The sequence below is a fragment of the Humulus lupulus genome, chromosome 5 (genome assembly GCF_963169125.1).
Source record: "Humulus lupulus chromosome 5, drHumLupu1.1, whole genome shotgun sequence".
Taxonomy (NCBI): Eukaryota; Viridiplantae; Streptophyta; class Magnoliopsida; order Rosales; family Cannabaceae; genus Humulus; species Humulus lupulus.
Genome location: NC_084797.1, coordinates 40,333,674 through 40,622,031, shown reverse-complemented (window position 1 = coordinate 40,622,031; position 288,358 = coordinate 40,333,674). Strand labels below are relative to the sequence as shown.

General features: G+C 39.9%; 1 protein-coding gene and 1 non-coding gene across 2 annotated transcripts; one reads left to right on the top strand and one right to left on the bottom strand.

Annotated features, from left to right (window-relative positions):
- Positions 1–31,339: 31,339 nt before the first annotated feature.
- LOC133834773 (molybdopterin synthase sulfur carrier subunit) lies at positions 31,340–37,101 on the bottom strand. The gene is made up of 2 exons (XM_062264517.1): positions 36,779–37,101; positions 31,340–31,835 (listed from the first exon to the last, which is right to left on the bottom strand). Exon 2 carries the CDS (start codon positions 31,830–31,832, stop codon positions 31,524–31,526), a length of 309 nt encoding a protein of 102 aa, XP_062120501.1. The 5' UTR covers positions 31,833–31,835; positions 36,779–37,101; the 3' UTR covers positions 31,340–31,523.
- Positions 37,102–153,362: 116,261 nt separating this feature from the next.
- Positions 153,363–153,469, top strand: LOC133780769 (small nucleolar RNA R71). Its single transcript, XR_009869588.1, has one exon. It is a non-coding gene; the product is annotated as a small nucleolar RNA R71 (small nucleolar RNA).
- Positions 153,470–288,358: the final 134,889 nt, after the last annotated feature.

The window sequence follows — 288,358 nt, the reverse complement described above, 5'->3', positions numbered from 1 at the left end:
AGGGAGTACACAACTTAAGCCCCTATCTGCTGGTGGCCATGGTGCTTCCTTAAGTCACCAAGTCACCTCCCCCTAAGGAGCTTTCTAAGGAAATGAAGTCTTCCCAAGAAAATATATGATTTTTGTCTGGGAGACATATGCATAATTACAAAAGTGTCATCCCTCTACCCATGAGGTTACCTGGTGCAAGACTTGACTAATGATCAAGAACCAAGGGATGCTCATATCTACAAAATGGCCCCCTGGAGGGTGTGTCATGACGCAACACGTCACACTCTCCCCCACTTAAACCTTCAGCGTCCTCGACGAACTTGCCCCTTGCTGATCTTCAATCTTCTGTGTATGCTTGTGCAAGTCCTCCGCCCTTTCCCAGCAAATTTCTTCATCTCCGTGCCCTTTCCACTTCACCAGAAATTCTTTCTTCTTCTTTCTGTCCACGACCATGGTTCTCTCTGCTAGGATTTCTTTAGGTTGTCTGCTGTTTCATGGCTTGCCACTGACTCCTTCTCTGGTAGACTGGTTGCACGCTGGATCTTCTGGATCTTCGTGATACGGCTTGAGGTTGCTGACGTGCAAGACCGGGTGTATCTTCATCCATTCTGGTAAGCTGACTTTCTAGAAGGTTAGGCCCACTTTCGAGATGACTGGAACAGGACCCTCGTATTTACGGAAGAGTCTGATGTCCTTATTCCCTCGGAATCTCAGTTGTTCGGGCCTCAGCTTGATCATCACTAAGTCGCCTGCTTTGAATTCCAGCGGTCGCCTCTTCTGATCTGCCCACTTCTTCATTCTCTTTGATGCCTTATCCAGATAGGCTCGGGCAATCTTGGTGGTTTTCTTCCAGTCTTTCATGAAATTAAAGGCTCTCAGATTCCTTCCTCGATACTCATCCACTGTGTGGGGTAACAGCAGTTGCTGACCGTTAACAACTTCAAAAGTGCTCTTGTTTGACGAAGAACTCTTCTGAGAGTTGAAACAAAATTGAGCTATGTCTAGTAGTTGTGGCCAATTCTTTTGGTTGGCACTGACGAAATGTCGCAAGTACTCTTCCAGCATCCCACTGAATCTTTCACTCTGTCCGTTTGTCTGAGGATGGTAGCTCGAGGAAATATTTAGTTTTGACCCCAAAAGGTTATAACTCGGACCAAAAGGTCCCTGTGAATCTTCCATCACGGTTACTAACTATGTTTTGGGGTACTCCCCAATACTTAACTACATACTTGAAGAAAAGTCTCGCTGTCTCTTTTGTCGAGCAATATTTCTACACCAGTATGAAGGTTGCATACTTTGAAAATCTATCCACGATCACCAAGATCGCACTCAAGTCTCCCGTCTTCGGTAAACTAGTAATGAAGTCAAGCGACACACTCTCCCATGGTCGGCTTGGGACTAACAAAGGTTCCAACAACCCTGGTGTCTTGTGTCTCTCTACTTTGTCTTGCTGGCAGGTGAGACAGGTCTTGGTGTACTCCACAATATCGTCACGCATTTGTGGCCAGTAGTACCCCTGCTTCAATAGGGCATGAGTTCTCTGCCACCCTGGATGACCTGCCCACAAGGTGTCGTGACACTCACTCATTAGTGTCCTCTGCAAATCTCCGGTCTTTGGAACATATAATCGGCCACCCTTGGCCCACAAAAGATTGTCTTCTACCCAAAATTGGCGAGTCTTCCCCTCTTTTGCGAGATTCATGATGGTCTTCACCATCGGGTCTTTCACCAGGTTCTCCTTAATGTGCTCTCGGAGTGGAGTGGTCACCGTGTTAGCTGACATATTTTCTAGCAATTTTAGAGCCGCTAACTCAGCTTTACGACTCAGGGCATCAGCTGCCTGGTTTAGACGGCCCGCCTTGTGTTCGAAGTGAAAATTGAATTCTGCTATGAACTCCTGCCATCGTGCTTGTTTAGGGGGTCCTAATTCAACCAAACAAAAAAATTGACCTTTCAGGCCAAATCTCCTAGGCAGCTGCCTAGGTCTCCGAAGCGATCTCGTAATTCACTCATATTTCTCTCTAACAAGCTCTAATTTTTTTGGTAAGCTTTGGCTGGGTGAGGAAATGACTCACCGCGGCATTATCTATTTTCACCACAAACTTTGACCCCAACAAGTAATGCCTCCACACTCATAGACAATGAATTACTGCGATAAGCTCCTTCTCTTATGCAGTGTACCGCCTCTCTACCTCCGTGAGTTTGCGGCTTTCATAAGCTACGGGGTGGCCCTCTTGTACAAGCACCCCTCCCAAAGCATAATCAGACGCGTCTGTCTGCACTTCGAAGGGCCTACCAACATCTGGTAAGGCGAGGACAGGATCTCGCATCATGTCTTCCTTCAGACTCTTAAATGCTTTGACACACTTATCGGTCCACGTCCAAGTTACACCCTTCTTCAACAACTATGTCAAGGGTGCCGCCCTTCTTGAATAGCCCTCCACAAATCTTCGATAATATTTGGCTAAACCAAGGAAATAGCGTAATTCCTTCAAATTGGTGGGGGCCTTCCATTCTTGAATGGCTTGCACCTCTCTAGATCCATGCGGATCCGACCACGTTCTACTATGTGGCCTAGGAACTTGATTCTCTCTTGTGTGAAGGAGCACTTCTCTCGCTTCACATAGAGTTAGTTCTCTCTCAATTTCTGAAACACTTGAGATAAGTGTCATTGATGTTCTTCTATTGTGGAGCTATAGACCACAATGTCATCCAAGTAGACTACCACGAACTTGTCTAGGTATTCCTAGAAAACTTGGTTCATCAACGTACAGAATGTGGCTGGTGCATTTGTCAACCCAAACGGCATGACTCAGAACTCGTATGCTCCATATCGAGTCACACACGTTGTCTTCGGCTCATCCCCTTCTACTATCCGCACTTGATAGTAGCCTGATCTCAAGCCCAGTTTTGTAAAGAATTTTGCTCCACTCAACTAGTCGAATAAGTCGGCGATCAAGGGGATGGGGTACGTATTTCGCACTGTCACCTTATTGAGAGCCCGATAATCAATACATAGTCTCAAGCTCTCATCGTGCTTCTTCTGAAATAGCACGGGTGCACCATATGGTGCCTTCAATGGTCTGATGAAGCCTGCCTCTAGTAAATCCTTCTACTGCTTCCTCAGTTCTGCTAGTTCAGGGGGTGCCATCCTATAGGCCGCCTTTGCAGGTGGTTTGGCTCCCGGCACCAGCTCAATCTGGTGATCAATCCCTCTTCTAGGTGGTAAGGCTCTGGGGAGTTGATGCGGCATAACATCCCCATACTTCTTCAAGACCATTCGAATTTCTGATGGGATGACTTCATCCACCGTATCCTCGTATATTGTGGGTAGGATAATATACGTGTGCTCTTGTCTTCTCACGCCCTTCTTCAATTGTAAGTTTGACAGCAACTTGGTTTCTGGGGGCTGCTCTACTTTAGCAGGCACCACTGCAGGTGCTCCCCCATTATGAGTAAGCTTCTCGTAGCTGGGATGGGAATGACTCCCTTTTCCGTAAGGAAGTCCATACCCAATATCACATCAAAGTCGTCCATTCGCACGACCACCAAGTCAGTCTGCCCCTCCCACGAGCCGATCTTCATGTTCACCTTTTTAGCCATGCCGGTTGTGGCCAAGGCTTCTGAGTTAACCGCTTTCATGCAGCCATGGTCCTTCTCCCATTTCAGTCCCAGACGTTTAGCTTCGATCTCTGAAATGAAGTTGTGGGTGGCGCCTGCGTCGATCATCACACTTCCGGCCATCTTACTGTTTAGAGCGGCTTCCACATACATTAGTCCCTTTCCAGGGGTCTTCTTCACTTTCACACCGTGTTTATTGAGAGCATTCAGCATCCGGAGGGCACCCATGTGCGTATACTTCTCCTCCTCTTCGTTGGTTTGTTCTCCTTGAGCAAATGTCACCTGGAGGGCACTCATCTTGGATCTGTGAGGACACTCTGTCGACTTATGAGGTTCGGTACAGATCCAACATGTAATAGGCTTCTTGAATGGGGGTTACTACCTTTGTTAGGAGAGTTAGATTCCACGCTCCTTTTCTCTCCTCACCCACCCTTGCTCTGCCAAGACTTCCCAAACTTCTTACTCCCAACATTACTTCCACTATTCGATAGATTGGTCTTCTTGGATTGAATGTTCCCTGATGAGTAATCAGTCAGTCGTTCGACAACAGCTTGAGCAGTTGCTAGGTCAGCCACTCGTTGTCTCTCGAGCTCTTGCTTTGCCCAAGGTTTTAGACCTTCTAAAAATGCGAAGAGTTTGTCCACTTCGGACATGTCTTTGATGTCCAGCATCAACCCAGAGAATCTTTTTACGTATTGTCGGATTGTTCCCGTGTGCTTCAGCTCTCTCAACTGGCGTTGAGCTATGTAGGCAACATTTTCAGGGAGAAACTGTGTCTTCAACTCTCTCTTCAGATCTTCCCATGTTGTTATGGTGCATCTGTCGTTCTAAATATCGTCATACTGCGTCCTCCACCACACTTTGGCATTTGCAGCCAAGTACATCGTTGCCATGGCGACCTTGCCATCCTCTGATTCAGCTCTCACAGCTCTAAAGTAATGCTCCATGTCAAAGAGGAAGTTCTCTAAGTCCTTCGCGTCTCTAGCCCCACCATAGGGCCTCGGCTCGGGGACTTTTACTCTCCCATATTCCACGCCAATGGGTCCAGATGCAGGCTGATTCCTAACTACCCTCATGGTGAGGTTCAACTTGGTGTTCATCTCCAACATTTCATCCTTCATTGCCTCAACTGACCCCCTACAATTCTCTACGAGGTCATTTAATGCTTCTTGTAGGTCCTTCACCGCTCGTTCCACTGCCTCAATACGTTCCTCCATCTGAGGACTATTGGACGTGCTTAAACGGTTTTCCCTCCGCTCGATTGCCGTTATGCGGGCTAGTAGATTGGTCGTATCCCGCTCCAACACAACCATGCAGTTTAGTGCGTTAGTCATCTCCGGTTCTAGCCTGACAGAGCCAAGATCCCTGACTCTTTCGTCCAGGCCATCTAGCTCTCCAACGCTCCTCTCCATCGCTTCAATCCTTTGAGTGTTGCTCACCATCCTATAGGGTCACCAAGCTTTCTCAAACTTAGCTCTGATACCAACTGTCACGGGCCGCCAACTTCAATACTCGAATTGACGGAACGTGCGGCACTTGTTAGCGCTCTTAGCTAGCAAGTCAGCCTAGAATTCACACCTGTGGCAAGCAAACTCAATGGTTAGCCACGTTACAAGTCTCACACGAGTAAGGGCAATTATGAAGCGGGAGCAAGCACGAGGCAAGCTATCTAGAGACAACATCCCACACAACAATCAGAGCATACAACACAGTCAAGTGGCATGCAATGGCCCAACGAAGGTAACAAACAAGCAACACATAGACCGTAAAGAAAGCATACACAAAGGGACATGGCAAAGCATCGTTTTATTCATATAAGGCCTTGATAAGGCAAGGGAGTACACAGCTTAAGCCCCTATCTGCTGGTGGCCATGGTGCTTCCTTAAGTCACCAGGTTACCTCCCCCTAAGGAGCTTTCTAAGGAAATGAAGTCTTCCCAGGAACATATATGATTCTTGTCTAGGAGACATATGCATAATTACAAAAGTGCCATCCCCCTACCCATGAGGTTACTTGGTGCAAGACTTGACTAATGATCAAGCACCAAGGCATGCTCATATCTACAAAATGGCCCCCTGGAGGGTGTGTCATGATGCAGCACGTCACACGGCGCGCCTCCAATTCCTGATGCCCCAAGTTCAAAGGGGCTGCGGCTCAGCAAGAACAAAGTCGCGGCCCTACCCCTCGAACTCAGAAAAACTCATCATTTTCACCTCAAAAACCAGTCCAATTACCCTCAAAATCAACCCAACAGTCCAGAATAATTATCACAAAGGTTCTAACACAATCTCAGCATCAAAACCCAACAGAGACTAGCCCCAAAATTCAGCCAAGCAATCAAGAAAAATCTAAACTTAGCTAACATGCAAACCCTGAGAATATACCAGCAGCTAATTAGTACAAACTACTAAGATTTAAGCTCACCTTTGCTAAATTATGCCTCTGTGTTGATCCCTTAGGTTCCAAGCTTTAATTCCTCAAGACTACCAGCCCAATTTCCTTAGCTTCTAGTTAGTTTCACCAAGAGTTCCCTTGATATGCCTTAGAGAAAGATGAAGAGAGGACAGCTTCAAGAGAGGGAGAAAGAGTCGGTTTCTGAGTTTCTAAAAACTTCCTAGGCTTTGTTTTATTTAACTTAAATTTTAAGGTTACCTCAAGGCTCGGGGTACCAAAAGCGTCCCCGAGGGAAAAATGGTAAATTTCCCCAATATTCCCTCCTAGACATTCTAACCTCAAATATATCTCAAAATATTTATTTCCTTAATCCGATAACCCCTTAAGACATCTAATACCCGAAATACCCCTCGACTCACCTTGAGTCGGATATTCAACCCCGTTGTAACTTTATGGTTAACTACTCCCTAGGACTGTCTTGGATCGTGCTACATAGATATATCACAAACATATCACATTTATCTCATTTATACCCTCAACGAGCTAAAATCACAAACGTACTCCTAATAACCAAACGGGGCCCACATGCATATTTAATTCAACTAAACATGCATCTCAATCACATATTCACATAAATTCATATATTATAGTAATAATTCACTTATTGCCCTCCAAGCACACTATTCAAGGCCCCAAGCCCTATTAGCAAATTTGGGTCGTTACATTACCCTCCTCTCGAACTAACTCTGCACTCAATGCATGGTCGGTGTACGAGGTCGAAGAAGAGATCGACCCCAGGATAGATGGCGATAGGGCCGATCTCGGGCCTATTGAAGAGCTCGAAGACACTGAGCTTGATGATAAGGACACCACTAGGGTGGTAAAAATAGGGAAGAACCTTCCTAAGGATGTGAGATAGCAATTAATCTGCTTCTTGAGGGAAAACCAAGATGTGTTCGCATGGTCGCACTCGGATATGATTGGGATCAACCCAAAAATTATAAACCATGCATTGAACATAGACAAAAACTTCCCACCTAAGCGATAGAAAAAAAAGGCTCCTAGATGATGAAAGGAAAAAGGCCTTGAAAGACGATGTCAAAAGACTAAAAGCAAATCGGTTTATCTGAGATGTTTTCTATCTGGATTGGATAGCCAATCCAATGTTAGTCCCGAAGCCCAATGGCAAGTGGCAAACTTACATTGACTATTTGGCCCTCAACAAGGCGTGTTCAAAGGATTATTTTCCCCTACCTCGAATCAATCAGCTCCCGGATGCTACCTCGAGCCACGACATCATAACATTCATGGATGCATGTTCTAGATAAAACCAGATAGCCATGCATGTACTCGATCAATAGCATACAAGCTTCATGACCGATAAAGGTTTATACTATTACAATGTGATGCCCTACAGACTCAAGAACGTTGGGCTCACATATCAAAGAATGGTAAATAGAATGTTTGTCGAGTAAATAGGGAACAACATGGAAGTATATGTGGATGATATGCTAGTCAAGTCCAAGCACAATTGTAACCATGTTGACGATCTCACAGAATGCTTTTGTATACTATGAAAGTACAACATGAGACTTAACCCACAAAAGTGCTCATTTGGAGTATCTTCGGGAAAGTTTCTCGGATCCATAGTAAACGCTCAGGGCATTGAGGAAAACCTGGATAAGGTAAAGGTGTTAATTGATATGCCTTCACTTCAAAATCATAAAGACGTCCAGAGTTTAACTGGACGAATGGCAACCTTAAGTAGGTTCATATCGAAATCTACAGATTGATGCCTTCCGTTCTTTAATCTTTTGAGAGGGGGAAAGAAGTTTGAGTGGTCAGATGAGTGTGAGCTCGCTTATCAAGCCCTTAAAAAAGACCTCATTGAACCACCAATCTTATCCAAACTAGTCACATGAGAAATATTGTACTACCTCGCAAAAATCGAGCATGCAATTAGCGCAGTACTTGTTCGGGAGGATAAGGAAGTACATAAACTTGTTTATTATGTCTGCAAAAGGTTACTGGGGATAGAGTTAAGGTATCCATTAATGGAAAAGCTAGCCTTGTGCTTGATACATGCATCTCAAAAACTCTGACCTTACTTTGAGGCGCATCCTGTACACGTGTTGACTGATCAACCATTGAGACAGGTATTGTCGAAACCTGAGGCATCCGAGAGATTGTTAAAATGGGCAGTCGAACTTGGACAGTTTGTGATCACGTATCACCCAAGAACAATGATCAAAGTACATGCCTTGGCAGATTTCATAGGTTAATGTACGGGAATCACCAACGAGGAGGTCATAATTCCAGCCCGTGAGTTGTGGAGACTTTACGTTGATGGATCTTGGAACGGGAATGACTCGGGGGCAGGAATTATCTTAATTACTCCAACATGAATCATTTTCACTCAGCTTACAATTCGGCTTCGGGGCATCAAATAACGAGGTTAAATACGAAGCACTTTTAGCAGGACTTCGAAGAGCTTCCCAGCTAAAAGAAAAAGACATCCATTGCTATAGTGATTCTCAGTTGGTTGTCAACCACGTCTTAGGAGAATACCAGGCTCGTGGAATTAAAATGGCAGCTTACTTGGAGAAAGTTAAAGCAGCAGTCGGGCAATTAGAGTTTTACCCGATTAAACAAGTTCAGCAGGAATAAAATTCGAATGCAGATACTTTAGCTTGACTCGCCACAACCAAAGAAGTCGATACACTCAATGTGGTACTAGTCGAATTTTTATCGGTACTGAGCATAGCTGAGCCTGGCGAGGATGACGTTAACATGATAGACTCATAGCCTACCTGAATGACTCCCATAATAGACTACCTCAAAACTAGGAACCTCCTAGCTGACCGGAATGAGGCTAGAAAGCTACTGTATAAGATAGCAAGGTACACTATCTTAGAGGGAAGAATGTACAGAAGAGGATATTCTATGTCATTGTTAAGATGTGTAACCCTGCCCGAACTAGAAATTTTTAGAGGAAATCCATGAAGGATTTTGTGGATACCACACTGTGGCACATATTCTCTCAAAAAAGGTAATAAGGCAAGGCTACTTCTGGCCTACAATAAAAGCAGAATCATTTGAATATGTCAAACGTTGTGACAAGTGTCAGCGATTCGCTTCAATCCCGTGAGCTCCGCCAACCGAGCTCACCATGATGATCTCCCCGTGGCCATTCCCAGTATGGGGAATCGACCTCATTAGATCCCTACCAACAGGGAAAGGGGGAGTAAAATATGTCATAGTTGTTGATTACTTCACTAAGTGGACTGAGGCCGAACCTCTGGCCACAATCACCTTGAAGAAGGTCTTGGACTTCGTGGTAAAAAGCATAATCTACAGATACGAGGTACCAAGGAAAATAGTGTCAGACAACGGAACCCAGTTCGATAGCGAACTGTTTACACAGTTCTGTGAAAGGAATGGGATAATCAAGAGTTTTTCCTTAGTAGCCCATCCATAAGCAAATGGTCAGGTCGAAGATGTGAACAAGACTCTAAAGATCTCCATTAACAAAATGCTCGAAGAAGCTAAAGGAAAATGGCCAGAAGAATTACCACAACTCCTATGGGCTTACAGAACAACAACTTGAACCTCAACAAGGCACACCCCCTTTTCCCTGGCTTACGGTTATGAAGCTATGCTGCCCATTGAGGTCGAAATTCTAGCAATCAGACACGAAGCATATGACCAAACCTCAAACCAATCTCAGCTCGAAGAAACTCTAGACCTAATTGAAGAAAAACGAGACGAAGCCCAACTTAAAAATGATGCATACTAGCAAAGAGCTACGAGATATTTCAATAAGAGGGTTCGAGACAGACACTTTGGATTGGGAGATCTGGTGCTTAGGCGTTTGTTTTTGGCCACACGAGACCCCTCTACAGGCGTGCTCGGGCCTAATTGGGAGGGACCCCACCAAATTGAATCCATTATCCGACCTGGTGTCTATAAAATAGCAAGGCTAAATGGAGAATTGGTTCCATGAGCATGGAATTGTGAACATCTACGATCTTATTACCAGTAATGTAGGAATGATGTTTATTCATTTGTAACCAAACTTGTACTTAATTCTTGTTTTTCATCAATAAAGCACTTATTCTTATTCCAATTTTATATTTTTATAGTTGTATTTTTTTTCAAGCTCTCAAAATTCAACAACGTAAGATTACAATCATAGGATATTAAGGGGGCATAATTGGTGTACAATCATACCATAGGCTCGAAAATATAGCATCAATAAAAATAAAATTAATAATAGTGTATGGATTATTAACCAAACATGAATTAAACAATAATAGTGTAAGGATTATTAACCAAACATGAATTAAATAAGTCTGGAACAAACCAGCAAACTCTAATCGACATGATTAAAAGTTCGAATTCTAGATAAACCAAAGAAATTCGTGAGTCAAAACAGAGCTTGAAATTTTTGCAAATAAGTTTCGACCTTGCAACCTCGAGACCATACTTGAGGATGAGGAAAAGTTACTATAGTTAAGAAAGAAATAACTAGACTAACGTGGTTACACGCCAATAAGTATTTTTTAACAAAAATACGCAATAAAGATAATATTTGACTTTGAGGATAACGAAGTCAAAAATGTGCAATCGAATGAACTATGTATGAATGTATGGAAGCTTGAACTTAAGCACGACAATATTTGTATAGATAAAAAAATATAAAACAAGTACTTTTTAGTATGCTCAAAAAATTTTGAACTAGAAATATGACGTATGCTATTAAGGAAAAACGATAAATATAGATAATGTGCACAAAGATTTTGAGAGAAAAATTTTAGCATAAAAAACTACCATAACAAAACAAAACAAACATTCACGAAAATAACTCAAGCTCAAATTATAATTGTCTTAGCCAAGAGAAGTCATTAAAAAGTTAATTACAAAAAATAAAATAAGGGACGCAACCCTTGTAAAACATAAGTCATTTCTGGCTGGCAGGAGCAGACTCGGCCTCCTCTCCCTTCTCCTCCTCGCCAATTGCTTCCAAGGTGGTGCATGTCACCTCCTCCTCATCCAACCAAGCCCTCCATTTAGTTTGGAACTCCTCTTCCTTGTCCATTAGAAAGGATATGTCCATCTCAGGATTAAGTGACCACATCTTGTACATAGCTCGGTTAGTGGCCCACTCCTTCTTGGAAATGAACTCCTCGTGCATGTGCTTCTTCTCATCCTCGAGGATTTCATAGGCAGCATTTTGCTCCTCTTTAAGGTGGTCGATCTTTGCCTTGGAAGCATCAAACTCAGCTGTCTTGGTGTCAAGCTCCGCCTTCAGACAATTGGCATCGGCCTTGGAAGAGGCAATCTTGTCCTAGGAGGCTTTGAGGGCATCCTCGGCTTTGGGTTGGGCCTCCCCTGGCCTCTTTAAGCGAATCCTCGGAGTGAAGATTCGACCTTGGCTTGGGCCTCCCTTAGAGTGAAGATTTGGCCTTCGCTTGGGCCTCCCTGGCCTCTTTAAGTGAATCCTCGATCCTAGCCTACTGTAACGTCCCAAATTACCTAATAAGGCTTAGGGCCTTGATTAAGGGGCCAAGATGGCAAATTATGAAAATTATGTGATTTTGTGATATATATATATATATATGTATATCATTATATGATTATGTGAGTGGTATTATAATATGACTTAATATGCATGTTTAGGTGTATTAAATATGCATGTGGGCCCATTTATGATTAAAAGGACAATTTTCATAATTTGGCTTGTTATGGGTATATTTGGCATATATGTGATATATGTGTGAGACCACATCATTATGTGGATATATTTGGGTTACTCAGCACAATAAGATCATAGGGAACAAGCTAGTGGGAAAGTCACAACCAGATTAATAATTGACTCAGGGTTAGTCAAGGGGTATTATGGATATTTAGTACATTGCCGGGATATTGGGTAATGGGAATGAATATTTGAGGATATATTTGGAGTTAGTGAGATCAGGAGATAATTCTAGGGATTTTGACTATTTTCCCTCGAGGATGTTTTTGGGGTACCTTAGGGATTTATTTAAGGTTACTTACGCTTGAAGTAACCTAACAAAATTAGAAACACGTTCAAACTCTCTCTCTCTCTCTCTCTCTCTCTCTCTCTCTCTCTCTCTCTCTCTCTCTCTCTCTTTTTCTCCTTTTTTATGCTCGATAGCATTTTCAAAGGAAACTCGACTTTAAGGGCTCGGATTCAAGCAAGGTTAGAGTCATAACGATTCTAGGGAAGATTAGAAGCTTGATAGTCAGAGGATTTTGTGGAAAATGACATAATCAGAGGTAATTTAAGCTTTGAATTTCTGAGTTTCAGTTTCCTTAAGTTCTTGAGTTTTGATTTGGATTAGAGATTTGGTGAAAGTTTTGATTGAAGTTGAGCTTGGGTTTTAATGGTATTTATTTTCTGATTAAGTTTGGGAGATTTAATTCTGAGTTTGGGATTCAATTGGGTTGGATTTTGGGTGAAATTGGCTGAGGAAAAACATAGATTTCTGGGTTCGCGGGGTCGCGCAACGACCTGTGTAACGCCCTGGATAACCAAGATTATCACACTGTGTATTTTAAATAGTGCTTAACTCGCTAAATGAGTCATTAGGCCATAAACGTGCATCTAAGTGTTATTAATGGCTAGGGTTAAAATTTCAGTCAAAAGGAATAGATATTTTATTAAAAAACGTTAAGTTGTATATGGGATCCCATAAAAGTGTTTACAATCCAAAATGTTCATTACAATTCAAAAGTTACAATTCGGTGACCTAAGTGGTGAAAATAGGGTTAAACCCTAGTTTCCTCTGAAACACCTTGGTCGTGGTGGTCAAGCAGCCGCATATGTACATGTCGCCACCTAAGCTCTCCACTCAAGGTTGTGTAGCTTTTCTTTCCTTTTACCTGCACCACGTAGCTCCCGTGAGCCAAGGCTCAGGAAGAAAACTTATTATTGCATGTATACAAGTATTAATAAATGATCATGAAATCATTCTGGGGCTCGCAGCCCTAGTCAGATGACTGTGGGTCATCTTGGGGTCTTGTGCCCTGAATAGATGACTGTGAAGTCATTCTGGGGTCCTATGCCCTGAATAGATGACTGTGAAGGCATTCTGGGGTCATGCGCTCTGAATAGATGATTGTCAATTCATCCTACGGATCTGTGCCCTAAGCCATGTGACCATCAAGTCACCTAGGTCTTTTAGCCCTGGCTCTGAGTAACTAGCCAAGCACTTTAGTTTTCTTCGACCATAGGGTTGGATGAGCGTATAATGCTCTGTTGATTAGATCTAATCATATCAACCAGCGCTCGTTGCGCTATTGCCACTCTTCACTCATAAGTCAATGTCATATGACCAACACTCAGCACTATTATAGTTCTTAATTGATAAGTCAGAGCTTCACGACCAGCTCAGTACTATTGCCATTTCTGACTGATAAGTCAGTGCGTTTCTCAAGTAAACAATGCAACCAAGAATTCATGATGCAATAGATATCCATATATAGAGCACTTAACATGCTTCACCAATAATCATGTATGTCACATAATGGATGTCATTTTCTTATGTCAGGCTTGAGCGTAAAATAAGTTAAGAACGGCCTTTGAGAACGATTCTGACCTTAGGCCCTTAGTAGTAACCTAATCATAACCAAATATGAAATCCCATTAATAAAATGAATAATAAAAGATTCCCGGACCAAGTCCTAGCTCCCGCGACCTCGAACTCTACCAAAACGGGTAGTAGATTCGATCCCGAGCCTTAAGGTTTGAAACCCGCTCTAAAAACCAAACCTGGCCAAAAAGAAGTAGGCAGGCTGCGACTTGCCTTTGAGGGTTGCGGCGTGCCTAGCAGATAGAGCCCCAACAAGGCTCTGGGGTTCGCTCAGGTCGCGGTGCCCAAGAACACAGCCGCGACTTGACCCCGCGAACCCAACTCCCCTGCATTTCCTTCAATCCAAACTCAGCCAAAGACACTACCAAACAATCCCAAAATCAAAACCAAGCCCCAACACAACACAACCTCCAATCTAGCAATAAAACCCAAGTTTGGAAACCCTCAAAACACTACCAAATACTCAATTCACAATCTAAAACTCTCAAGCTTATAAATAGCATAAAAATAGAGAAAAATTACAAAGTTCAAGCTTAGAATCATTACCTCAATCCCTAAATTATCCCTAAGTTTCACCCAATCAAGAACCTAGCTCAAATTAGCTTCAAATCTCCAAAACTCCAAGCTTCAAAAATCAAACCGAGTGAGAGAGAGGAAGTGATCAAGAGAGAAGATAGAGAGAGAGAGAGAAAATGGTGCCTTGCTTCTGTTTAGTTCCTTCTACAGCTTTCCCTCAAGTCAAAACTATTTAATATAGCCTTTAATGACTAAAATAACCCTAGGGCTAATCTAATCCCTTAAAGCCACCCAAGGGAAATTCTGTCATTTCCAACTACCCCGTTAATAAAAAATAACGTCCTCCAATTCTCGCCATTCCAAATATCCTCAAATAATTATCAAATTATTTCCCATTACCCAGTCATTCTCGGTAATGTACTAAGCACCAAATTAACCCTAGGCTCACCCCGAGCCCAGTAATTGACCCTGTTATGACCAAACCGCTAATTTGCTTCCTAGGATCGTCTCATGCCGAATAGCTCAAACATAATCACATAATAATGTGGTCTCATCCATATATAACATACATGCACATAAATATACCAATACGCCCTCAACAGGCCAAAATTACAAAAATGCCCTTCTTATAAGAAACAATCCACATATATGCAAAAACATAGTCATACAATAATACAACGCACATAATCATGCATATAACCACATAATAACACATTAAATCAATTATTGCCCTCCTAGCCTCCTAATCTAGGCACTAAGCCACATTAAGGAATTTGGGACGTTACAACCGTGTGAACCTAGGGCACAGAGGCAATTTTTTCTAGGAGGCATGCCGTAGCCCGTGTCTTGAATTTTAGAAAGGGTGTTTTCTATCTAGGAGGCATGTCGTGGCCTGCTTGGGCAACTTTGACCAACTTAGTTTTTTAATTACGGGAATTCAAACCTAAGGGCTTGGGATCGATCCTACTACCCAGTTTAGTAGAGTTCAACGTCCCGAAGGCTAGGACTCTGTCCGAAAGCCTTTATTTACTCGTGTTTGACGGGATTCTATATTATGGTTGTGAATAGGATATCGCCAGGGGCTCGGAACCAGGATGGTGCTTGAGGTTCGTTCATTGGTAACCTGTGCTTGGACTAAATGTAAGAAAACTCACCCGATATGTGATACGTGTGATTATGGCATGATTATGATTATGCTTGTGATTGTTGATTAAGCATGCTAAATGCTTTATATTTGGATATTTGACATATGATATATGCCTGTTTGCATTATCTTATTGAGAAAGACTTGACTTATCAATCAAGGACGACAATAGTGTTGAGTGTTGGTCATAAAGCATTGACTTATTAGCCAATGACGGACTTAGCACGCTGATTGTTGGTCGTAAAGTATTGACTTATTAGTCAAGGACGACCTTAGCACGCTGAGTGTGGGTCATAAAGCATTGACTTATTAGTCAAGGACGGCCTTAGCACGCTGAGTGTTGGTCATAAAACATTGACTTATTAGTCAATGATAGCCTTAGCACGCTGAGTGCTGGTCGAAAAGCATTGACTTATGAGTCAAGGACGGCAATAGCGCGCTGAGCGCTATTCGTTATGGTTATGCCTAACTAAGAGTGTTTCGTACGCTTGACTGACCTATTGGTCATGAGAAAACTAGAGCGCCAAGTACGCTGGGCTAGCTCCAAGGCTTGTTATACAGAGGATAGAGCAAAGGGTCTCGGGGTGACTCATTAGTCCCATATCCTAGGGTGTTCAACCCCAATATGATTCAATAATCATGTATTTTGGGCATTGGATCCTAGTATGATTCCATAATCATGTATTTTGGGCATTGGACCCCGGTATGATTCATTGATCATTTATCGTAGGCGATTGGCCCATATGACACTATAGTCATTTATATGAATGGTATGCATGCATGAGTAGGGTTATTATTGTTAGGCATGCTTATTATTATTTGGTAATATGATGTTAATTGCTTATGAGTATGTTTAAGTTTTCTTGCTAAGCCTTGGCTCACGGGTGCTTTGTAGTGTAGGTAAAGGGAAAAGAATTTTGGACCATCCTTGAGTTGGAGAGCTTAGGTGACGATATGTACATATGCGGCTACTTGACCACCACGGCCGAGGGTTTAAAGAGGAACTAGGTTCAAACCCTATTTTTCCGCTTAGGTCGGTGAGTTGTAATTTTTTCATTGTAGTTAACCTTTTTAAATGTATTTTGGGATCCCATGTATGAAGTAAACGTTTTAATGAAATCATGGTACCCGTGACCAAAATTTTTAACCTTAAACCGTTAATCACGTTTAGTTACACGGTTATGACTAAATGACTCATTTAGCGAGTTTAGAACTATTTAAAATACACAGTGTAACGGTCCTTGAGTAGTAGGGCGGTACAACTTGGTATTAGAGCATGCCAAGGTTAAGGGTTCCTAAAGACAAGCTGGGCATGTACACTTGTCACTAAAGACAAGTTCCACTCTGGGTATGGTAACTATTTATGTGGTTATGTCTTTAACTGCTTAAATAGGATATAAATGCTTTACTTGCATGCCTTATTAGGAAGCATGACATATTCTAAAAGGGCCTGGCCCTTGACTGTTGATATGATTATGTGCTATCCTCCTCAGTTGATATATGAATGTGTTATCTGCATGCTAGAATTGAGAGCATGATATTTTGTTGGCAAAGGCAGGGTTTATTGATTGATGCATGAATGTCATGGGCATGTGAATGTGGTATTTTTTATTTGTCCCGTGGGGAAGGCTTTTGAATGTGCTCATCATGCTTAATGGGTCAAGTTATTGACTGCAGATGAATTTGGAGGTTATGTACCCAAGGCAGTTAATAGGACCCGGTGGTGTTTATGTTGAGGCTAGGAATTTTAGCCAGGGTCTGAGCCCTCTGCCTGCTCCTCAGAATTCGCAGAAGGTGTTTACAAATATGAAATTAAGATTGCAAGGGCAATCGGAAGAGATCATGTGTTTAAAACAGCAGGTTTTGTCAGGAAACACCTCTTCCTTTGTTATGCCACGAGTGGCACCAGATTTGGCTCAGCCTAGGGTTGAGAACAGGTGGGAATTTCTTTGTGATAGATTTCAGGAACACTGTCCTCCAATTTTTGAGGGAGTCCTAGATCCATTTAGAGCTGAACAATGGATTGGCATGATCAGTTTTATCCTCGATGGTATGGGGTGGTAGGTCACAATAGGGTGTTCTGTGCTACTTATGTGTTCCGGGAAGATGCCCGAACATGGTGGGAAGTGGTATCCCAAACTTGAGATACAACTGCGATGAATTGGGAGAAATTTAGGCAGTTGTTTAATGAAAGATATTATTGTGATGTAGTTAAGACTGCAAAGACAAATTAATTTCTAAACCTGGTTCAGGGAAATACGACAGTAACAGAATATGTTAACAAATTTGATGGGTTGGCCAAGTTTTCTTTTGATATGGTACCCACAAATGTGGCTCGGAATGAGCGATTTATCCAGGGATTGAATTCCAGAATAGCTCAGGGCGTTAGAATCACCCCAGTACATGATATCTCTACCTATGCTTAGGTGGTAGGGAGGGCCTTTGTTGTTGAGGGCACAAGAAATGGGAAATGGATGGAGAGTGTCAGAGAGCGTGGAGCTCAGGTAATGATACATCCGTTTATTGGATTAGCCGGGGGCGGAGGCCCCAGTGATCAAGAAAGAAAAGTTAACAATATTTTTAGCACCCATGGCCTAGAAAAAGGGGTTTCAAAATGTTCAAATAGGCCATCAGGGCAAGGATGAGTACTGGAAACTCTACTCGAAATGCGCTCGGTGTAGGATGCGCCATCCGGGAGAATGTCGAGCAAAGTCATGTTTCTTATGTGGGATGGTTGGGTTCTTCAAGAGAGATTGCTCAAGATTGAGGAAGGACAAACCAAAGGGGGTGGATAGCTCGACTTCAGTTCGAGTGTTCGCTCTAACGCAGTCAGAGGCTGAGCTAGTCCCTCAGTAGTGACAGGTCAGCTTCCTAGTTCTAATTCTAATATTGTGCTGATTAGTTTTGGTGTCATGTGGTTCTTTGTTTTGTTGTATCAAGTAGAGGTATAGACTTGGTATGCAGATTATGTGATTATGCTATGATGAGAATTTGGAATTCTATTGGTAACTTTTAAGAGATGGGTTAGATTATTGTGGGAAAGGACCCATCAGTTGATTTGATATAGTTGGTTATGACCAACTTTGATACAATCCTAGATATGGATTGGTTAGCCAAGTATGGGGAAATGATAGATTGCAAGAAAAAGATGGTAACCCTTGAGCCTGAGGGTGAGAAACCTTTTATATTTGTTGGCACTGTGCATGGACCCCGTATACCTATGATATATGTACTTAGAGCTAGAGACCTATTGTAGAAGAGATGCACAGGATTCTTAACTAGTGTGGTGGATACCACTTAGGTCGTGCCACTAGGACCAAGACACACTGGATTAGTCTAAGAAATTCTAGATGTGTTTTCAGAGGATTTTCCAGGGTTACCTCTACATAGGGGAATAGAGTTTGTTATTGAATTGGTGCCAGGGACGGAACTAGTATCTAGGGCACCGTATTGAACGACTCTAGCAGGGTTGAAGGAACTAAAGTTCAGTTACAGGGTAAAATGGTATTCTCCAAGATAGATCTTCGATCTGGTTATTACTAGTTGAGGATCAGAGAGAAGGGTTGTATAGAAGATTGCCTTTCGTATCAGATATGGGCATTAGGAGTACTTAGTCATGTCTTTTGGTTTGATTAATGCCCCAGTTATTATTGTTGATCAGATGAATCGAATGTTCAAAGAATATCTAGATTGGTTTGTGATCGTCTTTATCGACGATATTGTACTCTTAGTTGTATATTGGGCAAGGCCAAGGAACCCCTCAGAGGTCAGAAGTTTCCTTGGATTGGCAGGGAATTACATGTATTTTGTGGAAGGATTCTCAAGGATTGTTACCTCATTGATAGAATTGACATGCAAAAGCAGAAGTTTGCATGGTTAGATAAGTGTGAGAACAACTTTTAAGAACTGAGGCAATGATTGATTATAGCTCCAGGTCTGAGTCTTCCTACAGATTAGAACAAGTTTATGGTCTAAGTTGTGTCCTTATATAGACAAAATAGGTGATTGCCTACGCATCATGTTAGTTGAAGGATATGACCAGAGCTAGAGTAGAGTAACTGGTGGGCCCGTTGGCCAACATTATGCTTAAGTTTACTTGTTTTAAAGAGAATCAAGGAAAACAATTGAGTGACCCACAGAAGGGAAGGATTGGAGGATGTCTTAGCTAGAATAGCTAAGGACTATGCAGTGTCAGGCATGAGTTTATTGAGGTATAAGGATCGGACTTGGGATCCGATCAACACTGGGATTAAAAGGGAGATTCTGGATGAATCTTATACTACCCCCTTATTCTCTTCATCTAGACACCATGAATATGTACCAAGATCTAAAAGCTTTATATTGATGGCCTGGGATGGAAATGGACATAATTGAGTACGTACCAAAGTACCGACTTGTTAGCAAGTCAAGGCGGAGTATCAAAACCAATAAGGCTATTACAGCCTTTGAGTATCCCAAAGTGGAAGTGGGAGGACATCACGATGGATTTCATGGTGGGATTTCCCAGGATAGTGGGCCAGCATGATTCAATCTGGGTCAAGGCGGAGTATCAAAACCAATAAGGCTATTACAGCCTTTGAGTATCCCAAAGTGGAAGTGGGAGGACATCACGATGGATTTCATGGTGGGATTTCCCAGGATAGTGGGCCAGCATGATTCAATCTGGGTCATTATGGATCGGTATATGAAGTCAGCTCACTTTTTATCAGTGAGGATGAACAATATAGTTGACTAGAATACAGATCTTGATGTGAGAGAGATAGTGCGCCTTCTTGAGACTTTGAGGTCTATCTTGATGGATAGGGACCCTGTTTTTACTTCCAAGTTTTGGGGAAAGTTTATGGAAGGCGATGAGTATATAGTTGAAGTTCAGTACAACTTATTATCCTCAGACTGATGATCAATCAGGGAGGATTATCTAGATATTAGAGGACATTCTACAAACATGTATATTGGACTTGGAAGGGTCCTGGAATGAATATTTGCCTCTTATAGAGTCAACCTATAATGATAGCTACTAGTTGATTATTGGAGTGGCACCTTATGAGATGTTGTATGGTAGGAAGTGTAGATTTCTCATTCATTGGGATGAGATGTGTGAGAGGAAATATTTGGGTCCTGAGGTAGTTCAGAAGACCACTGAGGCTATTGAAAAGATTAGAGCTCGGATGCTCACTTCTTTGAATAGATAGAAAAGTTATGTTAATTTGAAATGCAGGAACGTGGAGTTCCAAGTGGAAGACTATGTCTTCCTTAGAGTATCACCATGGAAATGGGTGAGGAGATAAGGGCAAGTTTAGCCCTAGATTTTTAGGACCGTTTGAGATCTTAGAGAGGATCGGTCAGGTGGCCTATAGATTGGCCTTACCATCAGTGTTGTTGGTCGTACACAATGTATTTCATATTCCATGTTGAGGAAACATGTATTAGATGAGACTCATGTGTTGAGTTATGAGGATCTGGAACTGGCGGTAGAGTTATCCTATGAGGAATAGCCAGTTCATATTTTAACAGAAAGGATAAGGTTATGAAGAACAAAACTATACCTTTGGTTAAGGTATTATACAAAATTAGTAAGGTTGACAGAGCGACTTGGAAACTGGAATCAGATATGCGGGATCTACATCTCGAGTTGTTCAGGTAAAATTTCAAGGATGAAATTCCTATAAGGAGGGGATAGTTGTAACGTCCCAAATTACATAATAAGGCTTAAGGCCTTGAATAGGGGGTCAGGATGGAAAATTATAGAAATTATGTGATTATGTGATATATATGTGTATCATTATATGATTATGTGAGTTATATTATAATATGACTTGATATGCATGTTTAGGTGTATTAAATATGCATGTGGGCTCATTTCTGATTAAAAGGGCAATTTTTGTAATTTGGCCCGTTCTGTGTATATTTGGCATATATGTGATATATGTGTGAGACCACATCATTATGTGGATATATTTGGGTTACTTGGCATGAGATGATCCTAGGGATCACGCTAGTGGGAAAGTCACAACGAGATTAATATTTGACTTGGGGTGAGTCAATGGGTATTCTAGGTATTTAGTACATTACTGGGATATTGGGTAATGAGAATGAATATCTGAGGATATATTTGGAGTTAGTGAGATCAGGAGAGAATTATGGGGATTTTGACTATTTTTCCATCGGGGACGTTTTTGGGGTATCTCGAGCCTTGGGGATTTATTTAAGGTTACTTAAGCTTGAAGTAACCCGAAAAAATAAGAAACACATTCAAACACACACACTCTCTCTCTTTCTCGTTCTCCTTTTTGATGCTCGATAGCGTTTTTGAAGGAACTCGAGTTTTAGGGCTCGGATTCAATCAAGGTTAGAGTCATAATGATTCTAGGGAAGAATAAAAGCTTGATAGCCGGAGGATTTAATGGAAAACAACATAATCAGAGGTAATTTAAGCTTTGAATTTATGAGTTTTGGTTTCCTTAAGTTCTTGAGTTTTGATTTGGATTAGAGATTTAGTGAAGGTTTTGATTGAAGTTGAGCTTGGGTTTTAATGGTATTTATGTGCCGATAATGTTTGGGGGATTTAATTTTGAGTTTGGGATTCAATTGGGTTGGATTTTGGGTGAAATTGGGTGAGGAAAAACAGAGATATCTGGGTACGCGGGGACACACCGCGACCTGTGTGAATCCAGGGCACAGGAGTGGTTCTATCTAGGAGGCATCCTGCGACACTCATGGTCATGTCGCGGCCCGTGTCCTGAATTTCAAACAGGGGGTTTTCTGTCTGGGAGGCATACCACAACCCTTAGGGGCAAGTCACAGCCTGCCTGGGCAACTTTGGCCACCTTAGGATTTTAATGACGGGAATTCAAACATAAGGGCTCGGGATCGATCCTACTACCTAGTTTAGTAGAGCTCGACGTCTCGGAGACTAGGACTCAGTCTGGAAACCTTTATTTACTCATTTTTGGCGAGATTCTATATTATGGTTGTGACTAGGTTATCGCTAGGGGCTCGGAATCAGGATCGTGCTCAAGGGTTGTTCATTGGTAACCTGTGTTTGGACTAAAGGTAAGAAAAATGCACTCGATATGTGATACATGTGATTATGGCTTGGCCCGAAATGTTGAACAGGAATATGGATAGGGCAAGAACGCCTATAAATGTACATGATTATGATTATGCATGTGATTGTTGATTAAGCATGCTGAATGCTTTATATTTGGATATTTGACATATGATATATGCCTGCTTGCATTATCTTATTGAGAAAGGCTTGACTTATCAGTCAAGGACGGCAATAGTGCTGAGTGTTGGTCATAAAGTCTTGACTTATTAGTCAAGGACGACCTTAGCACGCTGAGTGCTAGTCATAAAGCATTGATTTATTAGTCAAGGATGGCCTTAGCACGCTGAGTGTTGGTCATAATGCATTGATTTATTAGTCAAGGACGGCCTTAGCACGCTGAGTGCTGGTCGTAAAACATTGACTTATTAGTTAAGAACGACCTTAGCACGCTAAGTGTTGGTCAAAAAGCATTGACTGATGTGTCAAGGATGGCAATAGCGTGCTGAGCGCTAGTTGTTATTGATAACTCTATAAAATAGAGATATTTTACCACTCTTTATGTGCTAATTGTTGCTTAATTCTTGAGTTTTTAATTGATTTTAAGTAATTTTGAATTTATTAGGTTTATTTTAATTTTATAGATTTTTGTGTATTTTTTGTTATATTATTGTAAAATGTTATGGCTTAATTAGTTAAAATTAATATTGTTAAGTTAGGAGTAAAAAGATGTAATTTTGAGCTTAAATGTTTTGTAAATTAAATTTTAATTAATATTTTCATGGAAGTTATATTGTATATTTTATTAGTGAAAATATTTAATTTTAATTTAGTTTATAATTATTTTGTAGGAAATAATGTTATTTTTAGGTGCTTGAAATGCAAGGAAAATGATGAAAAAAAAGTGGCATTTGTGAAGAGGAAATAGCAAATTTTGGCACAAGGCCATCTCATTTCAGCAACACACCAAGCCCACGCTGATGCTCCCTTTCCAGCCGAATTCTCCCACAGTCCCAACCATTTTCCATCAGCCGTACCCCAGCACTTCAGCCTCCCAGCGTGACTCCACGGAAGCTCAAGCCATGCCTCAACAAGCAGCAACCTTCCACCTGATGCACCAGCCTTCCCACCTCCTTCGGGCCCAAGCCCAGCCCGCCAACATCACCTCCCTGCCACCCTTCAGCAGCCATTCGGCCCAAGCCCAGCCCGCCAACAACCAGCCCGCCTGGCACTTCACCTGAAGCAATCAATCCCAGGCCCAATCTCCCCTGCCACAGCCACAAAAAGACCAAAACTCACATTTTTATTCCCAATATTTTTCACTCAAATATCAATTCACTCTTCCCTATTTTTTTTACCTAAATAAACATTCCTAATTCATTTTTTTACCCTAGCTTTTCACTAATATTTTACCCAACCAAACATTTCATCTTTCCAATACTCTTACACTTACTCTATTTATCCTACCACTTTCCAACACAATTAAATTAATCAATTTATTTATTTTAATTTGATTAATTTAATCTCCATATTTTGCCTATAAATAGAGTCTTGTAAGACCATTTGGGGAGCTCTTCTTCATCTTTTCAACCTCTTCTAAACTTCATATTTTTCACTATTTTCTCTCTACCATTTTCATATTTTGAAGAGCATGTCAAGTATGTTATTTTGTAATTTTTATTTCAATCTAGTTATGAGCTTCTAATCTTTTTTCAAGATTATTAAGATGATGATGAAGCAAAGTGTAACTAGATAGTATTTTTTGTTGTATGTTGATTTCTCATTTGTGCAACATTGTTTATGGATTTTTCTATCAAAGATATGCATTTTTCATCTATTATTGATTGTTAAAGCATATTACACTTAGTTCTTCATCATGCAAAAATATGATATTCTTTGATTAAATGTTTTTCATTAAATTGTTCACATCTAATTCTTAGAGCATAAGTATCATATTTTGCCTAAACATAATCTCTTTGATTTTTTGTAGTTTCATTAGGTTGTAACACAATTAATGCTTAGAAATTATATCTTATATAAGTAAAGAAAAATCATACATTTTTTAAAGTAACTTGTGCTTGAATAGAAAATGTATTTTGAAAAAAAGTATAGTGTGATTTATTTCAACTATATCTAAACTTGGGAATCAATATACTTATAAATATTATTGAACTTGCATTTTGTGGATTCTAATATCTTAATAATCTTATTTTACATATCTCATTTGAAAACTATTTTATTATTTAATCTTAAATCTTTTTATTACTTGTCTTTTATTTTTCTAAAACAAAATCTCATCAAATATTTCGAACTAGGTTAGAATATTCTTGCTTTGTTTGAAATAGTTTCTTTTGATGTTAGTCAATTCCCATGGGTTTGACCTCGTACTTACATAAACATTATATTCTGAAATGATTCATGCACTTGCGAGTTTAAATATTAAAACACCCTCTTTTGGGATCAACAGTTATGGTTATGCCTAACCAGGAGTGCATCATACACTTGACCGACCTATTGGTCATGAGAAAACTTGAGTGCCAGGTACGCTGGGCCAGTTCCAAGGCTGATTATACAGAGGACAGGGCAAAGGGCCCTGGGGTGACTCATTAGTCCCATATCCTTGCTGAACCCCAGTATGATTCCATAATCATGTATTTTGGGCATTGGATCCCAGTATGATTCCATAATCATGTATTTTGGGCATTGGAACTCGGTATGATTCTTTGATCGTTTATCTTGGGCGATTGGCCTGTATGACACTATAGTCATTTATATGCATGGTATGCATGCATGAGTAAGGTATTACTGCTAGGCATGCTTATTATGATTTGGTAATATGTTATTAACTGCTTATAAGCATGTTTAAGTTTTTTTGCTGAGCCTTGGCTCATGGGTGCTTGTGGTGCAGGTAAAGGGAAAAGAAAGTTGGATCATTCTTGAGTTGGAGATCTTAGGTGATGATGTGTACATATGTGGCTGCTCGACCACCACGACCAAGGGTTTAAAGAGGAACTAGGGTCAAACCCTATTTTGCTGCTTAGGTCGGCAGGTTGTAATTTTTTCATTGTAGTTAACCTTTTAAATGTATTTTGGGATCCCATGTATGAAGTAAACGTTTTAATGAAATCATGGTACCTGTGACCAAAATTTTTAACCCTAAACCGTTAATCACGTTTAGTTATACGGTTATGACCAAATGACTCGTTTAGCAAGTTTAGCACTATTTAAAATACACAGTGTAACGGTCCCTGTGTAGTAGGGCGTTACACCTACGCTCCCTTGGCTTTTTCCAGATTGTCCTCAATCTAGATTCGAGCCTGATGAGCATCATTGACTAGCTTTTCTTGGATCGCGATCTTCGAGGAAAAGAGGGAACACTTGCGCATGAATCCAAGGAGAGTCTGAAAGACAACATGATAACAGTTAGAGAATAAAGAAATAACCATGAAAATAAAGATCAGGTAAAGTAGAATTACAGAAATCCCATGCTCCATAGTCTGATCGAAGAGAGTCATTGCGTTATCTCCTTTCAGAAACTTCCACACATTAGCGTTAAGGTTGTTGCATGATTGGCCTGCCTGGGACAGCAAGTCCAAGCATAAGTCGGCCCCTAGGGCCCAAACTCGTTTGCCAAGGGATACTCTGGCATGTGTGGTTGGTGCAAAACCTACGGACCACGATTGGAGCTGGGGCGCCTGCTGGTTTTGAGATTGTAAGATCTATAACCTTCTTGCCTTTGTCCCCAACGGGAACTATGCTAGGAGGAGGAGGTGGAGTCTTTTGTCTTGTGGGGGGGATAGACACCTTAGTCTTTGGCTCGCTGGCGGTGGCTTTTGAGTTCGGAGGAGTCTTAGCCTTAGGCTCGCTGGAGACAGCTTTAGTAGTCACCAAGAGAGGGTCCTCAGTAACCCTTGCGACCTTGGAAGGAGGCACGCCCTTCTTTGACGACATGTGACCCCGCTTGCTGCCTCGGGCCTTGGGGGAATCTCGAGGATATTGTCGAGGTCGGAGTCCATCTCGCCTGAAAAAGAGAAAGATTGATTATGATTGGGAAAAAGAAACTATATAAGTATAACATTGAAAACTGCTTAGCAAAAGGAACCTAACTGGAGGACTCCTTTGAGCCCGAGCTCGGGGACCAAGAAATCCCACTATCATCTTACAAGGCTAAGAGGGTTCGTTCCCTAAAAGTAGGGGACATCCTGGATAGATCCATATAGTTGTTAGTCTTGTATTGGATTGATATCCCATCCCAAACCTCATTTAAGCTCTACATTGTCTGGTATTTCCCCAACCAACTATCGAACCTATGTGCCTTAAGATCTACCCCCAACTAGACCATAAAGTTGTTCTAGGGATTTTTGAACAGGTCTACAACATTGGGTTCCTGTTTAAGAAGGGTAGGAGATCATATCGATAGGTCTAGCACGACTCTACCTCCATCAGATGAACTCATCAAGGCCTCATCTTGTGCTTCATTTCCCGAGCACGAAGGTTCGATGGGATGGGGAATAGGGCCACGCAAGTGTGAGCTCTCATGCTTCCCCCTAGTGGGAAGCTTGGTCATTGGTAATGGGATGTCTTCCCACCTCAAGAATTTATGAATCCTGACATCGTTTGTAGACTCGCCCTCGCCCAAGAGACCGCACTGTCGGAGCTTGTCCTCGTGAAGGAGGTAGTTAAGGGACCGTCGGCCATACAGGAGCTTAAAAATCTCCTCTTGGTGGTCTTTCATGTCCTTGGTGAGCTGCAAACGATGATAGTTGGATGAACAAATTGAATGGAATGAGCAGTGTGAGCTTAGAGTAAAAAATAAAAAGGATATTTTATTAAAGGAGATCGAAACGAATTATGGCGAAGTACTTACGAATTCATTGGCAGGAATAAAATCTAGATGGACAGTGGCTGCTAGTCCAGAAGAAGATGGTCTTGAAGTTGGGGGGATGGTTAGGGATGTCCTCGAACATCCTTCTCTCTTTGGGGTAGCTCGAAAGGTAGTAAAAATCGTCACCATCGTGAGCACGAGAAGGGTTACTCTTCAATCATAAGAGATACATGATCTCGTGTGTTGAAGGTCCATCCCACTTCATCTCGTGGTATAGTGACCTCAGAGCGGCTAGGACTTTGTATGAATTGGACTGAAGCTGGAACAAGGCGATATTGACGTAGTCAGTATAATTCCGAAAATAGTCCTTCAAGGGCAGTAATGCCCCAGCTCGCATATGTTTGCGACTTCAGGCCGCGAGCTTGACTTTCCTCTCAGGGTCGTCTTCACCCGGAGAAAAGCAACTCCTCTCGTCGGAGCTAGCAGGTAGACACACCATTTTTCCAGATAACTATAATCCATGGCAGGCCAGCAGTTCTGAAATCTTCCTGGTGGAAGTAACAAAACCTTGATAATGTTCAGCCTCGAAGAAAGAGCTCTCCGAGACTGGGATGGAAAGAATTTTGGAGGCGGTGTGTGTGGTTGGTCGATCCAATATACTCTCATGAATTCGAAAGAGATTTAGCCTGGGGAAAAGGCTTTTGTGACCCTAGACTTGGGGTCTAGCAAAATTGGTTGGATCTCGAGGTCTGGGTCTGGATACGCAGCAAATCGTAGCCTCTTTGTTTTTCCCTCTTCGGCCTCGTCGATCTAACATCGACAGTGGGTTCGAATATCTTCCTATTCGAAACGTTCCTTGTGTTCTTGGATCAGCCGTTGGTTTCGAGTAAATGGTAACTCAGGTTGAGGAGACAGTGGGTGGTAAGGGATCGCAAGCTCAGGCCCCCATCAATTCTTTGAAAACTGCAACATCTAACAAGAAAGAAAAAAGTGAGGGCCCAATATTTAAAGAAAAAAAAGAGTGGAAAGAATTAAGGCTCGATAAGTTGAGTTTGCAAACTCGAGATAACGAGATTGCATTAATCGAGCCTGAAGGCTCGAAATAGCGAGATTGACTCAAATGCCAAAATTGAGCTATTAAAAGTTCAGGGCATTGAGAGTGGGGTGGTTACTTTCAGTTTGGGACATCCTGAATTTCTAAGAAGAAATGGGCAGTTACCCAAAAAGGAGATATTATTGGGATACGTGCGTTAAAACACTAACTCAAAACTTTTTTTCTTAAGCTACACGAAACCTATAACCTATTACCCCATAACCTAAAAAATGTGTCATTTTTATCTGTTTTCATCAAATTTTTTCCTAAACATATCGTTGTTTACTATGAATCCATACAAATCAAGAACATCATTTTACAAAGAAGGTTTCAAGAACATAGCATGAACCAGTGAAAACTATATGTAAAATACGAAGAAAAGATTTGAAAACTTACACGTTGGAAGTTGATGAGGGAATCAAAGAGTCAACTTGTAATGATGGTGTAAAGAGATCCTTTGAAAGTCGCCTTCGAAGGGGGATCGAGTGGGAAATTGAGGAATTTTTGAGATGTCTGGTTTTTTCTTCGAAAACATGCAATAGATAGGGGCTCTGGTTCATGTTTTTCTTTTCTAAAAGGTGAAAAAATGAAAGTGAAGGTGAGGAAGGTGAAAAGGGGATTTAAATAGGCAAAAATGTGGTATTCAAAGGGGAATATGAGCCCTTGATTTGGGTTAAAATGTGATCTAAGGGACCACATTCTATTTCAAAAATTGGCGGCAAAAAGGGAATAGGAAGGGACGTGCGCAGAGAAAAGAGTACTCAAGTACTGTCGGTATGCAATCCCCTAGGAACACATGTCCACACTCGAGTGTGGTAGGTGAGCACGTTTTTCGAAAGTGAAGTTCAAAAGTTTCATTCTCAGAGGATTCGAACCAACACTTTTGAGGGGGCAAAATGTTACACACAAATTTTGGGATTAAACAAATAGCCTCAAAATGTAGGCTCATAAAGGTTAAGTTCAGGATTAACAAATGTTGGCAGTACACTTGTACGAATTGTCAAATGGTTCTAGATCTACCATCAGCGCTCGACCATGAGTTTCAGCGCTAGAGCATGGGTTGCAGGCTCGAGGATACTATCCTTCTCGGCGGAACGGGCTCGATCGACTCAGTGAGAGGGTAGGAAGTAACAATTGGAATGGTGAGCTCGAAGTTTGGTTGATCTCAAAAATGTGTTAAAGCGATGATCGAGCTCGACGACGTGTTTACCACACGGAAAAGCTGTTAGGATATCCCTATTTCTTGGGGATTCGGCAAAATTATGTGTTGAATCTCTATTTTTATAGGATTGTTATGTAATTAATGCACTTTATTTGTATTATTAATTTCGATATTTTTTGAATTTAAACATTTGGCTGTAACTTCCTAGAATTGGGGGGAAGATATTCCTATAACCAGGTCTATAAATAACTTGGACTAGGTCAATTGTATTCACACACAATTTTGTACAGATAAGAGACTCTGGGAAATTGCTTTCATCTAAAGCTTCTACAAAGTGGTCATAATAATAGTGACTCATGGACGTAGGCAGATTTTAACTGCTGAAACACGTTAAAAATCTCTGATTTCTTCTACTTATTCTAAATAATTGTGTATTGCTCTATATAATTAAGTTGACGAAAAACGACGTCAACAAGTACCACAATGTTAACGCTTGATTTTGTCAACAACAATGTTCTTATAGAAGCGACAATGATTTAGTGTTTAGGATGATTGAATGGTGAAGAATATGAAGTTTACAGTGATCCAGCCCTAAAAGGTCAGCTACATTTAAGCAAGTTTTTATAGATATTCTTTGTATGGGGATTTTTTACAACGGTTCTGGCATGCAAAAAACAATTGTTTGTTACATGGTGACCCTGCTATTTATAGGATAGTCTTTACACCTTAATCTTATGACACCTTGTTACAATCATTCATTAATTTAAATTTAATTAAAAGAAAACTCAATCAAATATCTAATTTTGTTTCCCAATTTAGTGCAGTAGACTAATTAGACTTACTAACTAATTTATTGGTTGCCAAAAAAATATATTTGCATTGATTGTTAATTCTGCATCTTCACATAATCTCAACCAAATACTTGAGCATTGCTCTCTCTCGGGCATACTTTCAATGGACGTATATCAACCACTCTTTTTGTACATTTCCTAGTTGCAAGCACTTAATTAATTTATAGACAGATTCTCACGACTTTACTTGAGCAAATAGATGCGTACCCCATAATCAAGCAGTGCTCATCCTTCCTAGACTTTATTTTAAAGTTATGCTACATGTTATTTTGGGCATGCTAAAACCACGCCTAGCACTACAATTGGACCACGGCCGAAAAAAAAAATGGTACAAAAATATATACAGTAAAATAAAATATCTATAAAACTACAGTGAAAATAAGTCAATGTCATGGCTTATCTCACAATCATGTCAATACCCAAGCTCAATAGTATTACGACATTGGTCCTGATGAACAAAAGACATAGAGTTTCCATCTATTAGAGACTGATTTTGATGAAAGCGAGAAACAAAAGTTGTTCGACAAAGATTGATGAAGGATGGTGTAAAAGGCAAAGATGAAGGCAAGGGTTATCTAGGGTGAGGAATTCGGTGATTGTCGATGTTTATAGTATTATGCACGTTAAAAGGGCCATATTCCATCACTTGGCATCTATTCTAATGATGTTCCAAACATGTATCCATTTCTCAACCGTTACAGCTTTAAAGGAGCATTCGAGGAGCTTGCTGAGAAAGCAAATATCCTGCCATAGACAACCAATATCAAGCTTGGTAGGTCGTATAAACAAGCTACTGTTGGATGCAGATCTTTACTACATTGTTGTTTTATAATTGGCTCTTTTATAGATGTAGGCACACTACCATGTCGTGTTATCTATCTATTCCTCTTTCATTGTTCTTGACGATTTTAGTTTCTCAATTATGATGATAACTCCTGATAACTCAAGGCCTTTCGGATTCTACTCCTATCTTGATGGATTAGTGCCAAATAGGGGGAGAAAGTGAGCTTCTTAGTACTCCTAATAAAATAAATTACCTATCTATTGGTTTATTAAAAGTGAATCTAACTTGATCATATGTTGGAATGAAGGGCTATTGACTTAAATACTGATAACAGAAAATTATTTGGAAGGGTTTTTTACAAATACCAATGTTACCAGCCAGGGTATCTATTGCATTTTCAAGCTCTTTTTTTTACTTATTTTTTATATGGAACAATGTTGTGAATTGTTCGAACATTTATTATTAAATTTAGCTTCATTCAGCCTCCACTTATAGGAGGTATGATGGCCAACTCATCTTTGTCTTTAACAATGGCCGAGTCAGTTGTGTATTCCTCGTTCAAAGCAACAACGATGCAACTTTTAATCTCTTGTAAGCGTGGGAAACTAGTCATAATCTTGCTTAAACAGTCACGAGTTGTACTATCTGATGGAACCTCCAATGGTGTCTCAGTTAAGCCGGTAAGATCTCGAGCTCTGGCAAAGAACAACACCTTTATCTTTACACTAGGATTCTCTTTTTCCATGTCAGTACGGCTCACAATATTGCTATGCGCTTTTACCTCCATAGACTATTTCATTATCAATATACCATGATCAGTGACAGTACTATCAACGGACATAAACCAAATAACTAGAGTTATTATATCGTGAATCATTAGGTTGTATTTCACATACCAAAATCTTTTGTGTGCAAATATGAGAAAGAAATAATAAAAAAGATAGATACATGAGCTTCATATATATAATGCGTAAATTCAAATTTCGACTTATTTTAGATGGCCATAGAAGATAAAAGTCACAAGAGAAGTAAACCACAACAGAACAAACAATTAGATATGGATATGTTAATTTCGAAAATAGCCATCTTATTTTCGTAGTTCAGGCAATTAGTTGAATACTAGTTTGAATAGAACAACCATGTGGATAGGCTAAGATTCATTAGAACATTTTTACAATTAGGTGGTGGGCAATGTTAATTTTTAAAAAATATGATTTTTATACAATCAATGTGCAAAAATATAAGAATTATACTTTTTTTAATTTGTATGGAAAAATATATTAAAGAAAAAGTTAAAGTATGATAAACACAATTAGTAACTAACTAAAATATAAAAATGTCATTTTTTTTTATCATAGTTATTTTTCTTTTGATTTTGAAGGTAATTGTATTTTATTTTTTTAATTTCTAATTTTTAATTTTTTCCTTCATTTTTTATTATTTTTTCTTCCATTTTTTTCTTTTTTTTTCCTACCAATTTTTTCTTTTATTCTTTCCATTCTTCTTCTTTTTATTTTTATACATTTATTAATTTTTTTTTATTTCATTTGTATTATTTTGTTTTTTTTTCATATTTTTTCAGTTTTCGTTTTTTTTTTTTCATTCTATTTTTTTTTCATTTTTGTATTTATTATTTTCTCTTATCATTTTTTTTCTTTTTTCACAAAAATGAGTTATTTTTCTTTTTCTTTTCTTCTTCTATTTTTTTCGTTTTTTTTTCTACTAATTTTTTCATTCATATTTTTTTTCTTTTCATTTTTCTATTATTTTTCTTCTCCTTCGTTTCATTTTTATTTATTCATCTGTTTTTTTTCATTCATTATTTTACTTATTCTTTTCTCATTCCATTTTTTTTCATTTTTTTCACACATATTTTAACATTACATAATTATTTTATTATTTTTTATATATTATCTTTTATTATTGTAATTTTTTTAGTTTTTTCCAATACATGTAAATAATTCAAATCAATTTTTTCAACATATTCTTTTCACCTTAACAATTATAGGAATACCAATATTTGGAAAGAAAAATAATAAAAATATGAAAATATGAATGAGTAACTGGTTAACTTCACGTTTTTTGTGCGTCTATTTCTGAGGGTAACAGGTTACCTTCACGTTTTGGTGAGTGTATATTTATAATTTCTTTATAGTAACTGGTTATCTATGTTACTAAAATCATAGTTACTTTTTCTTCATTTTTTAATGAAGTGTTATTCCACTTTTTCCTTCCAATTTGATGCTTATTTTCATATTTAACATGAGTAACTCGTCACCCTTTTTAAGTAACTAGTTACCCCTCTTATGACAGAAAGTTACTCATCTTAGGATAACTGGTTACCCATCTGGTGCATGTTATTTAACCTAGCTCTGTGATTTTTTTTACATAACTATCAAAGATCAATCAAGTCAATAGTTACCTTATCCAGGATTTGAAAAAAGAAACGTACAATCTAAAAAAATGTTTATAATAAATAAAAAATCATTTTAAAAACAATTCATATTACAAAAAAAAAATGCAACACAACCAAAGAAAAATTTAATATAAAATTAGTAATATTAAAAATAAAAGAAAACCAAAAAAATAATAATTAAATTATAAACTAACCATTCCAAATTAATAAAACTTGATTTAAGAGTAAAACTATGATATAAATCAATTTTTATACAAAAATATAGAAAAATAAATCCAAAAAAGTGAAAATTCTTAAAAAAAAATCATATATTAACTTTTTTTTAAAAAAACATATTTTTGCACACTCTATTAAAAATCTCATATAAATTTAATTTCCTCTTCAAATTTCGACTTATTTTAGATGGCCATAGAAGATAAAAGCCACAAGAGAAGTAAACCACAACAGAACAAACAATTAGATATGGATCTGTTAATTTCGAAAATAGCCATCTTATTTTCATACTTCAGGCAATTAGTTGAATACTAGTTTGAGTAGAACAACCATGTGGATAGGCTACGATTCATGAGAACATTTTTACAAACAGGTGGTGGGCAATGTTCTATACTCATAAATTTATAGCTACAAAAGATAAGACTAGAAACCTAAACAAGTAGCTACTAATAATGGAATAGTGAACAACACCCAAGACGGAGAAGAAACTCAAGGATAAAAAAAACAGATAAGAAAATTTTTTATAACAAAAAAGAGAGGGAGATAAGAATAATAAATCTCACGTCTATGGAGAGAGGAAGAATACAATCTTCAGGGACCTCGAAGAGAATTAATCAGAGTATTTTCAGATTAATTTGTTATACAATTTTAAACAGTTGTTTTAGAAAACAAGGTCAAACAATTATTTTTTCTATACAAAAATATTAATAGAACTGTGTTCTATTTTTATTATCTACTGTACAGCTATAACGAAAAGTTCCTCTGAAGAAATAGAACAATCTAATTAAGTTTTTTATGAAGAAAAATCTTAATACAATCGATAAAAGTCGTAATAACCATTCATTCATCGACAACATTTACTGTACCAACATTTCATCATAGAAGAGAGAGATCACCTTAAATTGCAGTAGGCAAGAAAGTATGTAACTCAATATGGAATAGGTTTAGTTTGGTTTGGTTTAGACTAATCATAGGTAGTTTGATTTTGTTTAGACTAATCATAGGCTCAGAATAAGGGACGGCTGGCTCTGCTTGGATTTCATTATCGTTTTATTTATTTATTTAAATAGTGCTTAACTTTCAACATTAAAGGAGAATCATCACCTATGTTTTGTTTCTGGGTCTATTTTGATAAACCCAGAAATAGCTCCGCACAAATGGTTGTGACTCTCAAATTTAGTATCTCACGCCCCAAAACAACCTTGGGAACTTTTCCAAAAACCAAATTCTTTATCAAATCCAAATACTGATTCTTCCCCATCCTCGAGCTCTCCAAATTGAACTTCAATATGTTCTCCGATGCCTAAAAACCCACCAAGATATCGGTCTTAGGAAAATATTTGTTTTATTATTTTTGCTATATTACGATGAATGAATGATTACTATACTTGCAACACATTTAAATTTGCACCCTTTTGTTTTGTAATTTGTTATGTTCTCCTCTGCATGAAAGTTAACTGAGGTTTCTTTTAGCTACGTACTAGGGTGAAAGGAACACATTACTTTCAATGCCTTCCGCTTCAGGGTACAATGGCTAGGTAAGAGTTTGTGCACAACTTTTCTTTTTTTAATAATATTAAAACTCTCAACTGTTGACATTTCATTTCAGATATTTGAATCATTTTGTGTTTGATGTCCTCTAGTGATACAAAGGTTCTCTATTCTCTGTCAATAGTATAAGAGTCCTAAAAAATCCATCAATTACTTTAACGAGGAACCCTTTCTTTTCAGCCTAGTGGTGTCTTGAGAAAACGTGCTGTTTAAAATCTTATTGATCCATCTTTCCATTTTCTCGTTTTAACTAATATGATTAAATAATCATATGACTATCTTCATTACATTACATCAAATGAAACTTTTTCTTGTAGTTTATTTCTCTATTCAACTCGTTGATATTGCATTTGTTTATTCAAATATTCTCATTTGCATTTTAACATGTTTGTCTTTGTTATTGACATATCTTAAATAATATTTCTTCCACTTTGGTTTTAAAAGAGGGATTGGTTTTTGGTATTTGGTTTTTTTCCTGGTTTGGAGGTTTAATGATTATTAAAAAGTGTATTGATAAAGGTTAAATATTGATAAAGTGGGGTTCAGTCTACCACTGATGATGGGTTAGGATGCTTCTTCTGGACAGAAACAAGAGAATAAAAAAGCAAAGCACTGAAATGGACTTGGTGGTGACAGTTAAAAGAAATGTACTGCAGAACCAAATAGAATTTCTAACTTCCACCATACCACAATTAACACTAGTGACTTCCAAATCTCAAAATGCAAATCAAACTCGTTACTAGATAATTAATATTGCTTCATTAAAATAATGTTGGAATTGAAGTAGTATGAGTAAATAATTATTAAGACAAAGATTAAATAAATATGTAGGACTTGGTCATCAAATTCAATAATCTTCAATGATGAAGATGCCAACTTTTTGGAAGAGACCACCTGGTCATTGGATTTGAGAAGCCTCAAAGGTCGGCCAATATTAGATTAGATTCTTTACTATATTAAAATATATGTTATAATCATGTGTGTGATTTTAGTCTAAATTTGTATTTTCCTTTGCTTTTAACTTGATTAGCATGAAGAAGTAGTGTCAAATAACCTCTCCGTTACACATGGCACAAGATTATGGCTGGATATCAGTTTTATATGATATGTTTATACCCTAAATTAATTTCATCATGAAATTATACTCACTAATTAAGTAAACATATTTACACATAAACAAAATTTCAGATAAAAATCTCAGATTCAATGTCACAAATTCAGAAAACAGTACAATATGATGTATTTTCACATATTCAGCAAACAAATTAAGCGAAGTTTCAGAAGAACGTGTTATTTCTTCAGCAAACAGAGAGTTGAACACATTATTTCAAAATAGATTTTTCACTTATATATCCAAATTAATATATATATATATATATATATAAAAACTAACCAGTGACTGACATAGCAATATCACAGGTTTCACACAGTCGACAAACAACATAAGAAGATTAATAAACTTGAAAAAACATACAACATATTAAGAACAATAGCATAACGTAATTTAAAAATCAAAATTAAAATATCATTTTAAAAAAGAAAACTATATTTACCGAGAAAGAGATGCCGAGATAGTGACGGAGTGAGAGAGAAGCCGAGACTGAGAGATGGTGGATGGACGGATCAGCTGGTTGGCATCGAGTTCACCGACCGGGAGAGAGAGAGAGAGAGGGTGTCGAGACTGGAGACGTGAGGCTAGACGTCCTAAATGGTAGAATCGAGGGAGATGAGCTGTGAGTTCGTGACAGAGGGAGGCGAGGCGATGGCCGTCGAGGTGCCGCGAGTAGAGACTAAAGAGAGGAGACTGAGAAAAATGAAAAGCGAAGACGGCTGGGAACCTGTGGTGAGTTTGAGAATATAAAAGTAGGTCTAGCTTATTATAAAATCCTTCTTATTTTAAAGAAAACATGTAACTTGTTGTTTGTCCTTTTATGAAAGGAAAAGGCAACTTTTAAAATGAAATTTGAGTTTTTATGCTTCATGGGCGGTGTAATTTAAAATAATGCTAAGTATTTGTATTATTTCAAAATGATGCTAATTTTTTTAGCATATAGAAAATACCTCTGTCACAACTCTACTCTCTCCTCTCTTCCCTCTTCTCCTCCTTCTCATTTCTTCCTCACTCACTTTCACTCACCTTACCTCACACCGCCACTAAGAACACCATGGTAAAGATCCTTACACTACCAAAAGTCGAGCAACCCCCTACGAAGGAAGTTATTTGTAGAGATCAAGACCAAAGTAAGGGTTGAGGAATCTTGGAGAAAAATCTTATGGGTACGCAATTTTTTCTTAAATACTTGGATTAGTGATGTTTCATTTAAACTTTTTGGGCATTTCGAATAGATCTAAGCAATATTTGTACATATTTTTGGTTTTTTTTTTTAATTTTTTGTCGATTTGTGTTTTCTGGGAATTTTTCTGGGTTTGAGTTGTGCTCGATGGTTACTTGATGTCTGCTCGATGCAGGCTCGATGGCACGTCCTTTTTTATGGTTGCATGTTGTACTCGATACCTACTCGATGGGTGCTCGATGGTAATGTGCATTCTCACTATTTCATGCATGCTCAATGGATGCTCGATGCCTGCTCGATGCAAGCTCGATGGCACATCGTTTTTTACGGTTGCATGCTTGCTCGATTGTTACTCGATACTTGCTCGATGCAAGCTCGATGGTAATGTGCATTCTCACTATTTTGTGCATGCTTGATGGAGGCTCGATGCCTGCTCGATGTAGGCTCGATGGCCAATCATTTTTTACGGTTGCATGTTTGCTCAATGGTTACTCGATACCTGCTCGATGCAAGCTCGATGGTAATGTGCATTCTAACTATTTCATGCATGATCGATGGTTATTCGATGCCTACTCGATGCTGGCTCGATGGTCATGTGCATTCTCATGATTCATACTCGATGGCTTCCTCGACGCATGCTTGTTGATTTTTTTTTCTAGTTTTTCAGCTAATTGTATTTGTGTTTTTTTTTATTTCAGGTTCTATTGTTTACGTATTTGTTTCTTACAACAGTGTTTGGGAAACAGATGGTAGGAAATGGTATTTTAAGGATGCTGAAGATGAAGTGATACCAGTAGAGAATGTTGTCACTTACTTGCAACTACTTGACATACTGCACGAGACATTTCAGGTGGACAAAGAGGTGTATGAATTGAAACTCGAGGTGCCATACGTATGCGGCGGCCAACCATTTGCACTGGTTCAATTGAGGAATGATTGTCAAGTTTGTGTATTCTTAGGAATAAGCTTAAAAGAACGGATAGTCTTATGTGTGACTCCAGTTAAGAAGAATGTCATATCAGATCCTTCTCCTAGTGTGAACAAAAAAGACACGACCAGTGTCGATCCATCTTCTCCAAGTAGCAGTTACAAGCATCTTAGCGAGGTGGGCACTTTTGTTCCAGTTACTGATCCGACGGCTACTATTCAGCTTGATATACCACAAGGAGGTCCCACAGGTGTGATTGAGGCATATAAGTACGATCCCTATATGAATGATGATCCGGTTGGTAATTGTTTTGAAGATAATGATGATGGTTTCGAGGATGACTCATATTATAGTGCAGATGTTTCAAATGAGGAGTTAGACATTTCCCAAGCCCAACAAGTAGAAGAAGAGTCAGGATTGCCTCTTGCACAGGCACATCTCCCAACTCAAGGACGCCGAACACCTGCTAGAAGCAGTAATCAACCTACTAGGACAGAAGATAACACTAGGTGGAGGGAGACAATTGTATCAAGAGAAGATCACACCAGATAGAGTGCCCCAATGTTTACAAAAGAAGATATTGAGGCATCTACTGTAGAGTCCCAAATTTTTTACTTAGCTAGATAATAGCTAGTAGTAGTTATAGTATGTTTATTACTGTGGATTTTGGTTCAAGCCGGGACTTAGTTGAACACTCGTAGCAACACTTATAGATTTTATATGTTTAACCTATAGTTTAAGAATATTAATTATAACATAAGGTTTGATTAATATAGCTGATTATAAAGATGTCATTTATTATACTATAAGGTTTAGATAGAACCAATAAGATCATGACACTTGTCGAGTACATGTTTATTGAGAAATTAAGCATTTTTTATGAATAGTTTTATAAGAGAAATATTTAAAAACCCTAGAACCTGCCAGCAGCTTTAAAAACGTTATATGACTCAGTCAAAGTTGTTTACCCAATTCAAATTAAGCTTAAAAAGTGCAATTACGTGTATAATATTTCAGCGTATGCCGATATATCGCAGCTATAGGGGCGATTGTTGCGTAAATTTAAGCAATTAAAATGTGCAAGTATACACAGTCGGCAACGAGTAATATAGTAGTAAGTGAGTATCGTCTCCACAGGGATTTCAAATTAAGCAAATGCAAAACCAACTAAATAACAATTTAAAAGTAAAAGAAAAAGGAATTATGAGAATGAATGTAATATGGATCTGAAATTAAATGGTTGCAATTAATTCTAATTAAAATATAGCTAAGATGTTAGCAAAATTTAATTCGAGAAAAGTGTCTATGGACTAATGGATCTGAATGGCTATTTCCCCTATGTTGATCTGCCCAGTTGTTATAGCAATCGTTCAGCAATTATGCACAGAGTTAACAGATTTCTAAATAAGCCAGTGAGATTTTTCCAAAACCCACTGAGGTAACTCCACAACGTAATTCAATACATTCCTATATTAAACCAGGTTGTAAAACAAGCATTTACACACCAAATCTCAGGTTATACAAGGTAGCAAAATATTCCTATTTCACTCACTAAGAACTACCTAAACATGGTATTCCTCTTGTATCATTCAAGTTAACTCCACTAGATAGATTCTTCCCAAAATCAGATCTAGCTAATTAAATTGTTAGTCATGGCCAGTAATTAACAATCATTTAACATTCATCTCACTTGAATGAACAAAGGCAAATTACTAAACTCATGCATTTCATTAATAAGTCATAACATAGGGTTCATAGCCATCCAAATCTCAAAATGATTAGTTCATGTCTAAACTGAAAATTACAATCCCATGTAAAAATAGTTCATCCATGGTAACAACAGTTCACAGATTAATCAAAATAAGAGTATACACTACAAAAGAAGGAATGTAGAAGAAAGAGAGAGTAGTAAAGTCTTGTGCTAAAACCCTCTTCCTTCCTAGCCGTGAGCTTCTTTGATCTTTCCCTTCTGTGTATCTCTCTGTTTTTTCTCTTTTTTTCTGTACTCTTCTTGCTGAAAAATGTATATTCCTCCACGTACTGTGTCCTCCACCCTTCTATTTCGGCTGTCCTCTCTCCTTGGGGTAATTTCCTTTGCACCTTACCCTAATTAGAAAGCCCATTTCCATCTTTGGTCCATTACTCCTTGCCACCTCAACCAGCTGACTTAATTCTTTAAATGGGTGCCACATAGGCGCTGAAATCAGTAAATAACTGCAGCTGGCTTTTGTCCACGTCAGTCTTCATTTTCCAGATTTGCTAACATTTTGGCCTACAACATTCGAGCAGCAATTCCAACTTTTTATCCCCTTTTTCTTTTGATTCCCTTGGCGAGTTTAAGTTTCCTATTATCCAATAAATTAGCATTGGTGACGTGGCCAGTAATCTCTGGACACGTGGCTGACATCAGGAAGCGTCTGCTAGAGCATCGACCAGAAGACACCGTAGAAGCAGGAAAAGCCCGTCTTACCCGCGACCAGTCTGGTCGATGGTTCCGTATACAAGGCAACATTTATGGGAAGATCTTTATGAATCCCGAATTTATCTCATACAATCTTCTGGGTATCCGATTATTCAGGAAAGAATATTTGTAACAATCTTTTGTAACCCTCCTTGAGCCTATAAATAGCAAGAGATAGCTCAAAGGAAGGGACTTTTGGCTTGAGAATCATTCGTAACTATAGAGATTCTCCAAATAAACTGGGACTGTTCTTCAGAGGTTAGTGAAACTCATCGAACCCTGGTTCTTTGATCACCCTTCTGATTTTTATATCAATATCAGTCTAAGTGGACGTAGGTCATTACCAGATCCTGGGGCCGAACCACTATAAATTAATGTGCTTTCTTTACTTTTGTCATTACGTTCTTCTCTATACATTCGTTCATATCAATCACGTATCGACTCCATGTCGGTTGGCCAAATCTTGGGTCAACATTCTGGTGCTTTCATTGAGAGATTGATTTATTGCTGTTGAGAAAACCAATGGCGAAAGCAGGAAAGAAAACTTGGCAGGCGGCCGCCGCTGCACCATCTAACCCGCCACCTCCTCCTCCCCCTGCGAGCATGGCGGAGGATGAGCCTCAACTGGACTTTGAAGAGGAGGAAATGGACGATGCGACGCTGAAGAGTACTCTGGGCGCGTTGCAAGAAGAGCTGGCTAATCTAAGAGCCAGTCAGGAGACTGCCGCCGAAGTTATGGCACGGCAGTAGCAGGAGATAGAAAGGCAGCGCGCGAAATTGAGCGAAAGACAGGCGGAGGTGGATCGCCGCCAGAGCGAAGCCATGGCAGCACTGGAGGCAGCCTTGCTGTTGGCAAGAAATTAGGCTGCACCTGCCTCGCAGCCTGACCAACCGGTGAATGGGCCAACCCAGAGAGGTCCTAATCCGAGCCCACTGATTCAGCCTTCAAGTCCGCAAAGGCCCGAGCAGCCTCAAATGCCCCATGACGATGTCCCACAGGATCCTAAGGCGCAGCCACCATCCCAAGCTGCTCGGGGTAATCCCCCGTAACAGAGGCAGAATAGGGCCAAGCATCAGCCTCGCAGCCCTAGACGCCATGGGGATGATGGGCCAAACCTACCGAACAGAGGCCGGTACCCTCCTGGCAACAGAAGAGACTCAGAGTTAGGTTCTGCGGTCCGGGGCCCCCCACGGCACGATGGTGCACGGGGACACCACGACCAGCGCAGACCACCCTCTAACGTCCGGGATGGTTCAGCCAGGAACCGACATCGGGGGAATAACCGATCTCACCATAGCCAGTCAAGGTTCAGAGATGGCCATAGATACAATATGGCTGACTCAGGCAAGGGAAATGCCGGTGGGAGGAATGGAGAAAGAGGTAAAAGCAGGAGCCAAGTACCTCGAGATGACTAACCAAATGGACAGGATGCTGGGGGGCAGCCCAGACAAAACAATGTCTTCAACCGGCTCGGTGGTAGCGAGCGGCGAAGAAGAGAAGAGGACCTGAGAGATGTACTCAATGATCGTCGCGAGAGGCATGGCGAGAACATCCCCCCAGCAACAGAGGCCACCGCGATTCCTACCGCAGTGTAAGCCCAGATAGACGCACTCAACCAGGCGGTGCAACAGCTGGTCGGAGGAAGGACTTCTTACATCGACCACGATAGGAGGAAAGGCACTCCTTTCGTCCAAAGGATAGCTAATGTTGAAACTCCCAGCAAGTTCAAGATGCCAACACTCCCAAACTTTGATGGATATGGAGACCCAGTCTCGCATGTGAATAAGTTTGAAATTCAGATGGACATTCAGAAAGTGTCCGAAGATGCTCGGTGCAGGATTTTCCCTGAAACACTTTCTGAAGCAGCGTAGGAGTGGTTCTTTAAGTTCCCGCCTGCAAGCATAGTTTCCTGGGCAATCTTCGTAAGGGAGTTCTACGGACAGTTCTATGCGGGTCGTGTTCACCCAACCGAAGCAAACCAGCTGGTCGAGATTCACCAGCAGGACGGAGAGTCAGTGAAGGATTCATCTCCAAATCAATTGACAAATGTGTCCCTTTCTTCAATCTACTCAGGGGCAATAAGAAGTTTGAATGGATGGGAGACTGCGAGCAAGCATTCCAGGCTTTGAAAGCTCATATGGCGCAACCTCCCATTCTATCAAAACCTATTGAAGGAGAAACTTTGTCTATTTACCTGGCAATTACTGAAGTTGCTGCTAGTGCGGTACTAGTACGAGAGGAAGAAGGCGTACAGAAAACAGTCTATTATGTCAGCAAGAGGCTAATCGGTGCAGAATTAAGATATCCGCCAATCGAAAGGTTAGCATATTTCTTAATACTAGCCTCCAGGAAGTTGCGTCCTTACTTCCAAGCCCATCCTATCACAGTTCTAACCGACCAGCCCCTTCGGCAAGTCCTCCAAAAACCTGAGGCGGCTGGGCGATTGTTAAAATGGGCAGTCGAACTAGGGCAGTTCGATATAACTTATGCATCGCGAGCAGCAATAAAGGGACAAGTCCTGGCCGATCTTGTTGCAGAATTCATCGAACTCCCAGACAGTGAGCAGTGTGAACAGCCTGAAGCGCCCATGCCTCAAGACAAAACTCCTTCGTGGAAGCTATTCACGGATGGTTCATCCAACGAATCCCATGCAGGAGCGGGAGTGATATTGATAACGCCGGAAGGGCATCGATTTCACTGCCCAATCAGGTTCGACTTCACCGCGTCAAATAATGAAGCAGAATACGAAGCACTCCTCACTGGATTAAGAATGGCCAAAGATATGAGCATAAAGAAGCTTGATATCTATAGTGATTCACAGCTAGTCGTGAATCAAGTCCTGGGAGAATATCAAGCGCGAGGCTTAAAGATGATGGCCTACCTGAATAAAACGAAAGATTTGCTGGCCCAGTTTACAAAATACACCCTCCAGCAAATTCCGCGAGACCAAAATTCAAATGCAGACGCCGTAGCTAAACTCGCAAGCGCGAAGGATGCAGACACCTTGAACATAGTTCCAGTAGAAAGACTGAATAAGCCGAGCATAGAAACAGCCGAAGCCAATATGGAGATTCGCCTAGGAGATACATGGATGGCGCCTTACTTGGAGTATCTGACGAATGGTACACTGCCAGCAGATAGAAACAAAGCCAGAACTCTGCAGAGGCGAGCCACTAGGTACATACTGGTTGATGGTGTTATGTATCGAAGAGGATATTCGATGCCACTGCTTAGGTGCATTACACCAGAAAAAGCTAAGGAACTGATGAGGGAGGTGCACGGAGACTTCTGTGGGGATCACGCTGGGGGGCAAAGTTTGGCAAAGAAGATTCTAAGGCAAGGTTACTTCTGGCCAACAATGAACGAGGATTCGATAGAGTATGTACGAAGATGCGACAAATGTCAAAGGTTCTCCAAGATTCCACGAGAAGCTCCAAATGAACTAAAACAGATGCAGAGCCCGTGGCCTTTCGCAGTATGGGGGATAGATTTGATTGGATCCCTGCCCACAGGGAAAGGCGGAGTAAAGTACGCAGTTGTGGCAGTTGATCACTTCACCAAATGGGCTGAAGCTGAACCACTTGCAACCATCACGACCAAGAAGGTTCTTGACTTCGTCATCAAGAACATTGTATGCCGGTATGGTCTGCCCAGAAAGATAGTTTCAGACAACGGGACCCAGTTTGACAGCGACTTATTCACTGATTTCTGCGAAAGGCATGGAGTTGTTAAAAGCTTTTCTTCAGTCGCACACCCCCAAGCGAATGGGCAAGTCGAAGCTGTGAACAAAACTCTCAAAGACACCCTGAAGAAAAGACTCGAAGAAGCTAAAGGAGCGTGGCCAGAGCAGCTGCCTGAAGTCCTATGGTCGTATAAAACATCCCACCGAACAGCGACGGGCCATACCCCATTTTCCTTGGCTTATGGATATGAGGCCATGTTGCCTGTCGAGTTAGATCCCCCCTCACATCGGCGCTTAACTTACGACCAAGATCAGAACAGCCAGTTAATGATGGAATCACTAGACACAATCGACGAAATACGAGAGAAATCTCAACTCCGAGTTGCTGCTTACCAGCAAAAAGTCGCCCGGTACTTTAACTCCAAAGTTAAAGAAAGAAAATTCCACGTCGGAGACTTAGTCCTACGACGAGTTTTCTTAAATACCCGCGACCCCACTGCTGGAGTGCTCGGACCTAATTGGGAAGGACCTTACCAGATTGAAGAAGTCCTTCACCCAGGCACATATAAACTTGCACGCTTAAACGGAGATCTCGTTCCACGCTATTGGAATGGAGAACACCTGCGCAAGTATTATCAATAAACAGTCATTTTTAAAGGACTGGCTTGTGTAAAAAAATTTCAATTTTTTTTACAAGTTTTGCAAAGAGGGTTAGCCACGCTATATGGCTAACTGCTCGTATATGTAAGGTTCTATTATAGAATCACTCGTAAAGACATGTTTAGTCCATTTTTAATACGAGATTATAAGGGACTGTGCGCAGCCAGTCATTCTTGCCAACCTTTGTGAATTTACATTTGCAAGTATTTTTTCATTACGTGTGTTGTTTTGTTGTATTACAAGTATTATTTTTTAAACACGAACAGGAATGTTCGAACATGCCATGGTAAAGGCAAGTGACCAAGGACCTAAAAGCTCCTCGATCACTTGGGGGGCATATAAGGCACATCAATAGCAAAGCATACTCTCAAGGTATGCAAACACATGAAAAAAATAAGTGAAAGCATGCTACAGTACTTAGAGTATTTTCAAAATTTAGGTTTTGTTAAATCATGCCAAAGTACTATGCTAAGTTCGGTCATTCGGACAAATGTTATAATAAGTAAACATGTCATAACATCAAGATTAAAGCTTTTACACCGCAAGCATCGCTGCTTAGATGTAACTGTTCAAGTAAAAGAAAAAAAGATTTACTGCCCGTGCAGCAAAGTTTAAAACAAAAATATTGTTTTTACATAATGACCCGTGGGTCGTGTAAAGGAAAGAAAGAAAAATAAATAAGAAGAATTCAAGAGGCATTCGGGGCCGGAGGGTCCTGGGCAGGATCCTGGTTAGTCGCGTCCTCGACAACTTCTTCTTCTACACCAGCGACGCTTGGAGTGGCAGGGGTTGCAGCTCTTGCCTCCTCTTCGGCCAGTTGGGCAGCGCATCGAGCCAACTCCACAGTTCTGACTTCCTCTGAAAGGTAACTAAAGTCAGCACCCTGATTATGTTTCCAGAAATTGTAGAAACATCGGAGTGTCGTCCTTTTGTACTTTTCCAGATTCTTGGAGTTGTCAAGCTCCAACTGCTTCACCTTGCCCCCGAGGGTGACAATAGCCTCATCCTTAGACTTGAGCACCTCCCCCAGATGCTTGATTTCGCGAAGATGGGCCTTGTTGAAATCTCGGTACTCCTGCCTCAACTTGACTGCTGCGTCCTTCGCAGCTTCAGCCTCCGACAGCTTAGTCACCGCCGCATCTCTCTCTCGGACCACTGCCTCCAACTCCTTGGCATGCCTGGCCTCAGCAGCCGAAAGCTCCTCGGCCGCCTTCACCTGATACCTCTCGATGACTTTCGCCTCGACCTGCTCGAGGTAAGCCTGGGCTCGGGTACGAGCAGTAGTGGCAGACAGCAAGGCCTGTAAATAAAGAAAAAAAGGAGTTAGAACTTATCATGAGGACTAAAAACTAAAGCTTGAAAAATAAAGAAGTACTTACGCTGGAGATTTCGTTCAGAGCCCTGTTCAGGATCTGGTCGACTGGCAGCTCTTCAGCTTGAACCATTGCGGCCCTAACACGGTCGCCTTTGCCGATGCGATCGAGGCGGTCCCTGGCAGATTGAATGGCACGACTCATGAGTCTGGCCCCATGAGCTTCTTCACGAGAAAGCTGCTCTCTGGCAGGTGCGGTTGGAGGATTTGGCGGGGCAGGAGCGTTTTGCTGCTCGGAAGGAACTGGAGGAGGGGTAGAAGTTTGACCTGTTGGCGTAGGACTTTGCCCAGTTGGCACGTCCTGGGGAAGGTCTTCTGTTCGACCCTTCTCGGCTGGAGGGCCGCGGCTGGATTCACCAGTTCTCTTCTTAGGCTTCCATTGGAGTTGAGGAACCTCCTCTTCATCCTCGGCCTGGTACATGTCAAAGATGTTGGCAGTTGACATATCTGCATGCAGATAAACATAGCAAGTTAATAAAAAAGGAGGCAGGTGAAAGTATGTTAGACAACTAAAAGGAGGTAAAAAAAGTAAATACCCGGGCTACAACTACTGGTCGCTACACTATTGACTCTATTAGTCACATACTCATTATCTGGCATGAAGAAGTCTGGCCCTAGATTTGGAGCATATGTAAAGTTACCATCCTCGTCAAACAAGTGACAGGGAATTGGCAAACCTGTTGACGGTAAGAACTCGTCAACGATTGATGGTTAGAAAACTTCAATCTGAATATTACAGGAAGCTTTGAATCCGATAGAAACAATTCTAATAAACAGAAGAAAACTCAGGCAACAATGAAGACCAGAAACATATATTTCTTAAGTCTTTTTTATACACTCAGTTTTCCAACCCCTTAGCCTGAGGGGTTGGAGTCTATTTATAGGAGGGGGGGGGGGGGGGGGGGGGCTCTATTGGCCCTGGATACAAACAAGTCCCAGACCACAGGGACGTACATAGGTACTCTGATAATGTAGTGGCTCAGGGCGTAGTGGTGTCTACCCTGATGGTGTCAGAGTCGTGGCCTAGGACATAGTACTGTCGGCTCTGGCGTATGGTCGGGGGTGTCCAAGTGGTACCACTACTCTTCGTACAGGTCCGTACCGCCACTACTCCTCAGACGCAGATCATAAGGTCATGCCTCTGTTCTTTCCATAACCGTACACCCCGTGTCAGTGCACGTGTTCTGTACTCGGTTGTCCTCATCAATTCCCGTTCAATGCTCCATGTTCGTTTGGCATATCAACAAGGTTCCCCCAAGTGATCTCGTGCCTATGTCAAGGAGGCTTCAACCTATGCATGTCCTGAGAAGTCAAGGTGCCAAGGGTCAGGGCCGGCTTATGCGGATCGCATAGACACGAGGCTAGCAGCAAGAGTGCCGTGGCAAGGCCACACCCTCGCATAGCGAGCCCTTTTCCCTCAGGTATGGGCATGGCACGAGCGTTGCAACAAGGTAGCACCCTCGCATAGCGAGGCTGCCTCTCCTCCTTCCGGGTGTAGCGTCGCGAGGCTAAGAGCATGGATGCCACAACAAAGCCCCCACCCTCACATAGCGAGGCTGACATTCTTCCTCCGAGTGTAGGCGAGGCTTGATGCCTGATGGAACGGGGCGCACGCGGACGACCAGTTGGGGACCCTTGCATAGCGAGGGTGAAGTTTGGATGGGCAAGTGGCCGGGGGCCCTCGCCTAGTGAATGTGTCTCGTAGTGTAGAGCTTCACCCGTGAATAGAATTCTCAAGGAGAAATTTCCACATTTAAACTTCCCCCCGAGTCTATAAGTACACTTTTAAGTGTGTTTGTAGACTCTCTCCAGTTCTCTTGCTTGACACGCATGACCAGTCTTGAGGGACTTAGCCTTGGAAGTGTGGCTTGGAGTTGTGTTTCTTTTAAGTGTTCAAAGAAACACAATAGCCACTTAACATTTGGGGGATCCATGAAAGTTCCTAAGATTGCATAAGGACCAATCATCCTCCATCGCGGATCCCAAGATTACCCATACTCTTGATCTCCACCGTTTATAGGGAAACAGATCCAATGGTTAGGGAGCATTGACTTTCCCTATAAATACTCCAAGGTTTGAAACCACTTCTCTACACCATGACTTGCTTAGCCTAGTGGCATGCCCTCCAACTTATTTTCAAGAGTTCAAGGGTTCCATTCTCCTTCAAAGCATTTGTGAGGTACTTTTTCTTTTATTTTAGCTATTCATTTTCTTCCTTCCCTTTTTTTTTTTTTATAAATTAACTTTTTTTTTTGTTTCCTTTTCTTCTTTAGCCTTGTGGTGACGCTGAGCATTCCCTTGTTCCTACGGCCTTGCTCCTGTTCTTTCGCAAGTTTATCCGCGTGCCCTCTCTGCTTCGTGTTCCCACAGGTAGGTTTCCTTCATCTCTTCTCCCTTTTGTTTTGCATTGATTACGCGAGGGTAGAATTGTTGGGTGCACGACACTCATCTATCAGAGTTTAACATTTTCTTCGCATAGCCTCTCCGGTATCCATACACAGGCCCTTTTCTTATACCCTCACACTCGTGTTGTAGATATTGAGTCGCCCTTATGCGTACACGCCCTCGAGTCTTAGCTTGTCCATGGCGTCTAGGCGATGTCCCGAAGGTCCGTCTAATGTTGAATTTATTGAGTTGTCCTCCTCCGACTCGGGGGGCGACGCACGTAAACCCTCTAACCGCGGGGGTGTGCGGGCGCTCTACCTCAGGAGACTATCTTACCTTAGAAATAAGGTGTATTGTCTGGAGAGGGAGCTAGAATCCTATCCCAGGGATGCGGGTTCTAATCTCTTCCCCCGTCAAGCGACATACATTTCCCAACTACAATCAATCCTCCAGGATTGCCTTTCTGAAATTGCTTGCCTAGAGGAAAACTTGCACCCTAAGCCTTGTTCCTTTTGTCGTGACGAGTCTCCCGATTACGTGGATTCCTCCTTTGAAGGCGGTAGACATGAATTGGTTGAACCGGAGTTCCTTTCCATGGTGCCGCCCGTGTTCCCTCTCCCATCCCATGTCTTGCTCCCTAGGGTCAAGCAAAGAGCTGGTAGACATAGGACATGTGGGGAATCTTCTAGGACCCTGAGAAAGTCTGTTGCTCATAAACTGCCTTGCTTTGTCCAGGTACCCGAGATGCCGAAGAGAGTCTTGGACATTTCCGATGAAGCCGGAAGATCTACCGTTACCCTGAAGAAATTGGGCAACATGCTGAAAGCCCATAAGTTACCCTTGAACCTCAAGTTTGTTATACCAGAGCGCAAGGAACGCGCGTCCGCACCGCAAAAGGGGTTCGTGGCATTCAGCGATGCCATAATCCGATCTGGTGTTGCTCTGCCACTCCACTCTTTCTTCATCAAAGTGCTGGACTACTTTGAATTGGCGCCACTACAATTGTCCCCCAACTCCTGGGTGATGCTCAGCTGTTTGTACATGTTGTACCATCAGGTGTACTCTAGGGGGCCTTCGACAAGCGAGGTTCATTACTTCTTCACCCTGAGGGAGAATACATCGGCCCCCGGGTTCTACCAACTCCAGAAAGCCGCGGCCCTTAAAGGGAGTTCCCTCTTGGAGGGATCTATTTCCAATAGGGGGGCGTGGAAGTCGGACTACTTCTATACTTATAGTGGGAAGACCCGATATTCTAGCTTCAACACCCCATGTAAGGCTATCCTCACCTTGATCCCCTATACCAAAAATTTCTCTTATTATTCGACCTCCCTTTTTTATTTATAGTTCTTGTAACTGTGGTTATTTCCTTTTGTTCGATGGCAGGTCTCTTAGCGGTTGTTGGTCCCAATTTGAAGCGGTCGGCTCATGACCGGGTAATACAAATCCTGGCTATGCCGAAGGCATGCAAACAAGCCAGCGCCCTTTTCACAGAGAGCAATCTCCACTCATGCGGGCTGCTGACCGCGGACCAGAAAGTAACCTTATGCTCCATTTCTCCTGAATCTGAGGACCCACGCCCCGCGTCACCCGACTCTGTTGATTTACCCCCAGCGGCACCCGTACTTGAGAGTCCGTGGGTATATGGTCACGATGAAAGGAATTATGATGAAGCGGCCGATAGGGATTATGTCTACTCCCCGGGTGACCATATGGACGTTGAGGAGACCGTGGTGTCTGAGAACTACTCCTGCTTGTACTCTGTTGCTGGCAGGGCTAAGGGTATAGCCGATGACGGTCACATTGGCGGTGCTACCTCTCGGATGTCGCCTTTAACGCCTGGCGGCGAGTTTGCCTTCGATGCCCCTGCCCCTTGCCCCTCTGTGCCTAGAAGGAATTTTGTCATTCCTTCTTTTGATGGGGTTCCTTCACCCCTGAGGGGGCATCCTAGGTGGGCATCCACAGGCGTCTCTTTATCCCAGGAAGCGACTCCACACTCTTCTGCTCCCCGCACCACTGCAGATGGGTTGGGGCCTTCCCGGTCCCTCTCCTTGCCTAAGCGGGCCTCGACAGGTACTCACGCCTCTCCCGGCCCAGCTCATGTCTCGATTCCTAAAGATCATCCTTTAGCGAGCCAATATGGGGAAGCCATTAGCCATCACTTGGGAAACTTTCCCAAAGGCGAATGAGGGACGCTACACGATGTCCCTGAGGCTCAGCTAGAGAGCGCCTACATGCGAGCCTCCCTGCAGGTAACTGTCGCGATACTTGGTTTATTCATTTGTGCTGGCCATATATATACTTTTTATATTATTTCTGGCATATCGTCTAACCCTTGAGGCTTTGCTTTATCTTCTCACCCTCACACAGGCTTCCATTTTGAACCACCGACTGCTCGTCTCCCACTCTTCATCGACCCAACGGTTGCAACACGAGCTTGAGGAGGCACTGGGGAACCTATCGATGGCTCAGACTGCAAAGGATGCCTTGTCAAGTCAATTGGCCGAGGCGGTATGCTAGAGGGATACCGCATTAGCTCGGGCTGCATCAACCTCTCATGCCAACATTCAGCTGGAGGCTACTATCCAATCTCTGAATGGGAGGATCGCTGTGCTCGAAGCTGAGCTTATGACCGTTGAGGATCGAATAATCGAGAAAACGTTGCATGCTGTTTGGAGGACTAACCCCGCTGTTGACTTATCTTCTTTTGGGGACTGTGCCGTCGAGAGGATTTCTGAGTGGCAGGGTCGAGGTGGAGATTTGTAGGTCTCCTTGTACTCAGTCTATGTATGTTTTGGGTGTGTAACCCCTCGCACCACTTCTTTTCTTCTTTTTTTTTTTTAAACTTAAGGGGCTCTGGCAAGTCCCTCTTATTACTGTTGTTCGTGGGCTATATGTTTTTCTTTGCTTTGATGAAGATAATCTTTCTGGTGCACCTTGATTATACTTGTAAGGACACGTTAACCCGTTGGGCTGTTGGGGTCCTTTTATGTTCTTTGCGCGCGCTTATTACTTTTTGCGAGAAGCGTCCTTCTCGTCCTTATACATAGTACTATTTTTTTCCAAGGGTCCCTTGTAAGACCCTTTTTGGGCTAGCCGGCTTAATGGCCGATCTAGACTTATCGGGTGATTCCCTCCTTACAGCCTCACCTCTTGGGGTGTCGGCCTTTCGTTGGAGATTATTCTTTTTTAACTGCTCCCTTGATATTCATAAGGGTAGCTAATCCTTTTGAATATAAGAGATTTTTTTTTTTTTGTTTACTTTTGTCATCCTACCCCCCAAGTACCTGGTGAGATTTATCTTGGCAGGGACTTTAGTTGATGCTTGCACAAAGAAGTAAGTAACATACGAAGCGGAAAAAAGTTTCATTCATAGTAGTCAGATTACAACGATATATAAATAGATAAAAGGCTTACATCTACTTGGGAGGTTATCTAGGTAACCTCTTTGATTCTCGTCTACTAAAATAGCATACCCTGCAACAAACTAAACATAGCTACTACCTGCATCAGGCGTGGGAGCCTTACTGCTATCCAGTTGGGTCCTTCACGATTCTGGGATCTAGTTCCTGTGGGCCTGTGCCCCCATGCACCACCATCTTCATCGGTTCTCGCAGTTTCGCAGAAGTGTGAAGGGTGGTGTTATAACACTCTCTAGCCTCTCTTTGTTCTCCCTTCATGCCTGCTACCCCACCAGGAGTTGGGAACTTGACGGTGAGGTGATATATTGAAGTGATTGCTTTCAATTCTCTTAGGGATGGCCTCCTCAATACCGTATTGAAAGCCGAAGCACAGTCTACTACGATGAAGTTTGCCATGATCGTGGTCTGTCGGGGTTGTTCTCCCATGGTGAGTGCTAATTCGATCACCCCTAAGGGTCGCATCGAGTTCCCCGCGAACCCGTATAAGGTGGATTGACAAGGCTTCAACTGCCTGATGCCCAAGCCCATCTTCTCCAAGGCGGGGCGATATAAGATATCTACGGAACTTCCATTGTCTACGAGGACCCGATGCACCCGCAGGTTGGCCAACTGGATTGTCAACACCAGAGGATCATTATGGGGGAAGTGCACCCCTCCTGCATCCTCCTCTGTAAAAGTGATCGAGTCATTTTCTCCTTTAAAGCTTTTCGGGGGGCGCTGTTCCAGACTCATGACACAAGGTGGTGGACTTCGCCTGGCTTCTCTAGCGTACCTATCTCGTCCTTTCCGGGAGTTTCCCCCAAGCCCCGGACCTCCGAAAATAGTTCTTACTTCTCCCTGGATCTCTGGAGCTTCTCTTTGCGTCTTATATATTACTGGTTCATCCTCCGCCTTCGGCCTTTCTCTCCTGACATATCGGCCTAGGTGCCCCCTGTGGATGAGCTCCTCAATTTCTTCTTTCAAATGAATACACTCTGCTGTGGTGTGACCAATATCCTTGTGGTATTGACAGTATCTATTTGGATCCCTCTGGGAGCGATCCTTCCTCATTGGTGGGGGCTTCTTGAAGGGAACCCGCCTCTCATTGGTGAGGTAGATATGCTCCCTTGTATCCGTCAGGTCTGTATAGAAGGTATAAGCCGTTTGCCTAGGGTCTCTCCCCCGCTTGGGCTTTCTATGTTGATCATCCCTCGGCCCTTCGTATGCCCTCTTCTTCTTTGCACCATTCGACCCTTCGTTAGTCGGGGGCTTTGCAGGGGACTCACACTTTCCCGCCTTTAAGTTCGCGTGGCCATCCTCTACACGAATATACTTCTGCGCTCTCTCGTAGAAGTCATCTAGGTCTGTGACTTCCCTTTTGAGCATATTATCCCACAATTTGCTTCCCGGAAGCACCCCGGCAGTGATAGCCATTTTTAACTCTCTACGGGTCAAGCTCCCCACTTTGGCTGCTTCCATGTTGAACCTGTGAATGTAGCTTTTTAGACTCTCATTTTCACCCTGTTTTACATTGGCGAGGCTGGTGCCCGGCATAGTATAATCACGCACGGCATGATGTTGTTGGAGAAACTCATCTGAAAACTGTTGCCAAGACCTGACGGATCCTGACCGAAGTCTCTTAAACCATTTGTATGCGGGTCCTTTCAGCGTGACTGCGAAACAGTGGCATCTAGCCCCACTACTTATCCCTCTTAACTTCATCAAGTCATTGAATGCGTCTAGGTGGTACTTGGGGTCGGTGCTTCCTTCATACGGGGTCATATGAGGCTCCTTGAAGTTGGCTGGGAGTCAGATGGCTTGGATCTCTTTGGTGAAGGGTGATTCATAGTCGAACTCCTCCTCAAGGCTTTGCCCTCCAGACGCGGTAACAATCTTACTCCGCAGGCTCTTCATCTCTGTATCGAGGTCTTGCCTCTTCTTCTTCAGGGAGTCTCTCAACATGGACGGGTTGACACCTTCCTTTCCTTCGCCGTCCCGGGGGACAGTAGGAGGGGTAGTCCTCTTATCTGCCCTCTTCTTGTTGAGCTCCTCTCGTAGATCCGCGGGCGTCCTCTTTGAGGTGACCTCGATGTCATTTCGAGAGCCACCATTGTTCCCTTGCCTTGGCCCCTGGGGTGACCTCGACGGTCCGGGACGCTCCTGCGGCTTCTCCCTGGGAGTGTTGCTGGTGGAGTGTCTGGTCCTCCCGTCGTCTACTGGGAGAGTGGTTTCCCGACCCTTCTCTTTCCTCTTGGGCAGGGTCATGTTCGACTTACCTTGCAACAGGCCATTCAGCACCTCTTGCATGTTCTCCAGGGTAGTCTCTAGTCTTTGGCTTTTACGGTGCAGTTCACGAATCTCCTCTTCATAGAAATGAGATTTGGAACTCGAGCTCACGGAATGGACCCGGGGTCTTGCCGGCCGGAGTTCGGTACTTGTGGTGGTTTGGGAGGAGGGAACCCGTTGGCATTCCCGGGTGGTGCAGTAGTTGTCCTTGGAGGATTTTTACTGGGTGGGATGGCCGGTGACGAGGCCTCCTTGTCATTCTCGTGAACCTCAGGGTCCCTTGGGGGCTCTACGTCTCGGAGTGGAGGTGGATCCTTCATGGAGGCCTTCAGCTGGACTCCAGTAAGGTGGACCTCTACCTCTCGAGGCTCCCTGAGTTGCTTCGAACGTCTTGGCATTTCTCTTTGCCGGAAGTAAGGGCAGAACAGTAGCTTGGTGCTTACGTTCCCACAGACGGCCCCAAACTGTTGACGGTAAGAACTCGTCAACGATTGATGGTTAGAAAACTTCAATCTGAATATTACAGGAAGCTTTGAATCCGATAGAAACAATTCTAATCAACAGAAGAAAACTCAGGCAACAATGAAGACCAGAAACATATATTTCTTAAGTCTTTTTCATACACTCAGTTTTCCAACCCCTTAGCCTGAGGGGTTGGAGTCTATTTATAGGGGAGGGGGGGCTCTATTGGCCCTGGATACAAACAAGTCCCAGACCACAGGGACGTACATAGGTACTCTGATAATGTAGTGGCTCAGGGCGTAGTGGTGTCTACCCTGATGGTGTCAGAGTCGTGGCCTAGGACATAGTACTGTCGGCTCTGGCGTATGGTCGGGGGTGTCCAAGTGGTACCACTACTCTTCGTACAGGTCCGTACCGCCACTACTCCTCAGACACAGATCATAGGGTCGTGCCTCTGTTCTTTCCATAACCGTACACCCCGTGTCAGCGCACGTGTTCCGTACTCGGTTGTCCTCATCAATTCCCGTTCAATGCTCCATGTTCGTTTGACATATCAACAAGGTTCCCCCAAGTGATCTCGTGCCTATGTCAAGGAGGCTTCAACCTATGCATGTCCTGAGAAGTCAAGGTGCCAAGGGTCAGGGCCGGCTTATGCGGATCGCATAGACACGAGGCTAGCAGCAAGAGCGCCGTGGCAAGGCCACACCCTCGCATAGCGAGGCTAGCCCTTTTCCCTCAGGTATGGGCATGGCACGGGCGTCGCAACAAGGTAGCACCCTCGCATAGCGAGGCTGCCTCTCCTCCTTCCGGGTGCAGCGTCGTGAGGCTAGGAGCACGGATGCCACAACAAAGCCCCCACCCTCGCATAGCGAGGCTGACATTCTTCCTCCGAGTGTAGGCGAGGCTTGATGCCTGATGGAACGGGGCGCACGCGGACGACCAGTTGGGGCCCCTCGCATAGCGAGGGTGAAGTTTGGATGGGCAAGTGGCCGAGGGCCCTCGTCTAGTGAAGGTGTCTCGTAGTATAGAGCTTCACCTGTGAATAGAATTCTCAAGGAGAAATTTCCACATTTACAAAACCATTTAAAAGCGAAATAACTTTACCATTATCGTCGGAGGATTCTCCCAAGTCAACAATAGGCTCTTTGGCCTTTTGTTTCCCCTTGCCTTGGGGAGCAGAAGGCCTTTCTGCGGAAGGGCTGCCCGTGGGTTCCCTGATTGTAACCCCCGTAGGCCTCCTTTGAGGAGGAGGTACAGGAGGTTGCTGCTCGGGAACCCCCTCGGCAGTGGCTTCGTCCACCACGGACCCTCTAGTTTCATGGCGAGGAGCCAAGAGGCCAGACAACCTCAAGTTTTTCTCAGTTATCAGGGTCTTGAAACTTTTTGCTGCATCAGACATCCTGGCCAGAGTGTTGGACCTCAACACCATGTCTGGTGTTGGGGTCGGACGTAACCAAGGGCCTGAAAACAGATTAAATTTTGAGAAAAATAAAAGGAAACACTTTAGGTTAAAGTATCGACCAGTCAAGGACAAGCTCCTACCTCCTCGGGCAAAGGCCAAGTTGTTGCTGGTTATGTCTGGAGTAAGGAAATACTCCTTATTGTAGTGCCCCACGTTGGATATATGGGTAGTGCCACTCAAGAACGTCTGGCCGGTCTCCTGGTGGCAGAAGTGGAAGAAGCCCGTCCCGTTGTGCTGTGGGTTAGACTTAAGGTCGAAGAGATAGTTGACCTCGTGGGGCGAAGGTTCTGGCCATTTGTTAAGTTTATACAGAATATGAACTGCGGCCAGCATCCTATATCCGTTTGGAGTTATTTGGAAGGGGGCGACACCAAAATAGTTGGCCACCCCCACAAAAAAGGGATGAAGAGGGAGGTAAGCTCCCGCCTCAAGGTGATACCGGGACCAGGCGCTGTTTGCACCTCCTGGGAGGTTAGCCCTCTGGTCTGCAGTAGGACGTATAATGGTTACCCCCATAAGGGGGAATTTTTTGAAGCAGTTAGCGACCATTCGAGGGGTCACTGAACTGGCTGGGGAAGTATACCACACGACATCAGGCGGATTCCGATGACGAGGGCGAGCCCTAATTTGGATATTAGGGTTAGGAACGAGATTTTCTCGAAAACTGGTCGAGGGAACCCGAGCCTGCGAATCAGGCTGGACATGAGACTTTGGGTTGCTTCCGGACTCAGGTCTTTTCTTGCCAGAAGACTTGGAGTGAGCCATTGGAGAGGAAGGTTGGGGTCTAGAAGAGGATTGCGAGAAATGAATCTCGTGGACGCGGTCAGCTGGTTGTTCTTCTCCCTCAAGCAGCTGGGCGAGAAGGTCGTCGTCGATGGGTCTTTCACCTCCCCACAAATCTAGCATTAAAATCTGCAAACATAAGAATGGGGAGGTAAGGATGTGGAACTTTTAAAAGGCTTTTTAGAATAACGCTGGTCGAGTATAAAAGTTAGGCTTTTATACAACAGCATTCTAACAAGAAGCTAAATCTGTCTACACGAACAGTTTGAAAAATGGATCAAAGGGTGAAAGTAAAAAGTTTTTCTGGAAAAGCTTTTTCAACTCCCCTTAGGGCGGGAAAAATTTATTTTTCAACTAGCTTGAAAATTGAAATTTTACTTCGGTTTTACGTCCTAAAAAGCATGATCCTAGATTTTAAACTAACTCGTAACTCTACTGTGCCTACAAAACATTCTGTCTATCAGCACCTTAAACCAGAAATGGAAAAATTTAAACAGTACACCATCAGAAACATGCACCACGAGAAATTAGAAGCATGGGATTTTGAAAACTTACCGAGAAGAGTGATCGTAGAGGTGGAAGAAAGGTCTTCGGAGATTAAGGAGCCCACGGTCTGAGTCTTGGAAGCGCAAGAAAACAGTCTCTGGAGAAGTTTAAAGCTCTGGTTTTTAGGGTTTTCTGCAAAGACAACGGCGTGCGTAAAAAGAAAGAAGAGGCTTCGACAGTCTTATATAAGTTTGTTTCTGATATTAAAAAAGTGTAATCATTTGTCTTCCTTTTTTGAAGTATGGGGAAACGGGATGGCCGTCGAAATCGTTTATGGGGAACCGAAAAGACATGATTAGACAGAAGTGGGTTGCTTTTTTCAAGAACACACGAAGGATTCTGACACGTCAGGTGGGGTTACCGAAGAGTCGTTCGTCCAAAAGTTTATTTACTGTTCGTAGTAAATAAACTTTGGGGGGCAAATTTTATCCAATAAATTAGCATTGGTGACATGGCCAGTAATCTCTGGACACGTGGCTGACATCAGGAAGCGTCTGCTAGAGCATCGACCAGAAGACATCGTAGAAGCAGGAAAAGCCCGTCTTACCCGCGACCAGTCTGGTCGATGGTTCCGTATACAAGGCAACATTTATGGGAAGATCTTTATGAATCCCGAATTTATCTCATACAATCTTCTGGGTATCCGATTATTCAGGAAAGAATATCTATAACAATCTTTTGTAGCCCTCCTTGAGCCTATAAATAGCAAGAGATAGCTCAAAGGAAGGAGCTTTTGGCTTGAGAATCATTCGTAACTATAGTGATTCTTCAAATAAACTGGGACTGTTCTTCAGAGGTTAGTGAAACTCATAGAACCCTGGTTCTTTGATCACCCTTCTAATTTTTATATCAATATCAGTCTAAGTGGACGTAGGTCATTACCAGATCCTGGGGCCGAACCACTATAAATTACTGTGCTTTCTTTACTTTTGTCATTACGTTCTTCTCTATACATTCGTTCATATCAATCTCGTATCGACTCCGTGTCGGTTGGCCAAATCTTGGGTCAACAGTTCCTTTCCTAGATAACAAAACACACATATTTAAATAAATATTTACAATTACTACCAACAAATCACAAGACTCTTGAATTGACACACTAATTAGAAAATAAAGGTAAAAACTAAACAAACTTACAATTAACAACACCCTCATTACTCTTTTCACCCAAAATTTAAGTTCAAAGTTAATAAAAATAACTCTAAATCATAGAGTTATCAGCGATATATCGCCACACGGGGGATACGAAAACACGTGAACTTCGCACAAACGCATCGACGAACACTCGGGGCATAAGCCCAGGCGATATATTGCCTACAATTGGCGATATATCGGCCCTAGGGCAAGTTTTTCAAACGTTTTTGAAACCAAGCTATTTTTATTCCTTAACCTCTTAGCAAGCCTCTGAACTTTTTGACCGAGTCTTAAGCCTCTACTGAACAAATATTCAAATGTTTTTAAAGTAATATTCATTATTTTTATTCAAGCTAAAAGAAGATCTTTACACTCCTTGAATTCTATAAATAGGACCTAGTATCCAGCCATTTCTCTCATTCTTCAAGTTGTGTTTAGAGCCTTCAAGCTGCTAGGTTTACTATTGAGTGATAAACACTTGGGTTGGGTTATAAGCTTTATCAATTTAAGCTTTATAAACACTTGGGAAGTAAGATAAATAGTGTGTTTTTCTATATCGAGGTGTAGTTCGATTCTAGTACATCCAAAGGTATTCCTAATCTTATGTTCATTTCTGTATGAGTCTTTAGTTTCCATTACTTTTCTTTACTCAAATCCTAGCTCGTTGTTTTCCACTCTTGGTTAGGTATTTAAGTTCTTTGAACTTAAGGTTTCATTCGGTAAGTTTCATCTTGGTGGTTTAGTTCATTTCTTGATCATCTCTTTCATTAGAAATACTCACATTTTTATTGTTGGTTTTAGGAGTGTTCCAAATCCCGGTATTGGTAAGGAAAATAGGATAGAATTTATATGTTTATATGATATGTTATGTTATGCTATTTTATGTTATGTTATGTTACACTATGCATAGTATGTTTATAGACCTTGGGCATATGACTTGTATAGCTAACAAGCCCCAATAAATTATGGGCATATGACTTGCCTAGCTAGCAATCCCCACCAATCTATTAGGCATATGACTTGTTTAGTTTACAAGCCCCAAGTAGTATAATGGCCATTGTAGTAGTATATGACATATGTTTATAGTATATGTTTATGATATAGTTTATGTGTATGTTTTATGTTTTTAATAGATTTTCCTTGCTGGGCATTAGGCTCATTCCTTTATTTTTATGTATGCAGGAAAATAGTTATGGCAGCGGAAGGATTCTTGGCAGCTTGGGGTTGTGTATTGAGGAAGAATGGATTCGGTGGACTGCGTGAACGATTCGAGGACGAAGTTATTTTCAGTCTTTTTAATTTTCTATGTATTTTCCGCACTTGGTTTTGTAAACAATTTTAATTAAGTTAAAGTTGTGTTTTATTTTTCAAACAATGGGATCCCATACATTGAATTTATGTATTTCAACATTTACTTAGAGTTTTTAATAAAGTTTGTGAATGTTTCTTATGTACATTTTTGTGAAAGTAGTGTCTATGTATAATAGTTTTAATGGTCCAAAGTCTTAGAATTAGTTGGGTCATTACATCTACTAAAACCCATTCTTCATCATTTGGTGCACCAATGGGAGATATATATGTTGGGGAGACTTTTGAGGACAAGATTGATTTAAAAACCAAAGCTGCTCTATTTGCAATGAAGAATAACATTGAGTATATGGTGAAAAAGTCTGGCACTAACGTGTGGTATATCACATGCAAAGATCATGACTGTTGTTGGAGACTGAGAGGGAAAAAACTACCAATGTCCCCCATGTTTGAGATCACTGTATACAAGAGCATACACACATGCTCACTAGAAGTGCGACAAAAAGTTCATCGTCAAGCTGCACCGTGGGTCGTTGGACACCTCATAAAGAACAAATACGCAGTTGATGGGACCAGTTACATGGAAAACAACATAAAGGAGGATATGTAGAAAAATTTTAGTATTGATATGAGTTATGAAAAGGCATGGAGATGTAGAGAGAAGGCACTTACGAATGTTGGGGAGACATATGAAGATTCGTATTGCAAGTTTCCATCCTACTTGCACATTTTGCACCAAAAGAATCCAGGTACAATTACTGATTTTGTCACTGAAGATGGTCATTTCCTATATTGCTTCTTTTCCCTTAGAGTTTGTAGGAGGGGATTCAGATTTTGTCATCCTGTGATATGTGTGGATGGCACGTTCCTAAAGAACAAGTACGGTGGCCATATGCTATGTGTCGTTGCTTTGGATGCGAATAGTCATTTATATCCAATTGCGTTCGAGTTGGTGGATAGTGAGAACCACAACTCGTGGAAATATTTCATGACGAAGTTGAAGGAAGCCATTGGGGACGTTGATGACTTGGCTTTTGTGTCAGATAGGCATGCTAGTATTATTCATGCTCTAGAGGTTGTCTTTCCTGATGCCTACCACAGCGCATGCTACCATCACATCAGTATGAATGTGAAAGCTAAGTTCAAGATTGATCACTGTCACAGTGAGATGTGGGTAGCAACCTATGCATGGAAGAAGACTGAATTTCTAAAGCATTTTGAAAATATTAAGCGAATGGATTCTCCCATAGCTGTCTATTTGGAGGAAATTGGTTTTGATAAGTGGTCTCATCCTTTCTTTCCTGGAAAATGATACAATATAATGACAAGCAAATACGCTGAAAGCTTCAACAACAAGACCAATGATGAAAGAACCTTTCCAGTTATAATTTTTTTGGAATTCATTCGGTTCACACTATAGTCTTGGTTTTCTAAATGACGTAGTGTGACAGAGAAGACTACCACCAAATTATCCACCCTGATGGAGGCAGATGTATCGAACAATGCTGACAAAGGAAGGTTCATGAATGTCTATGCCCTTGGCCAATTCGAGTTTCATGTAACTGGTGCAGACAACGATGTTGAGGTGAATTTAATGACAAAATCATGCTCATGTGGGGTATTCCAGCTCATAGGCACACCTTGTCCCCATGCAGCTGCAGCAACTATAGAGCGTGGGGTGAACCTTTACTCTTTGTGTTCACCATTTTATACCATTGAGTCATGGAGGAATTCGTACAAAGAAACCATTTACCCAACTGCGAATGAGGATGACTGGATACTTCCAGATGGCATTAGGAATATGGTAGTTGGTGTACCCATAGAGAATGTAACGCTCTAGGTAGCCAAGACCATTACACTGTGTATTTATAAAGGTGCGGGACTTGCTAATCAAGTCGTCTAGTTGAAAACGTGTCACTAAAGCCATTGATGAACTAGGGTTAAAAAGGGTTTTGGTCATAAAAGATACATTTTACATAATAAATATAAATTTTTTTGCACAAGTAATCTCCAAAAGAAACAACGTTTGAAAGTCAGTTTACAAAATTTCAAGGTATAAATAACCACTAGCCACTCTAAAGGAAAAACAAACAATTATGGTCCTCCTGTTCCTGTCTCCTCCTTAATCGTGGCAGCCGAGCAGCTAGTCATGTACATTCTGCCTTCAGAGCTCTCCGAATCAGGGCTGATCAAGCTTACCCTTGCCTTAGCTGCACCATGTAGCACCCGTGAGCTAAGGCCCAGTAAGAAAACATAACATCATAGGTCAAACATTGATAATAATCATATAACTCTTAAAGCACACTTAAACACTTAGCAATCCATATTAGTCACATATCTCATAGACACAACCGTGAATCCACAGCTAATACTCAGCTATTTAGCACGTCATATTCAACAATTAAAGATGATAATCAGATCACACAATAATTAGGGTCAACGCCCTTAGATCACACCCTCTGTTTATCCCACTGACTCCGGTCTGCTTAAACCGAGCTCAGTGAATATTAAGCTGTCCTCAGCTACCAGTGGCTGAGCCGCGCCCTGTGCGCCAATGTAAACTTTGGCACTCTTAGGCCATTTGTTTATTATTCACATGGCATAATCCCATCCTTCATAATGCATACAAACAGGGAGCCCTTAGTCCTGTTATAAATTCACAACCGAGTGCAGCTTTCTTACCTTTAATTCCAAGTGTTTTGGTTTCGAGCGATGACCCTTGAGCACGATCCGTAATCCTGAGCCCTAGCTTACACCTAGTCACAACAAAGATAAGGTATTCTATTAATAATTGTAAAAAGGTTTCCAGATAAAGTTATAACCTCCGGGACATTGAATTCCACCAAACACGGTAGTGGGATCGATCTCGAGCACCCTAGGTTAGGTTCCCGCGCTGAAAAACTCCAAAAGGCCAAAAATGCTCTTAAGAGTTGCGACCCAAGCTTCCTATGCCGCGGTCTGCCCCTAACTAGAGGCTCAGCCTTGCCCAAAAACAAACACAGGCCGCGGCCCAGCATTCCCCATGTCGTGGCCCGCCCTCCTTCCTCAGCTCTTATCTGCTTCAAAGGGCCGCGGCACACCAAGAAATATGTCGCGGCCCGACCCCTTCGAACCCAGAAAATCCACCATTTTTAACACTCAAACCTCTCTCAAATCCATCCAAAACCATCCTAATGATACAATCCAGTTATCACAACCATTCTAACATGTTTTCAGCAACATAACCCAGCAAAAACCTAGTCTAGAAACTCATCACAACAACATTTTAATTTCTGAAACCCATAAGCTCAAGAACACCAAAACCAGCCCAAAAAACACAGAATTCAGGCACTAAACTTATCATTACAAGCTTACCTTCACTGAAGAACAAGTCCACCAAACAATTGCTGAGCTAACTCCCAAGTCTTCTGCCTTAATTCAACCTTTAAATTCAAAAACCCATAAACACTTAGAACCCAGCCACAACTACAGAATTAAATAACCAAAGATGTAACTCAGAACTTACCTCAATCCTTGATTAGATCCTTTAGCTAACCCTGAGCTAATCTCCAAAGTCCCATCTCAAATTCTTGAATCACTAGCTAAGTCCTCCTTTGGTTCACTAGCTTCCTTGGAAGAGAGTACTTGAAATGCTAGAAATGAGCTGAGAGGAAAGAAATGGTCGATTTGGGCTTTGTTCTACCGCTTTCTTAATTTTGTCTTATCCATCCCTAATTAGTTAAGTTAATCCCGAGGCTCGGGGTACCAAAAACGTCCTCGAGGGCAAGATAGTAAATTTCCCCAGTATTCCCTCCTAGGCTTCCTAACCACAAATATATCTCCAATTATTTATTTCCATAACCCGATAACCCAAATAACCATCTAATACCCAAAATACCCCTTGACTCGTTGCAAGCCAAGTATTGGGTCCCATTGTGACTTTCCCGCTAGCTGGCTCCCTAGGACCGCCTCAAGTCGCATGCTGTGGATATATCCACATAATAATGTGGTCCTCACAATTATAACATATAGTCACATTTATGCCCTCAACGGGCTAAAATTACAAATATACCCCTTTAAGCAAAACAAGGCCTACATGCATACTAATACTCATAGACATGCATTTCATGTATTCATATAATCATACAATCATGCTTATCACATAATCATGCATTAAACTACTTAATTCACACATAAACCAATTATGCCCTCCTGACATACTAATCAAGGCCCTTAAGCCTTATTAGTGATTTTCAGGTCGTTACAGAGAAACAACAAGTTGGTCGTCCAAAGAAGCCAAAGCTAGGAAGACCAAGGACAAACCGTTGGCCATCCGGCAGGGAAAAAGATGTGAAAATGTGTAAGTGCAGTAGATGTGGTGGTCGTGGCCACAACAAGTCCTCATGCAAAGCTCGACTTTGAGTATAATTTTTGTTGTATTTTATTTAAACTTGATTGGTCAGGTTTTTTTTTTGTTTTTTATTATCGTTAATGAATTTTGGTCACTTGGATTTTTACTGCTAATTTTCATTAATGATTTGCATGCTCGATACACAATTTTTTTTAATAACTTATTTTAAGCAAAGAAATATAACAAGAAGAGAATGTTCAATGTCTAACATTCTGATACCATAAGTCAACTATCCATTTGTTTCTGAACAACTCCATGTTGTCATCGCATATCGTGTGAAGTGGTAGCCTACCCAATAAGTGCTCGATGTGCTTGATGGCATACACACCACAATCTCCACTGTGAACGAAACATAAACTTCATTAGTAACAAAATCAACATAGAATTTAATTGAAAAAACTTGAATAAAAACTAGAATGTTGATTACCTGACTTTGGTTTGGGGTACTGAATCAACTGGCATGCGGTGCACGTTGAACTCTTTGCATCTTTTAGCTCCAGATGGAATCGTCAATTGAGGGTTGTCCTTGAAAAGTTGTGACTGCAATAACATCGATGGGAACAAAGTAGACCATGAATTCATAAAGGATTGCAGTTGTTTATCACTTATCACTGTCACATCTGAATCATAAACATTAAGAGTCCAAGTAGAAATGGAGGCTTCAACTGCAAACCAATGCGCTTGAAGGTAGTTCTGGCACCAATATACAGTGTCTACTCCCTTCCACGACGCCAGAAATTGATTGTCAATTCCTGTAATCATTGACATCACATCTGAATCCCACAAAAACCTTTTCTTATCCGCTTCCTTGGCATTCTGATATGCATCATAACGGGCCGGTACCACTTGTGAGAACATAATATTCATCACAACAACATCTTGCTGATACGCCTCGGGATAGAACTGTCGATGCCTACATAGCATATGCTTGGCCGCATCAATATGATGCAAAAATGATAGGAAAGCAAGTGTTAAACCATCTGCTTCTACCCCTCGAACCAACATCGAACCCCATCGACCTCAATTTAAAGCTACTAGAACCAAACAATCTGCCTTTACCCATCGAATCCACATTGAACCCCTATAGAGCCCTTATTGAATCCAATTTAATTCTACTAGAACCAAACCATTTGCCTCTACCCATCGAACCAACATCGAACCCCATCGACCTCAATTTAAAGCTACTAGAACCAAACCATCTGCCTCTACCCCATCGAAACCCCATCAAACCCCTATCGAACCCCATCAAATCCAATTTAAAGCTACTAGAACCAAACCATCTGCCTCTACCCATCGAACCCCTATCGAACCCCATCGACCTCAAATTAAAGCTACTAGAACCAAACCATCTGCCTCTACCCATCGAATCCACATCGAACCCCATCGAATCTAATTTAAAGCCACTAGAACCAAACCATTTGCCTCTACCCATCGAACCCCTATCGAACCAACATCGAACCCCATCGACCTCAATTTAAAGCTACTAGAACCAAACCATCTGCCTCTACCCATCAAATCCACATCGAACCCTTATCGAACCCCATTTAAAGGTACTAGAACCAAACACCTACCTCTCCCTATCGAACCCCATCGAACCCTATCGAACCCTATCGAACCCAATGTTTATACCAGATAAAAGATATTAATAAAATTACTTACCCCATCATCGATCCAAAAATGTGGTGTCTTTAGTGTCAGAAACCAACTCGGACCATACACACCAGTTTGGACATCCCTCTTCGTCTTGTTCAGAATATCTCTAAGTAACCACTTGCCGACCGTCCTGTACAGTGTAGCAAGTGGCTTCTTCAGAGGGTCGAGGACTAATGGCACGTCATCAATCGCATCCACACGAGCTTTCTTCCTGGTTGGGTTAGTGTAGTCTTCAAATTTCTTAGGTTTGCGTCTTTTCCACTTGGCCAATTCAAACTCTACACTAGCAACATCCACAGGTTCTATAATTGCAACACCTGGGGTCTCAGGATTTGCTGTGAGTACTATTGGGGGAGGAGTGCCTATGTCATGTATGAAAAAATCATCTGGGAGGTCAAGTGAGTCGGAATCATAATCATTCTCCGTCGTATCTTTATGAAGATCTTGTACAAATGTCAAGATCTTATTGACAACATCCATGATGACCGCTTGTGTAATGCCCCACATCACTATGGTTGCTTTCTGGAATGACGACTGGCCCTACAAACCAACACGGGTCTTTCCAGCGTGCTTTGTTCTCACTCGCACGCTTCCTGGGAAAACTTCCCATGAGGTCACCCATCTTGAGATTACTCCAGATCAAGCACGCTTAACTTTAGAGTTCTCAAGTGATGGGCTGCCAAAAAGAAGATGCATCTTGTTGATATAGGTAGTACCCATCAATCCATTTAAGCCCTCTTCAACTGTGTAGTCCCATACCTACACAGTCTTAGAATCATCACACTTGACCTTCCCCAGGCGGTGTGGGATTGCACAACTTTACCTGGTCTTTCCCCTTGCGGATCACGGGATTTTGACTATCACAATTACCCCCCCTTACGGGTCCGATGTCCCCATCGGCCACACTTCCGGCTGGGTCAAGGCTTTGATACCATTTGTAATGCCCTACTTCCTTAGACTCGTTACTAAGTGAGTTTAAAATGTGCAGTTAACTCACTAACCGAGGTTTTAGGACAAAAGTGTAGCTAAACCACAAACAAAGACACATAATATAAAAATATAACCATTCATTGAAAATTATACAGTGTTTAACATTAGGGATCCCAAAATACTGTTTAGAAATAATTACAATTCCAAAATATGATTAAAGTTGACTAAATGAGAAAATTAGGTTTAATACAAGTGTTTCCCAAAAATACCCCTGGAGGCAGGCCAGACATGTACGCGCTGCTTCACGCTCTCTGTACTCATGGCTAGTCGATCTTCCCCTTGCTCGTACTTGCACCATAGACCACCCGTTAGCCGAAGCCCAGCAAGAAAACTCATACAAGCAAATAACATATGCATATTTTTCATTCAACACATAATCAACCGCCAACAGGCTAAACACATACGACCATGCCATCCCAGGCGCATTACCAGGCCCTGGGTTCACGGTCTACATCATGAGGATATCCCAAGTATCCTTTAGGGTCTCGCCCTGGCAACTCGTACTCCTCGTGCTAAATGCTGCTCCCTGCCCCTTTGCCTTTCTCGGCCCTCGTCGTTCTCGGCCCTTGCCGCTCATTCACATATATGAACACATAGCATAATAATAAATCACTTATTGCCCTCCAGGCATGCTAATCAAGGCCCTAAGCCTTATTAACAAATTTGGGTCGCTACAACTATCCCCTCCTTACAAAAATTTCGTCCTCAAAATTACTTGAACAACTCGAGATATCGCTCCTGCATCTCTGATTCTTGTTCCCATGTCGCCTCCTCAACCTTGTTGTTCCTTCACAGCACCTTCACCAAGGCGATTGTCTTGCTCCGCAAGACTTTATCCTTCTGGTCAAGAATCTGAACCGACTTCTCCTCATATGATAAATCCTGGTCCAGCTCCAAGTTCTCATAACTCAGTACATGCATCAAATCTGATACATACTTCCGGAGCATGGACACATGAAAAACATTATGAACCCCTGATAAGGCTGCCAGTCTGTAAGCTACCTCTCCAACCCGTTCCAGAATCTCAAAGGGGCCAACAAACCTGGGGCTCAGCTTGCCTCGAACACCAAACCGTTTCACTCCCCTTAAAGGTGAAACCCTAAGAAACACATGGTCACCGACCTAAAACTCTACGCTTCTGTGTCTCAAGTCCGAGTAACTCTTCTGGCGACTCTGGGAGGCGAGTATTCGAGCTCTAATCTTCTCAATCGTCTCATTGGTCCTCTGAACCATCTCAGGACCCAAATAACTCCTTTCACCCATCTCATTCCAATGGATAGGTGATCTGCACTTCCTCCCATAAAGCATCTCATACGGATCCACTCTGATAGTCGCCTGATAACTGTTATTGTACGAGAACTTAATCAAAGGGAGATACTTGCTCCATGATCCCCCAAAATCTAGCACAAAAGCTCGTAGCATGTCTTTCAATATCTGAATCATCCTCTTAGACTGTCCATCTGTCTAAGGATGATAACCAGTACTAAACCGCAACTGCATGCCCATAGCCTTCTGCAGACTCTCTCAAAACTTGGAGGTGAAGGTGAGGTCCCTATCGGATACTACCGACCTCGTAGCCCCATGAAGTCGAATAGTTTCCTTCACATAAAATTCAGCGTACTGCTCCACAGTATAAGTCATCCTGATAGGTAAAAAGTGGGTGGACTTGGTATATCTATCCACAATCATCCACACCGAGTCATGCTGTCCCACAGTCTTCGGCAAACCAACCATGAAATCCATGGTAATATCTTCCCACTTCCACTCTGGAATCCCTAGAGGTTGCAACAACCCTGCTGGCCTTTGATGTTCAGCCTTCACTTGTGACGAGAACGACAAAGGGGTCGGGAGCAGCGTTTAGCACGTGGAGTGCAAGTTGCCAGGGTGAGACCCTAAAGGATACCTGGGATATCCTCACCGTGTAGACCGCGAACCCAGGGCCTGGTAATGCGACTGGGACGGCATGACCATATGTGTTTAGCTTGTTGGCAGTTGATTATGTGTTGAATGAAAAATATGCATATGTTATTTGCTTGTATGAGTTTGCTTGCTGAGCTTCGGCTCATGGGTGCTTTATGGTGCAAGTAAGGGCAAGGGGAATATCGACCAACCATGAGTACGGAGAGCGTGAAGCGGCGTGTACATGTTTGGCCTGCCTGGCTGCCACGACCAGTGGTATTTTTGGGAGACGCTTATATTAAACCTAATTTTGTCATTCAGTCGACTTTAATCATTTTTTGGAATTGTAATTATTTCTAAACAGTATTTTGGGATCCCGAATGCTAAACACTTTATAATTTTCAATGAATGGTTATATTTTTAAATTATGTGTCTTTGTTTGTGGTTTAGCTACACTTTTGTCCTAAAACCTCAGTTAGCGAGTTGACTACACATTTTAAACTCACTTAGTAAGGGCTCTAAGGAAGTAGGGCATTACAACTTAGACCGGGTAAAGCTGTGCAATCCCACACCGCCTGGGGAAGGTCAAGTGTGATGATTCTAAGACTGTGTAGGTATGGGACTACACAGTTGAAGAGGGCTTAAATGGATTGATGGGTACTACCTATATCAACAAGATGCATTTTCTTTTCGGTAGCCCATCACTTGAGAAATCCAAAGTTAAGCTTGCTTGACCTGGAGTAATCTCAAGATGGGTGACCTCCTGAGAAGTTTTCCCAGAAAGCGTGCGAGTGAGGACAAAGAACGCTGAAAAGACTTGTGTTGGTTTGTAGGGCCATTCGTCATTCCAGGAAGCAACCATAGTGACGTGGGGGTGTCACAGCCTAGTTCTGTAGGATGGTATCCTGACGACTCTCGACTCGCTCCAACCTCTCCAACACCTCTCGTAAATCAGGTTGATCAGGACTGGGATGTACCGATGGGGCTGGGGCCGAGGGTGTGGGGCCGATGGGGATTGGGGTAGCCTCATCATCAAGGCCATCAACAAAAATATTGGCTGCCTTCGCAACCTTAGCAACTTTCTCCACCACCTTCTCAAAATCAGTGGAAGTTTCTACCTCTTCTTCTTGGCCCAACTCAGGATACAAGGGAGCATCACCCTCAGTCAGAGCGCTATAATAATCTATCTCCAAAGGCTAGGGCTTCAACATGGATAACACACTCAACTGCATCAAATACAAAACATCAAGTTAGTTTGAAACCACCAAAGAATAATGTATTTTGACATAATATAGAAGAACTTACACTCGTCTTCATGAACATCGGTGCAAGGTCGGCCTTCGAAATAGGACGCTCGTTATTGCTCGACCAACTGAGCATCCTCGGAAATTGGTTTCCATGGTTAATACAATACTCACGTACAAACTCTGGATGGCCTCGTATGCCCAATACTACAATGCAGGGACATAACCATACAAACTGTATTTTGCTTCTTTCTGTTTCCCCTTATCTTCCTTCTTCTTCTCATAGTTCCTCTTCTGATGATGCATGTATTTTTGACATGCATCCATAAGCTTATTAAAAGACACCTTCCCCCATGGGTAAGTAAAGAAGTACTCAGTGTCCTCCACCATCTTCAACGAATCTATCCAGACATTTGACTTGCGCTCTCGTGCAAGTAAAACCTCCTCAACAAAGAAACATAGGCCCAACTTGTAGGCATCTTCAACTACAGTGCTGTTTTTTAAAGCAGCCTCCAAATGCATTATCTTCACTGTTTCTTCATCATTAAAGTACTCCTTGATTAAGCGGTCACTAGTCAAGTGTTTCTTCAAATCAGTCTCAGATGGCCAGACACTGAAGTTCAACCCCATAACTAAAGAAAACTTGCCTCTACCAAATCTATAGGGTCTAGATCCCAAATGAAAATGCAACTCATTCTTTTTGTTGCACTGGATCTTGTGCAACATTAATTGATATATGAGAGATGCAGAGAAGTCTAACTTCTCAGCCACGAAAAATTGTTTGAAAAGGGATTCCTTCACCCTTTCTATCAACCCGAACTCCTTAAACTTGTCCTTGATTGTTTTAAATTAACCATTACCCATATATGTGACTCAACTAAGAAAGTGATCTGTCAAGGGAAAAAGAAACTTTGACATCTGCAAAAAATAAAAATAAAAATAAAAATAATACAGTTAAACAAAGTCGCGTGAAAAACCCATCAATAAACATACATGAACCATAAACCCCTAAGACCCACCCTATCGAACAACCCTCGAGCATGCATCGAACCACCATCGAACCCAACATAAAACCCAATCCATCGAGCATGCATCTAATTTCTAAGTTTTAAACCTAGAACCCATAATGGGCCACCCTATCGAACCCCTAAGGCCTACCCTATAGTGTTGACCCAAACTCTTAAGTCTCCTTGTTTTGATGATTAAAAAATATTTGATTATTATTTGTTACTAATGATTTGTTGATTTTGTAGCAAAAACCAAAGTGAATTAGCACTTCAAAGTCAAACTTATGACCAAGGGCAAAATGGTCATTTTACCAAATTTTCCGGAAATGACCCGAAATGGACTTCAAGACTCAAGAAACTCAAGATGAAGGTTTAATTTCATTTCTTAGTCTTGTAAAGTGATTGCAAGTATACTTTAAGTCATAAGTATAAAATTTGGCTCACTCACGTACTAAAAAATGGTGATTTTTTAAAATGAGAAATAAATATCCTAAATTCACTTTTAAGAAAATACATTCCGATACGGTCGTAACGCAATTGGAATTTTTGAAATCGGATAAACGAGCTAAAAGTTATAAAGAATTGAAAAACGGGAAAATAGGCATAATTCAGATTTTGCTCTCTGTTTGCCATCCGGAATTCCGGTTGCTTCCAGACCGGAATTCCGGTTCCCCATTCGGACTTCCGGTTCGCGGCAGACAGCTTCGAAAATTAACCCCTAACGGCTATAAACGGCTAGTTTTTTCCTAAACTCTATATAAACTCGTTTTTCACTCAAAGTTGGAGGTTGGCTGAGCATTTATTACATATACCAAACCTAATCCATTGATTTCAAAGAGCTCTCAAAGTTTAACTCATCCAAACACATTTTCACACACTTGAGCCAAAATTTGTATTTATTTCTTCTAAGTGTGCTTGCTAATCACTCTAGGTTTCTCATTGTATTATCATACTTCTAGAGTGATTTTTGCTTGTAATATCAAACACATTCCCATATTGAGATTGAGGTGAGGTTGGCACCGGTTTTGTAAACAACCCGGTTAGAGTGAGATTGGCACTTCAACAATCCGAAAAAGAGGTTGATAGTCCTTGGTGGTGGAAAACTATTGTAAGAGGTTTGGAAATACCTTGGTGAAAAATTCCCGGCTGTAAGGGTTAGTCAAGCCCGCTAACTTGGCTCGATAGTTGAACTCAAAGCTAGGTCCATAGCTTTGAAGACCAAGGACGTAGGTGGCTTAGTTCCACCGAACCTTGTAAAATTCAAGAGTTTGCAATTTCTTAACCTTCAGCTCTTTACATTACAAGTTTGATTATTTGCTATATCTATTTGATTGCCATATTATTTGCTTTTACTTGATAAATTTGATTTATTGCATAATTTGGCATATTAAGTTTTAAATTTCTGAAATTAGTTTAAATTTCCAATTCACCCCCCCTCTTGGAAACATATCTTGGGTTAACAATTGGTATCAGAGCAAGGGCTCATTTATTTGATTAGATTTCACGATCTAGAGCATGGCGTTTCCAAGTAATTCACAAAATAACATGTTATAAGGTTTAAGCACAAATAGAGCACCATTCTTCAATGGAGTAGACTTTCCTTATTGGAAAATTAGGATGGAAACTTATCTTCAATCTATTGATTATGATTTGTGGCATATAGTGTCTAATGGTCCTTACATTCCTAAACATGTCATTAATGGTGTAGAAGTTATTAAGACGTATGAGGCATATGACGAAGAAGATAAGAAAATGCTTTCTGAGAATGCTAAAGCTAAATATGCACTTATATGTGGTTTGGATAGAGATGTATTCAAAAAAATTGAACAAGCCTCTAAATATGAGAACTTTAAGATGAAAGCGGATGAAACTATTGCTAACATGTATACTCGTTTCACTACTATCACTAATGGTTTGAACTCTCTTGGCAAGGTACTTTCACAAAAGGAGATGGTGACCAAGATTTTGAGAAGTCTCACCAAAGCCTATCAAGGCAAAGTGATTTCCATTCAAGAAGCCAAGGATCTCTCAACACTTCCCTTGGAAGAACTAATTGGTTCACTCATGAACCATGAAATTTTCATGAGTGCACAAGATGAAGAGGAAGTTGAGAAGAAAAAGAAGACTATTGCATTCAAGTCTTCCTCCTCTCGTGCCATTAGTGAAGATGATGAGGATAGCCTATGTAGTGACATGGAGGACTTGGCACTCTTCTCAAAGAAATACAAAAAGTTCATGAAATTCAAGAAGAACTTTGGGAAGAAGCCACAAAGAGGAAGTGATTCAAAAGAAAAAGAAAGAAAGAGCAAAGATGATCCACCAATTTGCTTCGAATGCAAGAAGCCCGGTCACATGAAAATGGATTGCCCAATGAGGAAGAAGAATAAATACAAAGGAAGGGCAATGTTGGCGGATTGGCTCAATAGTGATGAGGAGGACTCCGACAATGAGGAGAAGAATGAAGTAGCAAACATGTGCATGATGGCACTTGATGATGGGGTAAGCATTTCTAACCAAAGTGATTGTGATAGTGAAAATGATGATGATAACTTAGAAATGTCATATGATGAGTTGTCAAATTCATTTAAGGAACTATTTGATGATTTTGGAAAATTGCTTGCTAAAAACCAAACCCTTAGAGAAAATACCAACATGCTATTAAAGGAAATTGAGATTTTGAAATTAAATGAAAAGAAACTTTTGGCTAAATCTCAATGTGCTACTTGTTCCTCATATAAGAAAGAAATTGTTGTGTTGCATGCTAATGTAAAAAGCCTTAAGAATGACATATATACTTTTACAAAAGGTAAAGAAGGCTATGAACTTATTGTAACGACCCCAAATTCACTATTAAGGCTTAAGGGTCTGGAGTAGCGTGCCTGGAGGGCATAATGGGATTTGGTGTGTGTCTGTAATGAGTTTTATGCATGATTATGATTTAATGCACGTTATATGACTATTTGATTAATTGAGATGCATGACTATGTGAACTAGTATGCATGTAGACCTGATTGTCTTAAAAAGAGCATAATTGTAATCTGGCCATTTTAGGGCATAACTGTGATAATTGTATTATGTGATTTGTGCCATGTGAGTGTGGTGTTTTTATCAGGATGCACACATCGAGACGGTCCTAGTGAGCCAATTAGTCTAAAAGTCACAACGGGATTTTGTACCCGGCTCGGGAGGAGCCTAGGGGTACTTTGGGAATCTTATAGGGTGAGCTGTGAATGAGGGGTTATAGTTACTGGCAATTGAGTAACCTGGGTAACCATTTGTAACTGCTGTGAGTAACAAGTTTTAGATAGAAAATGGTAGAAATGAAATAGAAGTGAAAGGACTTAAGTGCCCTTGAAGGTTTAGTTAGGAAGGGTTATTAGGAAGGGGTAAATTGGTCTTTTGGCAAGGGTAATAGACAACTTTCAGCTGGGTTATAGGGGGGCACGGTTTGGGCATTGGGCATTTGGGTGTTTTGATAAAATTGGAAGAGAAGAAAAAGAAGAAGAAAGAAGGGTTAGGGCAAGAAGAAGAAGAGAAGGGGCTGAAGTGGGAGTCTAGGAGGAGATCAAGGAAGCCTTGGGTGGATTCTCCATTTGTGGTAAGGATCTTTTACACATTTAAGTTTGGTTTCTGTTTTGATTTGAGGAATTTAAAGCATAAGTAAACATTTTTAAAGTTTTGGTTTAGGTTGCTGAATTTAGAATCAAGGGGGTGGATTTTTGGGTGTGATGGTGTTTTGCTCTTGATTCTAGTATCTATAGGTTGTTAGATAGTTCATGTGAGGTTTTGATTTGATTTTGGGGTTTAGGTAATTGTTTGGGGTGATTTGGAGAGGTTGAAGCTCGGGAAAAATGCATGGGAAAACCCAGAAAATCTGGGTTCGCGATGGAGCGCCGCGGCGCGAGGATGCTTCAGGATGGGGGCCAAGCTGCTGGGCGCCGCGGCCCTTGATGGGAGTGCCGCGGCCCTAGGCCATTTTGGCAGCCCAAAAGTTGAGTTTTTAGGGCTTTTGCCCGGGGACACGAGGGATGGTTCCGATGCTTCGTTTTATGGATTAGAGGTCCCGGGAGTGCGGGATTGGTCCTGGGAAGTGGTTTTGGGCTTGGTTAGTATTAAAAGTGTTTTATGTGTGTTGTGACTAGGTTTCGAAGAGGTTCGTGCTAGTGGACCGTGCTCGTGACCGTGGTGCATCGGAAAGCTCGGGATACAGGTAAGAAAACCGGAACACCCGAGAATAGGGCATGGGCCCACTGTGTGATTGCAGGGCACGGCCCTAGATTGTATTGTGTGCAAATGTGTAAACTTAGATGAACTATTGTATGTTTCAATGGTTATTTTTGAATGCATTATATGTGTGATTATAATGGAATGAACGGCTAAGGCCGAGAACGGCGTAGGCCGGGTACGACAGTGGGGCCGGAAGTAACGTTCAGCACATGGGATGCTATAGCCAGGGTGGGACCCAAGGGATACATGAGTTATCATACGGTGAGGACCGAGACCCCAAGCTTTGGTAAGGCCTCTGGGGCGGCATGGCCGTGCTTGTTTAATCTGATGGTTTTTCTATTTATCAGTGAATTATGCCAGCTATATTATTTGCATATGTTATGTGCTATTTGGGTTTTCTTGCTGGGCTTCGGCTCACGGGTGCTCCGTGTGGCAGGTAAAAGCAAGGAGTCTGTCAACCGGCCATGAGTATGGAGAGCGTGGAGGCGCCGCGTACATGTTCGACATGCCCGACTGCTTTGGTTAGGGGCTTTTTTTGTAAATGGCCGTATTAATCCATTCTGTTGATAGTTAACCTGGTGTAAATCTATTTTTGAGTTGTAAATATTTTGTAAACCTTATTTTGAGATCCCAGATGTTTTATACTTAATGTTTTCAATGAAGTTAAACATTTTAAAAGAGTACAACCTTAAATTTTGATTTATCCACACTTTTGGTTTTAGAAACCACTTAGAGTCAGTCAAAAGCACGATTTATATTTTAAACTCACTAAGTAACGACTCTAAGGTAGTAGGGCGTTACACTTATGCTAGGAAGTCAATCTTGTGGTTTTGGAAAAAGTGGTATTGGATATGATCCTAGTAGGAAACAAATTTTTTTGAGAAACTTCTTTGTAAAACCAACTAGCCTACCACACTTTACATGCACATATTGTAACCAAGATGGTCATACTATTTCATATTGTCATGTAAAGAGATATGCATATCTAGGCAAGACCAAATGGGTACCAAAGGGTTCCAAAACTAACAAGAAAGGACCCAAAGTTATTTGGGTACCAAAGGCCAACAAATGATTTTATTTTTGTAGGAATCAACAAGGAAGAGTAAAAGCTTGTGGTTCTTGGATAGTGGTTGTTCCAAGCATATGACCGGTGACCCATCAAGATTTTCGAGTTTTAAGAGCAAGGAAAGTTGCTTTGTCACTTTTGGAGACAATTCAAAAGGAAAAATCTTGGGCATTGGTGATATCGGTAACATATATTCTCCATGTATTAAAAATGTGCTTCTTGTTGATAACCTTAAACATAATTTACTTAGTATTAGTCAACTATGTGATAAAGATTTTCGTGTTGTTTTTGAATCCTCAAAATGCTCCATTGAAAATGCTTCAACCAATGAAGTTATTTTTGTTGGAGAAAGGAAGGATAATGTTTATGTTATTGATGTTGATTCCTTTGATAGCAAAAATAAATGTTTAACCGTTATGAATGATAATTCTTGGTTGTGGCATAGAAGATTAGGACATGCTAGTATGGATTCCATTTCAAAGTTGGTTAGAAAAGATCTTGTTGTTGGTTTGTCATCTATTCCTTTTGTCAAAGATAAACTTTGTGATGCATGCCAATTTGGAAAACAAATTAAAACATCTTTTCATTCCAAGAAAGAGATTTCAACCTCTAGACCTTTGCAATTGCTTCATATTGATTTATTTGGTCCTTCAAGGATTGCTAGTCTAGGTGGTAAATACTATGCATTTGTGATTGTTGATGATTTTTCTAGATTTACATGGGTTATATTTTTGAAACTCAAAAATGATGTTTTGGAAAATCTAGTTAAATTTTGTAAGAGTGTGCAAAATGAAAAAGGGTATTCAATCACCTCCATTAGGAGTGATCATGGTGGAGAGTTTGACAATGATGCCTTAGAATTGTTTTGTGATGAACATGGTTTTAACCATAACTTTTCGGCTCCAAGAACTCCACAACAAAATGGAGTTGTTGAAAGGAAGAATAGAACAATTCAAGAAATGGCTAGGTCAATGCTCAATGAAATCTCATTACCTAAATATTTTTGGGCCGAGGCCGTTAATACTTCTTGTTATATTTTGAACCGTGTTTGCATTAGGCCTAACATGAATAAAACCCCTTATGAGCTTTGGAAAGGGAGAAAACCCAACATTGGATATTTTAGAGTTTTTGGATGTAAATGCTATATTTTGAACACCAAGGACAGCCTTGGAAAATTTGATGCAAAATCCGACGTTGGAATTTTTATAGGTTATTCAACACATAGTAAAGCTTATAGAATTTATAACAAAAGAACTAATGTTGTTGAAGAATCTATTCATGTTGCATTTGATGAGTCTAACCCTCCTACAAGCAAAAGTGTAGATGATGATGATGTAGGTTTGGGAGAAGAGGTTCAAAAGCTTGACATTGGAGAATCATCTAACGCTCCATCACAAACTCCCAAAGAGGAACCACCCGAGGAAAAGGTAAATGGAAGCAAAGGTATGGATTCTAACCTTCCTCATGAGTGGAAGTTCAAAAGTGCTCATCCTATAGACCAAATTCTAGGTGATCCTTCACAAGGAGTCACAACTAGAAGCTCCCTTAGAAACTTGTGTAATTTCATTGCTTTTATTTCTCAAATTGAACCAAAGAATTTTAAAGAGGCCGAGTTCGATGAATCCTGGCTTCTAGCTATGCAAGAAGAAATAAATCAATTTATTAGAAATGATGTTTGGGAGTTAGTTCCAAGACCGTCACACCAATCGGTGATTGGAACAAAATGGGTCTATAGAAATAAGGTAGATGAGCATGGGGTCATTGTGCGTAACAAGGCTAGATTAGTGGCCCAAGGTTACAATCAAGAAGAAGGAATTGATTATGAGGAGACCTTTGCCCCGGTAGCAAGACTTGAGTCTATAAGAATGTTATTAGCTTTTGCATGCCACAAGAATTTTGTCTTGTATCAAATAGATGTTAAAAGCGCTTTCTTAAATGGATACATTATGGAAGAGGTTTATGTCTCTCAACCCCCCGGTTTTCAAGATCACAAACACCCTAACCATGTTTATAAATTAAAGAAAGCATTATATGGTTTAAAGCAAGCTCCTAGAGCTTGGTATGATAGTTTAAGCACCTTTCTTATCTCAAATGGTTTTTCAATGGGAAAAGCGGATAATACACTTTTTATTAAAAGAAAATCAAAAGACATAATTATAGTACAAATCTATGTTGATGATATTATTTTTGGTGCTACTAATGATGCTCTTTGTGAAGAATTTTCAAAGTGTATGCATAGTGAATTCGAGATGAGCATGATGGGAGAGCTCAACTTTTTCCTTGGACTTCAAATAAAGCAACAAAAGAATGGAATATTCATAAGTCAATCCAAGTACATCAAGGATCTACTTCAAAAGTTTGACTTGGCCAATGCAAAGTCCATGAAAACTCCTATGAGCACCTCCATAAATATGGACAAGGATGAAAGTGGTAAGGATGTTGACATCACCAAGTATCGAGGTATGATTGGTTCATTATTATATTTAACCGCTAGTAGACCCGATATTTTGTTTAGTGTTGGTCTATGTGCTAGGTACCAATCATGTCCCAAGGAATCCCACTTAAGTGCCGTTAAGAGAATCTTTAGATACTTGATAGGCACAATGACTCTAGGACTTTGGTATCCCAAGAACTCAAACTTTGAAATCATTAGTTACTTGGATGCCGACTTTGCCGGTTGTAAGTCGGATAGGAAAAGTACTAGTGGAACATGTCACTTTCTAGGAAACTCTTTAGTGTCATGGTTTAGCAAGAAACAAAAATCGGTAGCCCTATCCACAACCGAAGCCGAATACATTGCCGCCGGTAGTTGTTGTGCTCAAATACTTTGGATGAAACAAACTCTTAAGGATTTTGATGTTGATTTTGAATGTACACCCATAAAGTGCGACAATACTAGTGCCATTAACCTCTCTAAGAATCCAATCTTGCATTCTAGAGCCAAGCATATTGATATAAGGCACCACTTCCTTAGAGACCATATCCAAAGAGGTGACATTATGCTAGATTTTGTGAGCACCAATTTCCAACTAGCGGATATTTTCACCAAGCCTCTTAGTGATGAGAGATTTAGTTTTATTAGAAGAGAGTTAGGAATGACCAACATAAATGAAATTTAAGGTTTACTAGCTACTTGAATATCATATCTCTCCTTACTTACTTATGCATGTATACTCTCACTATAATATGATTCTAATGCATAAATAAGCAAAGTCTTTTAATACTTGACCTATTAGATATATGTCTTTGAGAATAACAAATTATAGGTCATGATATGAATTTTTGGTGAACTTTGAACTCATTTTTGATTGATTAAATATGTGAATTTTTGCATATGTGTTTAGTATATGTGTTTATGTGTTTGAACATGTCTAAATAAGTATATCTAGTATGCCTATAGGGTTTCTATGCTTGAATTACTCTTTGAACAATTTTTAGGTATGCTAAGTATTGAAAATTTGTTAGTTTTTGCCTAAATGAGTGTTTTTCGCCAAACTTACTCAATTTTTAACATTTTTCAATTCCGTCAGTTTGAGCACCTCACATTTAACACATTTTAACTATTGCAAAAAGAATTTTTCGATTTGGTTGCATAAAACTCATTTTGGGTAGATTTCCACTTTTCAAGGCCTTTTAAGGCATTTTTCGAAAAATCTACCCTAAATTCTCAATTTTCAATATTTTTTGATTCCGTCACTTCACACACCTCATATTTAATATTCTTGAACTGCTGGAAAAAGAATTTTGCAATTTGGTTGAACAGATTTCATTTTTGGTAAGTTTTTAGCTTTCTTAAACTTTTTTGAAAAACTTACCGTAAATCGTCATTTTTCAACATTTTTCAGATTTTCTTGTTTGAGCATATTCATTTTCTCATATTTTAGGTATTAGAAAAAGTTTGGGGTCAATTGGGTTAAAAACGAAGATTTTTGGCACGTTTTTGAAAAAGGGGCTGGGCTGGTGCACCAACCGGAATTCCGGTTGGCTGTGCACAGACCAACCGGAATTCCGGTTGGTGCCTGACAGCAACCACTTAAGTTTTTTTTTTGGCCTTTTAAAATGCAATTTTTTCCCATAAAAACCCTACCCACAAGTTTCATTCCCCCATTCTAACTCTACAACCTAAAATACCAGCCACCGCTCTCTTCCCTCTCAAAAATCACTCCCTCAAACCCTCACTTCATCCTCACTTTTTCTACAAAACTCTCATTCTCTTCTTGTTTCCACTTCAATGGCTTCATCATCCAACCCAAGGAAGAGCAAGAGGGTTGCCACTGCTGAACAAATCAGGGAGAAGAGGGCTAAAGGCAGAAATGAACCTACTCTTTTCTACAACCAAGAGGACTTCAATCGTTTCCATGATGCTTTCTCCTCTAGGCCTATTATCAAAGGTAAATTTTGTGCCCTTCCAAGCCTAGCTTGTGTCAAATTCAGCTATCATTTTGAAATGTTAGGGTGGAAATCCTTTATCAATATTAAGACACCCATATACCCTAGGTTGGTTAGAGCTTTCTATGCTTGCATCAAACCTAGCCATGCACCCCTAGGAGTTAGAGGCACTCTTAGAGATGTCCCCTTTGAACTTGATGTAGAATCTCTAAATAACTTGCTAGGAGCACCAAATGAGGGACTTTTGCTAGAGCCAAAAACCACTCTTAAGAATGATGAACATTTTGCCATGAATGAGTGTTCTAGAGTCCTTTGTGGAGAAGGCCCTATTTTCATAAAACCAAAGTTTTCACAATCTTACTTTAGAAGCCAAAATTCTCCAACTATTTATCATCAATAACCTTGCTCCTAGAAGTGGTCATAAGGATGAGGTGAACAACATAGATATACTCATTTTATACCTTATCCTAACCAAAAAGGCACGAATCAACCTAGGCCATCTTATTCTTCGCTTTATCATTGATGTGTATAAACCGAACATGGTCAAGTCACTCCCTTTTGGCTTTCTCCTTAGCTACATCCTACCTCTCTTAGGAATTCCCATCTCGGATGAAAAGAAGGTTGAACCTACCGAAGGAGATAAGCTAGGTTCTAAAACTTTCACAAGCTTGGGGTATGCCCTTATCAACAATAAGTGGGTTTTCACTCCCAAAAGAGGCCAAAGAAAGCAAGAGGACCTTGAAGTAGGAGAAGAAGAAGAGGAAGAGGAGAGCTTTGGGTTACCCGCTAGTGAAAGTGAAGAAGAGGAGCAAGCAAATGAAGAAGAAGAAGCTCAACCCTCAAGCCTTCCAATGCCTCAAGCATCTCAATTCAACCTTGAGGAGGCCTTTGCTCGTCTTCACACCGACATGAACACTCAATTTACCAACTTTTGGAGTGACATGGAACAAGACTTCCAAAATGTTCGTAACGAAATGGATGAGATGAAGGCCTACATGAGGCGTTTTAGGGGGCCACCATCTTAGGCATTTGCATGTTTTTTTTTTGTTTTGCACTCTTTCATGTTTTACTTTTTCTTGTGTACTTGTGTATTTGCATAGATTTATGCTTTATGTATGAATGCTTAAAAAGTTTAATCTATGTTTGATTGTGTTTTATTTTGTGAATTCCTTTGCCACCCTTTTTGATGAATCAAAAGGGGAAGAAATTAATTGAGATTATTTTAACTTTGGCACAAACCTCAATTTTTTGGACTAACGTTTTATTTCACTATGAGCAATAAATTGAGGGGGAGTTTACAAAATCATGCAAGGTAAAAATCAAAGGTAAAGTTTCAATTAATTTAAACCCTTGCACATGTAAAGTTTCAATTAATTTAAACCCTTGCACACATTAAGGGGGAGCTAATCTAATATTCATATTTAAAAATATTTTCTTTCCCTTTTAAAATAATCAAATATTTGATATCATCAAAAAGGGGGAGATTGTTGACCCAAACTCTTAAGTCTCCTTGTTTTTATGATTAAAAAATATTTGATTATTATTTGTTACTAATGATTTGTTGATTTTGTAGCAAAAACCAAAGTGAATTAGCACTTCAAAGTCAAACTTATGACCAAGGGCAAAATGGTCATTTTACCAAATTTTCCGGAAATGACCCGAAATGGACTTCAAGACTCAAGAAACTCAAGATGAAGGTTTAATTTCATTTCTTAGTCTTGTAAAGTGATTGCAAGTATACTTTAAGTCATAAGTATAAAATTTGGCTCACTCACGTACTAAAAAATGGTGATTTTTTAAAATGAGAAATAAATATCCTAAATTCACTTTTAAGAAAATACATTCCGATACGGTCGTAACGCAATTGGAATTTTTGAAATCGGATAAACGAGCTAAAAGTTATAAAGAATTGAAAAACGGGAAAATAGGCATAATTCAAATTTTGCTCTCTGTTTGCCATCCGGAATTCCGGTTGCTTCCAAACCGGAATTCCGGTTCCCCATCCGGACTTCCGGTTCGCGGCAGACAGCTTCGAAAATTAACCCCTAACGGCTATAAACGGCTAGTTTTTTCCCAAACTCTATATAAACTCGTTTTTCACTCAAAGTTGGAGGTTGGCTGAGCATTTATTACATATACCAAACCTAATCCATTGATTTCAAAGAGCTCTCAAAGTTTAACTCATCCAAACACATTTTCACACACTTGAGCCAAAATTTGTATTTATTTCTTCTAAGTGTGCTTGCTAATCACTCTAGGTTTCTCATTGTATTATCATACTTCTAGAGTGATTTTTGCTTGTAATATCAAACACATTCCCATATTGAGATTGAGGTGAGGTTGGCACCGGTTTTGTAAACAACCCGGTTAGAGTGAGATTGGCCCTTCAACAATCCGAAAAAGAGGTTGATAGTCCTTGGTGGTGGAAAACTATTGTAAGAGGTTTGGAAATACCTTGGTGAAAAATTCCCGGCTGTAAGGGTTAGTCAAGCCCGCTAACTTGGCTCGATAGTTGAACTCAAAGCTAGGTCCATAGCTTTGAAGACCAAGGACGTAGGTGGCTTAGTTCCACCGAACCTTGTAAAATTCAAGAGTTTGCAATTTCTTAACCTTCAGCTCTTTACATTACAAGTTTGATTATTTGCTATATCTATTTGATTGCCATATTATTTGCTTTTACTTGATAAATTTGATTTATTGCATAATTTGGCATATTAAGTTTTAAATTTCCAAAATTAGTTTTAATTTCCAATTCACCCCCCCTCTTGGAAACATATCTTGGGTTAACATATAGAACCAACATTGAACACCATCGAACCCATCAAATACCCAACCCATCAAGCATGCATCGAACCCCCATTGTGCATGCATTGAATCCCTCAATCTTAAACTTGGAACCCTTAATGGGCCTACCCTATGGAACCCAATCGAGCATGCATCGAACCCACATCGAACATGCACGAAACCCACAGAAGCATAAACCTGGAACCCCAAATGACCTAACCTATCGAACCCAATCGAGCATGCATTGAACCTTATCGAGCCTAAACTTGGAAGCCTTAACGACTTAACCTATCAAACTTATCAAGCATGCATCGAACCACCATCGAAACCCCGTTGAACCACCATCAAGCAACCTTACCAGACCCACAAAAATCCTAGACATCACTCTCAACATACCCACACTAATCCATACATTAACCAACTAGATTCAAACCCAAAACCAGACACAAACACACAAACAATCCTAAAATATAACACTACAAACACAAATTTAATGTAATAAAAAAAATAAGAGGTTACCTTTGTAATGTCAGACGAAAGGGATGGGATGAGCTTGTGGAGAGGGAGAAACTCGAACCCAGAGGCCTTGGGTTTTGGTACATATTAAGAGCCGAGGGATCGCGAGCGAGAGACGTTGAGAGGGAGACAAGGGACGAGGGACGATGAGAGGCGAGAGGGAGAATCTTTGAGCGAGATTGAGAGATGAGGGACAGGGGGCTTTGACGGTGGCAACACGGTGGCTTCGACGGGGGCTTCGACAAGGTTTCAATGCTCCTTGGGTTTTGGTTAGTCGGGGGGGGGGGGGGGGCGGGGGGAGATGAACTGAGAGTGAGAGAGAGAGAGAAAGGAGAATAAAAAGGAATTGGGGGGAATTGTGGCAGGGGCATTTTGGGTACTGTCAAAACTTTTGGCATCATTTTGAAATGATAAAAATGTCTAGCATTATTTTGAATTACACCACCCCATTAAGCACAAAACTCAAATTTCCCCTTTTAAAAAATATGACTTTTATACTTCATCCATTTAAAAAAATATGACGTTTATATATCAATGTGCAAAAATATGCTAATTATACTTTTTTTTTTTAATTTGTATGGAAAAATTTATCAAAAACAAAATTAAAGTATGGCAAACACAATTAGTAGCTAACTAAAATATAAAAATACTACATTTTTTTATCTTATTTATATTTTCTTTGATTTTAAAAATGATTTTATTTTTTTCTTTCATTTTTTAATTATTTTTTCAGTTATTTTTTCTTTTTTTTTTACCAATTTTTTTCTTTATCCTTTTTTTTCTTTCCATTTTTCCATTCTTCTTCTTTTCATTTTTATTCATTTATCTATTTTTTTTTATTTCATTTGTATTGTTTTGTTTTTTTCCATATTTTTTCAGTTTTCTTTCTTTTTTTTTCTTTTCATTTTTTTCCTTCTATTTTTTCTTCATTTTTTATTTATTATTTTCTCCAACCATTTTTTTTCTTTTTTCACACATATGAGTTTTTTTTTCTTCTTCCATTTTTTTCATTTTTTTCTACCAATTTTTTCATTCATATTTTTTTTTCTTTTCATTTTTCTATTATTTTTCTTCTTCTTCTTTTCATTTTTATTCATTCATCTATTTTTTCCTTCATCATTTATTTTGTTATTTTTTCTTCATATTTTTTAGTTTTATTTCTTAAGTTTTTTTGTACTTATTCTTTTCTCATTACATTTTTTCCTTTTTTTTCACACATATTTTAACATTACTTAATTATTTTACTATTTTTTTTATTTATCATCTTTTATTATTGTGATTTTTTTATAGTTTTTCCCACTATATGTAAAAAAAATTAAAATAAATTTTTTCAGCATTTTCTTTTTACTGTAACCCTTATAGGAAGACCAAAATTTGGAAAGAAAATTAATAAAAATATGAAAACTTGAATGGGTAACCAGTTACCCTGATGGGAACATTCTAATCTAGAATATATATATATATATATATATATGAAGAAGATGGGAGAGAAGGGAAAGGGGGTGGATCTGATTTTTTTTTCTATCTTCATATTTGTGGAAACTGGTTACCTTCCCGTTCTTTGTGTGTATATTTCTGGGGGTAACTTGTTACATTCACGTTCTTTGTGTATATATTTGTGGGGTAACTGGTTACCTTCACGTTATGATGTGTGTGTATATTTCTGGGTTTTTTATGGTAACTGGTTACCTATGTTACTAAACTCTTTTTTCATTCAAATTTGATGTTTCTTTTCATATTTAATATGAGTAACCCGCCACCCCTCTTATGGTAATTGGTTACCCCTCTTATGGCAGAATGTTACTCCTCTTAGGGTAACTGATTACTCCTCCTGGTACATGTTATTTAACCTTGCTCTAGGATTTTTTTGTACATAATTGTCAAAGATTAATCAAGTAACTGATTACCTTACTCAGGATTTGAAAAAAGAAACTTACAATATAAAAATAAGGAATTTTTTTTTATAATAAATAAAAAAATAATAAACACAATTCATATCACAATTTTTTTTTTGCAAAACAACCGGTTATCCTTAAAAAATACGAGGATGATGTGGCGAATGAGAATGTGATACGTGACATCAAAAATAAAGGAAAAAGACAAAGTATTGAGAAAAGACCGACGGGCAAAAAAGATAGGTCCAGGACCTAGGGAAGTCGCCAAGCCTAAAACCCCTAGGGGTGGTCAGCCTAAGCAGGCCCAAGGGCCTAGGAGTAGTCGGCCTGACCCCTACCCCGGGGGTGGTCGGCCTCGACATGCACAAGGACCCCTAGGGGGGGTCGGCCTGATCCCAACCCCTAGGGTGGTTGGCCCCAGTATGCCTAAGGACCCCTAGGGGTGGTCGGCCTGACCTCAACGCCTAGGGTGGTCGGCTTAAGCAGGCCCACGAGCTACCTGGGTGGTCGGCTTAAGTAGGCCCACGAGCTACCTAGGTGGTCGGCCTAAACCCCCAAGTACACTTCAATGAGAAATAATCACTCTCATTCAAACTAAGATAAAAAAGCCTAGCACCTCGAAGATCAACAGGCCTAGCACCCAGACGGTCACAGGTCCAGCACCCAAGTTTTGGTTGTCGGGCCTAGCACCTAAGTCTCATATACCAACAAAGACTTAACATTTCCCCAGAAGTTTCAATCGTGCATTATCTACCACAATCTAAAGAAACAACGAGAAGACCCACGATCTCATGATCATGTGAAGGTGGACATGTCTCTCCGTTACATGATAATCGTATACCAAACTACGATCCCAGTACTACTGGTCTTGTAACAGCCCCTGAGTACTATAAATAAAGGACCCATGGCCTCATTTAAGGGGACTTGGGGACTCTGGGCTAGATCACTTCTTCTGAAATTTTGGAGACCTAAAGAATATTTGGGGAGAAATTCTGGGCAAGTGAGAACGAGTGGATATTTTGGTTCAACAATGTAATTGTCGAGTGATTCAATACTAAAAGCTAAGTGGATTAGGTTATTATTGTTCATTAGAACAGGGCTGAACCACTATAAAATTCATGTGTGTTTATTTAAGATATCGTACTCTGTCATTTATTTTATTTATTTCATTCAAAAGGTGTCGTATACTGCACATACGACTGTTGGCCAATTTCACAGGTTAACATTTTGGTGCTTTCATTGAAATTACGAAATCAAGAAACACACTTTCATCAGTTTATGATGCCTCCAAAATCTAGTCAGACAAAAAAGACTGCTCCCAGGGATTCCACCATCCAAGATCCCATAGATCCCGTTAACTTACCTTAGGTGGAGCTTGGAGATCAACCTAATGCGGAGGATCCACAAGATGCTCACTAGGAGGAGATGGCGCAATTTCTGGCGAGGTAGGAAGCCTTTGCTGCAGAAATTTCCCTTCAAAGGGCGACTATGGAATGGCAATGACAAGAGATCTATGAACAGGTCCAGAGGATGATCCCAAGGGAGCAGAAGGCTTACCGGAAGCACCAGGAGGTCGCTGTGGCCTTGGAGGCGGCTACTCAGCCCGAGCTAACGCTGAAGCTGCTACTCAGGCGGTGAGGGAGGCTCAAGTCAAAGCAGTAGGAATGTGAGACAACAGTAACAGAGAGTCCCAGGGGACGAATAGGACCCCAAGGACACTCTCAGCACCACTTTCCCAAAGACAGGATGAAGAGGCACAGTCCAAGACTACCTCCTCCATGACTAAGAAGAATAACACTTCATCTTGGAGTAGGAGTATTACCAACCCGAAGGCCCCCTCCCAAGGGACCGATGAAACAATGCAGGAGATGAGGGTCAAACATCTAAGAGGCGTGACATGAATGGAAATGGTTGCTCAAAGTCTCAAAGCCATGCAGGAGGAGGGGTTTAGGGACAGGGTCGCACCGACAGGGGTAAGGCGGACCTACCACCCCTACACCCTCAGCCTCGCAAGGGAAAAGAACCGATGAATAACACAAGTAATGTGTTCGATAGGCTGGGGAAAGATGCGCAACCTCAGGATTTGAGGGAGGTCATCAACAGGAGGACCAACGCTCAGGAAGGGGGTACCAGGGACCTCTACCCCACCTGGAACAGCGATCCCACCAGCAGTACAGGCTCAAATAGATGCACTCGTTATGGTTGTTCAGGGTCTAACAAAGAAACCTTCAGATATCAAGCTGACTCATAGAAGTGGAAGTCCTTTCAGTGCCAAGATCCAAGCTGCCCAACCACCACCGAAATACAAGACCCCGAAACTTCCTACATACACTGGGAAGGAGGACCTGGTATGACACATTGGAAAGTTCGAGGATCAAATGGAGTTACTTGGTGTGGAGCATGATTATAGGTGCAGGGTATTCCCTACCACTCTTTCTAACTCAGCTTAGGAATGGTATTGGAAATTCAAACCTGGATCCATCACTTCCTAGGAGCAGTTTAGGAAGGAATTTTGCTAGGTCTTTAGTGTCGGGCGGATTCAACTGGTTTATGCCAATCAGCTAGCTGACATCAAGTAAGGGAAAGATGAGCCCCTGAAAGAATACATTCAAAGATTCATGAGAGAGGCAAACTGAGCGGCCACGGTAGGAGATGAAGGGAAGTTTGTTGCCATCTCGGCAAGAATAACTTATCGAAGTCCCTTGTGGGATAGTGTACACAGGAACCTTATCAACACCTTGCAAGAGTTCCTAGACCGAGCTGACAAACACATGAAACTAGATGATGCTATCATGAAGGAAGAAGAAGGCATAAACCATCCGACCACTGTCAAGGCAAATAAGAATGGCGCAAACCCTTAGGGCAGCAGTGGGGGCAACGGTAAGAAGAGGAATACCTTAGGGGCCGAGTAGGGGGAGAAAAGAAAGCTAAGTCAGCACCCGCCGACAAACAAGCTAAGCATCAACCCTACCAACCCAGGTTCACCAATTATACCATCCTGACCACATCGAGGGCTGAGATTTACTTGGAAACATACCAGGAGGTACCATACCGAAAGCCACCACCCTTGCGTTCAGAAGGAAAAACGGACAAGAATAAGTTTTTTTTGTTTCCATAATGACTATGGGCACGACACAAACAAGTTCAAACAATTGAAGGATGAGATAGAGTTTCTTCTCCGATCAGGAAAACTCTCGAGGTACCAAGGCAAGACCGAGACCCCAAGCAGGAACCCAGAATTCAAAAGGCAAAGGAGTCCACCACTGGAGTCGGCGACTGTAGACTTCACATTGGATACTATATGTGGAGGGCCCCACATAGCGGGCAACAATAACAATGCTCGTGAGCGATATGCAAGGAACCTCAGTCATGACGTAGGGGAGTTTTCCCAATGTATGGAGGTCGAGGAGCGGTCTCCAAAAAATCCAAAGTATGAAAGTGAAACACTCACTTTTACAGAGGATGACGCTATACACGTGAGGTATCCCCACAATGACCCTCTAGTCCTTACCATTCAAATCACCGATGCCCGAGTGAAGAGGTGCTTGGTGGATGCGGGAAGCTCGATAGATATCATCTACAAATCATCCCTCGAGAAGATGAATCTCACGGTCAAGGACCTGATATATGGGTTCACGGGAGAATGCCTAGCACCAGCATGAACTATTAAACTATCAATCATAGTAGGGGATGCCCCCAGGCACGAGACTGTGATGACAGAGTTCCTGGTGGTAGGTTGCTCATTAGCTTACAATGTAGTACTTGGGAGACTCCTCCTGATGGCATTACACGCAACAATATCTATTCGACATCTATCTTTGAAGTTCACACCATTGCAGGGCAAGGATGCATTTAGGGTAACCAAAGGGAGCACGAGAATGCTATAATGCGTCAGTGGTCAAGGTAAAGAAATGACCATGCGTAAACAACATGATAGTAACCTGCTGTGAAGAGAGTGAAGGAACCTATGAGGTTGTCAACATGGAAGTTGACGTTGAAATAAACATTCTACTGGAGTGGAAGGCTCCTTTTAACGAAGATTTGTTATTATAGCAAGTTTCCCAAAGCGAGGGAAATGACATCGTTCCTCGCTTTGGGGATGACGTCATGGGGGTGGGACCAGTCGAAGATCTTGATGAAGTCCTAGATGAGAAAGACCCGACTAAAGTAATCAAATTCGGGAAGGAGTTATAGGTGGAAATTAAAGCACGATTGGTGGACTTTTTGAAGAAAAACCAGGACGTCTTTGCCTAGTTACATGGAATTTCTCCATCCGTAATAAGTCATGTCCTCAATGTAGACAAGAACTACCCACCAGTGCAACAAAAAAGGAGACTGCTTGACAAGGACCAATCTCAAGCCCTGAAGGAGGAGGTCGAGCGGCTCAAGGAAAAAGGTTTTATAAGGGGGGCCTACTACCCTGATTGGGTATCAAACCCTGTGTTGGTCCCAAAATCAAATGGGAAGTGGAGAACATGCGTGGACTTCACAGATCTGAACAAGGCCTGCCCCAAAGACTGCTTCCCACTACCCAGAATAGACCAACTGGTCAATGCAATGGCAGAACATGAAGTACTCTCATTCATGGATGCGTATTCTGGGTATAATCAAATAAGTATGCACCCTCTCAATGAGGAACATACCAGCTTCCAGACAGACAAGGGATTGTACTGTTATAAGGTGAAGCCATTCGGCTTGAAGAACGCAGGAGCCACCTACCAGCGTTTAGTGAATGGCATGTTCCGTGACTTGATAAAAAAAAAATAAGGAGGTATACGTCAATGACATGTTGGTCAAGTCCAAAGAAGTTGAATGTTCAAGACTTGGAGAAATTCTTTGCAATACTTAGAAAGTATAACATGAAGCTAAACCCTCTCAAGTGCTTGTTTGGAGTTGGTTCTGGTAAATTTCTCGAATACATAGTCAATTCACGTGGAATCGAGGCTAACCCCGAGAAGATCAAAGCATTGATTGATATGAAGTCACCTACCATAGTCAAAGAAGTGCAAAGCTTAACTGGGAGAGTAGCTACTCTCAGTAGGTTCATATCAAAGTCCAGGGACAAGTGTGTCCCTTTCTTTAACTTACTGAGGGGCAGCAAGAAGATCTAATGGACCGAGGAATGTGGGGAAGATTTCCAAGCCCTGAAGGAGCACCTTGCCCAACCTTCCGTCCTAGTGAAGCCAATATATGGTGAAGTACTATTCATCTATTTGGCGATCACCAAGCATGCAATCAGTGATGCTTTGGTAAAGGAAGAGAACAGGGTACAAATGCCCTGTATACTATATCAGTAAAAGGCTAGTAGGTGCGGAGTCTAGGTATCCCCCTCTTGAAAAACTACCCTACTGTTTAGTAATCGCCTCTCGAAAGCTGCGTCCATATTTCCAAGCTCACTTGATTCGAGTCTTGACCAATCAACCGCTGAGATAGGTTCTTCAGAAACCAGAGGCCTCGGGATGATTACTCAAGTGGGCAATGGAACTAGGACAGTTTGATATCACTTATCATTCGAGGACAATGATGAAATGACAAGCATTGGAAGACTTCATAGTCGAAGGCACCAACCTTGAAGACCCTTCCTACCAATCGGTGAGTGGAGATACCGAGAAGGAAGGAGATACTCCTGTATGGAAGCTATATGTTGATGGAGCATCCAATGAACACAACTCAGGCGCAAAAATCATACTGATCACTCCAGAGAATCATCAAATCCATTGTGCTCTCAGATTTGGATTCAACGCTTCAAACAATGAGGTTGAGTACGAGGCATTATTTGCTAGATTACGCTTGTCTCGAGAAGTACATGCACAGTCCCAGTTAGTGGTGTACCAGGTACTGGGGGAGTATCAAGCCAAGGGACTTAGGATGGTGGAGAACCTGAACAAGGTGAAGAACTTGTTAGCACAGTTCAAGAAATACTCAATTATACAAGTCTCAAGAGAGTAGAACACCAATGCCGATGCCTTAACCAAGCTTGCCAGTGCCAAAGACGCAGACACCTTAAATGGTGTTCCCGTTGAATACTTGGCAGAAAGAAGCATAACTGAGCAAGAGGCACTACCTGTTAAGTTAGGAGATACATGGATGACCTCTATTATTAACTATCTCAACCAAGGACTAGTGCCCAATGATAAGAACAAAGCAAGGAAGTTGGTGAGACAAGCTGTGCGATATATAATAGTCAAAGGGGTACAGAACCGACAAGGGTACTCCCTACCACTGCTAAGGTGTGTTACACTCGACCAGTCAAAGCTGTTAATGATCGAGGTACACGAGGTGTTTTGTGGAGATCACATTGGGGGGGGGGGGCAGAGCCTATTGAAGAAAATCCTAAGACAAGGATACTTTTGGCCGACGATGAATGAAGACTCGATGGAGTATGTCAAAAGATGCCACAAGTGCTAGATGTTCTCCAAGATACCCCGAGTGGTACCTAACGAATTAACACAGATGCAGAGCCCTTGGCCCTTTGCTGTATGGGGGATCGACCTAATCGGAAAGCTACCCACAGGAAAGGGGGGAGTCCAATTTGTTGTTGTAGTTGTGGACTACTTCACGAAATGGACTGAAGCAGAGCCGGTCGCCACCATAACTTCAAAGAAAGTCTTAGACCTTGTGGTGAAGAATATCATATGTTGATTTGGCCTACCAAAGAAGATAGTCTCGGACAATGGGACTCAATTCGACAGTGATATGTTCACCGACTTTTGTACGAGGCATGGAATCTCAAAGAGCTTTTCCTCAGTAGCACACCCCCAAGCTAATGGCCAAATAGAAGCAGTGAACAAGACTATCAAAGACACTCTGAAGAGATGCCTTGAACAAGCCAAAGGAGCCTGGCCAGAATTACTTCCGAAGGTCCTATGGTAACATGGAACGACGGTGCGAACGGTGACATGGCATACACCATTCTCTTTGGCGTTTGGGTATGAATCCATGTTGCCAGTTGAACTCACTCCCCCATCACATAGACGGGAGACATACGATCAGGGGAGAAACCATAAACTAATAGAAGAGTCGCTCAATTTAATCTAAGAAAGACGAGAAAAGGCAAGTCTAAGAGTAGTAGCACATAAAAAAAAAGTGGCCAGATACTTCAACTCCAGAGTGAAAGATAAAAAATTCTAGGTTTGGGACTTAGTACTCAGGAGGGTATTCCTAAACACTAAGGACACTACGGCAGGGGTACTAGGACCTAACCTAATTGGGACGGGCCATACCTTCTGGAGGAGGTGATACCACCAGGGACGTACAAAATAGCTCGACTGAATGGTGAACTAATCAGAAACTATTGGAATGGCGAACACCTCCGCCGGTACTATCAATGAAGTTTCTCAGTAGCAATACAAGTTTTAATTTGCAAATGTATTATTTATGAATTATCTATGTAACAACCATTGTGCTTTAGTGAATGAATTTAATTTCTAAAGTTTCTCTTAGTTCATTAAATTTTGTTCAACGAAGGACCTTGTTGCCAAATTTATGGATCATGTTCGATCTTGGTTCTTGAGGAGCCTATCGACCCATATGATCCAAAAAAAAGACCGGTCTGAGAACCTTGTTGCCAACTATTTGATCATGTTCGATCTTTGTTCTTGAGGAACCTATCGACCAACATGATCAACAAAAGAGACAGGTCCTAGGACCTTCTCGCCAAATTTATGGATCATGTTTGATCTTCTTGAGGAGCCTATCGACCCATACGATCCAAATAAGAGACTGGTTCGAGGACCTTGTCACCAACTATTTGATCATATTCGATCCTGGTTCTTGAGGAACCTATCAACCCACACGATCAACAAAAGAGACAGGTCCTAGGACCTTGTCACCAAATTAATGGATCATGTTCAATCTTGGTTCTTGAGGAGCCTATTGACCCATAAGATCCAAAATGAGAGACTGGTCTGAGGATCTTGTCGCCAACTTATGTGATCACGTTTGATCTCAATTCTTGAGGAACCTATTGGGCCATACAATCAAAATACAAGAGAATGGTCTGAGGACCAGTCACTATTATTGGATCATAATCGAATCTAGTCCTTGAGGGACCGATCGATAATTTGATCTAAGACTCGTTACAGGTTCGATTGGCCCATCTAGACCCGGTTGGTCCAACTTAGACAGTTCTATCTACAATCATTATAACGAGTACACAAGAGATTACGTAGATCATGATCGATACTTGCTACATAATCTGCATCTGTGTATAGGTATCATTAATACTAAGTATGAAACCATCACTCGACTACCAATGAGGGACAAGCATTTGCTGCTTGCATCATTGGGTGAAAAGGATAGAACTATGTGTCTAACGCTTGAAGCAAGGCATGGTCAAGTAGCAAGTGACCAAGGCTTTTAGACCCATGATCACTTGGGGGGCATATAGTACATACCGATCGGGGTATACATGAGCAATGATGGTGTGACCTTAAGTACTAAGCAAGCTCAAGTTTTTCTAGGACATTTGTTCAACATATGTTCCGAAAGTGCAAAAAAAGAAAAACGAAAAAGGCATTGGTAGGGAGATTCCTAACCATGTCCCTTATAGGGTGGTCAGCTAGTCCATCAACCCTATAGGGTGGTTGGCCTATCACCCATGGGGTGGTCGACCTGACTGTTTTGTTCATGGTACTTGGTATCATACTACTCACGTTACCATGGTTGTTAGCATGAAAAACGTAAAAGAGTAAGGTTAATATGGCATATAAAATACATGTGTTCAGAGTATACTGATACCTAAACCAATGAGGGTTGTGAGTTAATATACTTAGTAAGCATTGGAAATAAAAAAAATTCAGTCAATACACTGAGTACTCATAACAAAAAAGCATAAAGGCATAAAATGTCATATGTAAAAACTATCAAGTACAAGGTGCCCCACCAATGGCATGAGAGGAAAGACAGAATAAAAGGACCAATAAGACTAACTAGGGCGAGGAGTATCATCTGAAAGACTACCCTGAGCCTCGGCAGCTTCACGAGCCAGACACTTCCAAAGCTCCTTAGCTCGCATCTTCTCGGGAAGGAAATCCAAGTTAAGATTTTTGTTGGACTTCCAGATCAAGTAAAATCAAGAAAAGGCTATCTCTGAATACTCCTCTCAAGCCTTGTCTCAAGAAGCTTTGACCTCTTTCTCCTTCTCAACAAGGGAATCCTCCCGCAATTGGTCCATGTCGGCAATCAGCTTCTCTTTCTTAGCTTCAGATTGTCGGAGATGATCGACAAGTTTCCCTTCCATCTGGGTTATCCTGTGGTCAACTCGGTCACTTCCTTCTGTTTGAGCTCCATGTTACTACGGAGGGTGTTGATCTCTTCATCCTTTAAGGCAATGTCAGCATCCCTAGAGCCAAGAACGCGCCTAAGGTCCATTACCTCTTGGCGAACAGCTTCAAGCTCAGAACGAAGGTTGGAGAGCGTAGAAGTACACTCTACATACCTATCATGAACATGAGAGACTAGCATCAATGCCTACAAAAAACATACAAGTGTTAGATAAATGTCAGAACACAAGCTAAATGGATGAGAAAGGAACTGTATAGGATTCACACTCTGAATGTCTAAGAGTGACTTTCCGAGAATGGTGTTTAGGTCCTCATTCTTGATCCTATTAAAGGTTATTGTTGTTTGCTTCAGATGTGATGCTCAGTCCATGAGGGCGCTTAAGTTCCGTATAGTAGACTGATGTGGCTCAGATAAAGGAGCAGGCACAGAACAAGAAGTATCTGCATCAGTGAAAATGGAAGGAACTGGTGTAGACAAAGATGGCTCTACCTCTTCGATAGGGCTAGATGCCAAAAGAATTGGACTAAATGCCAAAGGAGTCTGAGGAGACACCTCAAGAGGAACCTCCATGACCGACTCAGCCTTAACCCTGGCCCTTTTTGCCGCTTGAATAGAAGGACTGGCCTCGGTGGGAGTCGACCTCTGCTGGGTGTGGACAAAACCAAACATGTTTGAGCCTGCAAAAGAAGATCAAATGTTAGAAGGATATTAATTACAGATGAATCATAAAATAAAGGTGATAAAGTGTCGAACCTTTTGAATGTGATTCAAGTTTGAATGTAGCCTCATCAAAGTCGTCCAAAGCAAGCGATGAGTACGCAACAGATGCACCCACCTCATCACCCTCATGTCCGGCTAGCACCAGCGAAGAGGGTACCTCATCGACATGAATGGGTCTAAGGGAGTCTATGGCTATCGCGGGCTTGGAACCATCGTCATTCAAAACATCTGATATGGTAGGAGGAAACAGCCCCACCTTCCTAAGGTTCTCTAGAGTAACGATGGTCTTGACATTCTTCTCCTCAGGGGTCATGGAAATCAGTTCCTTGACCCTAACTATCATATCTTGGGTCGGGAGTGGTCTATAAAAGGGCCCAACGACTTGGAGTAGTTGGCCTCTGCATCCTTAGTAAAGTTGTCGACATATCTAAATGCCTTGCTATTTCTAGAGATCTCTTCCAAGATGGTGTTAGTACCCTCACTCATATAATGGTGGAAGTGGAAATACCCCGAGTTGCACGGAGAAGGGTTTGTCTTCAGGTCAAATAGATAGTGGATCTCGTGAGGGACTGGAGCAGCCCATTTTCTATGGTGATAGATAATGTACAATGCAGATAAGGCCAAGATCGCATTAGGAGCCAATTGAGAAGGACTAATACCAAAAGAGTCTGCTAGACTTCAAAAGTACGGATGAAGAAGAAGTAGGGCCCCAGACCTAATGGTAGAATGTGTCCAAGCGCACATACCCAAAGGGGGTCCTCAACTCTATCATTTGGACCAGGGATAGTGATGGATACACCAGAGAGGTCAAAGGTCTTCCTCAAGTTCTTTACCTTCTCTTCAATCATGTTAAAGGCTGCCCCCTTGAACCAAACAACCTCATAATCAGCAGAGCGAGGCTTCTCAACTAGTTTCCATATGATCTCACTAGCGAAGGTGGCCCTAGAATCTGACAAAAGGAACTCCTTTTGTAGTTTCTTCTTCTGCTGCTCAACTGGTGAGACTGTCTTGCTCTTGAAAGGAGGGAGAACCACCTTAGGACGGAATATGTGAATGGGACGCTCCTGAGGATGAGTAGTATGGTGACGAGAGCCCTCGGTATAATCTTGTCGAGAAGAAGATTGATGGGGAACCCGACTAGTATCTCGGTGCGAAGGGCGTTGCAATGGTTCTCGCTGACCTGACCTATTCCGCTGAGAAGAATGACTCCACTGAGGTGTACCTTGGGTGCCTTGGGAACCGCGGGGCATACTATGCTAAGAAGTAATCAGAGAAGAGCCCAGTGAGGAGCCCTGAGTGATATGCCTGACAATCTGAGGATCATCTTCAGAAGGTTGCCGAGTTGTCTGTTTCACTCTCGCCATTGGACAATACCTCTTTAAGAAATCTTCCTCATTGAATAAGTATAAAGCGGAATGAAGGAGAATCCTTTTCAACCTTTCCAAGAACTCCTAGGGAGTATGCTCACTTACTGACTTGTCTGATGAAGAGGACCTGTACATTTGCAATAGAAGAAAAATAAAGATTAAAGTTAGTAAATGAGCATAATGATGCCAACAGCTGGGGGCATGTTCATGAACTAAATAGTAAAAATGAAGAAATCAGGAGCAAGATTCTATATAGGGAGGCGGCCCAGTGAGCCTAAGCATAGGCCGACCACCCCTAAGGAAGTAAGCTTCAGAAAAATGCCAGAGGAATGTTCAAGTCTCCATAAATTTTTTTTACAGTACAAGGAAGACCCCCAAGGAAATCAGCTGAGTTGAAAAAAAAATTATTTTTAGGATCCCAGGCGGTCGACTTATACTTGGGATGACCACCCTGAGTCCCTGAAAATTGCCTATGGCAAGAGGTACTCAGCCCATGAATCCCTAAGGTGGTCGGTCTAGCCCTAATTCTAGGTCTGGAAATCGTGTAAGGGAAGGAAAGGGAATACTCGGCCCATGAAGCTCTATGGGTGGTCGGCCTAGCCCTAATTCTAAGCTTGAGAATCGCCCAAGACAAGGATTGGAAGCCCTGGAGGTGCTTGGCCCAAACACTAATTCTAAGCCTGGAAATCGCCCAAGGAAAGGATTGGGAGTCCTGGAGGTGCTCGGCCCAAACACTATCCTGGAAATTGCCTAAGGCAAGGATTAGGAGCCCTAGAGGTGCTTGGCCCAAACCTGCTCCTAGGCCTAGAAATCGTACAAGGAAAAGCCAAGATGTACTCGACCCAAAATTGACCCTATCCCTGGAAATCGCATGCACTAGGGTTTGGAGTCCCACAAATTTCCAGGACTAGTGGGTGGTGGCCTAGGGTCCTACATCCCTGGAAATTGTCCAGTCTGGGGTTTATAACCCTGGAAATAGCCCAGGCTAAGGAATTTTACAGAGAAATCTTGATTAGAGTAAGTCAATTATTTTGGATCAAGATACAACAATATAAGAAGATTCAGACAAAAATTCCTCAAAAATGCAAAGTGTTTCTTATGAATATAAGCACATTTAAATTAAATGATGTGAAGATCACAAGAGAGTACTTACCAAAGATCTGAGTTTGATGAGGAACTGGAAAAATCAGACTTGAATCCTGTTTGAAAGTGGCGCATGGAGCAGGAATGAGGAGAGAGGATCTACTTATAACCTCTCAGGCAAACAAGATATTTTTAGGAATTCAAATTTCCTTGAAAAATATTTGATATGGTTAAAATTTAGATTCCTTGAAAAATATCTATATTTTTAGGAATTTAAAATTCCTTGAAAAATATTTATATTTTTGGAAAATCAAATTCCTTGAAAAAATATTTTATATTTTTAGGATTTAAAATTTCTTGAAAAATATTTTATATTTTTAAGATTTAAAATTTCTTGAAAAATATTTTTTATTTTTAGGAATTAATATCCTTGAAAAATATATTATATTTTTTGGACTTTAAAACTCCTTGAAAAATAAATTATATTTTTAGGACTTTAAAACTTCTTGAAAAATATGTTATAGTTTTAGGATCTCAAATTTCCTTAAAAAATATATTAGATTTTTAGGAAATTAATTTTCCTTAAAAAACCTAATTATTTTTAGGAATTACTAATTGTCCCTGAAAAATTCGTACCGAGCAAAATATCAATAGTAAAAAAAAGTACTATGTAATGTCCCGAGGGACTTGACTATCTAAGTACTGCAACGGTATGTTTCTCGAGCCTGGATCAAGTATATCGTGTTGAGTACATTACAATAAACTTTGGGGGCAAATGTTATCCCTAAAAAATACGAGGATGACGTGGCGAATGAGAATGTGACACGTGACATCAAAAATCAGGGAAAAATGACAAAGTATTGAGAAAAGATCGACGGGCAAAAAAGATAGGTCCAAGACCTAGGGAAGTCGACCAAGCCTAAAACCCCTAGGGGTGGTTGGTCTGACCCCTACCCCGGGGGTGGTCGCCCCCGGCATGCACAAGGGTCCCTAGGGGTGGTCGGCCCCAGTATGGGGTGTGTTGGGGTTTTATGCCCCAATTAAACCTCAAATTCTTTGTAATCTCATTTATTATCAATAAGAGAATAAAAATCATTTTTTGACTTGGTCAATCACTTTGCTCATATGTTTTATTTTCATGATTATTTGTTTAATATAAACTTCTATTAAATCACGAGCATATAACTAATCGTATTTATAGTGACGTAATCACAGTGGAATATAAATATGATTATATGTTCAAAATAAGTTAATCCTAAGATTAGTCTGTGCACAAGTTTACACCGACTTGTCAATCTACGATATGATCTACTTACACATTACAGTGTTATGTTCTTTCCAGAACATTAGCAAAGTAGATAAGATCAGATGTATTTGTTACATCAGACAAGACCGATATTGACAGTTGATAAGATAAGTAAACATACCATTGTTATCTATTCTAGTCATATCATATAGTTGACCATAGGTCAATTCAATCTTAATTCTGAGTGGTTAGTATTCTAACTGATTGTATTATTTAAGTTCTTTGACTTGTTCGTTACTAGCTTACCCTACGGATTAGCCCATACTTACATCTTGGGAACTCGGTAGTATAATTGAGTGGGAGTGTTAATCATAGATATGAACTTCTATAGCTTTTGATGAAGAAGTGAAACGATGGTTTCCTTTTAGTTTGGTTCAAGGTGTTAAATGATAGAGATCTCATTTTAGTAATTAAATTAGTTTACTGAAATATCATTTACAAGGAACTAAGTGTTTTAAGGATAAAATACAATGAGGAGTAAAACAGTATTTTAGTCCTATCTCATTGTAGACCGTCTATAGAGGATTGAGTGAAAATTATGGTTGTAACAATGGATAATTAATAGCGTATCTATATTTGTTATAGAGCATTCTATGAATTCAAGAGTGCAATTCCGAGACTATAGTGGAGTCACGAGGAATTAATAAGTTAGCAAATTTATTTGTTAGATTTATGATAACTTATTGGAGCTTGATTTCATAGGCCCATGGTCCCCATTGTACCTTGGATAAAATCATATAGATAGTCTCAAATAATTGATTTAATTATCGAAGTTGACCACGTCAATTTTGGATAGTTTCACAGAGTTATGTAATTTGAGAAGAAAAGATAAATTAGGGCAGATTTATTAATTAAGATAAATTGATATCTAAATTAGTAAATAAGTTTAAATCAAGGTTAAAATTATAAATAATTAATTTGATAAAAGATTTAAATAATTATTTAATTAATTAAATCAATAGAAAATAATACAGGTCTTGATTTGAAGTCCAATGGGCTTATAATCAAATGAGAAATTTCACGGGCCTAAAGCCCATGATAATTTCGACCTAGGGCTTCAAATTGACTATTATTTTATTGATTTTTTAATTAAATTAAATGGCTTAATTGAGTCTATAAAAGGAGTGCTTAGAGAGAAGTCAACATAGATGACATATAAGTTTAATCACTGGTTTTCTGATAGTTTTAAATTCTCTCTAAACACAAGTCCTTTTCTAAGCCTCTTTATCATTTTCTCTTCTTCTCTCTATATCTATCTCTTGTGTTGAGAATTGTCCACACTAGTCTAGGTGATTCTAAGGATACATTGGAAGACTGTGAAGAAATTAGAAGAACGATTCAATTTCTTGATAATACTCTGCGACAGAAAGGATACATGAGTTAGAGAAACTGAAGGAATGACTCTTTCATTCCGCTGCGTATACTGTAAGTATTCTTATCATTGTTTCTCTTTGAATTCAATTTTAGAAACATGTTCTAGGTTATCTCATATTAATTTGTTAAATATTAGATCTACATGAAAATAAATAAAGATCATGTATAAGTTTTTCCCAACAGGGTGGTTGGCCTAAGCAGGCCCACAAGCCACCTAGGTGGTCGGCCCACCCTATTTTTCATAGGGTGGTCGGCCTAAACCCCCAACTACACTTCACTGAGAAATAATCACTCTCGTTCAAACTGAGATCAACAGGCCTAGCACCCTGACGATCAATAGGCTAGCACCCAAAAGGCCACAGGTCCAGCACCCAAGCTTTGGTCGTCGGGCCTAGCACCTAAGTCTCATATACCAAAAAAGACTTAACATTTCCCCAGATGTTTCAATCGTGCATTATCTACCATGATCTAAAGAAACTACGAGAAGAACCATGATCTCATGATCATGGGAAGGTGGACACGTCTCTCCATTACACGATAGTCGTGTACCAAACCACGATCCCAATCTACTGGTCATGTAACAGCCCCTGGGTACTATAAATAAAGGACCCAGAGCTTCATTTAAGGGGACTTTGGAAATCTGGGCTAGATCACTTCTTCTAGAATTTTGGAGACCTAAATAATATTTGGGGAGAAATTTTGGGCAAGTGAGAATGAGTGGATATTTTAGTTCAATAGTGTAATTGTTGCGTGATTCAATACTAAAAGCTAAGTGGATTATGTTATTACTGTTCATCAGAACAGAGCTGAACCACTATAAAGTTCCTGTGTGTTTATTTAAGATATCGTACTCTGTCATTTATTTTATTTATTTCGTTCAAAAGGTGTCATATACTGCACATATAACCATTGGTCAATTTCACAGTTCAACACAACCAAAGAAAAATTTAATATAAAATTATTTATATAAAAATAATATAAAAAAAACAAATATGCTAAAAAAAATAATCAAATTACAAACATAACCTTCCAAATTAATAAAATTTGATTAATAATAAAATTATGGCATAAACCAACTTTCATAAAAAAAAATATGGGAAAATAAACCCATAAAAGTGAAAAATCTTAAAAAAAACCATATTTTTGCACACTCTATTAAAAATCCCATATAAAATGTAATTTCCTCGAAGGAAAACTCCAAAAACTATTACTAACTCTATACTATTATAAAACTATCAAGAATACTAAATATAAATATAAAGAATAAAAATAGACAGAGTAATAGACCAATATAAAGAGAGAGTGGAACTATTGTGTATTATTTCAATAAGGATGACCCCCTTTTTTATACATAGAGATATAATCTAGTAAAATCAAGTAACTATCATAAATATTGTAGTGGACAAAATATGTCTACATGTTAAAAAAGCTTATGAAGATATTCGGCCTAGCCAACCCGACCCAACGAGCCATCCAACCAAGCTAGTAAGGCCCAGTCCAAACATGCAAATGGACTCATACATGCCAAATGAATCATTGGATTGATCGACTAATACCTGGACTCAAATCCAAATACATTCAGTGAGCCAATATACTTTGAAATGGTAAGAGTATATGCAATCACTCCCATAAAAATCGGGAGGAACGAGTAAGAACGGGTTAGACGGACCAAGGAGGCGGAAATGGAATGATAAAGGAATCAACTATAAAGAGGACCCTGAGGGGCCATATGAGAAGCATGATAACCATTATTACTCTACTTTACTCTCTTACTGAAACGGGTACCACTCTCTCCAAGTGATCCAGTCAAGCAAGTGGAATTAGTTAGCTTGGTCTGACCTTACCGAACTTGTCTCGATCGTTGAGTTCTTCCGTCGCCTCCACCATCACTTTTACCATCCTACTACTCATCCATCCATCATTATATAATTATTTTCGTTATAGTTTTGTTACTTTCAATTAACTTTCGTTACAACCCGACTAACTTGAGCGTTGAAGTACCTTTGGCTGACATGCCACAGGTGCTCCCAATTGAACTTTTGTCTCTCTCTTTGTTCTTGATAGGTTGTTGGTGTCTGTCTAATCAATTGTAGGAAATCACAACTACGATTTGGCACCCACAATGGAGCCCTAGCAATCAGACGATTGACAAAGAATCAAGGAGTTCACTTGAGAGCCGTGTCAGACGTGACCGAGACACCTAATCTGGCTGCCCAGCTCGTTGCTCTTACTGCCCAAATGAATGAGGATCACGAGAAAATGAAGAGACTCAAAATCGAGAATGCTGACTTGCTTGTTCGAATGGAGGCCATGTTTTCTCAGGCTACCGAAATCCAGCCACCTCGATTCCAAGGACCAGTCAGCCTTATGAAACCTTTGGATGACCTTATCCCTACCTCTAACAATGGTGGACCGAGTTAGACGAGACCATCATCCTCGGTAAGGAATTACCAAACTCCACCCACTATGCCTAACATACAGAATTATGTTTTCAATGCAGGCGAATAGGTAACCATGACTGAACATGGGCATTCATTAGCACCCGAACCGCAAAAGACTCTAGGAGTCAGCCAGCCAGCCTCGATAGCCAGATAACAGCAGGTTCCAGGTGCCAGTCAGCTTGCCACTGGAGCTGTCCATATCGTCATTGGAGCTGGTCAGAATATACTTGAGTAGTAGACAATCAGATTGAATCACCCAGCCATGAGCGAGCCAGCCCGCCACACCAACATTAGCTCACTTCTGATCCAAGATCCTGAACTAGCTCGTAAATTGGCTGAGATGGAAGCATTCATCTAGCGGATTCCTAGAGCGCCAACCCTTATTAAAAAGAGTGCAGCAAGTTGCTACGCTGACTAACCTTTCGTCAATGATATAGCCATGGTCGAGATGCCAAAAAATTTCAACTTCCCTCACATGAAGATGTTTGATGGAACGTCTGATCCCGATGACCATATCGCTCAATACAGGCAGAGAATGTTCACCGTTTCCATCCCACGCAACGTGAGGGAAGCATGCATGTGTAAGGGGTTTGGTTCTAGTCTGATTGGACCAACCCTCCAGTAGTATACTAATTTACCTAATAATTCTATTTCTACTTTTGCATAATTGACTAACACTTTTGTTGAGCAGTTTGCTAGTAGTAGAAAGCTTGAAAAGTCTGCACAAGACCTCAACATCATAGTTCAACGACGATGTGAGCCCTTACGAGATTACGTAGGCCGCTTCAACAAAGACAAGGTATTTATAACCCATTGTAATCAAGACACAACCATTTTAGCCTTCCGCAAAGGACTCCGTTATGACTCAGACCTATACAAAGAACTTACCAAGTTTCCTTGCAAGACGATGGAAGACATTCTCGCCAAGGCCTGGGCACGAATCAAATGAGAGGAGGAGAAAGATAACTATTATCATTCTTCCCCAAAAAAGAAACTCGAAGTGACTCAAGGGTAGACAGATGGAAGAGTGACAGATGGTCTGAGCCATACCCGTATCCTAACAGATCAGAGAACAGAAGGAGGAAGTACAGCCGGTCGTCCGAGACACATCTCCGAGATGGACCAAAGATACCAGTATACAGCCTTTCAATCTCACCAGCCGATGTATTTGGCGTACTAAAAGGACTCAGAGACAAAGTAAAATGGCTAAAAGGATGAGGACTCCATCTGACCAGCAAGACAAAACAAAATGGTGTGAATTCCACAATGACCATGGTCACCGAATGGATGAGTGCATTGCCTTAAGAATCGAAGTATCCAACCTATTAAGACGCGGTCACATGACTGACCTACTCACAGACAAAGGCAAATGAACATTCCAGTAGGAGGCAGACAGATCAGTCGACCGAAGAGAAGTAACCCTGCCGAAACAACCTACTCATGAGTGGACAGTGAACGAAATAACTGGTGGCTCTGAGGTAATCGGAGTCACCCATTAAGCAGCCAGAAGACACACCAGTCAGACTAACTACATCAAAGGAGAGTCCAATGGGACAGGGAAGAATACCATCAACCTACTAGCTCAAATTATCAGTTTCTCAACAATAGAGTCAATCAGACTCCTCAACCCACATCATGATGCTCTTGTTATTGCACTTTACATTGCTAACTATCTCACTAAATGCATACTTACTGATAATGGCAGTTCAGCTAACATTTTGTTTTTAAGTGCTCTTAGGGAAATGGGGTTAGATGAATCAAAGATCATAAAGAAGACTACCATCCTCATCAGATTCAATGGAGAGCAAAAGAACACGGTAGAAGAGATTTAGCTACCTATCTATGTCGAAGGAGTCAACCTATGCTCAAGATTCCTAGTGGTAGACTCTCTGTTTTCTTACAACGTCATACTAGGTCGACCATGGATACATGAAAAGGAGGCAGTCCTTTCAACATACAACCAAGTTCTAAGGTTCCCTACTAAATGAGAGGTGAAAGAAATCAAAGGCCAACAGAAGGATTCAAGGGCATGTTACCAGACTACCATGAAGGCTGGACTCGTCTAGTTATAGAAACTACAGCAAGACAGGCTGATTGACTCCCATATGGACCAACAAGACATGGAGGAGTTGGACGAAGTTCAGATCCATCCAAACTTCCCAGACCACAAAGTCTAGATCAGATCACGATTGGACCCCGACATCAGAATTAAAATTATTAATTTTCTTTCCACCAATTACAATTGTTTTTCTTCCTCCCATGTGGACATGACTGGAATTGACCCTGAGATTATTGTTCATAAACTGCAGGTTGACCCATACTACCCATCAAGGAAGAGAAAGAGAAGGAAATTCGCTCCTGAAAGGAACAAGGCCATCAACAAAGAAGTTCAGAAGCTCATTGATAATGGGTTCGTGAGGGAGGTACACGATCTCAACTGGCTAGCCAACGTAGTCATTGTGAAGAAGAAGATTGGCAAATGGAGAGTTTGCATCGACTTCACAGACCTTAACAAGGCGTGTCCTAAGGACTCGTTCCCATTACCACTCATAGACATGCTGGTAGATGCCACAGCCGGTCATGAACTTTTAGGCTTCATGGATGCATACTCAGGATACAACTAGATCCCGATGCATCCAGACAACCAGAAGAGGACAACCTTCATGACAAACTTGGGCATATTCTGCTACAAGGCCATGCCGTTCGGACTGAAGAATACAGGAGCGACTTACCAAAGATTAGTTAACAAGATGTTTGCTAACTTACTGGGGAAGACGATGGAAGTCTACATTGAAGACATGCTCGTTAAATCCCTCATTGCAGAGGACCGTATCAGTCATTTAAAACAATCTCTTTGACATTCTTAGGAAATATAACATGAAGTTCAATCCAGCTAAATGCTCTTTTGGTGTGACCGTAGGAAAGTTCCTTGGATACCTGGTAGCTCAAAGGGGAATTGAGGGTAACCCAGCACAAATAAAGTCAATCTAAAGGATTTCTTCTCCAATGTGCATAAAAGACGTACAAAAGTTAACTAGATGCATCGCCGCACTCAGCCGATTCATCTCGAAGTCTTCAGAACGATGTAACCTCTTCTTTAACACATTATGGAAATCCAAGACCTTTGAATGGATGGCAGAATGTGAAGAAGCGCCAACCAAGTTGAAGCATTACTTAACCAGTCTGCCTCTATTATCCAAACCAAAAGATCACGAGTTGTTGTTCGTCTATTTGGTTGTATCCGAAATAACAGTAAGCGCAGTTCTAATCAGAGAGGATGAAGGTAAAAAACTCCCAATTTATTATGTAAGTAAATCCTTACTTGATGCGGAAACACGATACAACCAGTTGGAGAAGCTGGCACTAGTGCTTGTCCATGCAGTAAGAAAGCTACGTCCATACTTTCAGTGCCACCCAATAACAGTACTGACTACATTCCCTCTCAAGACTATTTTCCACAAACTAGAGTTTTCAGGAAGACTAACCAAATGGGCAATCGAACTCAGCGAGTATGACATATCATACAGACCATGAACCTCATTGAAGTCTCAGGTATTAGCTGATTTCATTGCCGATTTCACACATAAAAATCACATGCAGGCAGAAAAAGAACTCTACTGCTGAACTGAGGGACAGTCAGCCGACATTTGGAAACTCCACGTAGACGAATCAAGTAACGTAACAGGGAGCAGACTCAGACTTGTTATAACCTCCCCTCAGGGAGAACCAATCGAGAAAACAGTTAGATACGGGTTTAAAGCTACAAACAATGAAGCAGAATATGAGGCAATGATTGCTGAACTCGAACTGGCCAAAGTAATTGGAGTCAGACGGATTAGTGTGATCAGCGACTCACAGCTGATAGTCAACCAGATGCAAGGAAGCTACTAGGCTCAAGATGATAAAATGAAAACATACCTCAATAAAGCAAAGGAGCTTCAATCGATCTTTGACGAGTTCACCATCAGCCAAGTGCCAAGAGGAGAGAACAATCATGCGGATGCTCTAGCCAACCTCGGGTCATCCATCCAGACAATCAACCATAAGGCAATCCCAATAGTTTATCGACAGTGGCCATCCATCTGGAGGGGCGAAGGAGAGCTGGTCAGTGACATCTTGATTGATCAAACATGGATGACTCCAATACTAGAATACTTAGAAAGAGACACACTACCTGAAGACAAGAATGAGGCACGACAAATCAAAACTCAATTAGCCTGCTTCACCATCATACAAGGTAAAGTCTATAAACAGTCATTCTCTGGTCCTTATCTAAGATGTGTTAGCCCTGCAGAGGCAAAATACATACTGGCTGAGTTACATGAAGGAGATTGCGAAAACCATTCTGGAGGGCGGAGCTTGGCACACCAAGCCCTAACTCAAGGGTACTACTGGCCGACCATGAGAGTTGACTCCTCCGACTATGCAAGACATTGTGATAAGTGCCAGAGGTTCGCTCAAGTGACTTATCAGCCTCCAGAGCGCTTGTTGACAATCACTTCCCAATGGCCCTTTATGAAATGGGGAATGGACATAGTTGGCAAGTTACCAACTGCACCAGGACAAAAGGTATGCTCGTTGTAACAAACCACTTTAGTAAATTGATCGAGGAAAAATCCTACCATCAAGTGAGATACAAAGAAGTAAAGAAATTCATCTAGAAAGATGTGATGTGCCGATTTGGTGTACCCAAGGGGATCGTTACAGACAATGGATCTCAATTCATTAGCTCTAACTTCCAAGACTTCTGCAAGTTTTGGAATATTAAGCTCAGCTTCTCAACACCAAGGTACCCCCAAGCAAATGGACAAGTAGAGTCATCCAACAAGACAATCATGAATACTATCAAGAAGTGCCTTGAGAAAGCAAAAGGGAAATGGGCAGATGAGCTTGTCCTATGGTCCTGTCGAACCACAACCAGAACTTAAACGGGAGAGACACCATTTTCACTAGCCTACGGAATGGAAGCAGTCATCCCGGCCAAGAGTGAAGTTCCAATAGAAAAAATACGAGTTGACAACCAACACAGAAAATGGGAGAACATGTGCCATAAATTAGACACCATCGACGAGAAAAGAGAAAAAGCAATCTTAAGAGTCTTAGCCTACCAGCAAAGTATAGCCAGACATTACAAAAAAACATCCGCACTCGATCATTTGGAGTTGGAGATTGGGTGTTATGAAAAGTATTCCAAAACACTAAGGATACAAGAACAAGTAAGCTCGCCCTGACTTGGGAAGGTCTCTACCTAGTCACTAAGGTAGTCGGACATGGAGCGTATAAGCTACGAGCCCAAGATGGATGAAACATCGGTAATAGCTGGAACGTTGTCCACCTAAAATAGTATCATCCTTAACTCTACTCAGTCTTTAGTCATCTACTTTGATCATGGTCTCACGAGACTTTCATCCAAGCTACATACTGGCACTATCATGCAGGGAGTCAGAACTACATTTGGGCTTGATCCCTGCAAAGGGTATGTAGGCAGCTCTACGGAGCACAACCCCCCATCACAACCATTTTTTTAACACATCGAACAAATCAATAACAAATCTAAGTATAAATCGACCAAAAAACTTCATACTTAGATTTGGGGAGAATAAGATATTAATATTACTTTAGATTGGGGGGAATAAGATATTAATATTACTTCATAAGTCATACAACCAGCCGACATCTGATACAACAACTAAATACTTAGAGAACGCTAAATTGAGCTACAACCAGATAGCTTACAACAAGAAAATATAAAAATTCACATGATTACAACAATACATAAGAAAAAGTTCATACAACAACTAAAAATACATAAGCTAGAATAAACTCAGTCACCCCCCAATAGAGAACTAGAATGAAGGAGGAATCAGTCATCCGCAACTAGATCATGAGTAATCATAACACCAAAAAAAGTGGCCAATTCTTCGGCCCAGGTCGTCTACTCAACTCTCATCTTCTCCAATTCCTCAAAGTCTGCGATATACCTAGGAACGTCCCAACTATCAGTCCTGCCATCTCGAAACTCACTGGACATCACGCCACGACACTGAATCTCGGCTTCCAGCCTAATCACTAACATCTGGTTCTCAAACGAGGCTACCTCAGCTTTCAACTCATCAACTTGACTAAGAGTTTCCCTCAGCTTCTCGACATCAACTTCCTTGGACTCTAGCTGAATGCTTAAGTCAGCTATAAGTTTATCGAATTCCTTCTTGGGATCTTTCAACCGACCAACTTCACCCTGAAGATCATTTCTCTGCCCTCTTACTTCCTTCCAGAGCTGCCATCAAAGATTTAATTTTCTTCTTTAGTCAGATGACCCCCTGAAAACCCTACAAAAGGAAAAAAAGGAAGGCAACATGAGATATTAGCTAGTCAACACGAAAGAAACTAAGGGAAATCTCCATACCTGAAACAAGTGGGAGACAGTAGTATCAGTTGACCCATCCATGCCAACTTGCTCCATCCTTTGATCATCTTCAGGCCACAACAACTTGTCAATCTCTCCTAAGTGAGGCCTAATCTCACCATAAGCAGTAGCATTAGATGGGAAAGAAAAGTCAGTAATGTCACTGAACGTGTCAGAAGGCTCAGCTTGAACATCCTTCGTCTTCTTTCTCATTTGACTCCGCGTCAAAACAGGAGGTTTAGCAAGAGGCACGACAACCTCCGTGTCAGCATCACTACTCCAAACAGATGATTTATTTGCTTGACATAAATGCTCCAAGGCATTGGAACCAGTTAAAGGAAGTGTAAAGAGCCGAGACATAGCTATGTTTGCAAACACCGCTCATTTGGCATCAAATCAGTCGAAAAAGTGGGATTATATCCCAAGACTTCTAAACTTCTCTTGATTAACACAGTATGAGGATTATCAGGACTTTGAAGAAGAGGAATAAATTCATGGAGTTGGGCAACAGAGTGCCACAAAGAACTCTGATGAAGACTCGATTCAGACAACAAATCACTCCACTCATGGTCTGCCTCTGGAATAACAAGAGTACTCTTGAGTCGACTAGTAGATTCCTGTGAATCCTAGAGATACTCAACCTGAAGTTTACCTGCAAATTAATAGAAGTATCAGCAAACAACATGAGTACGCAAAGAAAAAGATGAATAAGCAAGCATTAAAGACTCACATGCAGGAGACCATGAACAAGGTATCCTACAATCAGTAGGTAACCCCAGTGAGACGAAAGTGATGAAGAAGTAGCGATTCTTCCACCTCTTATCTCTAGTCTTCAAACTAGTAAATAGAGGGGGATCCTTCCCCCTGGAGATTAAGTGATAACTACCCTTGTTAGTTGGATGTCTCTTTAAATAATGAGCTCCCAATAAGTCAGCAACCCCAAACGTTATGTTATGTCTCTCACAAAGGACTTTGAGAGACATCAAAACTCACCAGGAATTAGGCATTAACTATCCAGGTGAAATCTCATGATATTCACATAACTCAATCACTAATCTAAGGGATAGGAAATCGAAACCCTTCCCTAAAGAGAAGCTCAAACAGACACACTCAACCAGGTAAATGTCAGTCAGGTCGCTCTGCACTAGCAGGAGCATGCAGATTGATGGAATCGGGAATGTCATAATAACGACGTAGGTAGGGTAACTTACCTAAAATTATCAAAGACCTAGGGTTGGAACTAAGCATACTACTAGCACCGGGCATACCACCAGCGATAGGTTCATCAAAATCTATTCCCCTTCTATTAGGACCACCTAAAGGTCGACCGCCTGATTCTACTAATGCAACTCGGTTGCAATCAACCATTTCAACAGAACTCTAAAATTGAAAACTAAAACCTTCTCCACTAAACGAGTGAGACATTTGAACGACTGAGTTAGCACTATTGTCACACCTACTGGTAGACATAATGAGTTGATCACCTAAAGCAAAACAATAACTAAGTTTTGAAGGAGCATAGAAAGACGTGAAAAACATTCAGCTAGACGCACAAATAAGAACCACCAAATGACTCATAAAATAGTCAGACGAACCATTCATTAAGGCACAAATAAGAAACAACAAGTTATCAACAATCAGCCAGACAGACGGACCTAACATCAAAGATATACGATGAAAAAAGGCAAACCGACTTTTATACCAATTAAATTACAACATGATCATCAGTCAGTCTAAGAGGACCCTAAAAGCAAGACATGCCTATTGAATAAATTATGTCTTTACTAGTCAGTCAGATAGACTACTCGGCTAGAGGAGAGAAGTATACAAATCAGACATACATGAATGAAACATACATACGTGTGAGAGAAAAAGGAATACTATCCTAAGTAACTAAACAACAAAAGTGCAATTGTCACCACTATAAAAAGATCAAACACAAACGGAAAATCTACTGGATCAAACAAAAATAACAGTTCAAATTACCTAAACTAACACGAAGAGCGCGAAGAACATGCATAAGAACATTCAAAGGAAGGAAAAAAGGAGAAAACTTACCTCTTGAGAGCTCTTCCACTCAACAGCTTGCACCTCCCCTCAAAGCCTTCCTCAAATGTATGCAAGGGTGAAAAACAAACTCCCCTTATATTTGTGTATAGCTCCATCAGATGGGTGCCAAGTGTCAATCATCAGGAGACCCTATCAAAGGGTACTCAAGAGAGTTAAAGACAAATGAAGTCCACGAGAAGTAGGCCACTCGACAACTAGACAATGCTTTTAGCCAACTAGGTGGTGCACTTAGCCAGCTCAGCCATTTCTTTTGCCTACAAGGCCACTCAGCAGGCCACACAGCTGCATGGGGCACTCGGTCACTAGGCCACTCAATAGCTCACAAAGCCGCGCAGGGCACTCGACCACGAGGCAAACCTTTCGGCTGCATAGGGCATTTGACTACGTGGCCACTCGAACACACGCGGCCCGGCCATGGCCTCACACACTTGGACGCATGTGGCTCAGCCACTTGGCTCATCCGTCACTTGGCACAGGCACCCGCACGCATCCACCACCATGCATGATCCACTCAGCCAGGCCTCTTGGCCACCCCGCATGTGTACTCGCCCATGAGATGTACTCAGCCACATGATGCGCTCAGTCACGAGATATGCTCGACCGCCCGGTGCTCTCAGCTCCTGAGCATGTGCACTCAGCTCCCTCACGTATTCACTTGGCCTGTGCGCACAAGTCACCCAGCCACCACAGCAGGCCACTCGACCCGCTCAACCACCTCGGCAGGCCACTCTGCTCGCTCGCATGAGCCACTTAGCCTCTTCCATGGGTCATCGACCTCTTTAGCCAGCTATTCAGTAGATTGCTAAGTATGCTAAGCATTTGACCGTCTAGGGAAAATATTTAGGCCGTTTAACGTACCATTTGGTCTATGAACGCCTTAGAGCACATATGGACTTATAGACAAGCTTAAAGCAAGCAAACAAACTAATCAAGCATGCTAAAACTCTCTAGTTAGAATATAATCTTGACTTGAGAGTGAGGGACAAACTGTAGTGGGAAAAATATGTCTACATGTTAAGCCCATGAAGCTAGTCGGCCTAGCCCACGTAGCCCAACGAGCCATCCAACAAAGCTAGTAAGGCCCAGTCCAAACGTGTAAATGGACTCATACATGCAAAATGAACCATTGGATTGATTGACTAATACCCGGACCCGAATTCAGATACATTCACTCAACCAAAAGACTTTAAACGGGTTAGAAAGACTTTCACTCGGATACACAATCTGTAACGCCCTGGATAGCCAAGACCATTACACTGTGTGTTTATAAAGGTGCAAGACTTGCTAATCAAGTCATTTAATCAAAACCTGTTACCAAAACTATAGTTGAACTAGGGTTAAAAGATTTTGGTCTCAAAAGCTACATTTCTTATAAATAAACATTTTCTACTTACATGGGATCCCAAAAGTAATGAGTTAAAGATTATCTACAAAAGATTCAAAATCCAGATACAACAATAATTAGCCACTCTAAGGCAAAACAGACAGAAAGGCAATACTCGTCCTAATCCACTCCTCGGCCATGGCGGTCGAACAACTAACTATGTACATTCAACCCCGCAGCTCTCCATCTCAGGATTGGTCCAACTTGCCTTTGCCTTTACCTGCACCACGTAGCACCCGTGAGCCAAGGCCCAGCAAAAAAACACAATAACAAAGCATACTAATTCAACAGACAGTCCAATATCTCATATCACATAAACATGTTCTCAACAGTCTAAGCATCCATGATAATCAAGTACTCAGCATACCAAACATATCAATAATTAATTCACAAATGATAACTAGGGTTAGTGCCCTTAGGCCGCACCCTCTGTTTATCCCACTGACTCCGGCCCGCTTAAATCGAGCTCAGTGAATATTAAGCTGTCCTCGGCTACCAGTGGCCGAGCCGCGCCCTGTGCGCAAATATAATTTACAGCACCCTTAGCCCGTATATCACATGTCCCATGGCATAATACCATCCATGATATTATATAGTTAACGGGAGCACTTAGTCCCATCACAAACATATAACCGGGTGCAGTTTTCTTACCTTTAGATTCGCTAGCTTCGTTCACTTTGATCCTCGAGCACGATCCCTCTTGAGCCCTAGCATACACCTAGTCACGACCATAGATGAGAATCATCACCAAACCTCAAGTCTAAAACCTAACCTCGGGACCAATCCCGAGCCCTCGGGAAGCCTCAATTCCACCAAACAGGGTGGTGGAATCGAACCCCAAACCTCCGAGTAAAAACCCTTAAAAATAACTCAAAAACCCTTTTCTGGAAACAGGGTAGCGCTACAACGCTCTAAGGAGGGCACTACAGCGCTAAAAATAGAGCCCAAAATCATCCCAGGGTATATGGCCTAGTGCTACAACGCCCAAAGGCTAGCGCTGTAGAGCAAGTCACAGAACAACAAATGCTGTTTTTCCCTCCTTCAATTTTCCCCGAGCCAAACCTTACCAAAACTTCTCCAAACTTCAACCAAACTTAGAATCAAGCTTACTAACATGTCTACTCATCCCAAGCATCCCAACCATACAAAAATTAAGCACATGCACCCATAATCCAAGATTTCACCATAGCTGAACCTAGAATTCAAAAACTCAGCAAAACGGCCACTGAAACCACAGAGTTCAAACTATAATCCCTTACCTTTGCCGGATGAGTTTAGCCTAGGTTGTCCTCCTCAGAAGCTTGACCTTCTCCTCCTCAAATCCTCAGCCCAAACTCCCTAGGATTCCCACAGAACTTTGATTAGAAAATCAACTCAAAACCAATACTAAAAATTGAGTGTTAACCTCAAAGTCTTACCTTAAGTGGATGGTTTGTTCCTGCTAAATCCCTGCCGATTCTTCCAGCCAGATCAAAGACCTTATCCTCAAGCTTCTGCTCTGATTCTCCCTAAGTTTCTGCCTTAAAAGTCCTCAAGAGATGGTGAAGAAAACTTGAACCGAGAGAGAGGAAAGAGTAGACTTCCAATTCCCTTTCTTTCCTTCTTTTTCTTTCTTTTCTTTCCTTCAGCATTCCAGCCCCTTCTACAAATCCCACTAAGTATAAAGCCTGATAATACTTATCCCTTATAAGCCAAATGACCACAATACCGTCCCCTTTAATTCTAAATCTTTTATTCCACCTAGGGGCATTTTGGTCATTTCACCCAATTCCCGCTAGTTCCTCGAGTGCCTCTAATATTTTTCGCTTACTTCCCGACACATAACCAATCACCAATTATATTCCTCAATGTCAAAATTGACCCCAATATATTTTCTAAATTCTAGAAATATCCCCCAGGCTCGCCTCAAGCCGGGTATAAATCCCCGCCGTGACTTTTTTGCTAACCTGCTCACTAGGATCGTCTTGAATCACAGATCACAAATATATCCACATAATAATGTGGTCTTGACAATTTATCACATATATGTACAGTTATGCCCTCAACGGGCCAAAATTACAACTATGCCCTTTCTAACCTAATCAGGGCCTACATGCATACTAATACACATAGTCATGCATCTCAGATATTAAATAGTCATATAGCATACTTTTAATCATTAAATCACATATATTCCAATTATGTCCTCCCGACACACTAATCAAGGCCCTTAAGCCTTATTAGTAAATTTGGGTCGTTACACAATCACTCCCATAAAAATTGACAGGAGTGAGTAAGAACGGGTCAGAAAGACCAGAGAGGCAGAAATGGAACGATAAAGGAAATGATTATAAAGAGGACCCTGAGGGGACATCTGGGAGGCATTTGATAACCATTATTACTATACTTTACTCTCTTACTGAAACGAGTACTACTCTCTCCATGCGATCCAGTTAAGCAAGTGGAATTAGTCCGCCTGGTCTGACCCGACCAGACTTGACCCGATCGTTGAGTTTCGCCGTCATCTCCATCGTCACTCTGACCATCCTACTACTCATCCATCCATCATTATATCATTATTTTTGTTATAATTTTGTTACTTTCAATTAGCTTTCGTTAAAACCCTACTAACTTGAGCGCCAGAGTTCCTTTGGCTGACACCCCCCTGATGCTCCCAATTGAACTCTTGTCTCTCTCTTTGTTCTTGATAGGTTGCTGGTGCCCATCTAATCAATTGTAGGATATCACATCTACAAATACAATCAAGAATTAATGATAATATATAACTTTGGTAACTTGGTGATTATCCATTATTTTGATATTTGACCAAGGAGATTCTCCATTATTATGGACATCTATATATATAAATATATAATATTTATAACACCCCCACTTTGGATGTCCAAAAAAATTGCCTCATTAAAAACCTTCCTAACAAAACCCAATAGAACAAAACTCTGTCAAGGGAAAAAGAGTGCAGTGTGTGTTTACTCCCTCTCACTTTGACGTTCATGAAGATATTTTAATCGATGCATTCCAATCTTATGTATCACCTTCTCGAATGTTGACGTTGGTAATGACTTTGTGAATAAGTATGCGATATTATCACTAGATCAATATTTTTGAACATTAATATCACCACTCTTTTGAAGACCACGTCTGAAAAAGAATTTCAGCGAAATGTGTTTAGTTCTATATTATTTAATGTCACTCCTTTTAGTTGAACAATGCATGCATTGCTGTCTTTATAGAGAATTGTTGGTACTTATTTGTCGTGTGATAGTCCACATGTTCCTTGAATATGTTGTGCCATTGATCTCAATCACACATTCTCCACTTGCTTCCTGAATTGTAAGTATCTCAGCATGATTTAAAGTTGTCTGGTTAGGAAAACCCAGTGGGGCAAAACTTGAACTAAGGGGAAAAGAGTGCAACACATGTGTGTCTCTCCCTCATGCAAATATCCATAGTGATTTAGTGATCAAATATTTTGTAATGCCCCAAATTTCCTAATAAGATTTAGGACCTTAATTAGGAGGCCGGGAGGGCCATAATTGATTTATTATAGTATTTAATAATTATATGCATGTTTACGTGAATTATATTATTTGCACGCTGGAAAGACTTGTCTTGGTTTGTAGGGCCAGTCGTCATTCCAGAAAGCAGCCATAGTGACGTGGGGTGTCACATAATGGTATCAGAGCCTTGACCCAGCCAGAAGTGTGGCCGACGAGGACGTCGGGCCCGTAAGGGGGGGTGATTGTGACAGTCAGAATCCCGTGATCCGTAAGGGGAAAGACCGGGTATGCAGTGCAATCCCACACCGCCTGGGAAAGGTCAAAACGGTGTATGAATATAGTTGCACCCTGTATAGGTATATGACATGCATGGTTTGATATTGAGGCATGTTGGTTGATATACGTGGACATGGATTGCATATTAAAGGAGAGTGAACGTTGATTACTTGTTTATGGCACTGACTAGTCAGGGACCGACTCTAAAGTCGATGAACACGCATTGAATGGCTCTATGGAATTAATGTGGGACCGACCCTAAGGTCGAAGAACTTATAAGCGCTTGCCTGGTCTAAGACCAGATGTTCATAGCCAAGGTATATGACCCCAGTGACTGTTTGTCACATGGCTAAGGGATGCTGTCCATAGTTACGACCCTAGAGTTGGGAGGAAGGTTATGTTGGTGACCAATCACCATGCACCTATCCTAACTAAACTTATGAGAAAATCACTTATCAGTTAAGCCTTGGTGACCCTATCATCACATGGCTAGAGGGAGTTGTACCCAACTTTTGTGACTTTGGCTACTGTCACCTATTTGTTATGGACTGATAGTCCTAGATGATTATTATGATCGTTGTTGATATTATGTCATGCTTTATTCTGTTTTCTTGCTCGGTTTTGGCTCATGGGTGCTATGTGGTGCAGGTAAAGGGAAAGAGAAGCTCACCCAACCCTGAGAGGAGAGCTTGGGCGATGTTGTGTACATACTGGGCCGCTTGACCACCACGGTCAGGGAGTTCTCAGAGGGACTCGGGGTTTGCCCTATTTGTGCCGCTTAGGCCGGCGGGGACTGTAAATTTGAAACAGTAGCAACTCTTTTGTATTATGAACAACTTGTAAATGTTTTTAAAGGTTCATGAGCAGTTTATTTACTTAATGAAATGTATCATTTCCTTTTTACTAGTTTTTCACCTTAACCTCATAATAACACTTAGATCACGTTTTTAACCAAAGGACTCGGGTAGCGAGTCAAATTTCTGGTTCACTGTTCACCGTAACTGTTCTGGGGTAGCCAGGGCGTTACAACTTGGTATCAGAGCAATGCTAAGGTTAAGGTTCATGTAGACTGGCTGGGTATGTACACACATCACCGAAGTCAAGCTCAACTCATGGTTTGGTAACTATTTATGTGGTTACATGTATAATTGTTTAAATGTGATATATATGCTTTATCTGTGCCCATGAGATACCATGTTGAGCTTGTGCCCTAGAATATTATATCTTCAGCAAATGTGTGCTAATTAGTACTGAGATTGCTGGAACCTTCTTATTAGTATGGCTGTTTATGAGTTATTATGTGATACATGCTGAGTGCTGAATGCCATAAACATGTATCTGTTTGTGAATATTGCATGACTGTGGAATGTGATAATTGTTTGTTTGTTCTTGTACCGTGAGGCGGCAAGAGGTTTAGTTATTACTACCTAACTGGTCGTATTGATTATTGTTTCAGTAAGGTATCAGTGACAGAATGAACCCAAGACAGACAGATATGTCAGCTAGCCAGAGTGATCTAGGCCAGAATAATAACAGTCAGGGTCAAGAGAATGACCAATCTCAGATTCCACAGCCAGCACCTGCAAATTGGCAATAGATGTTTGAGGAATTGCAGGCTACAGTGTTAAAACAGGGAGAGGAGCTTCGTCTCCTAACACAGCAGCAAGTGCCTGTAGTGGCCAGTGTTGCAGAGGCACCTTCTGTGTCGGTGCCAGTTATTGGGCAACTGCCTGAGGTTGGAAACAGATTGGAACTTCTTTATGAACGGTTCAGGAAGCAACAACCTCCAGTGTTTGAAGGCAGTGCAGATCCTACCAAAGCTGAACAATGGATGAGCATGATTACCACTATTCTTGACTTTATTAGGGTAGTTGGTAGTGAGAGGGTAGCCTGTGCTACCTATATGTTTCGGGATGATGCCCAGATTTGGTGGGAAGTGGTTGGCCAGACCAAGAATGTTAATCTCCTGAGCTGGGAGGAGTTTCAGACCTTGTTTAATGAGAAGTACTATAATGACGCTATTAGAGCGGCGAAAGCTGATGAATTCATGAGGCTACTTCAGGGAAGCTTATCAGCTACTAAGTATGCCTTAAAATTTGACCGTTTGGCAAAGTTTACCAAGGAGTTGGTGCCCACTGATGGGACCAGGAGAGAGCGTTTCTTACAGGGGCTACAGCCCAGGTTGGCCCGAGATGTACGTATCACCACTGTGGCAGGAGTTACTGCTTATGCATAGGTGGTGGAGAAGGCACTCACAGCTGAGAGTGCAGAGACTAAGATCTGGCGTGACAATGTAGCCAGAAGGGATTTCAGGAGGCCAGGTCCTCCATTTGTGGGTTCCGGTAGGGGTGTTGGACCCAGTGATCAGAAGAGGAAGGTTCCTGACACCTTCCCAGTTCCAGGTCCTGACAGACAGCCCCGTGGTATTTCTGTGGGTCGTCCAGGTGGTAATGAAGCCTAGAGGTCTTATCCTGAGTGTCCTAGATGCAAGAAGCATCACTTCGGAGAGTGCAGAACAAGGATCTGCTTCTCTTGTGGAGCAGTGGGTCATCTTAAAAAGGATTGCCCTAAGGCAAGAAAGGAAGAACCCAAGAAGGCAGACAGCCCAGCCCCAGCTTGAGTATTTGCATTGACTCAGGCAGAAGCTGAGGCTTCCCCCTTAGTTGTTACAGGTCAGCTTCTTAGTGCTGGAATCGCTTATAATGTATTGATTGACTCAGGTGCCACACATTCCTTTGTTGCTAGCAGTGTTATTGATAGGTTGTGTAGACCATGTGATTTCTATGCTGTGGGGTTTGGTACTTTGTTACCCACTGGGGAGTTAGTGGTATCCAAGAGATGGGTCAGATCTTTGCCAGTGATAGTGGAGGGCAGAGAGTTTTCAGTGGATCTTATAGAGTTGGTTATGACTGACTTCGATATGATACTGGGTATGGATTGGTTGGCAAAGTATGGGGCAACCATTGACTGCCGAAGGAAGATGGTCACCTTTGAGCCTGAGGGTGAGGATCCTTTTGTATTTGTTGGTGCTGTGCATGGACCCCGTATTCCTATGATTTCTGCATTGAGAGCTAGGGATTTATTGCAAGGAGGTTGCATTGGATTCTTAGCCAGTGTGGTTGATATCACCCAGGTCGTGCCAGTGAGACCAGAGGATACTAGACTTGTGTGTGAGTTTCTGGATGTGTTTCCAGAAGATTTGCCAGGGTTGTCACCACACAGAGAGATTGAGTTCGTTATAGAAATGGCACCAGGGACAGAGCCAGTGTCTAGAGCACCATACAGAATGGTCCCAGCTGAGTTGAAAGAATTAAAGGTACAGTTGCAAGAGCTATTAGATTTGGGTTTTATCAGACCTAGTTTCTCACCTTGGGGTGCGCCAGTTCTGTTTGTGAAGAAGAAGGATGGTTCTCTGAGGATGTGTATAGATTACAGAGAACTGAATAAGTTGACAATTAAGAACCGGTATCCTTTGCCAAGGATAGATGATCTGTTTGATCAATTGCATGGTAAGACAGTATTCTCTAAGATCGACCTTCGTTCTGGTTATCATCAGTTGAGGGTTAAGGAAGGGGACATACCGAAGACCGCATTTCGTACCAGGTATGGGCATTATGAGTTTTTAGTTATGTCATTTGGATTGACTAATGCCCCTGCTGCTTTCATGGATATGATGAACAAAGTGTTCAAGGATTATTTAGACCAGTTTGTGATCGTCTTCATCGATGATATTCTGGTATATTCTCAGACAGAGTCAGAACATGAACAGCATCTGAGGTTGGTTCTACAGAGATTGAGGGAACACAGACTGTTTGCAAAGTTCAAGAAGTGTGAATTCTGGTTGTCTCAGGTGTCCTTTCTTGGGCATATTGTCAGTAAGAAGGGGATTAAAGTAGATCCAACAAAGATTGAAGTGGTCAGAGATTGGCCAAGGCCGAAGAATGCTTCTGAGATTAGAAGTTTCCTTGGGTTTGCAGGGCATTACAGGCATTTCGTGGAAGGGTTCTCAAAGATAGCAGGTGTTCTGACTGAACTGACATGCAAGGGCCAGAAGTTTGTGTGGACAGATAAATGTGAGAACAACTTCCAGGAATTGAAACAGAGGTTGATTACAGCTCCGGTTCTGAGTCTTCCGACAGACCAGGAGAAGTTTGTGATTTACTGCGATGTTTCTCATCAGGGTTTGGGCTGTGTCTTGATGCAATCAGAGAGGGTTATAGCTTATGCTTCTCGTCATCTGAAGGGGTACGAGAAGAGGTATCCTACTCATGACTTGGAGTTGGCAGCGGTGGTTTTTGCTTTAAAGATATGGAGGCATTATCTCTATGGAGAGAAATGTGAGATTTATACAGACCACAAGAGCCTGAAGTACTTCTTCACCCAGAAGGACTTGAATATGAGACAAAGGTGTTGGCTGGAGTTGGTAAAAGATTATGACTGTGAGATTCTGTATCACCCAAGGAAAGCCAACGTGGTGGCTGATGCTTTAAGCCAGAAGGGTCCGGAACAGATTCATGGTGTTAGGCTGATAGCCAGAGAGCTAGCTGAGGATATGACCAAAGCTGGTATAGAGCTGCTGGTGGGCCAGTTGGCCAACATTACGCTACAGTCTACGCTATTAGAGAGAATCAAGGAGGGTCAGTTGAGTGATCCACAGCTGATCAAGATTAGAGAGGATGTTTTGGCTGGAGCATCCAGAGACTATAGAGTGTCTGATTTGGGGTTGTTAAGATACAAGGGACGGATATGTGTTCCATTAGATACTGCATTGAGGCAGGAGATTCTGGATGAATCTCATACTACACCTTACTCTTTGCATCCAGGCACCACAAAGATGTACCAGGATGTGAGATCATTGTACTGGTGGCCGGGGATGAAGAGAGATGTGGTAGAGTACGTGGCTAAGTGCTTGACATGTCAATAGGTCAAGGCTGAGCATCAGAGGCCGGCAGGGTTATTGCAGCCTCTGGATATCCCAGAGTGAAAGTGGGAAGACATCACAATGGACTTTGTGGTGGGCTTGCTCAGGATTGTTGGTCAACATGATTCTATTTGGGTGATAGTGGACCGCTACACCAAATCAGCTCACTTTCTGCCAGTGAGGACTACTTATACAGTTGACCAGTATGCAGATCTCTATGTGAGAGAGATCATGCGCCTCCATGGAGCTCCTAGGTCAATCGTGTCAGATCGGGACCCTACGTTTACCTCCAAGTTTTGGAAGAGTTTACAGACAGCCATGGGTACACGATTGAAGTTTAGTACAGCTTATCATCCTCAGACAGATGGGCAATCTGAGAGGACGATCCAGATATTAGAGGACATGCTGCGGGCATGTGTACTGGACTTTGGTGGGTCGTGGAGTAAGTATCTGCCTTTGATAGAGTTCTCCTATAATAACAGTTATCAATCTACCATTGGAGTTGCACCTTATGAGATGCTGTATGGTAGGAAGTGTAGATCTCCCATTCATTGGGATGAGACAGGTGAAAGGAGATACTTAGGTCCTGAGGCAGTTCAGAGGACCAATGAGGCTATTGACAAGATTAGAGCTCGAATGCTTACTTCTTAGAGTAGACAGAAGAGCTATGTAGATCCCAAAGGCAGGAACGTGGAGTTCCAGGTAGGAGACTATGTCTTTCTTAGAGTCTTGCCATGGAAAGGGGTGAGAAGGTTTGGGAAGAAAGGCAAGCTGAGCCCTAGGTTTGTAGGTCCATTTGAGATCCTGGAGAGGATTGGTCAAGTGGCTTACAGGCTAGCTTTGCCTCCGGCGTTGTCGGTCGTGCATAATGTGTTTCATGTATCCGCTCTTCGGAGGTATGTATCTGATGATAGTCATGTTTTGAGTTATGAAGATCTGGAGCTTGAGCCAGATCTCTCCTTTGAGGAGCAGCCTGTTCAGATACTTGATAAGAAAGATAAATTCCTCAAGAACAAGACAATACCTTTGGTTAAGGTGTTGTGGAGGAACATCAAGGTCGAGGAGGTGACCTGGGAGCTGGAGTCAGACATGCTGAGTCAGTATCCCGAGCTGTTCAGGTAAATTTTGAGGACGAAAGATCTGTAAGGAGGGGATAGTTGTAATGCCACGAATTCCCTAATATGGTTTAATAGCTGGTTTAGTAGGCCGGGAGGGCCATAACTATTTAATTATGCCATTAAATGTGTTTATGCATGTTTATGGGAATTATATTATAATATGATATTAAATGCATGCATGTGGGTCCACATTCGTTTACAGGGGTGTTTTGGTAATTTGGCCCGTTGAGGGTATAATTGTATACTTGTTTGTGTGTCAATGATATATTGTGAGACCACATTATAATGTTGATGGGTTTGAGTATTTCGGCATGAGACGATCTTTAAATGTGATTTATCGGTTTGGTCATAACATGTTTGAGCTCGGGGCTCGGAGTGAGTCTCGGGGTGGTTTTAATGGTTAGGACGTTACTGGGGATTCTAGGGTAACGGGATATGAAATATTGGTGTTTGAGAATATTGAGATTAGCGAGAATTGGGAAGCGTTAATTATGATTAACGGTGTAAGTGGGAAGTTCCAATTTTACCCTTGAAATGGTTTTAGAGGCTTTAAATGACTTAAGGGCATTTTAGTCATTTGGAAGGATTTATATTATCCTTTAGTTAGCTGTAGAAGGTTATAGATTAAAACAGAACAAAAACAGGGGTTTTCTTCTCCAACTCGTACACTATCTTTCTTCATCTCTCCTTTGAAGTTTTTGAGCTCTAAGTGAGGTTTCAAGCTAGGAAATCCAAGGGCTGGGTTTGTGGACTTGGTTCAACCATTGAAGGAGGTTCAACCACGAATTTGAGGTGAGTTTAGCCATAGGTTTCTGGTTTGCACTCTGTTTTCCTTTAGTTTTTCAGTTTATGAATTCTTGTTGGAAGTTTGGTTTTAAGGAGGTTTTGATTGAAGTTTGGCTTGGGTTTTGATGAGGGTGAGTTGCAGATGGAGTTTAGGGGTTAAATTGGGTGTTAGGTTGGTGCTTTGGGTTGGTTTTAAGGGCTGGTTTCATGGGAGAATGCAGGGGAGGTCGAGCTGGTGCGTGCTGATTTCTGGGCTGATTTGCGAAATGAGCCGCGGCCTGGCTATGGTGTGCCGCGGCCTAAGTGGGCTTCAGAGGTGGAAACGCCTCTGTCAGGAGGGTGAGTCGCGGCATGGCTCTGGTGAGCCGCGGCCCATCAGGGCATTTTGGCCAAAACAATGTTTTTAGCTTGGGGATTCAAGCCTTAGGCCTCGGGATTGAACCTAGTACCCGGTTGAGTAGTGTTTGGTGTCCTGGAGGCTAGGTTTTGGTTTGGAAACCCTCTGCTATCATTTTTATTGATGAACTCTATATTTTGGTTATGGCCAGGTGACCGTCAAGGAATTTAAAGGTTGATCGTTCTCAGGGGTCGTTCTTTTAATAACTTTCACTTGAACCAGAGGTAAGAAAACGGTGTATGAATACAGTTGCACCCTGTATAGGTATATGACATCCATGGTTTGATATTGAGGCATGTTGGTTGATATACGTGGACATGGATTGCATATTAAATGCTAGTGAACGCTGATTACTTGTTTATGGCACTGACTAGTCAGGGACCGACTCTAAAGTCGATGAACACGCATTGAATGGCTCTATGACATTAATGTGGGACTGACCCTAAGGTCGAAGAACTTATAAGCGCTTGCCTAGTCTAAGACCAGATGTTCATAACCAAGGTATATGACCCCGGTGACTGTTTGTCACATGGCTAAGGGACGCTGTCCATAGTTACGACCCTAGAGTCGGGAGGAAGGTTATGTTGGTGACCAATCACCATGCACCTATCCTAACTAAACTTATGAGAGAACCACTTATCAGTTAAGCCTTGGTGAGCCTATCGTCACATGGCTAGAGGGAGCTGTACCCAACTTTTGTGACTTTGGCTACTGTCACCTATTTGTTATGGACTGATAGTCCTAGATGATTATTATGATCGTTGTTGATATTATGTCATGCTTTATTGTGTTTTCTTGCTGGGCTTTGGCTCATGGGTGCTATGTGGTGCAAGTAAAGGGAAAGAGAAGCTCAACCAACCCTGAGAGGAGAGCTTGGGCGATGTTGTGTACATACTGGGCCGCTTGACCACCACGGTTAGGGAGTTCTCAGAGGGACTAGGGGTTTACCCTATTTTTGCATACCTTGTTTATGGATATTGGACATGTGATATATGTTTGGTGGCATGGCTTACCTGTGTATGGCGCTGGCTTATTAGTCAGAATCGACAATGGTGTTAGATCCGTCTGTGACGTTGTGACTTATTAGTTAAGTTCACCATGGGTTGAGCACTGGTCGTGTTTCACCGACCCAAGAGTCAGAAGTGGCAGTGCATTGTGAAAGCCGGGCCAAATGAGGATTAGATCTAATCGAGGTTGGCATTGAATGACCCATACACGGTATTAATGCTGGACCGACCGGAAGGTCAATGAGAACTATAAGCGCTTACCTGGTCTAAGACCAGATGTTCACAGCCAAGGTATATGACCCCGGTGACTGTTTGTCACATGGCTGGGGGACGCTGTCCTTAGTTACAACTCTAGAGTCGGGAGGATGGTTATGTTGGTGACTAATCACCATGCACCTATCCTTATCAAACTTATGAAGGAACCACTTATCAATTAAGCCCTGGTGACCCTATCGTCACATGGCTAGAGGGAGCTGTACCCACTTCTGTGACTTTTGGCTACTGTCACCTATCTGTTTTGGACCGTTGGTCCTGAACGGCTATTATGATTATTGTTGATATTATATCATGCTTTATTGTGTTTTCTTGCTGGGCTTCGGCTCACGGGTGCTATGTGGTGCAGGTAAAGGCAAGAGGAAGCTGGACCATCCTTGAGTTGGAGAGCTTCGGTGATGATGTGTACATATGCAGCTGCTCGTCCACCACGGCCGAGATTTAAAGTGGAACTAGGGTTAAACCCTGTTTTGCCGCTTAGAATGGCCTGTTGTAAATGCTTTTCTGTAATAGACTCTAAAACTATGTTTTTGGGATCCCAATGTATATATTAAATGTTCTAGTGAAACGTTACTTCTTAACCAAAATGTTTAATCCCTAAACCGCTAATCATACTTAGTTACACGTTTTGGCCAAATGACTCGATTAGCGAGTTTAGCACTGTTTACAAGGCACACCGCAACGGTCCCTGGAGTTGGGGCGTTTCCTATTTCATATGATTTTCCTTGTAATTATAAATCATCACTTTTAAATATCACCATAAATTATCTATGATCGCATATTTACTATAACTCTTCCATAGCATGTGTGTGGAATGGAACATGTACACTTATCCAGCATATTAGATTATTCATGTATTTATATTATTGTTCATTATCATATCATATCAACAATGTTATAAATATGCATTATATTTGTGGATATTTATTATATAACACTATTTTTGACCCAAAATTTGAAACTTAAATATGAACACATGAATGGATATTTTCGATAATATCAATTTTCATTTGCAATAAAGATGGTACTTCAGGACCATATATTTGTTGCATTCTCGTTATATGTTCTTTAATTTCTACATCAAGTGAACATATATACCGTGCTTCTTTATGCATATGAAGTACTTCGGGACTTCTCTACTAATAATCTAATTTATAAACAAACAATATATTTTATAATCCTTAATCTAATAGTTTGTTCTTCAACAATTTTATGATATAATCATAAGCTGTATAGGAGCCTTTTACAATATATAAATTATAAATTCATATTACATAGATAATCTTACTTGTAATTTCAAATAATTATTCACTTGGATGTCTTTAATCCATATGAAGATCTTTTTTATATAATGTGTGCGACTTTGAATTTATATCTCATAAGACATGTTAAATTCTTCTTAAATTTAATAGGAAAGACATATTTAAAATTCTCATATTACTAGGAGCTCCAAATAAATAACTTTTGTGGAAACGTTAATGAGACACATATCAATTCTTATAAAACATATATACTCCAAACTATAATCAAATCTTTATTATATTTTCTCAGAACAATATTTATATGCCTTTGTTTTAATCAATCTCTTGCCTATGCAATTTTTGTACAATAATTCATTTGTGTACAAATATACAAATTTCTCATTAGAATTACATTTTCTTGTATAAATATTTATTTGTACCACCTACACCTTTTACTTCACTTTGTGTAAGGAAATTTTAGACTTGTGTCATATGATTTTGGCAAAAATTATATACACATCGATGATTCTCATATTAGTTTATTACATATACATGATCATTGCTATCTCATATTAGTTTATTACATATACAAACATTTAGTATTGTTGACAATCATTCATAATAGGATAATTTCCTTCCATCTTGACATAGCTTATAGAGATCTCTTTATTTTCAACATACTTGTCAAACATGTATATTAGTTGAAGGTACCTACATAACCACTTCAAGGGGTTCAATTATAATCAAATTTTTTATGTCTATATCTTTTTTAGGGGGTCTCTTTTAGAGCACCATTTTTATTTAATGTTCAAATTATCAATATTTTATAATACTAATGTATCTTCATGAATACATGTTGCTTACAATATCTTTAGGACGTACCAAATCAACTTTTATTTCTATAATTTCTACTTTGTTCACTTATACTTAAAGCATTATTAGACTCATTCTCACACAATTTAAATAATATTGATTTGCAGTTGACATACATATATGTATGATTTCATCCTTTCGAACTTCATATTCTTATTTTGTGCAAGGATTATTTTTCAAACCATTTATCGATCCAAGTGCATTTATCTCTCTCTGATCGAGAGATTTTTAAAAAAATTAATACAACCTGTAGGGATTTCAATACACCACAATAAATCAATATTTGTTCAAACCCAAATATATTATTAGTTCATTGAAATTCAGGTTCAATAAATTACAATTATGAACTTATTTCATTTTCAAGAATGAGTCATATATATATATGTATAATAAGAAATGCACAATCTTATAATTTTGTATGTTCATGATCATATGATCTTATCACATTGATAAGAAATTATGCAATATAAATTTAACAGTGGTTCAAGATTGTGAAGATAATATAATCAAACAATTGTTATCAAAACAATATAATTTTTTTCTCATACATATTGGACAAATAAATAACTATATAGCAAAATAATTTTCAAAAGAAATATAATTTAAACTTGTAAATAATTATGAAAAGTTTGAAAAATGAATGCACTAACATTCTAATGAGTTGCACTTTTATAAATTATATACATGTAGCAAGAAATTTAACAATAAAATTGCACAAGTTAAAATCTTTATAAACAAAGCATTTGAAAACTAGTTGAAATATATATATATATACATATATTTCTTTAAAAATTGCAAGATATTCAAATTTATTTTCACTTTCCATGTGTAAAACATATATACATTTTTTCTTGAGCACCATATATGAATTAATAATGAAAATAATCTTCTGGTTCTTCATTAAAATTTTATTGCAGATGATTGATCGTGTCAAAATAATTCAAGTAATGAACTTCAAGTTCACTATACTTTGTATTTCACTGAAATTATCAGCATATAAGTTATTGCTATAGGTTTCATTTTTATATACTAGAAAATGAAACAATTTTAATATCCTTCAAAACATATAATAGTATTGACTCTTCAGGAGTCGCCATTCATTTTTTGTAATATTATGTTTAGCAACATTATATTTCACAATTTTCTCTGTCCAGTAGTGTGCTTGCTTAAAATTTCAATTTCTTTCAAATATAAACAACTTCATCATTCATTTAAGTTAATACACAATGATAATAATCATAATATAAATATATCATTAATTTTTTTCATCTTTTTTCCAACAAGTTGTCAAATTTATTAATAAAATAAATCATTCATTATTATGACTTGATATAGACCGATACATATGATTAGTCATTTCTTGCCACATTCACAATTAGATAGAAATTGTACAACTGGTACATAAAAATATATTTAACTTTATCTAGCAATTGAATTAAGGTTTCATCAACAAAATTTTAAGTTACATTTTGACCAATGACAAAGTTCACTATAATACCAGTAATTTTGACAATCACTTGTAGGAATGTACAATAAATAATTGACATAAGCGATGACTATATTTTTCTTATTACCAGTAATTATTTGAGTATCATTCACTTCAGAAAATAATATTGAAAAGACATTACTTGCGTCTGGCAAGAAAAATTACATATATGATAACATGACTAATATATGGAATATCGATAATCTTTAAAATAAAACTTCATTTTCTATCATTCTTTTCAAGAAATGATGTTTAATTATTATTGAAATACATGTTAATTTCTTCATTGTATAATTTACATATATTCAATTCAATAACCAAAGGTATTTTTACTTAATCAATTTGCATTTTTCTTCAATTATATTCTCATTATTTCATATTTTGATGTTTTGATGCCAAATTTTCTAGAAAATACTTCAGGGACTTCAAAAATTAGTCTCTACTTGCATCAATCATAAAACATTTCAACTTTTTTTAATTCTATTCATAAATGAAATATTATTGACAAATATAAGATATTAACTTCAGAGAATGTTTGCTAAAATATCACAAATATTTAGTGATTATATTTCTTGTTCAAAGAGCACATGAATATATACAAATATATGTATGAGTCCACTCTTAATGGTGATTGAGTTTTTCTCCATGGATGTGTTGTCAATTAATGGCCATTGGATTAAAATCCAATGATCCATATTTAAAGATGTTAATTATTGTTATCTTTGACTTTTTCAAACTTGGTAATGGGTTACCTGCTGACATGACGATCATTTTTTAATTTAATTAAATAATTAAAAAATCATTATTTAAGATTCATTCCAAGATTCCATATCTCCATTCATTCTTCATTCCTTATATTCCTTGTTCATTCCATGTTCTTTCTAGATTCATTCCTTATGCATTAATGACTCATATCTTCCCAACTAAAATTAGTTGGCTAATTAATGGTGCATATTTCAAAATTTATATATATATATATTTATGCAAAATTTACTCATCATTAAAAACTTGTTTATTTAAGAAGCTCCAATTTTTGAAAGTGTTTCAAGTAGGATTTCCAAGTTTATGTCATTTTCGAAAATCACTAGTAGAGTTTCTATTTTTTTTTCAAAAAAATTCCAACTTATTTTTATTTGACATGTAGGATTTGAAATTAAAAAATATGACTAAATCTTATTTCTCTTGAAAAACTTGTTTAGTAAAAACTCACAAGAACACTTTTTTTTTTAAAAAATGTGTTTGATGAAAAAGCTCTAGATTTTTCATGGTGTTTATTGTAAGACTTTCATTCATATTTATGCTTTCTATATTTTTACAAACAAATTACCATCTATTTCTCCAATTTTATATTTCGAAATTCACTACTAGAACTCTTTTTTCTTTTAAAAAAGATTCCAACTTATTTTTATTTGTTATGTAGAATTTGAAATTCAAAAAGATAAGAATCTTATTTCTCTTGAAAAACTTGTTCAGTAAAAACCCACAATAACAATTTTGCAAGTATTTGATGAAGAAGCTTAAGATATTTTAAAGTGTTTCATTTAAGTTTCTCAATTATTTTTTTTCTTTATATTTATAAACAAATTATCATATTTTTCTCTTATTGTAAAATTCGAAATTGAATGGTAGGTTTTTTTTTTCCGAAAAATATTCAAACTTTTCTTAGATATCAACTATTATTAGGGTTATAAATTTATATTGAATGTTATAGGGTTTTAATTTTTTTTTTATTTTTTTCTTTAAAACATTATTATTACAAATTATTTTGTTGTTCATTTTTCTTCAATAAACTAAAAATGTGAAGAATTTTAAAGTTTTGAAAGTGAGTGTAGTTTTCTACGACGGTCCGACTTCTGTTATCTTGGACCTAAAAGGGAGTTGGAGACTGAGACGATCCATTTGTTTACATTAATAATTTTTGCGTTATTGTTATAATTTTTTGTGGTAAATGCAGACTGTTACTATGGTTTCTTCATTCTTGATCGGGGATGAGAGGTTGAAGAAATGTAAAGAGTGTGAGAATTGGTATCTTCCTATTCGAAATACAGTGAGTTTTTTTTGTTCTTTTTTGTCAAAACATCTTTTGTTCTTGGTGAGTTAATTTTTTTTTTTTTAATTTTGACAATAGAAATACATATTACGCGATTCCTACTCCAATTTACCAGTACATCAAATTTGGAGGAAAATGCATTACTACGAAATATTTTTGGGCTCCCTCGACCATTGCAATGAAGTATGATTCTAATGCTTTATGTTGAACCTGTTTTTTAACATTTATTTATTATGTAATTTCTAACATCAATTATACTTGTAGATTTATATTTCTATACTGCTTGTAAACACTTCATTCTTGCACGGGTGATACTGAAAGAAAAAAAAAGTAGAAGTTCGAGACTCACTTGCTGATGAAAAGAATCATATATTCCAATCATATAAGATTGTCGACATTCTAAGTTTTTATTCGTTGAATATAATATATTTTTTATAAATTTTAAATTTATAAATTCTGAAGTTTGAGTGCAAATGTAGCTACGCAATAATCTAGATTTATTCTTGGAGAATCAGATCAAAATGAAATCTGGTAGTTTCAACTTTGTTAGTTTTGGTATAATTTGTGGGAGAAATGTTCCTAGACAACCAAATTTGTACGATTGTGGAATCTTTGTCATATTATTTATGATTAATAGTTGTAAGCTCGACTCGCGGTCTTTTGTGGTAAGTAGATTTCATACTAAGTTTTTTTAATTTTTTTTAATTTTGTTCTTAGCATACTATACTTGAGTAAAAAAAAATCTCTATTGTAGTTCGAATCTAATGAAGAAAGATGTCACATAGCTTGGTGGATTGCATGCTCAAATTTCAACAAGAATTGAGCAAAATTATTGAAAGATGTTTGAGATTTTATTTCAACCAGAGGAATATAGTACTAGAGACATGGATCTTTACTTCATGTTATGAAGTAGCTTTTGTTATCCGGAATCAAGTTGTGTAAAAGAAAGAAATTTTTACTATTATTTATCATTTTTGAGAAATTAGAAGATGATCAATATTTGGGAGAAGTTGAATAGTTTACTTCTGAATTACTTATTTATTAACAAGATTAAAAACACACTTTAACTTTTATCATTTTCATAATTAGTGTTAATGTGTATTGGAAGTTTAAAATGGTAGTTGTAGACAATAATATCATATTTAATAAATAAAAATAAAATTATATATGTTAATTTCAAATTTAATGATTAATATATCAACCAATAAGAATTAGAGCATGATGTTAAGGATTGAAATAAATTTATGGAGACATGCATTTAATGAAATTAATTGGCATGATCTTAACTGTACACATTTTTTTTTATGAGAAATGATTAATAACTCAACCAATCAGAATTAGAGCATGATGTTAAGGATTTGGAATAGATTTATGGAGACATGCATTTAATGAAATTAGTTGGCATGATCTTAATTGTACACGTTTTTTATGAGAAATGATTAATAACTCAACCAATCATAATTAAAACATGATGTTAGGGTATTGGAATTGATTTATGAATACATACATTTAATGAAATTAGTTAGCATTTTTTAAATTAATTGGACACATTTTTTTAAAAGAAATCTTATTAATATATGAATGCACTTTTAATGGTTACTACCCATGGATGGTTACTTTAATATTAACTATTGGATTAAGATCAATGGTCCATATTTATAGTTGTTAATATATATTTCTATTTTTTTTTTCAAATTTTTGAAAGGGTTACTTGATGAAAAACATGTATTTATTATGAAAATATAATACTGTAAAATTATCATTTTTTAAATGCCTGTCAATTTCTAAATATAGCTAGTGTTTCTCATTGGTTGGAAACACCGTTAACTATGGAAAAAAAACTAAATTCGAAATTAATGTAGAAAAAAATATTTACCTGTTGGTGACTTGCTATACCAAGTCACTATGTTGCCACATCATCATAATTGTTAGTACCCATCTATGAGTAGTGACCATCGAGAAGTCTTCCATTAATATATATATATGTATATATATACTGTAACGACCCAAAATTACTAATAAGGCTTAAGGGCATTGATTAGTGTGCCGGGAAAGCACAATTGGAAGTTATGTGAATTAATGGTGAAAATGCATGATTATGTGATAAGCATGCTTATATGATTATTTGGATATATGTGATGCATGACTATGCGTATTAGTATGCATGTAGGCCCTGATTAGGTTATAATGGCATATTTGTAATTTTGGCCCGTTGAGGGCATAAATGTAAATATTTGTGATAAATTGTTGAGACAACATTATTATGTGGATATATCTATAGCTTGTGACTCAAGGCGATCCTAGTGAGCAGTTTAGCGAAAAAGTCACGGCGGGGATTTATACCCAGCTCGGGGTGAGTCTCAGGGTATTTATGGGAATTTAGAGAATATATTGGAGATTATTTTTTATTGAGGAAAATATTTGGTAATTAGATAGGTGTCGGGGAGGTAAGTGGTAATTATTAAAGGCACTCGAGGAATTAGCGGGAATTAGGAGCAATGACCAAAATGCCCTTAGAATGATTTAAAGGTTTAGTTATTATTGGGAGGGCAATGTGGTCATTTGAATTAATAAGGGATAACTATTACTCTGTCTTTTTACCCTTAGTGGAATGTTTAGAAACTAAAGAAAGCTGAAAAAGAAAAGAAAAGAAGAAGGAAGGAAGGAAAGAAAAACACAACACTTGGAGCTAACCCTTCTCTCTCACTCGGTTGGCTATTCTTCTTCATTTCTTGAGGATGTTCTGGAGCTGTAACTCAGGGAGAGCTTGGGCTAGAGCTTGCAGTTAGGGTCTTTGATTAAGCTTGAGGATTAGCAAAGGTTACTCACCCAATTGAGGTAAGTTTCAAGGTTTTCTTTAGTTTCTGGTTTTGATGTTGAAATGTCTTTCTAAGCTGAGTTTTGATGGGAATTCTAGGGAGTTAACTTGAGGATTTGAGGAGTTGAAATCTGAGGAGGTGTGGAAGATAACCTAGGTCGAAATTCTCCATTGAATGTATGAAATTATAGCTTTAAAGTTCTGAAGTTTCTGATGTTCTGTTGAGTTTTTGAGTTTCAAGATCAATCATGGTAGTTTCTTTATTTTGGGGTGCATGTGGTTGAGTTTGGTATGTTTGGGTCATATGGGGTGAGTTATAGATGTTGGTAGGCTTGTTTTGGGGTATGGTTGAGGTTTGGATTAGTTTTGGAGAGGTTTGGTTCGAGGAAAATCGAAGGAAGAATTTTGGGGTTTGGCTGTGTTGTGAGTAGCACTGTAGTGCTAGTCATTGGACGCTACAGCGCTAGGCCTTGTGGTCAGAGAGCTTTTTGGCTCTGTTTGTAGCGCTATAACACCCTCTTTATGGTGCTATAGCACTACCCTGTCTACAGAAGAGGATTTTTGGGTTATTTCTTAGGGTTTTTGCCCGGGGGCTCAGGGTTTGATTCCACCACCCCGTTTGGTGGAATTAGGGCTTCCCGAGGGCTCGGGATTGGTCCCGAGGCTAGGTTTTGGAATTGAAGTTTTTTATGGTTTTGATTTGTGGCTGTGACTAGGTGTATGCTAGGGTTCGGACGAGATCGTGCTTGAGAGTTAATTTCATTGAACAAAGCTAGCGAAATCAAAGGTAAGAAACTGCACCCGGTTATGTGTTAATGATGGGACTAAGAGATCCCTATATCTGTATGATGTCATAGATGATATTATGCCATGGGACATGTGATAAACGACCTAAGAGTGCTAGAATCAATATTTGCGCACAGGGCGCGGCTCGGCCACTTGTAGCTGAGGACAACTTAATATTCACTTAGCTCGGTTTAAGCGGGCCGGAGTCAATGGGATAAATAGGGAGTTCGACCTAAGGGCGTCGACCCTGTTTAATATGTGAATTAATTATTAATGTTAATTGATGAGCTTGATATGCGGAATGCCTGATGTTGTGAATATTATGGATTGTTGAGTATATAGCTATGCTTTATGGGTTGCTTAGTTGTTGATTTGTAAATTGATTGCTTAATGGCTATGTTCTATTATCTGGTTTCGTGCCGGGCCTTGGCTCACGGGTGCTACGTGATGCAGGTAAAGGCAAGGGCAATGTGGACCAAGCCTGAGTTGGAGAGCTTTGGGGCTGAATGTACATATTCAGCTGATCGGCCGCCACGGTTTAGGAGTGGTACAGGACAGGAAAAGCCTAAATGTCTGTTTCCCCTTAGAGTGGCTAGTAGCTGTACTTATATCCTGAGAGTTTGTAAACTGTCTTTTAAACGTTATTACTTTTGGGATCCCATGTTCAAAATGTTTAATTATATGGAATGTAACTTTTGTGACCAAAACCTTTTAACCCTAGTTCAATTATAGTTTCAGTAACACATTTCTAATTAAATGACTTGATTAGCAAGTCTTGCACCTTTATAAACACACAATGTAACGATCTTGGCTATCTAGGGCGTTATAACTTGGTATCAGAGTGCCTTAGGTTTAAGGGTTCCCGAAGACTGGCTGGACATGTACCTTTGCCGCGAAGGACAAGCTCGACTCAGGGTTTGGTAATTGTGTATACATGATTATATGCTTAAATGATTGGAATGGAATATGAATGCTGATATCTATATGATTAATAGGAAGCATGAGATACTGATAGGGCCTGGCCCTTGACTATTGCGTGATGAGATTGAAGCGTGATGATTAGCATTGCTATTGTATGTGAATGAATATTTGGATAATTGTTTGCATACTGAGTGTATATGGTTAACTGCCTGAATTGAATTCATATGTCGTATTTGTTTATTGGCTTGTAAGAAGCATGATAAAGTAGGGCTGAGCATTGGGCGGGTTGGTCGGGTTACAAGGCATTTTTACCCATCCTATGTCATAATCGGGTTAGCAACAGTGACCCGTAACTTGCCCAATTAAGAATTTTTTTTTTAACCCGTCCAATAATTTGGGCGGGTTGGTCGGGTTAACCCGCCCAAACCGAAATTGTATTTTTTTTTGCAGGTTGGGCGGGTTGGTCGGGTCAACCCGCCCAAATAAAAGTGGTATTTTTTTTTTAACATTTTTGTAATTTTTTTCTTTTAAATACTAATACTAATAGTGTGAAGTTTATATTTTTAAGCTTAAAACAATATTTTAAATTTATAGTAAAAAAATTAAAACAAAACTTAATTAATTTATATATTTATTTGAATATATTAAAAATAATAAATTCTTAATTGGTCGGGTTGATAATTATTTTTAACCCGCCCAATGTAACAATTGGGCGGTTTAAATTTTGGTCGGTTTATTCGGGTTGTGTTTTTTGGCGGTTTTTTCGGGTTAGTTTGGGCGGTTTATTCGGGTTGGGCGGGTTGTAAATATTTTTGCACAGCCCTATGATAAAGTGTGAGTATACTTGGTTGTAATAAAAATTTGGTAGCTAAATGTATAGTATTGTGGATCTGTATTTAATATGCTTTATGTGTGCATAATAACTGTGGTTATTTGGACCTGGCTGTGGAATGGTTCGGGGTGTGAACCTCAGGGCTGAGGAGTTTAGGCAGCAGTGGCGGATGAGCTCAAATTGTTTGCGCCTAGAATGGTTAAGTGGACTTGGCATTGTTTTATAGGGGGATTGCAGATGATAGTTGGAGTTGGAAACCTCCATCTGTCCCTGAAATCTGCAGCAGATGTTCGCTAGTATGTGAGTAAGCTATGGGGTTTAATAGTTGAGACTAGATGGAGAAATAGCGGACTTCTCTTGGGAAAGAGCTGCTTTGTATGCTTTGACAGTGAGGTTACAAGTGTTGGTTTAATGTGAGGGTATAGACAGATAAGGGTATTATATGGAAGGCCTAAAAGGTGTCCTCTAGTTTTGAGGAAAGTTTGGGTTGCCTAAGAATTGGTCAGAGGATGGGAAAAGCTAATTCCATCCTTGGTTATATGAAGATGAGAGGTCATGACTAAGGGGTTGTGCTAAGTATTTGTGGCAGAAGGATGCTTGAAAATGGTACTCGGGCCAAGACATTGGCATGCTAGGTTTGAAAGAACTCAGATGATGAATTGGTGAAAGATGTTATAAAGACATAGTTTAAGCTGTGGAGATTGGTAGGCTCATAAGCTTGATTTGGAATGATAAGGTAACATCAGTATATGTCAATGAGTTTTGTGAGTTGGGTAATTCATTTTGGGAAATTGATACAGGCGGATGTAGCTGGAAATGATAACCCATTTAAGGATTAAAATCTGGAATAGTCCAGAGCATTTGGGCCACTACGATGTAAGAAATCATCATCTGTATTTAGGTAGCAGAGAGGGCCATGTTATTTGAGATCTGTGAAATGAGGTATAGAGCATGAGTGCCGGAGATGTGTCATTGGTGGAGTTTAGTAAGGACAGATTCTCGGTAATTGAAGCAGAAGAACCTGGACAGTTCTATGGCTCCTGGTGTCAGGAAGGGGAATCTGATTTACAAGATAGCCATCAGGATAGTGATGGGAACTAGTGAGGTTATTTATTATGTACCAGAGGCAGGAGATACCACCTGGGGGAAATTTCAGGTGAAGGCACGACTTCTACATGGGATGATTCGATATGTTAGGATGGATTTCTCATGGTTAGGGGATGGAAGACTGGAATGCCTTGCTACATTTAAAGCCCGAGGCTAGTTCCTCGGAGCTGATCAGTTAACTGGATAGTTCACGTTTTTGGTTATATAACGAACTGGAAGAGTTCAGTGTTGAGAATGTCCCAAGAAAGATTCAGACATAGAGAACATGCCTCAAAGTACTTTGCGAGAGGCTGGAAATACTAAGAGGAATTAGAAACTTTTGGAAGAGGAATTGGGACACAAGTAATAGAGAGGTTGGTGGTGAGAGCAATAGAGCTTGTCATATGGTAGCCTTGACATGAGTTAGAGTGAGATTTAATTTGTTAAGAAACAACCATAGATTGTAGGGAATATCATTTAGAGTACCTTAGTTGGACTGAATGGGAACTAAGCTGACCAGTAGGGATTTAGATAGGTATACAAGGAAGGATTGGGTACGCTTCATAACTCGGCTACATATAGGTTCAGTATCAGGGACATTATGGAAGATGATGATGGTTTGGCAGAAAGAATTATTGAAGCTGTCGAAGAAGTTTGACCTCGGGGTGGATCATATAGAGCATCGTATTGAGGGAATTGTTAGCATCGTCTGTTAAGGATAAAGAGTTTAAATGCCCGGTTACATGACAGGACAATGTCTTTAGGAATTGATCTACTATCTGGTTATTACCAGCTGAGGATCAAGGAAAGAGACATTTCAAGAATCACAAGTTATACCAAGTAGGGTGTGATGAATTGGTAACAAAGGTTCTTAATTGATTCAAGCGTTAGCAACTTAGGTAAGCTCTACAAGCAGAAGATATAGGAATAATATGATCAAGTCTCCTTCAGGTTTTATTGATGGTATATTGAGCTACTCTCCAGTTAGAAGTGGAATGCGAACAACTACTATGCTGATGATGTTAGTACTAAGGAAGTAGGGTCATAGGTAAAGCTTCATGAAGTGTCAGTTTGGTCTCGCCAGGGGAATTCAGAATAATGCTATAAGAAGAATAGGGGACAGGTATGAAGAGGTTTGATATGAAGCCACAGAGAAGCTACTAAAGAACGTCTAAAGGATAGGGAGCACAACAAGATCGATAAGCACGTCATCTACTACATACGTATCTTTGCAGGCAGCTACACCAGAGATTAAAAGGACAGTAAAATTTGAAGTTAGACTTAATGGATAGTGTCAGATCGGAAGTTCAGAAGACAGAGTAAGAATTGATTAGCGCTTGGTGAGGTAGGAATATGCGTGTATGGGTGAATACAGAAAAGTGGCATAAAGGACCCAACTTTTGATAAAGATATGAAACTGTGAGGGTTGCATCATAGGTTAGGGCACGCCCATGCACAAACTGACGAGGGAATGGTTCAAGCCTCGCGGGAGGTGAAAGAATGGGAACATGGTCAATATACATAGTACGTTGAGTTGGCAGTGTATGCATAGTGTAAGGTATTTGAGTGTTTAATCATTTGTAAGAAAGATAACCTTGAGACCAAGATTTAGTGAAACGTAATGGATGAATGGATGGTTGGTGTAAGAAATCCTCGACTATACGAGGAGAAGATCTAAATGGAGGCGGATCTCTTACTTGGGAGGTGTGTGTCAATTAAAAGAACGCCATAGATTACAATGGAGTGGACAAGGTAAAGACTGAGATTGGTATAGCGTTAGTGTGTGGTGATGAACATGTACGTATTCTTTGGACAATAGAATCCAAAGTGTTGGTATTGGTGGAGACAGGGAAGAACCCTGTTAAGGTAATACAAGTTAGGGCACAAGGATCGGCTGAAAGGTCCAACGGAAATTTGGCGTGGAGATGGGAATTCTAAATGGATATCGTTCCATCCCCTAGGGTATGTTGTACTGGGAAGTTTGAGCGGGTGACAGAATCTAGCATACTTGGATAGATATGGTGGTGGATCATAGGAATGGACCACATTAGATTATAAGTAAGGTGATTGGACAGGGAAAGTTATAACTCAGCTGACTGAGTTAATGTAATTGGTTCAGGTGAGCTGGTAATGGGCAGAACATTGATGGTGTTGAGTTGAGACCCTATAGTTTTCCAAGTTTTGGAAAGGAACTAGAGAACGAAGAGAATAGAGTGGAAACCTGGAATTATCAGTTGATTGCAGATGGAATAGAAATCTGAAAGCTTAACAATTATTTTAAGGAATTAAGCGTTGAGTATGCGAATACTTGAGATATTAAGGAAAGTGTAGTCCTTGATGAGATAGTCACGGTGATGTATTGGAGTACAGCTAAGGTGACACGACATAGGACATGGTAAGATATTTAGCAAGGAGTATTATGGGACATAAAGAAGTGAAAGATAGTGGATACTACGTTTTCTAATGCCCTGGATAGTCAAGACCGTTACACTGTGTGTTTATAAAGGTGCAAGACTTGCTAATCAAGTCATTTAGTTAGAAAAGTGTTACTAAAACTGTAGTCGAATTAGGGTTAAAAGATTTCGGCCACAAAATCTACATTCCTTATAATCAAACATTTTTACATGGGATCCCAAAAGTAATAACGGTAAAAGACAGTTTACAAAATTTCGGGATAAAAGTATAGCAACTAGCCACTCTAAGGGAAAAATAGACATTTAGGCTTTTCCCATCCTGTACTACTCCTCGGCCGTGGCGGCTGATCAGCTGGCTATGTACATTCAGCCCCAAAGTTCTCCATCTCAGGACTGGTCCACTTTTCCCTTGCCTTTACGTACACCACGTTGCACCCGTGAGCCAAGGCCCAGCAAGAAAACACAACAACAGAGCATAATCATCAGTCAAACAATCATATAATTCATACAGTGTAACCATACACTTAGTAGTCAAGGACATGCATACAATCAGGCATTCAGCGTACCAAGCTTATCAATTATCATCAACAACCAATTCACATATAACAATCAGGGTCAACGCTGTAGCATCCCAAATTTGCTGATGAGGCTTAGGGCCTTAATTAGCGTGCCTGGAGGGCAATAAGTGATTTATTATTATTATATGTGAATTTGATGAGTATGTGATTAGAAATGCATGTTTTGGTGAATTAAATATGCATGTGGGCCCCGTTTGGTTATTAGAGGCATGTTTATAATTTTAGCCCGTTGAGGGCATAAATGCAATATATGTGATATTTGTGATATATTGGTGATATATTTGTGATGTACAATCCGAGACAGTCCTAGGGAGCGATTTAGCTAGAAAGTCACAATGGGGTCAAATACCCGGCTCGGGAGGAGCTTAGGGGTATTTCAGGGATATTATAATGTGTTTGGGAATTATTTAATAGCGGGTAGTAATTAAGTAATGGTTAGGATATGTCGGGATTAATAAGGATTTATTAGACTACTCGGGGACATAGCGGGGTATGGCAAATGACTGAAATACCCTTGGGCTATTAAAGGATTAGGGACAAGTTAAAGGGCTATTTTGGTCATTTTGGATATAGGATGGGCTTATGTTAGGCAGTTGGGGTTATCGTTAGTCTCTAGGCATATTCTGGAAGAAAAAGAAGGGAGTAAAAATCAGATAACTCTTTTAGCTCTCTCTCTCATTCGGTTCACACTTTCTCTTGGAGGATTGGGATTCTTGGAGGAGAAAGCTTTGAATTTAAGGCTGAGAGTTGGGGAAATCAAAGCTTGGAGCAGATTACAAATAGCTGTGGGTCGAAACCATTCTTGAGGTAAGGGTCTAAGTTTGAATTCTGTTTAATTTTCCTCTGTTTTGCTGAAGTTTGAGGGGTTAAAGCTTAGATATTTGAACTTGAGTTATAGTAGGATTTTGGTTGGTTTTTCTGGGCTTATGTGCTGATTAAAGTGTATTAGGATGATTATGGGACTCAATTATGTTGTTGGGGTACGTTTGGGATGATTTCCAGGGGAGTTAGCTTGTAAAAATTACATGGAATTTCTAGGTTTCGGGGTTGAGCCGCGGCCCTGTTCATCAGTGCCGCGGCCCACTTGAGTTTATAGGCTAGTGGGGCTTCGGGAAATTTCGTAGGCGCCGCGTCCCTAGGCTGGCAGATGTGAGGCAATTTTGCCTCTGTCTTGGGGCATGGCGCGGCGCTTAAGGGAGGCTGAGACGCAGCCCAAAAGTGGATTTTTGGTAAAATGAGGGGCTTTAGCTTGAGAACTTGAACGCTAAAGCTCGGGAAGGTTTTTACTACCTAGTTTGGTAGAAACCAAGGTCCCAGAGGTTAGAATTATGACTCGAAACTATTTAATGGATGAGAATGAGATGATTGATTATTGTTCATGCGTTGTGACTAGGATTTCATCAAGGCTCGGGTTAGAGGGTTGTGCTCGTGATCATGGTGAACGGATAGCTCGAGACACAGGTAAGAAAACTGTTGTGCCCGTAGAGCAGGGCGAGGCCCTATAGTTTGTGTTGCGGGGCACGACCCTATTTGATTGTGTTGCAGGGGGTAGCACCATTGATTATGCTTATGGATGTTTAAGTATTTGTTTAGTTACACTATATGTGCATATATGTGATTGAACGACATGAGCCGGGAACGACGAGGGTCGAGAACGGTGAGGACCGAAAACAACGAAGCCCGAGAACGGCAACGCCGAGTACGGCGAGGGGCCGGGAGCAGCGTTTAGCACGCAGAGTGCGAGTTGCCAGGACGAGACCCTATAGGATACCTGGGATATCCTTACGGTGTAGACCGCAAACCTAGGGCCTGGTAAAGCACCTGGGACGGCATGGCCGTATGTGTTTAGCCTGTTGGCGACTTGAATAGATGTTGAATGATAAATATGTATATGTTATCTGCTTGTGAGGGTTTTCTTGTTGGGCTTCGGCTCATGGGTGCTCTATGGTGCAGGTAAGGGCAAGGGGAAAGTCAACCAACCATGAGTACGGAGAGCGAGAAGCAGCGCGTACATGTTTGGCCTACCTGGCTGCCATGACCAGGGGTATTTTGGGAAATGGTTGCACTAAACCTAGATTTTGTCGTTTAGCCAACTTTAGTTATATTTTTGAGGTTTAAATGTTTCTAAACAGTATTTTGGGATCCCAAATGTTAAAGGCTTTATAATTTTCAGTAAATGGTTTATTTTCAAGTTTATGACTCTGATTGTGGTTTAATTACACTTTTGCCTTAAAATCTCGATTAGCGAGTTAATTGCACATTTTATACTCACATAGTAATGGCTCTAAGGAAGTACGGAGTTAGAACTTGGTATCAGAGCGAGCCAAGGTTTATGCTTTCTGGAGAATGACTGAACATGTACGCTCGCTATTAGTGACAAGCTCGACTCAGGGTTCGTTGGTAATGATTGACTTATATGCTTGAATATGTGCTTGAATGCCCTGTTTTCCTGCTTATTTTATATAGAGCATGATGAATGAGTTAACACATGCATGATGCCAGGGCATGGCCCGTTAAGTGTTATATGCTATTTGTATGTTCTGTGGATTGTTGTTTATGGTTGTCTGATATGAATTGGGAGGTAGTTCTGGATGTTGTTATCTTGCCTGATGATCGACGTCGTTGATTGCGGGCATATTGTTGTGATGCATCGACAATCATCTAGACTCCGCGGCAGTAGGGCCGAGGATGAAAACTAGGGTCAGGACCCTCCACCTGCCCCACAGAATTGGCAACAGATATTTGCCAAAATGGAGGCAAGATTGCAACGAACAGAGGAAGAACTTTGCCAGTTGAGGCAGAAGGCCCCTCCACAGGTCACTAGGTTGCCAATTCAGTAGGTTGTTGCGCCAGTGCCGGTTCAACCTGTTGTGGAGAACAGGTGGAAACCTTTATATGAGAGGTTCAGGAAGCAGCATCCTCCCACCTTTAAGGGTGGCCAGACCCACTGCAGGCAGAGAAATGGATGAATATGGTTTCCTCTATCCTGGATTTCATGAGGGTTGAGGGAAACGAGAGGGTAGCTTGTGCTAGCTACATGTTCAGAGAGGATGCCCGCATTTGATGGTATGTAGTGATTCAGAGGAGAACTGTGGCAGTAATGTCTTTGGAAGAGTTCGGAAACATCTTCAATGAGAAGTATTACAGTGTAGCAGTCCGAGCTGCAACGGTTGACGAGTTCATCAACCTGACCCAGAATCGGTTGACAGTTACTGAGTATGCTTTGAAATTTGACAGGTTGGCGAAGTTCGCGCTGGATTTGGTGCTGACTGATGTGGCAAGAAGAGACATATTTGTACGGGGGTTGAATGTTATGATCGCTTGTGATGTGAAGATTACTTTAGATCCAGAGACTACTACCTATGCTCAGGTTGTGGACAAGGCCCTTACAGCTGAGGGGGCCAAGGACCAAATTTGGAGAGAAAGCGTTGTTAGGCATGATGCCAGGAGGACAGTGCCTCCTTTTATTGGATCCAGTCAGGGTAGTGGCTCCAGTGAGCAGAAGAGAAAGGCCCTAGATTCTTTTGTTCCTCCTAGCTCGGATAGGAGGGCACGGGGTGCTTTTGGTGGCCAATAGGGCGGAGGTGACAACTGGAGGAGTTTTCAGTGTGTCCTCGGTGTCAACGATGTCATTAGGGAGAGTGCAGGACTAGGGCCTGCTTTATCTATGGGAGTGGCAATCATCTGAAAAAGGACTGCCCACAAGCCAGGAAAGAGGAGTCGAAGCAGGGCGACAGTCTCGCTCCTGCCAGGGTGTTTACTTTGACTCAGACTGAGGCGGAGGCTAGCCTCTCGGTGGTGATAGGTCAGATTTTTAGTGCTGGGTTTTCTTATACTGTATTGATTGATTCGGGAGCTACTCATTCATTTGTGTCTTCTAGAGTGATAGATCAGCTGTGTAGACCTAGTGTTTAGATGCTAGGGGTTTTCAAACTTTGTTGCCGACTGGGGAACTGGTAGTCTCTAGGAGATGGATTAGAGCATTGCCAGTTGAGAAAGATGGTAGGGAGTTATCTGCTGATCTGAATGAGCTAGTGATGGATGACTTCGATATGATCCTAAGGATGGATTGGTTATCGAAGTATGGGGCGACGATTGACTGCAAGCGTTGGATGGTGACATTTGAACTAGAAGAGGAGGTACCCTTTGTATTTGTGGGGACTATTAGTGGACCGCGAGTCCCTATGATTTCAGCACTGAAGACTAGAGATCTGATGTAGGAAGGTTGCATAGGATTCCTAGCGAATGTTGTCGATACCTCTAAGGATGTGTCGGTTGGATCGGGGGAGACCAGATTGGTGTGTGAGTTTCCAGATTTATTTCCAGCGGATTTGCTGTGGATGCCACTGCAGCGGGAGATTGATTTTGTTATAAAGTTGGTACCAGGGGCGGAGCCAGTATCTAGGACACCTTACAGAATGGCTCCAGCTAAGCTGAAGGAGTTGAAGATTCAGTTGCAGGAGCGACTGGATTTGGGGTTCATCAGACCGAGTTTCTCGCCATGGGGTGCTCCAGTGTTGTTTGTCAAGAAGAAGGATGGATCTCTTAGGATGTGTATTGACTACAGGGAGTTGAACAAGTTGACCATTAAGAACAAGTATCCACTACCTAGGATCAACGATTTAATCGACCAGCTACAGCGAAGGGCAGTGTTTTCCAAGACTGATCTCCGATCAGGTTACCATCAGTTAAGGATTAAAGAAGAGGACATACCAAAGACCGCTTTCCGAACGAGGTATGGACACTACGAATTCCTGGTTATGTCCTTTGGATTAACCAATGCCCCTACAGCTTTTATGGATATGATGAATAGGGTTTTCAAGGACTATCTAGATAAGTTTGTGATTGTGTTCATCCATGACATTCTGGTGTACTCTCAGTCAGAGACAGAGCATGAGCAGCATCTACGATTGGTATTGCAGCGGTTGAGGGAGAATAGGTTATATGCTAAGTTTAGCAAGTGCGAGTTCTGGTTACCACGAGTTATATTTCTGGGCCATATCGTCAGTAAGGAGGGTATTCTAGTTGACCCAAGCAAGATTAAGGAAGTGAGAGATTGTCCTAGACAGAGCAACGTTCCTGAAGTGAGGAGTTTTCTGGGATTGGCAGGGTATTATCGACGGTTTGTTGAGGGGTTCTCCAGGATAGCTACGCCATTGACAGAGTTGACAAAGAAGAAGACAAGGTATGTATGGATGGACAGATGTGAGAATAGTTTCAAGGAGTTGAAGTGACGACTGATCACCGTGCCAGTGTTGAGTTTGCCAACAGATAATGAGAAGTTTGTGGTTTATTGTGATGCTTCTAGACAGGGTTTAGGATGTGTGCTGATGCAAGCTGGTAAGGTGATAGCCTACACATCGACACAGTTAAAGGAGTATGAGCAGAGATATCCCACACATGATTTGGAGTTGGCAGCGGTGGTATTCCCACTTAAGATTTGGAGACATTATCTATATGGCGAGAAGTGCGAGATATACACCGACCATAAGAGTTTGAAGTACTTTTTTTCTCAGAAGGATTTGAATATGCGCCAGAGGCGGTGGCAAGAGTTGGTTAAGGATTATGATTGTGATATCCTATACCATCCTGGGAAGGCTAATGTAGTGGCTGATGCATTGAGTCGGAAGGGTCCAGGACAGTTGTTCAGTTTGAGGCAGATATCTAAAAAGTTAGCGGAGGAGATGACCAGAGTGGGAATAGAGTTGGTGGTTGGTCGGTTAGCCAACATCACTCTTCAGTCTACACTCCTTGAGAGAATCAAGGAGGCCTAGGGGAAGGATTCCCAGTTGAGAGGTCACAGAGAGAAATGTCTTAGTTGGAGTGGCTAAGTGTTGTGGAAATTAATATACGCAAGTATACGCAGTCACACAAGTAATACAATGATAAGTAAGATCGTCTCCACAGGGATTGCAAACAAAATACAATGTAAAATCAACTAATTACAACTTAAAAAAAATGGGAATAATTGAGTAATGAATCTAATTTAAAAGGACTGTAAATAAACTTGCTTAAAATGTAGCTACTATTGTTGGAAATATAATTGCAAGAAAAGTTGTATATATGAAAATGGACTTGAATAACTAATCCCCCCTATGCTGAATCTGCCCAGTTGTTACAGCATTTTTCTCAGCAAAATTACACAGTGTTAACAGAATTCATAATATGCTCGTGAGGTTTTTCCAAAACTCACAAATTCAGTTCTACCACTTAATTCAATACATTCCTATATTAAATCAGGTTGTAAAACATCAGTTAAACACCAATTCTCAAGTTATGCAATGTAGTAAAATATTCCTATCTTACTTACTAAGAACAACCTACACATGGTAATTCACTTGCATCATCCAAGTTAATTCCACTAGATTTAACCTTTCCAGAATCAGATCTAGCTTAGTAAAATTGTTATTCATGGCCGGTTCATAACAATTAACAACAGTGAGCTCACTTGAATGAACAAAGGTAAAATTGCTAAACTCATGCATTCAATTTAATTAATCAAAGTCATAGGGGTTCATAGCTATCCAAGCCTCAAAGAAGCTTAGTTCATGTTCAAAACTGAAAATACAGTGGAAAATAAAATTTGTCTTGCCATGGAAGTTGTTTTGTCTTTTACAAAATATTAAAATCCAAGTTAAAAAGAAGACAAGAGAATAGAAGAAGAAAAGAAATAACAAAATTCGAGCTAGGCAGCTCGTGCTCTTCTTCTTCTCGGAATTCCACTCTTTTTGCTTGGTTTTTGGTGTTCTTCACGTTCTGCAACTCCTTTCCTTTAATGGCAGCTTCTATATGTTGTAATCCATGTCATGGTGGCTGGTACTTGTTTTTCTTCTATTCCCCTAGGGTACACTTCATTTACCCTGATTAGAAAGCCCAACAACAACATTCTCCTTTGGCCCACGGGTTGGTCTCCTTTCTTCACAACAGCCAGCTGGCATGTTTTTAAGTGATTGCCACCTGTGCGCTGACTTGGATGAAGAAAGTCCTGTTGTTATTTGGTCCACGCCACTGCTCAGTATTCCCATAATTGCTGCAGCAATTTGTTCTTTAGCAACTTGTCAACAGTTTCAGCTTTACTGCTCACTTTGGCCTTGCATCATTTTCTTTCCCTTAGCACTTTAATTTTTCTTTCCTAACAACAACCATAACAAATTTAATTAAATAATTACAACTAAAAACTAACAATTTACAAGACTCAAAAGCTAGCATTCTAAATAGAATATGAAGACAAAAACTAAACAAACATAACAAACAACACACTTTCACTACTCTTTTTATGATAAATCAAGTTTAAAGCCAATAAAAATAACTCTATACCATAGAGTTATCACACCCCAAACTTAAAGTATTGCTCGTCCCTGAGTAATGAAAAACAAAACTAACAAAGACAGTAAAAACAAACAAGACAGCAACAACACAACACTTGCAACAGAGAGGATACTACTCATTCAGACTTAGTTTAGCGAAGAAAATGCTCTCAGAATTGTATGGAATGGAAATTGCAATGATGGTAGTGAATATGCCTTGAACCTATGTGTTTCAATCAAGTTTTGCATGCTATTTTTGTCCTTAATGCTTACCAAGAGTAACTCAATCACTAGAGTGTGCAAATGCTTCCCACCAATACCTTGAATTCCTATAATATCTACCCTCGATCCTCGAGTTTAAAAAGTTTGCTTCCATAAGTTGAATTAGTGCAACCCTCTCCACTAATGTAGTCTAGCTTTACACCCTAGATCAAAAGGACTTTATTAGGCTTGTAATGTGAGGCTTCGGCTAGGGTAGGATGAAAAGTAATATCTCTAAGGCTTACAACCTAACCACCTCAATTTATCAAGGACTTTTCTTTTTCTCTCAAGTGCTCACCCAAGATTTCACTCTTAACCCACAATAATGAAGTTGATACAGCTCAATTCTCTTGCTATTTCCATTTCAAAAACTGACTAGATAATGAGAAAGAAGGCCAATATATTTTCTTGTATAGGGGGTGGTACACCCCAAACTTAGGTTTTAAGACTGCCCCTTTCTCTCTCTTTTTATCATATATATCTGTTTTCTCAATTTTTTTTTTTGAACTTTGCAACAGTAACAGTAAAGAACTATATGTTTATATATATACATAGCAAGAGAATTAATGAATAGTTTTATGTGAGCTTAATTCCACACACCCCAAACTTAAATCCCATCATTGTCCCCAATGTGGCTATACAAGTATAACTATGAATATTTCACCACACTCTTGCTAATTATACCCTTACTTCCCTAACCAATAAATTGATTTGTCCTTGATAAATTTCAGCAATTAAGTTTGGGTAATGAAGAATGAAAATTATGGGTATGGGGGTATATTAAACATTAATGGGTGTTAAGAAAAATTAGGCAAATTGGCTCAAATAGGGGTGATTAAAGAAAATTAATATTTATCGGGTTAGCTTGAAAGGCTCAATCGTCCAAGGATGGCCTAGATCATTTCTAAGTTGTAAAGCTAGCTAGGATTTTGCCTCAAGGGTTACACCAACCAATTCTAGAAGCTTAAACTCTCTCAAGGTGTTAGTCATTCTAAAAATTAAAAAATACTGTGGGATAGCAAAAGCACACTTCTATTGAAAGAATTACTCCTAGACTAGCATTTGGACAATTAGAGCACTTAGACTCGCAATTTTAACACACAAATTCAGGGCATATCACATATGGATGCGAATGGATGTTTTCATCATCGAGCGCTACGCTAACTAGCCTAAACAAAATAATACCTCTCAGTTAAAAAACAAACACAAACACAGGTCACACAACTACGAGTAACATGTCCTAAACACACAAGCTAACAACACATAATTAAACAAACACAAACAGCCACAAACAAAATTAAAATAAAATAAAACTAAACTAAGGAAAGAAAACGCCCTCTTTACTCGGACTCCTCGCCATGGGAATCCTCTGCTTCTACAATAACGTCATTCCAAGGCTCCAAAATGTGCTCCGGGAAAGCTGGGAATTATGGACCAGATTTGGGCAGAGCCTTTTGCAGAACATTCTTCATTACTGCATCCTGTTGTTGCTCATAACTCCAATGAGCCTGCAGTCACTCACACATCTGTGACTGCCGCTGAAACATTTTATGTTGCAAAGCTTCTTGCTTGGCCAGCCTCTCCATAAACGAGTCATTCGAAGTGGAAGCGGCTGTGGTGGTGCTTTTCGGGGCTCGAGCAGGCCCGAAGCTAATGATGCCTTTCAATGGGACCGTGCCCTCTTCTGGCCAAATGGGTACACCGACACCTCGACACAGAGTTGTGATTAAAGAAGGGAAGGAGAGTTTCCCTTTTTCTCGGTGTGCACAATCACAAATTTCTTTGGCTATTACTCTTCCAACGTCTATCTTCATTCCCTTCATGATGCAATAAAGCATCCACATTCTTTCTCTGCTCACCGTTGAGTCATGAGACGTTGGCAACAGACTGGTTTGGACGAAGCTGTAGAGACATTTAATGTCGTGTTGCAGTTCGGTCCTTTTGAAATGAAAAGCTCCATTTTCCTCTATACTCCATTTAGCCTCTGGTTTTGCAAGCTCGGGTATGATATCCATCATTAGCTCATCACTTAGCTTTTCGCGAACCTTTGAAAACTCGCAGGGTACTTCTTCCAGCAAAAAGATGTCGTTTATTTCCTCGCCAGAGAACGGAACTTCCACTTCACGCACTATGAGTTCAGTTGGATATTCTTTGTCTAAGAAATTGGAATAGAATTCTTTTACTAGTTCAGGGATTGGCGATTCAGGTGGTAAGCACAGATATTTCCACTTCCTCTTGTTGATGGTGTCGATTAGCCATTGTGGCATATCTCCAAACTCAGTTTCTTTTGCCATCATACCCCGCTCAACGAAGAAATCCTTGTGGCGAATGGAATTATGGTATTTCACCTCCGCTGCCTGTGATGCAAATTTATGCACCTCAGCAAAATTCTTTTTCTTTGATTTTTTAGCACACTATTTGACCTTAGGCATTTTTCCTTGAATGTGCAACAGTATTCAGCCACAGATTGACAGAGAGAAACTCGAGGTCATCACAAAGGGTGGCTGTGGTGATGAGCCTCGGTCTGGTTCAGTCAGAAACGGCTGGTCTGGAGAGAAATGGTGCTCGGATGGGACACGCGGAGCAGGGTCACGCCTGGTGTGGGTTGTTGGGCTCCTTGCATCGGCCTAGTTGTGGGAGGTGCGGTAGAGGCGCGCAAAGGCAAGGGCTCGCCTGGACTGGAGTAGTGCCGTGAGTGCTTCGGAGCTGGTTGAATGGGTCGATGGGGTTCGTTGGTCGGAGGTCGTGGGTTTGACTGGGTTCGTGGCTGGTTTGCTGGACTCTACCCATGTGACTTGGGACTCCTCCTCTTTGCTAAATTCTTCATCATCTTCAAAGATATTCACCCCCAAATCAGCCTTGCGAATTTCCTTATGAAAAGTTTCAGCCACAAGTGTCTCAATTACACTCAATCTAGAGCATTTTTCGATGTCATCCGGAAACTTCATGGCTTTGAAAACACTAAAGGTCACTTGTTGATCATTCACCCTCATGGTAAGTTCTCCATTTTGCACATCAATCAAAGTCCTCCCAGTAGCAAGAAATGGCCTCCCCAATATGATTGGTACATCTCTATCCGCTTCATAATCAAGAATAATGAAGTTGGCTGGAAAGATGAACTTGTCAACTTGCACTAGAACATCTTCAATTTTTCCTTTCGGATGAGCCATAGAACGGTCCGCCAATTGCAAAGTAACTGTGGTTGGTCTAGCTTCCCCAATGCCCAGCTTTTTGAAAATTGACATAGGCATTAGATTAATACTAGCACCTAAGTCACATAGAGCTCTTCCCACATCTCTTCCACCAATTGAACATGGAATTGTAAAGTTGCCTGGATCTTTCAATTTAGGAGGAATCTTGCTTTTTAACATTGCACTACAACCCTCCGTCAAAGCAACTGTTTCAAACTCACCAAGCCTCCTCTTTCTTGTCAAAATGTCTTTAAAAAACTTTACATAATTGGGCATTTGCTCCAAAGCTTCCACCAAGGGAATGTTGATATGGAGCTGCTTCAAAACATCCAGAAACTTCCTGAATTGGCCATCTTGGTGCTGTTTTTTGAATCGTTGAGGAAATGGCGGAGGTGGCTTGTGTAAAGTCTTTTCTGCAGTATAATGCTGACCCGATGGTGTATCAACTAGGGAGAATTCAGCAGCTGCACTTGCTGGTTTTTTACTTGTTTCCCCTTCGGTTTGGATTGAAGTGGGCTCCTTGCTGCCCTTTGTTTTCTCCTCATTCACTTCCAGATTTTTCCCACTCTGTAGATTGATTTCCTTGCATTGTTCTTTGGCATCCCTCCTTGGAGTCTCGGTGTCACTTGGCAAAGAACCTTGGGGTTGATTTGTCAAGTCATTAGCTAAATGCCCAATTGAATTTCCAAATTCTGTAGAGAAGTTTCCTGGCTTTGAATTACAGCGTCATTCTTGGCCATATAATCTCTCATTAAATTCTCCAAAGAACTTGTTTGAGAGCCTTGAGGTTGGTGTGGTTGTTGAGGTCTTGGTTGCTGAGAAAATCTCGGTGGATATGACTGTTTTCCTTGTGTTGGTGCTCCACTTGAACTTGCTCCTTGACCCCCCCCATGATAGATTTGGATGATGCCTCCATGTTGGATTGTAAGTGTTAGAATATGGGTTGTTGTTGCGGTTGGAGTTTTGATTACCCACATAGAAGACCGAAGCTGGATTTGAAGGGCAATTCTCAAAAGTATGCCCGTCCCCACAATACACACATGATACTTCTGCACTTTGAATGGCAGCAGCTGGCTGTATATTCCCTCCCAAACTCAGGTTCTTTAAAATGTTGGTCATTGAGGCCATTTGAGCTGTTAGAGCGGTTAACGCATCTACTTCAAGAACTCCCACCACCTTTCTACTTGTAGGGGCTCTAGTGTTTGACCATTGATAGTCATTGCTTGCAATCCTTTCCAAAATCTCAAATGCTTCGTTGTAAGACTTGGAAAGAATGGCTCCATTGGCTGAAGCATCCAATACCATCCGAGAGGCTGCATTGAGACCATTGTAAAATGTCTCCATTTGTATGCAATGAGGGATACCGTGGTGCAGACACTTTCTTAATAGCTCTTTGAATCTTTCCCACGCTTCACTAGTAGACTCATCTTCCAATTGCTGAAAAGACATAATCTCACTTCTAAACTTTGCATTTCTCGTGGGAGGGAAGTACTTCCTTAAGAATTTTTCAGCCAAGTCGTTCCAATTTGTCACCGAATCGGGAGGAAGGGTGTTGAGCCATGATCTAGCTCGGTCCCTTAAAGAGAACGGGAACAACTTCAATCTTAGCGCCTCTTCACTTACTCCTTGTAGCTTGAAAGAGTCACTCACCTCCTAAAATGAGCGAAGATGGAGATGAGGATCTTTCGTTGGCAGCCCACTAAATTGACCAACTGTTTGGAGCATTTGGAACATGACAGGTTTAAGCTCAAACTGAGGTGCTTGAATTTCGGGCCTCACAATGCCCGGATTGAGCTTGTTGAACATAGGGGCAGCATATTCCCTTATTGCTCTGGCTCTATCATCCGCCAAGGCAATAGGATTAGCCATGTTATGCGCACCCCCTGCTTCTCCAACATTTTCAGCCATGTTGCAACGACTTTTAGCTTTTTGTGCCTTTCTCCTTTGTCTAAAAGTGCGTTCAATTTCGGGGTCAAGAGGAGCAAGTTCAAATTCTTCTTGTTCGTTCATGCACTAGATTAATCCTGAAAAACACACAGCCCAAACAAGCAGAATTAGAACCAAATAAACAGAAATAAATTGCAAAATAGTTGATAATACACAATTTTAATTTCAATTCATGGCAACGGCGCCAAAAACTTGTTGTGGAAATTAATATATGCAAGTATACGCAGTCACACAAGTCATACAATGATAAGTAAGATCGTCTCCACAGGGATTGCAAACAAAATACAATGTAAAATCAACTAATTACAACTTAAAATAAATGGAAAATATGAGAATGATTGAGTAATGAATCTAATTTAAAAGGACTGTAAATAAACTTGCTTAAAATATAGCTACTATTGCTGGAAATATAATTGCAAGAAAAGTTGTATATATGAAAATGGACTTGAATAACTAATCCCCCCTATGCTAAATCTGCCCAGTTGTTACAGCATTTCGCTCAGCAAAATTACACAGTGTTAACAGAATTCATAATATGCTCGTGAGGTTTTTCCAAAACTCACCAATTCAGTTCTACCACTTAATTCAATACATTCCTATATTAAATCAGGTTGTAAAACATCAGTTAAACACCAATTCTCAAGTTATGCAAGGTAGTAAAATATTCCTATCTTACTTACTAAGAACAACCTACACATGGTAATTCACTTGCATCATCCAAGTTAATTCCACTAGATTTAACCTTTCCAGAATCAGATCTAGCTTAGTAAAATTGTTATTCATGGCCGGTTCATAACAATTAACAACAGTGAGCTCACTTGAATGAACAAAGGTAAAATTGCTAAACTCATGCATTCAATTTAATTAATCAAAGTCATAGGGGTTCATAGCTATCCAAGCCTCAAAGAAGCTTAGTTCATGTTCAAAACTGAAAATACAGTGGAAAATAAAATTTGTCTTGCCATGGAAGTTGTTTTGTCTTTTACAAAATATTAAAATCCAAGTTAAAAAGAAGACAAGAGAATAGAAGAAGAAAAGAAATAACAAAATTCGAGCTAGGCAGCTCGTGCTCTTCTTCTTCTCGGAATTCCACTCTTTTTGCTTGGTTTTTGGTGTTCTTCACGTTCTGCAACTCCTTTCCTTTAATGGCAGCTCCTATATGTTGTAATCCATGTCATGGTGGCTGGTACTTGTTTTTCTTCTATTCCCCTAGGGTACACTTCATTTACCCTGATTAGAAAGCCCAACAACAACATTCTCTTTGGCCCACGGGTTGGTCTCCTTTCTTCACAACAGCCAGCTGGCATGTTTTTAAGTGATTGCCACCTGTGGGCTGACTTGGATGAAGAAAGTCTTGTTGTTATTTGGTCCACGCCACTGCTCAGTATTCCCAAAAGTGCTGCAGCAATTTGTTCTTCAGCAACTCGTCAACTGTTTCAGCTTTACTGCTCACTTTGGCCTTGCATCATTTTCTTTCCCTTGGCAATTTAATTTTTCTTTCCTAACAACAACCATAAAAAATTTAATTAAATAATTACAACTAAAAACTAACAATTTACAAGACTCAAAAGCTAGCATACTAAATAGAATATGAAGACAAAAACTAAACAAACTTAACAAACAACACACTTTCACTACTCTTTTTATGATAAATCAAGTTTAAAGCCAATAAAAATAACTCTATATTGGAGGACAATTCTAATATTGGAGGACATGCTACGAGCCGATGTGTTAGATTTTGGGGGATTTTGGAGTAAGTATCTCCCTTTGATTGAGTTCTCGTACAACAATAGTTATCAGGTGACTATCGGAGTGGCTCCGTATGAGATGCTTTATGGGAGGAAGTGCAGGTCACCTATCCATTGGGATGAGACGAGTGAGAGGAGTTATTTGGGTCCTAAGATGGTTCAGAGGACCAATGAGGCTATTGAGAAGATTAGAGCTCGAATGCTCGCCTCTCAGAGTCATCAGAAGAGTTACTCAGACTTGAGACGCAGAAGTGTAGAGTTTCAGGTCGGTGACCAAGTGTTTCTTAGGGTTTCAAATTTGAGGGGAGTGAAACGGTTTGGTGTTCGGGGAAAGCTGAGCCCTAGGTTTGTTGGCCCATTCAAGATTCTGGAACGGGTTGGAGATGTAGCTTATAGGTTGGCGATGCCTCCAGCCTTATCAGGGGTTCATAATGTTTTTCATGTATCCATGCTCCAAAAGTATGTATCCGATTCGACGCATGTACTGAGCTATGAGAATTTGGAGCTGGAGCAAGATTTGTCTTATGAGGAGAAGCCGATTTAGATTCTTGACTGAAAGGACAAAGTCTTGCGGAGCAAGACCATCGCCTTAGTGAAAGTGTTATGGAGGAACATCAAAGTTGAGGAGGCGACATGGGAACTTGAATCAGAAATGCGGGAGCAGTATCCTGAGTTGTTCAGGTAATTTTCAGGACGAAATTTCTGTAAGGAGGGTATAGTTGTAGCGTACCAAATTTGCTGATAAGGCTTAGGGCCTTGATTAGCGTGCCTGGAGGGCAATAAGTGATTTATTATTATTATATGTGAAATTGATGAGTATGTGATTAGAAATTCATGTTTAGGTGAATTAAATATGCATGTGGGCCTCGTTTGGTTATTAGGGGCATGTTTGTAATTTTAGCCCATTGAGGGCATAAATGAAATATATGTGATATTTGTGATATATTGGTGATATATTTCGAATGCATGATCCGAGACAGTCCTAGGGAGAGTTTAGCTAGAAAGTAACAATGGGGTCAAATACCCGGCTCGGGATGAGCTTCGGGGTATTTAAGGGATATTATAATGTGTTCGAGAATTATTTAATATCAGGTAGTAATTAAGTAATGGTTGGGATATGTCGGGATTAATAAGGATTTATTAGACTAATCAGGGACTTAGCGGGGTATGGAAAATGACTGAAATACCTTTGGGTTATTAAAGGATTAGGGACAGGTTAAAGGGCTATTTTGGTCATTTTGGATATAGGATGGGCTTATGTTAGGCAGTTGGGGTTATCGTTAGTCTCTAGGCATATTCTTGAAGAAAAAGAAGGGAGTAAAAATCAGATAACTCTTTTAGCTCTCTCTCTCATTCGGTTCACACTTTCTCTTGGAGGATTGGGATTCTTGGAGGAGAAAGCTTTGAATTTAAGGCCGAGAGTTGGGGAAATCAAAGCTTGGAGCTGATTACAAACAGCTGAGGGTCAAAACCATTCTTGAGGTAAGGGTCTAAGTTTGAATTCTGTTTAATTTTCCTCTGTTTTGCTGAAGTTTGAGGGGTTAAAGCTTAGATAATTGAACTTGAGTTATAGTAGGATTTTGGTTGGTTTTCTGGGCTTATGTGCTGCTTAAAGTGTATTAGGATGATTATGGGACTCAATTCTGTTGTTGGGGTGCGTTTGGGATGATTTCTAGGGGAGTTAGCTTGTAAAAATTGCATGGAATTTCTGGGTTTCGGGGTTGAGCCGCGGCCCTGTTCATCAGCGCTGCGGCCCTAGGCCGGCAGATGTGAGGCAATTTTGCTTCTGTCTTGGGGTGCGCCGCGACGCTTAAGGGAGGCTGAGCCGCAGCCCAAAAGTGGATTTTTGGCAAAATGAGGGTTTTTAGCTCGGGAACTTGAACGCTAAACTCGAGAAGGTTTCTGCTACCAAGTTTGGTAAAAACCAAGGTCCCGGAGGTTAGAATTATGACATGAAACTAATTAGTTGATTAGAATGAGATGGTTGATTATTGTTCATGCGTTGTGACTAGGATTTATTCAAGGCTTGGGTTAGAGGAATGTGCTCGTGATCGTGGTGCACGGATAGCTTGGGACACAGGTAAGAAAACTGTTGTGCCCGTAGAGCAGGGCGAGGCCCTATAGTTTGTGTTGTGGGGCACGACCTTATTTGATTGTGTTGCAGGGGGTAGCCCCATTGATTGTGTTGCAGGGGGTAGCCCCATTTGATTGTGTTACGCTATATGTGCATATATGTGATTGAACGACATGAGCCAGGAACGGTGAGGGCCGGGAACAGCGAAGGTCGAGAAGGGCAAGGTCGAGTACGGCGAGGGGCCGGGAGCAGAGTTTAACACGCGGAGTGCAAGTTTCCAGGGCGAGAACCTATAGGATACCTGGGATATCCTTACGGTGTAAATCGCGAACCCAGGGCCTAGTAAAGCACCTGGGACGATGTGACCGTATGTGTTTAGCTTGTTGGCGGCTTGAATAGATGTTGAACGATAAATATGTATATGTTATCTGCCTGTGAGGGTTTTCTTGCTGGGCTTTGGCTCACGGGTGCTCTATGGTGCATGTAAGGGCAAGGGGAAAGTCGACCAACCCTGAGTACGGAGAGCGAGAAGCGGCGCGTACATGTTTGGCCTGTCTGGCTGCCACGGCCAGGGGTATTTTGGGAAATGGATGCACTAAACCTAGATTTTGTCGTTTAGCTGAATTTATTTATATTTTTGAGCTGTAAAAATTTCTAAACAGTATTTTGGGATCCCAAATGTTAAACGCTTTAGAATTTTCAATAAATGGTTTATTTTCAAGTTTATGACTCTCATTGTGGTTTAATTACACTTTTGCCTTAAAACCTCGATTAGCGAGTTAATTGCACATTTTAAACTCACTTAGTAACGGCTCTAAGGATGTATGGCGCAACAAACGCCCTTAGGTCGCACCCCATATTTATCCCACTGACTCCAGCCCGCTTAAACAGAGCTCAGTGAATATTAAGCTGTCCTTAGCTACCAGTGGCCGAGCCACGCCCTGTGCGCAAATTTTTATTCCGGCACCCTTAGGCCATCTCTCACATGTCCCATGGAAAAATACCATCTATGACATCATACAGATAGAGGGAGCTCTTAGTCCCAACACAATCACATAACCGGGTGCAGTTTTCTTACCTTTGGTTCCAGTAGCTTTGATCAATGATGATAGCCCTCAAGCACAATCCCTTCCGAGCCCTAGCGTACACCTAGTCACGGTCACAAGTTAGAACCATACCAAACTTTAATTCCCAAACCTAACCTCGGGACCAATCCCGAGCCCTCGGGAAGCCCTAATTCCACCAAATGGGGTGGTGGAATCAAACCCCGAGCCCCCGGGCAAAAACCCTAAGAGATATCCCAAAAACCCCTTCTGGAAACAGGGTAGCGCAACAACGCCATAAGGAGGGCGCTATAGCACTACAAGCAGAGCCAAAAAGCTCTGAAACTTCAGAGCCTAGCATTGTAGCGCCCAATGACTAGTGCTACAACGCTAGTCACAGCATAGCCCAACTTTAGGTTTCCTTCCTTCGAATTTTCCCGAGCCAAACCTCTCCAAAACTCAACCAAACCTCAACCATACCCCAAAGAAAGCCTATCAACATCTCCAAATCACCCCAAATGACCTAACCATATGAAATTCGATCACATGCACCCCAAAATAAAGAAATCACGATGGTTGAGCTTAAAGCTCAAAACTCAGCAGAACAACAGAAATCTCAGAACTTAAAGCTAGAACTTCTTACATTTGATGGATGAATTCGACCTAGATTATCTTCCACACTTCCTTAGCTTTCACCTCGTCAAATACTTAGTCTTAATTCCCTAGAATTCCCACAGAAACTCAGCATAGAAAACCAGTTCAACACCAAATACCAGGAACTGAAAAACAACCTTGAAACTTACCTCAAATGGACTGAATTACTCTTGCTAATCCTGAAGCCAAACCAAGGGGCCAATTATGAAGTCTTAGCCTAAATTCCTCTTAATTTCAGCCTCAATTTCTAGCAGAAAGGATGAGAGAAAAACAAATCGATAGAGAGAGAAGAAGACTTCTGTTTTTTTTTCCTTCTTATTTTTTTTTCTTTTCCTTTGTCTCAATCCTTCTTTCAGACTTCTAATGCTTTCTACACATTCCACTGAGGCAATAAAGAAAAATAATACTTATCCCTGCTTTTAACTCAAATGACCAATTTGCCCTCCCATAAATCCTAAGCCATTAAATCATTCTAAGGGTATTTTGGTCATTACGCCCAATTCCCGAAAATTCCTCGAATGTCTCTAATATTTACCGCTTATTCCCGACACCTAGTTAATCATCAACTATATTCCACAATATCAAATGATCTCAAATATATTTCCTAAATTCCCAGAATTACCCCAGGCTCTCCCCGAGCCGGGTATAAATCCCCGCCGTGACTTTTTCGCTAAACCGGTCACTAGGATCGTCTCGAGTCACAAGCTACAAATATATCCACATAATAATGTGGTATCAACAATTTATCACATATATTTACATTTATGCCCTCAAGGGGAAACAATTACGAATATGCCCTTTTATCCTAATCAGGGCCTACATGCATACTAATACACATAGTCATGCATCACAGATATACAAATAGTCATATAAACATGCTTTTAATCAGTTAAATCCGGTTATGCCCTCCTGACACACTAATAAAGGCCCTTAAGCCTTATTAGTAAATTTGGGTCGTTACAACTATCCCCTCCTAATGAGAATTTCGTCCTCAAAATTTACCTGAATCGTCCTCTCATATTGTCCATCAGTCTGAGAATGGAAGGCTGTGCTGAACTTCAACTGAGTTCCCATAGCCTTCTGCAAACTACCCCAAAACTTGGAGGTAAAGATAGGATCTCGGTTTGACACAATAGACTTAGGAACCCCATGGAGACGTACGATCTCCCTCACATACAACTTTGCATACTGATCCATGGTATATGTCGACCTCACTGGATGAAAATGGGTGGACTTGGTGTATCTGTCCACTATCACCCACACCGAGTCATGAAGCCCTACTGTTCTGGGTAAACCTCCCACAAAATCCATCGTAATATCCTCCCTTTTCCACTCGGGAATACCCAAAGGCTGAAGCAACCCTGCTGGTCGCTAATGCTCAGCCTTCACCTGGTGACAAGTTAAACATCTGGCTACGTACTCCACCACATCCTTCTTCATCCCGGGCCACCAATATAACGTCCGTAGATCCTGGTACATCTTCGTGGTACCTAGATGAAATGAGTACGGCGTCGTATGTGACTCATCCAATATCTCTCATCTGATCCCCTCATCAGCTGGAACATAAATCTGCCCATGATACCGAAGCAAACCAACCTCAAAAATAGAATAGTCCTTAGCTACTCCCGCTAAGACATTCTCTCTAACCTCCTATAACTGAGCATCTACCAATTGACCTTCTTTAATCCGCTCTAGCAGGGTCGGCTGCAGAGGAATATTGGCCAACCGGCCCACCACCAATTTTATCCCCGCTCTGACCATCTCATCTGCTAACTCTCTCTCGATCTGGGTGGAACTATATAACTGACATGGACCTCTCCGGCTCAATGCATCCACCACTACATTGGCTTTCCCCAGATGGTAAAGAATATCACAATCATAGTCTTTCACCAACTCTAGCCAACATCTCTACCTCATATTTAGGTCCTTCTGTGTGAAGAAGTACTTCAAGCTCTTGTGATCGGTGTATATCTCGCACTTCTCCCCATATAGGTAATGCCACCAAACCTTCAGTGCGAATACCACCACTGCTAACTCCAAATCATGGGTAGGATACCGCTGCTCATACTCCTTCAGCTGTCGTGATGCATAAGCTATGACCTTCTTGTTTTGCATCAACACATAACCTAAACCTAACCTCGATGCATCGCAGTAGACAACAAACTTCCCTTCCCCCGAAGGAAGACTCAATAGAGGCACGGTAATAAGTCATCGCTTCAATTCTTAGAAACTGTTCTCACACTTGTCTGACCAGATAAACTTCAAATTCTTCCGTGCCAATTCTGTCATCGGTGCCGCTATCTTCGAGAAGCCTTCCATGAACCGTCTGTAGTAACCCGTTAGACCAAGAAAAATTCGCACCTCTGAGGCGTTCTTTGCCCTTGGAAAATCCCTAAATGCCTCCACCTTAGATGGATCCACCTTAATCCCATCTGCACCAACAATATGTCCAAGAAATGTCACTTCTGGTAGCCAAAATACACATTTCTCAAACTGGGCATACAACTGATTCTCCCTCAATCACTGTAGAACCTATCGTAGATGTTGCTCGTGCTCTGCCTCTGAACTAGAGTACACTAAGATGTCATCGATGTAGACAACAACAAACTGATCCAGAAAGTCCTTGAACACTCTGTTCATTAGATCCATAAAGGATGCTGGGGCATTGGTCAAACCAAATGACATGACCAGAAACTCATAGTGCCCATACCTCGTTCGGAAGGTCGTCTTCGGTATGTCCTCATCCTTGATCCTCAGCTAGTGATAACCAGATCAAAGATTAATCTTCGAGAACACCGTCTTACCCTGCAGTTGATCGAACTAGTCGTCAATCCATGTTAGGGGATACTTATTCTTGATAGTCAACTTTTCAATTCCATATAGTCTATACATATTCTCAGAGTCCCGTCCTTCTTCTTCACAAAAAAAAAGTGGAGCACCCCATGGCGAGTAACTAGGCTTGATGAACCCCAAATCCAGAAGCTCCTGTAACTGTATCTTCAATTTCGTCAGTTCTGCCGGTGCCATCGACACTCTCTCTATCCCTAGCGCCAACTCAATAACAAACTGAATCTCCCTACGCAGCGCCAATCCAGGTAAGTCCTCGGGAAACACATCCAAGAACTCGTAAACCAATCTAGTCTCCTCTGGTCTTGTTGGCGAAACCCTAGTGGTATCTACCACACTAGCCAGGAAACAAATACATCCTCCCTATAACAGATCTCTGGCTCTCAGCGCTGATATCATGGGTATAAGGGGTCCATGCACCACTCCCACAAAGACAAAGGGATCCTTGCCCTCCGGCTCAAAGTTCACCATCTTCTTTCTGCATTCAATAGTAGCTCCGTATCTAACCAGCCAATCCATGCCTAAAATCATATCAATATCCTCCATACCAAACTCAATCAAGTCTAATGCCCGCCATCAACCATCACTGGCAGTGCTCTAATCCACCTCCTAGAAACTACCAGTTCTCCAGTAGGAAAGATGGTCCCAAACCCCAAAGTATAATACTCACTAGGTCTACATAGTCTATCAATTACCTTACTAGAAACAAACGAATGTGTAGCACCAGAGTCAATCAATACAGTAAAAGGAGAGCCATCGTAAAAAGCTGACCTGTCACTACCGAGGGACTAGCCTCGGCCTCCGCCTGCGTTAGGGTGAACACTCGAGCTGGAGTCAAGCTGTTCACCTTCCCTGCATCTCATTTCTTCATTGCTGGGTAGTCCTTCTTGAGGTGTCCCACCACCCTGCACACATAACAGGCCTTAGCCCGACACTCGCCCAGATGGCGTCTTCTGCACCTCGTGCACTCAGGATGGGTCCTCCATGTATCACCGCCTCCCTGACGGCCACCCTGAGTACCCGGCCCTCTCCTATTAGGACCAGGAGTGGACAAAGCATTAGGGGTCTTTCTCTTCAGATCACTGGGGCCTCCGTCCCTACCAGACCCAGAATATGGAGGCACCGCCCTGCGACCCTCCCGCCTTACTGCACTCTCCCTCCATATCTTATTCTCCGCTTCCTCAGTGGTAAGAGCCTTCTCTACAGCCTGGGCATAAGTAGTCCCCCAGGAACTGTTGTAATCCTCATATCTCGAGCTATCATAGCATTAAGCCTTCTAACAAATCTGTCCTACCTAGCTGCATCAGTAGGCACAAGATCTGGTGCAAACTTCGTAAGTTTGTCAAACTTCAGGGCGTATTCTGTAACTGTTAGGCTTCCCTGAACCAACCCCACAAACTCATTTACCTTCGCTGCCCCGATGGCAACATCATAGTATTTCTGACTGAATAGATCCTTGAATCCTTCCCAACCCAGTGTAGTAACATCTCTGGTCTGTGATGCCACTTCCCACCAGATACGGGCATCCTCTCTCAGCATATATGTGCCACAGGCCACTCTGTCAAGTCCTTCTACCCTCATGAAATCTAGGATAGTAGTAATCATGGTCATCCACTGTTCGACCTTTAGTGGGTCAGGTCCTCCCTCAAAGATTGGGGGCTGCTGCTTCTTGAATCGCTCATACAACGGCTCCCATCTATTCCCAAGCTCTACTGGCTATACAACTAGTACCACTGCAGGTGGCATAATAGGGGCAGCACTCCCTGATGGAGCCTGCTATCGCAGAATGCAGATCTGCTCATCCTGGCTCTGTAGCCGTGCTTGCATGTCTGCCATAAGTTGCTTCCAGTTCTCAGGGACTGGCGGAGGGGTCTGGCCCTAGTCATCATCTCTAGTCTGAGACCTAGAGCCGGATAGTCGCGTAGATTTTCTTGGAAGCATAGTTATCCAAGTTAATCTGCAATCAACGACTCGGTAGTTAGACTATGATGACAGGATAATAATCCTACCATGATCCACCATTGGAACTCAAACATCCACAAACAATCAATATATAACAGTTTATCCAAGTATTCAAATATTTTCATTCATATGCATAGCAATGCTAATAAGCACGCCTCAATATCGTCTCGCAATAGTCAAGGACCAATCCCTATCAGTGTCTCATGCTCCCTATTAATCAAGCAAATATCAGCATTCATATTCCATTCTAATTATTTAAGCACATAATCATGTATACATAATTACTAAACCCTGAGTCGAGCTTGTCTTTAACGGTGAATGTACTTGCCCAGCCAGTCTTCAGGAACCCTTAAACCTAGGATGCTCTGATACCAAGTTGTAACGCCCTAGATAGCCAAGACCGTTACACTGTGTGTTTATAAAGGTGCAAGACTTGCTAATCAAGTCATTTAGTTAGAAAAGTGTTACTAAAACTGTAGTTGAACTAGGGTTAAAATATTTCGGCCACAAAAGCTACATTCCTCATAATCAAACATTTTTACATGGGATCCAAAAAGTAATAACGGTAAAAGACAGTTTACAAAATTTCAGGATGAAAGTATAGCTACTAGCCACTTTAAGGGCAAAACAGACAGTTAGGCTTCCCGTCCTGTACTACTCCTCGGCCATGGCGGCCGATCAGCTGGCTATGTACATTCAACCCCAAAGCTCTCCATCTTAGGACTAGTCCACTTTGCCCTTACCTTTACTTGCACCACGTCGCACCCATGAGCCAAGGCCCAGTAAGAAAACACAACAATAGAGCATAATCATCAGTCAAACAATCAGATAATTCATACAGTGTAACCATACACTCAACAGTCCAAGACATCCATACAATCATGCATTCAACATACCAAGCTTATCAATTTTTTTTAACAACCAATTCACATATAACAATCAGGGTCAACACCCTTAGGTCGCACCCCTATTTATCCCACTGACTCCGGCCCGCTTAAACCGAGCTTAGTGAATATTAAGCTATCCTCAGATACTAGTGGCCGAGCCGGGCCTTGTGCGCAAATATTGATTCCAGCACCCTTAGGCCGTCTCTCACATGTCCCATGGCATAATACCATCTATGACATCATACAGATATAGAGAGCTCTTAGTCCCAACACAATCACATAACCGGGTGCAGTTTTCTTACCTTTGGTTTCCGGTAGCTTTGATCAATGATGACAACCCTCAAGCACGATCCCTTCCGAGCCCTAGCGTACACCTAGTCACAGTCACAAGTTAGAACCATACCAAACTTTAATTCCAAAACCTAACCTCGGGACCAATCCCGAGCCCTCGGGAAGCCCTAATTCCACAAAACAGGGTGATGGATTCAAACCTCAAGCCCCCGGGCAAAAACCCTAAGAGATATCCCAGAAACCCCCTTCTAGAAATAGGGTAGTGCTACAGCGCCATAAGGAGGGCGCTATAGTGCTACAAGCAGAGCCAAACAGCTCTGAAACATCAGGGCTTAGTGCTGTAACACCCAATGACTAGCGCTACAGTGCTAGTCACAACACAGCCCAACTTCAGGTTTCCTTCCTTTGAATTTTCCCTAGCCAAACCTCTCTGAAACTCAACCAAACTTCAACCATACCCCAAATGAAGCCTATCAACATCTCCAAATCACCCTAAATTATCTAACCATATGAAATTCAATCATATGCACCCCAAAATAAAGAAATCACCATGGTTGTGCCTAAAGCTCAAAACTCAGAAGAACAACAGAAATCTCATAACTTAAAGCTAAAACTTTTTACCTTTGATGGATGAATTCAACCTAGATTATCTTCCACACTTCCTTAGATTTCAACTCCTCAAATCCTTAGGCTTAATTCCCTAGAATTCCCACAGAAACTTAGCTTAGAAAACCAGTTCAAAACCAAAAACCAGGAACTGAAAAACAACCTTGAAACTTACCTCAAATGGACTGAATTACTCTTGCTAACTCCTCAAGCCAAACTAAGGGGCCAATTATGAAGTCTTAGCCTAAGTTCCTCTTAATTTCAGGCTTAATTTCCAGCAGAAAGGATGACAGAAAAACAAATCGATAGAGAGAGAAGAAGACTTTTGTTTTTTTTTTCCATCTTTTTTTTATTTTTCTTTTCCTTTGTCTCAGTCCTTCTTTTAGACTTCTACTGCTTTCTACACATTCCACTGAGGCAATAAAGCAAAATAATACTCATCCCTGCTTTTAACTCAAATGACCAATTTGCCCTCCCATAAATCCTAAGCCAATAAATCATTCTAAGGGCATTTTGGTCATTACGCCCAATTCCAGCTAATTCCTCGAATGTCTCTAATATTCACTGCTTACTTCCCAACACCTAGTTAATCTCCAACTATATTCCTCAATATCAAATAATCTCCAATATATTTCTTAAATTCCTAGAAATACCCCCAGGCTCACCCCGAGCTGGGTATAAATCCCTGCCGTGACTTTTTTGCTAAACTGCTCACTAGGATCGCCTCGAGTCACAAGCTAAAAATATATCCACATAATAATGTAGTCTCAACAATTTATCATTGATATTTACATTTATGCCCTCAACGGGCCAAAATTACGAATATGCCCTTCTAACCTAATCAGGGCCTACATGCATACTAATACACATAGTCATGCGTCACAGATTTCCAAATAGTCATATAAACATGCTTCTAATCATTTAAATAATATATAATCCAGTTATGCCCTCCCGACACAGTAATCAAGGCCCTTAAGCCTTATTAGTAAATTTGGGTGGTTATAGGTTTAACATTGGTTCAGGGGGAAAACCAAAGAGGTTGTTGGAATTCATAAGGCAGGAGTGTCTGCCTATCTGAAAGGACATAAGAACTTGTAAATTGTTAATTTTGGAATACAAAGTTCAGGGATGAGAGATTTGTATCTCTCCAAGTAAGTGTAGACAAGGAAAAGTACGAGGTTTACGATCTGATGTGTTTGAATAAATTTCGAGGATGAAATTATTATAAGGAGGGGATTATTGTAACGACCCAAAATTACTAATAAGGCTTAAGGGCCTTGATTAGTGTGCCGGGATGGCACAATTGGAAGTTATGTTAATTAATGGTGAAAATGCATATTATGTGATAAGCATGCTTATATGATTATTTGGATATATATGTGATGCATGACTATGCGTATTAGTATGCATGTAGGTCCTGATTAAGTTATAAGGGCATATTTGTAATTTTGGCCCACTGAGGGCATAAATGTAAATATTTGTGATAAATTGTTGAGACCACATTATTATGTGGATATATCTGCAGCTTGTGACTCAAGGCGATCCTAGTGAGCTGTTTAGCGGAAAAGTCACGGCAGGGATTTATACCCGGCTCGGGGTGAGTCTTGGGGTATTTCTTGGAATTTAGAGAATATATTGGAGATTATTTTTTATTGAGGAAAATAATTGGTGATTGGATAGGTGCCGGGAGGTAAGTGGTAATTATTAAAGACACTCGAAGAATTAGCGGGAATTAGGAGCAATGACCAAAATGCCCTTAGAATGATTTAAAGGTTTAGTTATTATTGGGAGGGCAATGTGGTCATTTGACTTAATAAGGGATAAGTATTACTCTGCCTTTTTACCCTTAGTGGAATGTTTAGAAACTAAAGGAATCTGAAAAAGAAAAGAAAAGAAGGAAGGAAAAATAGAACACTTGGAGCTAACCCTTCTCTCTCACTCGGTTGGCTATTCTTCTTCATTTCTTGAGGATGTTCTGGAGCCGTAACTCAGGGAGAGCTTGGGCTAGAGCTTGCAGTTAGGGTCTTTGATTAATCTTGAGGATTAGCAAAGGTTACTCACCCAATTGAGGTAAGTTTCAAGGTTTTCTTTAGTTTATGGTTTTGATGTTGAAATGGTTTTCTAAGCTGAGTTTTGATGGGAATTCTAGGGAGTTAAGCCTGAGGATTTGAGGAGTTGAAAGCTGAGGAGGTGTGGAAGATAACCTAGGTCAAAATTCTCCATTGAAGGTATGAAATTCTGGCTTTAAAGTTCTAAAGTTTCTAATGTTCTGTTGAGTTTTTGAGTTTCGAGCTCAATCATGGTAATTTCTTTATTTTGGGGAGCATGTGGTTGAGTTTGGTATAATTGGGTCATATGGGGTGAGTTATAGATGTTGGTAGGCTTGTTTTGGGGTATGGTTGAGGTTTGGATGAGTTTTGGAGAGGTTTGGTTCGAGGAAAATTGAAGGAAGAATTTTGGGGTTTGGCTGTGTTGTGACTAGCGCTGTAGCGCTAGTCATTGGCCGCTACAGCGCTAGGCCTTGTGGTCAGAGAGCTTTTTGGCTCTATTTATAGCGCTATAGCGCCCTCTTTATGGCGCTGTAGTGCTACCCTGTCTCCAGAAGATGATTTTTGGGTTATTTTTTAGGGTTTTTTCCCGGGGGCTCGGGGTTTGATTCCACCACCCCGTTTGGTGGAATTAGGGCTTCTCGAGGGCTCGGGATTGGTCCCGAGGCTAGGTTTTGGACTTGAAGTTTGGTATGGTTCTAATTTGTGGCTATGACTAGGTGTAGGCTAGGGCTCGGACAGGATCGTGCTTGAGAGTTGATTTCATTGAACAAAGCTAGCAGAATCAAAGGTAAGAAACTGCACCCGGTTATGTGTTAATGATGGGACTAAGAGATCCCTATATCTGTATGATGCCATAGATGGTATTATTCCATGGGACATGTGATAAACGACCTAAGAGTGCTAGAATCAATATTTGCGCACAGGGTGCGGCTCGGCCACTGGTAGCTGAGGACAGCTTAATATTCACTAAGCTCGGTTTAAGCGGGCCGGAGTCAGTGGGATAAATACGGAGTGCGACCTAAGGGCTTCGACCCTATTTAATATGTGAATTGATTATTAATGTTAATTGATGAGCTTGATATGCGGAATGCCTGATTGTGTGAATATTATGGATCTTTGAGTATATAGCTATGCTTTATGGGTTGTTTAGCTGTTGATTTGTAAATTGATTGCTTAATGGCTATGCTATGTTATTTGGTTTCTTGCTGGGTCTTGGCTCACGGGTTCTATGTGGTGCAGGTGAAGGCAAGGGCAATGTGGACCAATCTTGAGTTGGAGGCTTTGGGGCTGAATGTACATTGTCAGCTGATCGGCCGCCACGGCCGAGGAGTGGTATAGGACGGGAAAAGCCTAAATGTCTGTTTTGCCCATATAGTGGCTAGTAGCTAAACTTATATCCTCAGATTTTGTAAACTGTCTTTTAAACGTTATTACTTTTTGGTTCCCATGTTCAAAATGTTTAATTATATGGAATGTAACTTTCGTGACCAAAACCTTTTAACCCTAGTTCAATTATAGTTTCAGTAACACGTTTCTAATTAAATGACTTGATTAGCAAGTCTTGTACCTTTATAAACACACAATGTAATGGTCTTGTCTATCCAGGGCGTTACATATACACAAACTAACTGAACCAATTGTTTTTTCTATTAAAAAACTTAAATATATTTCTAAATTTATTTGAAATTTAAATTAAAAATTGGTAATTAAAAATCTATGCATAGTAACTCAATGCTTAATTATTAAAAATAATAATTAGTGTAAACACTAATTATGCAAATTAATTGAACTTTTCCAATTCTCAAAACTATATTTATTTAATTAAAAAAACAATTATTCTCTGTAGCCGAAATTAGGGTTTAAAAAAATAATTGAATAAATTTTAATTTAATGCTAGGATATAGATGGTTAGTTAGAGTCTTTGATTATGAAAATGTGCATTTACTATTTAAGATAGATTCAATATTTAAATTTTCAAAATAATTATTACTATAAACCCTAGTTATCTAAATTAATTGAACTTTCTCAATTCTCAATACTATATTTATTTATTTTAAAAATAATTATTCTCTCTAATAAATGTAGTTACCGAAATATGGGTTTAAAATAATAATTTAATAAATTTTTATTTAATTATAGGATATAGATAGTTGGTTAGAGTCTTTGAATATGAAAATGTGCATTTAATATTTAAGATATATTCAATATTTAATTTTTCAAAATAATAATTAATGTAAACCCTAATTATTCAAATTAATTAAACTTTCCCAATTCTCAATACTATATATTTTTTCGAATATTCTCTCTAACAAATGTAGTAGCCGAAATATAGGTTTAAAAAATTAATTTAATAAGTTTTTATTTAATGCTAGGATATAGATAGTTGGTTAGAGTTTTTAAATATGGAAATGTGCATTTAATATTGAAGATATATTCAATATTTAATTGTTCAAAATAATAATTAGTGTTGTAAAGTGCCCTACTCTACTATAATGTCCAAAAATCCGTAATGTGGCTTAATGCTTGGATTAGGGGGCCAGGAGGGCCATAATTGATTTATTATGCAATTATGGGATTAAATGAATGACTATATGATTATATGATGATAATTGCATGCATATGGGTTCACTTATTATTTGAAGGGCATTTTCGTAATTTGGCCCGTTGAGGGCATATCTGTATATTTATGCGCATGTTTATGATTTATGGAAGATACCACATTATAATGTGGATATGTTCGAGCTATTCGACATGAGATGATCTTAGAATACAAATTAGCTGTTTGGTCATAACGGGATTAATTTCTGGGCTCCGGGTGAGCCTAGAGGTAATTTGATGCTTAGTACATTACCGGGAATGAACGGGTAATGGGATATGATTTAATTATTATTTGAGAATATTAAGAATAACGAGAATTGGAGGACGTTAATTATAATTAATGGGATAGTTGAGAAATGACACTTTTGCCCTTGGTGGCTTAAAAAGGGATTAAATTGACATAGGGACATTTTGGTCTTTTGACCAAGGGATATATTTAAACTAGGTGGCTGGTTGTAGAAGGAATTAGACAGCCAAAAACAGAGTTCTCTTCCTCTCCCACGATTATCTCTTCTTCTTCTTCTAGGCTTGGAATTTTGAGGCAAGATTAAGGATTCAAGCTAGGGAATCAAGGCTTGTGAGCTTAGGTTATTGGTTCAACCATTGGAAGGGGTTCAATTCAAGTCAGGGGTAAGAATTTAAGCTTTATTTTATGGTTTTGCTCTGTTTTGGGTTAGTTCTTGAGCTTGAGAGTTTTGATCTTAGAAGTGGATATTTGGTGTGGTTTTAAATGATTCAAAGCTTGGGTTTTGTTGTTGGAATGGTGGATATGTTGTGTTGATGTTCGGTTTTGAGTTTGGGATGATTTGATGAAGCTTTGATTGAGGTTTGAATTGAGAAAATGGTAGGAGAGTTGGGTTTTCTGGGTCAAGTCGCGATTTGGACCCAAGCCAACGCCTTCCCTGGGCTCTGTTAGGCAGGCACGCCTCGACTTGATAGGCCAAGTAGCGACCCACCCCTAGTACCCCAGACAGATTGCTCTCTGTCTTGGGGGTGCGTCGTGACTCATTAGGCCAAGTCGTGACTCACCCCTTCCTTTTATGCCAGGGAGGAGTTTTTCAAGAGTTTAGGCTCGGGGTTTCATTTCATAAGGCTTGAGATCAAATATACTATCCGTTTTAGTACAATTCGAGGCCCCAGGAGCGATGTTTAGATTATAAACCCTTTTATTATTTATTTTTATTGATGGGATTTCATATTGGTTATGACTAGGTGACTGTTAAGGAACTTAAGGACCGATCGTTCTCAAAGGTCGTTCTTTTATTATTTCATGCTCAAACCAGAGGTAAGAATACCACCCCGTATGTGACATGCATGGTTATTGATGAGGCATGTTAAGTGCTCTATATATGGACATTGGTTGCATTGTAAATGCATATCAGCTTTGCTTATCTATGTATGGTGCTGACTTATTAGTCAGAGAATGGCAATGGTGTTTAGTATTGATCATGAAGCTGTGACTTATCAGTCAAGTTCAGCGATGATACTGAGCGTTGGTCGTATGGTATTGACTTAAGAGTCAAGAACAACATTAATGTGTTTAACATAGACTAGAATGATTAGATCTAATCAACATGAACATGAAATGCTTGATCGACCCTAAGTTCGATGAAAACTAAAAGCGATTGTCTAGTCTAAAACTAGTTACATAGAGCCAGGGCCAAAAGGCTCAGGTGACTGTAATGTCACGTGGCTTAGGGTGCGGAGCCCAAGTGTGTGACTCATTAGTCACTTATCTGATTAGGGTGCAGAGCCCAAGTGTGTGACTCATTAGTCACCTACCAAGTGTGTTACTCATTAGTCACTTATCTGATCAGGTAGGGCTGTAAGCCCCAGAATGATTACCAGAATCATTTATTGATATTCACTTATCTGATTAGGGCTACAAGCCCCAACATGATTAACAGAATCATTTATTGATGTTATATACATGCAGTAATAAGTTTTCTTGCTGACCCTTGGCTCATGGGTGCTATGGGGTACAGGCAAAGGGAAAGAAAAGCTCACCCAACCTTGAGTGGAGAGCATAGGTGACGATGTGTACATATGCGGTAGCTTCACCACCACAACCAAGGTGTTTCTCAGAGAAACTAGGGGTTAACCCTATTTTTGCTGCTTAGGTCAGCGGGTTGTAATTTTTACACTGTAATGACCATTTTGGATTGTAAATAACTTTGTAAACACTTTTATGGGCCCATGTACAGTTTTATGTTTTAAATAAAATATATCCATTCCTTTTGATCGAAATTTTCACCTTAGCCTATTAATAACACCTATATGCACGTTTATAACAAAATAACTCGTTTAACGAGTTAAGCACTATTTAAAGTCCACAGTAACAATCTTGGAGTAACTAGGGCATTACATCTACTCCTGTGTAAAATATCTCAATACTCATAAAAATATAGAAGAAAACCAATTAACATATGAAATCTAGTGGGGCCTTGATAAAACATGCAAGTTGTGCCAAATAGTTTAAAACAAAAATAAGTGTACTTATGCAACGTTTAAAAATAAATAAAGTTTAAGTCCCACTAATAGGTTTAAAACATTTAGTTCCATAACATTATTCTTTAAAATACAACACTTAAATTGATTGTTTATTCGTTCATAGGATACCTCCACGCCATACACACACTGATGTCGGAACTCCTCACATCACAGCGCTTGCCAAAGAGAAATCCTATTTATCACCTGAAGGGGGGAAAGTAATGGGGTAACCTAAAAGCCCAATAAGGAAGTATAAGCAACATACAAGGAAAAACACAATAAGAACATACTGTAATCGTGCGTCATAACCGTACATTATATCCTTACATCATCATACATCATAACTAAACGTCATCATCATACATCATAATTAAACGCCAACATCATACATCATAATCAAACATCATCATCATATTCTTTGTGAACATGGCACCTCTATTGTCCATGTCACTTCTTGAGGTAACTAGTAAAAGTATAAAACTGGAAAGACCTCCTTTGTGAGGTAAACAGGAGGCTCTGGTCCTTGAATAACCTTGGCGCATCTGCCCTATGAGTTACATCATATCCTTAGTAACTCGGGTTACGTCATATCATTAGTAACCCCTTTGTTGTGTCGCGTTCAACACGCTAACAACCATTTGTTTTTTCATACAACATACAAACACATGAAATCCATTTCCAACAACACAAAGGAAAACACATGTTGCACACACATTCATCATAGCATTTAAAGATAGAATTCCATACTTCAAATCTCATGGTCCTTCATCATACATAACATATCATTATTCTCATACAAACCATTCTTACCATTTCATCGCATAAACATAGAAATTTTATCTAACTTCCTTACCTCAAGTCCAAGCAAAGAAAAATGGGAAAAACTTCACAACGAGCCTATAATCATAATCAAATATTTCTCTTTAGAATCACATGTAAATTCTTGTGCCCAACACATATACCCCATGTGTGCATGGGCCATGCACACATGGTGCAAATTGTCCATTGATTCTAAACATGCACATTTTCACATAAAATCACAAAAGAATAATGCCAATTCTGCCTATTATCCATTTATGGTTACAAAGTAAAAATGATATGTTTGAATAATAGGCACGTATTTGAATGTAAAAGTGCATTTGCATGCGACATGCATACGTGGGAGCGTTGTTAAAAAGTGATGTTTTTAAACGATAATTTCTACATGCTCATTTCTAACCTCTTCAAGTAAAAAATTCAACAACATATTATTTTTACCATTATTTATTTAAGTCTCATAGTTGATTAAAATAATTCATTTAACGTCTCTAAATTTTTCATAAAATAATATATTCACTTATTATTTTAAATTGCTTAGAAACAATAAAACTTGTAATTATTTAGAAATACTTATAAAATTTCACATTTCCTTTAAAAAACAACATTTTCTTCTAAATTAATAAAATTACAAGATTAAGTGTGAGAAATTATAATTTAAAGTGTGGGAAAATATATTTTCACTTGTATTATTTAATACTTAAATTATGTAAGTGTAAAACCCATTACTTTTAAACAAAAATAATTATTTTAACTTAATAACATAAACTTTCAGCAACTATTTATTTTGTTTTAAAAAAAAACATAAATGAATTTAAACCCAAACATTTTCTCGTTAAAATAAAAAAAACTGCACTTAATGATAATGTGAAAATTCATGGTTACATTTTTAAAATATCAATTCAACATATACATAACTTAGGGTAATAATTTATTCAATATACTCACATTATTTATTTAATTTAAAAGATATTTCTTATTTTTAATCAAAACTTCCAGCAACTATTTAATCACTCAAAAATCATAAACTTGGATTAAATACTATATTTTCTTCCAAAAAAAAAACTGTAGGTATTAATTGAGTAAAAAAACCATTTTAAATGTGAAATAAAATACTCTTTTATTTACATAAAATCAACATATCTTTTGAGACATCATTTATTGTTTCACTAAATTTACTTACCAATTATACACAAATTCAGTAAGCATAAGTCTTCATAAAATTCATCTTTAATTCATTCTTTTCAAAAACTCAAACTATAATCTTCATGTATCACTAATATATCAATTTATAAAAGATTCAAGACAACCCTTCATTTAACAAATTAACCTAGCATGTTCTTAATATGCATAAGTGACACAAAATAAAAACAACACAACATGCATCAAACCCTATAGGCCGAAACCTCATCATCAACATTTCATGTTTCTTTTTGCATGTTACAAAAATATTGTGGAGAACACATTAATATAAAATAGATCAAGAAAACACTAAGCCCTAGCATGCATCTATTAACATCTTTAAAGGAACCCATTTAAAATCTTACAAACAACCTATCATGTTTCTAAGATTACATTTGGCATTAAAACATAAGATGAAACTAAGCATGCTTGGGCATCACCCCTAGGTCGAAACTCTCCTAGTCAAAAACAACCAAATCTTTTCATGTCTTAAAACATCATCATATATTAGTAGATCAACAACAAAAACTCTTGCATGCTTTTACATATAACTTTTAAACAAAACAAAACATAGCATCAAATCATAGGGGAAAACCCTAGGTGTCATAACATCAATATCACCAAATCAAACACACAAAAAGAATAGAAGTGGATCCATTACCCCTCTTGATTGTAAAATCAAGAACCCAAAATGATCACCACCTTTAATCAAACTCTCCAAGGGATTTCAAAAATCAAAACAAAGAGAAGAAGAGAGTTCTTAGCATCAAGAAAATAAAGATTTATCTGAGAGGATTCAAGCCACAAATCCAAGAACAATTATCTAAGACCTTCGAAATCGTCCTCTTCTCTTCTCCTTGTTTCTCTCTCTAGTTCTCATGCTCCCCCACTCTGTCTCTTTCCTCTTCCACACCAGCCACAAAATGAGTACCCAATACTCAGTGCTCACCTACTTATTTCCCTAAAGGTTTTTCAATCAAAACTAATAAAGGGAAACTAATCAAGCCTCTTCCCAAATCAAGGTAAATTACATATTGACCCTAATCAAGGGAATTAAATAAAATCAAATAAGAAAAGAAAAAAAAATTTCAATTCCCTTTCATTTTCCTGTGGTTGCCGTCCATACCCTCTCCCTCTTTCCTTTCTGTTTCTTTCTTTTTTTTTCCACAATTATTTACACTCCAAAATAAGCCAACCCATCAAATATACAATAATTAGAGAATCTTTTCCTTACCAATTTGTTGTACCCTAAAATTAGAACGAGTTCAATTACTTAGCTCGGGTACAGCTGGCAAATAAATATATAGAAAAATAGCTAGGTAGAATATTTGATTATTAATGATGTGAGAAGCTCGAGATTCAATCTAGTTCGTACATAGTATACAAGTTATTATCTAACAAACACTTAAGATAACAATCGAGTTTAAGACTCATAATGGTCAGATCCAACTTTGGGCGCTCTGAACTTACTACGAGCTCAGATTTAGGAAGTTGTTAAACACGGGTGAGATATTCAGCTCGTGAGAACCTAGAAAGAACACATACTGAAGGATCCTAGGAGATTCAAGGATTCTTTATACGCTCATTAATGACCAAGCTGTGTATCATATATCTATCATTTATTATTCGAGATAGCAGGAGTATATTTATTCTATTATCAAATCATATCCCAATGTAAATGGGAACAATATGTATTAATTATATGCCTTATTTAATTACGTGATTTATTTATGCAATTACCCAATCCATGGAATTCCCCTATAAATACTACGAATGTTGGACAAGAAGGGAGATGAGATATTTTTTGTATTACCGAAACTCTGCATAAATAGAGAGAGAAAAGTAATAATATTGACTCGTGGAGTAGGTGGATTTTAACCATTGAACCACGTAAAATTTATGTGCTTTTGAGTGAATGCTTACTATTTCATTACGGTTTATAATCTAGCACTACTCGACCCATTTAATTTCTTAATACACTGTTGGCAAAAAACCGCGTCAACAGTTTGGTGCTTTCATTGAGAGGAAATTAGGGCTTCACAAGTTCTAGTCGACTTTCATCAAGGTGTTCACTAGATCAATGCATGATAATGAGACAGAACAACCTGGTGGGCAGGAGGCCCATCACATCATTGTTCCCAATGAAAAGGGCCCGGATGTTCAACAACGTCTGAGAAAATAACTGGCGGGTCAGGACGATACTGGGAGTTCAACGTCACTACTGCCAAATCCTAATCCAGGATACCTGATTGCCGTCGAGATGGAAAATTCCCAGTTAAGGAGCTATCTCGCTAGGGAAAACATGCAGATTGAGGAGGTCTTAGCTCGGTTACTCCTCTTGCAACCGACGTTAATGTCGGAAAGAGGCAAAGTGGGTCTCATAAGTCCCATAGGAATAACTGGTCTAAACTGAGTTGATCTATCAGAACCGCCACTCCGTGTTCTATGCCTTCAGGGCAAAACCACCAGAATGCCCAGCCCACTGTTCATCATAGGGGTCATCATCAGCATGTCAGTTGGTCGGTCAGGACTACGACCCCAAGCTCCAAGCCTTCTTCAAAGATTCCCATAAATGCCCATAACAATCTGCGGGGAGGGGCTGGGACAAGCTTAAAAAGGCAAAATGATCCACCAATTCCCTCTGTACCACGATCAGAGCCCAAGGTATAGAGAACTAGGGATGTTGGAATAGAACCAAGGCGGGCTAATTTAGTCTGTCCTGATGGAACGAGGATAGCTTGGCCCATAAGACATCCTCCGTCACCTGTAAGACATACAACACCACCTCGTCCTCATTGAGATTTTCCAGCTAGTGGGAACAGTAGGAGAAATCCTCCCTTGTCTGTAAATACTTCCTCCCCACAAACACGTGCTGAGAACCTAGGTCCTCGATCTCAACCGCGAGCTATAAGTTTCGCAAACGGGAGATATTGGATGGAGAACCAGCATGGAGATAGGTCCAATAACGACTTGAGAAATCATCTGAGTTTAGCACAAAGTCCTCGATATGATCCACAGTCCGACCTGCGCAATCATTTGAACTCATAGAGAAGGTATCCCGCTCGGGATGAGGATGTTAGCTATACTCAGCATGAGGGAGGTTCGTCCATTGTACATGACAATGATAATGTCCTACATAACCAAGCTTGAACTTGGAGGGACAATCACTGGTCAAGCGTGTATAATAGGATGGGAGTTGTTGAACAGCCCCTAGCTAACCTATGGTCCAGGGTCTAAACCCTTGAAATACTGGCTCTAATTGAAGAGCAAATGAAAATAATTTTATCTAGGAAGGAAAAGGATGATTGCGACTCAGATAAGGAGCTCGAACCTTTTGCTCCAAACATCGCAGCGGCAACATATCCTACAGGCTTTAGGATGCCGCACATGTCGAAGTTTGATGGAGATGGAGATCTGTCTGATCACCTCAGAATGTTTAACACCATGATGATGGCCCACAATGTCGGGCTCGATCTAAGGTGCGTCTTGTTCCTTGCAACTCTAGTCGGACCTGGCAAGCAGTAGTTTAAACAATACAAGAGGCATTCGATAAGCTCGTGGAAGAAATTTTCCTCCGAGTTTAAAAAAGCATTCCAATCTTCGCAGGAAGCTCGAGTTGAAGTCGATTCATTGGCCAATGTAAAGCAACAACTTGGAGAGACATTGAAAGCATACCTGAGTAGATTTTCCAATGTTGTTGCATGAGCTAGGGACGCTGATGACAGCTCCAAACTCATGGCAATAAGAATGGGAATCCTCGTCGGGGGAGACTTGTGGCAAGAACTCAAAAGAAAAGGAGTTAAAAGCGTAGACGAATTTCTGGCCCGAGCTCAGGAATGGATAAACCGTGAGGAGGCATGAGCTTTTGTTACAGGAACTAGCCAGACCCCTATCCAACCCATTGGAGCGGTAACGGATGTTGCAGCTATGGCTCAAGCCATTACCCAGAATAACCAAGGGGGGAATAACAAAAGGAAGGGGAATGGTGAGGGTGACCAGAGTGGGACGATGAAAAACAAGTCTGTGGAGAGGTTCAAGCCTATTTATGCTACTTATACCAACCTAACGGACACCCGAGAGCGTATCTTATTGGCTAATTCTAGTCGCCTCCAATGGAAGAAGCCAGAACCTTTAAGAAACCAGAGGGCGAAGAAAGATCCTTCAAAATATTGCTGATTCCACAATGACATCGGTCATAACACTGTTGATTTTCAGCAGATGAAGGATGAAATTGAGACTCTCATTCAAGCTGGACCATTGGCCCAGTATGCTCGAAATCGGGTAATTCCCAATCAGCCTGCCGGGTAAAATTCTCAGTCAATCCCAGAAGCTCCAATAGGCCAATCTGGAACTTAGTCAAATCAGGTCGATCCTCCTTTAGTAGTAAGAGGAGATATAACCACTATTGCTGGAGGACCTCATTTGGCGAGCATAAGCTGCGGGGCCCAAAAGAGATACATCAATGAGTTGAAGACTCATAACGGAGTGGAGTTCGTCCCGGAGCAGCGGTTATCGAAACAACAACAATTGGAAAAACAACCAATCATTTTCATGGAAGAGGATGCTAGCCACATCTAATTCCCACACAATGATCCACTGGTGGTAACCGTGCAGCTCGCCAACTGAAGGGTACGGAGAATACTGGTGGATAACGGAAGCTTCGTAAATTTACTTTTCAGGTCCATCCTGGAAAAAATGGGACTGTCCGTATCCGATTTGAAGGCAACCTTAATAACGTTGTATGAGTTTTCGGGTGAAGGAACAACGACCATAGGGACAATCAGACTATTGGTGATATTGGGAGAAGAGTCAGGAACTGTCTCCAAAATACTCGAGTTTGTGGTAATTGATTGTCTAGCCGCATACAATGTGATTTTGGGTTGACCCGCGATGATGGAATTCGAAGCCATAACATCGATCTGACACCTGGCAATGAAATTCGCCTCAGCTTAGGGGATATGCATAGTTAGAGGAGATTAGCTCGCTGCTAGAAAATGCTATAGCATTTCTATGAAGGGAAAGTCACAACCCGGGCAGTAGGTGATGGTCATAAGTGAGGGAGGTGAGGAGTCCCAGGAAGTAGAAGTCACTCTTGGGACGGAAGAACCTCAAGAAGAAGATGGTAAGGTCGGTCGCCCAATGTGACGACATCGATCTGCGTATAGGTGAAGATAGATCTGAGCTCAAATCCATAGAAGAGCTCAAGGAAGTAAACATCCACCCGAAGGAAGATTCAAAAATTGTAAAAATCGAAAAAAATCTTGAAGACAAAAGAAAAAAAGAGCGGGTCAATTTTTTATGGAAGGACCTGGATGTTTTCTCCTGGTCGTACGAGGATATGGTGGGAATCAATCCGAGTATAATAATGCACACATTAAACATGGACAAGAGTGTGCCTGCAAAATCCCAAAAATGGAGGCTTTTGGGGACAGTACAAGCTGAAGCACCGTAGGAAGAAGTAGCTTAGTTACTAAAATGCGGGTTTATTAGGGAGGCAAAGTACCCGATCTGGGTTGCTAATCCTGTGCTAGTCTCGAAGCCGAATGGGAAGTGGAGAACCTGTATCGACTTCTCTGACATAAACAAGGCTTGTCCCAATGATTGTCTCCCACTGCCAAGGATTGACCAGTTGGTAGACACCACAACAAGTCACGAGCTCATGTCTTTCATGGACGCATATTCTGGATATAACCAGATCACGATGAACCCTACAGACCAAGAGCAAACCAGTTTCATGACTGAGCATAACTTATATTGTTACAAAGTTATGCCATTTGGATAGAAAAATGCCGGGGTTACATACCAATGCTTGGTCAACAAAATGTTCGCTAACCAGATCGGGAGAAACATGGAGGTGTATGTCGATGACATGCTTGTCAAGTCAAAGACTGCCAATAACCATGTATCTGACCTGGAAGAATGTTTTGGAATCTTGAGGAAATATGACATGAACTGAATCCCTGGAAATGCACTTTGGGGTGGCATTGGAAAATTTCTGGGGTTCATAGTCAACACAAGGGGGATAGAGGAAAATCCTGAAAAAATCAAATCGTTGTTAGACATGCCTTCACCCAGGTCCCGTAAGGAAGTTCAAAGCCTAATTGGAAGGGTGGCGACTTTAAATCGCTTCATTTCAAAATCCATTGACAAGTGTCTACCATTCTACAACTTGCTCAGAGGAAACAAGAAATTTGAGTGGACTGAAGAATGCAAACAGGCATTCCACAATCTAATAAAGCATCTAGCTGAACCCCCTGTACTATCTAAACCAACGTCTAGAGAGTCTCTCTTTCTTTACCTAGTCGTGACAGAAAATGCAGTCAGTGCCGTGTTAGTTTGAGAAGAAGACCATATGCAGAAATCAGTATATTATGTATGAAAAAGGCTTCTCAGAGCTGAATCACAATACCCACTGATAGAGAAGCTGACATTTTGTCTAATTTTGGCTTCCAGGAAGGTCCGGCCATATTTCCAGTCCCATTCTATCAATATCTTAACCGACTAACTTGTAAGGCAGGTGTTGCAGAAACCTGAAACGTCAGGACGTCTCTTAAAATGGGTCATTGAACTTAGCCAGTTTGAGATATTATACATGCCGCGAACTGCAATCAAGAGTCAAGCCCTTGATGATTTAATGGCTGAGTGCATTGGTTTTTTGGACGAGCTCATGAGGGAGCCAGTGTAGGAATTATGGAAAATCTTCACTGATGGATCGTCACACCAGAACGGATCGGGAGCTAGGATAATCTTAATCTCACCTAAAGGACATCGGTTCCATACAACTCTTAGATTCGTATTTCAAGCACCCAACAACGAAGCAGAGTATGAGGCCTTATTGGCAGGGTTGAGGGTGGCAAAGGAGCTGAAGGCGAAAGCCACCCAATGCTATAGTGATTCCCAACTAGTGGTAAATCAAATATTGGGAGATTATCAAGCTTGAGGCATCAATATGACGACCTACCTGGCTAAGGTAAAGGGGGAATTGCCTAAATTTGAGTTTAGCTCTGTTGAACAGATACATCATGAGGAAAACTCTAACAATGATGCTCTGGCATGCTTGCTACCAACAAAGAGGTTGAAGCATTGAATGTAGTACCGGTGGAGTTCTTGGGAAGCCCAAGTGTAACGGGAGAAACGGTGGAGGTCGGAATGATTGACATAAGACCGACCTAGATGACTACTATAATGGAGTATCTCACGACTGGAAAGTTACCTGATGGTAGAAAAGATGCAAGGAAACTACTTTACCATGCTCCATGGTATGTAATAGTTGATGGAATCCTATATCGACGAGGTCATTCATTGCCCCTCCTACGATGTGTTCTACCCAAGGAAGCCAAAACCATTTTACAAAAAATACATGAAGGTTTTTGTGGAGATCACGTTGGGGTGAAAAACCTAGTGCTGAAGGTACTAAGACAGAGCTATTTCTGGCCAACTCTAACGAAGAGATTCAATCTCGTATGTTCAGAGGTGCAAAAAATGCCAGCGTTTCTCCATAGTTGCTCGAGCTGCTTCAGTCGAGCTAACAATAATTTCATCCCCTTGGCCATTTGCAGTATGGGGAATTGACCTTATAGGTTCCTTACCTATGGGAAAAGGAGGAGTTTGATATGCGGTAGTGGCGATCGATTACTTCACAAAGTGGGTAGAGGCCGAACCTCTGACAACCATCACTTCAAAGATAGTTTTGGATTTCGTGGTGAAGAATATCGTATGTCGATTTGGACTCCCTAAAAAGATTGTATCAGACAACGGGACGCAGTTCAATAGTGATCTCTTCACTGACTTTTGTGAAAGATACGACATAACGAAGAGTTTCTTGTCGGTAGCATACCCACAAGCCAATGGGCAGGTCGAGGCTGTAAATAAGAACCTCAAGGCGAGCCTGAAGAAAAGGTTGGATGAAGCCAAAGGATTATGGCCCGAGCAGCTCCCACAAGAACTTTGGGCCTACCAAACTTCTCATTGAACCTCCACGGGACATACTTCCTTTTCCCTAACCTTCGAAAGCGAGGCCATGCTTCCGATAGAGGCAATGGTGGTTACTCACAGGCAGAGGACATTTGATCAAGATCAGAATAATGAGCTACTCAGTGCCTCCCTCTATCTTATCAAAGAAAAATGAGAGGAATCACAATTATAGCTCACCCATTATCAACAAAAGATCACTCGTTACTTCAATTCAAAAGTCAGGGGATGCAGACTCGGATTAGGCGATCTGGCTCTCCAAAGGGTCTTTTTGGAAAATAAAAATTCCCAAGGATGGTGTGTTAGGCCCGAACTGGGAAGGACTGTACCATATCGTAGAGGTCTCATGCGAAGGAACTTTTAAGCTTGCCCGACTAAATGGGGAAATAGTCCCACAGACCTGGAATGCTCTCCATTTGAAAAAGTATTATCAATAGTATTTCCATCAATGTATGGATTATTTATTAAAGTTGTTTAAATTAAATAACACATGGATTATTAAATAACCAGTACTTAGTTTTATTATTACGAGCTCGTGTTCTCACATTGTAAAAGCAACCAAGAATGTTTATACGTTTTGGTTACTTGGGGGGCACATAACCAAGGTGAATTTTTGAGAAAATTAAGCTTGCTCAGACAAAGATTAAAAACATAGATGCTTGGAGAAATTGATTATTCAAAGGTTTTTTAAACCTCGAGTTTTCAATAAACCTACCGCGAACTAAGTCTAAAAAATCATTAAAAACCCTAGATATAACTAGATTTGAGGCCTGATTCTTAATAGGTATGACACAAATAAGGGAGAAAAATCTTGGATACAACCAAGATATTAATAAAATCTATCTCGATCTAAAAGTCAAACCCTAAGATTTCGAATATACAAGAGTCTAAGGATTCATAAGTTAGGGAAAGACAAATAGATCACAAGTTAGGTGTATATTAAAAAAAAAAATATTGTCATCTCGAGGAGAAAAAACTTTAAACTAAGCCTGAAGGCAATTGTTTTGATCCCAAGGGAATGTTACAGAAACTTTTAAAAAAATAATAACAATAAAAATCTTGAATAAAAGTCATTGGGCTCCGTCAGCACGCTCCACCGAGGTCACCTCCTCACAATCTCCCTCTGCAGCTCTGGAAGCCTTACCAGTCTCCGAGGGTTCCTGCGAAAACTGAATCTTGAATCTAGTAGGATATAGGTCCCACCGCTCGGTTGCATGAAAGAGAAGTTCCCGTCCTGGTTAAAAGCCCAGGGTAAAGCATCTCCTCCATTTACGATGAGGACATTGCAGCTTCCTCCTTGGCTTAACCTCGGCCTTGATCAACTTTTTTTTTGAATTCATCGTTGTAACGCCCTGGATAGCCAAGACCGTTACACTGTGTACTTATAAAGGTGCAGGACTTGCTAATCAAGTCATTAACTTGAAAACGTGTCACTAAACATGTAGGATCTAAGGTTAAAAAGGTTTTGGTCTTAAAAGACTCATTTCATATATTTATACCATAGAAAGTATGGGATCCCATACAAAATGAAGTTAGAATAAGTTTACAGTCTCCCAAAAGTACAAGTATATCCACAAGCCATACTAAGGCAAAACAGACAATCTCCAGGTTCCATGTCATTGCCTAGACCTCAACCGTGGCGGCCGAGCACCTGGCTATGTACATTCCGCTCGTTGAGCTCTCCAGTCAGGGCTGATCTAACTTGCCCTTGTCTTTACCTGCACCACGTAGCACCCGTGAGCCAAGGCCCAGCAAGAAAACATCATAGAAAACTCAAACAACAATAACAGACAAATAGCTTAGTAAGCATGTATACTCATCAGATAATCCACAACAGATAATCAGCATATACAATCCAATACAAGATACATTCTATCACATATAATATTCATATCACATAATATTCAGGGCCGACGACTTAGGCCGCACCCTCTGTTTAACCCACTGACTCTGGCCCGCTTAAACCAAGCTCAGTGCATAATAAGATGTCCTCGGCTACCAGTGGTCGAGCCGCGCCCTGTGCGCTAGTGAGACCCTTGGCACCCTTAGGACGTTGGTTCACTAAATGTCTTGCATGGCATAATACCATCTTTTCAAGCTTCTACAATAGGGAGCCCTTAGTCCTGTCACATATATTCAACCAGGTGCAGTTTTCTTACCTTTAGTCTGTACGGTTATCGAATTACGAGCAACGCCCCTCAAGCATGATCCGTTCCTGAGCCTAAGCTTTTATCACCTAGTCACAACCAAAGTATAGGGTTTCATAAATACTCAAATATAGGTTTCTAGTTACAAAACTAACTCCCAGGACTCCTAATTCCACCAAGCACGGTGGTGAAACCAAACCCGAGCACACTAGACCACTTTCCCATGCTTAAAACCCTCAAAATCTCAAGTGTGCAACCAAGGGCTGCGGCCCCCAAAGCCTAGCTGCGGCCCTTACCCAAAACAGAACCTACCCCCACAATGAACCACACATGTGCCGCAGCCCTAGCCTTGGGCACCGTGGCGCGCCCCCTTAGCCGAGCCCCCTTGGCTTCCTTGCATGCTAGGGTCGCAGCGCTCTAGAACAGAGTCGCGGCCCTCCCCTTCGAACCCAGATTTTACACCATTTCAAAGCTCAAAACCTTACCTTAAACCATCCCAAAACTTCCCAACTCTTAACCAATTAATTCCCAACTTCTTTAGCATGATCTAAACAACATAATTCCCAAGAAAACACAGCCTAACACTATAATCTCCTCCTTTCCATTTCTGAAACCCAAGTGCTACAAATACTCAAGCCAACCACTCAAACTCAATTTAAAACCTCTAAACTTGGAGTTGAAATTTACCTTTGCTGTAGAATCACTTCACCAAGCTGTGGCCAAGATAAACTCCCAAGTTTTCCCTCTTAATTCTGCCTTAGAACATCAAAACTTTACTTGTTTTAGCACTTAACTAAAACCCAGCTAGAACTCAGAATTCAACCACAGAAAATAGAGTTAGATGCTTACCTTAATCCCTGCTTTAGTTCCTTGATTTCCCCTGAGCTAAACCTCCAAATTCTCACCACCAAACTCAGAAATCCCAACTTGTTTCCCCTGTTTTCTGTGTTCTTTTTCCTTTCCTTTGTTTTCCCTTGAGCGTGAGAGAGAGAGCTGAGACTAAGTGTTTAGTCGGTTTGTATTTTTTCTAAAGTCTTCCTAAGGTCTATCTAAAATATTAAGTTAACCCCGAGGCTCGGGGTACCGGAACCGTCCCCGAGGCCAAAATGGTAAATTCCCCCATTATTCCTGCCTAGACATCCTAACCTCAAATATATCTCCATATATTTATTTTTATGACCTGATAATCCATATCACTACCCGCTATCTAAAAGTACCCTCGACTTATCCAAAGTCTTATCTTAAGCCCCGTTGTGACTTTTCCTTCTATCTGACCCTAGAATCGTCTTGAGTCATGCTTAGTGAACCTGTCCACATAATAATGTGGTTCTCACATATATCACATATCATATTACCACATATTATAATCAATTATCATATAAACATTATTAAACATATAATTACTCATTAATTCACAATTATTCCATTAATGCCCTCTTGGCACACTAATCAAGGCTCTTAAGCCTTATTAGCGTATTTGGGTCGTTACAATCGTTCTCGCCCTGAAGCGTATCAACACAGTGACTCGCCTCCATGACCTGAGCATTAGAGGTGGACAGGGCGACCTTCGCAGAGCACTCACCCTCTTTAGAAGAAATAAGAGCATCTTTGGCAGACTGCTCACTCTCTTGGGCAACACTCAAGGCGGCTCTGGCGGCCTGTTCATTCTCTTGGGCAGCAGTTAAGGCAGCTCGGAGTTCCTCGTTCCTGGCTTTAACACGAGCTATGCTTCGGTATTGAGCCAAGATAGACTGCACAATAACAAAGCAAGTAAAAAAAACATAATAACAAAAGAGGAAAGGTTAGGAGTGGGAAAAGGACTCACTGTAAGGTTCATCCCCATAGCAGATTCGAGGACGTCTTCCTGGCTGCGCTCTTCTATGGCCCTCAAAATTCCTAGCGCTAGCTTTGTACACATGGCCCACCATATGGATTTCCGTCTCATACACGATACCCCGAAAAGCCTCAGGGATCTAGTCCAGATTGTGTGGCTCGACCGGGATCCGGATGATGGGAATCTCACTTTGAATGGGGGCCTCGGTTTAAATCACTTGAGGATGTGAGGAAGGCATGTGTCGAGGAGGAGGAGGAACTTGGTGAACGGTAACCGTTGTTACCGGAGTTGAGGGGAGCTCTCTTGGGAGGGGACTTTGTGATACCCCCCCCGGTCTTAGGGGTGGTTTTCTTTGCCACCCTTGGCCTTTTTACCACAGGACCAAATCCGAACCCTCCGACCTTGAAGGCACCCCTTAAATTTTGAGCTCCCGGCAACTCCTTCTCTTCACCTGAAAAAAGGAGCGAATAAAGGATTCAGTACACAGGAGTAATGCTTCAAAGATATTATAAATGAAAGAAAAAAATAACAAGAATCCTACCCTTCAGGCAAGAGGAGGAAGATATTACGATCAGCTCGAGTGTATTGACCGGGATAGGCACAACCTCTAACTCTGGGATTAACAGAGGGGAAGACGAACCTAAAGATATGATCTCCTGGATCCTAGGGGGTTCAGGTCCTTCCTCGGGGCTGGACTCATCTCGTACTGCCTAAAACCAGAAGCAAATGCACCTTGGAGCAAGGAAGGCCAGGACCTATTGTTTGTCCCATACTCCTCACAGATGGTGGATCTAAAGTGTAGTGTATTATCAACTATGACAATGATTTTGGGATAACTATGATCATAGCGTACCACCAAATGATCCACGCATTGGAGGAGGGTTTTGTTTAGGTCTGGATCGGTAGGGTGACGACTAACGAGTTGGTTAGGGTTAAAACAGATTAGCCTATAGCTAGCCGTAGCTCGGTCTAACTCTATGAAAGGGTATGGGTTACCTTAGCCAGAGGGGTCGGCTGCTGCCCCAGACGCAGCTCGCTCAGAATCGGGCCCCTGATTATGTTCAGGAGCTCGCCTTTTTTGCACAAGTGGTGCCACAATTTCTTCCTCCTCGGCGTCCTCATTGGCTGGTAAGGACTCTAGAAAATGGGGAGCTAAGAGATGACGGGAGGTGGAGCTCGAGTCCTCAGAGCACATCCCTGACCCTTGCTGGTTAATTTGCAAGCCAGCATGGTGGCGTCGTTCAAGATCTGGCGATAGTATTTTTCCTAGTGAGGAAGACTAGACAAAGTCTTGTATTGACCCAAGGGTCATAGATCATCCTGTCCTCGAAAATATAGCTGCACAAGGAGCAAACTCGGTCAGAAGATATAATTTTTTTTTACAATGAAAGTGATAAAAGTTCACGTGCTGAATTCACAAAGATAGAAGACTTACGAGGACATTTGAAGTATCGATGGTCGCAGTTTTTGTAACGCCCTGGATAACCAAGACCGTTACACTATGTGTTTATAATTGTGCAAGACTTGCTAATCAAGTCGTTTAGTTGAAAATGTGATCCTAAAGTCATAATCGAGCTAGGGTTAAAAGATTTTGGTCATGAATGGATAATTTTTCATTTTAATAAACGTTTAGTACATAGGATCCAAAAAAGAGGATTTAAAGGACAAATTTAGGTTTTTCCTGTCCCTGTACTATCCATCAGCCGTGGCGGACGAGCAGCTGACAATGTACATCCCGCCCCCAAAGCTCTCCAACTCAGGATTGGTCCACCTTACCCTTGGCTTTACTTGCACCACGTTGCACCCGTGAGCCAGGGCCCAGCAAGAAAACCAAATAGCATAGCATAAACAATACAGACAATCAAATGATCCATAAGGCAGTTAACCAAGTATTCAACATGTTATGACAGACACATAATCAGTGATGGAAATCAATGAATCACAAGCCATTCATCCCAGTATTCAACGAGCCATAAACATCAGGTTAAAAATAGTAAACATATCATAATCATCATACAATACTTAGGGTCGACGCCCTTAGGCCGCACCCTCTATTTAACCCACTGACTCCAGCTCACTTAGGCCGAGCTCAGTGTTAATCTTAGCTGATCCCAACTCTCAGTGGCCGAGCCAGGTCCTATGCACAAATATCAACTCTGGAACTCTTAGGCCGTTTATTTAATGCTCTTATGGCATATCCTAATCAAACAACATTTGTATACAATCATAGGGAATCTTAGTCCCAACATAGCAACACAAAATGGTGCAGTTTTCTTACCTTTAATTCCGAGCGTAGAAGGTGAAATGGTTCTGAGCACGATCCTTAGCCCCGAGCCTTGGTGATATACCTAGTCAAAAGAGCCAATGGGTATCCATCAAATTCTAATCAAAATAAAATACCTAGGAGATCGAAACTAGCCTCTTGGACCTCAATTTCTACTAAACCAAGTAGTAGAAATTGTCCCGAGCGCCTAGGTTTGAACCCCTGAGCCCTACCAATTCTTGAAACAATTCTAAGGCTAAAAATCCCCATGCGGGTCGCGACTTGCCCCCAAGTTAGAGAGCAAGGACCCCAGCCAAGGAGGTGGCTCACAACTTGGCCTAGTGGGTCGCAGCGTGACCCCTTCGAACCCAGAAAAAATGGGTTTTCCTCCTCCTACTTCCCAGCCAAGAACATCAAATTGAACCCAGAATTTTCCCTATCAACTCCCCTCAATTCAACACTAAACCAACCACAAATTCAAGAGTAAATTACACATTTTAATCACACAAAACCTTAGCAGCAATACCCGAATCACTGTCCTAATCCTTCAACTATTATCACCTCACAAACTCAGCCAAATTCCTCACTCAATTCATACTCAAGAGCTCAAAATTCTACCTAAACTACCCAACAAAACACAGAGATTAAAACCAAGGTTCTTACCTCAAATTGTAGCCCAACTTCCCAACAGAATCCTTGCACCAATTCAGCTCAATTCCATGAATATTCCCCTATTTTCCAACTCCAATTCTCAGCTTGATTCCTCTTCAATTCCTTTAAAGATCCCCAGCCCAAGTCTAGCTTATGCACCCCTTTGAATCCTTAGCTTCAAATTTCATCAAGGGAGAGTGAGAGAGAGGGAGTACGTGAGAGATGAGAGAGGGTGAGCTAAGAGCTTTCCTTTATCTTCTAGTCCTCTCTATTTTCCTAAGACTGAATATACCTCTTCTAAGAAAAGACCATTTTGCCTTCCCAGAAAACACTTAATCCTTTAATCAATCTATGGTTATAATAGTCATTTTCTTCCAATCCCCACTAATTCCTCAAGTGTTCCTAACATTTATCAATTAATCTTGTCCTCCAATTATTTATCCAATGTCTAATAAATCTCGATATATTTTCTAAATTCCCAAAAATACCCCCAGGCTCCCTCGAGCTGGGTAAAATATCCCCACCATGACTATTTCGCGAATCCGCTCGCTAGGACTGTATCGAGCCATATACTGCAAATATATCCACATAATAATGTGGTCTCAACAATTTATCACATATAATCACATTTATGCCCTCAACGAGCCAAAATTACAAATATGCCCTTAGAAGCTAAACAGGCCCACATGTATATTTAATACTCCGAAACATGCATTTCACATATCCACATAATCATATAATCATGCATTTAATCATTAAATCACTCATATAGCAATTATGTCCTCCCCGTACACTAATCAAGGCCCTTAAGCCCTATTAGTGATTTTGGGTCGTTACAACTATCCCCTCCTACTGAGAATTTTATTCTCGAAATTTACCTGAAGAACTCGGGATACTGATCCCACATCGCTGACTCAAGTTCCCAAGTTGCTTCCTCAACCTGTCTATTCCTCTATAACACTTTAACTAGAGGAATCATCTTGTTCCGTAAAACCTTATCTTTTCTGTCTAAGACTTGAATCAGTCACTCCTCATAAGATAAATCTATCTGCAATTCCAGGTCCTCATACTTCAACACTTGAGTTGTATCCGAGACGTACTTCCGAAGCATAGAAATATGGAATATGTCATGAACTCCTGACAATGACGGTGGCAACGCTAACCTGTAAGCCACCTGCTCGATCCTCTCCAGGATCTCAAAATGTCCAATAAATCTAGGGCTTAGCTTGCCCTTCTTCTCAAACCTTCTCACCCCTCGCAGTGGTGAAACTCGTAGAAACATGTGGTCCCGAACCTGGAACTCCACGTCCCTACGCTTGGGATCAGCATAGCTTTTCTGTCTGCTCTACAAAGCGAGCATTCGATCTTGGATATTCTCGAAAGCCTCATTAGTCTTCTAAACCATGTCTGGTCCCATATACCTCCTCTCACCCATCTAATCCCAATGAATGGGTGATCTACATCTCCTCTCATAGGGAGTTACTCCAATCGTTGATTGATAACTATTGTTGTATGAAAACTCGATCAACGAGAGATACTTACTCCAAGACCCCTCAGAGTCTATCACACATGATCTAAGCATATCCTCCAATACTTAAATCGTCCTCTCATACTGTCCATAAATTTGAGGATGAAAGGTCGTGCTGAACTTCAACTGAGTCCCCATAGCCTTCTACAATCCAACCCAAAACTTGGAGGTAAAGATAGGATCCCGGTCTGACACTATAGACTTGGGAACCCCATGGAGACTTACAATCTCCCTCACATACAACTCCGCATACTGATCTATAGTATAAGTCATCTTTACTGGCAAAAGTGCGCTGACTTGGTGTACCTGTCTACTATTACCCACACAGAGTCTTGCAGCCCCACTGTCCTGGGTAAACCTCCCACAAAATCCATCGTAATATCCTCCCACTTCCACTCGGGAATACCCAAAGGTTGTAGCAACCCCGCTGGTCGCTGGTGCTCAGCCTTCACCTGTTGACAGGTCAAAGACCTAGCCACGTACTCCATGACATCCTTCTTCAACGTCCGTAGATCCTGATGCATCTTCGTGATGCCTGGATGGAGTGAGTATGGCGTAGTATGGGATTCATCCAATATCTCGCATCTAATCCCCATATCAGTCAAAACACAGATCCGACCCTGATACCATAGTAAACCATTCTCAGAAATGGAATAGTCCTTAGCCACTCCCACTAAGGCATTCCCTCTAACTTCCTGCAACTGTGCATCAACTAACTAACCCTCCTTAATTCGATCTAGTAGGGTCTACTACAAAGTAATATTGGCCAACCGGCCCACCACCAACTCTATCCTTGCTCTGGACATCTCTTCTGCCAATTCTCTCGATATCTGAGTAGAACTAAACAACTGTCCCGGGCCTCTCCGGCTCAATGCATCCGCCACTACAATGGCTTTCCCTGGGTGGTAAAGAATATCACAATCATAGTGCTTTACCAACTCCAGCCAACATCTCTACCTCATGTTCAGGTCCCTTTGGGTGAAGAAGTACTTCAAACTCTTGTGATCGGTGTATATCTCGCACTTTTCTCCATACAGATAATGTCACCACACTTTCAGTGCAAATACCACAGCTGCTAAATCCTATTCATAGGTAGGGTACCACTGCTCATACTCCTTCTGCTGCCATGATGCATAAGCTATAACCTTCTCATTCTGCATCAACACACAGCCCAAACCTAACCCCAACACGTCACAATATACCACAAACTTCCCTCTCTCTGAGGGAAGACTCAGCACAGGTGCTGTAATAATTCTTCGCTTCAATTCTTGAAAGTTGTTATCATACTTGTCTAACCATACGAACTTCAAATTCTTCTGTGTCAATTTTGTCATCAGTGCAGCAATTTTCGAGAACCCTTCCATAAACCGTCTATAGTAACCCGCTAATATGAGGAAACTCCTATCCTCTGAGGCGTTCCTTGGCCTTGGACAATCTCTAACTGCATCCACCTTAGATGGATCCACCTTAATCCCATCCTCACCAACAATATGTCCAAGGAATGTCACTTCTGGTATCCAAAACTCACACTTCTTAAATTTGTTGTACAAGTGGTGCTCTCTTAATCTCTGCAAGACCTGTCGAAGATGTTGCTCATGCTCTGCCTCTGAACTGGAGTACACTAAGATGTCGTCGTTGAAGACAATCACAAACTGATCCAAGAAGTCCTTGAACACCATGTTCATTAGGTCCATGAAGGCTGCTAGGGCATAGGTCAAACCAAATGACATGACCAGAAACTCATAGTGTCCATACCTCATTCAGAAGGCCGTCTTTGATATATCCTCATCCTTGATCCTCAGCTGGTGATAACCAGATCGAAGATCAATCTTCGAGAACACCGTCTTTCCCTGCAATTGATCAAACAACTCGTCGATCCTTGGTTGAGGGTACTTATTCTTGATGGTCAACTTGTTCAACTCCCTGCAGTCTATACACATCCTCAGAGTCCCGTCCTTCTTCTTCGCAAACAAAACTAGAGCACCCCATGGCGAGTAACTAGGCCTAATAAACCCCAAATCCAGAAGCTCTTGTAATTGTATCTTCAATTCTTTCAGTTTCGCCGGTGCCATTCTATACAGTGCCCTCGACATTGGCTCTATCCCCGGTGCCAACTCAATGACGAACAGAATCTCCCTATGCGGTGGAAGCCTTGGTAAATCCTCAGGGAACACATCCAAGGACTCACGAACTAATCTGGTCTCTCCCGACCCCATTGGCAAAACTCTGGTAGTATCCACCACACTAGCTAGGAAACCTATACAACCTCCTTGTAATAGGTCTCTAGCTCTCAGCACTGATATCATGGGTATGCAGGGTCCACATATCGCACCCACGAAAATAAAGGGATCCTCTCCCTCAGGCTCAAAAGTCACCATCTTCTTCCTGCAATCAATGGTAGCCCCATATCTGACTAGCCAATCAATCCCTAGAATAATATCAAAGTCATATCAAAGTCTTCCATACATAACTCAATCAAGTCTACTGATAGCTCCATACCATCAACCATCATTGGCAGTGCTCTAATCCATCTCCTAGAAACTACCAGTTCCCCTGTAGGCAATATAGTCCCGAACCCCGCGGTATAGTACTCACTAGGTCTACACAATCTATCAATCACCTTAATAGAAATAAATGAATGTGTATCACCAGAGTCAATCAATATAGTAAAAGGAGAGTCAGCGCTAGAAAGCTAGCCTGTCACTACCGAGGGACTAGCCTCGACCTCTACCTGTGTCAAAGTGAACACTCGAGCTGGAGTCAAGCTGTCCACCTTCCATGCTTCCCTTTTCTTCACTATTGGGCAGTCCTTCTTGAGGTCTCCCACCACCTCGCACACATAGCAGGCTCTTGCTCGACACTCGGCCAGATGGCATCTTCTGTACCTCGTGCACTCTGGGTAGCTTCTCTATGCATCACTGCATCCCTGGTGACCACCCTGAGCATCCATACCCCTCCTATCAAGACCAGTAGTGCTCGTAGTGTCAGGGACCTTCCTCTTCAAATCATTGGGGCCTCCACCCCTACTAGATCCTAGGTATGGAGGCACCACCCTACGAACCTCCCGTCTCGCAGCGTTCTCCCTCCAAATATTATTCTTCGCTTCCTCAGTAGTAAGAGCCTTCTCAGCAGCTTGAGCATAAGTCGTCCCCCTAGGTACTGTTGTAATTCTCACATCTTGGGCTATCATAGCATTAAGCCCTCTAATAAATTTGTCCTTCCTAGCTGCATCAGTAGGCATAAGGTTTGGTGCAAACTTCGCAAGCCTGTCAAACTTCAAGGCGTACTCTGTAACTGTCATATTTCCATGTGCTAACCCCACAAATTCATTCACTTTCGCTGCCCTGATGACAACGTTATAATACTTCTAACTGAACAAATCCTTGAATCCATCCCAACCCAGAGTAGTAACATCTCAAGTCTATGATGCCACTTCCCACCAAATGCAGGCATCCTCTCTCAGCATATATGTGGCATAGGCCACCCGATCATTACCTTCTATCCTCATGAAATCTAGGATAGAAGTAATCATACTCATCCATTGTTTGACCTTTAGTGGCTTTGATCCTCCCTCGAAGGTTGGAGGATGTTGCCTCCTCAACCGCTCATACAGTGGCTCCCACCTATTCCCAACTTCAGGTGTCTGTAAAACTGGTGCCATAGCAGGTGGCATAACAGGTGCAACACTCCCTAACGGAGCCTGCTATCTCAGTAGTTGAATATATTCTTCCTAACTCCGAAGCCGGGCTTGCATGTCTGCAAGTATCTGTTGCCAGTTCTCAAAGACTGGCGCAAGGTTCTGGCCCTGGTCATCATCTCTAGCCTCAGACCCAGTGCTGGCTAGTTGCATAGATTGCCTTGGACGCATAGCTATCCAAGTTTTTTTGCAATCAATGACTCAACAGTCAGACTATGATGACAAGGTAACAATCTTTCCATGATTCACCATTGGAACTCAACCAATCACAAGCAATCAAGATATAAACAATTGTCCAAATATTCATCCACAAGCAACAACAATACTAATAAGCATGCCTCAATATCATCACACAACAGTTAAGGGCCAGGCCCTATCAGTATCTCATGCTCCATATTAATCATACAGATTAAAGCATTCATATTCCTTTCAAACACTATAGCATATAAGCATGAATATACAATTACCAAAGCTTGAGTCGAGCTTGTCTTTAGAAGTGAGTGTACATGTCCAGCCAGTCTTCAGGAACCCTTAAACTTAGACGGCTCTGATACCAAGTTGTAACGCCCTGGATAATCAAGACTGTTACAATGTGTGTTTATAATTGTGAAAGACTTGCTAATCAAGTCGTTTAGTTGAAAATGTGACCCTAAAGTCACAATCGAGCTAGGGTTAAAAGATTTTAGTCATGAATGGATAATGTTCATTTTAATAAATGTTTAGTACATGGGATCCAAAAAGCATGGTTTAAAGGACAAATTTACAACTTTCAAAAGTTAAATACAAGCAAAGGCCACTCTAATGGAAAAAATACTCATTTTAGGTTTTTCCTGTCCCTGTACTATCCCTCAGTCATGGCGGACGAGCAGCTGACTATGTACATCCCGCCCCCAGAGCTCTCCAACTCAGGATTGGTTCACCTTACCCTTGCTTTTACCTGCACCATGTAGCACCCATGAGCTAAGGCCCAGGAAGAAAACCATATAGCATAGCATGAACAATATATACAATCAAATGATCCATAAGGCAGTTAACTAGGTATTTAGCATGTTATGACAAAGACATAATCAGTGATGGAAATCAATGAATCACAAGCCATTCATCCTAGTGTTCAACAAGCCATAAAAATCAAATTAACAATAGTAAACATATCATAATCATCATACAATACTCAGGGTCGATGCCCTTAGGCCACACCCTCTATTTAACCCACTGACTTCGGCTCGCTTAGGTCGAGCTCAGTATTAATCTAAGTTGATCCCAGCTCTCAGTGGTCGAGCCACGTCTTGTGAGCAAATATCAACTCCGACACTCTTACGCGCATTTATTTCATGCTCTCATGGCATATATAATCAAACAACATTTGTATACAAAGAATCTCAGTCCCAACACAACCACACAAAAGGGTGCAGTTTTCTTACCTTTAATTCTGAGCGAAGAAGGTTAAATGGTTCCGAGCACGATCCTTAGCCCCGATCCTTGGCGATATACCTAGTCATAAGGGCCAATGGGTATCCATCAACTTCTAATCAAAATAAAATACCTAGGAGACAGAAACCAGCCTCTTGGACCTCAATTTCTACTAAACCGGGTAGTAGAAATTGTCCCAAGCACCTAAATTCGAACCCCCGAGCCCTACCAATTCTTGAATCAATTCCAAGGCTAAAAATCCCTAGGCGGTTCATGACTTGGCTTAGTGGGCTGCGACTTGCCCTCAAGTCAGAGAGCAAGGACCCCAACCAAAAAGGGAGGCGGGCCGCGACTTGGCCTAGTGGGTTGCAGCGCACCCCCTTCGAACCCAGAAAATATGGGTTTTCCTCCTCCTACTTACCAACCAAGAACATCAAATTGAACCCATAATTTTCCCTATGAACTCCCCTCAATTCAACACTAAACCAACCACAAATTTAAGACTAAATTACACATTTTAATCACCCAAAACCTTAGCAACAATACCAGAATCACTGTCCCAATCCTTCACCTATTATCACCTCACAAACTCAGCCAAATTCATCACTCAATTCATACTCAAGAACTCAAAATTCTACCTAAACTACCCAGCAAAACACAGAGATTAAAACCAAGGTTCTTACCTCAAATTGTAGCCTAACTTCCCAACAGAATCCTTGCACCAATTCAGCTCAATTCCATGAATATTCCCCTGTTTTCCATCTCCAATTCCCATCTTGATTCCTCTCCAATTCCTTCAAAGATCCCCAACCCAAGTCTAGCTTATGCACCCCTTTGAATCCTTAGCTTCAAATTTCATCAAGGGAGAGTGAAAGAGAAGGAGTACGTGAGAGATGAGAGAGGGTATACTGGGAGCTTTCCTTTAGCTTCTAGTCCTCTCTATTTTCCTAAGTCTGAATATATCTCTTCTAAGAAAAGACCATTTTTCCCTCCTGTTGACGGTGAAATCTCGTCAACGAAATTAGGTCGGAAAACTTAAAGTTAAATGCGACGTAGTTTAGATAAGAACTTAGAATTAACTTATGAAAGGATAAACAAAGATGAACAATGGAGTGAAAAATGTATATTTCTTAATAGCCTCTGCATACAATGAATTTTCCAACCCCCTTCTCTGTGGAAGTGGGGTTCATTTTATAGTAGGCTCTAATGGCCCTGGGTACATGGTGGTCCACGGGACCAGATGGTACACGAGTACACTAACATGAGAGTGATTCCAGGGGTAGTGGTGTCGGCTCTGGTACAAGGTCAGAGATCATGGGAGCACCTCACCTTCTGTACTTGGTCATGCCTCCACTACCTGCCTGGTACGGGTGTCAGAGGAGTGGCTGGTGAGGACAACAGGTGGTACTTTGTTCGTACCTCCACTACTTACCTGACGTGGGTACTATATCCGTACTCTAACTCCTTTCAGTTCGTCAGTGGACTCCGTACCTCATGAGATCAATGCCATGCGACCCTCGTTTGCAAGGCATAGATGCAAGGCGGTAATGACCCATGCACTGGTCGTGCCTTGCAAGGCTCCTAGTGGCGAGGGGCCTAGCTATACTTGTCTCCTTGCGGCATGGATCCAGACTAGTGAAGCAATGGTGCAACGGCCTCCCGAGAAGATGGTGGCCTGCGGGCCTCGCTGGGGGCGTGTCCCTTATGGCCTCGCTGGGGGCGTGTGCCTGATGGCCTCGCTAGGAGGCGTGCGTGCCTGATGGCCTCGCTGGGGGCATGTGCTTGACGGCCTTGCTAGGAGGCATGCGTGCCTGATGGCCTTGCTAGGAGGCGTGCATGCCTGATGGCCTCGCTGGGGGCGTGTGCCTGATGGCCTCTCTGGAGGTGTGCGTGCATGATGGCCTCGCTGGGGGCGTGTGCCTGATGGCCTTGCTGGAGGCGTGCGTGCCTGATGGCCTCGCTGGAGGCGTGCGTGCATGATGGCCTCGCTGGGGACGTGTGCCTGATGGCCTCGCTGGAGGCGTGCGTGCCTGATGGCCTCGCTGGGGGCGTGTGCCTGATGGCCTCGCTAGGGGCGTGTGCCTGATGGCCTTGCTAGGAGGCGTGTGTGCATGATGGCCTTGCTGGGGGCACGTCGGACCTCACTATGTGTGGGCCTTGTGCACCTATCCTCTTGCAGTATTCATTGTGGCCCCTTAGCTTAGCAGGGCCAAACCTTATGGCTCATAATGTGTTGTTTCTCATGAGATGATCTCCTGTATTCAACAAGGCCTACAGGCTCGAGCCCAATAGCATGAATAAGTGACCTTTATCCCTATGTTCCAACCAGGGACTAAAGAGTTTTTATTTGGTGGATTTTTGGCATCCACACCTCCTACAAAACACTTAATCCTTTAATCAATCTAAGGGTATAATAGTCATTTGTTTCCAATCCCCACTAATTCATCAAGTGTTCCTAACATTTATCAATTAATCTCGTCCTCCAATTAACTTCAAATTATTTATCCAATGTCCAATAAACCTCGATATATTTTCTAAATTGCTGAAAATACCCCTAGGCTCCCCCGAGCCGAGTAAAAAATCCCCGTCGTGACTATTTCGCCAATCCACTCACTAGGACCGTCTCGAGCCATATACTGCAAATATATCCACATAATATTGTGGTCTCAACAATTTATCACAGATAATCACATTTATTCCCTTAACATGCCAAAATTAAAACCATGCCCTTATAAACTAAACAAGCCCACATGCATATTTAATACTCACAAACATGCATTTCACATATTCACATAATAATATAATCATGCATTTAATCATTAAATCACACATATACCAATTATGTCCTCCCGAAACGCTAATCCAGGCCCTTAAGCCTTATTAATGATTTTAGTTCGTTATAGTTTTTGAACCCATTTGACATAAAGAATAATTCTTTATAGTCATTTGGGTGGCTGGGAAGGTCGATGACGGAGGTGGATTTCGGAAACCGAGTGAGGTTGTAAAATCCGTCACCTCACCTTTTCTGGTCGGGACTAGCTTTGAGGCAGAAGAAGTATAGGATGTCCGCTGGAGTGGGGACCTGCCACTCGTGCCTCAGAAACAAATATTTTAATCCTGCCAAAAGCCTATAAGAGTTTGGGGGGAGCTAAAAGGGATCCAATTTAACGTAGTTCATAAAATCTTTGAAATATTGGTCCTTCAGGTGCTCATCACTCCAAGCACCATAGTTGTCTTTGAAGGGGGCATGACTTCGTTCTCTCTCAAATGCAGGTTGGGCAATGAGACCATCAACTACCAGCTCGATATTGTGACTTTGCAGGAACTTGTTCACCTTCCCCTGAGTCGTTATCTGTGAGACTATATGCCCAGCCTTGAAAAACGCATTGGGGTCGACTACGACCTCTCTCTCCACCACAAGACCAAAGTGAGGGATGAGAGAATCAAAAGCGATTTGCTTGCCTTTATTTTTGTTTTGGGTAGTGGAACTCGCACCATTCTTCCTGGGAGGTGCCATGATTCAGATCACCTAACGACAAAGCGACCTATAAGTAGGTGACCTAACATGGTCTCTAGCTATAGTTGTAGAGGTATGGAAGACGAAAAGGTTTAATTGGTTTACTTTTGAAATTTGAATGTTTATATGAGCTAAGCTTTTCCCTAGCCTCAATGCATGGTCCAACGTGGGATCCTAAGCCACGCACCACGATTTCTTAAAATCCTTAGATACTTCGAGATTCGCGTGTCAGAACCGTTAGACCCACTACTTTCCTTTTGAAAGTGGTTTAATGCAAAACCGCCTAAGGAATCGTAACCTCTAAGCTACCTAGGGTAAAACCTAAAACCTCTTCGGCTTCTACACCCCAAACAGGTATTCGAACCAATTTTCCATTAGAATTTACTCAGAATAACCCAGAAAAATTGCCCAGATTTATGAGTATCTTGTTTCTAAACAAGTTTGGTTTCATTCATTTAGCCAAAACCGAATCCTATTTCCTATTTACAATTAGACATAGCCTAAACGATATTGAACAATGAGCATCTTTCGAAGTTAAAAGCTCACTGGAAAATGAAGAATAAAAAAAAAATTCAAACCAGGTGATAAAATACTTACAGAGTGTATGTTCGTTCAAGAAGATGTTGAAATGTCCAAAGGAATCTCCTTAAAAGCTTTTGAAAGTTTGAAAGGCGATGAAGGTTTTTGGGGATTTTGGAGAAGAAAAAGGAAAGGTTGGATTTTTGAAAAGGAAATTTTTTTAATGCAAAGGTGGTGAAGTCTCAGGACTGATATCCCTATTTATACGTAACCTATGAAAATTAATCTGGGCCATCTGATTGGGTTAGTTCGGGATCTGAAGGCCAAGATTAAATGAACCATACAGTGACAAAAAGTTGACAGGACAATTGTTTCAGTCCTTGAAACCCGAACGGACGCCAATTGCAGGAAGCCACGTGTCCAATACTTGAGTAGTGGACAGGCACGATTTTATATGGCAGAAGTGTAAAAGCCCCTATTGTGCATGTTAGAAAGTGACGACATCAAACACGAGCATGAGCTTGGGGGAAAATATTGTACCCTAAAATTAGCATGAGTTCAATTACTCAGCTTGGGTACAGCTGGCAGATAAATATGTAGAAAAATAGCTAGGTAGAATATCTGGTTATTAATGATGTGAGCAGCTCGAGATTCAATCCAGTTCATACATGGTATACAGGTTATTATCTGACCAACACTTAAGATAACAATCTAGTTCGAGACTCATAATGGTCAAATCCAACTTTGGGCTCTCTAAACTTACTACGAGCTCGGATTCAAGTAGTTGTTAAACACGAGCTCGGGTGAGATATTCAGCTCGTGAGAACCTAGACAGAATGCATACTGAAGGTTCCCAAGAGATTTGGGGATTCTTTATACACTCATTAATAAACAAGTTGCATCATATATCTATCATTTATTATCCGAGATAGCAGGAGTATATTTATTCTATTATCAAATCATATCCCAATGTAAATGGGAAAAATCTGTATTAATTATATACCTTATTTAATTACGTGGTTTATTTACGCAGTTACCCAAACCTATCCATGGAATTCCCCTATAAATACTAGGAATGTTGGACAGGAAGGGAGAGGAGATATTTTTTGTATTACCAAAACTCTGCAGAATTAGAGAGAGAAAAGTAATAATATTGATTCGTGGACTAGGTGGATTATAACCACTGAACCACATAAAAGTTCTGTGCTTTTGAGTGAATGCTTACTATTTCATTACGGTTTATAATCTAGCACTAATCAACTTGTTTAATTTCTTAATACATTATTGGTGAAAAATCGCGGCAACACCATTTTAGCTAAATCATCCAATTAAATTGATTTAAGACCAAACCAATTAGGAAAAGAACACATTCCTTTCCCACTAAGCCCAACACGCCTATCTCCCATTTATCTTTATTTTATTTTATTTTTTAATTCTTTTAATTAAATAAAAATAAACTAATAAAAGAAATTAATGTTGGGAATTGTGCCCTGAAAGGATATGTAGCAAACATTGTTTTAAGAAATAAATAAATAAATAAATTGAATTTGTTATGCATATATTTTATGGACTATGTTATTCTGTGATAATATTAAGTAAATATCAGAAAAATTCCTAAGTTCACATATGTGATCTCAACTACGTATTGGTACAGGAGGATTATGTTTGAGATAAATGAACTTGAATAGTTTGTAGTAAAATAAAGTTATAGAATCTTTAGATTAATTACTGCAAGTACGGTCCACTAGTATTATGAATACATGTGATCTAGATCCAGATTACTAGTGTAGTAGGACACTTTAGTGGAGGTGCTTTATATATTAGAGAATATATAGAATTGGACCAGATGTGTTTATTAATACTTAGTTAAATATCGTTTCGAAGTATTAATTAAATATATCAACTGATGATGATATACAAATAGATCTTAATCCTCAAGTTACTATGAACTCCTGTTTATGTTATATGAGTTCTTTGATTCACTCCTTAGGGTGTGTCAAAATGATCAGGCTAGAAACTTTTGTTTTGGGAACTCATTAAAGTAAATGGCTGGGGACATAGTATACAGATAAGGAATCTATACCTTATCACAAGAGATTGAATAATTGTTCTCATAAGGGTTGAGTTTTGGGAATGAAAGGTTATTGAGCTCAAATTTATAATTTGGTTATGAATTAACCTTCACTAGTAAAGTCAATGGTACTTAAGGAAACAAGATATAATTAAAAGGGTAAAATGATAATTTTATTCCTGGTTAATTATGAACCATTATTAGATGGTTAATTTGGATGTAATGATTATATCAATGGACGATTTATTGTTATAAAGTACTAAGTAAATGAAATGTCTATAATACAAGAGTGCAATCTCATATTTATAGTGGAGTAATCATGAGATTAATAAATTAAGATTATTTAATTAATAAGCACAAATTTATTGGAACTTAGAATTATAGGTCCATAGGTCCCCACATCGCTTCTATCAACACAATTCAAGGCAATAGTTGATGTAAATGGTAAAATGGTAAAAAGACATATTTAAGAAGAATTTTGTTCTTCGGCCCAAATATGCAATTATGTGATAATAGTTATTAATTAATTAATTAAAATTTAATTATAATTATCAAAATTAATTATTGTATAATTTTTGAAATTATAATAAAATGAATTTTAAATTTTCGAAATTAATATTTAATTAAAATTGGTTTTAATTAGTTAGTAGAATTAATTAAATATCTTTATTCGAGTGGGAGATAATAATCTGATAAGTTCAAATTGGATTTGAATTTAAAAAGATTAATATTTATTTAAATAATTAATTATATGTGATAATTAGTTAAAAACATAATAGATTCAAATTTGAATTAATTATCAAGTTGTTGGATTTTATCTAATAAGGTAGTTTGAATAAATAATTAAATAATTGTGGAAAAATCACATCCCCTATTTTTGTGGGGTACTGCACGACACACACAATCCCTGGATTGTGTGTGGCGTCCAACTATAGTTATCAGGGAATGGTTTTTTCAATTTTATTTATTTAATTAATTAATTAATGAAAATTTCAAAAAGATTGTTTTGATATTTTCATTAATAAGATAATTAATTAATTAATTAAAAGATAAATTATAATTGGTTACATATTTATTTTTTAAATTTAAATATTTTCTATATAAGTTAGACTTATCAGAAAATAACGAGATACTCATTTATTCGCTCGAAGAAAATAAAGATATTTTTCTATCTCCCCCTGAAAAAAGATACATAACCAATCTCAGGTCTATTCTCTTGATCTCATCTGTTGAGTACATTAAGTTGAATCAGAAGTATACCATCATTTATTCTCTAAGTGCCCACACACTTCTTGAGGTGTAGAGAACGTTGAGGAAGATCTTGGTGTGAGTACCTGGGAGCAACTTGGATAGGAAGATCGTTTATTTTACGAAAAGATAGCAATGACACTTGATAAGCATCGAGAGGTATGTTCTTTATTCTTTTCTTGTTTATGATTAATGTATGTATATTAATGGATCTGCATATTTAAAAGTAGTTTAAATATGTAACAAAAATTTTGTTGTACACTGAGCCAACCCATCACTATTCTACAGCGTATTAGGAAACTCGCTCCTAACAATTAATGTGTAGAAAATCTATTGCATACACACCATGCAACCATGCACACGCACACACACAATTGCTAAAGTGCATCACAACCTACCATGCACATTGGTGCATTCAATCAAAACTCATTTTATTCACAAATTAAATTAATAAATAAATAAAACAATTAACAATTAACAATGATATTTACACAATTTATACCAAACAATTCAAATAATAATAAAAGTAATTTATAACACTTAATAATTAAAAATATAACAAAGCACCAAATTAATAAAAAAAAATTGGAGTGCTACAAGTGTAAACCCTAATAATGCAAATTAATTAAACTTTCCCAATTCTTAATACCATATTTTTTTTTTATATTTAAACTGATTATATTAATATTGGAATGAAGGAAGACATTAAACACACATGAGATGAAAAGTCATCAAAATAATTGTCCAGTAGGTCTATACTTACAAATTTCGAAATTATAATAACATTCAATATAATTAGCGGGGTAGTTGAAAAATTGATACTTACAGATTTTGAAATTATAATAGCATTTAATATAATTTCAAAATTTTGAAAATATGTCTATGCTCTATTAAATACACATGACATGAAAAGTCACCACAATGTTTAACCAATATAACTACACATAATTTTTTTGAATTTATAATAGCATTTAATGTCATTAGTGGGGTGATTAAAAATTTGAAATTATTATATTATATTTAAACATGATAATATGAGTTACACAATAACATTTATTAATTAATTTCAAAATTCATACAAAAAATTGAGAGAATTAAAGAAATTAATTATTGTATAATAATATAACTGTTAAAAAATTTATTAAATAATTTTTGAAATATATGTGTTTTTATGGGAAGTTGAAAAGTTGTAATTTTAAAATTTTTCTATAATTTCTTTAATATATATTTCGAAATATATGTGTGTTTCTTTGAAAATTTTCCTTTTTAATCATTCATGTGTGTAATAAATGTATTGATAATCGTATTGGACCATTATGATTAAATTTTTGGCATAAAAATAGGTAATTTCGAAAATATGTGTAGGTTCTATGAACATTTGCTTTTTAATTAGACACACATGACATGAATAGTCACTAGAATGTTTAACCAATAGAACTACACTTAAATTTTTTGAAATTATAATAGCATTTAATATCATTAATGTGGTGGTTGAAAATATAAAATATTGTATTATATTTAAACATGATAATATGGTTTAGATAATAACAATTCATAATTAATAAAAAAAAAATGAGAGAATTAAGGAAATTAATATGAGAAGTTGAATAATTTACATCCATAATAATTATCTTTGATGTAGAAAATTATGAATATCGAAATATTATTGGATTTATTTTATTTTTTGCATCAAAATAAGGTATTTCGAAAATATGTATAGGTTCTATGAACCTTTGCATTTTAAATTGAATTGTCACTTAATAAGTGTACATAAAGTTGCGTTGGTAGAAAAAATGTGGATTAATTCATTAATAAAAATATATAACTATTATATTTATTTTTATTATTTTATTGGGAAGATGAATTTGTGTCTTTCAAATGAATATGTGTCTTTCTAATTAAAAATGCAATGTTTTGTTCTATGAATATTGAAATTCAAATGTTCCCACATTTTCGAAATTATATTTTAAAATTGTAAATTAAAAATCGAATTATTAGTATATAATAGGATTTAATATAGACCGAAATTTGTGTAATAAATAAAAAAAAATTTAAGCTATCTCAAATCTACATATTGGACAAAATTTGCTAGTTTGTAGCCATTGAACAATACATTATTTCATGATATGTGTGTGTGCAAGGTAACTTTGTATCTTCCAAACCAGCACAAATACTCTCAAAGCAAATAGAACATACAATTTTATAATCTTTATTCAAAACTTCATCCAATCTTTCAATGGACTGCTCGCTTGCCGCCACGAAATTAATAGTCATATTATCCATATAATCTTCACTATCAACGTCAGCATCAATGTCAAAATCGTGTTGTGGAGGAAGATCATAAATAAAAACATGAATGATAAGTTCAATTTTGATCACATATTTTTAATTTCTTTAGGCTTAGAAATTGTTAGTTATTAGTTATTTTAATGATTTTAATTTTGTTTTTGGTATTTTGTGAGTTTTGGTTTAAAACGAATTTTAAGAGTAAAAATACACATTTATTAATATAAAAATAAATTAAGTTTGAATAAATATTTCTGACTTTAATTAAATATAAATATTTAATTTTGACTTGATTTATTTGTTTTTATAAAAAAAAAATTGTATTTTTATGAAGAAAATAAAATATTGAAATGTGAACGAGAGTCTAAGACAGACCTAGAGATGAAACTTCATGAGAAATTTTGAGACTTTTCCATCTGTATTTTGGAAATTATTCAAGAAATAGAAGTTGTAGATATTTTTCTAAGCTTTCCAAAATGTATTGAATCGTAAAAATCGGAGTTATATGGAGGAAGATAGGACAAAAATACGATTAGCTACGTGGGAAAATTCAGTTTCTTGAGAAATACGAAAATATTATATTCAAACTCCAATTTTGCAACCAACAAGCATATATTATTACTCCAAATTCAAAAATTGGAGATATCACAATAATATTAAACGAAAACTAATATCTATTAGTTTAAGTTTAAGTTTTAAATTTTAAATTTTACTTTGATTAGTTTTAGTTAGTATGAGACTTATAAATAGAGTTCTGTCTCTATTTGAAAACACACTCTCTATTCTCTATTTTAGAGAGACATTCTCTTCTACTCTTTTTCTTTTAGTAATTATAGTTTTTTATTTATTTTTGTGCTTATTGTTAAGAGTGATTTCAAAGCCCTAAATATGATTTCGTAGTTTTAATAATTTTCATTGATCTTCAATTCCCTTATATTGAATTGCTTCTATTTTTCTATTTGAATGTCATGGGTCTTGTAAAATCTTGTGTAGACGGTCGCTAATTAGGGTTTTGCACTATTCTACTATCATCTTAGGATTGCTATTCACCTAATAGTTTAAGATTCTAAGTAAAGTGATAAATTGCAATTAAGGTATTGTGACGAGTATTTTAATTGTGATGAAAAATAGAATCCAGGTTAAATGAATTGCATGCTTAATGAATTTGTTGCCTATATTAAACTTGTTTCCACATATTGTAATGTTTTTCCTAGGTTAAATAGGTCACATTCTTAATGGGTTTAATGCTTGGTAAAAAGGGTTAATTAAGAGCTCTTAACTTTAATTAATTATAATAGCGAAACTAGGATAATTGACTGCTTAAGTGTTATATGCGGGGTTAATAGTTTAATTGAGAATATAGATCAATGCTATTATTGAAATTCTTGAATGAGTATATAGTGGTGGAGAATGCCCTCTTAAATATTTTAACTATTAACTTTATTTTTAATTATTTTTATTTTTATTTTCAAAAACCCCTTCTTTATTAACTTTTTGTCTTTTGAATAATAAATTGAATAGTAATCCTCGTGGGTTCGACCATTATTTAGCGTTTTACTAAAGTAATGGGTATAAGGAATTAATAAAATCAATAATTAAATTTGGTACAGTTAATGACACACATCAATGAACATCCACTTTTACACAGAAATTAAAATCATCTTCGTTCCACATCTTTCGAGCGTAATCAATAATTTTATTAGTAAGAAAAAATATAGAAGGATGGAGATGGGTCTCACCTAGCATCTCGTCAATGATAACTTTGGCATGATTATTGTCATTGGCCATCAACATTTGTCGTGAAAGAAATACAATTTATAGCAACGAACAGAGTCTTCCATGTTGTTGTCGACCATCCAATTTGTAAAATGTGGTTCCCTACTAGTCAGTGGATGGCATGGAAATTTTGTGAAAAGGTGAATGATAAAGAAAGAGTCAAAACCTTCACCTAGTCTGATGGTGTTATTAATATCACCTGTTACTATTTGGTAGTATGGATCACCTAGAATTTCAGGAGGATTCATAATCCCAGGTAGAATGGATAATTTTGTGTTATACCTATAAGCAAAAGATGAGATGTGTAGAGAATATAAGAGGAGGAGATGTATAAAATATATAGAAACAACTTGTGTGTTAAAGTAAAAAAGTGAGAATAAAAGACTGAAATTTATTGTTTTAAAAAATAAAAAAAGATTATAGGTACAATTATAAAGACTAGAAAGATTTAACTTGCCTTTGGTAACCGAAGCCTTTAAAGAATCCTGAGAGAAATGATCTCTCAACTTAATAAGCTTCCTCCAGTACCAGCTGACATCAGATTGTAGTTTGTAAGACCAGAAACTTTGCCCTTTGAGATAGATATTAGCCACCCATTTGACCCATAAAGAGTCATGTTTAGTTGAAAAAACCCAAATATATTTGGCCATAAATAAAATATTCCATTTAAACCCTTCTTTAAACCCAATCCGACCCAAACTTTTAGGTAAACACACCTGCTCCCAAGAAGACAGATGCACTTTGCTACGGCTACCCTTAACTCCCCAAGGAAAATTCCTGGATAACCTATCAATCTCCTGAATAATTCTTTGAGGGAGCAAAAATATACTCATCCAATAAGTCCTAATACCCAACAAAACAGAATGAATGAATTGAGATCTTCCTACAAAAGAAGATGCCTACTAGACCAAGTATGTAATCTGTTTTGAATTCTTTTAAGAATTAAACTACAATCCTCAGCCTTCTACTTAGTTGGTCTCAGACACAATCCCAGATATTTTAAAGGGAAGGATCCCTCCTCAATCTTCAAGCTATCCATGATTCTTTTCCTTTCATCCAAATGAACACCACCAAAGTAGATGTGAGACTCAGATAAGTTCACATTGAGACCAAAAACCTGACTGAATTTACGAAAACCATCAAACAGAATTTGAACTGAATTAAAAGAACCCTTACAAAAAAGAATGAGATCATCCGCAAAGCATAGGTTGACAAGATTCATGTGTTTACAATGAGGATGAAATCTGAATTCCTTGTGCTGGGCAGCCTAAACCAGCAAACAAGTTAGATACTCCATAATCAATACAAAAAGCAGAGGAGATATGGGGTCTCCTTGCCGCAAAGAGAAGGTTCATTATGATAAGGTGGTTTGGTGCAAGCTATCTATTCCCAAGCACAGATTTATTCTTTGGCACGCGGTTCTAGGTCACCTTCTTACTAGAGACAACTTAATTAAATGCCATATTCAGATTGAGTTTTCCTTATGTCATGTTTGTGAGTTGGAAATGGAGTCGCATGCCCATCTGTTTTTTAATTGTCCCTTCTCTCAGCAGGTCCTGTATCAGGTTTGGTCTTGGCTAGGTCATTTGATTTGGCCTTCTAAGTATTCAGAATGGCTGAATTGGATGGATGGGAGACCTAGGGGGCTTCATCAAAGGATTATTGTTGTTGTTCTTGCTGCTACTGTGTACTACATTTGGACTAATAGGAATTGCTGTATTTTTTAGTCTTATTCTTGTTCTGTTTTGAAATTGAATTCTTTGATTCTTATGGGTCTTAAAGCCAAATTACTTGATATTAGTATTTCTAAGCTGAAGGCTGTTGAGAAGAGTTTGGTTGATTTTATTCAACTTATGTAAATCTGTGGTTGAGTCTTTGTTTCTGGTGTTGGCGGTTTGTAAGTTGATTTTTTAGTGGAATATATTTTTTCTTCTTATAAAAAAAAAAAAGATTATAGGTACAATTAATAGCAGAGGTTGAAATATCTTACATGATAAAAACAAGGGAAGATAAATAGTGGTCACTTAGTGACATGGATGAGCTGTCAATCATAATTTTCATTAATATGATTATTAAATTTAGAATATTAATTTTTAGATTTTAAATAGGTGGTAATTAAATTATAAATTAAATTTTGTTTATTAATAAATTTAAGTTAATATTATATTTTGGTTGTTTTATTAAATTCTAAAAATTTATTTGGTTCTTAATAAAAATTAATTAAATTTTTAAATATCTCACAATCATAAAATAAGAAAGTTATACCTTATCAAATTTGTACTTAATTTCAATTTTTTAAATTCATTAAATTAAAAAATTGTGGTAATTGTATTAAATTGCATAAATTATTATTGTTATTTTTTTTGTTTTTTTAAAATAAGGCCAAACGTACGTGTATATGCATACAAAAATTTAGTTTTCATTGGGGATAATTAATCTATGGTTAATTTCATTTTTTAGGGTAATCTTGGATTGAAATTTTGAGATTCATGTAATGTACATTAAAATTTTATTTGGCAATTTATTATTATTTTTAAATTGAGTAAAACTTTTTCTTTTACGAACAAAATTCTAAGTTATGTTGAAAAAGATATATATATTTACCCAACAAGATATACTTAGAATTACACTTGATATACATGTTACTTTAAAATGTGATCTGATCCTGATCTGATAATACTAAAAATCATCGAACCAAGTATACCTAATTATGACATAATGAACTGTTCAACCGTACCATAGTCACTGTGATAACCAATACTACCGCTAGACTCTCAAATAATTATCCTATAGAGTAAGATAGAGTTGTGACTTTCGAAGGTGATCCAAACCGATCTTATATTACTAAGTATTACAGTGTCTTGGATAGTTCTCCTATATGTTTTCAACTGATACAATAGGAATTGAATTAGGAATTGATGGTTACCCATTGATTTTGTGACTATGTTTATCGCTAAGGCTTAGAACTAAGGATCGTGCTTGGGACGCTATGAATTCTCTGCTCGGGATTCGAGGTAAGAAAACTACACCCTTGTTGTTGTGAACGGGACTGAGGTTCCCAATAACTGAATATGTGAAATGTGCGATTGTATGGTTGTTATGTATATGAGAATGAATGACCTAAGAGTGACGGGGCTGATGATAAGCGTGTTGAACACAACTCGACCTAAGCGAGCCGGGGTCAGCTAGATAAACAGAGGGCTCGGCCTAAGTATGCCAACCCTGATCATTGTGTAACTGGTTAAGATATGTACTTGAGAATATATGCTCATCATTGTTTAGTTTAATTCTTGTATTCTATTAAATAACTGAACTGATTGGATTAAAGTTGATTGAATGCTACTGCTACTATATGTGTTTGTTGTTTATGGTTTTCTTGCTGGGCCTTGGCTCACGGGTGCTACGTGGTGCAGGTAAAGGCAAAGGGAAATTGGACCAACCATGAGTTGGATAGCTCTAGGGGAGGAGTGTACATAGTCAGTTGCTCGATCGCCACGACCGAGGGATAGTTACAGGGACAGAGCTCTAAAATTTGCATTTTGCCACTAGAATGGCTTTTGTTATATCAACTTTTGGGGATTGTATTTACCACTTATACCCTGCTTTTGGGATCCCATGTATCAAACACCTGATTTAATGAAATTATGATCAAAATCTTTTAACCCTAACCTGATAGTTGACCTTAGGATCACATTATTGCTCAAACGACTTGATTAGCAAGTCTTGCACTATTTTAAAACACACAGTGTAACAGTCTTGGTTATCCAGGGAGTTACACATTGCACCAAGCATACCTAATTACGACATAAGGAAAAGTTCTCACGTCCCTAGTAACCTAGAACACCAATAGTATTGTAGAGTCTCAGATAGTTGTACTATAGGTTTTCAGTTAAAACAATAGAGACTTTAGAAGGGGATCTGGTCCCTAACTAATATTACTAGATAACATTGCACTAAGCATACCTAATTAAGATAGAATGAATCATTTTAATGTACCCTAGTAAACCAATAATACTGCTAGAGTCTCATATTAAGATATAGTAGTGAACTTAGAAGGGGATTTGATTGCGAAAATATAATGTGCAAGTATACACAATTGATTCAAGTAATATAGATAGTAAATAAGAATTGTTCCCACGGAGACTATCAATCAAGTACCAATAATCAATTCTAACCTTCTATTTAGTTGTTGAAAATAGAATGATTTTTAACCTAAAACTGAAAATTGAAATAAACTATGCAGTTATAAAAATTGATTCAAAAATTAAAAACCTAGGGTATTAACTTCGTCAACTTTTCAACCTATTAATCTTACTAATCAACGCATATAATTCTTCAATTTCTATCATAATAGTGGATTAACTAAAGCAATCCTAATTCTTTTTCAAGATAAAAAGATCTCAACCTATAGCAAACTTTCTACATATCTCTGATAAGTTTTAACTTATAGCAGACATGAAGCATAAAAATCCTAAATGCTACACAAACCCTATAGGTACTATCGTCCTATATGCAATTTGTGTCTATATGATTATAGAATATTCAAATCTCCCCTCTTGGATCTCAAATTAAAATCATAAATCATGTAAATAGTGATCAATTATCAACATGCATTAAGCACAAATCATATAGATAAAGGATAGAAGAAGAAGAAATTATATAAACTTCATAGAAAATTAACATATCCAAGTGACTACATTAAAACCTAGAACAAATGTTTAGTTCATATCAGACATGACTAAAATCATAAAACAATTGTTCAGAAACATAAAATTTATTGTACCTTGAAATTAGCACAAGTTCAATTACTAAGCTCGGGTACAACTGGTAGATGAATATGTGGGAAAATAGCCAAGTAAAATACCTGGCTAACAGTGATGTGAATAGCTCGAGTTTGGGGGCTGGACAGGATGATACACATGTTATTATCAGACTGCCACTCAGGATAACAATTGAGTTCGAGACTTATAATAACTAGATCCAACTTTGGGCGCCCTGAGTTTACTACGAGCTTGGGTTCAGATAGTCATTGAACACGAGCACGGGTGAGATATCAGCTCGTGGAAACTTGGACAGAACGCATACTGAAGGATCCCAAGAGATTTGAAGACTCCTTATATGCTCATTAATGCCCAGGCTGTATCACATATCTATCATTTATTGTCCAAGATAGCAGGAGTATATTCTTTTATGTTATCAAATCATATTCCAATGTAAATGAGAATAATCTCTATTAAATACATACCATATTTATTAATGTGGTTACCCAAACCTGTCCATGAAATTCCCTTATGAATACTAGGAATAATGAACAGGGAAATGGACGACAATTTTTGTATTACCAAAACTCTGCAGAAATTGAGAGAGAAAAGTAATAATATTGACCCGTGGTCTAGGTGGATTTTAACTACTGAATCACGTAAAAGTTGTGTGTGTTCGAGAGAGTGTTAATTATTTCATTACGGTTTGTAATTCAACACTAATCTACCTGTTTAATTTCTTAATACATTGTTGGCGAAAAACCGTGTCAATAGTTTGGTGCTTTCATTGAGAGGAAGTTAGTGCTTCACAAGTTTTAGTCAACATTCATCATGTTGCTCACTTGATCGATGCATGATAATGAGATGGAACAACCTGGTGGGTAGGAGACCCATCATACTGTTGTTCCCAGTGAAATGGGCCCAAATGTTCAACAACGCCCTGGGAAATAACCGGTGGGTCAGAATGATGCTGGAAGTTCAGTGTCACTCCCACTAAATCCTAATCCAGGATACTTGACTATCGTTGAGATGGAAAATGCCCAGTTAAGGAGCCATCTCACTAGGGCAACACAGGCAGATCGAAGAGGTCTTGGCTCGATTACCCCCTCTTGCAACTGACGTTAATGTCGGAAACAAGCAAAGTGGGTTTCATAAGTCCCACAGGAATAACCGGTCTAAACCGAATCATTCTGTCCGAACTGCCACTCCGAGTTATGTGCCTTTATAGCAAAACCACCAAAGTGCTCAGCCCACTGGTCATCATAGGGGCCATCATCAGCATGTTAGTCAGTCAATCAGGATTGTGACCCCCAGCTCTGTGCCTTCATCACAGATTCTCAGAAATGCCCACAACAACCTGCGGGGAGGGGTAGGGACAAGCTCATGAAGGCAAAATGCTCAAGCGAATCCTCCTGTGCCACGGTCAGAGCCCCATGCACATAGAACTAGGGACATTAGAATGGAGTTGAGGTAGGCTAATTTAGTTTGTCTTTATGGAACGAGGATAGCCTCACCAATAAGGCATCCTCCGTCACCGGTAACACATCCAACACCACCTCGCCCATAACGAGACGCTCCAGCTCATGGGAACAATAGAAGAAATCCTCCACCGTCTATAAATACTTATGCCCCATGGATGCGTGCTGAGAACCCAGGTCCATGATCTCAACCGCGAGCCGTAAGTTTTGCAAATGGAAGTTATTGGACGGAGAGCCGGCATGAAGGCAGGTCCGAGAGCGACTTGAGAAATCACTTGAGTTCATCACAAAGTCCTCGATATGATCCACAGCCTTACCTGCGCGATCATTTGAACTCACATAGAAGGTATCTAGCTCGGAATGAGGATGTTAGCTATACTTGGCATGAGGGACATTCGTCCATTGTACGCGACAATGGGAATGTCCCACCTAACCAAGCTCGAACTTGGAGGGAGAACAACACATCAAACGTGTATAATAGGATGGGAGATGTTAAACAGCCCCAGCTAACCTAGGGACCAGGGACCAAACCCTTGAAAGACTAGCTTTGATGGAAGAGCAAATGAAAAGACTCTTATCGGGAAAAAGAAAGGACGATTGTGACTCAAATGAGGAGCTCGAACATTTTGCTCCAAACATCGCAATGGCTACATATCCTTTTGGCTTTAGGATGCCGCACATGCCAACATTTGATGGAAACGCAGATTTGTCTGATCACCTCGGGATGTTTAACACAATGATGATGGCCCACAATGTCAGGCTCGATCTAAGATGTATCTTGTTTCCTGTAACTTTGGTCAGACCTGCCAGAAAGTGGTTTAAACAATATAAGAAGCATTCGATAAGCTCGTGGAAGAAACTTTCTTCCGAGTTTAAAAGAGCATTCCGAGCTTCATAGACAACTCGTGTTGAAGCCAATTTGTTGGCCAATGTAAAGCAGCAACCTGGTGAAACACTAAAAGCATACCTGAGCAGATTTGCCAATGTTGTTGCATGAGCTAGGGATGTTGATGATAGCTCCAAGCTCATGGCAATGAGAATGGGAATCCTGGTGGGAGGCGACTTATGGAAAGAACTCCAACAAAAAGGAGTTAAAAGTGTAGACAAATTTGTAGCCTGAGCACAGGTGTGTATTAACCTGGAGGAGGCACGAGCTTCTGTCGCATGAACTAGCCAGGCCCCCGTCCAACCCATTGGAGCGATGACAGATTTTGCAGCTACGGCTCAACCCGTTACCCATAATAACCAAGGGGGAAATAATAAGAGGAAGGGGAATGGTGAGGGCAACCAGAGCGGGATGAAGAAGAACAAGTCTTTGGAGAAACGCAAGCCCATTTACGCCACCTACACTGACCTAACAGACACCCGAAAGCGTATCTTCCTGGCTAATTCTAATCGCCTCCCATGGGAAAAGTCAGAGCCTTTAAGGCACCAAAGGGCGAAGAGAGATACTTCAAAGTTTTGTCGATTCCATAATGACATTGGTCATAACACTGATGATTGCCAACAGCTGAAGGATGAAATTGAGACTCTCATTCGAGCTGGACCATTAGCCCAGTATGCCCAAAATCGGGTAGTTCCCAATCAACTTTCCGGGTAGCATCCTCAGTCAGTTCTAGAAGCTCTGATAGGTCAACCTGCAGCTCAGACGAATCAGGTCGACCCTCCTCCAATAGTAGGAGGAGATATAACTACTAGTGGCGGAGGACCTCATTTGGCGGGCACGAGCAGCAGGGCCCAAAAGAAGTATATCAATGAGTTGAAAGCTCATAACGGTGTGGAGTTTGTCCTGGAGCAGTGGTTATCAAAACAACAGCAGTTGGAAAAACAACCAATCATTTTCATGGAAGAAGATGCTAGCCACGTCCAATTCCCACACAATGATCCGCTGGTGGTAACCGTGCAACTCGCTAACCCAAGGGTATGGAAAATACTGATGGATAACGGAAGTTCCATAAATTTACTTTTCAGGTCCACCTTGTAAAAGATTGGATTGTTTTTATTCGATTTGAAGGCGACCTCAATGATTTTTATGGGTTTTCGGGTGAAGGAGCAATGACTATAGGGACAATCAGACTAGTAGTGACATTGGGAGAAGAGTCACAAATTGTCTCTAAAATACTTAAGTTCATAATCATCAATTGTCCAGTCACACATAATGCGATTTTAGGTCGACCTGCATTGATGGCATTTGAAGCCATCACTTCAATCCGACACCTGACAATGAAATTCCCCTCAACCTCGGGAATATGCACCGTAAGAGGAGACCAGCTCACCACCAAATAATGTTATAGCATTTCTATGAAGGGAAAATCACAACTCAGGCAATAGGCAATGGTCATAAGTGAGGGAGGTGATGAGTCCCAGGGGGTGGAAGTCACCTGTGGGATGGAAGAACCTCGAGAAGAAGATGGTGAGGTCGTCCAACGGAACGATGGGTAGGTGAAGATAGGTTTGAGCTTAAAGAAATAGAAGAGCTCGAGGAAATAAACATCGACCTGAAAGAACCTTCAAGAGTTGTAAAGATTGGGAAAAATCTTGAAGTCAAAAGGAAGAAGGAGGTTGTTGAGTTTCTACAAAAGAACATGGATGTTTTCGCCTGGTCGCACAAGGATATGGTGGGAATCAGTCCGAGTATAATAATGCATACCTTAAACTTTGACAAGAGCGTGCCTACAAAGTCCCAAAAACGGAGGCTTTTGGAGACAGTACGAGCTGAAGCGTTAAAAGAAGAAGTAGCTCGTCTACTAAAATGCAGATTTATCGAGGAAGCAAAATACCCAATCTGAGTTGCTAACCCCGTGCTGGTCCCGAAGCCAAACGGGAAGTGGAGAACCTGTATCGATTTCTTCAACCTCAATAGGGCTTGTCCCAATGACTATTTCCCACTACCAAGAATTGATTAGTTGGTAGACGCCACGTCCGGTCACGAGCTCATGCCTTCATGGACGCGTATTCTGGATATAACCAGATCACAATGAACCCTGCAAACCAAGAGCATACCAGTTTCATGACCAAGCATAACGTATATTGCTACAAATTTATGCCATTCGGGCTAAAAAACATTGGGGCTACATACCAACAGTTGGTCAATAAGATGTTTGCTAACCAGATCGGGAGAAACATGGAGGTGTATGTCGATGATATGCTCATCAAATCAAAGACTGCCAATAACCATGTATCCGACCTGAAAGAATGTCTTGGCATACTGAGAAAGTACGACATGAAGCTGAATCCCCAGAAGTTCACTTCCGGAGTTGTGTCAAGAAAGTTTATGGGATTTATAGTCAACACAAGGGGGATAGAAGGGAATCTAGAAAAAATCAGGTCGCTACTAGAAATGCCATCGCCCAGGTCGTGTAAAGAAGTACAAAGCCTGACTGGAAAGGTGGCGACTTTAAACTGCTTCATTTCAAAATCTACTAACAAATGTCTACCATTCTACAACTTGCTCAAGGGAAACAAGAAATTTTAGTGGACCGAAGAATGCGAATAAGCATTTCATGATCTGAAAATTTATCTTGCTGAACCACCCGTACTATCAAAGCCAACATCTGGAGAGTGTCTATTTCTTTACCTGACCATGGCAGAGAATGCAATCAGTGTCGTGTTAGTTCGAGAAGAAAATCGGGCATAAAACCCCATATATTACGTAAGCAAGAGGCTTCTTGGAGCTGAATCACGGTACCCACTGATAGAGAAGCTGCCATTATGTCTTATTTTAGCTTCAAGAAAGCTCAGGCCATATTTTAAGTCCCATTCTGTTAATGTCTTAATCGACCAACCTTTAAGGAAAGTGTTGCAAAAGCCTGAAACATTGGGGCATCTATTAAAATGGGTCGTCGAACTTAGCTAGTTCAAGATATTATACATTCCAAGAACAGCAATCAAGAGTCAAGACCTTCCTAACTTTGTGGCTGAGTGCACTGGTTTTCAGGACGAGCTGATAAGGGAGACAGTGCAGGAATTATGGAAAATCTTCGTTGATGGATCTTCAAATGAGAACGGATAGGGAGCTAGGATAATCTTAATCTCACCTGAAGGACATCGGTTCCATACAACTCTCAAGTTTGGCTTTGAAGCATCCAACAACAAAGCAGAGTATGAGGCCTTATTGGCAGGGATAAGGGTGGCGAAAGCCATCCAATGCTATAGTGATTCCCAGCTCCTGGTAAATCAGATATTAGAGGAGTATCAAGTTTGAGGCATCAAGATAGCGACCTACCTGGCTAAGGTAAAGGGAAAGTTGTCTGAGTTCGAGTTTTGCTCCGTTGAGCAGATACCCTGACATTGATCCTCTGGCTCGACTCGCAACCACCAAAGAGGTCGAAACATTGAATGCAGTTTCGGTGGAGTTCTTGGAAAACCCGAGTGTAATGGGAGAAATGGTGGAGGTCAGAATGATTGATATAAGACCGACCAGGATGACTCCTATAATGGAGTACCTCACGACCGGAAAGTTGCATGATGACAGGAAAGACGCGAGAAAACTACTTTATCAAGCTCCACAGTATGTAATTGTGGAAGGAATCCTATATCGGCGAGGTCATTCGTTGCCCCTCCTGCGATGTGTTCTGCCCAAGGAGCCAAAAACTATTTTACAAGAAATACACAAAGGCTTTTGCGGAGATTATGCTAGGGGGTAAAACCTAGCTTTGAAGGTACTGAGGAAAGGCTATTTTTGGCCCACTTTAACAAAGGACTCGATCTCGTATGTGAAAAAGTGCGACAAATGCCAGTGTTTCTCCATAGTTACCCGAGCTGCTCCAGTCGAGCTAACCATAATTTCATCCCCATGGCCTTTTGTAGAATGGGCAATTGACTTGATAGGTTCCCTGCCAATGGGAGAAGGAGGAGTTCGGTATGCAATAGTGGCGATCGATTATTTCACGAAGTGGGTAGAGGCTGAACCTCTGGCAACCATCACCTCAAAGAGAGTCCTGAATTTCTTTGTGAATAATATCATATGTCGATTTGGACTCCCTAAAAGGATTGCGTCAGAAAACGAAAAGCAGTTCGACAGTGATCTCTTCACAGAATTTTGTGAAAAATATGGCATAACCAAGAGTATCTCATCAGTAGCATACCCACAAGTTAATGTGCAGGTCGAGGCTGTAAATAATACCCTGAAGGCAAGCCTGAAGAAAATATTAGATGAATCCAAGGGATTATGGCCCAAGCAACTCCCACAAAGTACTCTGGGCCTACCGGACCTAGCATAGAACCTCTACGAGACATACCTCCTTTTCCCTAACCTTTGGAAGTGAGGTTACGCTTCCAATTGAAGGAATGGTGACTACTCATAGACAAAGGACATTTGATCAATATTATAACAACGAGCTGCTTAGGGCATCCCTTGATCTGATCAATAAAAAACGAGAGGCATCGCAGTTACAACTCAGCCATTATCAACAAAAGATCACTCATTATTTCAATTCAAAGGTCAAGGAACACAGACTCCGATTAGGCGATATGGTTCTCCGAAGGGTCTTTTTGGCGAATAAAGATCCCAAGGATGGTGTGTTAGGCCCAAAATAGGAAGGGCCGTATCAGATCGTAGGGGTCCTATGCGAAGGAACTTTCGAGCTAGCCTGGCTAAATGGGGAAATAGTCCCACAGACCTGGAATGCCCTCCGTTTAAAAAAGTATTATCAATAGTTTACCATTTATTTTAATGTTGATCTAATATTAAACAAATTAATATGAGATAACCTAGAACATGTTTCTAAAATTGAATTCAAAGAGAAACAATGTTAAGAATACTTACAGTATGTGCACCAGAATGAATGAGTCATTCCTTTAGTTTCTCTAACCCTTGTATCCTTTTGGTTGTAGAGTATTACCAAGAAACTGAACCGATCTTCTATAATCTTTACAGTCTTCCAAAGTATCCTTAGAATAACCTAGACTAGGTGGGAAATTCTCAACACATGAGAAAGATACAGAGAGAAGAAGAGAAAATAACAAAAAGACTTAGAAAAGAACATGTGTTTAGAGAAAATCTAAAAACTATCAGAAAATCTGACTTGTGACTTACGTTTTCTTCTCTCACTTAGTACTCCTTTTATAGAACCAATTAGGAAATATAATTTAATTAAAAAATCAATAAAATAATAGCCAATTGACAGCCCTGGGTTGAAATTATCATGGGCTTTAGGCCTGTGAAATTTCCCATTTGATTATAAGCCCACTGGACTTAAAAATAAGACCTGTATTATTTTCTATTGATTTAATTAATTAAATAATTATTTAAATCCTTTATCAAATTAATTATTTATAATTTGAACCTTGATTTAAACTTATTTATTAATTTAGAGACCAATTTATCTTAATTAACAAATCTGCCATAATTTCACTTTTCTTCTCTAAATTACATAACTCTATAAAACTATCCAAAATTGACCTGGTCAACTTTGATAATTCTAATTGATAATTAAATCAATTAATTGAGACTATCTAGATGATTTTATCCAAGGTACAATGGGGACCATGGGCCTATGAAATCAAGCTCCAATAAGTTATCATAAATCTAACAAATAAATTTACTAACTTATTAATTCCTTGTAACTCCACTAAAGACTCGGAATTGCACTCTTGAATTCATAGAACACTCTAAAACAAATATAGATACGCTATTAATTATCCATTGTTACAACCATAATTTTCACTCAATCCTCTATAGACGATCTACAATGAGATGGGACTAAAATACCATCTTACCCCTCATTGTATTTTATCCTTAAAACACTTAGTTCCTTGTAAATGATATTTTAACAAACTAATATTAATTGCTAAAATGAGATCTCTATTATTTAACACCTTGAACCAAACTAAAAGGAAATCATCATTTTACTTATTCATTAGAAGCGATAGATGTTCATATCTATAATTAACACTCTCACTCAATTATACTACCGAGTTCCCAAGATGTAAGTATGGGCTAGTCCGTAGGGTAAGCTGGTAACGAATAAGTCAAATAACTCAAATAATACAATCAGTTAGAATACTAACCACTCAGAATTGAGATTGAATTGACCTATGGTCAACTATATGATATGACTAGAATAGATAATAACAGTATGTTTACTTATCTTATCAACTGTCAATATCGGTCCTGTCCGATGTAACAAAAACATCTGATCTTATCTACTTTGCTAATGTTCTGGAAACAACAGAACACCACAATGTGTAAGTAGATCATATCGTAGATTGGCAAGTCAGTGTAAATCCTGTGTACTGACTAATCTTAGGACTAACTTATTTTGAACATATAATCATATTTATATTCCACTGTGATTACGTCACTATAAATATGATTAGCTATATGCTTGAGATTTAGTAAAAGTCTATATCAAACAAATAATCATGAAAATAAAACATGTGAGCAAAGTGATTGACCAAGTCAAAAAATTATTTATATTATTTTATTAATAATAAAATGAGATTACAAAGAAATTGGGTTTTAATTAGGGCATAAAACCCCAAAAAAACTCCCACTTGCACTAATTGAAACTAATGCCTTAATTCTACTAATCCCATTTCGTTGATATGCTTATCAAATGTAGCTTCTGGTAGTGTCTTTATAATCGGATCTGCAAGATTGTCTTCAGTTGCAATCTTCATAACCTTCACATCTCCCCTGGCCACATATTCTTGAATAATGTGATACTTCCTTTCTATATGCTAACTCCTCTTGTGACTACAAGGTTCTTTCGAGTTGGCTATCGCTCCTGTATTGTCACAAAACAACACAAGCGGTTTATCCATTTCTGGAAAAACGCCAATATCCGAATAGAACTTCTTTAGCCAGACTATTTCCTTAGCTGCTTCTGACGCGGCTATGTACTCAACCTCCATGGTGGAATCTGAGATTGCAGACTGCTTTACGCTTCTCCATATCACAACTCCACCCCCAAGAGTAAACACCATTCCAGAAGTAGACTTCCTGTCATTGACATCAGTTTGAAAATCTGAATCAGTGTAGCCTATAGTGTTCAGAACACCACCATTGTAGACTAACATATAATCCCTAGTCCGTCTTAAATAATTTAGGATATGCTTAACTGCTATCCAATGTTCCGATCCTGGGTTTGACTGATACCTGCTCACTACTCCACTGCATAGCAGATATCTGGTCTAGTACACAACATATCATACATCAGACTTCCAACTGCAGATGCATAAGGAACTTTTCTCATTGCATCTTCCTCTTCAGGAGTCTGGGGAGACTGCTTCTTTAAAAGATGAATTCCATGGCAGGAAGGTAGACGCCCTTTCTTGGAATTTGTCATTGAGAAACGTTCAAGCACTTTATCTATGTAAGCTACTTGAGATAGAGCTAAGAGCTTGTTCTTTCAATCCCCGATGATCTGGATACCTAGAACATAACTTCTTCACCCAAATCCTTCATCTAGAATTGAGTGCTCAACCAATTTTTCACATCTAATAATTTCTTAACATTGTTTCAAATGAGTAAGATATCATCTACATAAAGAACTAGGAATACCACTATTTGACTTACCTTCAGTTGCTAAACACAAGGCTCATCAATATTTTGTTCAAAGCCATAAATTTTGATTATTTCATCAAACCTAAGATTCCAGGAACGAGAAGCTTGCTTAAGTCCATAAATGGACCTATTCAACTTGCAAACTTGTCCTTCTTGTCCAGCTACTTTAAATCCTTCTAGCTGATCCATATAAATGACATTATCAAGCTTTCCATTAAGAAAAGTTGTCATGACATCCATTTTCTAGATCTCATAGTTGAGAGCTGCTGCTATGGATAGGAGGATGCGAATGGACTTGAGCATGGCTACCAGACTAAAAGTTTCCTCATAGTCCACTCCTTCTCTATGGGTATAACCCTTTGCCACTAATCGAGCTTTATAAGTCTCTATATTTCCATCAACACCTCGTTTCTTCTTATAGATCCACTTGCACCCAATGTCCCTAAAGTCACAAGGTGCTTCCACAAGATCCCAGACAAAGTTTGAGTACATGGACTCCATTTCTTGTTTCATGGCTTCGAGCCATTGTTCCGTTTCAGGGCTAGTCATTTCCTATTTGAAAGATAGTGGATCATCATCACTAGTGTCATCAACAACCATATTGGTTTCACCATCCAAACCATAGCGAACTAGGTTCCTAGAAATCCTCCCACTACGGCGAGGCTTCATGACTGTTTGCTCAGGAATAGTGGTACTTTCTTCATTTAAATTGACTTGCGTCGGTTGGAAATGAAGAGTGGGAATTTCATCATCAACTCACGTTGATGATGATGGAACATTGGTTGGAGTCAATTCTTTAACCATCTTCACTAAAACTACTTTGCTGCGAGGTTTGAAGTTTTGGACATAGTCATTTTCCAGAAAAATTACATTTGTAGAAGTAAACACTTTCTTTTCTGAATGGATATAGAAAAGTCCACCCCGAGTACCTTTAGGATAGCCAACAAACATGCAAGCTTTAGTTCATGGTTCTAGCTTTCCCTCCTTTTTCCTCAGGACGTGGGTGGGACACCCCCAGATTCTATAATGGCGTAAACTAGGTTCACGACCATTCCAGCGTTCTAAAGGTGTTTTGGGGATTGATTTAGACGTCACGACATTGAGAATGTCATTCGCGGTTTCAATTGCATGTCCCCAGAACGAAGTTGGTAGAGTTGAGTAACTAAGCATGCATATAACCATTTCCAATAAAGTTTTGTTTCGGCGTTTTGCTACACCATTTTGTTGCGGAGTACCTAGGGCAGTAAGTTTTGATAAAATACCAAGTTCAGTTAAATGACCTTGGAACTGCATATCCAAATATTCTCCACCCCTATCAGATCACAAGATCTTTAACGTTTTACCTAATTGGTTCTGTGCCATTGCTTGGAATTCTTGAAACTTTGAAAATGTTTCTGATTTCCTATGCATTAGGTAAAGACATGAGTATCTAGAGTAATCGTCGATTAAAGTGACGAAATACTCAAAACCACCCCTGGCTTGTACATTCAAAGGTCCACAAACATCTGAATGAACAAATCCAAGTGGTTCTTTGGCCCTGTCACCCTTTGTAGAGAATAGACGCTTGGTTAGTTTGCCTTCTAGACAAGATTCATAGACAGGTAATTCACCTAAGGTGAGTTCCCTCAAAGGCCCTTTCTTTGTAAGTCTTGGAATCTTATCATAGCCAATGTGACCTAGTCTCAAGTGCCATAAATACGTCATATTATCGTTATCGGTCTTTTGACGTTTATTGTTCCTAGGTTTAGCTACTTTGAATAAATTATTTTTAAGAGCGATGGGTTAGTTAGGTCGCAGAATATAAAGCCCGTTTTCAAAACATGCAATACACAATTGTGATCCATTGAAAGAAATAGATATATTAGAACTTGTGAAAGTCATAAAAAATCGTTCCAATTGCAACATGGAAACTGAAATTAAATTTCTACTAAAATTCGGAATAAAAAATACATCATTTAAAATTAAAAATTTATTTCTGAACTTCAGACGAGCTCTTCCTCTAGCTTGGACTGCAACGAACTCTCTGTTCCCAACTCTAAGCTTTAGGCTGTCTTCGTCCACTTCCTCCCACGATTCAAGAAGCTTTGTTTTTAGCTGCTAGAAACTTGGGGCAATCCTGTTTCCAATGCCCCTTCTCTTTGTAGTGAAAACACTTAACTTTACCTTTCTTGTTTTTCTTGTTCTTCCCCTTTAGGCGTCTGTGCATTTGGTTGTTCACTCGTCTTTGCCGGCTTGGGGTTGTTGTTTTGTCCACCTTTCCTCTTGTTTCCAACTTTCAAAGACGAAGTTGTAGGGGTGTTCATGGGTTGAGTTGGCCGGATTGAAGGCATTTTAATGAGTCAACCCAACTATGTCGGTTTACAAAAATTATAACCCATCTGAAATACTTTTATTGTACAACCCGACCTAACCCAATCCAATTAAAATTGGGTTGGGTTGGGTTGGTTAGATTTGAACCTAATTTCAAGACTTGAAAATTTTAAGATTCATATCAATTTTAATTTTAAATATCAATATATCATATTCTAGATTCTTCAACCTAATCAAGAAATTTAAAAACCTATAAATATATTCAATCAAACCTAACAAGCATAAATCTTAAAAAACATACTAAACATAAGTTTTAAAGATATTACAGTCATCCATATTACCAAGAACATTAAAAAGTTCTAAATTGACATAAGAAGTTTTGAATTCATCGGTCAGCAATATCGGTCTTCTCCTTTACTATGCCTTGAGTCTTGACTTTAGTTGAATTGTCTACATTAAAAAAAAAAAAAACAGAAAAAAATACAAACAATTATAAACTAAATCAACCACACACAACATATAAAACCATAAGACAACAAGTAATAGAGTATAGAACATAATATACAAAGTACAAATAAATTACAAAATTAACAATAAAATTCCATAACAGAATATTGTATATAAAGAATAAATACATTAAAAAACATAAATATACAGCTTATATCAAAGAAAAAAATATAAAACATTTTTATCACTTGCTAAAATATATATAATCACATAACTATAAAAAACAAAATATATAGAAATCAAACAAATACATCACATAGTGAGTCCCATAAATAAATATAATCACATACATAACAATGCATATGACTAGTTCTTTTGGAGTCCCTATGTATATATCTTACTACTTATTATTACAAGTAGTCCATTGTAAAGTTTTCTAGATAGGAGGATATCTTATTACATTTATTTCCCTAAATGGTATGGATGATAATATTTTGGTCTTCCATCATCACTGACGCTTTTTTTTAAAGTAATTTATGGTTGATTCCAAGTTTCCAACGTATTTTTTTAAATGTAAAAAAATGGTAGTTAAACTCACATACTTGGAGACTTGTTTCCATGCTTTCTTGCTATTGTTGTCGTGCTGAAGGTAAGTGAAGGGTGGTAGCTGCCGTGGGGTGTCGTCAATGTCGAGCTCGTGGTGGTGGTGATTGCCTGATGCTCGCAGTGGAAGTAGTAATTGTCTTTGATGATGGTGGTGGTGGTGGTGGCTGAAGACTGCGTGGTGCTTGTCATTGATGATGGTGATGGTGGGGAAGGTCACTGGGTAATGGCTGGCGACTGCTTTACTTGACGTTAGAGAGAGATAGATGTAGGGTTATCTACTTGCCATAGTTATATATGTATAGTTTATATTATTATATTAATATTCATATAAGTTAAAACATATATACAATATAAAGATATATATACGGGCCGAGTTGGGTTACAATGGCCTATAGTGTATCTGGCCCGTTTCCGAGCCGTATAGGCTTAGCCTATGAATTTGAATTTCGAATGGGCTTTGGACCACTACAACATTTACCCAATAACACCAAAAACATGTTGGGTTGGCTGGGTTGTTCGGCCCACTCCAATTTTTGTGCACCCCTACAGAGTTGGGTTAGCTTCAATCTTAGCTGGATCAGCAGCAAAAGCAGTAGTCTTATTTTCTCGTCCTTTACTAGGTCCACCCATGATAGGCTCAAAAATTTGAAGCTCGTTCATGAGCTGGGACAGACCATAGTTGAGTTGATCACAAACGTGTGGACACGGTGTCATTCGAGCATTCACGGTGTCATCACATGATATCTTGTCCCGGATGGCGAGAGTAAAAAATACCACTAGTTAAATAGAGTTGTAAACTCATTGAATAATGGACACCACTATTAACAACCTACTATTCGATCAAAATAAGAAAACAAGATATCTTATTTTATGAGCTAGACCCACGGTTTCGATAATCATTGATTTAGTCATAGTAGTCACCGTAGGGGTGAGTCTAGTAGAATTTGACCTATAATTATCTATTTTTCGAAATCTAAACTTGTCAAAATAGCTAATGAACACCTTCCGTAGGGGGACGAATCAAAGCGCCTCGAAACCCCATTAAGCTATTGACTTTGTTAAACCAACAGTGGAGATCGAATAAAAATTCTTAAAATAAGCTCATTATAAAATTAAAAATAGTATTTTTATTATTATTTTTAGAAAATTAATGACTATGGTTTTCCAAAAAATTGAAAAGATTAAATTTTTAAAACTAAAGCCCTATAATTTCCTATTAATTTTACAGTGTCACATTGAAACAAATTCAATTAATTTAGAATCAATTTGTTGCTAATCAATATTTAGGTTTAACTAATATAATGAACCTATACAATTAAGTCCAACTCAGGTAAATGGGCATTAACAATTGGGCTTGTATGGAGGAGGGATGGGTTCAGTATGTCGTTCCTACTACTAAGGCCCCCAAACTTCCATACATGGTCCAAAAGACAGGAATTTAAACCTTTGTTTTATTAATTGTTATTAATTGATTAGGCCCGCTATAGTCATGCAAAGAAAATGAGCCTTCACAAGTGGAATCGCCCACAAGAGAGGAATTTAAACTTTACATTTTCTAATGGGCCAAAATAAAACCTATCATTTTATGAATAGTTTATTTGGCAAAATCCATATATCTAACAAACATATGAGCCACTATATGCATCTAAGCCCAATTACAAAAATACCACAAATAATGCAAACAGACATGTTTAATTGGATGGGCCTAATCATGTTACTATATGAGCAATTCTATGAATTTATGCAAATATACCACAATTTATTTCAATTGCAAAAATACCACAATTAATTATCTAGAATTTATTAAAAAAATTCAAAGTAATTAATTTTTTTAGAAAAATAATTCAATTTAAATGAAATTTATCAACAAAAAAATAGTTAATTTAAATTTTATTTATCAACAATCAACTTGGCTTAGGTTAATTTGAAAAAAAAATATTAATTTAATTTAAATAAGATTTATTAACAATTAACCAAAGTTAGTTTAAATCCCATTTATAAATAAATATTTTATTAATTGGTTGAAAAAAATTGATATTTTTCAAAATTTAACCAATTTTAAGTTTTAAAATCAATATCTTAACTGTTTTTTAAAAAATATCTTGTGTTGTTAGAACTATTAGCAAATATTTTACCCATTTTAAAAAATATATATAAATATAAATAGTTATAACAACCCTAAAATATCTTAAAACAATTAATCAAATTCAAATATCCATGAAAATATCTAACTAAAAAAATTTAAATTTCAAATAATTTAAATATTAAAAACTATAAAATAAACAGATAATTATATTTTCAAATAAAGATTTAATAAAAAATTAAGAATTTAAAAGAAAATATCTTAAATATCTGATATCTTAATTATAATATTTTAATATATTAAAATATTTAAAATTAAGTTGTTAGTCTATTTTTAAATTTGAATTTGAATCTTTGTAGAAAATATCTAATTATTTAAATCTCAATTAACAAAAATATCTTATTTAACAAAAAAACAATTTTAAATGATAAAAAAAATCCGATATTTTTGGTTTTGATAATAAATAAAAAAATGTTCACATTTTTTATTTTCTTTAGTTTAAAAAGAAATTAGTGATGAACAGTACCCGACGCAGGTACTATTCATCGTGCCTGGTGTGCGTGCAGGAATGCACTGGCTGCCGAGGGATGCGCGCGTGGGGTGTGCGCACGCGTGTGGCAGCGAGAGGAAAAATTTTCCAAAAACCAATTTGAGCAATTTTTCAAACCAAAATCATTTTCTAATTAATTTTTAACATATTTTACACAAAAGAAAGCATATGTAAAAATTAATGGCATAGAAAACACAACGAAATAACCTAAAAATTGCTAATAATCACATAAAATCAATATGCATCATAAAAATATGAAAATCATCCAATTATTCAAACTCATCAAATAGTCTAATTGTTAACATGTTCATGCATGAAAATAAATATTACCAAAGGCTCTGAGGCTAGTTGTTTGGAAACTCATACATGATCTTTATTTATTTTCATGTAGATCTAATATTAAACAAATTAATATGAGATAACCTAGAACATGTTTCTAAAATTGAATTCGAAGAGAAACAATGTTAAGAATACTTACAGTATATGCACCAGAATGAATGAGTCATTCCTTTAGTTTCTCTAACCCTTGTATCCTTTTGGTTGTAGAGTATTACCAAGAAACTGAACCGATCTTCTATAATCTTTACAGTCTTCCAAAGTATCCTTAGAATAACCTAGACTAGGTGGGAAATTCTCAACACATGAGATAGATACAGAGAGAAGAAGAGAAAATAACAAAAAGACTTAGAAAAGAACATGTGTTTAGAGAAAATAACAAAAAGACTAAGAAAAGAACATGTGTTTAGAGAAAATCTAAAAACTATCAGAAAATCTGACTTGTGACTTATGTTTTCTTCTCTCACTTAGCACTCCTTTTATAGACTCAATTAGGTCATTTAATTTAATTAAAAAATCAATAAAATAATAGTCAATTAACAGCCCCAGGTCGAAATTATCATGGGCTTTAGGTCCGTTAAATTTCTCATTTGATTATAAGCCTATTGGACTTAAAATCAAGGCCTGTATTATTTTCTATTGATTTGATTAATTAAATAATTATTTAAATCCTTTATCAAATTAATTATTTATAATTGGAACCTTGATTTAAACTTATTTATTAATTTAGATACCAATTTATCTTAATTAATAAATCTGCCCTAATTTCTCTTTTCTTCTCTAAATTACATAACTCTGTGAAACTATCAAAAATTGACCTAGTCCGCTTTGATAATTCTAATTGATAATTAAATAAATTAATTGAGACTATCTAGATAATTTTATCCAAGGTACAATGGGGACCATGGGCCTATCAAATCAATCTCTAATAAGTTACCATAAATCTAACAAATAAATTTACTAACTTATTAAATCCTCGTGACTCCACTAAAGACTCGGAATTGCACTTTTGAATTCATAGAATGCTCTATAACAAATATAGATACGCTATTAATTATTCATTGTTACAAACTTAATTTTCACTCAATCATCCATAGATGGTCTACAATGAGATGGGACTAAAATACTGTTTTACCCCTCATTGTATTTTATCCTTAAAACACTCAGTTCCTGGTAAATGATATTTCAGTAAACTAATTTAATTACCGAAATGAGATCTCTATCATTTAACACCTTGAACCAAACTAAAAGGAAACCATCGTTTCACTTCTTCATTAGAAGCTATAAATTTTCATACCTATGATTAACACCCCCACTCAATTATACTACCGAGTTCCCAAGATGTAAGTATGGGCTAGTCTGTAGGGTAAGCTAGTAACGAACAAGTCAAAGAACTCAAATAATACAATCTTTTAGAATACTAACCACACAGAATTGAGATTGAATTGACCTATGGTCAACTATATGATACGACTAGAATAGATAATAATGGTATGTTTACTTATCTTATCCACTGTCAATATCGGTCTTGTCTGATGTAACAAATACATCTGATCTTATCTAATTTGCTAATGTTCTGGAAACAACATAACACCACAATGTGTAAGTAGATCATATCATAGATTGGCAAGTCAGTGTAAATCCTGTGCACTGACTAATCTTAGGACTAACTTATTTTGAACATATAATCATATTTATATTCTACTGTGATTACGTCACTATAAATACTATTAGCTTATATTAAACATTGGGATTTAGTAGAAGTTTATATTAAACAAATAATCATGAAAATAAAACATGTGAGCAAAGTGATTGACCAAGTCAAAAAGTAATTTCTATTCTTTTATTGATAATAAAATGAGATTACAAAGAAATTGGGTTTTAATTAGGGCATAAAACCCCAACAAATACGGATCCCACTGCTCGGGCTGCATGAAAGAGAAGTTTTCATCCTGGTTGAAGGCCTAGCAACAGTAAAGCATCTCCTCCATTTGAGATGAGGACACTACAGCTTCCTCCTTGGCCTTGGCCTCGACCTCAATCAACTTCTTCTTGAGCTTTTCAATTTTGGCCTGTAGCTGATCTGAGTGACAGCTCGCCTCCACGACCTGAGCCTGAGAGGCGAACAGGGTGGCCTTTGCAGATCACTCGCCGTCCTGAGAAGAAATCAGGGCAGCTTTGGTGGCCTGCTCACTCTCTTGAGCGATGCTCAGGGCAGCTCAGAGTTCCTCCTCCCTGGTTGTAATGCAAGCTATGCCTCGCTATTTGGCCAAGACAGATTGCAGAAGAATGAAGCAAGTCAAGAGTAGTTATTTTTTTTTTTTTTAAAAAAAAACTAAAGAAAAAGAAAAGGTTAGAAGAGCAAAAGGGACTCACATTACGTTTCATCCCCATGGCGGATTCGAGGACATCCTCAGGTTTGCATTCCTCAATGACCCTGAAGTCTTTGGCGCTAGCTCTGTAAGCATGGTCAACCATGTGGCTAGTTGTCTCATGCACAATACCTCAAAATGCCTCGGGGATCTTGTCCAGTTTATGTGGCTTGACCGGGATCTGGACAGTGGGGCTTCACCTTGATTCACTTGATGATTTGAGGAAGGTATGTGTTGAGGAGGAAGAGGAGGAGTTTTTGGATAGTAACTGTTATTTCCAGAGCTTGGGGAAGTTTTCTTTGGCTGCTCTTAGGCAGTGTTGGCATCCTTGTCCTTAGACGGAGATTTGGTGGTACCTCCCGTCTTCAGAGCTATTTTCTTGGAAACCCTAGGCCTCCTCACCACGAGACCAGCTCCGGTCCCGCCGGCCTTGAAAGCACCCCTCAAATCCAAAGCTTCTGGCAGTTCCGTCTCTTCACTTGAAACAGAGCGAGCAGAGGAATTAGTTTACAGAAGTACTTATTTAAAAGTATTGTAAACACAAAATGAAGAGAAAGAACCCTACCCTCCGGGCTAGGGGAGGAATCTATTATGATCAGCTTGGGGGTATTGACTGGACTAGGCACAACCTCTAACTCTGGGATTAAGGGAGGTAGGGAGAATCTAAAGCTATGACCTCCTAAATCCTAGGGTGTTCAGGTCCTTCCTTGGGGCTAGACTCATCTATGTACTGCCTAAAACCAGGGGCACATGCGCCCTGAAGCAGGGAAGGCCAGGACCTACAGTTTGTCCCATATTCCTAAAAAATGGTGGATCTAAAATGAAAAGTGTTGTCAACAACGATGGTACAGTTGGGGTAGCTATGATCATAGCGTACCACCAAATGGTCCATGCATTGGAGGAGGGTTTTGTTTAGGTCCGTGTTAGAAGGGTGATGACTAATGAGATGGTTAGGGTTGAATCAAATTACCCTATATTGGCGCAAACCGGTCTAACTCTCTATAAGGGTATGGGTTACCTTGGCTGGAGGGCCCGGATGCTGCCCCAGATGTAGCTCACTCAGGATCAAGCCCTTAATTATCTTCAGGAGCTCACCTTTTTCGCACCAGCGGTGCCACGATTCTTCCTCCTCGGCGTCCTCATTTGTTGGAAAGGCCTCTTGAGAAGGGGGTAGCTCGGGGATGACGGGAAGAGGAACTCGGGTCCTCAGAGCTAACGTCTGGCCCTTGCTGATCAGATTGCAAGCCACCATGGTGGTGCATTCACAATTTGACGATAGTCTTTCTACCCAGGAGAAAGACTAGATAGGGTCTTGTTGTGATCCTCGAGGGTCACAGACTACTTTGTCCTCGTAAATATAGCTGCACAAAGAGCAAACTCAGTCTGAATCTTTTTAAAAAAATATATATTTATATAGTGCACAAGTGAGAAAAAGTTCACGTGCTGAATTCACAAAGATAAAAGACTTATTAGGATGGTTGAAGTATCGATGATCGCAGTTCTTGAACCCATTTGACATAAAGAATAAATATTTATAGTCATTTGGGTGGCTGGAGAGGTCGACGACAGAGGCGAAGTTTGGGAAATGAGTGATGTAGTAAAACCATCACCTTGCCCCTTCTGGTCGGGATTGGCCTTGAGGCAAAAGAAATACATAATGTCTGCCGGAGTGGGGACCTCCCACTCGTGCCTTAGAAACAAATACTTTAACCCCACCAAAAGCATGTATGAGTTTGGAGGGAGCTGGAATGGAGCCAGTTTGACGTAGTTCAAAAAGTCTACGATATACTGGTCCAATGGGAGGAAGGCACTGGCCTTAAGGTGCTCATCACTCCAAGCCTCGTAGTCATCTTGGAGAGGGGCGTAGCTTCGCTCTCCCTCCAGTGCAGGTCGAGCAATAAGACCGTCAGCTCCATCTCAATCCTGTGACTCAGTAGGATCTTGTTCACTTTCCCCATAGTAGTTATCCGAGAGACTCTGTGCTCTGCCTCAAAGAATGCATTGGGGGTCGACCACGATCTCTCTCTCCACCACAGGACCAAAGTGAGGGATGGGAGACTCAGGGGCAACCTCGTAATGAGCCAAATTTCCTAATAAGGTTTAGGACCTTGATTACGAGGTTGGAAGAGCCATAATTGATTTATTATGCAATTAAATGATTATATGCATGTTTAGGTGTGCTAAATATGCATGTGAACCTATTTCTGATTAATTGGGTGATTTTCATATTTTGGCCATTTCGGGCATATTTGGCATATATGTGGCATGTGTGGTGCTTCATTATTATTTGTTTATGCTAGGGTTACTCAGCACGAGACGATCCTAGAAGGTAAACTAGTGGGAAAGTCACAACGTGATTTATACTTTACTCGGAGTGAGTCAAGGGGTATTTAGCACATTACTAAGATATTGGGTTATGGGAATAAATATTTGATGATAAATTGGGAGTTAGTAAGATCAGGCGGAAATTCTGGGAGTTTTGACTATTTTACCACCGGGGCCATTTTCGGGACCCAGAGCATTAGGATTTTCTTGAGGCTACTTAAGCTTGAAGTAACCTGTTAGAATCATAAAAGAATGTTCAGAACGTTCTCTCTCCCTCAAAGTTCCATTTTGACACTCGATCACATTTTCGAAGGAAACTTGAGTTCTAGGACTCGAATTCAAGCGAGGATCAAGGCATAGTGATTCAAGGGAAGATTAGAAGCTTATTAGCCAGAAGATTTAGCTGAGAAACGACATGATCAAAGGTAATTCAAGTTTTAAATTCTAAGTTTTTAAGCTTGGATTGGATTTTGTGTTTTGATGAGTTTTTGGATGAATTGAAGCTTGGGTTTTATTGATTTTGGGATATTAGGATGTTTGGGAACTTTAATTTTGAGATTTGGATAGGTTGGGGTCGGTTTTGGAGCTCTGAAGCTCGAAGAACACGAAAAATATGAAGCTGGGAACGCTAGGTGGGTTGGGCGCTGTAGCGCTAGGGTAGTAGTGCTACAATGCTAGGTGCTCTGATTTAGATCTAATCAACATAAGCATTAAATGACTCATCATGAGCATTAATGCTTGACCGACTCCAATTTCGATGAAAACTAAAAAGCGCTTGTCTCGCCTAATGGCTAGTCACTTAGAGTCAGGGTTAGAAGGCCCAGGTGACTGCATCGGCACATGGCTAAGGGTTCGAAGCCCATGTTAGTGACTCATTCATCAGTCACTCATTTGATTAGGGCTACATGCCCCAGCATGATTATCAGAATCTCAAAGTGTTAAATCACTCATCTGATTAGGGCTACATGCCCCAGCATGATTATAAGAATCTCAAAGTGTTAAATCACTCATCTGATTAAAGCTACAGGCCCTAGCATGATTATCATAATCTCAAAGTGTTAAATCACTCATCTGATTAGGGCTACATGCCCCAACATGATTATCAGAATCTTAAAGTGTTAAATCACTCATCTAATTAGGGCTACAAGCCCCATCATGATTATCAGAATCTCAAAGTGTTAATCACTCATCTTAACAGGATTGACTTGTTAGTCATCCATACAAAGGGCAGGGCCCAGAATCATTATTTGGACTTATTTGCATGCATGAATAGGGCTATTATTGATAGGCATACACACTATGATTTAGTAACATGTTATTAATGTTCATGAGCATGTTGAGTTTTCTTGCTGAGCTTCGGCTCACGGGTGTTATGTGGTGCAGGTAAAGGCTAAAGAAAGTTGGACCATCCTTGAGTTGGAGAGCTTAGGTGACGATGTGTACACATTTAGCTGCTCGACCGCCACGGCCGAGGGTTTAAAGAAGAACTAGGGTTAAACCCTAATTTGCCGCTTAGGTTGTCTGGTTGTAAATCTTTTTTGTAATTAACCTTTAAATTATATTTTTGGGATCCCAATGTATATAGTAAACAATTTAAATGTTATATCTAAACCAAAAATTTTAACCCTAAACCACTAATCATACTTAGTCACACGATTATGGCCAAATGACTTGATAAGGGAGTTTAGCACTGTTTAAAATGTGCACCACAACGGTCCCTGGGTTGTAGGGCGTTACAAACTTGGTATTAGAGCGAGAAAAGGTTAAGGGTTCCTGAAGACAAGCTGGGCATGTACACTCGTCACTAAAGATAGCTTCTGTGGATGCTCAAAATTCCACACTTGTAAAATGTCTAAAGCACATGCTAAGGTCCCATAAATGCTTAAGTACATACCTGTGCCTACGCCCTTAGGTGTGTATTGATAAACCTTGCCGAAGGAAGCACCAATAGGTGTGCCACACAGGACCCCCATCCCGTGTCTTGCAAGCCCTATAGGTGTGCCACGCGAGGTCCTCATACACCTCCATAGGATCGTCACCTCCACGCTTCTGCGAGAACGATATGCCCTTGCAACGCACACCTAGGTCCACGGTGAAAGAAGGCAAGCATCTTGCAGAGGTAGCTGTGTCCCTAGAGGCCTCGTGAGAGATGGCCTCGCCACGCCTCGCATATCAAACCACCTTGAAGGTCTCACGACCCCCTTTGCGCATTTGGGTCTCGGCCGCGGAAAGGGCCTCGCACAGCTGAGCACACCTCCCCAGGCCACCCTGAAGATCTCACTACCCTGAAGGTCTCACCTCCACACCTCGTGAGGGCTCTCGCGTGCCCGTGCCTGCTCAGGTGGCCTTGCGCCTCACCGAGGCCAGCGTCTCGCACACCCATGCCTGCTTAGGAGGCCTCGCACCTCGCCCAGGCCAACGTCTCACGCGCCCGTGCCTGCCCAGGTGGGCTCGTGCCTTACCCAATCCAACGTCTCGCATGCCCATGTTTGCCCAGGCCAGCGTCTCGCATGCCCGTACCTGGCCAGGTGGCCTCGTGCCTTGTCTAGGCCAACGTCTCATGCGCCCGTTCCTGCCCAGGCGGCCTCACACCTAGCCCAAGACAGTGTCTCTCCCACCCGTGCTTGCCCAGGTGGCCTCACGCCTCACCCAGGCCAGTGTCTCGCACGCTCGTGCCGCCCAGGTGGCCTCCCGCCTCGCCCAGGCCAACGTCTCGCGCGCCCGTGTCTACCCAGGCGGCCTCACGCCTCGCCATAGCCAGTGTCTCAAGCGCCCGTGCCTGCCCAGGCGGCCTCGCGCCTCACCCAGGCTAGCATCTTGTGCGCCCATGCCTGCCCAGGTGGCCTCGCGCCTTGCACCTTAGGATGGTGTCTCCTATGAAGACCTACGGAAACCTCAACATTCAGAGGTAAAAATCCAAGTATAATTTAAAGAGATCGTACCAGTACGATCTTGTACGGGGTACAATCTTTAGGAGAGGGGACACGCCAGACAAGTAGTGGGAGTACTAACAGAGGGGACATGCCCTGTATGATTCTAACCAGATTTCAGAGTCGACACCACCACCGGCACCACTACGCCTGGTGCCACTCCTCTGGCACTCGTACTAAATAAGTAGTGGAGACATCCCCACGGAACCTGACCCTGTATTGGAGCCAGCACCACTACCCCTGAGACCACTCTCCTCACAATGTACTTGTGTACCATCTGGTCCTTTGGACCACAATGTATCAGGGGCAATTAGAGCCCACTATAAAGGGAACCCCACTTCCACATGGAAAGGGGTTGGAAAAAACACTGTAGCTGGACACAAATGAGAAATACAAGTTCTTTTCCCCATTTTTCTTCTGCAACTATTTTCTAAGTTTCTGTCTAGATTTTTGAAGTTCTTCATTCATAAGCACTACACTTTGATTTTTCTAACTTGACATAGTTGACGAGCTCTCACCGTCAACAGTTTGGAGCCGTTTGTGGGAAGAATAAGTGTCAAGCCACTGTTCTTTCGTCGATTCTGATAAGAGAGAAATGCCACGACGTTCTAAACGATTGAGAGAGTCACGGGTAGTGGAGGTCCACCTTGACGGAGATCAGCTGAAAGCCTCTATGAAGGATCCTCCTCCACCCACAAACGTGGAGGCCCCAAAGGAGCCTGAGGTTGCCAGAGATGAAAGGGAAGCTTCATCCTTGACAGTCCCACCTGAGGAGGATAGTACAAGGCCAACGGCTGCCCCAGCAAGGGATGCCGGCGAGTTCCCGCCCCCAAGGCCGCTGCAGGTGCCAAACTCCGGTCGGTAGGATCCAGGCCCATCGGCGCGCAGACTTGACAAGCATCCCCTGGTCCATTCCTTGAGCTCGAGTTCTAGATCTCGATTCTACGAAGAGGAGATACGTGAATTGCACCATAAGAACCAAAGGCTAGAAACCACCTTGGAAAACATGCAAGAGGAGTTAAATGGCCTGTTGTAAGGGAGATCAAACGTATCACTCCTTAAGCAAAAAGAGAGAGGTCAAGAGGGGGCAGAAACCATCGTCCCGGTAGACGATGGAAGGACTCGACTCTCCACCAGTAATAACCCCCAAAAAAAGCAACATAAACATCCCGAACCACCGAAGCAGCCCAAGAGGCCAGAGCCGAATACCAACGCTTGCCCTCGTAACGATGTCGAAGTCACCTCAAGGAAAACACCCTTAGATTTACGAGAGGAACTCAACAAAAGAGGGTGGGTAAATGGACCATGCCACCTACGGTGCCCCAGGAAGGCAAAGGAAAGGGAGATCCTAACCCATCCACGTTGAGGGACTCCTTAAACAAGAGGAGACAAGACCTAGACACAGAAATGAGGAGCCTACGGAGCAAAATCATCACCGCCTCTGGAGGACAAGCCATTGAGGACGAGTTTGACTGTGAGTCGCCCTTCGTCAAGGAGATCCAAGCCATGCGGCTTCCAGCCAACTTCAAGGAGCCCCATATGACCCCATACGAAGGAAGCATAGATCCTAAATACCATCTGGATGCATTTAACGACCAGATGAAGTTAAGGGGGATTAGTAGCGGGGCCAGATGCCATTGCTTTGCTGTCACATTGAAAGGACTTGCGTACAAATGGTTCAAAAGACTTAGACCAGGGTCCATCAGATCTTGGCAACAATTTTCCGATGAATTTCTCCAGCAACGCCACGCTTTGCGGGACTACACGATGTCGGGCACCAGCCTCGCTAACATGAAGCAAGGAGAAAATGAGAGTCTAAAGAGCTACATTCACAGGTTCAATATGGAGGCGGCCAAAGTAGGTAGTTTGACTTGTAGAGAGCTAAAAATGGCCATCATCACTGGAGTACGCCCGAGAAGCAAGTTATGGGATAACATGCTCAAGAGGGAGGTCACAGATTTGGACGATTTCTACGAGCGGGCACAAAAATACATTCGCGTAGAGGATGGTCACAAGAGCCTTAAGGTTGGAAAAGGCCAATCCCCACCAAAACCCTTAATCCGGGAAAGCCAAAGCAATGCAAAGAAGAAGAGGGTCTATGAAGGAACAAGGGATGATCGGCCTCGCAAGCCTTAGCGCACTAATGAGCGCAGGCAGGGCCCCTACACCTTTTATACTGACCTCAGCCATGCTAGAGAACATATTTTCATCACGAATGAAAACCAGGTCCCTTTCAGAAGGCCCCCGCTAATGAAAAAATACTGGTCCAAAAGAGACCCCAGCAAATATTGCCAGTATCATAAAGATAGCGGCCACACCACCGCGGAATGCAACAATTTGAAGGTAGAAATTCAGGAGCTTATACGCAGAGGACATTTGGGCAGATATGTCCACAAGGAGAGCCAAAGGACGGAAGATGGAGCATCCTTGCTGCGGGCACGAGAGGTGGCCCTGGAAATAAAATGAGAGGTCAGGAACATCTTTGGAGGGCCAGGATTCGAGGGTGAATCAAGGAAGGGGCGAGATAAATATACCAGGGAGGCCAGACGAAGTCCATCACTATGCATCTTAAGTTTGGAGCAACGCCCCCCGAAGAGTTTTAAGGGTAAAAATGGCTCAATAACCTTCACTGAGGAAGACGCCCGGGGCGTACATTTCCCCCATAATGACCCCCTAGTGTTTACTCTCCAGCTTGCAAACATGAGGGTGCATCGGGTCTTAGAGGATAACGGAAGCTCTGTGGACATCTTATATCACCAAGCTTTGGAGAAGATGGGACTAAACATCTGGCACCTAAAGCCTTGCAGTCCCTCCTTGTATGGATTTACGGGAGATTCAATAAAGCCCCTAGGGGCGATCGAGTTAGCTCTCACTATGGGAGAATAGTCCAGATAAACCACCATAATGGCAAACTTTGTTGTAGTAGATTGGGCCTCGGCCTTTAATGCGGTATTAGGGAGACCTTCCCTAAAAGAATTAAAGGCGATAACTTCTGTGTACCACTTAGCTATGAAATTCCCGACTCTCGGGGGAATAGCATGCATGAGAGGAGAGCAGAAGGAAGCAAGGGAATGCTATAACACATCCCTCCACACGGCCACAAAGCCATCGGTGCCTATGGCAATGGTTATGCATGAAGGTGCGAATCCGCACGAGTTACACCCACGAGTCGCGGAAGAACCCAAAGCTGAACCAGTAGAGGAGTTGGAGGAAGTCACGGTCATGAATGAGTTGTTGAAAAAGTTGAAGGAAAGAAGAAACCTTCCGAGTATCGTGAAGGAGAATCTGGTAGAATTTCCGAAAGCCAACCTTGGCGTATTTGCCTGGAGTCATGAGGACATGGTAAGAATAGACCCGTCAATAATGTGTCATCACTTGAACATCGACCCAAAGGCAAGGCCCATGAGGCAGAAAAGGAGAGCACTAGACCCAGAAAGATATGCAACCTTAAAAGAGGAGGTTGACAAGTTGAAGCAAAATAGGTTTATCCGAGAAGCATTCTACCCAATATGGGTATCGAACCTGGTCTTAATCCCTAATCCCAATGGAAAATGGAGGACTTGTGTGGACTTTACTAACCTCAATAAAGCCTGCCCAAAGGACAGCTTCCCGCTTCCTAGGATAGACCAATTAGTAGACGCCACGGTGGGACACGAGCTACTTAGCTTCATGGATGCATATTCCGGGTACAACCAAATACCCATGAACCCAGCTGATGAAGAGCACACCTCGTTCATAATGGACAAGGGGATTTATTACTACAAAGCGATGCCTTTTGGTTTAAAAAACGCATGTGCTACTTACCAAAGGCGGGTGAACAAAATGTTTGCAAGTCAAATAGGAAGGAATATGGAAGTATACATGGACGATATGCTGGTAAATACAAAGAAGGTAGAAGAGCTCACAAGTGACCTCAATGAGACGTTCAACAACCTCAGAAAGTTCAGAATGAAGCTAAATTTGCTCAAGTGCGCCTTCAGAGTTTCATCAGGGAAGTTCCTAGGTTTCATGGTGAATTCACGAGGTATCGAGGCTAACCCTGACAAAATCAAGGCATTGCTAGAAATGAGCCCACCGCGAAACAAGAAAGAGGTGCAATGCTTAACAGGGAGAGTAGTAGCCCTCAATAGGTTCATTTCCAGGTCCACTGACAAATGCCTCCCTTTCTTCAACATCCTAAAAGGGAGCAAAAACTTCGCTTGGGATGATGATTTTCAGGAAGCCTTTACTAAGCTAAAGGAACACCTTGGGAAACCACCCCTCTTGGCCAAGCCAAAAAAAGGGGAGAAGTTGTACATCAAAGCATTCTATAAGTGCTGCCTTGGTGAAAGGAGAAAAGAAGCATCAGCAGCTCGTGTACTATGTGAGCAAGCAGTTGGTAGACGTAGAAACCCGATACCCAAAAATAGAGAAATTGGCATATGCATTGATAGTGGCTTCTCAAAAGCTGAGGCCCTATTTTCATGCCCATTCCATCGAGGTGCTCACCAACACCCCTTTGCGTCAAATCTTGCACAAACCGGAAACTTTGGGAAGATTGTTAAAGTGGTAGATTGAACTAAGTCAATTTGATATCACTTACACCCCAAGGACCTCCATCAACGGGCAGGTACTTGCAGACTTTATAGTCGAGTTTGCACACCGACCCCATGAGGAGGGAGAAGTAGAAGGAGATGAACCGGGGCATGAAGAGGGAAAGCACCCTAAAGAATGGAGCCTCCATGTAGACGGGGTATCTAATGAAGGAGGAGTCGGCGCTGGCATAGTGATGACGGATCCTAAGGGGCACAAGATGTATTGCGCCTTAAGATTCGGATTCGAAGCTTCCAACAATGAAGCGGAGTACAAGGCACTGTTGGCTGGCCTACGACTAGCTAAGTAGTTAAAGGTAACCCATTTGCATGTCTTTAATGACTCACAACAGGTAGTTTTCAGGTGAAGGGTGAATTACAAGCCAGAGGTCCGAAAATGGCTGCATATCTCACTAAGGAGAGGGGGTATTTGGATCAGTTCGAAAAATACACCATAGAACAGATCCCAAGGGAGCAAAACACAAACACCGATGCACTCGCAAAACTCGCCTCCACTCGAGACGAAGACATGCATGAGTCCATCCCGGTCGAATACCTCCCCAAGCCAAGCATAGCAGAAGAAAGGATCAACATGGTCAATAGCACTGAGGAGTCATGGTTTGCACCCATCATGAGGTACTTAAATGACGAGACCTTGCCTTTGGACAAAAAACATGCCCGTAAACTGACTTACAAAGCCGCTCAGTACACCCTAGTAGATGGATCCTTATATAAGAGAGACTTCTCTACCCCGCTCCTACGGTGCATAGATAAGGGAGAGGCTTTAAAATTTTTACAAGAGATACACGAAGGGGAATGTGGAAATCATGCTGGGGGGCAGTCCACGGCAAAAAAGTCCATCCACTAGGGGTATTATTGGCCTGCCATGGAGAAGGATGCGAGCGAATTCGCGAGAAGGTGTGACAAGTGCCAGAGACATGTAAATTACCCCCGACAGTCACCAACTGAGCTGGTGAGCATGACCAATCTGTGGCCCTTCGCTGTGTGGGGAATTGACTTAATTGGAGTGTTGCCAACAGGAAGAGGAGGAGCAATATATGCGGTGGTAGCAGTCGATTATTTCACTAAGTGGGTGGAAGCAGAGCCTTTAGTCAACATAACGGCTAAGAAAATCACCACCTTTGTCAACAAATATATCGTCTGTATATTTGGAGTTCCCTACAAGATTATCTCCCACAATGGAACGCAATTTGAAGGAGGAATATTCGAGTAATATTGCAAGGAAAAAGGAATCAAGAGGAGTTTCTCCGCAGTAGTACACCCATAAGCTAATGGACAAGTAGAGGCCATCAACAAGATCCTAAAAAGGAACATGAAAACAAAGTTGGAAAAGTTGAAAGGGGCCTGGGTCGAGGAACTCCCCAATGTACTTTGGGCCTACAGGACCACCCCTCGTTCCATCATTGTGGAGACGCCTTTCGCCTTAGCCTATGTCTGCGAGGTTGTCCTTCCAATAGAAATGAAGATTAACTCCATCCGCACGCAAGCATATGATAACCATGCTAATATCGCAGCATTGGTCAGGAATTTGGACCTGTTGTAAGCCAAGAGAGAAAGGGCACAACTGAGGCTGGCAACGTATCAGCAATGAGCCGCAAGGTACTATAATTTGAGGGTGCGAGAGAAGGCATTCAGAGTGGGAGACCTCGTGTTGTGGAAAGTCTTGCCCAACACTCGAGATCCTAGTGCAGGTGTGTTAGGGGCAAACTGGGAAGGACCCTACCAAGTTGCCCAAGTTATGCCCCCCAACACCTACAAGCTCGCACGCTTGGATGGCACCATGGTACTCAAGGCATGGAACGCAGAACATCTGAAGAAGTATTATCAGTAAAACTTCCATGTTGAGGCAAGGTTGATATTAACCTGTCTAACATGCAAGTTGAATGTAATAGTTGTAAGTTTGGTTTTAACTCCTTAATATGTAGCATGAACAAGTCACACTAAGATTCCATGTACTTCGCTTGTTTTCAATGAATATGTTCTGACATTAAGTGAATATGTAGTAGAGTTTCTTGTTTAAGCAAAATGATTATCAAAATGCATGAATAGAATGATCAAAGTGCCTGCCGAGATAAAGCTCACCAAACACTTGGGGGGCAGAGTATATGAGTATATAGGGGGTAAAAAAAAAGGGTCCCAAACGAGACGCTTATATCCTAAGAGGACCCCTTATATCAGGAGGATCCTAAAAGAACCCCTTATGTCAAAAAAGGGTCCCAAACAAGACCCTTATGTCCTAACATGACCCCTTATATCAGGAGGATCCTAAAAGGACCCCTTACGTCAAAAGAGGGTCCCAAACGAGACCCTTATGTCCTAACAGGACCCCTTATATAAGGAGGATCCTATAAGGACCCCTTATGTTAAAAAGGGTCCCAAACAAGACCCTTATATCCTAAAAATACTCCTTACCTGAAGGATCCTAAAAGGATCACCTTACGAATAAAGAGGAAGACCTTGTAAGGCATCGCTTGAGTTCACAAGGATTAGCTACCCTTATGAACATCAAGGAGGTCAAAAGGTCTTACAAGAAAAGCATCCTAATAAGAGTAAATGCTTCCACAAGAGGAAGTGCCTCAAGAGAAGCACCCGCCAATAAGCCTAGAACGGCCACCAAGCTGTCTAGCCAAAAAGGGTCCTGAAAGAGACCCTTGCAAAAATAGTACTATGAACAACGACGAGAAGGATGCTTCTCGCAAAAGATAATAAGCACGTGAAAAAATATATAAAAGGATAACTGGAACCCAAGGGGTCAATATATCCTTATAGGTACAATCAAGAGGCACCAAAGAGGGACCTATTGAACCCCTTCGCATGGGCTCCAAAGGACCTCAAGCCTGATAAGTAAAAAAGAGAACCTATCGAACCCCATTGTGTGGGCTCAAAAGGACCTCTAACATAGAGGAATAAAGATGAATGATCGTATTTGTATATATATATATATAAAGAGTTTTGATAATGTAACAAGACTTAGAGAAATTACAAGCAAAATAAGGCTCAAATGAGCACCAAACCACATTGGACTGAAATGGCAAAAAATGCAGAATGACAATCTCAAGGCCTCCTGTCGTAGGCGTTCCACTCAGCCACCCTGGCAACGACATGCTCACCAAAGGAGGAAAAATCAAAGTTTGGATTTTTCCTCCATACCTGATAGAGGGCGCGCTCTATGGATCTATACTCAATGCCAGCCTTATCCGCCTCTAAGGAAGCGACCCTCCCCTGCAACATTGCGATAGTATCCTTTGCACCCTCAAGGTCAACCTCCAAGCAAGTGACCTTCTCCTGTAGCATCACGGCCTTGGCAATCGCCCTCTTTTTTTTTCGATGATGAAGAGGCCTTCGCCAAGGCCTTCTCCAGCTTTTTTTTGGTTTCAGCAAGCTCTCTCTCAAGCCCCTAGACCTGGACCGTAAGATGATCCCTTTCAGCATTTGACACGGAGAGGTCCTGAGCCGAATCGGTAAATCGCTGAGCCACTATATAGGTCTGGACAAGAAAAATAACAATAATGATGATAAGGAAAAAAAAAAGAGAGAAAAAGGATATGGTTGACGTAAGATGCATGAACTCACCCAAGCGGCGGAACGCGCAAGAGTCTCCCCGAGCTCCGACATGGAAAAATTCCCAAGACCACTCCAATCAGCCTCAGGAAGATCCGTGGCGACCTGGACATATCGTCGCCCATAGAGGCCGCCATGCGGCCCACCCAGGGTACCCCTTCTGAGCCAAGGGCGCTTGGCTGGGTAGGGACAGATGACCCGCTCACCGAAGGAGGAGGGGGCGTAGGAAGATCAGAAAAATGAGCCCCCGATGGACTAGGAGGGGGCGCAGGAAGATTAGAAAAATAAGCCCCCGATGGACCAGGATCAAGGGAAGCCTGAGGGAAAGCATCGAAGTCCTCAGAATAGGGACAGACGAAGCCCTTTAGCATGGCCCGTTGATCGTGGGAGTGGGAGGCCATGTCATGGTCTGTAAGGGCTAAAGGAGGGCACTCCCTAGGAGACAAATATGGTCAGTGAGGTTGCCTATGTCTTGGGGAGACCCCCTCTGGCACACACTCAGCCTCACCCCCGTTCGAGTGAGGATCAGCCAAAACAGACTTTTTCTTCCACGTTCCAGAAATAGTCCACAATAACTCAGGCTCTGAGACCGGGGACAGCTTGTGATGGTTGAGGTTGGTCACGGTGAAGAGACGTATAACCATTTTTTCAGCAGGGTCAGCCTCAAGAAATTTATCCACTGCATCTGCCTCTGACCCGATAACTTCAGGGACGATGAAATTCTCTGCACAATCAACACAGTTGACGACACGAACATAAGTTCCAAAAAAATATTAAAAAAAAAAATTGAAGTACTTACTAGGAGCTGAGCGAAAGTGCTCACAAATAGAGAGGGGACCCTTCACAAAGAAGAAGTCCTGCTTCCAAGACCCTGGGTTGGATACATAACCCTCTATCAAGGAGACCGAAGAATTGGCTTTTTCCAGGAAATAAAAGCCTTTGGATTTAGGAGAGAGCATGATGTTGTACATGAAATGCACCTCTTGCACCGTGGGAGCACGCTTGAAGCACTCCATATATGCAATAAAGAGGAAACTCAAGGTCAGCCAGCTGTTGGGCACCAACTGGAATGGAGCAAGGTCAAAATAGTTGAGAACTGTGACGAAGAACGGGTGTAATGGGATTGTGCCACCCACTTTCAAGATATGCTCGCTCATGGCCACATAACCTGGACTTGGCCGATCAGCCCGGCACTTGTTCGAAGGAATGTATAATTTTCATTCCGGGCAAACACGGTAGTTCTCTGTTAATTCCAACAATTTATTTTCAGACACATGGGACACTAGGGTGGATGCCAACAGGGGGCCAGTGTCTTGATCCTCAGTAGTCACTTGTCGCCGTGCTTTCTTCGGCATATCTGCAAAACCAAAAGAAAAAGGTGAGATGGATTTTTTCTTCCTAGCAAGGGTTTTCCACCGAGGCGCCGAGTGTGAAAGTGCCAAGCAAGGGTAGACCGAGAACAAGGATTGAGGAGAAGACGGGACGGCCCCATGAAAGTCATTAGGGGAAAACGGGGTAGGAGGCTCAGGCGGGAGATTTTCCTCCATAAACTCCAACTCCATCTGCAAATCTAAAAGGGTCACCCTAAGGTTCGCTACATGGTCGTTAAGGTCAAGGGGGAAAGATACTCCATCTCCCCTCAAAACTAAGTCTATTTCGCTCTCTACCACCCAAATTTTATGTCTAAGTTCAGCCATGTGCTCAAGGTGATGAATATGGGTCTGCCTTAAGGGGTCATAGTCTTGGTGAGGTTGTCCTCAGAGGACTCTGAGTCTGAAGACAAGTCAACAAACTCGACCCCCGGAGGAGCGTCGAATGGTCCTTCACATGCCATGAGACCTCGTCCCGAAAGAAAAAAAGGGTCACGTATAAATGAGAGAATTGCTAAAAAACACAAAGGAATGGGCTCAAAACCTCTAGGCACAAGCACTCTAAATAACTGACTACGGGGTATGAATGAGGGCATGCAACTGGGTTAACTCATGACGAGCTTAGGCCAAAGTACCCCATCCCAAGTGGTGCTAATTTGGACCAAATAAACATATATACCTCAAGCAAGTTAAATTAGGCGATGTTGTGGTCAAAAGAGGTCGAGGGCCAAAAGCACTGTCACAGTCAAAGAGAGGCAAGTGGTTGAAAGTACGTGTCTGCAAAAACAAAGGAAAAAGGTGTTTTAGTCCTCAAATACCGGCATGGATATAGACATACAAGGAATGAGCTCAAATATTTATATATTAAAAAAAAGGAAAAGATAGCAAAAGTGAGGTTGTGGGGGATTGAACCCCTTACCTCTTGAAAGGAACAAGGATCTCAAAACAACTAAGTTGAAGAGGTAAAGTGTAAATAATAGGCTAGACATGAAGGCCTATTTATAAGAATCAAAGAGAAGAGTCCACCAGAGCACCTAAAGGTCCTCTCCTAGACTGGAGGGCAAGTGTGGATGCTCAAAACTCCACGCTTATAAAAGGTCCAAAGCACGTGCTAAGGTCCCATAAAAGCTTAAGGACATACCTGTGCCTACGCCCCTAGGTGTGTATTGATAAAACTTGTCGAAGGAAGCCCCAGCAAGTGTGCCACATAGGACCCCCGTCCCGTGCCTCGTGAGCCCAGTAGGTGTGCCACGCGAGGTCCTCATACACCTTCGTGGGATCGTCACCTCCACGCCTCTACGAGACCGACGTGCAACTTGGTCCAAGGTGCAAGATGGCAAGCATCTTGCGGAGGTAGCCGCATCCCTAGAGGCCTCGTGGGAGATAGCCTCGCCGCGCCTCGCGTATCCAACCACCCTGAAGATCTCACGACCCCCTTTGCGCATTTGGGTCTCTGCCGCGGAAAGGGCCTCGCACAGCTGGGCACACCTCGCCCAGGCCAACATCTTGTGCACTCGTGCCTGCCCAAGTGGCCTCGCACCTCTCGAGGGCCTATGTCTTGTGCGCCCGTGCCTGCCCAGGTGGCCTCGCGCCTCGCCCAGGCCAGCGTCCACATGCCCGTGCCTACTTAGGTGGCCTCGCACCTCACCCAGGCCAACGTCTCGTGTGCCCGTGCTTGCCCAGGTGGCCTCGCACCTCGCCCAGGCCAACGTCTCGCGTGCCCGTGCCTGCCCAGGCGGCTAGCACCTCGCCCAGGACAGCATCTCGCGCGCCCGTGCCAAGCCTCGCGCCTCGCCCAGGCCAACGTCTCGCACGCTCGTGCCTGCCTAGGCAGCCTTGCGCCTTGCCTAAGCCAGCATCTCCCATGCCCATACCTACCAGGCGGCCTCGCACCTCGGCCAGCCCAGCGTCTTGCACGCCCGTGCCTGCCCAGGTGGCCTCGCGCCTCGCGAAGGCCAGTGTCTCGCGTGCCCATGCCTGCCCAGGTTGCCTCGCGCCTTGCACCTCAGGATGGTGTCTCCTATGAAGACCTACGGAAACCTCAACATTCAGAGGTAAAAATGTAAGTATAATTCGAAGAGATCGTACCACTACGATCTTGTACGCAGTACGATCTTTAGGAGAAGGGACACGACAGACAAGTAGTGGGAGTACTAGGAGAAGGAACATGGTCTGTATGCTTCTAACCAGATGTTAGAGTCGACACCACCACCACCATTATGCCTAGTGCCACTGACACTCGTACTAAATAGGCAGTGGAGACATCCCCACGGAACTTGACCCTGTACTGGAGCCAGCACCACTACCCTTGAGACCACTCTCCTGACAATGTACTTGTGTACCATCTAGTCCCTTGGACCACAATGTATCAGGGACCATTAGAGCCCACTATAAAGGGAACCCCACTTCCACATGGAAAGGGGTTGGAAAAAACACTGTAGCTAGACACAAAAGAGAAATACAAGTTCTTCTCCCCATTTTTCTTTTGCAACTATTTTCTAAGTTTCTGTTTAGATTTTTGAAGTTCTTCATTCATAAGCACTACACTTTGATTTTTCTAACTTGACATAGTTGACGAGTTCTCACCGTCAATAGCTTCACTCAGGGAATGGAAACTATTTCTGTAGTTATGTGCTTAATTGCTTAAATAGATTGTAAATGTTTTAACTGCACATTGTATTAAGGAGCATGGGATTCTGATAGAGCCTGACTCTTTAATATTTAGTGATTATATGATTACCCGTTCCATGATTATATAAATGTGATATTCTCATGCTGGAGTCGGAGGCATGGTGTGAATGTTGGAAGAGCAGGGATTATGATTGATGTATGAATGCTATGAGCATGTTTTTACTACTATAGTGGGTTTGTGTATATGGTTTGTGATGTAGTATGGTAAGAATGTTCCTATGGGGAAAGCTCTTGATATGCTCATTATGTTCAATGGGTCAAGTTATTGACTGCAGATTCAACCAGCAGGTATGTATCCAAGGCAGATAATGAGGCCTGGTGGTGATTATACAAAGGTTGGGAGTTACAGCCAGGGTTTGAGTTCTTCATCTGCCCCTCATAATTTCCAACAAATGTTTACAGATTTGCAATTAAGATTATAGAGGCAAGAGGAAGAGATCAGGTGTTTGAAGCAACAGTAGAACCTATCAGGGAACACGTCTTCCTTTGTTATGCCAGGAGTGGCACCAGTATTGGCCCAACCTAAGGTTGAGAACAGATCGGAATTCCTTTGTGGAAGATTCCAGGAGTATTACCCTTCAGTCTTTGAGGGAGGCCTAGATCCATTCAGAGCTAAGCAATGGATGGGCATGATCAGTTGCATTCTTGATAGTATGGGGGTGATAGGTCATGATAGGGTGATCTGTGCTACTTACGTGTTGCGGGATGATGCCCGGACATGGTGGGAAGTAGTATCTCAGACACGAGATACAGTTGTGATGGACTGGAAAGAATTTAGGCAGTTGTTCAATGAGAGATATTACTGTGATGCATCCAAGACTGCTAAGAAGAATAAGTTTCTGAACCTCGTTCAGGGAAATGCAACAATAACTGAGTATATTAACAGATTTGATGGGTTGTCCAAGTTTTCTTTTGACATGGCACCCACGGATGTAGCTCAGAAAGAAAGGTTTATTCAGGGATTGAATCTCATAATAGCTCAGGGCATTAGAGTTGCCCCAGTGCATGAAATCTCTACCTACGTTCAGGTGGTAGGGAAGGCTCTTGCTATTGATAGCACAGGAAATCAGACTAAGAAAAAGGAGAGTGCTAGAGAGCATGGAGCTCAGATAGTGATACCTCAATTTATTGGAGCGAGTAAAAATAAGAGCTGGAGGACTTACCCAGAATGTGTTCAGTGTAAGAGGCGTCATTTGGGAGAATGCCGATCAAAGGCATGTTTCTTATGTGAAATGGTTGCGCATTTCAAGAAGGATTGCCCAAGGTGAAGGAAGGATGAGCAAAAGGGGGTGGACAGGTCGACTCCGGCTTGAGTGTTCGCTCTGATGGAGTCAGATTCGGAGACTAAGACTGAGGCGGGTTCCTCAGGGGTGGCAGGTCAGCTTTCTAGTTCTGATTCTTGTATTGTACTGAATGGTTTTGGTGCCATGTTGTTTTTTTGCTTGTTGCATCTAGAGAAGCATAGAGATGATATGCAGATTGCATGGCTATGCTATAAAGAGAATGTGATACTCTACTGGTAAATTTTAAGAGATGGGTTAGGTTATGGTGGAAAGGACTCATCAGTTGGTTTGATAAAGTTGGTTATGACTGACTTCAGTATGATCCTGCATTTTGATTGGTTAACCAAGTGTGGGGCAATGCTAAATCGTAAGGAAAGAATAGTAACTCTTGGGTTTGAGACTGGGAAATCCTTGTGGTAGTTGGCACTGTGTATGGATTTTATATGTTGAAGACATCTATATTTAGAGCTAGGAATCTATTCCAGGGGGATGCATAGAACTCTTAGCTAGTGAGGTGGATACCACTTAGGTTGTGCCAGTGGGATTAGGACAGACTGGATTAGTTTGTGAGTTTCTGGATGGATTTCTAAGGGATTTGTCAGGATTATGTTTACGTAAAAAGAGATAGAATGATGATTGGATTGGTGCCAAGAATGGAATAAGATCTAGGGCACTATATTGAATGGCTTCAGCAAAGTTGTAAGAACTTAAAATTCATTTATTGGATAAGATGGTATTCTCTAAGGTAGATCTTTGATCTGGTTAGTACCAGCTGAAAATCAGGGAGAAGGATATGCAGAAGACTGTTGTTATATTAGATAAGAGCATTTGGAGTGCTGAGTATGTTTAGAGGATTTGGTTAATGCCAAGTTGTTTATATTGATTAGATGAACAGAGTATTAAAGGATTATCTGAATTGGATTTGTGATCACCTTGAACAATGGTATTATGGTATACTCTCAATTGGAAATTTGCCAAGGTCAAGAAATGTCTTAGGGGTAAGAGTTTCCTTGGACGGGCAGGATATAACATGTGCTTTGGGAAAGAGTTCTGAGTCTTCTTACAAATCAGAATTAGTTTGTAGGTTGTTATGACACCTCAGTGACATGGAAAAAGGGATTGCCTATGCATCATGTTGGTTAAAGGATCTGACTAGAACTAGAGTAAAGTTTCTGGTGGGCCAGGAGGCTAGCGGTATACTTGAGTTTACTCTTTCAGAGAGAATCAAGGGGAAGACAGTTAAGTGAACCACATGTAAGAAAATTGAGGAGAAAGTCTTAGCTAAGTTAGCTAAGGATTATGCAGTGTCAGATATGAGTTTATTGTGGTATATGGATCGGACTTGGGATCTGATGGACACTAGAATTAAATGAGGGATTATGGATGAATCTCATACAATTTTCTTATTCTCTTCATCCAGGCGTTAGGAAAAGGTACCAGAGTTTGAAAGCTTTATATTGATAGCATGAGATGGAGAGGGATGTAACAGAATATGTGGTAAAGTTCTTAACCAGTTAACAGGTCAAGACAGAGTATCAGAAATCAGTAAGGCTATGGTAGCCTTTGAGTATTCCATAGTGGAAATAAGAAAACATCGCGAAGTGTTTCGCGATGGGGCTGCCCAGGATAGCGGGTCAGCGTGATTTGGATTGGGTCATTATGGACTAGTATTTTAAGTAGGTTCACTTCTATCAATAAGGACAAGTAACATAGATGATCAGTATTCAGATCTCAATGTGAGAGAGATAGTACGCCTTCATGGAATTTGAGGTCTATCTTATTAGATGAGGACGTTGTTTTTACTTCCAAGTCTTGAGGAAGATTGTTGAAGGCAATGAGTATATAGATGGAGTTTAGTATAGTTCATTATCCTCAGACTGATGGTAAATCACAAAGAGAGTTATCCAATATTGGAGAGGCACCTTATGAAATGTTGTATAGTAAGGAATGTATATCACCCATTCATTAGAATGAGATGGGTGAGATATTGATTTTTGGATCCTGAGGTAGTTTAGGGGATCATTGAGGTAATTGAAAAGGTTAGAGCTTGGATGCTCGCTTCTCAGAGTAAATGGAAATTTTTTGTTGAATTGAAAAGCAGGAACATGGAGTTCTAAGTAGAAGATTGTATCTTCCTTAAAGTATCACCATGGAAAGAGGTGAGGAGATAAGGGCAAGTTGAGCCCTAGATTAGTATGACCGTTTGAATCTTGGATAGGATCGATCAGGTTGACTATGTATTGGCCTTATCTTTGGCACTGTCAACTGTATACAGTGTATTTTATATTTCCATGTTGAGGACATGGGTTAGAAGAAACTCATGAGTTGAGTTATGAGAATTTGGAGATTGAGGCTAAGTTATCCTATGAGGAGTAGCCAGTTCAGATCTTAACAGAAAGAACAAGGTTCTGAGAAGCAAAGCTATACCATGGGTTAAGGTATTTTACAGAAACAGTGAGGTCGAGGCAGCAACCTAGGAAGTTGGAATCAGTTGTGCGGAATTTATATTCCGGGCAGTTCAGATAAATTTTGAGGACAAAATTTATGTACGAAGGGGATAGTTGTAAAGACCCAAATTTCCTAATAAGGTTTAGGACCTTGATTAGGAGGCCGGGAGGGCCATAATTGGTTTATTATGCAATTAAATGATTATATGCATGTTTAGGTGTATTAAATATGCATGTGAACTCATTTTTGATTAATTGGGTGATTTTCATATTTTGGCAATTTCATACATATTTGACATATATGTGGCATGTGTGTGGTGCTTCATTATTATTTGGTTATGCTATGGTTACTCAGCACAAGATGATCCTAGGAAGTAAACTAGTGGGAAAGTCACAACGGGACTTATACTTGACTAGGAGTGAGTCAAGGAGTATTTAGCACATTACTAGGATATTGGGTAATGGGAATAAATATTTGATGATAAATTGGGAGTTAGTAAGATCAGGCAAAAATTCTGGGAGTTTTGACTATTTTACCCCCGGGGGCGTTTTCGGGACCCCGATCATTAGGATTTTCTTGAGGCTACTTAAGCTTTGAAGTAACCTATTAGAATCATAAAAGAACGTTCAGAACGTTCTCTCTTCCTCAAAGTTCCATTTTAACACCCGATCACATTTTCGAAGGAAACTTGAGTTCTAGGACTCGGATTCAAGCGAGGATCGAGGCATAGAGATTCTAGGGAAGATTAGAAGCTTATTAACCAGAGGATTTAGCTGAGAAATGGCATAATCGGAGGTAATTGAAGTTTTAAATTCTAAGTTTTTAAAGTTTTTAAGCTTGGATTGGATTTTGTGTTTTGATGAGTTTTTTGATGAATTAAAGCTTGGGTTTTATAGATATTGGGAGATTAGGATGTTTGGGAACTTTAATTTTGAGATTTGGATAGGTTGGAGTCGGTTTTGGAACTTTGAAGCTCGAAGAACACGAAGCTGGGAACCCATAATTCTGGGTTGGGCACTGTAGCGCTAGGGTAGTAGCGCTACAGCACTAAGTGCTCTGATTTTGGGGGATTTTTGGTATGTTTGTAGCGCTGTAGCACCCAAAGGTAGCGCTGTAGCGCTACACAGTCTTAAGAATGAGGTTTTTTTGTACTTTTGGGGTTTTGACCCGAGGGCTCGGGGGATGATTCCACCACCTTGTTTGGTGGAATTGGAGGTCCCGAGAGCGCGGGATTGGTCCTAGGATTTGGGTTTTAGAACTTGAACTCATTGAAACACTGTTTATGGTTGTGACTTGGTTATTGCTAAGGGCTTGGAATCAAGATCGTGCTTGTGGCTCATTTATTAGTATCCTTTGCTTGGACCAAAAATAAGAAAACTGCACCTAGTATGTGATGCATGAGAAACATGTGATTAGGGCATGACATGAATATTGAATATGAGATTGATCAGAGCTTGGGTCTCTGTAATTTTGCATGATCATAATTATGCTAGTGATTGTAAGTAAGCATGTTGAATGCCCTACATTTGGATATTTGACATATGATATATGTCTGGTTGCATTGCTTACTTGTATATGGAACTGACCCATGAGTCAGAAATCAGCATGAGCCGTATGGTATTGGCTTAAGAGTCAAGAACGACATTGATGTGTTCAACACAAGCGAAAAAAATTAGATCTGATCAACATAAGCATTGAATGACTCATCATGAGCATTAATGCTTGACTGACCCCAAGTTCGATGAAAATTAAAAAGCGCTTGTCTAGCCTAATGACTAGTCACTTAGAGTCAGGGCTAGAAGGCCCATGTGACTACATCATCACATGGCTAAGGGTGTGGAGCCCATGTTAGTGACTCATTCATCAGTCACTCATCTGATTAGGGCTACACGCCCCAGCATGATTATTAGAATCTCAAAGTGTTAAATCACTCATCTGATTAGGGCTACACGCCCCAGCATGATTATCATAATCTCAAAGTGTTAAATCACTCATCTGATTAGGGATACACGCCCCAGCATGATTATCAGAATCTCAAAGGGTAAAATCACTGATCAAATTAGGGCTACACGCCCCAGCATGATTATCATAATCTCAAAGTATTAAATCACTCATCTGATTAAGGCTACAAGCCCGAGCATGATTGTCAGAATCTCAAAGTATTAATCATTCATCTGAACAGAATTGACTTGTTAGTCATCCATACAAAGGGCAGGGCCCACAATCATTATTTGGACTTATTTGCATGCATGAATAGGGCTATTATTGCTAGGCATGCACACTATGATTTAGTAACATGTTATTACTGTTCATGAGCATATTGAGTTTTCTTGCTGAGCTTCGGCTCACAGGTGCTATGTGGTGCAGGTAAAGGCAAGAGAAAGCTGGACCATCCTTGAGTTGGAGAGCGTAGGTGACGATGTGTACATATGCGACTGCTCGACCGCCATAGGTGAGGGTTTAAAGAGGAACTAGGGTTAAACCCTATTTTTCCGCTTAGGTCGGCTGGTTGTAAATCTTTTGTTGTAATTAACCTTTAAATTATATTTTTTGGATCCCAATGTACACAGTAAACATTTTAGCGAAATGTTATATCTTTACCAAAATTTTTAACCATAAACCGTTAATCATACTTAGTCACAAGATTATGGCCAAATGACTCAATTAGCGAGTTTAGAAATGTTTAAAATGCACACCGTAACGGCCCCTGGGTAGTAGGGCGTTACAAACCTGCTTGCCTTTATTTTTGTGTTGAGCAGAGGAACTCAGGATATTCTTCTTTGCGGGTGCCATTTTTCAGATCGCCTGACGACAAAGCGGCCTATTAGTAGGTGACCTAAGATGGTTTCTAGCTATGGTTATGGAGGTACGGAAGTCCAAAGGTTTAAGTAGTTTACTTTCGAGATTTGTAAAATTATACGAGCTAAGTTGTGTCCTAGCCTCGACGCGTGGTCTCACGCGTGGTCCTAGGCCACGCGCCTCGGTTTCTTAAAATTCCCAGATACTTCGAGATTCGTGTGTCAGATTTGTCAAACCCACTACTTTCCTTTCGAAAGAGGTTTAATGCAAAACCGCCTAAGGAATTGTAACCTTTAAGCTACCTAGAGTTAAACCTAAAACCCCTTTGGCTTCTACAACCCAAACAGGTATACAAAGCAATTTACCATTAGAATTTTATCAGAAAATTTGCCCTGTTTTATGAGTACCTTATTTCTAATTAAGTATGATTTCATTCATTTAGCCTAAACTGAACCCTATTTCCTATCTACACTCAAACATAGCCTAAACGATATTGAGCAAAGAGCATTTTTTTTATGTAAAAAACTCACTGGAAAATAAAGAATTGAAAAAATTCAAATAAGGTGAGGAAATGCTTACAGAGTATATGTTCGTTCAAAGAGGATGTTGATATGTCCATAGGAAGCTCCTTGAAAGCTTCTGAAAGTCTGAAAGGCGATGAATGATTTTGGGAAGAGTTTGAGAGAAAAAAGGGGAACTTTGTTTTTGAAAGGAAAATTTTGAATGCAAAGGTGGTAAGGTTCAGGCCTGATCACCCTATTTATACGTAAACTACGGGATTAAATTCAGGCCATCTGATTGGGTTAGCTAAAGATCCAAAGGCCTAGATTAAATGAGTCATACGGTGACAAGAAGTTGATAGGACAGTTGTCACAGTCCTCAAAACCCGAACGGACGCCAATTGCAGGCAGCCACGTGTCTAGTACTTGAGTAGTGGGTAGGCACGATTTTACAAGGTTGAAGTCTAAAAGCCCTTACTGTGCATGTTAAAAAGTGACGACATCAAGCAGGAGCAGAGCTTGGGGGGGGGGGGGGGGGGCAAATGTTGTCTCCTGAAATTAGCAGGAGTTCAACTACTTAGCTCGGGTATAGCTGGCAGATGAATATGTGGAAAAATAGCCAAGTAAAATACTTGGCTAACAGTGATGTGAACAGCTCGAGTTTGGGGGCTGGACAGGATGATACACAGGTTATTATGAGACCATCTCTTAGGATAAGAATTGAGTTCGAGACTTATAATAACCAGATCCAACTTTAGGCGCCCTGAGCTTACTACGAGCTAGGGTTCTGATAGTCATTGAACACAAACTCGGGTGAGATATTCATCTCGTGGAAACTTGGATAGAACGCATACTGAAGGATCCCAAGAGATTTGGAGACTCCTTATATGCTCATTAATGCCCAGACTGTATCACATATCTATCATTTATTATCCGAGATAGCAGGAGTATATTCTTTTCTATTATCAAATCATATCCCAATGTAAATGGGAATAATCTGTATTAAATAGATACCACATTTATTCACGCGGTTATCCAAACCTGTCCATGAAATTCCCCTATAAATACTGGGAATAATGAACAGGGAAAGGGACGACCATTTTTGTATTACCAAAACTTTGCAGAAATTGAGAGAGAAAAGTAATAATATTGACTTGTGGACTAGGTGGATTTTAACCACGTAAAAGTTTTGCGTGTTCGAGAGAGTGTAAATTATTTCATTACGGTTTATGATTCAACACTAATCTACCTGTTTAATTTCTTAATACACTGTTGGCGAAAAACCACGTCAACAAAATTAAACTACTAAAAACTAAGAGAAAAGTGAAGAAAAATAGATCAATAATGCTAAACAACTGCTAATCCTGAATCCAAGAACTCCCCCTTACAAATGACCTAAAAATCGTATTTAAACACATTTTTTTTCAAATTTTAGTGAGGCGGGTCGCGACTTGCCTATTCCTGAGTTGTGGCTCGCCTCTTTTTCAAGTCACGACCCGCCTATTTTTCTGCCAATTCCTTCCTCCTTTGGAAACTCTAGTGCTGCGACTTGATAGACCAAGTCGCGACTCGCTTGTCCTTAATTCCCTTCACCGATTTGCCTTTGTCTTCATGCGCGCTGCAACTTGTATGGGCAAGTCGCGACTCCTTGTTCCAGATTTTTTATTTCACTCATTTTCACCTTCGTTTAGCACCAGAGTCATCCGAATATTCCTAGCTCTCTCGAATTCACACAAAATGGCCAAAAACTCCCAAAATACCCATTTTCATCAATAAATCTGCTCATTTCCTCTCCATTCGCAAATTCATAGCAAAAACCTAAAAACAAAACAAACACAAGCATAATACCATACAAATCTCACAATTTGACTCGAAACTAAGACTAAAACACACTAAAACTACCCTAAACTAGACTTATCAGGATCTGTTCTCAAAAAAATATTACTACATAACATTGCACTAAGCAGACCTAATTATTACATGATGAACCATTACAATGCACACTAGTCATCGAGGTAGTTGAAAAGTTAAAATTTTATATTATATTCAAATATGATTATAGGAATTCAATAATAATAATTAATGGTAAATTTCGAAATTGATAAAAAAAATTAAAGAAATGAGGATATTAATAACTTGAAAATAACATTGAATAACAAATTAACCTAAAAATTAAGGATCATAATTTTTTAAATTCAAATTTCAAAATGGAGAGAAATAAATTACTTGGTTTTTTTCAAATCTTAATTTACACACGATTTTTGAAATTATGGGGAATAGCAAGAAAAAATTTGAATTTTTTATTATAAAACTGAATAAAAAATGAGTGAATTAAAGATAATGAGAATATTATAATAGTATTTAATATCATTAATGTGGTGGTTGTAAATTAATATATATATATATATTATATTTTAAAATGACAATAGTAATTGGAAACAAAATTAACACTTGAACTGAGCTCTTGTCACTAAGATCACCAATTGTAACCCTAGAGATCACAAATTCAAATAATACGAGAAAAATAGATTCAAATATCAGTTACATATATATCTTAGGATATTTCATAATATCTCGTGAAATCTAAATCGCTTAGGTTAAGTGACTTGTTGTTCGAGTAGATCCATCTTCGAGCACCTTCATGAGATGTTACCATCCTACTTCTCTTTGAGCGGAACACTTGATTAGTTCTCAATCTTAGACAAAGCAAGTTGCAGTTTCTTACACTGATAAGCCTACTCGAGTAGCTATCTCATCTCGACTAGCTCTCAGAATTTGATGTCGTTTACTGCCGTGTGTCCTCTTCAAATGTCACGTCCCCATGTCCAAATTTGGGTTAAACATATAGTATTTTATATTTTGGCATCGTTATGTAGATTACAATTATTTGAGAATAAATGAATGGATTGATGGAGCTCTTGTCGCTAGGATCAATAATCGAACCATTAGTGTCTCAGATAGTTGACCTTACGGGTGAAAGGGTCAGATGAAAACTCTAGTAAGTCATATTACTTGGATTTTATATTTCATCATAATCTTGCACAAAATATACCTATTGGTAAAATAAATCGTTCAATTGAGGTCATGTCGACATGATCACTAATCATACCACTAGTGACTCAGAGAATTTATCTATATTGGTGAAAGGTTGACGTAGTGACTTTGGTAAGTCATATAACTTGAATTTGAAATTGAGGCATCATCTTGCACGAAATAAACCTATTAGAGACAAAATTAACTATTCAATGAAGCTCTTATTACCGAGATCACCAATCATACCACCAGTGACTTGTAGAGTTAACCCCACATTTTGTGAGTCATAATTGTAACATATCAAACTTTTGGAACCCCTAATATTTAATGTCACGGTTATTTTATCCCAAGTAATATTATTGGGGTGGTTGAAAATTTGAAGCGTTATATTATAATGATATCTTTAATACAAATTTTGAAATATATGTGTTTCTTTAAATAATTGCCTTTTTAGTTATTCATGTAGTGTAATAAATATATTGATAATCCTATTTGAAAAAAATGATTAAATTTTTGGTATAAAAGTAGAAAATTTTAAAAATATGTCTAGGTTCTATGAACCTTTGCCTTTTAATTAAACATACATGATATGAAGAGTCATCAGACTTTTTAACCAATAGTACTACCCTTACATTTTTTGAAATTACAATAACATTTAATATCATTAGTGGGGTGGTTGAAAATTTGAATTATCATATTATATTTAAGAGTAATGATATGTGCACCCAAAATATGCACCCAAACATTACACACAGTGACGTGTCACTGCTTTTTAAAACAGTGGGTCTCAGTTTTAATTAATATGATTGGCTAGTCCAACCTGCCACATCACTGTGTGTAATGTTTGGGTGTATATTTTAGGTACACATATCATTACTCTATATTTAAACATAATGATAGGAACTACACAATAACATTTATTGATTAATTTTGAAATTCATACAAAAAATGAGAGAATTTAATAAAATTAATTATTGTATAATAATATAATTGTTATAAATATTTTAAAAAATTTATTAAATACTTTTCGAAAACCCATATCTGGAAAAAATATTGGAATTAATTAATCATGGAAAAAAAACTATTTTGGGCTTAATATTAATATCATTCATTGAAATAAATAATAATTTGGTAATATTCATAGAAAATACCAAAATCTTGAGAAATTAGGCCTAGTAAGTACAATTGTAGAATTTTTTTAATTTAATTAAATTCCAATTATTAGGTTAATTATTAAAAGTATTTAGACACATTTGAATAATTTAGTGTCACACTTAGATGTGATAGAATATAAAAAGGGTAAATACCACTTTTGATAAGTGGTTTTAGGAAATTGGAGCACATGAGGCTAGACATTGTGAGAGCCACTGAGAGACTTTGAAGTGGGGACCAAGTTTGGAAAATTTGGTTATACTCTAATATAGTTTTCATTTGCAAAGTCTGTAACCAAAAAGCTATCATCTTTCTCTCTCTTCTCTTCTCTCTTTGTCGAACCAAAAATCTATTCTTTTGTCTTGCAACTCCAAGCTTCCATAATCGCTTACATGAATGCTCAGGGGAATAGGGTCTCTATAGAAGCTTACATTTGGAGATCTAGTACATCCATGTTGATTTGAAGATTATACAAGGTCAGTTCTAGTTAGGATTTCAAGCTATATCATTTTCTTATTATTTATCTTCTTCTTAGAACTGAATTTGATCTAACCTTTGGGGCATATGGGGATGTGTTTTGAAGGTGTTCATAGGATCAAGAGGACTCGAATGCGAAGAGTTCAACATTTTCAATCAAGGGCTAGGGATATCTAAAATCTGATATAATTTTGTGTTCTGACTTCCGACGGGTCTAGCTCCTCCAAAATACTATATTTTGTATATTTTATTTGATAAATCCATTATTTATGAATATTAGATGATTATAGACTCTTGAAACATTCAAAAATATTAAGAACTCCTTAAGTTATGATCATTACAAGTTTGATATGTAAAATTACCTTTTACTTTGGCAAAATTGATCTACGGGTTTAGGGAATACATTTTACATATCAATTATTGTTATTTTGAAACAATGTTTTAATATTTTTAATTTGTTTTATTGTCTTTTGGTGTTATCTAGAATGTTTTCTCTTGTTTTTATATTGTGTTTTGTTCAATTTTTATCAATGGAAGTTTTTTTTGGGACATTAATTTATTTTCATGAATGATATTTCAATTATGACCGAGAAACATATTTTTACTCATTATTATTTTTTTAATATTAACATTTAACAATTAATTTTGAAAAAAAAAATCATGAACAAAGATAATAAAAATGGTTGCCTTCATAAATTAATTATGATTACTTTTATTGAAGCTAACAAAATTATTTAATAAAGATATTTTCTTATTGGTAAAACATTTTGTCTAAGAGATCAAATATCTTTCTTCAAGAAAATAAATCTAATCTTTTAAATAATAAATCTCTTACAATGTTCCAATATCAAAATTTATTTTGAATTAATTACTTAATTTACTTCCATATTCAAACTATGTAATATGAAGAATTACATATTTAAGAAATGTCATTTTGATTAGGTAAATTAAAAATTTCGAAAATATATAAAGTTTTCTTTTGTACCATTATTTTGAAAAAAATGAAGTTTTATTTTTAATTAAATACCAATAATTATCTCAACTTTGAAGAAGAATAATATCAAAAGTCCCCTTTTAAATTTTGTTTGATTTATTTTGGTAATTTCATATTCATTAACTAACCAAATTTATTTTTGGCCGAAAAAACTAATAGCATTTTTTAATTTACTCTCTATCTTAAAGAAAGAGAAAATTAATAGTTGGCTTCTTAAATTGGTGATCATTTTCAGCAAGATGTAAATTTTGTGCCAAATTTAGCACAAAAATGAGTTAATGTTATATTTGGCTCAATATTTTCTATTGTTCTCCAATGCACAAGATGCAAATTAACACAAAAAAAATAATAATTCATTTAATATTTATTGAGAATTGTTGCTTCCGTTTATCATCAACTTAAGAATGAGAGCTATTAAACAAGAAAATATGAGAGGAAATAGAAAAAAGATGAATACCGGAGATTTTTACGTGGTTCAGCAGTTAAATCTGCCTAGTCTACGAGTCTATGTTATTAGAACTTGGGAGTTCTTCTGGAAACTTTCGAAGAATAGTCGCCCATAATTTTTTCTCCAGAAATCAATTTTTTTCTCCCCCCACCAATGGAGTTTTCTTCTCTATTTATAGACAATGTTAAAGAATTCATTCCCACATATTTCGAGAAGATATTTTGGGAATCAAATAATATAATGCTATCTAATGCATTATTTCCTATGTACACGGAAACGTCCCACAAAATGTGGGATCAGATAAAAAATTAAATAATATCCCTTAAACATTGGGATTGTACAACAATAAATACGTTCATATGTAACTAATTAATTCAGATACGGGGTTCATCACATTTCCGAGACTATCGGTCAATCACGAGCTTGTCGCTTAACTTTGTCTATGCTCGGAACAAGTAACCATTGGCGATGTTGCCACATTCGAACTCACACATTCCGAGCTTGAATCATCTTGACCAAATGTAACACATGTATCAGGGAAATATGTGTCAAACCATGGTTATCGCGAGCTCAGAGCATATTCGAGGCTACACACCCTCGAGCTTTTCAAGGTCGTTATTTACAACAAAGTGGTCCGACTGAAAGATCATATGACCGTGTATATTTCGAGCTTACACCTAACGAGCCTAGATTTTAGGATCATAACTTCTCATGTTCGAAATCTGGGTGTAACATTTTTCCCCCTCAAAAGTATCAAGTTGAATCCTATGAGAAGGAAACTTTTGAACTGTCCTTCTTGGAAAATGTACCATTAATTGTACTCGAGTGTGGACACGCGTCAGCCAGGGATAGATTAATCATAATACTTGAGTGTCATTTGTACCATGCACACGTCCATTCGTCTGCCAACTTTATGCCGCCATCATTTCATTTATACCTGACCGTCAGATTAGATACAAAATCTGGTTAATGGGTCAAATTAGCCTGTCCTTTGACATTCCCTAGGGCCTATAAATATGTCTTTACCTTCTCCTTCATCTCATTTTCGCGTCTTGAGTTTTCAGAGAAAACAAAACAACTTTGGCTTGTTCGACTCTGTGAGATCATTCTTGCAACCACTCCTCCAATCATCAATCTCTCTGTATCTGCTGGCCACTGTGTGTAAGTTTCTGTTCTTGATCCCATATGTTTATAAACATTTTATTTTTACATTTCTGCGTGCACGTTTGTACTGTTGCTCTGTGGGCACATTTACTAGTTTAGCACTAGAATGTTTAAGCCGATACTATGTAGCTCTGAGGCTCATCTGATATTACGGGTTCCAAACCCAGTTTTTGCGTAAAAGATACAAATATGGCTCTTTTACTGTGTTATTTAAGTTTCAGATATCGTATCGTGCAGACCAAGAAATGGGGTATGGAATTAGGGTTTTTAAATTGCACGTTTCCCAAAATTATCACATTTTTTAGTAACCGCCAACTTTTTTCCTGAAAATCCGAGATTCTAAAAAATAAATCCACTTTGCCCCCTTTGTGTCCAATACACACTCGGTGCCTGACTCTGTCAATAGCTCAGGTTCCTTCCAAGCTTGATCTCGTTCTTTTGACCGAGCTAATTCCATTATTTCGTGCATTCGAGCTTGAACCATCTCGATTTTATCCTTTATTTCTTAATTTCTTGCGTGCCTGGCCCTCACCCTTTTCTTTCTTGCTAGATGTTGCGGAATTTGGAAAGACAGTGGGGGTCAATACTCGCGATTCCCTATTTGTCGACTACTCCGAGCCCTAAATCACCCTTTACTCAGAATCAGCGGCTGATTCGGGAGCACGAAGTGAGGTGTGAGCAAGAGGACATTCGAGCTCACTTCCAACATCAAATCGACGAGGTCGAAGAGAGGAAAAGGAAAAAAATCCGGGTCGCAATCTATCCAAACCTGGACCCCGAGCCCAAACCAATCCCTCTTGACCCCAAGCTTAAAGTAACGATCGCTTTCAAACCAGGCGATCTCACATTCTCACTGTTGGAAGAATCATCAAATTGTCCATCCACCTCACGGTCGACTGCCATTCCCACCTCGAGTGGGGAGTTTTTCGAGGCCGAGCATTATTGGAGCTCGGTTTCTTCATTGGAACAAATCTCCAACATCCTAGCTCGCCATGGCCTAGGGTTGTCTAGATCGCTAAGGTGTCGAGCTCTGGCCTCCAATGAACAAAGCTGTTACGCCCCGGGAGATGGCCTTCCCAACAATAAGTTGAAGCTCGCGGCTTGGAGTCGCAATCATATGAAGGCAGGGGCCTTATTGCCCTTGAAGACCTTTTTCAAGGACTTTCTAGATTTTTTTGGGCTCACGCCCTTCCAACTCCAGACCAACTTATACATGGTCTTGTCAGCCCTGAGGTCGCTATACCACGAGCTGAAGTGGGAAGGACCTTCGCCACAAGAGATTATGTATCTCTTTTGCTTGAAAAGTAACCCCTCCCGAGCTTGGGGAAGAGATGGATTCTACTACCTTTCAAGCTATCCCAGGGAGAAGAATATTTTCGAGGACATGCCCAACCATCCTCCTAACTTCAAGAAGGCATTCTTTTGGACAGACGGCCTGGCTCTCTCTAAGTATTATTCATTCAGACGAATTCGTAAGTATACGATCCTTTTTCCTTTCGTGCTTGACTTTTGCTTAGGTTCGATTTACTCATAATGTATTCGATTCTTCAGCCAACTATCACTGTCCTACCCCTACGGACGCAATGAAGGAGCACCAAGAAGCTTTGCTCCAGCTTCCATATGGTAGGCGCTCCCTGTCTTATCTTCTTCATGAAGATAAACTTCGAGCTTGTGGTCTCTTGGAGCAGGACTAGTCCACAGATGATACCGCCTACTAGAAGTACACCAAGTGGGAGCATGTGTCACTCCCCACTGATAAGCTCCCTCCGATGCGAAGCTCGAAAGCATGATCCCCAGCTCGCCGTCGCAGAACTCCGTGTTCGGGGAATGATGCCAACAACAAGGCCTCAAGCTCGAGTGACAGAGGTAAGGTCATTCTTAACTCAGCCTTGTGGTCGCCTTCCCTTCTTAAGCATAGACCCGACACCCTAATCTTACTTCTGAATGATAGGGATGACTTTTATGTATGGTCTTGGGTAGATGAGAGGGTCCATAGGTTCAATAGCTAGTTCGGGAAATACCAAACAATGTATAGTCTTAATGAAGTTTGGGATGGATTAGCCATCCAATACGGAATGAATGACTATAGGGACCTTTCAAGGTTGACTTCCACGTATAGGGAAGGGACTCCCTCTGCCTCCTCTGAAGATGGGGGAATTACCTGGTTGCCGAGCGCGAGCTCGGGGGAGAGTTACAGTTAGTTTTCTTATTACTTGTCTTTCTTACGCCTACTTTAGCATTTTTAAGCCCATTTTCTAATGTGATTTGGTTATGCAGGCACTATGGATTCTGACCTCGAGAATATGCTTAACAGTGGCATGGGGGCCAAGCAGAGCAAATGCCGAGGGCCTCATAAAAGGCTGGCCGGCCCGCGAAAGTCCCTAAAAAGGCTGAGGTGACTCCTCCTCTTCCAGCTTCTCTTATTCCAAGCCCAGTCGTGAGCCCCACTCCCCAGATCAACATTCCTGCGGCAGATGCTCCTTCTTCGCCTCCTATTTTCTGAATCCTTCCAACCCTTGGCCCAGCTCTGAAGAAACCAACTCCCACTTAGGAGCGCCTGTTTTCGATTTCTACTCATTCTGATGAGTATGTCATCGACAATGCTGCCGGGACTCACGGGGCCACGCTTAGGTCAGACGTCTTGTCTCGAGTAGGCCAAAGCTTCAGCAGTCTTGGGGTTCCTCAATGGAAGTTCCTGGTCAATGCTCGGGACTCCCATGTCCTTTATGACAAAAGTACCGAGCCCATTTCCTTAGTAATTTCTCTTACTTCGTTATTTACTGTAATCTTACTCGGAGCATGTTCTACTTGATTTGTTTGTGTGTTAGGCTCTTGCTGCAATTGCTCAGCTAAATTACAAGCTGAACAACGAGCTTCATGCAAGCATGTCTTATGCTCAAAGTCGAAGGATCTCCAACTCAAGCTCACTGACGAGTTCAAGGTTGCAAAGTCAAAGCTGGAGGCTGAGCTTAAAGAGAAAAACTCCAGGGTCGAGGAGCTCAAGAAGTTGAACGCCAAGCTCAAAGTGAAGAGCTCGAAGGATGAGGAGCTTGAGAAGCTGAATGCCAAGCCTGAGGAGAAAAAGGCCACCTTCGAGATAATAGAGGGTGAAAAGGCTCGTCTTCTTGAAGAGTTTAAGCAGAGGAAGGATCGGGCAGTTGACATGGCCATGTAAAGGATTTGGGCCAACAATGACGATCTCGACACGAGCTTCTTGGGCTCCTTTGAGGATGAGTTTCTAACCAAATGGCAAGCTCGGATAGAGGCGAAGGAAGCTGCTCGGGAGGATGCTGAGAAGGCTAAGGAGGATGTTCCTGCTTCCTAGATCTCGATCATGGACTGCGTCCCAATGAAAATTTTGTAATGGTATATAGCCTTTGTTTTTCATGCCCTTAGGGAAAAAACAATTTACAGCTCGTAAAAGAGCTATTTACATTTGATATCTTTAATACCATGTTCGACTTTACTTTAATATTTTTTCTTTACATTTCTTAGATCAAAATATTTTAAGCAATTTATATTAAAGGTTTGTTTTTATGTTTGTTTATTCGTACAAACATTTGTTGGATTTATGCTCGAGTTTCAATGCATTCATGCACAGTTTAGTCGACGTATCCACATCTGATCTCGTTATTTGTCAAGGTCGGAACTTACTTTTACCATGCACTAGGAAGTACTCATATGGCGTGTAAGATAGGTAGTTTAGTTATATCCTGCTTTTCTAGTCACTTTTCCTCATCCTCGAGTAGCTCCCCAAGGTTGTGAGGTCGAAACTGTTAGGAACGAGTTTCCTAATACGCAGCAGAATGGTGGTGTGGTTGGCCCAGTGTACAACAAAAATTTTGTAACATATTTAAACTACCTTTAAATATGCGGATCCATTAATATACATACATTAATCATAAACAAGATACTAATAGAAATCATACCTCTTGAAGCCTATCAAGTGCCCTTGCTATCTTTTCGTATTTAGAACGATCTTCCTATCCAAGCCGCTCCACGTACTCACACCAAGATCTTCCAAAGCGTTCTCTACACCTCAAGAAATGTGTGGGCACTTAGAGAATGAAGGACAGTTTATTTGTGATTCTTCTTGATGTACTCAACTCATGAGATCAAGAGAATAGGCCTGAGAATTGGTTCTTTATTTTTAGGGAGAGAGAAAACTATCGTTCTATTTTTCACAGAGCGAATATGTTCAGAGTAGTCTCACTCTCTTCACTTATCTATAATAATAATAATCTGATCAGTCTTACTTAACAGAAAATATTCAAAATTTAAAAATAAATCTGTAACCTTTTTACAATTTACTTTTTAATTAATTAATTATTCCATTAATGAAAAAAATCCAAAAACCAATTTTTGAATGATCCATTAATTAATTAATTAAATAAATAAAATTGAAAATCATTTCCCTGAAAAATTCTATCCTACACGCCACACACAGTCCTGGACTGTGTGTGAACGTGTAGCTTCCTAATTTCTAAGGATATTGGTTTTTCAAATTTTATTTAATTATTTATTCAAATTACTTTGTCAGATAAGCTCTAACAACCTGATAACTAATTCAAATTTGAATTCAAATTAATTATCTATTTAATTAATTATCAAATATAATTAATTATTTCAATAAATATTAATCTTTAAATTCAAATCCAATTTCAACTTATCAGATTATTTTCTCCCACTCAAATAAAGATATTTAATTAATTCTACCAATTAATTAAATCCAAAAATTTTGAAAATAAATATTTAATTAATCATAATTTCAAAAATTACAATTAATTAATTATTTAATTAAATTTCGAAATTTAATTTAATTATTTAGTATAATTTCGAAAATTATACAATAATTAAATATTAATTAATTTTGTTAACTACAACTAATTTGTAATTAATTAATTAATCACTATTATCATATAATTGTATATTTGGCCTGAAGAACAAGTTTCTTCTTAAATATGTCTTTAAACTATTTTCCCTTCATATCAACTCTTACCTTGAACAGTGTTGATAGAGCCGCTATGGGGACCTATGGACCTATAATTCCAAGCTCCAATAAATTTGAGATTATTAATTAAACTCTTTAATTAAATAATCTTAATTTATTAATCTCATGATTATTCCACTATAAATATGAGAATGAACTCTTGTAATTATAGACATTTCATTTACTGAGTACTTTATAATCATAAAGCGTCCATTGATTTAATCATTGCATACAACTTGACCCTCTAATAATGGTTCATAATTAATCGGGAATAAAATTACCGTTTTACCCTTTTAATTATGTCTTGTTTCCTTAAGTACCATTGACTCTACTAGTGAAGGTTAATTCATAACTAAATTATGAATTTGAGCTCAATAACCTTTCAGTCCCAAAAGTCAACCCTTAAGAGAACCATCATTCAATCTCTTACAAGAAGGTATAGATTCCATATCTGTATACTATGTCCCCAGCCATCTATATTAATGAGTTCCCAAAACAAAAGTTTTTAGCCTGATCATTCTGGCAGACCCTAACAAGTGAATCAAAGAACTCATATAACATAAACAGGAGTTCATAGTAACCTCAAGATTAAGAACTATTTGTATATGATCATCAGTTGATATATTTAATTAATACTTCGAAACGGTATTTAACTAAGTATTAATAAACATATCTGGTCCAGTTCTATATATTCTCTAATATATAAAGCACATCCACTAAAGTGTCCTACCACACTAGTGATCCGGATCTAGATCACATGTATTCATAATACTAATGGACTGTACTTCCAGTAATTAATCTAAAGATTCCATAACTTTATTTTACTGCGAACTATTCAAGTTCATTTATCTCAAACACAATCATCTCGTACTAATACGTGTTTGAGATTACATTCACGAACTTAGGAATTTTCCTGATATTTACATAATATTATCATAGAATAATATAGTCCACAAAATATATGCATAACAAATTCAATTTATTTATTTATTTCATAAAAACAATGTCTACTACATATGCTTTCAGGGCACATCTCTAACAGAAACTGTCTTTTTGCAAGATATTCCAGCCTTGATCTCGACTTAATTCGAAGTGGTTTTTTTTTTATTCCATCTTTTTGTCGATTAGCTTTAGCTGGTTTGTTCCAAACTTATTTAACTTGCGCCTGGTTATATTCAAACACTGTATTTTTGATAATCTGGTTATGTCCAAATTATCTTAGCTCACACATCTGGTTATATCCAAACATTGTATTTTTAATAACCTGGTTATGCCCAAATTATCTTAGCTCGCGCATCTGGTTGTATCCAGACACTTTATTTTTATTTTTAGAATATAATTTTAACTTTTATGTTGGGTTAACGTTCCAGACATTTGTTAGTTTTTGTGTATGCTATTTATTTTTTCAAACTAATGGTATATATACCACTGGATTCCCCCTTGATATCCTATGTGCGAGATCATAGGTTATTAAATTAAGAGAGTTTGCAAAAAATACAACACACTGAAATAAAAATGACTTTTAGTCAAAATTGAACACTTTATTAACAAGAACTTTGTAAAGTTAGACAAGCATGGTTACATGAGACATCATTCCTACACTATTGATAGTAAGGTCGTAGATGTTCGCCATTCCAAGCTCGTGGTACCGATTCTCCGTTTAACCTCACCAATTTATAGACGCTAGGTCGAATAACTGCTCAATTTGGTAAGGTCCTTCCCAATTAAGCCCAAGTACACCAGCGGCCGGGTCCCTTATAGCTAGGAACACATTCCTTAACACCAAGTCTCCCAATTCGAACTTCCTATCCCGAACCTTTTTATTAAAATATCGGGTAGCTCGTTGTTGATATGCTGCATTTTTCAGTTGAGCTTCATCTCTTCTTTCTTCGATAAGGTCCAGACTTACTTCGAGCAGGGATTGGTTTGAGGCTTGATCATAAGCTTGGCTACGAATGGTGGATATTTCGACCTCAATTTGTAACATGGCCTCGCATCCATATGCCAGGGAAAAGGGGGTATGTTCTGTTGAAGTGCGAGTCGTAGTTCGATATGCCCACAAAACTTGGGGCAACTCCTCGGGCCATTTTCCCTTAGTTTCTTCCAATTTATTTTTCATAGAACTCTTGAGAGTCTTATTTACTGCTTTGAGTTGGCCATTTGCTTGGGGATGGGCAATGAAGGAGAAACTTTTTATTATCCCATTATTTTCACAAAAGTGGGTGAACAATTCACTGTCGAATTGGGTACCATTATCTGATACAATTTTCCTTGGCATTCCATATCGGAAGATGATATTTTTTACCACAAAGTTCAAGAATTTTTTTGAGGTAATCGTTGCCAAAGGCTCGGCCTCGGTCCATTTTGTAAAATAATCGACCGCGACCACTGCATACTTAACTCCACCCTTGTTGGTTTACAATGAGCCTATTAGATCAATTCCCCACACTGCAAATGGCCATGGGGAGGTCATCATGGTTAGCTCAGATGGTGGAGCTCGTGGAATTGTAGCAAACCGCTGACATTTATTGCATCTTTTGACATACTCGAATGCGTCTGCTTTGATAGTGGCCCGGAAGTATCCTTGTATTATAATTTTCTTTGATAGGCTATGCCCCCCATGTGGTCTCCAAAAAATCCTTCATGAATTTCTTCTAGGATTTTCTTGGCCTCGGGTGGAGTCACACATCGGAGTAATGTCATAGAGTATCCTCTCTGATATAACCTTCCTTCCACAATAGTGTATCTGGGAATCTGATACATCAGTTTCCGAGCCTTGTTCCGTTCTGCTGGGAGAATGTCGATTTCGAGGTAATCCACTATGGGGGTCATCCAGGTCGGTTCGGAGTTAATCATGCCTACATCTTCCTGTTCAGGCTCGCTAATACTTGGTGTCGACAGGTGCTCAATTGGCACCACATTTAGCGCATCGAACTCGTTGGATGTGGCGAGTCTGGCTAGGGCGTCGGCATTTGAATTCTGCTCTCGGGGAACTTGTTCTATCGTATAGAACTTGAAATGTTCGAGTGCTGCTTTCGCTTTTTCTAAATATGTGGCCATCTTTGTTCCACGAGCTTGGTATTCCCCTAAGACTTGGTTGACCACCAACTGCTAGTCACTGTAGCAATGTATTGCTTTAGCCCTGAGCTCCTTAGCTATTCGAAGTCCTGCCAATAGAGCTTCATATTCAGCCTCATTGTTAGACGCTTCGAAGCTAAACCTCAAAACAGAGTGAAATCGACTTCCAGTTGGAGTGATCAATATGATTCCTGCCCCCGATCCATTTTCATTGGAAGATCCATCAACATAAAGTTTCCACAGCCCGTGGGCTGGGGTTATAACTTCGTCATTAGATACTCCCGTACATTCCACAATGAAGTCTGTCAGGGCCTGCCCTTTTATGGTCGTTCTGGGATGATAAGTGATCTTGAACTGTCCGAGCTCAACAACCCATTTTAATAATTGGCTCGAGGCCTCTGGCTTGGACAAGACTTGCCGTAGTGGTTGGTCAGTTAGCACATGGATGGGTGTGTGCTTGGAAATAAGGTCGGAGCTTTCGAGATGAGTGTATTAGGCTAAGAGCCAGTTTTTACAATAACGGGTATCTCGATCCTGCCCCCAGTAACATTTTGCTGACATAGTACATTGGTTTTTGTACCTTTTAATCTTCTCGGACGAGCACAGCACTGATGGCGTGCTCGGTTGTAGCGAGATATAGGTATAAGACTTCTCCTGTGATAGGTTTCGACAAGATGGGAGGTTCCGCGAGGTGCTTTTTTAGTTCTTTGAATGTGTGCTCGCATTCTTCCGTCCATTCGAATTTCTTGTTCCCTCTCAAAAGATTGAAGAATGGAAGACAGCAGTTTGTAGATTTAGAGATAAATCTACTTAATGTCGTCATCCGTCCAGTTAAGCTCTAGACATCTTTATGCTTTCGAGGTGAGGGCATGTAAATTAGAGCCTGGATCTTCTCAAGATTAACCTCTATTCCTCGCGCGTTTACTATGAAGCCCAAGAACTTCCTCGATGATACTCCGAAAGAGCATTTTTGGGGATTGAGCTTCATGTTATATTTTCGCAGTACAAGTGCATGCATGGTGATCTGGTTATTTCCAGAATAGGCGTCTATGAATGACATAAGACCGTGCCCAGCTGTGGCATCTACGAGCTGATCGATCTGAGGTAGGGGAAAGCAATCCTTGGGGCATGCCTTGTTGAGATCAGAGTAGTCGATACAAGTTCTCCATGTTCCGTTAGGTTTCGGGACCAACACCGGATTGGCGATCCAATCAGGGTAAAAGGCGTCTCATATAAATTAGTTTGCCTTTAACCTGTCGACTTCTTCCTTCAAGGCTTTCTTCCTATCATCGTCCAAGATTCTTCGCTTTTGCTGCTTCGGGGGGAAGCTCTTGTCAATGTTAAGTGCATGGCTTATCACATTCAGACTTATCCCTACCATGTCTGAATGTGACAATGCGAAAACATCCCGGTTCTCCCTCAAGAAGCAAATTAATTGCTACTTTGCTTTTTTAGGGAGGTTTCTCCCTACCTTCACAGTCTTTGGAGGGTTGGCTTCTTCGAGCTTGACTTCTTCGAGCTCTTCCAATGGTTTCGAGGTCAACACCCTCTTCTACTCTATAGTCAATCTCTTCGTCTATTTCGAAGATCGTCCCATCCTTATCCTAAATTACAACAAGTGTTTGTGCACTTGTTTGCTTTTTCCCTCTAACGAAAATGTTGTAGCATTCCCTCCCTACTAGTTGGTCCCCTTTTAGAGTCCCGATGCCACTAGAAGTCGGGAACTTGATGGCTAGATGCCTAATGAACAAAACTGCCCTTGCCCTACTAAGGCGGGTCTTCTAAGCAGTACGTTATAGGCTAATGGGAGATCCACCACGACAAATTCCATCATCTTGGTTATCGAGACTAGGTAGTATCCCAAGGTTACAGGGAGTTCGATGGATCCCATACAGGAAATCCCTTCTCTTGAAAATTCGTACAACATAGTTGCACAGGCTTTTAGGCCGCGAAGAGCGAGTCCCATCTTTTCTAAAGTGGCTTTGTAGAGGATATTCACCAAGCTCTCGTTATCAATCAGGACTCGGTGTACCCTCTTGTTCGCGAGCTGAAGGGTGATGACCAAGGGGTCATTATGGGGGAACTGGGCATGAGACGCATCCTCTTCAGTAAAGGTTATGGGTTGTGTTTCAACCCCTTTCTGTTTCAGAGCTCTAGGTTCGGGTTCATAGGGAGAACCGTCACCAGTTTTTAGCTCATTCACATATCTTTTTTGGGCATTCCTCCCCGATCCTACGATATGGGGTCCCCTCGAGATGGTTATGACATCTTCTCCATCAATCGGAGGGGGTCATTCATCTTGCCATGCTCGGGAGTTGCTGTTCTTGGCAGGTGGTGCAGCTGCTACCCTCTGGCTGGTGGAAGCCTGGTTGGGATTTTGATTTCTTCAATACTGCCTGAAATATCCTCTCGAGATCAGACCTTCGATCTCATCTTTTAATTGTCTGCATTCATCAGTTGTATGTCTGATATCTCTGTGGAATTTTCAGTACTTGTTGGAGTCTCTTTTCACCTTTTAGTTTCTCATGGGGTCAGGTCGTCTGAAATGGACCTGGTTTTCATTATCCAGGTAGATATTCTCTCGAGACTCATTGAGCTCGGTATACACTTTTTACATGGAGAAGTATCTTTCCCCTTTCTTCTTCTTTCCCCCATCCGCCTTGGGATTATTGCCTTCATTTTTCTTTCTTTTAGAAGGGTTGTCCTCGGGGGGTTTTGAGGTCACAGGATCCACCGAGGTCGAGGCAGAGTTTGTGTTTGTCGTTGTAGTTATGGGCTGAGAGGTCATATTCAATGCTGACCTCGCCTCTTCTACATTAACAAACCTCTGAGCTCGTCGATTGAACTCGGTTAAGGATCTTACATGCTTCCTTTGCAAAGCTTCCTAGAGAGGGCTTCCAGGCATTACTCTGACTTGAACAGCCATTAAATGGCCACTGTCATCGACGTCACGAGCTCGAGTGACTTCCAAGTTAAACCTTGTGAGATAACATTTCAGTGACTTATTTGGCTGTTGTTGGACATTGGTCAAGGCAGATCCCTTGGGCCTAATTCCGACCATGGCCTTGAATTGTTTCTTGAAATCTCTTGATAGTTGTTCCCAAGAAGAAATTGAATGTCTTCTATATTTTTCAAACCAGTTTTTTGCTGGTCCCATGAGAGAGGTTAGGAACAGCATGCACATGAGCTCGTAGCCCATATTACTAGCTCGCCTGATTGTGTTGAACGTACTTAAATGACTATATGGATCCAAATTTCCATCGAATGGCGAGGCATGAGGAATTCTGAATCCTTGAGGAAACGAGGTGCTAGAGATATGCGGGGTAAAGGGCTCGAGTTCCTCATCGAACTCTTCGTCTCATTCTCAGCTTCGTTCATTCTGCAAGAGTCTGAATGCTCTTTCCAACTACTCAATCCCTTCTTGGACTGGATCTATGGGGGTTCTGGCTTGAATCAGCGGGAACTAGTTATCATTGATTACAACTCCAGTTTCCCGCCTTGGCTCAGGATGCTTGTGCCCGTTGAGATGATCCCTCAGGTTTTGATTCAGGGGATTATCACGTCCCCGATTATAGTTCAAATGTTCCCTTAAATCTGGGTGATCTCCTCGATTTCCAGTGTTCCTATGTTCCTGGTCGTATATACTCACAGACTTAGTGTCACCCGAGCCTTCGCTGACATGGTTCGCTGCATGATTATTATGATATGAGTTTCTTGCTGGTCTCCTTGTCTCAATAGTTTGAGGTCGAGACATTTTACTTCTAGTGGGATGGGGACCCCTACGCTCCCTAGTAGTTTCTTCATTCGCACGTCTTCGCCCAACTTGACTTTCCCTATCACAATAGGCCGGTTGTGCATCCCTCCAAACTGGCGAGGGGTGCCTTATTGGCGATGGTGGGTGTCTTATTGGCGATGGTGGCTGCCCTCCATTACGGGGCCTAGAAGGCCCTAAATTTGCTCGATCAGGTTCTGCAACATTCTCCACGGTACCAGGATTTTTGGTCTGAGCCTCTGAGGGGACTGGGTTATTCCCTACTTCGACTAGTGCCTCTTCAGCTGGGTTGGCAGGACCTTCTGCCCGGTTACCTCTCCGGGGTCTTGGTTGGACAGGCTGCTCTACTGGTGGCGGAGGCTACTCCACTCTCCCGGTGGTTGCGTTTTTACGTGGCCTTCCCCGAGGCCTACGAGGTGGGACGTGAACGTCCCACGGAGGCGATGCCTGGGCATTTTGCGAGGGAGGGGCCTGAGCCGCCTGCGCTTCAGCTCTAGTCTGGCTAGCTCTTCGTTGCATTTCTTAGCTTCTGCCAACTGCTTACGCAATTGATGATTTTCAAGTTCCACAACTGGGACATATCTTTCAGGATTATAGTACATGTCCTGGTCGTCCCTGGGAGCAGGTGATCCCCGAGAGTCGGATGAACCGCTCCTCTCTTCGGGATCAGAATTCACCATAGGCTGCTTTCCATGACGCCGAGGGTACCTAGCTTCATCTAGGATTTCTTCCTTAGGAATATTGGGATCATTTGCTGCCATCGCTAATTCGAGAGGCTTTTTGACTAAACAGATTCACGCACTCTTTAATGGCTCTCAATGAAAGCACTAAATTATTGACGTCGTTTTTCGTCAACTTAAGAAGGAGAGCTATTAAACAAGAAAATATGAGAGGAAATAGAAAAAAGATGAATACCAGAGATTTTTACATGGTTCAGCAGTTAAATCTGCCTAGTCCATGAGTCTATGTTATTAGAACTTGAGAGTTCTTCTGGAAACTTTCAAAGAATAGTTGCCCATAATTTTTTCTCCATAAATTAGTCTTTCTCTACCCCCACCAATGGAGTTTTCTTCTCCATTTATAGAGAAGGTTTGAGAATTAATTCCCACATATTTCGGGAAGATGTTATGGGAATCAAATAATATAAAGCTATCTAATGCATTATTTCCTACGTACACTAAAACGTCCCACAAAATGTGGGATCGGATAACAAATTAAATGATATCCATTAAACATTGTGATTTCACAATAATAAATATGTTCATATGTAACTAATTAATTCAGATACGAGGTTCATCACATTTCCGAGTCTATCGGTTGATCACGAGCTCTTCGCTTAACTTTGTCTATGCTCGGAACAAGTAACCATTGACGATGTCGCCACATTTGAACTCACACATTTCGAGCTCAAATCATCTTGACCAAATGTAAGACATGTATCAGGGAAATTGTGTCAAACCATGGTTATCGCGAGCTCATAGCATATTCGAGGCTACACACCCTCAAGCTTTTCAAGGTCGTTATTTACAATAAAGCGGTCTGACTGAAAGATCATATGACCGTGTATATTTCGAGCTTACACCTAACGAGCCTAGATTTCAGGATCATAACTTCTCATGTTTGAAATCTCGATGTAACAAGAACATACAAAAATTAATTTTTTTTATTATCTAAATTATGTACTCCAAGAAATTTGTTATTAAAAAAAATAAATAAAAAATGATATATAGTTGGTCATTAATTGTTAACTACTCAATTATAATAATTAGTAACAATATGGTAAATAAAAAATTATTATTTATTGATGTGTCAATTTGGCACATGTTATATTTTGTGTTAAATTTGGTATAATTTTTAGCATGTCTTAAATTTGACACATTTTTGGAACACCATTAGAATCATAATTTTTGTAAGATGTGCTAAATATAATACTGCACCAATTTTTTAGCACTCTATTGGAGATGCTCTAAATAGCTAAGTTGATGTTATTTAACAATATTTAAAAAAAACAAAAAATTAATTAAATGTATGTAGTCGTATTTCTCCCATTTTTGAGTAAATTGGGAACTAAATTAACTACAATATTAAATAGACAATAATGTTATTTCCAATCATTAATTCATAGAGACATTTTATATTATTAATTCAATATAATATTGGGAAGATAAATAGTCATTAAATAATTATCATTTTAAAAAATAAGGGTATTAATAATTAAATTACAAATAATTATGCCTTCTTGAGTCCATGAAATAAAAAATGAGCATGTTTTCTTTTCTGTCGAAAAAAAGTCTTTATAAATTGGGAAATCCATCTTTGCTTCTAAATAATGGTATGTGTTATGTTCGTACTTTATAAAGGGAGTATGTCTTCGCTTGTATAACAATAATTATAGGTTATTTCCACATAGGCAATTAATATTAATAGTTACACGTATATGGAGAACCAAATACATATACTTAGGCATCTAACCTTTACAGTTGATTGACATAACAATTTCACTATTTACACGTCTAAAAAGAACTACAACAACTTTAGTTGCACGATGACTAAAAATCTGTGAAAAACTAGTTATCTCTAACATTAGTTGAATAACATAATACTAGAGCAAGATTGCAAGGGGTTTATATTTTCATGTCTATTTATTAATGAGATAACAAATTTATTGCCTCATATAAAACACAAAGTTATGGTTCCAACTAGCTTTCTTTTTTTATAAAAAATAAAAATCCACTTTACTTCTCCTAATCTCTCTCTCCAATTTATATCTATATTAATTAAATTAAGTTTTTCCTTTTTTCAATATTTACATTAATGCTTTTTGCAGCATTAAATCACGCTAGATGTAACATTAAATCTCACATTAATGCTTTTTCATTTTTCAAAATTTACTTTTTCTAATTTTGCCTGATAGAAGCATTCTCTTCTTTCCTTTCTCTCTCCTTTCTTCTTTCTCTTACCTTCATCATTCCTTTCTCATCTTCTTTCTCTCGGTCCGGTCATGGTTCATGCACCGTCTTGTACATGAAGCTTCGACCACAACATCGATTGCTGAAAGCTGCCGACATCGTCCATATTTTAAGTCTTACCGCTGCTTGTCCATGGCTGGGTCCGCCTTTGCTCTTATGTGCCTTGCTCCGCCTCCGCCTCCGCCTCCGCCTCCGCCTCCGCCTCCGCCTCCACCTTCGACTTTTCTTTTCCGTTGTCCATCCAATGCTCCTCCTTAACTCTTCATCATTGGTCAAATGTTTTGTTATTCATTTTATTCTGTGTATTGAATCATGACTATTGTTCTCGTTCTGTTTTGGGATTTTTTTTTTCCTATTTTTTAGCAAAGAACAATTGTCAGATCTATGATGATCTAAGGTAGTTTTTATATATATATATTGTTATTGCAGTGTGTTTGAACTTTTTTAGTGTTTATTTTATTAAAAAATGTAGATATTTTTATAAATTCATTTTTAGATCATCACTGAAGCCCCAATTGCTTGCTCACCAAGGCTTCTCAATTGCTTGAGCCGGTCTTGATCTTATGTTTCATTATTAGAAGATGTGGATATATTTAACAAATATTGTAACATTACTTGATTTGTCAGCAAAACTATTGACCTTCACAAAAGTTTCTGATTTGAAAGTGTACCCCAAAATTATCTCTCATATTAAGAAAAATAACATCAAAAGATCCTTTTGCAAATTGGCCTCATTATTATTGTTTAAGATTCATTAATGATCAAATTTCTTTATTGGCCGAAATAATAATTTTTTTGTTAGCCTTCAATCAATTCCCATTTTCCAAGATAGAGAATATTAGGTTTTTGTATTAGTTATAATATTTTTTTTATGGGAAATATACACATAGCTTATTAAATTTTCAATCTAATTAGTAGTTTTTTAATAAATTTTTATAGAAAACATGAAGAGTTTGTTTTCTTTCATTGTCTTGGAAAGCAAGGAATTAAATGTAACTATTTTTTGAAATAAAAAGTTATTAAAAAATATGATAAAATCAAAATTAAATTGTCCATTTATTCTTTTTGATATCAAACTGACCAAGTACGAATGTTTGATTGTTATTTTTTTCTTCATAAAACAACAAAATATTTTATATATGAATATACCCTACGTACCACTAATATTTTTTAGTTTGTGATAATTAAGTGACTGAAACTAGGCTAGCTAATTACTTGAATATGACGAACCAATATATATTAATTACTAATTAATCTTATGTATATATGATATGCCATGATCTCCACTTTTTTCTTCTTTTTAATTTTATCTTGGGGGCCTTTTAAATCTCTTCTATACTAAAATTTACGTGCCTAATTAATTTGATTATTTTTTGGAAGCATGCACAAATATCAATTATATTTGATAAAATTGGAGAAATTGTTTACCAAATCGAATATATGCATGATCAACTTAATTTCATTAGGTATATATAACATCCAACATTTACCTATACACATGTATAAATGAAATATATATTATTTTCATCATAAACAATCATAAAAATGTGTTAAATTTTCATCATTTACGTATACTTATTGATTTGACCCAAAACCAAATTTTTATACATCCATTTGAATTTTGAACTTAAATTTTTTAATATTATATTTTGAAGTAAGATTTAAAGATAATTTAACATTTACAGATGATTAATACCAAATTTACATTTCCAATACTGTATTTAATACATCAAATGAATTTAATAAAAAATATATTCCATATAACTTATATTAAATTTACTACATTTTAAATTAACCAAACTTATCTCAAACAATATTACTATTACATTTAATATATTAAATACGAATATATTTAAAATTCCAAAAATAATCCAAACTTCTACTCAAATCTTTATGTTTATTGACTTCAATAGAACTATTCATGATATCCTCATTGTAATAACAACACCAAAAATAACGTTTCAACTATTTGATGTATAAAATAAAATTATTAAATCAACAACAATATATTCACCATCTTCATCAAGTATCACAAAGCTCCATGGCTAAATATAGAACCACCTTTTAGAAAAATAACAATCAAAGTGTTCAAACATAAATATAAAATGAGTTCCCAAATCACAAAAGCATATACATTGAAAATATTACCTTGCAATGAATAATAGGACTCATTATGAAGACAACATCAAGTTCAACTTTTGAACATTGAAGAGGTTGATTCCAAACTTTTCATAAAAGATCTATAACGACAAGGGTGATCTACAAGCAATTTGGACCTTGTCGAATTAGGAGACAACGAGTTCTCATAAAACATTTGTCTCTTCTTTCCAATCTTTTCTCCTAAATTCTTATAACTACTTGTATTTTTCACCTCATTCCCCTCTCCTCTCATATGCATTTTCTCTTTCTCTATATATCTTTCCCCCACTTTTTTTTTTCTTTTTCCTTCTTTCTCTCATTCTCTTTCTCCACAAATTTGTGGTTCACTTCTGATTTTTTTTGTTTATTTTTTACTTTGAATGAAGAAGAACAATAAGAGGAATGGAGAGGTTAACTAAAAGTTGTGCATTTGTTAGGAAACCTAATTTTTTTATTTTTCAAACTAAGTCAAGACTTGAAAAGAGAGCTTACTCTTATTGGTTTGGAATCACCATTCCTTATGGAAAAAAAAAATGCAATCCAAAATTAATGCAAAAAAAAGAAAAGAAAAAGAATCAATGCAAAAAAAATAAAAAATCTTCACTGGTTGGTAACCTGATGTTAACTTGTTCTACCAAGTCATTCATATGTCATATCAGCATATTTGCACATTTACCTAGGTATCTATAGGTGGGTAATATCCATTGAGAACTTTTCCACATATATATATATATAACTTTAATATATTTCAACAATTATAATGATGAATATCACTTTTGCATAATCTTCAGGATATATATGCAAGATCCTATATCAACAATCTACAATATATTTTTTTCAATATGTCATAGACATTAGACTTTACAATTTCTAATGTAAGCGTTGTAAATAACTATAAAATAAACACTATAGAGAGTCAAAATATGTGAGATAATATTAACACATATATATATAATCATATTTATGATAATATAAGTAATTAAATCATCTCATACTATCAGAATGGTGAAATAACAACTCATATATATACAAGTTTTACTATTAAAATATATAGTATGATAATGATATAAACATATCTTTGCAACAAAAGATTTTTTACCTCAATGATATATGATGACTACAGATTTGATGATGAATTTCGATATCAATATAGGATGGTGGTTGAAGACTAAATCATTAAGTTCAGATTCAACAAATAATTATGGCTAGAGATCCATGATAATATTTTGAAACCTACAAACAATAATAATTAGAGACGTGTTGTGTAGCGCACCAATTTTTTATTTTATTTGATTATGTGATGGAATGTTTTATTTTATTTATTAAATTGTTAAGTTGTATTTGTTTGAATTAATTTAATTATTTTATTATTAATTTATTTATTTGTGTGTGCTTGCTTGTACATGTGTTTTGTTTGAAAAAATAATAATTGTTTTATTAATTTTTTTTTTGTTTATGTGTGTGTGTGTGAGTGCATGGTAAGCAGAGAAGAGCATGCATGGTTGTGTGTGTGCAAGTGCATGAACATTCATGGCGAGCATGCAACTAGAATGTCATGAAATCTAAATTGAGGGAAGGTAAGTGAGATTCCCTAATTCTAGAAAACTACCAATTAGAGAGGATCCTAGAAGGACTAGTGTTCACATAGAGAAAAGGAAACAAATGAGAGAGAGAGAGAGAGAGAGAGAGAGAGAGAGAGAGAGAGAGAGAGAGAGAGAGAGAGAGAGAGAGAGAGAGAGAGAGAGAGAGAGAGAGGGTAGGCATTTGGAGGCTTGGAAGAGAAAAGGGGAAATTTCTTTATTTAGTTTGTTGGCATCTTTTTCCCATTGATTTATGTTCCTTATGTTTATTGATTCTAGGGAAGATTAAGGGAAATGAGTTTGCGAAAGTTTCCCATTCCCATTGGAGAGGTAGGGTTCAACTACTAGGGGTCTTAAATAGAAAAATGTGAGCCTTAGAGGCTCTAATTGTGGTAGTTGAAAAATAGAGAGAAATATATAATATATATATATATATAGAGAGAGAGAGAGAGAGAGAGAGAGAGAGAGAGAGAGAGAGAGCACGTGAGAAAGAAGAGAAAGAAGGAAAGAAGAAGAGACGAGAAAGAGATTTCGAATTCTAAAGGTATGAGTTTAAGAATCTTGGATTGTTCTTTTATTCTTCTTCTTGGTTCTAAGCATGGTGAAATTCATGGTGATGATAAGTTTAAATTTCACAAGAACATAAGGAAGGTGTTGGGCTTGGGTTCGGCCTACACATACAAGGGTAAGAATAATTTTTATCCCTTATGTTTGTTGATGAGAGTTTTGGTCTTTTTATGCATAATAACTTGGTGATTATGTTAAGGTGTTTGGAGACTAGCAATCAAAGGGAGAGGACACTTAGGTTTCTACATTGTTGTACTCAAGGTGAGGAAGAACATTGTGTTGATGGTTGTTTTGATCTTGGGGTCTCATCCATGTCAGATTTTGTTATAGAACTTGTTAAGGTTCTTGTATGCTTATGTGTAGATTGTTTTTATTTTCCTATCCATGATCTAGATTATTTCTGTAGAGTTTTTATTTGATTTTCAATCATTTTTGTTTATGTATTTGATGAAGTGATTTTGGTTGAGCATAATCTAGGGTTCTTGTATATGGCAAAAAGATTGGTTATATGTGTGATTAATGTTTTTTTTTTTTAAAATAGAAGCATGTTAGGGTTTCAAATGTTTTTGTAAGAGTTATGAATTTTTTTTGGTAAATTAATATTGTGTCATTGTTAGTTTTAATAAATTTTGAGGTCTTGCTTATACAAATGCAAGCTAGTATTAGAAATAAGCTAGAGTTGAATCTTGAGTTTGTGAAAAGTGAAAACTATTGCTATGATAGGGATTTCAGCCTAGGGTATTTTAAAAATGGTTATGAGTTTTTGTTTTGTTTCTTGATTTTATTTTAAATCATTGACTAATGAGCATGTTAAATTGTGATATTTTCTTGTTAATTTGCTATAGGTTTCGGCCATGAGTGTATATTGTGGTTTAGAATCGTTTTGATTTTTGGTTGTTATTTTTGCATGTTTAAAAGTGATATTGAGATGTTCAAAGAGTAGGATCATGTTAGGACAAATTGTTAAATTGTTAAAAGATTAATAAGCATTGTTTAAGCACTTTTATGATTTTATGTGCTTGCTGATTTTTATTTGTATAAAATGTTGTTTGACAAGTATGATTTAAAAGAGAGTAATTTCATGCTATGATTTCATGATATATGTTAAATGGAAAAGGTATAAATTTTGTATATGTTGTCCTTGCATATGTTTAAGAGACTCTGTGATTTTATGTGAGAATGTATGTTTAAAAGATAAGATAATTAAATAAAACATGTTCTGAAATTTTATTTTAAAAGGTTGTGAAATTGGAAATCATGAACGCCTAAGGTGATTTATAATGTATATGTTATGAGTTCTTTTTACCAAGGTTAATTAATTATAAATAGCATGAATTTATGAAATTATGAGCTCTAGAAAAAGAATATAAAATATGTCACATTTTCTTTAGTTAAAGAAAAATGTTGCTTTCTTATTTTTTGTAAAATTTGAGAAGCATGAATAGAAGTTAAATATTTATTTGAAATATGGGTTCCAAAATTAATTATTGGTTCATAAGAAAGTCTATGCCTTTGTCAAATTGAGCCATGAATTATTGTGAGTTGTATAAGATTTTTGAAATAAGTTTTATGCTTATTATTGGAATAATTTTAAGAGGACAAATAATAGCAAGCATGATTGGAAACTAATTGGAAATAATTTTTTTTAAGTTTAAGTGCACTTTTACGAGAATGGTGTCACGTATGATGGTTACATGCAAGTGCACTTTTACGCATAATTATATGTTATTTGATTAAGTCTAAGGTTCTTGTTTAAGGATCATTGGGGATTGATGAGTAAAATGACATTTTTGTGACTTTATGTGAGACTTGCGAATATGACTTTATGTATGAATTCTTGTTAGAGTTAAGACTGTGGTGCAACTTGTATGAGAAATGTGTCACATGTGCATGGCCCATGCACACGTGGGATGTGCTTGAAATATTCATGCGTGGTTTTACATGATATTAAGACGAGTGTTTGATTGTTATTCTAGGCTCGTTGTGAAGTTATCTGTAACAACTCCCTATTCTATTATTTTCTATAATTGATACTTAGTTGATAGTTATTGAAAAAAAAATACCATAAATGTTAAAAGGTTCAGTGGGGGCTTACAAAACATATAATATGGGCCCAATAGTTTGAAATATAAATAAAGTGTCTTTTATGCATATACTCCAAGATAGATCATGTTTTTACTAATGATGAATTACTAGAATTTTTTCGAAGTTCTACAGCTATTTTTCGTTGGGAAACAATTTCTGACCATTGTTCTTGTATTATTTCTTCCACTTCTTTCGAGAATATGGGTATCAAACTTTTTCGGTTCTACAATTTTTGGACATATCATAAAGAGTTCAAAAAGGTGGTGCTGGATAGGTGGAGGAAGCCGATTAGAGGTACTGGTTTGAAGGCTATTTACTTGAAAACCATGAGACTTAAATGCAGTTTGAAGAAGTTTAACAGGGATAATATTGGGGATATAGGTGTGAACTATCAGAAAGCTAAGGATAGTTACCAGGAAGCTCAATTCCAAGCTCAAAAACATCCCAAGGACCCTGTTTTCCAAGAGGTTGAAGCGGCTGTTGCTGTAGCTTTCAATGCTTAGGAGCAAATGTATCACAATTTTTTGGCTCAAAGAAGTAAAATTACTTGGTTAAGGAAGAGAGATTCAAACACCTCATATTTTCATGCTTGCTTGAAAAAGCGTAAAGAAGAGAATAGAATAGCCACTTATCTAAATGAGCAAGGTAGATTAATTGATAATTTTCCTGATGTTGTGTCTCATTTCTTGGACCACTTTAGAAGTTTTATGGGCAGCCCCAGCTCTGCCACTATGAAGATCAACTTACAGTGTATTGAGATGGGTAACAAACTCTCGGTTGAACAACAACTTTCTCTCTTGAAACCGTTCTCTCATAAGGAAATAAAAACTGCGTTTTTTAGTATTCCCATCAACAAGTCCTCGGGACCTGATGGGTTTGGTTCTGCTTTCTTCAAGGTGTTATGGATGGACATTGCAGGAGATATATGTAGAGCAGTTGTTCATTTCTTTGAGACGGGACATTTTCCAGTCGAGCTTCATAATACAACCATTTCATTGGTCCCTAAAACAGATACCCCTACTCGGGCAGTGGACTACAGACCTATTGCTTGTTTTTCTATAATATACAAGTGTATTTCAAAAAAATTGTGTTCCCGTTGGGCTAGGGCCCTTCAAGATTTAGTTCAACAAAACCAAAGTTCCTTTATTCAGGGTAGATCGATTGCTCATAATATCTTGATATTCCAAGATTTAATCAAGAATTATGGTAGGAAAGCTACCTCTCCTAGATGTGCCATCAAGATAGACGTTAGCAAAGCTTATGACACTGTTGATTGGTGGTTCCTTGAAGACCTATTGAAGTCTTTATGTTTCCTTGTGAGGTTTATAGGTTGGATTATGACCTGTCTAAAAAACACAACTTACTCCTTGCTTATGAATTGAAGAGTTCAAGGTAGCTTCAAAGGTGAGAAAGGGCTACGACAAGGAGATCCTATATCTCCTCTTCTGTTTGTCCTAATAATGGAGTATCTTACTCGGAGACTTCAACTGGCAGCTCAAAGTTCTACATTCAAATATCACCTTATGTGCAAAAGCCTTAAACTTCTAAATCTTTGCTTTGCTGATGGCTTGATTTTATTTTGCAAAAGGACTCAATATTCTATTAGGGTGCTTAAAGTAGCTCTAGAGGAGTTTAGTTATGTTACAGAGCTCCAAGATAATCCTAGCAAGTCTCACATTTATTTTGGGGGAGTGACTGCAGAGGATAGAAAGGCCATAGTTCATGAGATTCAACTTACTGAAGGGTCCTTTCCTCTCAAGTACTTGGGAATTCCTATGTGACCTACTAAGTGGAAACATGAGGATTGTGGCATTATTATCCAAAAGATCAAACTGAGGTTACATACCTGGGCGAGTAGGCATCTTTCATATGCGGGCAGAATTCAACTGATTCATTTAGTGTTGTTTGGTCTTCAAAATTACTGGATGAGCATATTTGTTCTTCCCCAAAGTGTTGTTAAGGAAGTTGAGAAGCTCTGTCGTGGCTTTCTTTGGGGTCTCAATGGTAATAGAAGTAAGATTCACATAGCCTCTTGGAAGAAAGTATGTCTCCGAAAGGCTTATGGTGGTCTAGGTTTCAGGGATGGTTCCAATTGGAACCGTGCTATATTAGATAAATATATTTGGGCCATTTCTGAGAAGCATGATTTGCTATGGGTCAAGTGGATTAACTCTGTTTATTTGAAAGACTCCAACTTCTGGGATTACAAGCTGAAATCATATTCGAGTTGGTATTGGAGAAAACTTTGTCACTTGAGGGGAAAATTTGGCCAAGTTGAAGTGAGAGCAGCTGGTTTAACATGGACGTTTAGAGCTTCTAAACTCTATAACAGTTCTTTTTGCCAACAACAGGTTGACTATCATCAAGCAGTTTAGTGCAAGATGTCTCTTCCTAAGCACATATTTTTACTTTGGCAAGTGGTGAACTCTCACCTTCTTGCTAGAGATATCATGATCAGGTTTTGTATTCCAATTGATTCAATATTATGTCCTTTTTGTGGTCTCTACAATGAAAGTCATACTCATCTCTACTTTGAGTGTTATCTTTCGCAGAAGGTGATAGATTTAATTTTCAATTGGATGGGGTTTAGAGCTTGGCCTTTTGAGTTTACTGGGTGGACTAATTGGCTTGCTAGTAGAAGAACATGGATCATTCCTTATATCACCTATATGATTCTTGCTGTTGTTGTTTATAATCTCTGGAGGAACCGAAATAGATGCATTTTTGATGGATTTTCCTGGACTGCTGATTGTATAGCTAATGATATAAAGAGTATAGTTCATTACAGATTATTCATTGTTAAGAATAGGAAGATAACCTTAGAGGAACAAAGATTTATAGACAAAATTAATATGTAATTAGGTTGGGTGGGGAGCTAGTGTTCTCTTTGTTAGTTTAGTTTCGGACTGGTTGTATTGGTTGGTTGATTAATGAAGTTCATTTCCTTCTTGATAAAAAATAAATAAATAAAAGATTAAGTCTCACTATATCATAATAAAACATAAAAAGATAAACAACTCCATAGGGCTCATTGGCGTTAAATTAGATTATTTAATCGTTCATGGACTCCCCGCGACATACATGCTTAGATCTTGGAATGCCCCACATCACAGTGTGTGCCAACGAGAAACTCTATTGCCTACCTGAAAGGGGGAAAGTAAGTGGGTGAGCTAAAATGCTAGTAAGGAAGTACAAATAAAATACAACAACAAAGATACATAGTACAACCTACTTTCATAATGTAAGCCATAACATATCATATTGAATCATAATCATATCATATAACCATACACTTTATTTGAATATATCATCATAACAAATAAAGCAAGCAAGTTCTACGAGGCCACCGGTAAAGCATAAACTAGTAAATCTTCTTCTACGAGGTAAATAGAAACTCTGGTCCAAGAATAACATTGGATCGTCCGCCCTATGAGCTACGTCATATCTTTAGTAACTCATTTGTCGTGTCGCATTCAACACGCTAACAACCTTATGCTTTTCATAAAACACACCAGTACATAGACAAGCAGTCTGTCTCATAACATAATAACTCATTCACCTCATAACATAATAGCTCATATATTCATAATTAATAGAAATTCTAGCTATCTTCCTTACCTCAAGTCCAAGCAAAATAAATAGCGGTGTGCTTCACAACGAGCCTAGAATAACAACCAAACATTCGTCTCAATATCAAGACTAGGCATACCCAACAAACATACCTCACATGTGCATGGGACATGCACACATGACACAAGTTGCATCTCAAACATAATCACAAAATCAAACATAGAATCACATAAGAATAATCTCAAACTTACTATTGTAATCTCAACGAACGTCA

Excerpts from the sequence above, each read along its gene's own strand:
- LOC133834773 (XM_062264517.1), bottom strand. The coding sequence starts at position 31,832 with ATGGAGGTAAAAGCGCATAGCAATATTGTGAGCCGTACTGACATGGAA.